The 288,358-nt window shown below is 38.1% G+C and overlaps 1 protein-coding gene across 1 annotated transcript; it reads left to right on the top strand.

Annotated features, from left to right (window-relative positions):
• The first annotated feature begins 45,643 nt into the window (after positions 1-45,643).
• On the top strand, positions 45,644-277,767 carry CFAP20DC (CFAP20 domain containing). The gene is made up of 17 exons (XM_047097108.1): positions 45,644-45,933; positions 47,659-47,748; positions 50,699-50,792; positions 59,001-59,073; positions 127,575-127,689; positions 152,423-152,579; positions 169,444-169,608; positions 183,792-183,928; positions 184,614-184,776; positions 186,396-186,512; positions 187,664-187,783; positions 190,190-190,521; positions 199,929-200,303; positions 219,569-219,772; positions 230,589-230,650; positions 265,089-265,183; positions 277,252-277,767. The coding sequence occupies exons 1-17, from the start codon at positions 45,913-45,915 to the stop codon at positions 277,368-277,370; spliced, it is 2,439 nt and encodes an 812-aa protein (XP_046953064.1). The 5' UTR covers positions 45,644-45,912; the 3' UTR covers positions 277,371-277,767.
• The last annotated feature ends 10,591 nt before the right edge of the window (positions 277,768-288,358 follow it).

Here is a 288,358-nt window from a genome sequence, read left to right as displayed (position 1 = left end):
AGAGCACAATGTTTATTTGACTAGACGCTATTACTATGTCTGGAGGTCAAAGAAGAATTGAAAAGTATTCACTGCATTGGGTAATTATTTGGTCCAAGTATTATATGGACCACTGGTCCTGATGAGAAAGGCCATCATCCTTGAAATCTATCAATATCAATCAGCTCCCTTCCATTATCCATGGCAAATCCATGATATTTCCAGTTTCAAAGTTTGCGGCCCCCATGAACAAAGTTTTATAAGTGATCTGAGGAATGCCACAATCCCAAGTTGTTTTGCATAGTAACAATGACTGGCATATCTGGAACCTAGTGAATTATCAAGTTCCCTGCTCATATTTGCAGCTTTCCTCACCTTTGACTGCCTCTTACCAAGGAGGGAGTTTTTCTACAAAGTGCTCTAAACATTAGGTCAAACTAGCAAAAAAATTAACAAGGAAAGGAATTTTTAAAAATCAAAACTAATGTTTGTTCAGTGCCTGTCAAGAGTTCAAGCTAGTAACTGATACTTTTACATAAATGATCTCATTTAGGAATAATTCAGAAAATGTGAATAAAAATATGTAAAATGAAACACTGATAAATACTATTCACTGTACTAATTGGAAAAATTAATAACATACACTACTTTAAATTTAAGATTTAGGAAAAACATGGATCAAAAAGATGGGAAGGAAAAGGGTTTAAAGTACTCACAGGTGGACTCTTCCACTATAGCCTTAGCTGTCTTTTAATCCAACCTACAGTTTATCTATCGTGTGTAAGTACCAGCCCACAACCACAGCAAAGTCACAGCCGCAAACAGAGCAATGCAACAAAGGAGACTCACCAAGGCATACAGAGTAAACGCCGCCCATCACAACCAGCAAAACAACTCAACTCTGCATTCATATTCATCACAAAATTCCAGAAAGAAAAAAATAAGAACTCCCAAATTTTCAAAAGGGTTCCACTTGATAGATCAGTCTAACAAATACAACTAGAATTAAAATATAATGATAATAGATAAATGAAAGATAGATGATAGGTTAGGTAGACACATATAGACAGACAGGTAGATGAAACAATGATAAATGTGTCCTAGGAACCAGATCTGAAAATTCAGTTAATAATGTCCAATAGGTTAGAAAATGAAAAAAGACATTTTCTAAGATGAGCAATATCTGAATGCTTTTATAAACAATAAACAACTGCAATAAAACATTATCATTTTTTCAGTGCTTAACTTCTGAGAAGCTTAAAGTGCTTTATGTGCAATGTCAGTCCTACTCCCAGAGAATTAAGTGGGAATCAGCATCATGAATAAATAAACTGATCCACTCAAAAGCACACAGCAAAAATGACTGGGCCAAATAAAATCCTAGAAAAGTGTTTTATGCAGTACAGAAGAGTTACAGTGGAAACCTGGAAAGGCACACAGAGATTGTCCTAAAAGACATTAAAAACAAACAAACAGTTTTTTCAGTAATAAAAAAAACCATACACTAGAAACAAGAGGAAATGAAGAATTTGAATAGATGGAGGACTTGTAGGCTTATTTTAGGTGGTTCCTAACTAATAACAGATACTTTGATGAACTATCACATTCAGGTTTCCCTAGGAATTTTCTCTAACTGAAATGAATGTAGTGTTCTCACACAACTCAAAATTTCAGCCAAATTTAATACATACACTAGGCCATATAATTTACTGGGTTAGGGAACATATAATATCTACCTTTTAAATGAATTCTATTGATAAAAAAATTCAGATACTTTTATTCAGTTTTGACACTATAGTAACTAGGATTTGAAAAAATATTTTTATTGAAATATATAGAGAGTACACATATCTTTTTTTTATTTTTAAATAGATTTTATTTTTAGAGCAGTTTTATTTTCACAGAAATATTGAGAAGAAAGTAAAGAGATTTCCCATATTGTCCCTGCCCCCCACTCCACATGCATAGACCTCCTTGACATTAACATCCCCCACAAGAATGGTACATTTGTTGCAACTGATGAACCTACATTGACATATTATTATCACACAAAGCCCATAGTTTACATTAGGGTTCACTCTTAGTGAGTGAACATTCCATAGATTTGGACAAATGTATAATGACATGTATCCATCATTATAGTATCCTACAGAATATTTTCATTGCCCTAGAAATACTCTGCACTCCATATCCCTACCCTTAACTCGAAAACACTGACCTTTTTACTGACTCCATAGTTTTGCCTTTTCTAAAATGTTATATAGTTGGAATCATATAGTATGTAGCTTTTTCAGATTGGCTTCTCTCAGTAATATGCAGTTATGGTTCCTCCATATCTTTCTATGGCTTCATAGCTCATTTATTTTTAGCACTGAATAATATCCCATTATCTGGATATACCACATTTTATCCATTCAGCTACTGAAGGACATCTTGGTTACTTCTAAATTTTGACAATTATGAATAAAGTTTCTATAAACATGCATTTGCAGGTTTTTACATGGACATGTTTCCAACCCCTTTGGAAAAAATAGCAAGGAATAGGAGTACAGGATTATATGGTAAGAGTATATTTAGTTTTGTGAGAAATTACCAAACTGTCTTCGAAAGTAGCTATACCATTTTGTATTCCCACCAGCAGTGAATGAGAGTTCCTGTTGCTCCATATCCTCTCCAGCATTTGGTATTGTCAGTGTTCTGGATTCTGACCATTCTGACACGTGATAGGTAGTAGTATCTCATTGTTGTTTTAGTCTGCGTTTGCTGAGGGCATATGATGTGGGCCATATTTTCATATGCTTATCTGCTATTTGTATATCTTCTTTAATGAGGTCTTTGTCAAGGTCTTTGGCTCATTTGTTAATCAGGTGTTTGTTTTCTTATTGTTGAGTTTTAAGAATTCCTTTTATATTATGGATAACAGTCCTTTATCAGATGAATCTTTTGAAAGCAAATTTTCCAGTCTGGGTCCTGTTTTCTCATTCTCTTGACAGTGTCTTTTGTAGAGCAGACTTAAAATTTTAATGAAGTCCAGCTTATCAAGTCTAAAAAGTACAAAGCCATCAAACGTTTCTTCTATGTTTTCTTCTAGGGGTCTTATATTCAGGAATGTTCTCCAGTTTGAGCTAATTTTTGTGAGGGGTGTAAGGTATATGTCTGGATTTACCTTTTTGCATGTGATTATCCAGTTGTTAAAAAGACTATCTTTGCTCTGTTGTATTGTGTTTGCTTCTTTATCAAGACAAGTTGACTATATTTATGTGTCTTAAGTATAAGGAGTAACAAATTTTCACAAACTGAATATACCAAAATAACCATATTTTAAATATTATGAGAACATCTAACTAAAGAAATACTCCTCAGTCTTCCATATACATGTTTAAATATTATCAAAAACATTTGCTGACAAGGCTGTCTGGGTGGCTCAGTCAGTTAAGCACCCAACTTTGGCTCAGGTCATGATCTCATGGTTTGTGAGTTTGAGCCCCACATTGGGCTCACTGCTGTCAGTGCAGAGTTCCCTCTGAAAACTCTGTCCCCCTCTCTCTCTCTGCACCTCAGCACATGCGTGCATGCTCTCTCTCTCTCTCTCAAAAATAAATAAAAACATTTAAAAAATTTGCTGGCATTTTCAGAAATATGTAAACATTTTACCTCCTGAATTTCTTCTTTCACTTATCAATTTTAAGAAGTCAGACTCAAAGTAAGAAAACGAAATTATCTCATAATCTGAAAACTTGACACTGAACATATTCCTCATCCTACTTCTTTAGGAACCCCACTCAATTCCAGGTCGAGACCTGCTAATACACAAATGAAGTGACATAGTTTTATTTCACGTTTCATGTCCTTTTTAAAGTCGCCTCAGACACTAATGATGATTCCAAGAGTGTGGACTCTGAGTTCTGTTTATAAGGAAGAACTATGATGGAGTGATGATCCTGAGGTTTCTTCCACATTCCTTGTAGCTGCAAGAGAGACAGGGTTGGCCAAGCTTGGGACTAGGGTAGAGTGGAATGAGAGTTAGCTCAAGAGTAGCTGTTGACACTCTCAAATTCTTCTTGAAGGGGTAGAGTTTTAAGATCTAGGGAAACCGAGAGGGATTTCCAAACTATCTTAATGATGCCCCAGTGTTAGCAAATATGACCTCAACTCATATACTTCCTCATACCCATAACCCTATACAAGTTGTTTATTCCACCCCAGACTAGATTAAGCAAAATGAGAATTGCTTACATTACTGAAAAATCCAAGGGTATATCTGACTTTATAGGCTTGGTTGGACCCAGGGGCACAAAACCATCCAAATCTGTCCCACAGTGGTCTCAAGTGACTTCTTAGAGGTCCTAAAGATACATCTTTCTTCATTCATGTCTAGTAGAAAAAAGACTTCTTGCCCCGCCCCCCCACCAGCATTCCCACCCAACCGAGTATTCACTGTGTCTTACTGGCTCCAATCTGATCACCTGACCTTCTCTAAACAAATCATTGTAACCAGGAAATATGATATGCTAATTGGCTCAGACCTAGGTACATGCTTAACCCAAGTGGCATTGAAACAACACTACCCCATGGGCTGAAAGAAAACTGGGGATATAGTTTTCAGGAGAAGGCAAAAGAAGTACTGTGAAGCAACCTTCAAAGAACGTACTTTGACAACCTTCATCAGTAACTCTGTCAAGCACTAAGAATTAGAGAAGCTGACTGATCAACCAGTAACAACTTCCACACCAAACAACCAGCCCCACGTCAGTCTCACCCTCTTCTCACTAAGGCGGAAGTCTTTCTCAACATTGTCCAAAACACATCTTTAAGTAAAAGGAAGAAAAGGAAGCTTGACTTGTGTGCAATGTTTTAGCTGGATAGACTAATTAATCTGTGAAATAAGAGCTGGACATGATTAATACATAAAGCACTAACCCCTGTGATTTCAAAAAGGGCACCCATGGAACTCAGAGCTGTGATCTCGAAAAAATTTGGTTGCTCACTGAAAAGCTTTCATTGTGGCATAAATAGAAATAAAAAGAGAACTCATACAGAGGTAAAGACTCAAGAAAAGTAATACAACACAGCACATTCAGTAACATTGTTTATATTAAGATAAATCTGCTGGCTAATGCTGCCTGAGCTAGGTGTGGAGGCCTAATGAGCTCAGGCAGCCACCCAAAAGGACCCATCCAGAGAACTCAACAATAGCTAAAGTAGCAAAAGCTCAGCCGGGATTTTCTTTAAAGGGTAAATAGAAAACGGTGGGGCCAGGGGCTAATCATATGGTTGCATAAAATGCTAGCTTTTCCTTAGCACATATTCAGAAAACACTAAGCAAGTTTTCAACAATGCACACTGAATGTGCACTGTTATAAATTAATGGGTAATCACAATAATATGCATATAATCACACAGTGATAGCATGTCATAGCAATGGGGTTAAATTTCCTTCACTGTGGAACTCTCTCTGAAATTCCTTATCTATTAGATCAGCAGAGACAGTATTCTTTTATTATATATATTGAATGAATAGATGCAGGCATGCATGAAGTAAACTAACTAGTGATTGAACTTAGGAAGTTTTCACACGGGGTTAATTTTCTGTTATGAACTTATGTGTGCAAGAGTTGGAGTGTTTGTTCATTCTTACAAAATAGATTTTTCCCTATAAGCTAATTTCAGATTATGCTACCATGCCATTTTTTAGTATGGCTATAATGCCTCTATCAGAGCTATTCTAGTCTCTGCAGGGTCTTCAGACAAGTTAGAAGTATCTCTTAAGGAAAGATGCAGTTCCTTGGGCATGTGACTAGTGAAAAGAGGGAGCCCTTGTATAAAGAAAAGGTGCCCCATGGAAGACTTGGGAAACTGGTGGGGGACTGGGCTGGATTTCTACCCTCACTACCTCATCTTTGTTTAAAGCGTAAGTGGCACAACTTTAACTCAGCCTAATGCAGAATGATCACATAAAGAAAGAAGTAAAAATCATAACTTTCTTGCTTTTCTGTTTTATAAAGTCATTTCTCTCAGGCCAGATTCTATTAAGAAATGATATAATCAATAGTTGTAAAAAGTACCTAATAGAATGTATTTAAATGTTAAAAACTTCAAATTTCCCTCAAATTGTTTTCAACCTAATCCTTCCTATCAAATTTGATTTTTCCTGAAGGCCAGCTGAAATAAATTAAGAGCCATACACATACAACACATATTGTATATAGACATATATATGGTCACAAGGACTTTCTATTCTAATCTTACAGAAAATTTTCAAAGTAAAATGTTATTGTTACCTGGTGGTTATTTGTTTTACTTTTTCTTTTGCATCAGTGAAGGTTATTTTTCTTTCTTTCCCCTATGACTTTCCAATGGCTATTGTGATCAACTAAAGTCCCCCATTCTAATTCTAAGAGATGGGATACACTCAGAGCAAGGAAAACAGGGAAACAGTGATGGAGAATGGTAATGGAATCTATTTTATCCTGAAGCAATAAGAAAATGAATTCAATTTGCACAAAAGGATTCTGATTTGCAGCCAAAGGAGTAAAAAGGTCCTTCTGTTTACTTTTCATTAGGAAAGTATACATGCCACATTCTTTCCTGGCTGTCTTCTAGCCATGAAATGAGTTTGCTCCCCCAGCTGTTAAGCTCTGCAAGCTGAGGCTAGTTCTGCATGTCTTTTTAATTTTATTTTAATTCCAGTAGAGTTAACATATAGTGTTATGCTAGCTTCAGGGGTACAATATAGTGATTCAAAATTCCTTACATCACCCAGTGCTCACTGCAAGTGCACTCCCCATCCCCATCACCTATTTCACCCATCCCCTCACCCACTTCCCTTCTGGTAACCATCCAGTTTGTTCTCAATAGTTAAGAGTCTCTTTTTTGACTTCTCTCTCTCTTTTTTTGTTTTTTCCTAAGCTCACTTCTTTTGTTTCTTACATTCCATGTACGAGTGAAATCATGTGGTATTTGTCTTTCTCTGACTTATTTCACTTAGCATTATACCCTCTAGCATTATACCCTCTAGCTCCATTTGTTACCAATGGCAAGATTTCATTCTTTTTATGGCTAAATAATATTCCATTGTCTATATATACCACATCTTCTTAATCCATTCATCTGTCTATGGACACTGGGAGGGAGGTTTCCATAATTTGGCTATTATAAAAAATGCTGCAAATAAGCATAGGGAGGGGTGCATGTATCCCTCTGAATTAGTGTTTTTGTGGGTTTTGGGTAAATACCCAGTAGTTCAATTACTGAATCAGAGAGTAGTTCTATTTCAAACATTTAACTCTATACTGTTTTCCACAGTAGCTGCACATTCCCACCAACAGTGCAAAAATGTTCTTTTTTCTCCATATCCTTGCCAACACTTGTTTCTTGTTAGTTCTGCATGTTGAATTGGAAAGAAGTGGACTGAGCCAGTAAATCAGTTTTGAGTGTCAGTTTTTTAACATCTGACCTTATTCTTGGCAAAAAACTGAGTGAGTTTCCTTAGTGGTAAGATGGGGGGCTGAGCTAAATAAGTGATTTTACTAATTATAGCAGCTGTCATTTATTAAGAGCCTACTATATACCTAGCACTAGGGTGAGCATTTGCAATATCATTATCTCACCTAACTCCTAGAAGTCCAGTAAATTGAGTGATTTTACAGGAGAGAATCTACAGCTTGGATATGTTAAATAACTTATCAGGGTCCTAGAGACATAGTATCAGAGTCAGGATAGGATCAGAGGTCTCACTTAAAAGCCCATTTGGCATATTTACAGACTGAGTGAAAAGCAATCTATGATGTGAAACTCAGACAAGAGCTACCTGCAGGCTTTCTTTTTTTGACATACCTAAGTGTATTAACTCCAGAACCATAAAATGAGTTTCCAAACATGTTAGTGTAAAAGAAACATGACTGTTCTCTTACATGCTAATGATGACAAATCCATTGCCTTGTCATATCATCATGCATTTACATGCCTAATAGTGCAGATACAGATTTCAGTTTATATAATTCACATTTTTTCTTAAAAAGTGATATGATACAAAGAAAATGTCAGAGGCTGTGAAGCTAATTCCAAAAAATTTCACTCATATGTGGAATTTAAGAAACAAAAGAATTCTAGAAACATTTTTGAAAAATGGTATCATCATGAAACAACTCAGTAGTTTCTGAAGTGGCTACTCTTAAGTGGGAGATAGTCTTTAAGTGGGTAGGTGCACCCATGTTTGTTCAAATCTATCACATGACTTCAAAGACACATGGGTATATTGTGAATGCTTATTTATTCACTCATTCATTCAACAGAATGTAGGGAGTACTTATTGTTCTGGGCACCAGACACACAACTGCAAGCAAGATGGAAACTGTCCCTATCTTCATGGAATATAGATAAAGAGCCAGAAAATTAAAAGCAAATAAATATAAAAATAACTACAGACTGGAGTAGGTGCTATAAAGGAAACAGGATGCCCTTCTGAAGAAAAATAACTTGAGGAGGTAGTTCATCTTAGCTGGGGAAAGCCTGTTTTGAAAATTGAAGGATGAGAAGAAGCCAAACATGAAAAAACCAGGATGGCAAAGGCCTTCAGGCAGGAAAGTTTGTCAAGTTCTAAACACTCTGTGTGTTGGTGCAAAAAAAAAAAAACTATAGATAAATATCCACATCTAACATAACACTTAATGGTGAAACACTGAAAAATTTTCCCTGCATGATCAGGAGGAAGACAGGAATGTCAGCTCTCACCACTTTTATCCAACATGTTCTTAGGCAAGAAAAAGGATAAAAGACATCCAGATTGAAAAGAAATAAATAAAACCATCTCTGTTTGCAGATGACATGATCATGTACATAGAAAATCGTAAGGTGTCCACAAAAAGACTTAGAGCTAATAAATGGATACAGGAAAGTTGCAAGATATAAGATCAACATACAAAAACCAGTTTCTTTCTACCCACTTGCAATGAACAATTTGAAAATTAATTAATAAAATTAATAAAACATTCATTTACAAAGCATCAAAAGAAAATATTTAGGAATAAATTTACCAAACAAATCTAAAACTTATACACTAAAATCTATAAAATATCATCAAAAGTAATTAAAGAAGATCTAAATAAATGAAAAGACATCCCATATTAGAATATATTATTGAAGATGTAGTATTATTAAAATGGAAATAGGGGCACATGGGTGGCTCAGTCAGTTGAGCGTCCAACTTCAGTTCAGGTCATGATTTTGAGGTCCATGAGTTTGAGCCCTGCACCTGGCTCTGTGCTGACAGCTCAGAGCCTGGAGCCTTCCTCAGATTCTGTGTCTCCCTCTCTCTCTGTCTCTCCCCACTCGTGCTCTATCTCTCTCTGTCTCAAAAATAAACTTAAAAAATTTTTTTAAATAAAATAAAATGGAAATAGACCCCAGAGTGATGACCAAATTCAAGACAATTCCTATTAAAATCTTAGATGCCTTTTTTTCAGAAATTGACAAGTTGATCTTATAATTTATATGGAAATGTAAGAAAATTAGAATATCCAAAACAATCTTTAAAAAAAAAGAACAAAGTAGGATGATGCATACCTTCTCAATTTCAAAACTTACTACAAAGCTACAGTAATCCAGAGTGTGGTACTGATATAAAAATAGATTTATAGATTAATAGAATAGATTTGAGAGCCCAGCAATAAACCATATATCTTTGATCAACTGATTTTTGACTATGGTGCCAAGACCACCAAATAGGGAAAGAATAGCCTTTTCAACAATGGTGCTGGGATAACTGGATTACCACATGCAAAAGAGCGAAGTTGGGTCCCTTCCTCATACTATATACAAATATTAACTAAATACGGATCAAAGACCTAATTGTAAGAGTTTAAAAACGAAACTCTTAGAAGAAAACATAGGTTTAAATGTTCATGATCTTGGGTTGAGCAATGGTTTCTTAGATATGAGACCAAAGGCACAAACCACAAAAGAAAAAAATTGGTTTTCATCAAAATTATGAACATTTGTTATTCAAAGGACATTATCAAGAAAGGAAAAATACAATCCATTGAATGGGGAAAAATGTTTGTAAATCATTCATCTGATATGAAACTTCTATCTAGAATATATAAATAACTCTCACCATTCATTAAGGAAAAATACAACCCAAATTTTTTAAATGGGCAGAAGTTCTGATATGATATTTCTCCTAAGAAGATATAAAAAGGGCCAGTAAGCAGATAACATTTCCCATTAGGATGGCCATACTAAAAAGAACAAATGGTAACAAGTATTGGCAAGAATGTGGAGAAACTGGAACCCTCATCCACAGCTGGTAGGAATATAAAATGGCACAATTGCTTTGGAAAACAATCTGGCAGTTCCTCAAGATTACAGTAGTCCCCCCACTTGTTCACAGTTTTGCTTCCCACAGTTTCACTTATCTATGGTCAGCTGCAGTCCAGAAACAGATGACCCTCCTGACAAAGCATCAGAAGGTCAACAGTAGCCTATGTTACATCACAATGCTTATGTCATTCACCTCACTTCATCTTACCACATAGGCATTTATCATCTCTCATCATCACAAGAAGAAAGGTGAGAACAGTACAAGATATTCTGAGAGAGTGACCAGTCAGGTAGCTTTTATTACAGTATGTTGTTATATTTGTTCTATTCTATTATTAGTTATTGTTAATCCCTTACTGTGCCTAATTTATAAATTATGCTTTACCACAGATAAGTATGTAAAGGAAAAAACATACTATATATAAAGTTCACCACTATCTGTGGTTTCAGGCATCTGCTAGAAGTCTTGGAACATATCCATGCCCCATGGACAAGGGAGGACTACTGCAACCATAGAGTTACTATATGACCCAGCAATTCTACTCCTAGGTATATATCGAAGGTAAATAAAAACATATGTCCACTTAAAACTTGTACATGAATGTTCATAGCAGCACTATTCACAATAGACAAAAAAAGGAGACAACTCAAAATATCCATCAACTGATGAATGAATACATAACATGTGATACATCTACACAATGGAGCATTATCCTATAATAAACAAAATGTAGTACTGATACACACTACAACATGGATGCACCTTGAAAACATCCTAAGTAAAAGAAGTCAGTCATAAAAATCATTGTTTGATATCACTTAAATAAAATATCCACAATAGGCAAAACTTGAGAGATAGAAAGTTGATTAGTATTGCCTAGGGCTAAGAGTGTTGGTGGTAAATTGAGGATGACCGCTATGGGGTACTGGGTTTTCTTCTGGAGTGACGAAAATGTTCTAAAATTGATTGTCATGAAGGTTGTACAATTCTCTGGCTATATTAAAATCTATTGAATTTACAACTTAGGAGGGTTAATTGTGTGGCATGTAAATTATAATTCTATATTCCCGTAAACAGAAAAAATGCTGAGAGAATAAAAGAGACTAAGGATAGAGATGAAATTGAAGATGTAGGCACATGTGACAGCTTGGAGGGCTTTTTTGGACATTTTATGGAACTAGGATTATATACTAAGGGCAGAGGGAAGCCACAGAAGGATTTTAAGGAGAAGAATTATATATATGATTGACAGTTTCAAAAGTTCATTCTGGCTGCCTGGAGGGGGGGCAAAAGTGGAAGCAGGGAGAGCAGTAGAAGGCTATGGCAGCAGCCCAGGTACAACATGTTACTTGAATTAGGAAATGTTACAGAAAAGCTGGGGAGAAATGGATTTAAGAGATGTTTTGGAGATAGAACATTTATATATATAATATATACAAATATATATATGTATGTGCATACATATATATATATCTGTGTATGTACATATAATATATATACTATATGTAATAGTATACATAAATATATACATTATTTATATAATGTGTGTACATATGACAAATATACATTATATCTATATATGCATAAAACATTTATATATAATATATACACACTATTAAATATTACATATGATATAAGTTATACATAAAAGAATTTAAATAAAACCAAAAATTTAAAGGTGAGTGTTGAAAATACTGTGTTTGTTTAAAATTACAACATTTTATATTTAACTAGGAACTTGGACTAGATAATTTTCTGGAAGTCTCAATTCATTTAATTCTATTATTTTAATAAAGGCAATTTCTATAAAGAATAGCTATATTACTAAAATTTTATCCAGCTTTTAAAATCTGAGATGGAATTAAAATTACACAGATATGAAAAGAATTTGTTAAACTATGAGTTTTAATTTGTTACTTCTTACTGTATATCATAGATGCTCATAGAATTTCAAGATTTGAAGGAATCTCAAAGTCATGTGTTTAATTCAATGGTCCTATCATCCAATGATTACATTTTTTTCTACAACATTCTTGACAAGCAGTCAGCCAGATCTGATATCCTATCAATGCTGAATATTTATTAACAAAGAGATAATGGAATTTTGACATCTCTGAAGATTCACTTTGGACATTAACATTTTTAGCGGATGCTTTAAAGCATAAACATTTTTTAAGCTTATTTATTTATTCTGAGAGAGAGCAAGAGGGGCAGAGAGAGGAGAGAAAGTCCCAAGCAGGTTCCACACTGTCAATGTGGGGCTCAAACTCACAAACTGTGAGATCATGACCTGAGCCAAAATTAAGAGTCTGACACTTAACCAACTGAGCCACCCACACTCCCCAAAACACAAACATTTTGAAACCATACCTATAGGACAATACTATAAAGAAATTATTGTTTAAATAAATTATACCTTTGCAAATAATTTTGTGTTAACAAATGTTCATTTTTTTCTTTACATGTAAAAAAAGTAAACTGTTTCAATGAAGTCAGTATCAGTTTCTTCTCCATTAGATAAACTGATTATCCATGGAAAGTTTATATATGGTTATAAGCAAAATTTTACTACTGAGTTTATACCAAAATGAATGAATCAGATATCTAGCAACTACAGCAACAGCAAATTTATCTGGCAAAGTTGAGGAATGAATTATGCCATGCAAACGAATTTTACAAATAAACTCCTGTTGTAATCAATTCATGGAGATTTTTTTATCTTAAACCATTTCACTGAAATCTCTCTAAATCTGCCTAAGGTGTTATGAACTTCAGTATCATAGCAAATAGGTGAACTTAATTTAAAAGTAGTTGATGAAATAGCTGGGGCACCTGGGTGGCTCAGTCAGTTAAGCGTCTGACTTCCGCACAGGTCATGATCTCATGGTTCGTGAGTTTGAGCCCCACGTTGGACTCTGCTGACAACTCAGAACCTGGAGCCTGCTTCAGATTCCATCTCCCTCCCTCTCTGACCCTCCCCCATGCACGCTTTATTTCTCTCTGTCTCTCAAAAATGAATAACTGTTAAAAAAATTTTAAGTAGTTGATGAATTAGGATCATTATTTTTCAAATTTCATATAATGATGCTAGTGAAGTGAATAAATGTTGGCTTGCCCACCCACTAAATGTTTCCCTTGACAACAAGCCTGGTGGACTTTATTGCCACACTAGGTACACTGTAGAAGTGATCTCGTTTCCTTTTTAAAAACCTTAGGGAAAAAACTTTTGTGCCCAGTTATTTCAAAAATCTTCATCCTGTTTTACTCCTTAAGCATAGGCAGTCCCCTCAGGTTCATTGCAAAAATATCCCATCTATAAAAAGGACATCTCGCTTGCACTGGGGGTTCTCCCTTGAATCACACAAGGCTTTTAGTTGCAAGCAATGGAGACCAACTTTAGCCAATTAATGAGAAGCAGGTCATTAAAGGGATTTGTGGAAGCTCACAGAACCGCTAGGAGGACAGTGACTAGGACCAGGAGGACTAGACTTAAGACTAAGATTCTAGCATAAAGGACCACTCTGCGAAACTGACAGAATGAAAGACTGCCACTGCCACTGCTGCCCTACCAATGTCATTCCCATACTCCGATATTCTCATACTTTCCTGGCAGAGCAGGGTTTTTTATATTTTGATATCACAGTATCAAGCATACGGTAAATATTCAACACATGTTTATTCATTCAACCATTCTGTATTGGACACCTATTGCATTTCTTGAACTAAAATATCCTTATGTATATGAGATGGTTCTACATATTTTCTCAACATATATACTACATGTTTAAGCACAAAGTACTATATTGACACAAATGGTGTAGAGCTCTCATGTTCCTTATGAACAAAAGAACTGAATTTGACACCAAGTAACCCAGCCTGAAATCAATGTACATCTGGATTGCATGCCTTAGCTATAGTTTAAAATTAATTGCCTCAGGGAGTAGGAAAAAAATTACAATGTGGATTACTATAAGGCCCACTTTAAACTAGTAAGGTAATTATTGTTAAGTACCCTATACCTGGTATGCATGAGATGTTGAACTCAGACTGAAAGAGTTGGTGCATAGCTATATTTTATGCTTGGTTAATGCTAAACTCAGTTAACTGTTCTGGGTAAAAATGAATGTACACATGTTGATATTCATTTCTTTTCACTTTGAACTTGAGCTGTTTATTTAAAAGTATTATTATTTTACAAACAATGAAGGCTTATAATCTTCATACATATAAATGACTCAGATCCAAATCAGATTCCTAAATGGACTCAGGTATGAGCCACCTGGAGGCCTGTCTAGAGAATGAATACCTAAGTGAGAAACCTAGAAACAAGAGCTCAGTCAGATCAAATTAGCTGCTGCTACAGCGGAATAAAAGGCAAATCATTATTCTGTCTCCATTAATGCTCTTGTCCTCTGCCTATGGCTTTCTGGCCAAATTCCTGACCTTGCTATAAAATGTAGGAGAACATTTTTTTTTTCCCTCAGATTCTAGTATGTCTCAGCACAGCAATGCCTGGTTCATCATGCTTTCAGACTCAAGTGAAACTATTAGGTTGAATAACATGAAAGTAATGTTTTTGTAGATCCAGAATGGCCAATTATCAGTAATTTCATATGGCTCAATCTAGCATTTACACTTCAGATCCACAGAACTTGATCACTGCTAGTATTTCATAAAGTTCTAATTATCATGCTTGACACTGGGTCATAGAAGTGTACTTTCAATAATTGAAAAATTAAGGCCAGGAAAGTTAAAGTACCTGGTTAGGTTAAAGTAAGACAAGAACTCAAGTCTTTGACAGCCCTTTCCATGAGCTTTCCATGCTATGATCTTTATGGCAAAATTCATAACACTTTGGTTTCACCAACATTATGTTATTTAAATTTTGAATAACTTGTCAACATTTTTTGAAAAATAATTGACAAAATATTATATTAGCTTCAGGTGTATAACATACTGATTTGATATTTATATATATTACAAAATAGTCATCACAAGTCTAGTTACCATCTGTCACCATAGAAAGTTGTTACAATATTACTGACTATATTCCCTAGGCTGTATAGTACATCCCCACATCTTATATATACTACAGCTGGAAGATGGCACCTCTTAATCTCATTCACCTATTTTGTCCACCTCCCTCATCCCATCCCCTCTGGCAGTCATCACACATACACACAAACACACAAACACACACCGTATATTCTTTATCCATTCATCTATCAATGGACATTTAAGTTGCTTCCATTTCATGGCTATTGGAAATAATGCTGCAATAAACATAGGGATGTGTATATTTTTTTGGACTGGTGTTTTCACTTTCACTGGATAAATACCTACAAGTGGAATTGCTGGGTCATATGTTAGTTTTATTTTTAATTTTTTGAGGAAATTCCATACTGATTTACATAGTGGCTGCTCCAACTTATATTCCCACCAACAGAGCACGAGGGTTCCCTTTTCTCTACATCTTCATCAACACTTGTTCTTTCTTCTCTTTTGCAAACTAGCCATTCTGATAGTTGTTAAGTGATAACTCATGGTGGTTTTAATTTGCATTTCCCTGATGGCTGTGTTGAGCCCATTTTCATGTGTCTTTTGGCCCTCTATGTCTTCTGTGAAGAATGCCTATTTAATTCTTCTGCCCATTTTTAAATCAGATATCTTTAAATTGAGTTTTAAGAGTTCTTTATATATTTTGGATGTTAACCCCTATCAGATAGATCGTTTTTGGATATCTTCCCGCATTCACTAAGTTGCCTTTTCATTTTGTTGATGGTTTCCTTCGATATACAAAAGCATTTTTAGTTTGATGTAACTCCGTTTATATTTGCTTTTGTTGTCTTTGGTCACAGATCCAAAATAATGTCACTAAGACCCATCTCAAAGAACTACTGCCTATGTTTTCTTGTAGGAGTTTTATGATTTTAGGTTTTATAGTTAAGTCTTCAATCCATTTTGAGTTTATTTTTGTATATGGTAAAAAAAAAAAATGGTCCAGTTTCATTCTTTTGCATGTAGCTTCCCAGTTTTCCCAACACCACATGGAAATCTTTATCTCCCCTTCAATTCTGAATGATAACCTTGCTGGGTAGACTATCCTTGACTGTAAGTTTTTTTCTTTTCAGCACTTTGAATATACCATGCCACTCCCTTTTGGCCTGCAAAGTTTCTCCTGAAAAATCAGCTGACAGTTTCACGTGGTTCCCTCACAGGTAACTTTTCTCTGGTTGCTTTTCTCTTGCTGTTTTGAAGATTCTTTATCTTTAATTTTTGACATTTTCATTGTAATGTGTCTTGGTATGGATCTCTATGAGTTCTTGTTTGAGACTGTTAATTCTGGGACTGGATATCTGTTTCCAGATTAGGGAAGTTTTCAGCTATTATTTCTTCAAATAAGTTTCCTCCTGCCCCTTTGTCTCTCTCTTGTCCTTCCAGGACCCCTATTAGTGTGACTGATGTTGTCCCAGAGGTCGCTTAAACTATCTCGTTGTTAAAAAAAGCCTTTCTTTTTGCAGTTAAGTTTGGGTGCTTTCCACTAGCCTGTTTTCCAGTTCACTGAAAAATAAATCTGCTATTTATTCCCTGTACTGTATATTTCATTTCTGTTTTTTATTCTTCAGTTCTGATTGATACTTTCTTATATTTTCTATCTCTGTTATAGTTCTGTGTTCATCCATTCTCCCAAGTTTGGTAAGCATATTTATGACCATTACTTTTAACTTATTATTGGGTAGATTACTCTTCTATTTAATTTAGTTCTTTTTCTGAGATTTTGTCTTGTTCTCTCATTTGGAACATATTCCTCAGTCTCATTTTGCCTACTTTCTGTGCTTGTTTCTGTTTTAGGTAGTTTTCCCAGTCTTTTATGTTTTTTAGTTTTCCCAGTGTTGAAGGAGTGATCTTATGTAGGTGATGTCCTGTGGGGCCCAGAAACACAATCACTACCGGCTATCAGAGTCAGGCACTTCAGGGCTGTTCCCTGTGTGGGCTGTGTTCACCCTCCTGTTGTGGCAGAGCTGTAACTGCTGTGGGCATGTTGGTGTGTAGGGCTGGCTTTCACTGAGGCTGCTGTGAGTCTTGGCCATGACTGCCACGGATGTGCTGGTGGGCAGGGTTACTGTTCTGTCAGCTGCAAGGCCTGACAAGACATATGGTTGGGCAGGTTCTCAGTGGGACACATTCCCTGACATAGTAGTCTAGAGGGTAGATTCCAAAATGGTGTTCAACAGCACTGGGATCAGCACAGCAGAATGAGCTGGCAAATGTGGCTGCCACTAGTGTCTCAGTTCCCAGAGGCCCAGGTGCCAGCCTGTTGGCATGCCAAGATTAATAAGTAGGTTTCCTTTACCACTGGTCTTTGGTTTTTTTAATCTGGTGTTTTTGTGCTGGTTTCTAAGTTGAGTGAGTCTGTATACTGCACCTTTAAGAGTGGGTTTTCTTATCTGTATAGTTCTATATTTTTCCTGGACATACTCTCTGTTGCTTTTCTTTTTTTTTTTTTTTTAAGTTTATTTACTTGGAGAGTGAGAGAGAGAGAATATCCCATGCAGCCTCCATACTGTCAGTGCAGAGCCCAAAGTAGGGCTCTATCTCATGAACTGTGAGATCATGACCTGAGCCAAAACCAAGAATCAGATGTTTAACTGACTGAGCCACCCAGGCGCCCCTCTCTGTTGCTCCTCAAAGCCAGATGTTTTAGGAGTTTATTTCTCTTGTGCAGGATCTAAGGGTTGGAGTGCCTGATATGGAGCTCAAATCTAACTCAGGGAAAAGTGTGTCCTTTTGATATCCCTCCAGACCACAGAGCAACATGCCTGGGGTGTGGTTTTTTTCCCTTAGTGAGACCATGTCTCTGCCTCTCCTGCTCATCTTGGTGCTGTCCTTTGTGTAGACTCTGTTTATCCAGTTTTCAGGCCTCTCAAACGTAGTTGTGGGTGGTGTATCCAGGGGAGCAGGTGAGCTCAGGATCTTCCTACACTTCTGTCTTGAACCCACGCTCCCCAGCCAATATATTTAAAATGTGAGATATCACATCAAAAGCTGGATTGTCAGTTTCTCTCTAAAAATGGAGACATTTTGGGGAGCCTGGGTGGCTCAAGTGGTTTAGCATTCAACTCTTGATTTCGTCTCAATCCACGATTTCACCATTAGTGAGATCGAGCCCTATGTCAGGCTCTGTGCGGACAGCATGGAGCCTGCTTGGGATTCTCTCTCTCTCTCTCTCTCTCTCTCTCTCTCTCTCTCTCTCCCTCTCTCTCTCTCTCTCTCCCTCTCCCTCTCCCTCTCTCTTTGCCTCTCCCTCCCCCAAATAAATTAATAACCCTTAAAAAAGAAATTACAGATTTAAATGACATCTCTATGCAGTAACCCCCAGATACATGTGTCCAATCATATGATCTGTCTTTTGAGCTCCAGATTAAATATATAACTGCCTACTTGATATTCTACTGGGCTGATGAATAGGATCACAAATTCAACCTTTTCAAAATAGGAAAAACTTGTATTTTCCTTACCAAATTTGTTTCTCCTCCAATCTTCCCCATCTTAGTAAATGAAACCACCATCCTCCCAGTTCTTGGCATCAAATACTTAAAAGTCCTCTTTGATTTATATTATCTCCTCATCCCTTTAACCCATTAAGAAGTATTATTAACTCTAACTTTTAAAGAAAAATATCAAATCTACTCATCTTTTTCCATCTTTATTGCTATTATCGTGGTCCAAGATACTACCATCTCTTTTCCTGACTGTTGCAAAAGGCTTTCGTCTTTTTGCTTTAACTTTGCATTCAATCTCCCTCTCCATTCCAGTTTCCATTGAGCAGCCTAACTGACCTATCTGAAATATAAATGAGATTATGTTACTGCCATGCTTAAAAACTTTACAGTGCCTTTCTGTTGCAATTAGACCAAAATGCATACTATTTATTATGACCTATGAAATACGACTCCCGCATCATCACATTCCAACTACATTGGCTTCTATATTCTCAGAAACAGTCCAGGCACAATTACCCTTAGAGGTCTTTTATAGTCTTTTGACCTAAAATGCTCTTTTCTCAAATCCTCATGTGTTTGGGTGTTTGTTTTTATCATTCAGATCTTAGCTCACCTACTACCTCCCCAGAGGAGACTACCTATAGAGCAGTCTACATCAAGTTCGTTGACCACTCTTTCTTGTATGATATACTATCTTGTGAAATTACTGTTTCTTTGTTTATTTTTTTCTTTCCTCATGTGGAGTTAACTGGTACAATCCCAGCATCTAGCCTAGCACTAGGTAAGAATAAGTACTTAATAGATATTTGCTGAATCAATGCGTAGGTCCATGAATGAGTAAATAAGACCAACTATATCTCAGAGGAACTAAATAGGAATATTAAGTATTATAAATTATTTAATAAACCATCCAAATTAATATTCTCTCCAGAAGTACAATGCTTTGTTTTTAAAATTATTATCTCCATAAGCTACTTTAGATTAAAATATTTCAATTCAGAAATTCAGAGAAAACACAAATCTTCACTGTCAAACAGTATCTGGGTCCTGGAAAGTAACTTTAGAGAAAATTTAGAGGAGACAACAACTACATGAAACTATATGAATTATAAAGTAATTGACAAAATGAAGACCTAAAAAGACTTAGAAAATGGTAGCACTTAGTGGAACTTTTGGAGTATTTTGGTAGTGTTTGTTTGTTTGTTTGTTTGTTTGTTTGTTTTGCTGTGACTTTCATTTTTCAAGATCTTCAGACAGCATCAGACTCTGTGCATATGTGTGGTTCCTAAATGACAGAGGTTCCATGGTCACCATTGAATCTGACTACCAAAGACAGAAATGAAAGCACCAAAAGAGAAATTACTTTAAATCATTTTGGTTTCACCTCATTGTTGTGATCCTTTTAAATTGGCAGCAAAACCCAAGATCCCTTTCATTTTTAATTGTTCTGTCCTCATCCCCTTGCTGTGTTTCGACACATTACCATGTGATTATTTAAAAAAAAAAAAAGACAACATATATATATATATATATATATATATATATATATATATATATGATCCCTCAAACCCATTTATACTAAATCCAGATTCCTACTCCTAGACACAGGTAATCACTAATCTACTTTCTATCTCTATGAATTTGCTTTCCCTAGACATATCCTATAAATAGGATCATACAATATGTGTTCACAATCACACAATATGTGTTTCCTTCACTTTGCATTCTTTCTGAAGTTTATAATGTAGACTGTGTAAGTAGTACGTTATTTTTATTGCTGAATAATATTCAATTACATGGATATAATATAGTGAATGGACAATTGAGTTGTTTCCAGTTCTTGGCTATTATAAATAATGCTATTATGAACATTCACATGCAAGTTTTGGTGTGGGCTTATGTTTTCATTTCTCTTCAGTAGATACCCAGGAGCTGATCTGCTGGTTTATCTGGTAGTTTTAACTTTTTGAAAAACTTTCAAACTATTTTCAAAAGTGGCTACAAAATTTTACATTCCCACCAGCAATGTATAAGTGTTCCCATTTCTCTACATCCTCACAAACATTTGTTTTCTTAGTTATTATAGCCAGTGTAGTGGGTGTGAAATAGTGTCTCATTGTGGTTTTAATTTCCATTTCCCTAATAACTAATGCTATTGAGCATCTTTTCACATGTTCAATAGCCATTTCTATATATTTTTTTGTAAAATGTCTTTCATATCTTTAACTCATTTTTTTATTGAGCTGTTTGTATTATTATTGAGTTTTAAGGGTTCTTGGAAGGTGCAAGACCTTTATCAGATATGTGTTTCCTCAGTCTATTATTTTTTCATTTTCTTTTTTTTTTTAAGTTTATTTATTATTTATTTTGAGAGAGGGCATGAGCGGGGGTTGGGAGGCAGAGAGAGAAAAGGAGAGAGAGAATCCTAAGCAGGCTCCACATTCAGTGCAGAACCGGATGTAGGCTCAATCCCACAGCCATCAGATCATGATCTGAGCCAAAATCAAGAGCTGGTTGCTTGCTTAACTGACTGAACCAACTAGGTGTCCCAATTTTTTCATTTTCTTAATGGTGACTTTTGAAATGCAAAAGTTTTGGATTTTGATGTTCAATGTATTAATTTATTTCTTTTATAGGCTGTGCAAAGAAATAGCTAAGAACTCCTTGCCTAACCCAAGGTCTCAAAGATTTCCTACTATGTTTTATTCTAAGTTTTATTGTTTTAGCTTACATTTAAGACTATTATTTTTATGTATGGTGTGAAATGAGAGTATAAGTTCATGTCTTTGCATGTAGGTATCCAATTGTCCCAAATTCATTTGTTGAAAAGATTATACTTTCCCCAACGAATGTCCTCAGCATATTTCTCAAAAACCAATTGGCTATGAATATACACATTTATTTCTGGACTCTCAATTGTGCTCCATTCATCTATATGTTTACCCTTATGTCAGTGCCACACTGTCCTGATAACTATATTTATAGTAAGTTCTGAAATTGAAAAGTGAAAGTCCTCCAATTTTCAAAACGGTTTTGACTATTGTAGATGTTTTGCATTTCCTATAAATTTTAGAATCTGCTTGTCAACTTATACAAAAAGGCACCAAAAATTCTGACAGGGATTACATTGAATCTATGCTCAAGTAGTGGAAAATTTTCACCTTAAACATATTGAACCTTCCAATCTATGAATATGGAATGTCTTTCCATTGATTTAGATCTTCTTTGTTCTCAATAATTTTTTTTTAAATTTTCAGTGTAATAGTCTTGCATTTCTTTTATTAAACTTATTCCAAAAGTATTTAATTCTTTTTGTTGATATATTGAATAGAATAATATTTTCCATTTTCTGATTTATCGTTGTATAGAAATACAATTGAATTTTTTTCAGCTGGCACACATAGCTTTGAATCTTTTGTTTTATAGGTATATAATTCACACACCATAAAAACTATCCTTTTAAAATGTATAATCCCAAGGTTTCAGTATATTCATAGAGTTGCACAATCATCATCACTATCTAATTCCAGAATACTTTCATCACCCCCAAAAGAAACACTGTGCCCATTAGCAGACATTCCTCATTTCCCCTTATCCTCAGCCTCTGGCAATCACTAATATTTGTCTCTATATACTTGTCTATTTAATATAAATGGAATCATACACTATGTGGTCTTTTGTGTCTGGCTTCTTTCACTTAGCATGTTCTTAAAGTTCATCCATGTTGTAGTATATATCCATATCGCATGGTTTCCACTTTTTGAGTATTATAAATAATACTACTATGAACCTTCACATACAAGTTTTTGTGTAGATATATACTCTCATTTCTCTTGGGAATATACCTATAAGTAGAAAATCTAGGTCATATGGTAACTCTACATTTAATCTCTAGAGGAACTGCCAAACTTTTTCAAAGTAGTTGCACCATTTTACATTTCCGTCATCTGTGTATGAGGATTGCAATTTCTCCACATCCTCACCAACATTTTTCTTTTTTAAATTATAGCCATTTTAGTAGGTGTGAACTGGTATATCATCATGGGTTTAATTTTTATCCAGTGGCTAAGGATGTTGAACATCTTTTCACATGCATATTAGTTTTTATATATCTTATTTGGAGAAATGTTTATTCAGAGCCTTTGCTCACTTTTAAATTGGGTTATGTGTCTTTTTATTATTGATTAGCAATTGCATTTTATAATCTGGATACAAGTCTTTTATCATATAAATATTTTATAAATATTTTCTCCCATTCTTTCAATTTTTCATTTTCTTGAGTATGTCCTTTTAAGCAGTTTTTTTTTTTTCAATTTGATGATCTAATTATCTTTTGTGTGTGTGTGGCTTGTACTTTTGGTGATGTATCTAACCAATCATTTCTTAGTCCAAGGTCCTGATGATTGATACATATGATTTCTTCTAAAAGTTTTATAGTTTTAACCATTACATTTAGGTCTTTGACCCACTGTGAGTTAATTTTTGAATATGGAGTGAAAGAGAAATACAATTTTATTCTTTAGCATGTGGATATCCAGTAGCCCCAGAGCCATCTGCTGCAAAGATTATTGTTTCCCTATTGAATGATCTTTGCATCATTAGAACCAATATCATGAGTCTTAAATAATAAAACATCAAGTTATGATGCCATAATGGTAATAGTATATCCATTTGTTTCTGTAGTTAAAGTTTTTAAGTTGTCTTTTCATATTTAAAATAATACTTGAAAAGAATTTCAGAGGCAGTTTCCATTTTAGAGTATCTTAAGAATCAGCCTGATGCAGTTGTAGTCCAACTTGAAGAAACTGCTTTGTCAGTATTCTATTTATTTCAGACAACTATGATACTAGATTTTTATAAATTGTAATGTTTTCTGCGGCATGTAAGAGAAACATCAATCACACTGGCTTAAATAAAAATATATTTCATTGTCCCTGAAAAGGAATCACATCCATGCTTTATAGAGAAACTATCATAATATCTTGAATTTTGAGTCTGATAGTACAATTGGATGAGACTATTGAGTTGTCTACCTTGGATACAGAATGAGTATATTTTACATGCAAAAAGGAAGGAAATGAATATTTGTGACCAAGAAGGTCGAGTATGGTGAATTATATTTTATTATTGTTCAAAATATTTAGCGCTTCTTCATGACATCATGCTTTGCATATGATTTCCTTAGGCCAATAAAATGGGAGAAGCCAGATATGCCACTTCCAAGCAGAAGCTTCAAGAGCCATTGTATGATTCAATACATTCTTCATTTTCTTTTACCATGAGACTGGCAATGTTCCAGGTAGAGGCTGCTCTCTCAGCATGGGTTCCAGAATGAAGACAACATCAAACTGAGTTACAGCTGACCAATACAAGATGAGTTAAAAGACCAGGAAACAAACTTTGTTGTTTTAAGCTTCTGAGATTTGGGGATTATTTTGTTATGGCAGCATAGCCTCAGTTAATGAAAATGATGACTATTTTACAATTATTTCAGAACTTTTGATTTTTTAAGTATGTCTAAGGAGGCCATAATATACAAAGGAAAACTTGTTTTCTTACACTTAATTTCAAGTTCTAAAAAATTATTTTAAAATGCTTGTTTTAAAAGGCCTGGGGGGTGCTTGGGTGGCTCAGTGGGTTAACTGTTTGACTTTTGATTTTGGCTCAGGTCATGATCTCATGGTTGTGAGATAGAGCCCCACAATGGGCTCCACACTGGGTGTAGAGCCTACTTAAGATTCTCTCTCCCTCTCCCCCTGCCCCTCCTTCACTCACTTGCTCTCGCACACACACATGCACATGTGCACAGGTGCATGTGCACGCTCTCTTAAAAACAAAAACCAAACAACAACAACAACAACAAAAAAAAAAAACTGGGGTGCCTGGATGGCTCAGTCTGTTGAGCATCCAACTTCAGCTCAGGTCATGATCTCATGATTCCAACTTCATGATCTCATCCAACTTCAGCCCCATGTCAGGATCTGTGCTGACAGCTCACAGCCTGCAGCCTGCTTTGGATTCTGTGTTTCCCTCTCTCTCTCGGCCCCTCCCCTGCTCATGCTCTGTCTCTCTCTCTCAAAATAAATAAGCATTAAAAAAATTTTAATAAAAAAATAAAATAAATTTAAAAAGAGAGAGAGAGAGAGAGAGAGACAAGGCCTGATACAACCTTTATCTGCCAATCTAAATCCATATAAATTTGTATCATCTTTCCTACTTAAAAAAATTTATAAGGCTCTAACATCTGAATAAATGATGTTAAATATTAAACTAGAAAACTTGAAGTTTCCAATACACTCAGAGAGTTAAAATTTGTATTATAACACACAAGACTTTTATACTATACTTACTCATATTTACATAAGTGTTCTCAAATTAAAATGATTTGTTACAAACAAAGAGCCAAAATGCACCCAGGGGGTTTCCTACATGGTTACATGGAAATGATTCTTAATTTCATACATTGAATATTTTTTATACACCATGAATCTTCTAAATTAGAGCCATTCAGTTTTCAGCATGTTGCAGCTAAGTTCAACTATTGGAAATAAAAAGAGGAGATGAGTTACCTATAGCAGTCTACATTTTGATTGAAGATGGCAACACAAGGAAGTGGTTTGTTTGAGCAGTAACAGCATATTTATTGGTATATTCCAACCTGAAATAAAATTAAAATGTGTAAATTTCATATTTTATTATATTAACATTATTTATGACAGTACATATTAAAATTTTCACCTAAGATTATATGTTACAGTTTTAAAGAAAATCATAATTCCAACAGTGATTCTACTATTTATAAACAGGATTGTTTTCTGGCAAACTAAAGAACAATTTCCTAAACAAGTAAATAAACAGAAAACAAAGCTGCTAAAGTCCCTTTGCAGAATTATATTTTTCTATTTAGCATTTATATTTTAGCTTAAAGGAATTAGAAGTAATATTGTGAAAAATATAAGGATTGGAAAAATCCCAAACAAGCCAACCAAGGAGATAAACAAATGGGACAAAGAAGTGGGGAGAGAAAACTAAAAAGCTAAAACAATTCAGTAAGTATTAAGTAACTTAATTCTAATTCCATATCAGGAGCGTGCCAGATTCCCTAAGCAATATTACACAAAGATTAAATTTTTGTTCTGTAGAAATGAGTCCTATTTTCAATAGAACCATTTTATTATCTAAATATAGCTCTAATTAATTTAAATTTAGCTAAGTGCATTATCCATGATTACCCATTCAAAAGATTATCTTTAGCAACCTGTCAGGCCAACAGAGAAAGCATAGGATTGGGGAAAGACCAAAGATAGCAGCGAAGGATGTTACCGGTGCTGTGCATTTCCTACCACGCACCCCCGAAAATACAGCATGGTATCACTCAAACTTCTTCAGATCTGGATGATAGAATATCTCTTAAATAATGCTGCTTTGTAATTTTAGATATACAAAATAAAGCCAATTGATGACAGCAGTAGTCAAAATAGATTATGATTTTGTTTTGAATATATTTCAATACTTTGCATATTATGTGTAAATGGTATATCTTTTTACAGTCTCAGCCCCATGCTTATATTCACATTTACAAATTTCATCCATTCTACAAGAGATTTCACATCCTCCAGGAAAAACTAATTTGTATTAGTTTTTGGTATTTCTCAGAACAGAATTTTTCAGAATTTTACCTGTAACAGTATAGGTAGCTTAGCATGGGCTTACCCTTCACTGTACTACTTTGAGCAAGTTGTTTATCCTCTCCACCCCCACACTGCGTATTTGTAAAATAGGGATTAAATCAAAATTACCTCTTAGGATGGTTGTGAGAATTATCAGAAAGAATACACATAAAGTACTTAGAACAGGGCTTGACACACATTAAGTTCTCAGTTAATTTTAGCTTCTTTTGATTACAGAGAAGAGCAGAGGTAAACTGCCTGTTGACAGTTATACTCCATATCTAACACAGTGTCTGGCACTTAGTAGCTCTCAACTATCTACTTCTGAATGAATAAATAACTTGTCCTTGAGAAATACTTCTAACTACACAGAAGGAAATGCAGCGAAGGAGTTTTCATGGTCAAAGTGAGCAGTAAGTTTTAAAACTGAAGGTTATTCAAACAGTGTGGGGACAGGGGAAAAAGGCACAGGGTTCTATGATTAGTGCATTAAAGTAACTTGCTTCTCCTGGGGATTATACTAGGGATTTTGTTAGGATAATGGTCATAGTAATAAAATGTAACCAGGTCCAAAATCTCTGGTTAAATTTGGTTAATTAGTATAATTTTTATATTAAGGAAGAGTAGCAAATTTACACAATCATAAGTGTTGTGTAATAAATATGGCTAGTATATACTTTAGATATACCTGAAGACCATTTTAAAAATGCTTTCACAAAAAGTTTGTAAGACTTCCCAGTCTTTTCAAGAAAGGTTGTCATAACCAAATTATCAGTGAAGGAACCTTTATCTTCTATGTTTGCTTTAAACTTTACTGTGCTTCAAGGACTTTTCAATTGATTAAGGTATATTTAAGAACTATGATATTGTATATATGTGTACATATGCATTATGCATGCACTATAAGCACTTCATGGAAGTCTATGAACAGAAAGAAACATCTTTTCTATTAACTTATTACAAACAAGACATTAGATGTCAGAAGACCATGTAAGATGAGCATCATGGATTCCTTTCTACTGCCTTTTGCCCTCTTTTACCTTTGTTGTGTCCTTTTCAACCCCTCTGAACTCCCTGAAGCTTCATTCTAGAAGAGTAGCTTAAGTAGAATGAGTAGCTCATTCTAAATTCTACCAGTGCCTCCATCTTGGTGGTCATGGCAGGCTCCTTCCCTATGTTAACAGAAGGGAGGTGGAAGTCCTTCATATTGGTCCTTTTAGGAGACAAACCTTTCTCTTAATATTATCAACTATATACTCATAGCTTAATTCCAATGAATATGCTAAACAACACATTGGGCCCCTATGGAATGAGAAAGGGTAATATGAAGAAGGAAATCCCCCTAGTAAGAGGGAACCTGAGTAGAGTTGGAACCCAGATGTTTTTTGTCAGTGGAGTTAGACAACATCCCTCTCCACATGTGTCTATTTGGATTAGGATTAGATGTTTGTGGGTACTGGGGCAGAATAAATTATAAAGATATGTGTACCCTTTTGCATCTTGTGATTTGTACTAAGGCCAAAGCCTTCCAGGAGAAAATATTTAAACTCTATCCACTATTGAGGTTGAGATATACCTAACTGATAGAGAATTGGGGGTCTTAACAAAAGTTAGATTTTAGGAGGGGATGTTCCAGAAGAGGATCCAGCATAAGGAAAGAATATACAATGCATTAGGCCAGTAACAGCACCCAAAACAGTAGCAGGAAATTGGTAATAGATATGGCAAATAGCCAAACTATCCCAACCCAACAATACTAGTGGAATTAATCTGGGGATGGGGGGGAGGGGAGAGAGGATATTTGTGTACATTTTTTAAACTAGAGCACTTTTGGATTCAGTCAACTTCATGTGGAACCCTCTTAACCCCTAACACCTTTTCTTACCTCGAAAAAAACATCTTTTCCTGGTGAATAGATAAAGATCTATACCAAAAATTCAGACATCAACAGTAATGGTGACAAACTGTAAGTGGTACTCAGGAAAAGAATGTAGGAAAGAATCATGAAAGCAACAAGGAAAAAAAAGTCCTTAATCCACAAGGTAAGACATATCAGGTTCACAACAGACCTATCCACAGAAACTTGGCAGGCCAGGAAGAAGTGGCAGGGTATATTCAATATGCTGAATCAGAAATATATGCAGCCAAGAATTCTTTATCCAGCAAGGCTGTCATTCAAAACAGGAGAGATTAAAAGTTTCCCAAACAAAAAACTAAAGGAGTTTATGACCACTAAATCAGCCCTGCAAGAAATTATAAGGGGGACTCTCTAAGGAGAGAAAAGATGAAAAAAGAAAAAAAAGACCAAAAGCAACAAAGACTAGAAAGGACCAGAGAACACCACCAGAAAATCCAACTCTACAGGCAACATAATGGCAATTAATTCAGATCTTTCATTACTCACTCTAAACATCAGTAGACTAAATGCTCCAATCAAAAGACATAGGGTAACAGAATGGATAAGAAAACAAGATCCATCTATATACCATTTACAAAAGACCCAATTGAGACCCAAAGACACCTTCAGATTGAAAGTAAGGGGATGGAGAACCATCTATCATACTAATGGTCGTCAAAAGAAAGCCAGAATAGCTATACTTACTTCAGACAATCTAGATTTTAAAATAAAGACTGTAACAAGAGATGAAGAAGGGCATTATGTCATAATTAAGGGGTCTATAAACAAGAAGATCTAACAATTGTAAACATTTATGTTCCAAATGTGAAACACCCAAATATATAAATAAATTAATCACAAACATAAAGAAACTCATTGATAATAATACCATAATAGCAGGGGACTTCAACATCCCACTTACAACAATGGACAGATCATCTAATCAGATTATCAACAAGGAAACAACGGCTTTGAATTACACACTGGACCAGATGGACTTAACAGATATATTCAGAACATTTCATCCTAAAGCAGCAGAATACACATTCTTCTCAAGTGCACATGGAACATTCTCCAGAATAGATCACACACTGGGACAAAAATCAGCCCTCAACAACTACAAAAAGATTGAGATCATACTGTGCATATTTTCAGACCACAACACTATGAAACTCAAAATCAACCACAAGAAAAAATTTGGAAAGGTACCAAATACTTGGAGACTAAAGAACATCCTACTAAAGAATGAATGGGGTAACCAAGAATTTAAAGAGGAAATTAAAAGTACACGGAAGTCAAGGAAAATTATAGCACCACAGCCCAAAACCTCTGGGATGCAGCAAAAGCGGTCATAAGAGGAAAGTATATACAATCCACGCCTTCCTAAAGAAGGAAGAAATGTCTCAGATACACAACTTAACCTTACACCTTAGAGCTGGAAAGAATAGCATATAAAACCCCAAAACAGCAGAAGACAGGAAATAATAAGGAATAGAACAGAAACCAATGCTATCAAAACCAAAAAACAAAAACAAAAAACAGTAGAACAGATCAATGAAACCAGGAGCTGGTTCTTTGAAAGAATTAACAAAATTGATAAACCACTAGCCAGTTTGATCAAAAAGAAGAAGGAAGGACCCAAATAAATAAAATCAAGAATGAAAGAGGAGAGATTACCACCAACATAGCATAAATACAAACAATAATAGGAGAATATTACAAGCAATTATATGACAATAAAATGGGCAATCTGGAAGAAATGGACAAATTCCTAGAAATATAAACTACCAAAACTGAAACAAGAAGAAATAGAAAATTTTAACAGACCCATAACCAGTAAAGAAATCGAATTAGTAATCAAAAATCTGCCAAAAAACAAGAGTCCAGGGCCAGATGGCTTTCCAGGGGAATTCTAACAAATGTTTAAAGAAGAGTTAACACCTATTCTCTTGCAGCTGTTCCAAAATATAGAAATGGAAGGAAAACTTCCAAACTCATTCTATGAAGCCAGCATTACCTTGATTCCAAAACCAAAGACCTCACTAAAAAGAACTGCAGACCAATTTCCCTGATGAACATGGAGGCAAAAATCCTCAACAAGACACTAGCCAAGTGGATCCAACAATATGTTAAAAGAATTATTCACCACAACCAAGTGGGATGCAGAGCTGGTCCAATATCTGCAAAACAATCAATGTGATACATCACATCAAAAATTTAAAAAACAAAAGACAAGAACCACATGATCCTCTCAATAGATGCAGAGAAAACATTTGACAAAATACAGCATCCTTTCTTGAGAAAAACCCTCAAGAAAGTAGGGATAGAAGGATCATACCTCAAGATCATGAAAGTCATATATGAAAGACCCACTGCTAATATCGTCCTCAACAGGAAAAAACTGAAAGCTTTCCCCTAAAGTCTGGACACAACAGGGATTTCCACTCTTGCCATTGTTATTCAACATAATATTGGAAGTCTTAGCCGCAGCAATCAGACAACACAAAGGAATAAAAGGCATCTGAACCAGCAAGGAAGAAGTCAATACTAGGTATTTATCCAAGGGATACAGGTATGCTGTGTCAAAGGGACACGTGCACCCCAATGTTTATAGCAGCACTATCAACAACAGTCAAAGTATGGAAAGGGCTCAAATGTCCACCAATGGATGAACGGATAAAAAAGACATGGTATATATACATGTACATACATATATATATGTGTGTGTGTGTAAATATACACATACATATATACATGTGTGTGTATACACACACACACGCGCGCGCGCGCTCGCGCATGTGATGCAGTATTACTCGGCAATCAAAAAGAATGAAATTTTGCCTTTGCAACTACGTGGCTGGAACTAGAGGGCATTATGCTAAGCGAAATTAGAGAAAGACAAATATCGTATGACTTCATTCATAGGAGGACTTTAAGATACAAAACAGATGAACATAAGGGAAGGGGAGCAAAAATAATATAAATATAAATATAATATAAATAATATAATATAAAAACAGGGAGGGGGACAAAACATAAAAAACTCTTAAATATAGAGAACAAACTGAGGGTTGCTGGAGGGGTTATGGGAGGGGGGATGGGCTTAATTGGTAAGGGGCATTAAGGAAGACACTTGGGATGAGCACTGGGGGTTATACATAGGGGATGAATCACTGGAATCTACTCCTGAAATCATTGTTGGACTATATGCTAACTAACTTGGTTGTAAATTTAAAAATTAATTAATTTAAAAATATTGTATCAATATTGCTTTATTGTTACTAATGTAAGATGTAATTGGGGAAGGTGAATGTGGGGTATATGGGAATTCTCTATACTATATATTTGATTTTTCTATAAATCTATAGCTTAGAATATTTAGGAGTGCCTGGGTGACTCAATGGGTTGAGCATACAACTTCAGCTCAGATCATGGTCTCACAGTTTGTGTGTTTGAGCCCTGCATTCAGCTCTCTGCTGTCCGCACAGAGCCCCCTTTGGATCCTCTGTCTCCCTTTCTCTCTGCCCCTCCCCTGCTTACACATATGTGTTCTCTTTCTCTCTTTCAAAATATAAATGAATATTTTAAAAATAAATAAAATAAAGTAATATCTATTTTTAAAAAATAGATACAACCCAGTCTTAAGCCAATGTGGATGCACATTTATCTGACCACTGTGGTTGGTAGAGATAGGCATTTGATCTCAGTCAATTCAAATTAAGGTGATGTAAGGACTTTGGCTCTAAATGTTCTACTTAGAAATAAGGAAATGAGATTGAGAAATCTGCAGCAATTTTGTGAGCTTGCCTAGGGATTAAGCTAAACTAGTGAAAAGAATATAGCAAAAGAATCTGGCAATGCTTTTGGAGCTCGGGATATAGCTGGATCTACTCTGGTCAGCTAAGTTACATGAACCAATAATCAACTATTTATTGTGTGAGCCAGTTTCAGTTTAGCATTCAATCCCTTTAAACACAAAGAGTGCTGAAAGAACAAATGTGCAAATTATTAACTTCTGTTTTGGGAAATGTACTCAAATAAAGCAAAATTTCTATTATACAAGATAGCAATATAATAGCAGAATAATAACATGATCACCAAATCAGTTCAAACATCTTCAAGATCCAAAATTTTGGATACCATAACCTGTTTTTTGCTTATTTTTAACATTATGATCTGGTTCCTAAGTAAAACCATCTTCATGAAAGGGTACTGATGCAATTTTATCTCCAATGTTAACAGTGACAAAATTATTTTTAAAGTAAATTCATAATCTTTTTTATAAAGCAGCAAATAGACTATTTTAAACTATGAATGTTTAAGGGTTTTTGACATAGTATGAAAAAGAAGTTTCCAGACAGAATTTATAATAACAAATAAATTATATCCTCTGTCCTTTGATATTCAGATTAGCTTCTTGCATAATTTTGAAGCTTTGTAAGTTTTTGCACTTGGCTCTTTATTTTTGCCTCCAATTGTAAATTCCTGTATAGTTTTACAGAACTATGGTAGAACATTTATTTAAAGATCACCACATACACATTTCTATTCATAATACTTGAACAAAAAAAGCCATCAGTAGTCTGTATAACAGGTCTTTAATACTCAATTAAATCACATTAATTTAAGGTGCTCACACACAAAAAAATTATTTTGCTTTTGTTCCTACTAGTGGAAAGGTACATTATAATTGTAGCCTTCAAAAGAGCCTGCATACTAAAATTTTATTCAAGAATATAAAATTAAATTTCAAATAATCCAGGAAAATGTAATAAGAGTCTACATCCTAGACTTTTTTTCAGGGATTTTCTAGATTCCTTTTCAGGGATCTCCACATGATTCTCTCTCTCCTCTGAATCTTCAAAATCCAAGTCTCTCCCAATGGGAACAAATAATTAAAAAATCTGTAAACTCCCTAGTGCTAGCTATTAAAGTTTCTCTATTGCCTTTCACAACCAAACTTCTTGAGCGTTGTCTTCACTTGCTGTCACCACTTTCTTACTTGCCAATCACTCCTCAGTCTACTGGAGTCTGGCTTCTAAGTGAAAGGCTCTAACAAAAGTAATCTTGCAGAGGTCACTGCTGATTCCCAGGTTACTTTTCAAGTCTTATTTGGAATCTCAGAAGCATAGGCATTTGCTGTCCTATCCCTTTCTTGAAAGACCTTTACACCACTGGCACAGGAGTCACCAAATATATATGGTCTTTCTCCTACTTTTTTGACTGCTCCCTTTTGATCCTTTATCCAACTCTCACATGTCATTTCTGCCCAAGCTTTCTTTTCTTCTTACTCTAGTCTGTCTGGTTTTTCTACTCCACTATCTCAGAGTCTTTACTTACCATCTGAATTTGGTAACTCCTGATTCTGTATCTCTAGCCCTAATTAATCTCCATCCTGGATTTTAGAACAATTTAACCAACCACCTATTCAATAGCTCAAATTGCATGTCCCACAGGTACCTCAAATTTATTCCATCTAAATTTAACTTATAATCTGATCTTCCTCATGAATGACCTCACCATTCACCCAGTTATCTGAGCAATAAACTGACAGGATCCTTTAATCTCCCCTTTTCCTTATCTCTCACATCCACTCAACTACCAAGCAAGGCCTTTGTCTTAACAGCGGTAAGAAATCACTAAAGAGCATTTAAGCAGTGGAGGGACAAGAGCATATTTGTGTATTAGAAAGAGTACAATACCACATAACAGGGAATGGAGTGGAGTTAATCACAGATCGGAAATTATTTTGACCTGTGGTGGAAACCATGGGGGAAATGATACTTTTAATGAATGTTATGTGCCAAATACAAAAACAAACACATTGAGAAAGACTTTTTTCTTTAAAGCAAGTGTTAAACTAAACATACTAGAAATGACAAATATCTCTTCCTGTTACATCATTCCTTCAGAAAATCTGCTTCCTAACAGTGCTGCTTATATCCTATACCTGCTTTGCCCTGTCCTCAGCTGATTGGATCACCTGTGGATATAGGATTTCAGAAAAACCTTGCCATAGACTGGGTTAAGCCAGTTAAGACTTTTTCTACTAGTTGCACAGAATGCAGACAGCCAGTCTCTACCTGGTTCTTACACTAATTTGTTTATTCTGTTGAAACAGAAGTGTTCACATTCGATGAGGAATTTTTGAGTACTATATACCCAAATAAAAATCAGAGAATATAATAGCAAAAGTGAAAAAGTTAATACCTTTTAATCAAACAACTGACATTTTAGAAATCCTACAGAAATAATTTTTAAAAATTAGGACAAAGATTTGAAGGGGACAATGATGTTCACTACTGGGCTATTTATAAAAGCAAAAATTTTAAATAGATAAAAGTTGGAATAACTAACTATATTATGAACAATAGAAGACTGCTTAAGGACATGCACAAAACAATAACAATGTTTATTTCTTTGCAGTGAAATTATAGTGATTTTCTTTTCTTTTGCATTTTCCAAGTTTTCTTTTTTTTTTTTTTAATTTTTTTTTCAACGTTTATTTATTTTTGGGACAGAGAGAGACAGAGCATGAACGGGGGAGGGGCAGAGAGAGAGGGAGACACAGAATCGGAAACAGGCTCCAGGCTCTGAGCCATCAGCCCAGAGCCTGACGCGGGGCTCGAACTCACGGACTGCGAGATCGTGACCTGGCTGAAGTCGGACGCTTAACCGACTGCGCCACCCAGGCGCCCCGCATTTTTCAAGTTTTCTGAACTAAGCATATATGCCTTTTATTAGAAACAAATAAAAAATATTAATAGAAAAATCTACTCACCACTTTAATTAACCAAATAGTCTCAACATCACAATAATGAGACAAACTGGTATTATTTCTTTCCAAAAGGGATGCATTATATCACTTACGTAGTGATTTTTTGTCCTAAGTGTCTAATTTAGTCATAGAAAACAATTAGACAAACCCATATTGAAGGACATTCTACCAAACAACTGGTGTGAACTATCCAAAATGCCAACATCTTGAAAGACCCCAATTGTTCTAAATAAAGGAGACTAAAATTACAACCAAATTTGAAGTATGGTCCTTGATTGACCCTGTGTGGAAAAAAAAAACATTAGGAGAACTGGAGAAATGTGAACATAGATTGAATATCAAAATTTATTATTGTTCAATATTAAATTTCTTGAATGTGATAATGATACTGAGGTATAATATATATGTAGTGTTATGGTATAAAATGGTATGTAGGAGATTATCCTCATTCTTAGGAGATACATGCTATTATGCTATGTATTTAGTAGTAAAGCACTCCAACTTTAAATAGTTCCGCTAAAATGGACATGCCTGGGCATGCACATACATGCATGCACGTACACACACACACATATACACACACACACACACACACACACACACATATAATTATTAGTAACAGTGTTTCTCAAGCTGTTTCTAAGAGCATTTTTTAGATCTTTTTTCCCTAATTAGTTCCCTTCCCCCCATAAAATTTTTGAAAATTATGGTTAAAAAAACCCATAAAATTTGCCATCTTAAATATTTTAATTTTTTTAACATTTTTTATTCATTTTTGTGAGACAGAGACAGAGAGAGAGAGCATGAGCAGGGGAGGCGCAGAGAGAGAGAGAGAGGGAAACACAGAATCCGAAGCAGGCTCTAGGTTCCAAGCTTTCAGCACAGAGCCTGACATAGGGCTCAAACCCACAGACCGCAAGATCATGACCTGAGCCAAGTCAGATGCTAAACTGACTGAGCCACCCAGGCGCCCTGCCATCTTAAACATTTTTATGTGTATAGTTCAGTATTATTAAGTATATTTACACTGTCGTGCAATCTCCAGAATTGTTTCATCGTGTGAAACTTAAACTCTACACCCATTAAACAACAACTTCTCACTTCTCCCTGCTCCACCCATTCCCTGGCAACCATCATTTTACTTTCTGATTCTATGATTTTTTTCTGCTCTATATACTTTATAGGTGGAGTCATATAGTATGTTTGTATGTGTGTGTATGTTTGTGTAATTTGCTTATTTCACTTAGCATAATGTCCTCAAGGTTCATCCATGTTGTGGTGTGTGTTAAAATTTCCTTCCTTTTTAAGGCTGAATAATACTCCATTGATTGTATATATCATATTTTATTTATCCATTCATCCATCCATGGACACTTGGGTTGCTTCCACTTTTAAATGTTGTGAATAATGCTGTTAAGAACATAGGTGTACAAATACCTCTTTTCAAGACCTGCTTTCATTTTCTTTGAATACATACTCAGAAGTGAATCATATAACTCTATATTAATTACTTGAGGAACTGACATACTATTCTCCATAGCTGCTGCACCATTTTACATTGCCACCAACACTGCACAAGTTCTAATTTTTCCACATCTTCATCAACACTTATAATTTTACATGTTTTGGATATGAGCCGTCCTCATGGGTGTGAGGTGATAATTCATTAAGATTCTGAATTGCAAATCCTTTTTTTTTTTAATTTTTTAAAAATTTTTTGAGAGAGAGAGAGACAAACAGACAGAGCATGAGCATGGGAGGGGCAGAGAGAGAGGGAGACACAGAATCCAAAGCAGGCTCCAGGCCCCGAGTTGTCAGCAGAGGGCCCGACTTGGAGTTCAAACCCACAAACTGCGAGATCATGACCTAGCCAAAGTCGGACACTTAACCGACTAAGCCACCCGGGCGCCCCTGAATTGCAATTCCTTGATGATTTGTAATGTTGAACAACTTCTCATGTGATTATTGGCCGTTTGTAATATATTTTCAAGACCTTTGCCCATTTTTTAATCAAGTGACTTTGTTGTTGTTGTAGAGTTGTAGAAGTTCTTTGTATATTCTAAATATACACATTATCAGATATATGATTTGCAAATGTTTCTTCTCATTTCACAGGCAGCTTTTTCACTCTGCTGATTGTGTCCTTTGATGCACGTTAAGTTTTAAATTTTAATGCTGTCTCATTTGTCTTTTTTTAGATTTGTTGCCTGTGCTTTTATGTCATATCCAAGAAATCATTGTCAAATCCAGTGACATGAAGCTCTTCCTCTATGTTTTCTTCTAAAACATAGTTTTATAGTTTTTAAGTTTTATCTTTACGTCTTTGATCCATTTTGAGGTTTTTTGTTGTTGTTGTTTGTTTGTTTTTTATGTAGCATAAGGTAAGGATCCAACCTCATTTTTTCTTTTTTTTGTATGTGCATATCCTGTTTTCTATATAGCCTTCTTAGCATGAGTCAACACTAACCAGCTTTAGGTTAGCCAGTTATATAGGTTATATCTTTAGGTTACATAAGAAATACATATATTATATTTATAATATATTTATATAATATAATTATATAATACATTAGTTATATTATATATTATTATATTTATAATATATATATTTAGGTTACATAGGTTATATATTTAGGTTATATAAGAAAAAACTTGCTACTGAGATCTAACAACTTTTTCTGACAACAAAAGAGTATTTATATATTTAAAGACAAACTGGTATTAAATATCAGCTCACCTTGGTCAAACTTTCACTCTTGGCAGATAACATGATACTCTATATGAAAACCCTAAAGATTCCACCAAAAAACTGCTAAAACTGATCCATGAATTCAGCAAAGTTGCAGGATATAAAGTCAATGCACAGAAATTGGCTGCATTCCTATACACCAATAATGAAGCAACAGAAAGAGAAATCAAAGAATCGATCCCATTTACAATTGCACCAAAAACCATAAAATACCTAGGGATAAAGCTAACCAAAGAGGCGAAAAATCTATACACTGAAAACTATAGAAAGCTTATGAAAGAAATTGAAGAAGACACACAAAAAAATGGAAAAATATTCCATGCTCCTGGATTGGAATAACAAATATTGTTAAAACGTCAATACAACCCAAAGCAATCTAGATATTCAATGCAATCCCTATCAAAATAACACCAGCATCCTTCACAGAGCTAGAACAAACAATCCTAAGATTTGTATGGAACCAGAAAAGACCCTGAATACCCAAGCAATCTTGAAAAAGAAAACCAAAGCTGGAGGCATCACAATCCTGGACTTCAAGATGTATCACACAGCTGTAATCATCAAGACAGTATGGTACTGGCACAAAAACAGACACTCAGATCAATGGAACAGAATAGAGAACCCAGAAATAGACCCACAAATGTATGGCCAACTAATCTTTGACAAAGCAGGAAAGAATATACAATGGATTAAAGACAGTCTCTTCAGCAACTGGTGCTGGGAAAACTGGACAGCAACATGCAGAAAAATGAACCTGGAACACTTCTTACACCATACACAAAAATAAACTCAAAATGGATGAAAGACCTAAATGTAAGACAGGAAGCCATCAAAATCCTCAAGGAGAAAGAAGGCAAAAACCTCTTTGATATCAGTCGCAGCAATTTCTTACTCAACACGTCTCTGGAGGCAAGGGAAACAAAAGCAAAAATGATCTATTGGGACCTCAAAATAAAAAGCTTCTGCACAGCGAAGGAAACTATCAGCAAAACTAAAACGCAACTGACAGAATGGGAGAAGATATTTGCAAACAACATATCAGATAAAGGGTTAGTATCCAAAATCTATAGAGAACTTACCAAACTCAACACCCAAAAAACAAATAATCCGGTGAAGAAATGGACAAAAGACATGAATAGACACTTCTCCAAAGAAGACATCCAGATGGCCAAGCGACACATGAAAAAATGCTCCACATCACTCATCATCAAGGAAATACAAATCAAAACCACAATGAGATACCCCCTCACACCTGTCAGAATGGCTAACACTAACAACTCAGGCAACAACAGATGTTGGCGAGGATGCGAAGAAAGAGGATCTCTTCTGCACTGCTGGTGGGAATGCAAACTGATGCAGCCACTCTGGAAAACAGTATGGAGGTTCCTCAAAAAATTAAAAATAGAACTACCCTACGATCCAGCAACTGCACTACTAGGTATTTATCCAAGGGATACAGGTGTGCTGTTTTGAAGGGGCACATGTACCCCAATGTTTATAGCAGTGCTGTCAACAATAGCCAAAGTATGGAAAGAGCACAAATGTCCATCGATGGAAGAATGGATAAAGAAGAAGTGGTATATATATACAATGGAGTATTACTCGGCAATCAAAAAGAATGAAACCTTGCCTTTGCAACTACGTGGCTGGAACTAGAGGGCATTATGCTAAGCGAAATTAGTCAGAGAAAGACAAATATCATATGACTTCACTCATGTGAGGACTTTAAGATACAAAACAGATGAACATAAGGGAAGGGGAGCAAAAATAATATAAATACAAATATAATATAAATAATATAAAATAATATAAAAACAGGGAGGGGAACAAAACATAAAAAACTCTTAAATATAGAGAACAAACTGAGGGTTGCTGGAGGGGTTGTGGGAGGGGACATGGGCTAAATGGGTAAGAGGTATTAAGGAATCTACTCCTGAAATCATTGTTACACTATGTACTAACTAACTTGGATGTAAATTTAAAAATAAATAATTAAAAAAAAGAAAAAAAATATCAGCTCACTTCATTTAATCTTTTCAAGGATGCATTTTACAACTATATTCATTTTTCTAAATCTAAGTGCTTATTCTATAAAACTATCTTAGAGAAGTATTTACACCTAAATATTCAACTACTGGAATAGTTTTTTTTCCCCCTGAGAAAATCATCAGGTAGTAGCTAGTTTGGGAAATTTCAAGTTAATACATGAATTTTGAAGTATTTGGTCATCTAAAGGTATAGGCAGGAAAGTGTCATTAGAACCTCATCGACCAGAGAGGGGGAAAAAAAATCTATCAACAGTAAAACCCTTAAAATATTTCCCTACACCCCACCTTCTTGAAAAAAGAAGACATCACTACTCTCAAATCAAAAGTCAGATGGATGACTCAGGTATCACTAATTTTTCTCAACTTACTTTAACTATAAAATAGTCACAGTTTTTAAATTATTCTATCAACTTGGCATTATTGTCACTCATAAGGTTATTCCATAATGTGGAAATAGAATAAAATAACTCTTCAAGTAGTAAATGTTTCTAGATTATTGTGCAGCAAAACAAACTTTGATCATCAAACCAGTATCTTTTCCTTCCCATTATGCCAAATAATTTGATTATGAACTGCAAACAAAATATAAGCTACAACTATATTGTAGTAAATACTGTATATTCTTAGTTCAAAAGAATACTATTTCTTGTCAGATTGATAATCATAGCATCTAACTTGAAGGCATTGACAAAGATTCCACCATCCTCAAAAACAGTAGTCTATTCCATTTTAAATGTCATCCAATATCCTTTAATAACATTAATACACCACCAAATTGCTTTCTTTGTAGAACAAAGACAAACACTTTAAAGCTTGTATAGTGCCTAATTCTTAAGGCTGTCAAATTAAGTTAATCAATTTAGCACAATTACAAAATGTACTGACTTCTTTAAAAACTGTAGAAATTAGAGAAAATGTTTCACTGTATAATGTACATAAATAACTTGGCTTAAGCCAAGTTTGTTTTAGTTTATTTTTTTTGTTTTTGGTGTCAGGGCTGAATTTTGGTAGCCATTCTTAAAGTCATAGCCAAATCCAAGAGTTTAGTTATGGGCTTGCATTCATCCAGATCAAACAAGAATATCTGATATTGTGAAATTGGGTCTCTTCCTAGCTCTCATTTTGAGTTCATATTGTTAAAGTAGTACACACTCTAATTTTGCTTTATAGACACCACTAACACTGGTAAGGGTAGATTTCACCATAGACAAAACAACTTTGATCTGAGTCAGGCGTCTTTGAAATGCCTATTGCCTGGACAGGCCCTATCCCTTATTTGTTAATCAAAGTCCAATTATAAATCTCCTGAACTTGTTGGAGTTAGGAGGGTCAGGAAATGACCCAATGACTCAATCCCTGGGCAACTGGACAGTGGACAATTACTTTCTCTCAAGGAGGTAGGGAGATTGAAGTAAATGATACTGGTTTCTTCTAGCCTTAAATTGAATAAACCAGTGATAAAATAACAAAAAAAACACCTGAGTAAAGAGACTTACTGATGCACTATGATTAATCACCTCCATAACTAGCTTTCCCATCAATAAACTGAGATTATTAATTCACCCATTTACTTTAACATATTTTCAACTGCTTTCTTCTTATTTTCTCTACACCAAAGCCTATGCCTGTCTTTTAAGATTATATTCATCCTTCATCTCCTCCCTCCCTCATTCACTCATCCAGGAGAACTAATGTTTTGTTATACCAGGTACAAGGTTGAGCTAGTATACTAGGCCCTAGGAATGCAAGGGTAAACAAAACAGGTATGGTCCCTGCTCTCTTGAAACCGACAGTCTAACAGAGATGGCCAATATTATAAACACAACAAAATTTCAATTATTTCAGTAATGTTAAGTACTAAGATGTTATGAGAACTTATAAATAGGGGGATCTGATCAAGTCAGGGAAATCAGAGAAGGTGTCCCTGAGAAAGGAACCCCTGATCTAAACTCTGTGTTGACAGAAGTAGGCCTTAACCAAAGAAAAAAGGGAGCAAAAGTAATCTATTCAAAAGAACATATCAGCACCCTACAGTGGAAGCACACATGTTGAACATGAAGAACTAAAAGAAACTGAAATGAAGGGGGCTGCATATTGTATATATTGAACCTGGAAAGGAAGACAGGTTTATAGTCACAAAAGGGTTAGAAGCAAGAGACTGATATGACTGGATTTGTGTGTTATAAATATGACTGCAATGTGCAGATGGGTCTGAAGGGAAGCCAACATGATGTGTGAATTAGGAGGCTATCATAGTAGTTCAGGGAAGAGCAAATCATAGGTAAATCCGAGTAGAGACTACAATGGAGGAAAGATAGATAAATAGGTTTAGGTGATGGATTGGTATGGGAGTGTATTATTTATCTACTGCTATGTAAAAAATTACCCTAAAATTTAGTGTACAATAAATACCTCATAATTTCTGTGGGTCAAAAATTAGGATATGACTTAGCTGGATGCCTCTGACTCTGGCTTAGTCATAAGGCTGCAGTGAAAGCACTGACCAGGGATGCATTTACCTCAAGGCTTGACCAGGGAAGGATTCACTTCTAAACCTAACTCATGTGACTGCTGACAGGCCTAAAGTCTTCATTGACTTTTGGCTGGAGACATCAGTTCCCTGCAACATGGACCTCTCCAGGGGTACTCACAATATAGAAACTTGATTTCTTTGTATAAGGACAGAAGTAGGGAGAAGAACCAGACCAAGGGAGTAAAAGCAGCTGAGCAAGAAGGCAATCATATCTTTTTGTAACCTACTCTTGGAAATGACCTAACAGCATCATACTATATTCATTAGAGTGAGTCGCTAGGTCCAGTACACTTCCCAGGGGAGATTACACAAAGGACAAACATACCAGAAGATGTGGATCAGTGGAGGCCATCTTGGAGGCTGCTATGCCACAGGAAGAGAGGATACAGGAGGCACTGTGGTATTAGTGAGAGTGGGAAGGATGGAAAAGGCCCAGGTCTGGAGAAGTTTTATTTTGGACATGGTGAATTTGAAAGGACAAGGTTCCTTTAATTCAATCAATAAATATGTGTTTACAAAACACCTATTATGTGCCAAGCACTACTCTAGAAGATGAGATATAATGATGAACATAGAAAAAAATCCTTGCCCTCATCAAATTTACCTTCTAATAACTTAAGACAGATGATAAACATATAAACAAATAAATACAGATAATGATAAGGAGAGAAAGAAAATAACACAGGACAAAGTTGTGAGTTTCTCTTCAGCTTTGTTGTTACAACATGCTTTTCAGTGACCCAGGTAGATTGTTAAAAGCCTTAAGATGTCTCCTGGATTCCCCCTGTACTCACACTGACTTTTTGCTTCTCTTAAGGCACTTATCTAAAACTTCTTTGTATTATAGTGAAAGTCACCGTTTGTGTCAGGCCAAAAAATTGGACCTCCTTTCAACCCCCAAGATGCCCACATCTACCCCTTGGAAGGTGTGAATGTTTCCTTATCTGGAAAACAGGTCTTGCAGATGTGACTAAGTTAAGGATCATGCAATAAAGAGATAAACCTGAATTATCCAAGTGAGTCCTAGATGTCATCATAATAGTCCTTGTAAGAGATACTGAGAGAAGATATACACACAAAAAAAGAAAAGGTATTCATTGTGACCATGGAGGCAGAGACCGGAGAGATGCAGTCACAAGTCAAGGAATGCTAAAATCCACAAGACGCTGGAAGAAGCAAGGAGCAGATTGTCCTCTAAAGCTTCCAAAGAGAGCGCTGCCCTATTGACACCTTCATTTTTGGTCTTCTGTCCTCCAGAACTTTGAGAGAATACATTTCTGTTGTTTTAAGCACCCAGTTTTTGGTAACTTGTTATAACTGTTACAGGAAACTAATACGCCCTTCCAATGTTACTCCCTATTACCAGATTCGTGGGATTTATCACAAGTTGTAATTATTTATTTACTCACATGTTTATTGTGTCTCATCCCCTTGAATGTGTAAGCTCCATAGAGATGGGGCCTTTCCTCTATACCTAGTTCTTGGCATAGTGTCTAGCATATATTACAACCATAGGAATTATCTGATAAGTGAATAAATGTCCCCAGTAGATAACAAGTCTTATTAAGACAAGAGACGATGTCTATTGGCCATAATTCCCAATGTGTCCAGCACAGAATCTAACCAAAGACTTATTGAACTAGGTTTGAGCTCTAGGAATCAGGGATTCTGGATTCTAGATATTTTTACTGCAACATTATGTGGCAGCCTCACCTCTGCCTGTGTACACACCTAGTGTTAGACTTAGTGTGTTGAAATAAGTTTGTTCTTTATCAGTTTTCTTAGCCTTGATAAGGAGCAGGTCCAGACAGCATTCATTTTCTCATGCTGTGCATGATTCACAGTGGGTGGCATACTATAGGGGACACAAATACTTAAGACTTTTTGGTGAATTAGAGTATCAGGCTTAGTCATAACTAAAAAGTAACATCATGTCCTTGAGTAAATTCCTAATCAATGCTGAAATGAAATATTCTCAGCTGAAAGAACACTAATCCTTAACGTCACACAGTTATAGACCTGTGAAGCACTTGGCCTGTAGTAGGCGCTCCATGAGTGGTACCTGGTTATTAATAACACTATACCAGGAGCTAACTCAGCCTTGAGTACAACATTAGACAAGAGCACCAAATCAGCTCCATCACTTATTGGCCATGTGATCTTGGGCAAGCTATTTTACCTTTCTGAGCCAAAGACTGATAATAATAACAACCTTATAAGAGTGGTTCTGGGGCGCCTGGGTGGCACAGTCGGTTAAGCGTCCGACTTCAGCCAGGTCACGATCTCGCGGTCCGTGAGTTCGAGCCCCGCGTCCGGCTCTGGGCTGATGGCTCAGAGCCTGGAACCTGCTTCCGATTCTGTGTCTCCCTCTCTCTCTGCCCCTCCCCCGTTCATGCTCTGTCTCTCTCTGTCCCAAAAATAAATAAACGTTGAAAAAAAAAAAAAAAGAGTGGTTCTGACCTAGAAACTAAATGAAATAACCGAACAGTTAAACTTAGGAAAGTGCCTGACTCAATACTGTATGTAGTTATTATTTTGAGCAAAAACCCTTGGCTTTTTAACATGTGCAGTAATTTTGAGTAAAATACTCCTACTTCCTTGGGCCTTCTGAAACAATGAAAGGGGCTAGCAGTCCCTATAACTGCCTCAATGAGACCACGTTTGGGAACCTTCGAACCAAAGGCCATGTGAGGGTTCCACAATTCCACGCCTCTTTCCTTCAGCAACCTACCAGTTAACGGTGTTATAAAGGAGACCAAACCGACGCGACAGGTTTTCTAGAAGGGTCCAGCACCTGTGGTAGCTCCTAAACCAGGCTCATTTTAGGCTTTTTCCGCACACACAGGTTATGACCTTACAGAGCGCAAGTCACGGGTTGGGCGGTCCAACAACTACTAGAGTGTCCCTACGTTGCCAGGGCAACGTCGACGTCACGGCGTAATCTCACGTGCCCATAGGCAAGAAGCCCACAGAGCTCAACGCGCAGGCGCCTCGTGGGAGCCAATGGGTGCGGCCCCATAGCTGGCGCCGCTCGGCCCCTCCCTTTTCAGATCGAATTCGGGGGCGGGGCGGCGGCGGGAGTGCGCCCGTCTCTCCCGGGCGAGCGGGCGGTTTTCGGTGGCTTCGTGGTTGGGCTCCCCGTTTCGTAGGTTACGCACACAATCACTCCCCAGGGGGCCGCCCGGAGCCCGCCCAGGCAGCTGCGCCATCTCATGCCTGGGCACCCCTGAGGCGGGGGTCGCGATGGTGCGGGGCAGGGGCTCGACGAGGAGCTGACCAGGGGCTGAGAAGAGTCGGGGCCACGCACGAAGCCCTTCCCTTACCCGCGGTCGGGCTCTGGGGCTCCGGCCCGCCGATTTCCAGCCATCAGGGTCACGCCACTCCCTGGACGCCCTGAACTCCGTGCCCCCCAAGCCCCGGGCCCCCTGCGGGAATGTTCAAAAATGAGTACCAGGTAACCCGAAACGACTCTCCAACCTGTGTATAGTATTTTCCTCTAGGGTGAGGTAGTTCGCATTCGGGGTGAGGGCAAAGATCCCTCCCCATTCCCCCATAACTGGGTCTTTTTCTGGGTGCGGAGGAAGTACTGGGTGAGTGTGGTCTTCACTCCAAAAGAAAAAAGAAGAAGGCAGCCAAGGTTTGGGCATGTGATTTGGCTTTTGTTCAGTCGTCAGCTCAAGTTCTTTTCAAGCTGTATGGATTGCCCGTGACTTATTAAAATGCAGATCTTAAACCCCCAACCAGACCTCCTAGACCGGAATCTAAAGGGCAGGGCCCATAAATCTTGAGTTTTACCAAGTGCCTCTCACTATTGATACACACTGGTATCTCACGTATATAAGTAAAATATATTGCTATGAAAAAGCATATGCCCACTGTGGGAAACTTGTAAAATCAGAGAAAGCGGAAGGAAGAGGGGAGGAGTATTTTTCGAGGTACAAGGAGCTTTCTTTAAAAAGGGAGGGGAAAAACTGCCTCAGATTTAAAATTTTTTTTGATATATGACCTAATTCCAGAAGTTATAGTAATTTATAGTAATTAGTTCCTACACACAGTTTGTACATGATACTGGCTAAGTAAGAGATTAAGTGTCTTAATGTGACTGTGTTAAAACTAAGAAGCCAAAATATCTTTATATTATTGGGAATAATTAAAAGCTGGAAATTCTTTACAAAAATCAGACGGATTTGCTCATCTGCTGCTTATAATTAAAACAGACTATAAAAGAAAAGCATATTTAGTCTTCATTTCAGATTCTCAATTTCTTGCAATTAACTCTTCCTCAGAGATAATCATCTTAATTCTTTTCTTTGATAATTAAAGCTTATGGATATTCAGTTATGTGTTCAGTATTTTTACATAAGCATGGCCCTCCATATTCTCAGGTTTACAATAGGGAGCACATGTCTATAGAAATGATTCTCTGTTTTCCTTGTACAGATTTTATAGATTTCCAAATTATATTAAATATCTGCAAAGATCTAGGAATGCTCAGAATAAGAATTGTCTCCCATCCCTCACTCTTTCCCAAGCTTTTTTATTGACCAGTGCCAATATATTCAATTCGCCCTTTTTTTGAATAATTATTGCTGACACTATTGAGCCCTTGCTATGTACAAGGTATTGTGCTTTATGGTCTATTTACTATCTCGTGTAATCCAACAACCCATTTTACAGATGGAGAATCAAGACGTTAAATAGCTCTCAAGGTTGGACATTTAATAAATGCCAAAGCTAGTGTTGGAGCTCTGGTCAGTATGACTGAAAAGCTTGTAGCCACAGATAATTTATCAGAATTTATTAGCCTGGCTCTAGAGTTGAGTTTAAACCTTTTAGTCAGACATGACTAGAATGTTTTGTAAGCATGATTTATACATGGCATGTAAAGGAACCCCACACTGAGAGACTGTAGGGTTTGTATAACATAATTTAATGTATATTGTGCTTTAAAAAAAATTCCTTAAACCATTTCTCCAAGGTGACCCAAATCAGAATGGTTGTGGCTTAAGTACAATCAGGGTATAATGTAGGAGTTATAACAGGGGTAATGTTTCTTCCCAGATCTACTCAACAGACAGATGCCTGGAACAGCGGTTATAGACTCTGTGGTGGGTGTTATTTCCTCCTTAGCACTGCCTTTCACTATAATTTAAACATGTTTAATGTTTTTGTTTTCTAGGGAGGTGCATTTGTTGAAATCTTTAGTGCTCAGGGCAAAAATCCTGGAGCAAAATGGAAGATCCTTGGCAGTCCCTCTGTGATTTGGAAAGTAAGTGCTGGAAGCTAGAGCCACCTAAATCCTGGAATGAAATGAGAATGAAGGTTATAACAAAAGGGACTTGATAAGGTTTCAGAACTGTATTTACTGGTTCATTCATGATGCTGTTGGCTGCAGCTCTCCCAGAAACCACTCCTCAGTCCTTTAAGGCTTTGGCACAGGGCTCATAACCCTTCTCTGTAAGCCAAGTCCTGTTGCTGTTTCAGGTGACTTCAGTGTTTGTGAGGAAAATCTCTCCAAACCTTGTGCTTCCCAATTTCTTGATTTCTTCACTTAACAATCTCTTGGGTTCTGTGTCAGCCCCCACTGCTACTGTCACGCCCTGGACCTTATCACTGCAAACTGCAGGGCCTCTGAAATCGGTAAGACATTGAGACATGCCCCTCTGCCCCCGAGCTTCAGTTCTTAAGGCTGTTTGCTCAGTTACTCACTGTATTTGTTCTTCAATCTAATTGAGACCTTTAGGCCACTGGCCTTTCTACTTCCCCTGTGCTTAGTTTTATTTAGGCTTGTACGTTCTCTGTTTTCACTTCCTTTACTCTCTAGCCCAGAATCCACAGTCTGTAATTTCAGTCACTTCCTGGGCAAAACCTTGAATGCCCTTGCTTTTTGTTCTTTCATAGTGCTTGCCTAACGAAGGCCAACCGTCTCGGAATCCCCAGTCATTTATCTTTTCTGAGCTGGTTTTGGGGCTCCTCAATAACTTTGGAGAAAATATCTATAGCCTCTTAGATTAATATTCCTATAAATTCAACGTGAACAGCCTGGAAAGTTCTCTTTTTATGTTCTCTTAGTCTTTAAAATGATTATTATTATGTTTAATGTGTATTTATTTTTGAGAAAGAGACAGAGCACAAGCAGGGGAAGGGCAGAGAGAGAGGGAGACACAGAATCCGAAGCAGGCTCCAGGTTCTTAGCTGTCAGCACAGAGTCTGATGCAGGGCTCGAACCCACAGACCCCGAGATCCATGACCTGAGCCGAAGTCAGATGCTCAACCAACTGAGCCACACAGGTGCCCCTAAAATGATTATTTCTTCATTATCTTCAGGGTTTCAACCACCAATTCTCCCTACCCCCTACTTCTGAACCTATAACCAGGACAGGCCCTCTTCAATGACTCACCAGAAGACCTCACACCCCATTTCACAGGGCAAACTGATGCCATCAGATTGAAACTGTCTCAGCTTGCTGCCACCAGATCTAAAAACCTATATCCGTCCTTATCCTTTTCTCTTTCTCTTCTCTCCTATACAACTAAAGAGAAGAATATCTTTTTGTGGGCCCTGTTCTATGGAAAACTCTTTAAAGCTACTGTTAACTGAGTGCTTACTGTTTGCCAAGTCCAGCATTAAGCACGTTATATGTATCTATACGGTAGTCTTGTGAGATAGGTACTTTATGCCAATTTTCTGGATGCTAAAACTGAGGCCATAGAGAGAGTAAGCAACTTGCTTAAAATCCTACAGCTCTGAACTGTGAATGAGAGTTAAAAGATGCTCTGATGGTATAGAGCAGGGAGTGTAGGAAAGACTTCCCCAAGGAAATGACATTGGATCTCTGAGAGCTAACTATATACTGTGTGGGGCTGGTAGAGAGAAGAGTGTTTCAAGTAAAGGGAAAAGCACATACCAATTCCTCGTGCAGGAGAGAGCTTAGAATTTTTAAGAGATTGCAAGAAGGCCACTAAGGCCAGGATTGAAAAAGAGAGAGAGAGAGAGAGAAAGATTGAGGTTTGAAAAACTGAGAGAGAGAGAGAGAGAGAGAGAGAGAGAGAGATTGAGGTTTGAAAAACTGGGCAGCGACCAGACCATGTGGCAGGTTATGGACTGTGTTGATGATTTGGGTAAGCTGTTGAAAGGTTTTAAGTATATACCTAACTTGTGTATAGATGGAATAAATAATACACTCAGTCTATGTGTGTTCATTTCAAATACGTGAGAGATGCTGTTGTGATGGATACAATACAGATTTATTTTAATGTTATTTAATTCTTAGCAGCCATTAGTTACAATGCATTTCTTAACACATACAGAATGGAAGATTGGTAGGATCTGTGAAATATTATAACAGGTATTTATACTCAGATTTCGAATTTGCTTCAAAAAAATAGAAAAAAATTTCTATTCCCACTTTAAGTCATGTAAATTGGACTGTCACGTATAAGGAGGCTTTTTATTTTCAGGTTTTGTTTTGTTTATGTTTCTCCTACATTAGATTTTTTTTAAGTTACCTTAATTGTTAACACTTTACTTTGTACTGATTTTAAGTAGGTGATACATAGAACTTCACATTAGGGCACTAGTAAAATAAGGCAATAATTAATTCTGTACGAGCCATGGCCAGGCACCAAGGAACTTATGGACTGGATACAGTTTAGGTTAGATGATTTTTTTTAATGTTTATTTATTTTTGAGAGACAGCACAAGTGGGTGAGGAGCAGAGAGAGAGGGAGACACAGAATCTGAAGCAGGCTCCAGGCTCTGAGCTGTCAGCGCAGAGCCTGACACAGGGTTCAAACTCGTGAAACACAAGATGGTGACCTGAGCCGAAATCTGACACTTAACCGACTGAGCCACCCAGGCACCCGTAGATGATTTTTTTGTACTGTAACACAGAGTGATGTTCAGCCTGTGCCATTAGAAATACATAAATAAAGTGAGAGGAAGAGTAAGCTCTGGAAACTAAATTAGTAGTGGGAATCCCTGAAACTGGGGAACTTCTTACAGTTTGGGAGGAAGAGTTTCTTGATACAAGAGGATTTTTCAAGTGACATAGTGTGGCTTCTGTAGTCCAGTTCCCAGCACATTTCAGGGTGAAAGTATCATCAAGGCCTGAGCCTACTTTTAAGTCATTTGAATCTGGGACTTTTTTTTCTGTGGGTTTGCAGCTCCAATTTTATAATAGAAGCCAAATACCATTGTTTATATTTTTGTTCTACAGGAGTTTGATAAAGAAGCTAAAAGCTTTGTGTTTGTCCTGGAAGGCAGCAGCCAAACAAACAAAATCCAGTTACCAAAGGAGAATAAGCAAATCCGTAAGTAAGATTTTTAATATTAGAGCTTAACATTTGATTCTTAAAGTTATACTTTTAGGTCTACTACACAGGCATTAGTTTGATTTTTACTGGCATCTGTTTACTTAAAGTGATAGGCTTGTTTTTAATTTAGGAAGTAACCTTTGCCAGGCTTTATATAATATGTATTGAATATATATAAACATTATATAAATACATATATTCTGTTTCAATGTTAGTTTGAAATCTGGAAGTGTTTTTAAGAAGATTTAGAAGATTATTTGATAGCCATTGATTATCATAGTACTGATAGTTATTGAGTAATTAGTATGTGCCTATGATTTCCCTAGCATTTCACATTTATTAACTCTCTTAATCCTGACAGTGGTTCTTTTGCAATGAACACACTGAGGTTGGCTCCTCATCAAGAAATCAGAGAGTTAAGGGTAAGCTTTGAAATAAACCCAGGAGTTCTAAATGATAGGAATGAATTCATGAGAAAAAGTTGTGTAAGAAACTATAGAAGGCATTACTTAATGACACATCAACTTATAATACCATTAGGAATATTAATATTTAATATGTTTAGATATAAATGTGTTTCAACAAAAGCCCAAAGAGTAGATTTTCAATTCTTACATTGGAAATTCGCATCAGCATTTTAAAGCAGAAGGAACCTTGAGAGATCACCTGAATTTACAATCAGAAGCCCAGTTATTGGCAGAACCAAGGTTAAAATTCAGGACTCTATCACCTATCAAATTGGGCTTTGAGTAAACTGATGGCAATGTAAGAAATAGAGTTTTTCAAAATGATTAATCAGATTTTCATCAACTTTATGCTATGTATTTATTAACTATAGATTTCAGGTGGTTTATTAAGTATAAGCAGCCAGTTATTTTTTTATGTTAATCATTTACTTATCTGTTCCTTTATCAATTAAGAACATTGATTGAGGGGCACTTGGATGGCCCAGTCAGTTGAATGTCCAGCTGTTGATTTTGGCTTAGGTCTTAATCCCAGGGTCATGGGATCAAGTGCCCCTGTCTGGCTCCACGCTGAGCATGGAGCCTGCTTATGATTCTTTCTTCTCTCCCTCTTCCCTTCTCCCCTACTTGCACTCTCTCTCTCAAAAAAAAAAAAAAAAAAGTTATGAAAAGATCTGTTCTTGGTACTGGATTTTCTCCTTTTGATTTAGCTTCGCAAACTTTCACAGGCTCTGCTTTAGCTACCACTTCAAGCTACTGTATGTATATTTTAGATTTCTAACACATAAACCAAATCATAGAAAATTATAGATGGAAGGTGATTAATTTTAAAATGGTTTGCCAGTGTTTCTTTCTAAAATAAGAAACAGAACCTGAAAGAGAAGGGATAATCTTTTTGAAATAATTTTAATTAATTTGCTACCATTTTAAAATTATGATTTCCTCATAGTTCCTGTTTTTTTTTAATTTTTTTTTTCAACGTTTTTATTTATTTTTGGGACAGAGAGAGACAGAGCATGAACGGGGGAGGGGCAGAGAGAGAGGGAGACACAGAATCAGAAACAGGCTCCAGGCTCTGAGCCATCCGCCCAGAGCCTGATGCGGGGCTCAAACTCACGGACTGCGAGATCGTGACCTGGCCGAAGTCGGACGCTTAACCGACTGCGCCACCCAGGCGCCCCCCCTGTTTTTTTTTTAAACGGTAGAGTTTTTTTTTAAATTATTTCGTCAAAAATGTATATGCTTATAAATGAGGTGAACTAAGTAAGGTGAGCCAGAGAAATATGCCTGAAACTGTAGGTTATTTTTACTACAGGAGACATGGTCCATCTCTTTTTTAAGGATATTGACTTTGTGAGATGGATATATCTGACTTGCAGGAACATGACTTTGTTCTAAACCAAGGTCTCTTGTTGGCCTATACTTCTGTGTAATGCCCTTAGCATCTATGCACATAATCATGTTATCAATAAAATCAAATCACTTCTGGTAACCTTTCTCAGTTGGATCTGAGAAAGATTTCTCCTCTACCAGAGGCTCAGTGACTAAAGACAAGCTCCCTTTACCTACATTTATGTAAGTTTTTTTTTTTAGAAATAAAACAAATTTAACGTGTTATAATTGCTTTTTAAAAGGAAAAATGATAGTTTTAATTGGAAGAAACAGAAGACTCTTTTAATGTATTTCTTGTACAATGCCCTGCAATTAAAAATTAATCTGGCTCTTCTGTAGCATGTGTGGTACTATAACAAATGGAACAGTTTACAGAGTCTGCCTTGTACTAATGCCTTTAAGATTAATTATTTGTAATTTTTGATAACGGAACTTTATAGCTATTTTTACTAGTATAAAATGACCTTCTAAGTGAAGCTGTTGTTAAACTTAAATGGTGTGTCTTGAATGGAGAATTAGCTTTCAATTAACATTTCTAAATTTAATTCAGTTACCATTATACACTCCTATTTTAAGAGTAAACATCCACTTTATTTATGCAAACTTGACATTATGTACCCCATATGTATTTCCTACTATATTAGGTACTTAGGAAAAAAGTTTAATGACGAAAGTAAGTATGTTTAACTTTTCATTATTTTCATTTTTTTGAGAGACAGCACATGTGAGAGAGTGGTAGCAGAGGAGGGGCAGAGGAAGAGGGAGAGAGAGAGTCTTAAGCTCCACGCCCAATGCGGAGCCCAAAGTGGGACTCAATCTCATGACCATAAGATCATAACCTGAGCCAAAATCAAGAGTCGGACTCTTAACTGACCGAGCCACCCAGACGCCCCTAACTTTTCATTTTAAGTAATGATATTTCTGAATTATATTTGAGCATCTCTGAATGCCAGAGTTTTGCTTGTTTTTTACTTAACATCTTATCAAATAAAGGAAAATGTGATATTAATGATCAGATTATACACTTCTCCAGTGCACGAATCTTGCACCATCTCTTCGTACGCCTGACTTAGCATATCATATATAGTTGGTGCTTGTTAAGTTTGTTAAATAGTCCACATTAAGAAACTGTAACAATTTGGGTCATAATTTCTGATTATAGCCAGTTCACCTTCCTAACCAGACTTAAGTAAATGATTAACTAAATAAATAACTCCATGCTACTCTTCATCCTGGATCACGCTATGGAGCTGCCCCATGAGAAGCAGCTCTGTCACATGTGGACATGTGGATGGTCTGTCCCAGGACTTTCTGTTTAAGGCTTTTGTTTGAAATTACTGTTTTCTTTGCCAGTGGCATCTGGATCCAATGGTGTGTCTTTTGGGATCAGCATCCCTGAAGCCTTGTGTTTATCTGAGTTTCAGCTGCTCTGGAGGATGAGGTCATCTTTATGAGGTTTCCCCCAGGCCTCCCCCCAACTCCCATTTTGGTATTCTTTCTAAAATAAATGTCATTATGACTTGCTCTGTTTAAAACCCTTCAGTGGCCTTGACCTCACCACTCTACTGAGAATGCTCTTGTCAAGGTCACTAGTGATCTCTCTATTCCTGAATCCAGTGGCTCATTCTCAGCCCTCATCTTGCTTAACATATCAACAGCATTTGATAAAGTTGACACCCTTTTCTTCACTCATCTTCCAGGATGCCCATCCTCCTAGTTCCGTTTCTACTTCACTCGTCTTCCTTTTTAGTTTCCTTTCATGGTTCTTCCTCTTCTCCTCAACCCAGCTTAATGTTGCAGTGCCTGTGGACCTGACCCTTTACCCTCTTTCTGCATTTCCTCCCTTGGTTATCGGTGCTAGTCTCATGGTTTTAAATGCCATCTCTGTCTTACTCCAGCTTACGTTTATTTCCAAATCAGACTTCCCTCTCAAACTCCAGACTTGTAGTTTCAGTTGCTAGTATGACATTTCTACTTGGACTGCTTAACCCTAGAAATTACTCGTACTGCTGTAGACAGCCACATCTCAGTTGTTAGCAACTTGTCTTTTCAGTGGCTCAAAAAAACTTATGTCAGTCCAATTTTTCTTTTCTTCATTCCTTCCATCAGGAAGATCTTGTTGGTTCTATCTTTAACTTAGTTTTAGAGTCTACTACTTCTTGTCCCCGCCAATGCTACCGTTACTTCATGCTTGAAATGTCTCATGCAGCTGTCTTCTCATTGGTCTCCCTGTATTTTTTTACTTTCCTCCCTACAGTTTGTTGTCAATTTCACAGCTAGAGCAGTACTTTGAACTATAAGGCTCTCCTCTCCTGAAAATGCCCCATCTCTCTTGGTTAAAAACCAAAGATTGTAGGACCTTGCAGTATTTGGTGCCCTCTTAGCTCTCTGACCTTACCTCCAATTACTCTTTCTGTTGTTAACTCTGCTGCAACCATACAGGTCTCCCTGCTGTTTTCAGACATAGCCTGCTGCCCTGTCACCTTAGCACCTATGCATAAGCTGGTAATCCTCTGCCTAGAGCTTTCTTTTGCCAAATAGCTGCATGGCTCACCCTTTCCCCTCCTTTAGGCCTTTATTAAAACGTCATCTTCTCCAAGCTCCTGGGGGGGCTCAGTCAGTTAAGCGTCCAACTTGGGCTCGGGTCATGATCTCACCATTTGAGTCCGAGCCCCACATTGGGCTCTTTGCTGACAGCTCAGAGCCTGGAGCCTGCTTCAGATTCTGTGTCTCCCTCTCTCTCTGTGTGCCCCTCCCCCATTCATGTGCACGCGCACGTGTGCACGCGTGCACTCTCTCTCTCTCTCTCAAAAAAAAAAAACATTTAAAAAAAAAAGTCATCCCAGTGAGAGACCCATCTGCCCTGTAATTTATATCCCTTCCACACACTGTTGATCCCTTTTACCTTTCTCTACTTTTTCCCATAGTACTTTCACCATTTAACGTGCTGTTTGTTTCTTAAGGTTGTTTTTTTTACCAATTGTTTTTCTCACCATTGCCAAAAAGCAAACACCCCCAGCACAGAAATTCAGTGTGTTTTGTTCACCTACAATAGTGCCCAACACATAGTAGACATTCAATAAATGTGTGTGGGATAAATTAATGAATGGATGAGTGGCTTCCCATTGATTTGGGGATGACCTGTATCCTTTGGATGGCCTTCATGGTCCTGAAAGATTGAGATCCTAGCTATTTGCCAGAATTACCTTCTGCTGCTTTTCCCTTTCTGACTCTCCTACCAGCCCTTTAGGTCTTTCAATCCATCCATTATACCATGGTTTCTTTCATCACATGATGGAGTATTCCCTCTCCCTGTAATATGTGTTCCTTCATCTGCCTTGCCCACTCAACCCCTGCTTATTCTTTTCAGCTGAATTCCAATGTTATTTCTGCCAGAGAACCTTCACTCATCATCCTCTTTCCTCCAACGACCCAGGATTATATGCTTTCATTGCACCCTGATCTTCTTCCTGGAACTAGAATAGAAGTTCCAAGAGAGCAGAGGCCGTGGCTGTCTTAGTCACTACAAAAATGTCCACATCGAGTCTGGCATGTAGTAGATGCTTAATAAATCTTTATTGAATGATAGATCTAATTTAATCCATACAGATAATCCTGTGAGGTACAGATCTAATTTATTAACCCAGTTTTACACACGAAAGTGAAAAGGCCCAGAAAGGTTTTCTGATTTGCCCGAGGAATATGGAATGCCCAGTAACAGAGGCATAGCCGTTTACCATCTTCTGGGTTGAAGTAGAAGAGTGGACTTTAGCAGGCTGTTTGTGCTGGGACTACGCTGGGGACCAGGAAATAGCTTCAGCTGTGACTTAGCAGGACATATAGAAAGGATTACCTTGCGGTGTTCTAGTCCCAAACTCTTGGACGGTAAAACAAACACTCGTGAGGTATGTGTTCGGCATGTAACTGTTACTGGCTGTGAGGGAACAGCTATAAAACCCACTGCTTAAAAAACGAATGGTGTACTGGGGCACCTGGGTGGCTCAGTTGGTTGAGCATCCAACTTCGGCTCAGGTCGTGATCTCGCAGTCTGTGAGTTCAAGCCCTGCATTGGGCTGTATGCTGATGGCTGGGGGCCTGGAGCCTGCTTCTGATTCTGTGTCTCCTTCTCTCTCTGCCCCTCCCCCACTCATGCTCTTGCTCTCTCTCTCTCTCTCTCTCTCTCTGTCAAAAATAAACATTAAAAAAAATTAAAAAAATGAATGGTGTTTTACCAGTTAAATGCATTTGAAAATATTCAAAGGAAAAAAGGACCTGAGCCCTTAAAAATAGAGGTAATTAATTTCAGCAGAAAACAGATTAGAAAACTGCAGAAACCTGTGTATTTCAGTAAAAAACTAGATTTTTATGAATTTTTATATACTCGGGCATTTTTGGACTACTAGTAGTTCACATTCAGCATTAGTTAGAGTGATTTTCAATATAAGGTAGACATGAAGAGTCAGTTTAAATTTACTAGGCCACTGGAAAAAAAAATTACTAGGGAGTTTATTTAGCATTTCTGACACACAGGATCAGTGTATGTCAAATGTTATTAAAGTACTTTTTACTTTGTCAGATCATCACCATATGGTGTTGTCATACTTCTTTTAATCTTAGAAGTGAAGCCTTTTGGAAACTAGGGCTTCTATATGTGAGAAAGTAGAATTACAAAGCTTTCTTTTTTTAAGAGCAAGTGTCTTTCAGATCTAAAAATGTTCATAGGAAAATGCCCTATATGTGGAGCTCCTTGTGTTTGAAGAGAACAGTGCTGATTCAGTGAGATGTGGGACACAACTTAGGGACCTTTGTGAAGACTGATTTCATTTATCCAGGTGCTCTCTCAGCTCTACATACAGAGGCCGTTGTGCAATAGAAAAATCAGTGGAAGATGCAAGAGAGAGATTAATTAATGATGGTTTATTCAAGTTGGCCTCATTTTTGGTGTCTCACATTGGTTTTGTAGTCCAGAACTCAGGTTGCCTCGCTGACTTTTTCCATGAATTTAGTAAAATCCTGTTCCTAGAGAATTTTCAAAGGTCAGAGCCTGTTACTCCCTAATGCCATTGTATTGCTAGTCTATGGATGGCTCTCTGGAGCAGTTTATAAGCTTGACATTATAAGTAAAAGTTATCCTTGAATGTCTGATTTAAAAAGTAGTAAGCAGACTTGACCTAATATGTTTGTTTTTTAGAAACTAAATTTCAGGGAAAATGTAGAAACTCTAAGTTGTTCAGGAATGTTGCAAAACAGTTCACTGAAGGAATTTCTAAACAAGAAGGTATATATAGACTATCCAAGCATGTATTGTTACTTTAAAATACTTAAATTTGTTAAGCCTCCTAAGTCAGAATAAATAGAAAATAATGTGCATCTTAGACCAGTTGCCTCTTCAAGCATAGCCCTATACTATTAGATTTGTAGGACAGGTTCACAGATAAGTGAAAACATTTCCATTTCCTAACGAAGTCCCACATGAGGAAAAAAGTTCCTAAAAGGGATGTTTTAGGAGGAAGTGATTCTAAAACATCCATTAGGAGCATCGTAATTGAGAGATCAAGCAAAGGTTCAAAACCTAAGAGAAAAGGAATTAAGTGAGTAGGTCTGAAGAGGTAATATAAAATCAATTGGTTTTTCAAACAGTTGTACACTTCAGCTGTCAAAAGTGCCGTAGGGGTTGGCTTTTCTTCATATATTTTTAATTCAGATGAAGCTGGTGATGGAGAATAAAAGCAGTTTGCAGTTTGTGAGCTTTGAATTAATTAAAAGTATGTTAAATTAACAAAGGTATTATAAATGAAACTACATTCCTCCATCCATCTCACTGTAGACGCATTTAAAACCATATGAACTAGATATGGCTCATCAAACCTTCAGTTGTACTTGTCATAATTAGAATTGTTTTTCTTGATCTATTGTTTTTTATTAAGTTGTTTAGTACAGTTAAAACTGTCAGTGGATAAAAATAATTGCCACACGCTTTTATGGCTGCCTTGATGGGAATCTGTAGTTTAATTTTATATGTTTCTGTTGAATGCAGTCCTCTGTGTACATTCTCTTGCAACTTAATAAAAATAGTAAATAAAAAATTACTATTTTTTAATTTTTCATAAAAATTTCACCCTACAGATGGGACTTTAAAAGGCAACATTTGTTGTTAGAGTTTCGTTTGATTTTCATCAACTTTTTTGCTTTTATAATGAGGCTGTAACTCCTGGGTAGTGTTATTACAGGTCTGTATTACTGAAACGTTAAAAGCTTCAGATTGTTGAATGTGTGTGGTTGTGTGTGTTTATATGCACATATAAATGGTTGGGACATATTAATGTATATTTTTCCTCTCTCATTCTAGTTGGACTGATCCAGAGGTTTCTTGTACTTCAGATTTACATACCCTTGGGACAAGACTTCTCCACTGAATTGCTGTAAGATATACAGAACTTCTTTCAATGTTTTATGTGTATTAGACATTTGATCAATTGAACCAGTATGGACAGTCATTAATTACAAGTGGCAGTTTTTGCATTAAAGAGCAGTGACTTACCAAGCCGACATGAAGTAATTAAACTAATTTAATCGTATTTCTCAGCTATCTCTATAGTCTGTCATTTCCCAAGGGGAAAAAAGCAAATTTCATCTGTTTAAGAAAATATCAAAGGACTATGGATTTGACAATAAACAACCTATAACATGAAGAAAAAAATAATTTATAAGTTTGAACTTTTGGTTCAAATGAGGGATAACTTTGTACTCTGTGCTATTGAAAACTATGTTTGGATTACAATGGATTGAAATACCTCATTTTAAAGTTATTTACTTAATGTGGCTCAAGCAGTTGAGCATCTTGATCTTGACTCTTGATTTTGGCTTAGGTCATGATCTCATGGTTTGTGAGTTTGAGCCCCACGTTGGGCTCTGCACTGATAGTTCGGACCCTGCTTGGGATTCTCTCTCTCTCTCCCCTTCTCTCTCTGCCCCTCTGCATGTGCACACATGCGCTCTCTGTCTCTCTCTCAAAATAAATACATAAACTTAAAAAAAAAGTAGTTATTTAGTCTAGAAATATTGGCCCTCAGTGTTGCTATATGAATGGCTTGGAATATATTTTATTTTATTATTTTTAAAAAATGTTTTGTTTATTTTTGAGAGAAAGAGAGAGAGATAGAGAGCTGGGGAGGGGTAGAGAGGGGTTGGGGAGGGAGTCCCAAGCAGGTTCCATGCTGTCAGTGCAGTGCCCAACATGGGGCTTGATCTCAGGAACCGTGAGATCATGACCTGATCCAAAATCAAGAGTCAGGTGTTTAACCGACTGAGCTACCCGTGCTCTGGAATATATTTGTTTTAAATAGCCTTGCTATGAACAGATTGTTTTAGGAAAAATGAGAATATACAACTTTAATTCACTTGAGCTGTCTGTGGTCTGAGATGATTGTGAGAATGGAAATAATGCATTGATTTATGTACTCATATAGCATGGAATATTCCTTACAATTTCACTAACAAATTTGCACATTTGTTAAAACTTTAGACTTAAGGTATGGTATTTTCTCATTTCTCTTTGTAATTAATAGCTGTCCAGTACCTAAGTTTAGTCTTTTATTTTCCCTGCTGGAATAAATAACTTTTCCTACTAATGAAGGTAATTCTGTACTAGTTATATTGGTGCAAGCACAGAGGAAAGAAGAGCTTTCTTAATAAAATGAGAATAACATAAATTTCAGGTTATTCTTTTCTCTTTGTTTATGCGAAGTACATTATTAGTGATTTGTGCATATGTTGGAAAAATATGAATTTTAGGTAATAATATACAGTCTTGTTTTCTTGAAAGACAAAGGACAGATGGAACAATTTTTTGCCTTCGTTTTATTCAACTTTAAACCTCAGTAAATATCTAAGATTTTCTATTGTCCTCTGCCATGATTACCATAATTCTTTAAAATAGTTCTTATAGTAACAGGACCAAAAACTTATTTGATGCTCTTATGTATCTTTCCCTGGTTCTGCAGAAAAAGCATTTTCAAGACTCTCTAAAGGCATTCTAAAGGTACAGAGTACCATATAAAGCTTTATTTCCAGTGTAAGGGAAAGTGGTTTCCTACCAAATGGAAGGAGGCAAACTATATTTTATTTTTAAGCTTATTAAGTTTCTTATATAGAAATCCAGTGCAGTGCCTTTTTTTCTTCTGATCTCTACCACCGGTGCTTTTAGATTCTTAGGAAGCAGCAGTGGAGGCACTGGTGGTTGGTCTTCTGATCAAAGCTGTGTAAGACTCTTGGCTTGACCTTGGAGCAGAATCTTCTGCTGATGAGCATTCTTTTTCTATGCAAAATTAAGCTTTATTTGTGTCCTCAAATACTTGAGCTTATCACCCTAGCCTAGGCAATATTCTGTTTTAGGCCTAGGCAATACACTGTTTTAACTAAGTTGATAATAACTAAAGCTTCAATTATTGAGAAATTGACAAGTATGTTAGGTTTAACTTAAGTCACAGCAAGAGAGCAGCTGCTGTGAATAGCCTATCACTTTGTTACCCTGTTATTTTTTTTTCCAAAATTTTTTAATGTTTATTTTTGAGATCCAGAGAGAGCACAGGTGGGGTGTGGCAGATACTGAAGTAGGTTCCAGGCTCTGAGCTGTCAGCACAGGACCCGACACGGGGCTCAAACTCACGAACCATGAATTACATGAGCCGAAGTCAGACACCCAACTGACTGAGCCACCCTGGCGCCTCTGTTACCCTGTTATTAATGAATGCTCTTGGCTTATGTAAGGATAGGGAAACATTTGGTGGAATTAATTATTAGACTTTGAGTTCATTTGACTGTAGTCATAGATTGTTTTGTTCTCATACCCACATGGACCAGCAAGTATTTGGATTTTTCAAATGGCTTTAGTTTTTTGTTTTTTGTTTTTTTTAAGTTTATTTTTGAGAGAAAAGCATGCATGCATGCATGCGCATGGAAGAGGGGCACAGAGAGAGGCAGGTAGAGGATCTGAAGCAGGCTCTGCACTGATAGCAGAGAGCCTGATGTGGGGCTTGAACTCACGAACTGTGAGATCATGTCCTGAGCCAACACTTAACTGACTGAGTCACCCAGGCGCCCTTCAAATGGCTTTAGTTATAGTTTTAGCAAAATAAATGTCTTATGGACAAAGGTCAAAATTATCAAATAATATGGGGAAGACATTCTGTGTCCTGACCTTGTGAATTTATCAGATTATAAGGAAATGTATTAACTCTGCATTTGAATTTGTTGCTAATAGGTAATCAAAATATTTTGCCATTTTAGGAAGTAATGACAGAGACCATATTTTTACAAGAAAGAAGGTAGAATAACGAGTTGAGATTGTCTTTGTAACTACACCATTTTTTTTTCTTAAATGAAAGGACTTTTTTCAGCGCCCTTCGTGTTTTACGGTGTTTCTAGCAGCATAGCTCCAGGCTATTTTAAATAATACATTTCTCTAACAAGCTTGGAAAGCCATATAGCAGAAAGATATCTGGCTTCTGAAATTTTCCGTTGTCAGAATGGGAGAGGCATTTTGTTTCACAAAGACACGTTTACACATCAAGAGGTTTTTGTAAGTGGAGTCTTGCCAGCTGGATTATGAATGCAATCATCATTTCTTCCGCATCTTCCCATGTCTCTCACGTCCACTAGATGATTGTACTGCTCAGGGGGAGGTCACGCATCTGTGGGATAGTGGATGCCTTAGAACCAGCAGCGGCTCTGCTTGAGGAACCACTCATTCAGTCAGTCCACACGTCACCGAATTCCTATTCCTGTCATGCAGTGTGTTTTGCATGGAGTGGTGGGGTTTGGAGGGGGGGGCGGTATACATCAAACCTGTACACTTTCCAACTCTCGCTTCTACCCTCCTAGTCCCAAACTGCCATCACGCCACCCCTCATCTGCTGTTGAGCATTCCAGTGGATATACCAGATTCTTCTCCTGTCTTTTTTCATTTTAATCTCCACATTGCAGCTAGAGTGTGCTTTCTACTTTTGGGATGAGCACTGGGTGTTGTATGGAAACCAATTTGACAAATTTCATATATTGAAAAAAAAAATAGAGTGTACTTTCTAAAAACCACCCGGAATTCCCTTTGTACTGAGAATCAACTGTCAAGTTCTTGATAGTCCTGTGTGCTCTGGTCTCTCACCTTTCCCTTCTCATCTCGTCCCTGTCTGCCCTGCGCTCACATTTGTCCACCAAACTAGCTCATTTCCAGCCATACTGGCTTTGCCAGATGAAGTCTTTTCTTAGGCTTCTACACACAAGTGGTTCTTATCCCCATTTCTTCGCCTTGCTGACTCCTTGTCAGTCTTCTCATCTCAATTTATGTGCCCCTTCTTCAGAAAGGTCTTCTTGGATTTCACCCCACTAAATGAATTTCATCTTTTCTGCTCTTTTCTGGCACCCCATTCTTTTCCTTCTTTATAACTATACCAGTTTGTAATTCTGTACTTACTTGATTATCTGTCTTTTGGGGTAGATTTTGAGTTCCATGAGGACAGGGACCCTGTGTGTTCTACTCATCAGGATATGCCAGGACCTAACAATGCCTGGCACAAAAGCTCTGAAAGGTGGATGAGTGGGCACTGGGGACAAATGGATTGAATTGAATGAACAGGACCCAGTCTCTGTCCTCACAGAGTTTATTCTGAGGGTGAGAGATCAGTTAAAAGGCAATTGAAATACACCTTGATAAATGTTATGATGACATAACAGCGAGACCTGTAGGTAACATGTGATGTATTAGGTAGAAGTAAGAGCGTAGGCTTGGACCTGGACAGATCCAGTCCTGTTTTATCTCTGTGTGACTTTGGGCAAATTACTTAACTCTCCTCACCCATGGGATGAGAGTAATAATACCTACTACACTGGTGTGTCATAAGAATTAAATGAGAAAATTAACATAAAATAATAATGGCTTACATTTATTAAGTACTTGCTATATACCAGACATTGTCCAAACACTTTGTTTTAGCTGAAAGAATCCTCAGAACGAGCCTCTGTTATTGCCTCTGTTTTGAGGAAAGTGAAGTAAGTCCAGGATGGTTCATGAATTTGCCATAGGTCATAGACCTACTAAGTCTTAGAGCTAGAATTCACACTTGGAGTTTAAATGTGGAATGTGTTTAAATATGTGCCCTGCACCACTATGCCATGCTGCCATACTTGAAAATACCATTATTTTTCTATCTAACTATACGTGCATACATATGTAGTAGGGATATTTTATTTGAATCCTATATGAGACGAAAGGGGTAAGACTTCTACACCTTCTTTAGGGGCTTCCCGTAATACAGTGTTAGCATTAGAGTTTGGGGAAGGAAAAGTCTGCCGTTCTGAGAGGATCCTGTTTCTTCAGAGCTGCATAACCTGACCAGAGTTATCTAAGCATATTACATTTTGGGTATAGAGCAAAGGGAGTGTTTACTGTACTAACGCATAGTGTATTTAGCAATAAAATAACAGAATTCTCTCTTCTCTCTTGGTGTCAACCCACAAAATAAAATTCCCTCCCTTTTTAAAAATAAACTCTTCATTTTGACTTGCATATTTCTTAGCATTAGTTGCAGTTTTCATTTCCAAAGTATTTTAGTGCATCTCTAGCTCACTATTTGACCTGAAGTTAAATGATTTAATAAACAGCAGATTTTTAAGAATTCTTTCCTTTTGTGATCTCTTCCGTACATGGCAGTGGGAAGCCAGTGGTTCCCCTGTGTGGGTTGTTAGGTGTTTCAGAACCTGGGGGCAGACATCTGGTATGCTGGAGGAACACTATGAACCTGAGCTCTTGGAAGAGAACCAACTGCATCTTGAAATAGAAATCCATTTTGCTATATTTGATGCTGCCAATCACACTAAATGATTTTGGAATATTACATTTTTTGACAGGAATTGCATTCATTATACTGAATAGTGTTGAGATGCATTAATTCCTTTCTCCTGATTTTGTCATTATCTCGATGAATTCTGAGAGACATTTTATATTGTTAATGCCTCTAGTGAACTGACATTATTTTTCTCATTTTCACTCATCTCAACCAGGGCTTTTTCAGGATGTGGGATGAAAACACTATGAAGCTGGTGGTGGGTATCATGTGCTCTTTGGAGGCTGGGATGCTTAGCCTGTATAGGTCCTGGGAAATATTGCCAGAAGGGTTCACATGTTGAGCCTTTGGCTATTTGGAGTACTACTTTCATGTGGAATCTCACAAGGTAAATTCTTAAAAAAGAGAGACTTCTGAAAGGGCCCCTAGTCCTTTCAAATTTGAACTGATTTGTTGTGATCTCCACATTGCAATATTCTGAATTTGAAACTCTATCTGAATAGAATTTAATGATTTTAACCTAGAATTTGATCTAGGATTTGTGATGCTCATTCCAGAATTCTTCTTTTATCTTTTTGCTCTATCCCCTAGTTATATGCCTTTGGGTCAGGCTCTTAAATTCCATCTCAGTTTGCTCTTCAGTGTATGGTAATGTAAACTTCTTAATTTTATTGTAATTGTCAGAGTTAATCGGAGATTTTGGGGCTTTTTCTAAGAAATTTTAGGAGGTTTAGGTCCATGTGGATCTTAAAGCTTTCCATTTCTGCAAAAATGGAAAACTGAAACATACCCATCCTACAAAACAAAGCTTTAGCCTTAAGGTAATTTTATGAAAGTTTCCCCTACATCACCTTTCCTATTTTGTTGCTATTGAGCCAGACAAAGAGGTCAGAAAAGAAGTTTGATAGAAGTTTCAGGTCCTTCGACTCTATTGAATTTTGCTCCTAATGCCTCTTCTTCAGGAGCATTGGAGACAGTAGACTCCTTTGAAACTGTATACCAAGTAAAAGGAATATGGCTTCACAGCTGCAGACCTGTTCTTTTCACACGTTATTAGTCTTCTTCAGACACTTTAAAGCCACCAGAGTCGAAAGAACAGCTAAATTTCATGTCTTTACATCAGAATGACATTGGTGAGAGCTTTTGAGATTGTGTCCATTTAACCAAGCACAACTCTTCTCATGGAAAATTTACTTTATGTTTTTGGTCATTTTGGCACCTTCCTTTAAAGAAAATAGTGGTTGCTGTGTAGCTTTTAAGTTATTTGTAAAAATGATGTTATCCAAGGACCAAGTATTGTATTATCCAATAAAATCCTTTATATCACTTAGTGAATACATGTGTGTTTAGAACCAGGCAAAAATGGCCAGGAGTTGCTCTTTTTTAAACTAGAAATATGGTGTACTAAAGTGGTCATGACATTGCGAGTTTGATTAACATTTTGAATGTATCTCATGGCTAATTCTGACTTCTATTTTTTTCTTTTTAAAATCATCAGTATTTAAATCTCATTATTTTAATTATGTCCAATTAAATGTGCTTGCATAATCAGTATATTTTGTTACATGCATTCGTAAAGAGAGCACTTTAAGATGTTTTGCATACTGACTTTCATAATATGTTAAATTTGCATGCTTTAAAATAGGTTTTGTGTAGAAGTTTTAGGTAACACGTGGTAGGTATATAAATCAGGTACTCTATTCTTTATCTCTTAAATGTCTTTTGAGAAATCTTTTCTTTCTGGTTCTTAGTTCAGTTCATTTTACTTCTCTAAATTATCTTGGCAGTACTCTTTAGCTAACCTAGATATATGCTGAAAGCTAAAACACAATACTAGCAAAGGAAAAATTGCATGTATGGAAATATTTGGAAGTGTCCTTACTCTGTAAAATCATAATAAGAGGCCATGCATTTGTTAAAGCACTGTGCAGATAAATTATTGCCCCAAACACCATCAGGGCATAAGTCAGAGTCCTGTCATGAGTTGTCTTGCAGGTTTGGGAGTCACTGGCTTTGCCGTGTGTTAGCTTGAAGACCCTGGGCAAGTTGCTGAGTCCTCTGTGTGTCACAGCCTCATCTGTTCAATGGGGATGATATTTATACCTATTTATTGAGTAATTATGAGGATTGAGTTGGATAATGTCAAACGGTAACTGCATAATTTACAATTTTTTATGTCTCTAAATAAGAGTGCAGGGATATTTAATTTTTAGATTGTCCTTCTAAAACATTTTGAGACAAGTTGGGCATGTCTGTTTTCCCTGTGAAATCTTCATGGTACTCATCCCTGAAGAGAAATGGAAAAGTAGCTTTTCTTTGATCGAAGTCTGCTTGACTAGTGACTCATGCCAGTTCTCTATCTGGAAGAAAGTGATCAGCATAAACATGAAAAGACGTGACTCCCATCCATTGAGTATGGGTGTTAGCAATTTACTTAGAAGACAACTGTAGGAACTCCCGGCTTCAGAGTGTTGGTTTGAAGGGACTTACAGGTGACCGGGCCAAGCGTGGAATCACAGATAGAGAAGAAGGTTCGTCTGCGAAGAAACAGGCCCTGGGAAAAACAAAGCATATAAATTTCCAGCACTTAAGGTATAAGATTTAGGCCTTTGCTATTTACCAGTGCCTGTGTTCTCCTTCACTAGCAGGGATGATTAAAGACTACTCATAGCAAATCACATATCTTCCAGATGCTCTTCCTTCTTTGATATGGCAGAGTTGGAAAGATCGATTTCTTCAATGTCATTGATACATAGCTTACTTTTTATTGTCAGGAGAAATAATTCATCTAGTTTGTTTCTCCTTCCCTATCACTGCATTTTATTTTTAGTCTGGCACTTAGTAATTTCAGTTATTCAAAATAAAATCATCTTAAACATCTACAAAATACAATATAATATGTATGTTATGGGACTTATATGGTCCCTATTATAAAACTTATAATAATTAAGGAATTTTTATTAATGGAGCATTCTAGAACTTCTTAATGTGGAAGCAAAATTCCTTGTTAGCAATTAAAATATGTCATGAAACTTTATGAAGTCATTTGGCTTTGATTAAGCTGTCCAGTAATAAATACAAGGAGAAACCTTCAATGGGGAGGGCTGGTATCTCTAGAATTCCTGATTTTTATAATTTTCCCCCCATAAATTGTAGAATTTCTTACCTGGATGCACAAATACTTTAACATCTTTATTTGGATTCACAGAAATAACTTTGATGGAATGAAATATGTATAATAAATCATGAATGTATCTTACAATAGCACTTATACATAAATCTATTATAGTGTTTATCACATAATGGTCTTATTATTTATGTATGTCTGCAACCAACTCCATACCCTAACTAGACCATGAGATTTTCAGGGGCTAGTGTATTTGGATCCCAATGGAGCTATCTTTGAACTTCGAATTTCTTTCTTTTTTTTTTTAAGTTTATTTATTTTGAGAGATACAGAACGCATGCATGGGGTTGGGGGGAGAGGTAGAGAGAGGGAGAGACGGAATTCCAGGCAGGCTCCGTGCTGTCAGCACAGAGCCTGATGTGGGGCTCAACTCACGAACTGTGAGATCATGACCTGAGCCAAGATCAAGAGTCAGATGCTTAACCAAGTGAACCACCTAGGTACCCCTCTTTATTTTTTTCTTTAAGTTTTATGTATTTATTCTCTACCCCCCATCTGGGGCTCGAGCTCATGAACCTGAGATCAAGAGTTGTATGCTTCCTCCGACTGAGCCAGCCAGGAGCCCTGAACTTTGAATTTCTAAGTCCTATTCTCTCTTTTTTCCAATCTTACATACATTTTGGGTTGATAATGTTTATATGTTTTATACGAACAGAGGATGCCATTTCTCCCTCAAAAGATTGAAATCCACTGATACGTGGTTCGACCTTCTCTTTAAAATTGAGTAGTACTGCATAGTTAAAGTAAGCTGACATTGCAAATTGCAACTACATTAAAGTCCTCTGTTGCTGGGAACTCCTAACATTTGCTTTTACTTTTTTAATGATCAACATTTGAACTTTAAGTTTTGACCTTTGGTCATAGGCAGCCTAGACCCATGACCATCAAATTTGCCATAGCCCAAGCTTCTTCATCCAAAGGCCCTACAGAGTTGGTGGTCACTGGGCACCCATGGTCTTTTTGGGTCTGACCTGATGCCCCTCTCCCTCCATGACTCGCTCCACTCCCTTCCCCTTGCCGTAGACACCCTGGTTGCTGAACACCAAACATGCTCTTATGCCTTTGGCTTAAGTTTCCATCCAACCTAATCCTGTCTCTTCACCTTTGAAACCCTAGGTGAAGGCCAAACTCAAATATGTATTCTCCATGAATCCTCTCCGAGTTCTCTGGTTGCAGTCAGTCTCTCCATTCTCAGTGTTCCCATACTTGTGTATATGATTACTCTGAGGATAAGGACAACTTATTCATCACTGTGGTCACTCACAGCACTTAGAAGAATTCTCTGTGCATGGTGAGTCCTCAGTAATTCTAGTTTATATTGTACTATGCTGAAATGTGTTAATATACTGTCAAAGTGGTTCTTAGATTAGAAAAAGATAGAAAAAGAAATAAGAATTAGAGTGAGAAGGAGGTGAATGGGATTAAGAAAGTGTCCAGCTTTCCTCTTCTCAGTCCTTAATGCCTGGAAAACTACTAACTGAGCCTTAATTTAACCTTTTATTTGCCCTGCCAAGTATAAAGTACATTTCTTCTAGCTACACCTCTGCTGGCAGGATAGTAACTATTTTGAAGAATGAAGAGAGTCAGGAGAACTTATGTAAGAAGAAATAAGTACCCTTGAGTTTTCTCAAAATGGTTATGTGGGTAGGAGTATATGTAAGTAAATGTTCTCAAGGCTGGATTAAAGCTAAGGAGCATCACATTTGGCTTTTTGATAAAAATTCTGATTGTAAGCCCATAACAGAACTCCAAGAGAACTTTAATTAAAACCAAGTAGTCAGCACTTTTTTATTAGAACACATTAGTGATCTTACATTTTATATCTTTTTCATATTTTAAAAGCTATTATAATTGAAACAATGACAGTGATATGAAATCCTCAGGATAGTTGGAGGTTGGTTACATTTGTTAGCAGTAAATAGGTACAGCTGTTCTGTTTGCTATACATAGGTATTACCATCCGCTTTGTTCTGAGGTTAAGTGCCATTGATTTACAACTTGGAAAATAAATTATTTAAAACATATGTGATTACTGCTATACCATAAACATAGTGATTTGTAATAAAATGTACACATTTACTATATTTTAGAAATTGATGTGTTGGCATAAACTTTTAAAACATTTTAGAAGTTAAGTTCTCTATTATTGTAGGGGATCTATAAATCATATCTAACCCCTATGTTTTACAGAAAAAACCCTGAGACTCAGAAAAGGGATGTGACATTTTTCAAGACACAAAGTTTCTTAGAGGCAAAGCCAACACTAAATCCAGAACTCCTGACTCTCTAGCATCTTTGCCTGACATCTTTGCTGCTTTTTAGTGCTTGAGTTGGAAAAAGGGAAAGATGTAGTATGATTTTATAATCATGGTTTTTGACACTTTGAGAGTGAAGTTACTTGCGCAAGTACTTTGGACTACCAATTGTGGAAAGTTAATTCTGTTACCGTAATCTGGATTTCTGTTCCTCCCCAATCCCTGTCCTCTAAAAACCACCAGAAATAATTAATTCTGTGTTTGGGTCAGGACTAGCAAAATTCAAAAAAAAAAAAAACAAACCTACTTTTAAGGATTGTTTGGTTGTTAAGGACATTAATCAATTTAAATTATGTCTGGTAGAAGGATAAGTATTAGAACATGGAGAGCTTATAAGAACCCAAATGTACAACTTTATACAGGCCTCTTAGGAGGTGATGGTTGTCATTAATTTCTCTCTCTTTCCCTCTCTCTTTCTCTCTCAGCTACTCTCTCATTTCTTATCCTGTGAGTCTTCTCTGTTCTGTTTCATCTCACAGACCACCTTCCTCTGTTTGTCATTGTGAATGTGGGCAAATATGGCTACCAGTAAGTCCCTCTGTGACCCTACAACTCCAATACCCATCACTGTCTGACCAGGTTCAGTAGGTGTATCTTACAATGCATAGATCTGAAAGAATAATCAGGATCAGTTATTGGCCAATCATTGGCCTTAAGCCAGCCGTCTTTGGTTGCAGCTTCAGAAAACAGATATCCTGAGAAGAGGGTATGGGCAGGGCAGGCAGATGGGCTGATAGACCCACTTGTACTCTCTTCTGAGTCTAAACATTTTTCAGTTACCTCAGAACCTCTTTCTTTCTCAGTTAGCTGCCCATGAGCTCTACAGATATTGCTGAGCCCCTCTAGTGGGTGGTATTTAGGGGTACATAGTAGCCAGAATTTTTTATTGGAGTGAGATCTACTTTTTTAAAAAAATATGTTTATTTTTTGAGACAGAGAGAGCAAGCTGGGGAGGGGCAGAGAGAGAAGGAGAGAGAAATCCCAAGCAGGCTCCATGATGTGAGTGCAGACCCCACACAAGGCTCAAACTCATGAACTGTGAGATCATGACCTGAGCCAAAACCAAGAGTCAGGTGCTTAACTGACTGAGCAACCCATTTGCCACTTAGAGTGAGATCTACTTTGATGATCTACTTTGATGTCCTGTCCTATGTCATGTACTTCATGTATGTGGAATCCTGTATAAAATGTCTTAGTTAATCAGGGTAGGCTCTGCTTTGTGCACTCACTCAAGGACTAAGCACCATTTTTTTAGTGCTTCTTTAGCTGATTAATAGCACTGAGTAGATTGGTTAGGTTGGTTGAACATCTACAGTATGTTAGGCTCATTTCATACTGTATTTGCCAAGTTTGCTAAGGTGCCTTACAACAGGTTTTTTATATATATTTCTGTCTCACATGACCTGAGAGCTGCAGGTGAGCTGTAGCTATGCTTTAGCTCTAGGTCAACTACATATCTAGGCTGTGTCTTCTCATTCTAGAACCTGCACTGAACAAACAGCCCCTGTGTGGGACATGCTCTTCATGAGGCAAGGACAGAAGAGCAAGAGTCTGAGCAAAACCACACAAATGAATTTAAAGCTTCTCAGATATGTGTGGGACATGTTACTTATATTTATATCCATTGGCTGACTGAAGTCATACAGCCAAGCTTAAAGTCAGTGGGTTGGGGATATATAAACATCTTACATAAAAGAGTGATAGTAAGTAGTTGTGAACACTGATAATATACACAAACACATATATGTATTGTCCCATCCAGTTATCATAACACTCTTAAATACGGATATCCTCACCATTGTACAATGTACTAATTTAACAATTATCTATTTAGCACCTACTGTGTCCTAGACACTATGCTTTTCAGTTAATAAAGGTCAACGGGAGACCATCACTATACCATCCTTTATATTTTAACAATATGGATTTATTGTATTTAAAATGTTGTGACTTTTGTATGTACTCCTATTTGTTGTGAAACTGTTTTTTTTTTACACTTTTTGGTCACAGGACCCCTTTACACACTTAAAAATTATTGAAGACTCCAAAGAGTTTTCATTTATGTGGGTTATATTTGTCTGTATTTACTGTATTAGAAATTAAAAGTAAATTTGAAAGATATATATTATTTAGAAATAATAACCCTATTACATGTTAGCATAAGTAACTCTGAATAACCAACATAGAATATCTGTATTTTCTAAAGCAAACAAGAAAAGGAACACAGAGTGGCATTGTTTTACACTTCGGTAAAACTCTTTAATGTCTGGCTAACTAGAAGACAGGTGTATTCTCATACCTGATTCTGTATTCAGTCTCTTATGGGATAATATGTCATTTCACCTCTGGCAAACTCCATTGTGTACTCATAAGAGAATGAAAAGGACAAAGAATGTCTTAGTATTGTTCCAAAAATAGTTTTGATATCACAGAGCCCCTGAAAGGGTCTTGGAGACTGGAATCCCCAAACTGCTCTTTGAGAACCAAGAGTCCCTTAAACACACTTTGAGAACTGCTCTTCTAAAGTATATTCTGAAAGCAAGCACATGATATCCTCAGTGCATTTTCCTGGAGCATTGCCTTTCTATTAATCTATTTTATAACTCAAGTGACTTTATTAGTCAGGTAGGCTAACTGCTATAACAGATAACCCACTAATCTCAGTAATGTAACACATTAGTTTGTTTTCTGTTCTTGCTGTAATTCAGTTCAGGCCAGGTAGGGGCTCTGATCACACACAATCATTGAGGGACCTACACTCCTTCCATCTTCCATCTAGGACCTTGGAGTCCTCTACTGGATCTTCTGTATCTGGATAGCAGGTACAGAAGAGAGAGTTTAGAGAATCACATGGGGAGATATTTGAGGTCACATTCCTCTGGCCAGAACTCCTATACCACCCATAACAGCATTGGAAGCTGGGAAGTAGGATCTGGCTCTGTGCCCAGAAGAAAAGGAAACAACAGGTTTTGGCCAAGACATACCATCCTTTACCAGCTGAGTTTCTAATAAATAAGTTAAAAGAAAATTATGATTTGCTGTCAGCTCTTTTGACCTTATGAAACTTAAGTGATACACAGTGCAAAGCAATAGTACCTCATGCTTTGAGAAAAATTGTAGGGACATGCAGTCGAAAATAATTTTTAAATATTTTGGGGCGCCTGGGTGGTTCATTCAGTTGAGCGACTGACTTCGGCTCAGGTCATGATCTCGTGGTTTGTGAGTTCGAGGCCCACGTCGGGCTCTGCGCTGATAGCCCATTTTGGATTCTCTTGTCTCCCTCTCTCTCTACCCCTCCCCCGCTCACAGTCTGTCTCTCTTTCCTTCAAAAATAAATAAACATAAAAAAAAACCTTTAAAATAATTTTTAAATATTTTAAACTTTTATTTTGAAATAATTAATTGCAAACATAGTACAAAGAACTACTTTTATCCAAATTCACCAATTAACATTTTACCACATTTGCTTTTACTTTCACTGTGTATACGCACGTGTGTGTGTGTGTGTGTGTGTGTGTACATACACATTTTCCCTAAACTATCTGGGAGTGAATTGCAGACCTTCTACTCCTTTACTAAATACTTGAGTGTGTACCTACTAATAACAAAGACATTCACTTACACAACCACAGTATAATTTTCAAAATCAGGGTATTCAGCATTGATGCAGTATTATTACTCATGGTATAGACCTACTGTCCTTTGTAGCAATTATGTTTTTAGTCTAGGATTATACATTTCATTTAGTTTTCTTTGTCTTCAGTCTCCATCAGTTTGGAATGGTTCCTCAGCTCTTTTGTGTCTTTTACATCAATGACTTTTCTGAAAAGTTCAGGCTACTTATTTTGTAGAATGCCCTTTCATCATGTTTTTCTGATGTTTTCCTTATTAGATTCAAGTTCTACATTTTTGACTTTAGAAATACTATGAAAGAGGTGTTGTATCCTTCTCAGTGCATTTTACCAAGAGGCATATGATGTTGGTTCATTCCATTTTAGGTGGTGGTAACTTTGATCCCTTGGTTAAAGTGATGTCTTCCAGGTTTCCTCGTGGTTAAGTTACTACTTTTCTCTTTAAATTATTAAGTCATTTATGGGGATATACCATGATATTGTGTAAATATCTTGGTCCTCATCAAGGTTTCCTTTACTAGTTTAGCATGATGATTCTTGCCTGAATCAGTTATTATTTATAATGGTTACAAAACGAAGTGAATTTTTAAGTTATTTTCCAGTTACACATATAAGAAACAAGTGTGGTAGACAGTTGTTGGCTCTCTGCCTAGCATACTTTGCCACATTTTTCTCTTCCTAAAATTTTCTGTGTTTTGTTTGGATATCTCCCCCTGCCTAATGGCAGTCTTTGTATTTCTAGTAAAAGTGATGACAACATAGCCAGCCCCTGGTGTGGACTTTGATTGATAGGTCAGTTAGTACATTCCATCCACTTAGCCACATTTATTCTTTTAGGAGCGGGAGTCTGACCTACTCTAGCCCAATCAGAGTGAACTTTAGGACTCTTGTTTAGGTTGCTGGACTGGAGCATCATTTGCATCTGGCAACTGTCATGTGACCATGAGTATAAAGCTGACTCAGGTGGCAGAGGAGAGAAAGAGAAAGAAATTGGGTCATTGATGACTGTTTTGAGCTGTTAAGTCAGTCACCCCTGAAGCCTGTCCTACTTCTGTGGTTTCCAATTATGTGAGCTAATAAATTTCATTTATTAAGTGAGCTAGCTTGAATTGGGTTTTCTGTTAACTTTTGACATAGAGTCCTAACTGATATTCTCAGTAACAAACAGAAATAACTGTTTTACCTGATATTTTAAAGATGGTAAGGAGGATGTGTGCATAAAACTTTTCCAACACAGAAAGAAATGGGCATAAGGGTTTGTTTGTTTGTTTCCTCACCAGCGTTGTGGTAACACCCTGGCACAGGCTACTAACAAAGGTTAAAATACCAGAATCAGCAAGGTATGTCCAATGTGTCAAAGGGTCATGAGCTCCATAGTTTCGGAGAGAGGCTAGATTCGTTTGACTTATTTCGGTTAACCAAACCAGCTTCAGTGAATTAAAGCACAGTAGGGGCATCAAACGCAGGCATGTTGGAGTGTCACAGAAGCCCAAGGACACTGATGCAGCTGGGTGTGGAAGCCAGCATTAGAAAGCCTTAAGTACTCCCTCTCACTCCTCCGTCTCAGCTGTTCTGTGTTTCTGCTTCGTTTCCAGTCCTACCCGGCAATTTCAAAATACCTAGAGAGTGAATATGATTGTGTTAGTTGGGGTCAGGCATTCACTTCTGTTCAGTTCAGTTGTGCTCATTGGTATAAAAATGATTTCAGAAGACCTAGCCCTGAGGGTATGGAGATTTCAGGGAGGGAGTCAGAGACTCCAGAGTTGGCTACTAGAGAAACATTTATAAATGCCATAGCCAGTTGAAGTCATAATTGTAAGCAGGAGTAATTGATCTGTGATGCCTTTCTTCCCTCTCAGGATTTCTGCCCCTCATTATTAGCCTGTATTTCTCTCATTTGAATTCTTCCTAAGATGCTCGTTAATAAGATCTTAAGGTGTGGGTTGTAATCATTTCCAGGATATGTTTTATTTTACTAAGTTCATGTTTTACATCAGCAGCATCAGCAGCCTGGGAATTTGGACTGCAAATTCTTAGGCTCCACTCCTGAAGTACTGAGGGAGAAACCAGCAATCTGTGTTTTAACAAGTCCTCTAGGTGATGCTTGATGCCCTTGATGTCTGAAAACCACCACCGTGGGGAATTCTGGAAACCCATGAGGTGGCCAGAACCCGGGCTCTGTTGTTTTACCAGCATCTGTTCCCTGGTTCTGCTTGACTATCAGAAATATAGCCAAATTTTCCTCACCCATTGGCTCAAAAGATAACCCTAAGCTCTGGCCACTAAAGAGGAAAAGAGACTTGAGCTGCAGAAAGGTTCTGTCTTCAGCTCTAGAGTCTGTCTCTTCAGTTTAGACCCAAGGGCCCACCCATGCATCTAGCATTTCTGGGCCTTTTTCTGCCTGTGTGTGCAGAAGTCTGAAAGCCCCTGTTCTTTCTCCACATCCCTGCTCTATGACTCCCTCCCTTCTCCTCTTTTCTTCTTTTCTCTCTTACCCTCATTTTATTTCTTCTTTCTCTTCTACATCCTTCTTTCTCTTTGCCTTCTCTTTCTTTCCTTTGCCTTCTCTTTCCTCTCCACCTTTTTTATTCTTGCCCTTTGCCTTCTACTTTTTTCTTTTTCATTGTTTTTCTCATTTTCTTTTTCCTTCTTCCTTCTCCTTCTCATTTCTTGTAATTCTCCCCATTTTATTACTCTTCCTCCTCTGACTTCTACTGCTTGGAGGGGTAAACTCGCTCAAGAAGAGGATAGATGAATGCCTGCGGGCCACAGAAAGTGACAGATGCCATTGCTGTTGTCCTGCTTGCGACCTACAGACATCCTTAGACACCCAGGGTACCTTCAGGATTATCCAGGGTCTGGGACTGCCCCCTCCTGCACCTGTTCAGCAGGATCCAAGCTTTTCAGCTCTGGGTCCCCTCAGCCTCCTAGCCCACGCCCGACCCAGACCCGAGGAGCAACTTACACTGCTATGTGCTGGCACATGTTTACCAATGAGCTCTGCGGAGGGAGTAGGGTATTGAGGAGCCCTGATATTGAACATTTGCTAATTTCTGTGGGGTAAACGTTCCCACTGGCTGCTTTCAAGATGCCAACCTGACATCACTGAATGAGGAGCTGGAAAGAGATGCTCCCAAGGGACTCCCACAAACCAGTGAAACCAGTTGTAGCATGCACTGAGGAGGGTCTCATTAGCCATGGCCTGCACACAGCACTACCACTTTCCCCCATTAATGCACATTAACGGATGGGTTACTCTAATTTGAGACCTCAGATGTCTGCTCACTCCTTATTTAACAGACTCATGTTTTAGAATGGCCACTGGAATAATTAAAAACAGCAGTATATAATAATGGACACAACACCACATTTTAGTTCAATTCAGTAACATTCAACTGCAAATACTGCCCCCCAAATTGCAGCCTTTTCAATGATTTGTAAACCCTTTTACTTATGAGTCTGAGCTCAGTCAAAATATTACTATAAATTGACAACACTTTTGGATTATAGATATAATAAAGTCTCGGTTAATATTCAGTTAAAACATAAGATATCATTCTGTCACCCTGTCTTTTATTTGCATCCTACAGCATCTCTGGTGAATTTTATTATTTTTAAGTAGCTTCACATTATGTTTTATGATACATTTCTTCCTGCAACAGTTTTGCATACAGATGGAAATGTTGGGAATCTAGTTTAAGGCTGATCTTATTTATTTATTTATTTATTTTATTCTGTTATGTGATTGATCTGGTCAGTGAACAAGAAATTCTTCGAGGCCATCCATCACTCCAGGCAGCAGCTGAACTAAACCTAACTCACTGCTTCCAGTCAGTCATGCAAGATTCGGGTTATAAATATTGAATGTGCAAACAACTGTTTAAATTAGCTGTCCTATCTATTTTATGCAATTTCAGTAGAAAAGCAAGCTGATATATTGTTTAGTGGCAAGAGGTAGAAAGACAGTGAATTCAGTATTATCCTTCCATACGTCATTGAACTCATCCTGTTGGCAAATATTTAAAATAGATCAAATTAATTCCTGTTCCCTTAAGTTAAATTAGAAAAAAGGCAACTGAGCATGTAATTTATGTAGCTTTTTTGGTTTTTTATATTCAAACAGTAGCAAGACTGTTAATAATTGTAAATGTAGCCATCTGCCATAAATATAGTAGCCAATTGTTAAAAGCTTAGTTCTGTGAATTTTGTTACCTCTTTGCAATAACAAAAATAGCTTAATATTTGGAAAATATTTGGGCAGGAAGGAAAGTAGCAGCTGGCTTATCCTAGCCTTCCTGGTAAGCATTTAGAATATTGAACATGAGCAGGTGTTTGTTTTTCTGCTACTTGGATGTGTAACAAGTGGGCACACTTTCACCAGTATTGGTGTACACAAAAGATAAAATTGCCAGTCATCTGTAGTGACTTCAACAAGCCCTTCGTATGTAATGAATTTAGGTAAACTTCAAAAATTGCTGTCTCTGTTTTAAGTTTATTCTTCAAATCAAAGTATTCTGGGAACATCCTTTCAAGTAGCCTACATTAATAGCAAACATGAACTGCTTACAAAAGAGAAAATTATATGTCTCCCTCATAGGCATGCAGGGCGTTGGGCATGGGTCTCTTGATAGTTGGATTGCAAACTATTGCAACCTAACGGAAAAGCTGGGTGAAGTTTTATGTTATGTTCTGTGGCAAACACTGCTCACTGCTTACCCAAATCCATTTTTCTCTTCTTCCTTTAGCAGAAATTTTAGCAGAAATTTTGGTCAGGATGGCAGTGAACCCAGCTAAACACTTCCAGCACTCCCATGTAGCTAGAGATGGCCACATGACCTACTTCAGGCCAATGAAATACAAGTTGAATTTTGCTTGGCAGTACTCCCAGGAAAGCTTTTTATTTTTATTTATTTATTTTTATTTTTTTTAATATGAAATTTATTGTCAAATTGGTTTCCATACAACACCCAGTGCTCATCCCAATAGATGCCCCCCTCAATACTCCTCATCCACCCTCCCCTCCCTCACACCCCCCATAAACCCTCAGTTTGTTCTCAGTTTTTAAGAGTCTCTTATGTTTTGGCTCCCTCCCTCTCTAACCTTTTTTTTTTCCTTCCCCTCCCCCATGGTCTTCTGTTAAGTTTCTCAGGATCCACATAGGAGTGAAAACATATGGTATCTGTCTTTCTCTGTATGACTTATTTCACTTAGCATAACTGCACTAACTTGTTCCTTTAGCCCTGTGTCCTCTGGCACTTTGCTCTTGCCTTGTTTTCTGCTCCAAGTGTGAATACAATGCATGGAAGTCAGCAGCCTTCTTGAGAGTATGAATGCAAAAGCTGTGTGTGAGGATGGCACAGGGGAAAGTGGAGAAAATAGCTGGGTCCCTGATGGCATTATTGAGCCACTACCCTGTTCTGAACTGCCAGTCGTTAGATTTGAGTGATAAATAAACCTCATTTTTGGTTAAGCCACTATTTTTCTGCAGTATCTGTAGCCTAACACATCCCTAAGTGATATACTTCTCTTTCTGAATTAACTAACTCGTCCTGAAATGATACTTGTGTCTTTTAAAACATAGTCTACTTTGAAATTTTAAAACTAAGCTTTAACTTATGTCCCTGTATGAAAACAAATTGAACCAGGATTGCCCTATTAATAAATTTCATGATTGATAAATGTAAAAATGGTATTGTGTAATCATTTTAGTAATAAAGATCACAATTTCAGCATAAAGCTCAGGGAATTTTCTTAATGTCATCTCTCAAATCTTATTTTGTTTCATCTTTGATCAATTCCTATCATCTTTTCTTACCCTTCAAGTGCTCATAGTCAGGCAGAGGCTAATTTATAAACAATAATAATGTAGTGTTACAAGTCCTAGAAATATTTGTCACAAATGTAAATCTGATTTTATTATTTCCCTGCTTAAAAGCTTTCCATAGTCTTTGTTGTGCTACTAAAGGCTTTTTCATTCTGGTTCCAACTGTCTTGCCCAATCACATCTCCTTCCTCCCAACATATTCCCTCAGCCCTGTGCTGTTTAAAACCACTGGACTGCTGGTGGGCTCCCGAAACTATACCATACTTACCATTCTTTCACATCCTTCCTTATCCTTCCTCTTGGGTGCCCTGTCTCTCGTCTCCATCTGTGAAATCCCACTCATCCTAAAAAACTTGACTTCAAATGTCTTTCGCTTTGAAGCTTTCCGGACTCTTCTCCTTTCATCTCCCGTGCCTTCCATACCATTATTTTTATGCTTATATTATTGCATTTATTAGTTTGGTTTATGTTTACTTAAGGTCTGTCTTTCCCAGGAGACTGTATGTAAGTTCCAGGAAGAGACTCTACGTTGTTTTGCCGCTTCAGTGTCTAAGTCAGGATCTGGAATGGAGTAAATCCTAAGAATTTTTTTATGTCTTTAGAACAAAAAAATTTTAAAAAAAGACTTTCTGCACCTCTCATTGGGTGCTAGGATTATGTACCTGTTTGTTAATGTATCTCTGTGAAGGAAATGCTGCCAATATTAGAGTATTCATCAGTTTTGTAACAAATAATCATCTGTCTGAGTCATCTGTGCATCGGCTTTTATTGCACAATGACTTTCTTGCTTCTCTGTGTGTTTTTAATTTTTGAATTACATACCACACATTGCATGCAAAGCACAGTAAATTCTGAAGTAAATAACATTCACCTCCAAAAAGAACATACCCTTTCCTCTTAGGCCAGTGGAGGAGGCAAGGGCTGAGTCAGTCCGTGGTCGGGCTGGAGCAGGGCTTTAAAGCTTGAAAGCTTCTGTGTGATTCAGTTTGTTACTAATCTTTTGAGAGCAAGATTAGATCTTTTCCCTTCAACAGAGCTTGAGCTCTGACCACTGGCAAGATTTAAGAGATTTATAGACACATGGCTTTCCAAGCTGTAAGAGATCTCCCTCTCCTTTATAGCCTAGATGCCAAGTCTTTGGGTCTCTAGAGAGTGCTCTTTGTTTTGAGTCCTGCCCCTGGCTTTCTGTGCCTTGGAAGATGTCCCCCAGCCCCCCCGCTACCTGACCCAAGCCTACTGAGGAAGGCTACCTTGTACACTCTGTGAAGGCCAAGAATTCCTTGCAAAGTTCTCCCTCAGCTCTCCTGGTCACCCCTAGCTTCCAGGAGCTGAAATCCCAGAGCGCGTTAGATGAATTTTCCTTCACTCACGAGTTCCACCCTCTACATTCACTATACTGCCCCCAGCCCTTGGTGAAGACCTATGGGAAAATGTTGGCAGACAGTCAGAGTCTTGCTTTGTAGGGGGGTGGGGTGATGCTTATCAGCATTCTGATCCATCACTGCCTACATGTACCTGGTGCAAGCTTATCCCCATCCACAGGCAATTCTTCATCTTCCTTTTTCCCAGCTCCAAATAAAAACGGCCACTGGCCGTTGGTTTTTAATACTTTTCATTGACGAATAACACTGTATCTTGTGTATTGTTTCCCTTCCTCTACATCCCCAGATTATCAAAAGGTATATTGTTATTGTATTCATTACATGTGGAAGGAAATAGTTTCAGCTTTATAAGGAAAACAAGAGGTCCTTTTCACTGAAAGCCACATTTGTTTTAACTATTTCAGGATGCCTATGGTATTTTGCAAATAAGGTTTACTAGTTCATATTGTCTTTCAAGCTTCATCAAATCTAGAAATGAGCATAATCAATTAAATTTGATTAGTTTACAAATAATGTAGTCTCTGTTGACCACAAGAAAATTAAGCATCAAATGACAAAAGGGTGCCTGGGTGGCTCAGTCATTTGAGCGTCCAACTTCAGTTCGAGCCCCACGTTGGGCTCTGTGCTGACAACTCAGAGCCTGAAGCTTGCTTTGGATTCTGTGTCTCCCTCTCTCTCTGCCTCTCCTCTCTCTCTCTCTCTTTCTGAAAAATAAACATTAAAAAAAAGAATCAGATTATGAAAACATTCAGTTACATTAATATATTTAAAGTTTTATGACAATAAGAGCTAATGATAGATCTATGACAGTTACTGCCTGCGTGGGGACAGAGTGCAGGCACATAAACATGATATTACCAGCATTTTATATCAGATGAGTTCATCTATACTGGGTAAAGTGATATAAAATGACTGAACACAAATATGAAATTTAATTTATATAAAAATCACATAAGAGCAAAATTTGAAAATTATGAGAGCAAACTTCATACATAATACATGTTAAGTATGTTATAGTCTCCCAATAGAGTGTGGTGTTTACCACACAACACAGTGATGTATAAGATGACTTCTCATCAGTTAGCTTTTTTTGCATAACAAACCACTCCAAGATTCAGTGGCTGAAAAGTATTACGTATTATTTCTCATGCATCTAAGGGGTGGGTTAGAGTTGACTGATGTTGGCTGAGCTTGTCTGGGTAGCTACCCCACAGGGGCAGTTGACCTAGACACACCCCTCCTGTGCCATAGCTCAAGGACCCTATCCTTCAGCTGAAGGGGACAGACAGAGTTAGGGGAGTTGGCCAGGTGCCATACATTTAAGCAAAACAAAGAGCACACACTGAGTCTGAAACAAGGAAAGGTATTCCTGCGCAAGGTTATACATCCAGCACAGGCTGTGAGGACTTTCTTTATTTCTTGATAAGAAAGTATTCCAGGCTAAAGGCCCATCCTTGCACAGCTGACAGGGGGTTGAAAGACTACATATGAGTCTGCCTTTTCCAACAGATGTTTTGACAAAAAAATATCAGTCCAGTGGGTCTGTTAAGAGAACTTCCCCTGTATTTAGTTTAAGCAAAAACCAATTTTGAAAAAGCCATTAGTAATTGGGGCAATGCAAGTGAAGTCAGAAAATCTTCATCCTATTGTATATTTGAAGTACAGGATCCTCTGCTTTCTTCCTTCAAGTTAGTTTCACACCTGTCCTGTAATGTTCCACAGTGGCAAAATTAGGATTGACCAGTTTTTACTGTCATCAGGCATAGTCTGCGACTTAGATATATTGACTGCTCCGTTTTCATATCATGTCTGGAAAATAGAAACAGATGTTTTCAGATTTGTCCCATCAAAATGAGGTTTCATCTGTCTGTGTCTAGACTTATTACCATTGCCAACACTGTGTCTCTGATATTTTTAATGTGGATCTTTTATGGAGATACATATGTGTTCTTTGGCATATATGTGACTGTTGGTTTAGAAAGGTAAAGAATAGTACTATAAATATAGTACTGTGAAAGCAGCCAATGGCTCACATTCTGAAATACATCTAGCTTTCCAAGTATTAACTCTGTGTCTGAATGCCTTGAATAGATTAGGTTACATAACACCTGTAAGTACCACATAAACACCAACAAGTTTCTGGCTAATAGGTCTGGGCAGCAAGTCTTCATTCCCTTCTCTCCTATTCGGAATTTCCATAGAACTGTAACATCTGTTTGCCCTACACCCACTCATTCTAGCTGTTGTCTTGAAAAACAGAGAGAAATAAGAAACTAGGTTATTATAATGCTTAAAATGAGTATCTTGCTTCAGATGACCAAGAATCTTATATATAGCATTTCATAATTCCTAAAACCTTTCCATTTTTTCCACCTGCCTTCTGTAGTGCATTTTTAGCATGGACAGTCACTGCATTTCCCACCCCCTCCAAACTCTTGAAATGCTTACAGAATAGGTCTTTTGATTCATCATATAACCACAGGAAAAGAACACAGAATTTTCAGTCAGGAATCCTGGATATCTTACAGCTTTGCCATTAACCAAGACCTTGGGCAAGTGATTTAATTTTCTAGGAGCTCCAGCTTTTTTATATGGAAAAGGAGAAAATGCCTACTTAATATGTGAGGATTAAGTTTGATGATAAAAAGAAAGTGCTTTTTAAGCTGTACAAATGTTAGTTCCTATTAAAAGAAGATTCCTAGTACTCTCCTTTTCATATAAACTTTAAGTATCAGCCACTTGGATAAGGGAGAAAGATGAAGAAAAAAAGAACCAATCCCAATTGATAAGCCCAAGGACATTGATCTGGCATCCCTCACTACACCTAGAGACCATCCCAAGTATATCAGACTTATGGTTGAGAGTAGGAATAATAGAATGTAAAATTCAGCAGTACTCTCTATGGTGTTAATTTGTCAGTAGCTTGTATTGTTTTTCTTTCCCCTTAAGGTGTCCAGGATACACTTCAGTATTTCTTATAATCAAAACTATAGCATCATCAATGATAGTTCTTAATACATAAATTAAGTAGATTTTTTTCAATTTTTGAATAAGATTTTAATTAACCATATATAGTGCCTAGCACATTTTAGTTGCTCAACAAAATTTGTTGAGTGAATGATTTCCCATTTAAAAATACTTACACTAGCTTTTCTCCCATAACACCATTTACTCATGGATATAAAATACATTGTTAAGAAACATTCATTTTTCCCAATGACTTTAGAAATTGGAGGTGTGGCCCCTGGGTTTGGACCACATATCCCTTAGGAAGGGAGCTAATGTTTATTTAGCACATAAGTATGACAGGTACTCCTGGTAGCATCATCTCAAATACTCTGGAGTAAAAGGTCATTACTAGTTGCCTTTTATAGATGAGGGAACTGAGGTTCTAAGACTATCTTTCCCAAGGCATCTCAGCAGGCTAAGAAGTGGGACCCCAACTCAGTTATTTCAAGCTCTCACAGTCCATATGCTTTTAATTGCATTGTTGTGTCTCCTAGGCAATGGTTAAGATAGTGGCCAATCACATGGCATTTCAGTATCCTGTGGGTGTTTTAAAATGCCAAAAGTTATAACCTTGTTTAGTAGTTCACCTTTCTATTTAGAGAGTTCTCGGTTTTAGAATCCTGTCTTTAGCACAGGTCACCTTTCTGTCCTTTCCCTCCAGCTACACTCTTTGGCAGTGGGCTTGGGGAGCCTCTAACTCCTATGAGATCAGATAGTAACCTCAGGAGCTCCCCCTTCCTCCCTAAGACCACCCTGCATTGGAGGTAGTGCCTGGCTGGTTCTCTGCTTTTGAGAGATTTGAGGAAGACTTTCTTCTTCAAAGGCCAAACCCACAATCATCAGGGTTACTACCCCCTTTGTTTTCTTGCATTGTGTCTTCTTGTTGATCCACATTGTCACAGAGAGGCAGTATACAAGGCTCTGTTTTTACTGTGCTACCAAAGAGACTTCAGATATAAAGTGTCGAGATTAAGTGTAACTTACCGTGCTGTGTTAGTTATTTTAACATTGATTTAGATTCTAGGTCTTCTCTTTCCTTTTCTTGTGTTTCCATTCAGCAAGCTTCAGGCCTTTGAATTGACTATTTCGGGGCACCTGGGTGGCACAGTCAGTTAAGCGACCAACTCTTGGTATCGGCCCAGGTCATGATCTCACTGTTCAAGGGGTCAGGCCCCGTGTCCATTTGCTGTTAGAACAGAGCCTGCTTAGGATTCTCTGTCTCCCTCTCCCTCTGCCCCTCCCCTGCTCTCTCTCATGTGTGCATGCTCTTTCTCCCCTGTCTCTCAAAATAAATAAATAAACATTTTTTAAAAATGACTCTTTCTCTTATTTATTTGATTCCAATCTGCATCCTAGTTTTAGTAACACTTAATTGTTTAAGCCTTTTAGAATTAATAGATGAATTCTTCCCTTTCATCCTCTAATTTAAGTCCGGATTTCTCCATTTTTCCCCATCAGGTTCACATCATCCAGTTTACCTCTCTCCATGGGTGACATCCTTTTCTGGCTGAGTATCTCTTCAGTGCCCTCAGTTTTAGTTCAAAACATGGTATTTTCCGTATGTTATTTACCTAAGCCCCACCCCAGATGGTGTCCCACGAGCTCTGTTCCAGAAGCTCCCCAAATAGGCCTTCCTTTTTGTAGGGACACAGCATTCTGCTCTGTTCTTCAGAGCACGCCCTCCAGTTTGCCATCTGTTCTTGTGTCTCCATTTCTGTTGGTCTGCACCTCCCCCCCACACACCTCTCACATCTTCCTGGACTCTCCCTGAGTCCTGGCTGTCTCGTGAACTGACAGGCCCTGATATGTTTCCAGTTTCCTCCATCAGCATTCTCAGATCTGTCAGGTATCACGGTCCCTCCCTGTCTACCTTGATAATGATTTATTTCTAGATCTTACCATCAGGTCATTGTTTCCTCTCCTGCAAAAATTAACACCAGCATCAGTGTCTTTACCATTATCATGGCTCTGTTTCTCTGACTCCCAGTTAGGCTGCTAAAAATCTTGATTGGCATTTCAAAGCTGAAACATTTCTTCTCCTCATGCCTTTATCTACACCCCGTAGCTTTGTCTACACCCCATTCCCGGTCATTGCAGGGAACTCCTGCAAATGGACAACAGTGTGGCAATAAGTAGCATACGGTGAAAAAAGGCGAAGAAGGAAAATTCAGACGTGGTAGTTCTATATTAAATTTCAGAGGTGTAATTTAAATTAAATTACAGTTCTATAAATTAAATTACAGAGACTGGATTTTCTGGTGTTGCAAATAATAAATACCATTAGGTACAAAACCCAGAGCTCTGATAAGACCTGTTAAAACCTCTTCTGAGTTAGCTCTAGTGACTGGCCAGTGTGGTCCTTTCCTGGGAACAATCCAGTGAGAAAAATCAGAAGGCCAAAGGTCTGTAGAAATATGCAAGGTCTATACCTTCCAGGCTTGGGTACCATCATTATGCAATTCCCCCAGACTTGGTACTTTAGAATCCATCTGTCATTTCCTCCCTCTTCTTGTTTAAGAACTGTAAGTGGAAATGTGACTCTTGTACCTCCAAATAGTCACTAACCATCTTCTGTCTGGTCCCCTCTGTTGGTATTGTTGATGCTCCCACCTTATTCTAGGTCCCTGTCTCAAGCCTGGAGTGGCCTCCTTACTCAGTCTCTCGTTCATGTTTTTTAAGACTGTTCGGCTGCCTATTAGTCTGTGGCTTTTTCTCTGATCCCCCAAACTTCAATGGTTCTAATTTTCCACCACATAAAGCATACATTCCGCTGATCTTGTTCACCTCTTCCAAATTCTGTGTTCACACTGGCGTCCACTCTTCTTCTACATACAGATCTTGCTTCTCTCCATGAGACACACACCAGCACTTCTGGTCTGCTTTGTGTTCCACCTTTAGCCATCAGTAAGCTCTCCCTCCCAGGCCTGGCTGTTAACAAACCTCCCCTGGTGTCTGAGTCCTCATCAATAATGGTGATGGTAACCAGATCAGAGGCAGTGAGTGGTGGTTTAGAATTGGACTGCGCACCTGCTGTGTGAGTTTGTGTGAATTAACCACTTTGTGCCTCAATTTTATCAGCTGCAAATGAGGATATTAAAAGTACCGAATGATCCCCAACTCTCCACGGCCTGTGACAACACACATTCATTTCTTGCTCAGTGCACATGTAGGCTACAGGTGTACTGCAGCTCTACTCTACCTGTCTTTTTCATTCCAGGGTGCAGGCTGTCATGCCGCCATCAAGTTCAGTATTGTGATGGAGCCTCTGGGTGCCTCTTAAAACTGCTGCTAGATGGGTCACATCTGTGATAGCCATTGGCAAAGACTATCCCACAGCTGACTCTAGAGTCATTGGGGTAGGGATGTATTTTCTCACGGTGAACAGAGTAGGGAATATGTGTCCATAATAATGCAGTGCACCATGCTGCCTCATAGGTCTATTGTGGAGTATGAATAAGTAAATGGGTGTGAGAGCTTAGAAGGGTGCCTGACATACAATAAGGACTTATTAAATGTCATTGTTTTTTTGTTAAGTCTTGTGCCAGGTTTCTACTCTAAGCATCTTACATATATCTTTTTTGGAGAGAGAGACAGAGGGAGAAGGAGAGAGAGAGTATGCTCACATGGGTTGGAGGGGAGGCACAGAAGGAAAGGGAGAGAGAGAATCTTAAGCAAGCTCCACAACACGGGGCTTGATCTTACAACTGTGAGATCATGACCTAAGCCAAAATCAAGAGTCTGATGCTTAACCTACTGAGCCACCAGGTGCCCCTCATCTTACATGTTCTTATAGTTTACATCTCAAGATTGATATTATTATTCCCATTTTTCAAATGAATAAACTGAGGTTTACAGAGGATAGGTAAATTGTTCACAGTCACACTGTTTGAAAGAGACAGAGTGGGCTTTTAAACCAGGCCTACCAGACTTCAAAATCTTTGCTCCTAACCTTCTACTATTCCAGTAGACACATATTGGGAAGAGTCTCCCTAACTTTATGATCCTGTTTCACTGCTGCTAGCATTCTCTACCACCCCCATACTCTGCTGTGACCTTGAAGGACTTGCCCTTAGACAGCTGCCCACCCAGAGACACACAGCTGCCAAAGTTCAAAGACTCGTTATAATGACCTTCAAATTTGAGTTAGTGTCCTTGGTTCCTTTACTCAAACAACAGAAAGGTCAATTCTGTGGAACACCCACTGAGTGTGCCGCTTAGAACTTCTGTTAGATGAATGAGTGCGCCCCTTAGAACTTCTGCTAGATGGGTCACATCTGCTCAGAGATCCTGGATTCTCTCAATCACATATTTCAAGAGCTGAATTTATATACTACCCTGACCTTACTTTGTGCAGGATTGTACTTGTCCAGTTTCTTGCTGGGCCTCCCATACCTTTCCCCAAGGCAGAAGCCAGACCCCACAGGAAGTCCATCTAGACATTGTTAGTGAGAAAGGTACCTATTTGTCCCTCTTTCTGTATCTCGTTGGTGGGCAGATTGTCAAATAGTGTGGGCATTTGCAATTCTGCAAGGTTAGACCTGTCCACCTTCAAGGCTTAGGGTGTGGAACATGTCCTGAAAAGAACTTGTGGGTCCTTACGTTCACTCTTCTGAGCCCAGGGCAGGAAAGCCTTTCCACCTCATACTTGGTTCAGTTACTGATCGTATTTTCTCCATGAGGATATGAGCGTCATGAGAGTAGACACCATGTTTCATGACCCTTCTGCATTTCTGCACAATGCCTACAAGCATGGGGACATCATTAGAGGCTGCCAGAGAGAACCTGCAGGGATGAACTAGGTACAGCCCTTCTTTGGACAGCACCCAGCCTAGGAGCTTTGTCTCTCAGCTCTAAAATGGAGACAGTTCTTGTCTGCATAACTGAAATGAGGATTCAGATTCAAAGAGAGTCAGTATCGTGAAGTGGTAGGAGTGTGCTCTAGAGCCCACACTGCCCCATTTATATCCCAGCTTACTATTTACTGTCTGTGAAAAGTTTGGGCACCAGTTTTCTCACCCATAGGTTGGGGATAATAGTACTCATTTCACAGGGTTATTGTGAGGGTTGAATGTTAGTGCAAGTGTTGGGCACATAATAAGAATTCCAGAAGTGTTAGGTATTATAAGTAACAAAATAACATATATGAAAATACCTAGAATTGCCTAGAACAATGATACTCAAAATGACCATCCACAGTGAGGTAAGGAACTTGTGCCACAGTGCCACAGTGTAAATCAATACCCTCCTTTCTTCTGTGAGTAACTCTTATTGGGGAAAAATTGTGTGCTTGGTGGTAAAGCCAATTTGTATTCTGGCTCTGGCTGTGTGTCTTCCATGTAGACAGTACCAAATGGCCCACAGACCACACCTCTGGTTTCCCTGGCCGAGGATGTGGTAGGCATTCGGTAACTTTGTTTAATTATTTCCCTGAACCTGAAAAAAGACTCTCTATTTACTTCTCTATTTACCTACTTCCTAAGGTAAGTAAATAAATTTCCTACTCAGTGAATTTTGTAGATTTGACGCTCCCTTATACCTATTTATAGTCTCAATATCTTCAGAGTTACGGAAAAATAGCAGCCATTGTTTTTTTGGTAAAAGTTGTATTTTTCTAGTAGTGAGAGGATAAAGATAGACATGTAGGTCATCATGTGCAGACTAGAGCTTGCTTTTTCAGAGAGCGGGAAGACATAGAGATACCTTCCTTTTCCTTTGTCATCATTGTAGCATTTATTCACAGAGTCAAGTGTAAAAACACGAGCAGAGTTTTTACAGGTGAGATTTATTTATGTAAATAAGTTTAGAAACTGTGCCTCTTGTTTACCAGAAAAAACAAGTATGGTGTTGTTACCTAGAAAGGAATTAATATTATGTCAACACTATTTCAACTTAACATGAAATTCATAACCGTATTAGTCTAGGTTCCCCAGAGAATCAAAATCAATTTATATAGAGAGATGGATAGGTATATTTGTATTATGTATATGTTGTATATATGAAGAGATTTATTATAAGGAGTTAGCAGGCACCTGGGTGGCTTAGTCGCTAAGCATCTGACTTTGGCTCAGATCATGATCTCACAGTTCATGAGTTTGAGTCCCACATTGGGTGAGCATGAGTCCCACTTTGGGTGAGCCCCTCTTCTCTATCTTTCTCTCCCTCTCTGCCCCTCCTGGGGTTCTCCCTATCCCCTCTCTGCCCCTTGCTCACTTGTGCCTCTCTCTCTCTCAGAAAAAAAAAAAAAAAAAGGAATTAGCCCATATAGTTATGGAGGCTGAGAAGTCCCATGATCTGCAGTTGTCAAGCTGGAGACCCAGGAGAGCCCATGGTAAAGTTCCAATCTGAATTCAAAGGCCTGAGAGCCAGGACACAGAGTAAGCTCCAGTCCTCGTCTAACTTCAAGTCAAAGTCCAAGTCCAAAGGCAGAAGACGAGGAGTGTCCCAGCTCTAAATCAGTCAGGGAGAGAGAATGAATTATCCCTTCCTCTGCATTTTCTTCAACTCAGGCCTCCAATAAATTTCATGAGACCACCCACACTGGGGAGGGCTCTCAGCTTTACTCTGTCTGCCAATTCAAATGTTCATCTCATCCAAAAACACCCTCACAGACACACCCAGCATAATGTTTAACCAGATATCTGGGCATCCTGTGCCCCAGTCAAGTTGATCCATAAAATTAACCATCATAGTAGTATCAGACACATGGCCCCCCTAAAAGGCCACTTTGTTGATTCCTATATACTTTCTTAAGGATGAATTATTTTCTTGCTGGGCTAAAACTTAGTCTAGTTTTAGATTTTAATTCCTTATTTTTTAATTAAATCTGTTTTATTCTCTTTTTAATTTTTATAAGTAGTGTATTTTTATGAGGGGTTATATGTGAAAATTTAAAAGACATGTACCAGTGGTGGTTCTGGCAGATTTTCAGCTGCAGGAGCATTCTGTTTCTGAGCTAAAAAATAGATTCGATAGATTATAGAGGAAACCTTTTGAGTGATGGAATGGGGGGGGAAGGGGAGGGAGAGGAGGGCGGGAAGCAGGCTGCTTTGTGCAACCCTATCTCCCAATATCCTCCTAAAAACGACATCATAAGGATATGCAGTGAAGGTGGTAACTCTCTTGTCATTCCAGAAAAGAGAGGGATGTAGGCAGAGCAGCCTGAAGTCTCGGGGCATGGAGGAAAAATGTTCAAAAACAGAAAAGTACTATTGGAAAATGCAAAAGAAAATGGCTATCCTAGGAACGAATTGGATTATTTTTCACTGATAGTCTTCCTGTAACCCTAAAGAATAGTACCATAGCTCCACCTACTGCAGAAAGAAGCAAAGAGGCAAACCACTCCATCAAAAAGAACCTTCTTCCCCACCCCGGGCTTTTTTTTTTCCCGTCTTTTTTTTAATCTTTCGGTTCTTTACCCAAGCAAAGTCATCGAAACTGTTCTTATTTTTTGCTTCCAATCATCCTTTCTCTCCTCTTCCTGCTAATTTCATGTTTGAAAGATTTATGGGTATCATTTCAAAAGCTGACATTTCAAAGAAAACATAATAGGAAATTATAATTTGATGATTTGGTTGAGGTGTCTGGAAGTGCATATACACAAAGTACAATTTAGATATATATCGAACTTGAATAAAATATGTGTGAGAAGTATTGGAGGAGAGGAAAGGCACTATTGTTTTCTGATGAGGAGAAGAGCAGGGGTTTTAAAGAGCTGAATTCTCTGACACTAATTTGCTTGGTGCCTTGGGCAAGTTACTTAACTTTCTTTGTATGCTGCAGTTTCTCCATTTAAAAAAAAATGAGGATAATGGCATATGCCTTCTCTCTGCCTCATAGAATTCTTATCAGAATGATAGAAGATCAAGTAATGCCCCACTTCTCCAGCCTTCTAGCTCCCAGCCTCAGCCATCTGTAATGAATCTCAGAAGCAGGCAGAAAAAGGCCTGTGACCAGGGAGAGCTCTGCATGCTTTAAGAAAAGGCAGATTCCACTGATTTGGAATTGTGTGTAAAGTAAGCTCAGAGACTCAAAGCCAGTGTGAGGGTGGCGTGTGTCTGTGTGTGCATTTCTTCGCTATAGTTCTTTTCTCTCTGTAGTTACCTAGGAAGACAGATTTTGAAAATGAAAATGTAGGAAAAAATGGTGGAGGCAAGTGCAAGTGTCCCCTTAGAAATTTACTGGGCACCTGGGCGGCTCAGTAGATTGAGCATCCAACTTTGGCTCAAGGTCACGATCTCACGGTTCGGTTCCTGAGTTTGATCCCCCCATCAGGCTCTCTGCTGTCAGCGCAGAGCTCACTCTGGATCCTCTGTCCCCCTCTCTCTCTGCACCTGCTCCACTCGTGCTCTCTCTCTCCCTCAAAAATAAAAAAAAAAAAAAAACATAAAAAAAAATTCACCAGGAGGGTACCTGGACAAGAGATTTGGGAGCCTAGCAGTATTCTAAGGCCAGAATTGGGAGGAAACAGTTTACCGTATCTCAGTTAATCACAACATATTGGGTCTCTGTTTCAGAGCTTAAAAGCCTTAGCAAAAGTTTTCCAAATCATGTCTAGAATGCACTTTTACAAAGAAGTTTTACGGCATTTTAGGAAGAGTTCCATTAAAAGGGAAAAAAGTCTTTTAAGGTATATGTGTCATTTATGTTCATAATCACTATGTATCAATGTATCATTTTTTCCTCCATGAAGGTAGATATATTCAATATCACTGTATTATTTTAGACATATTTTGATTTCCTCAATCAAATGGAAAATTACTGCCTCAAGTTTCATTCCTTATGGTTTCTGATCTGATTTAAATCACTTTCCAAATTATCTTTTTAAATTTTTTTTTCAACGTTTATTTATTTTTGGGACAGAGAGAGACAGAGCATGAACGGGGGAGGGGCAGAGAGAGAGGGAGACACAGAATCGGAAACAGGCTCCAGGCTCCGAGCCATCAGCCCAGAGCCCGACGCGGGGCTCGAACTCACGGACCGCGAGATCGTGACCTGGCTGAAGTCGGACGCTTAACTGACTGTGCCACCCAGGCGCCCCTTTCCAAATTATCTTAAATCTGAAAAAAGGAATCAGATTCTGAAAAACTGATTTTGTAGGGTAAGGGGTGTGTGTCTCATTAAAAAAAAATTGTAAGTTAAATATTTTTTATTGTATTTAGCATTTTATGAAGGCTTTCTTTTTGAGAGTAGAACTGAAAGCTTAAAGTTCTAGTTGGGTGTTTTTGTAGGTATTTTCTTATATACCTTAAATGACTAAGCATTATATTTTCTTACAGTAAAGGGCACAGATTATTCATATATTTCAGATTGAAATGCTTTTATATAATGTCGTCTTTAAAATACATACTAAATTTGTAAATGCAAACTTGAGTGAATCATTCTTTGTTGTCTAATGGAGGCAGGCAAAAAGTGATATCCCCAGTATTCTTTTCCATCTGAGATGGGATAATCTAAGAATTCAAATGAGGTCAGCATTAATGAGAGCTTCTCAACTATTTAAAGTAGAGGTGTTTCATTGTTGTTGTTGTTATTGAATTTCCTGTTCATCTAATACCAACATATTACTGGTGCATAGTTAGGGCCACATGCCATTCACATGCCTTTGACAACTCCTAATCTGGTCTGTGCCCTGTCCAACAAGAGGAGTCCAGTGATCACATACTGGGGTGTCATAACAGTGTAAGATTGCTATGTAAGTTTCTGAATACTTACTCTCAGTTTCGGTACTTCACTGGTCATGGACTGGTAACAATATGCTTGCAGGCAAGCACCTGGGAATAACACTGGTTAGATTAGTGATTAACAGCACACATCCAGAACCGGACTGTCTGAGTCTGAATCCTGGCTTTGCCGTTTGCTGGGCATGAGACTCCAGGCACATCATTTAACTTCTCTGTGCCTCAGGTTCCTTATTGGTGAAACGGAGATAGCCCTGCTAACCCATTTCACAGGGTTGCAACAAGCATTATGTGACTTCCTTTAAAACTCGATGACTTAGTTTGCTTACTAAGCAACAGTGATGTTACTGTTTAGCAGCAGTGATGTTACTAAGTCAACCAAGCTGAATTTTGAACCTACTTGAAATTTCTATATTTTGCCAACTTGTCTAGAATAATTGTGTTGAAACCTAATTTACTTTTATGAAAGTAAGTAATCTAAGTCAAGGATATTATTCTGGGAGAGTGTAATTTATTCATTTAAAATGAATGAATGAGGGGCACCTGGATGGCTCAGTCAGTTAAGCACCCGACTTCGGCTCAGGTCATGATCTCACAGTTTGTGGGTTCGAGCCCCGCATCAGGCTCTGTGCTGACAGCTCAGAGCCCAGTGCCTGCTTTGGATTCTGTGTCTGCCTCTCTCTCTCCCTCCCCCACTCACACTCTCTCTCAAAAATGAATAAACATTAAAACAAATTTTTTTTTTAAAAATGAATGAATGATTTAAGCATTTGGGGTGCCTGGGTGGCTCGGTCGATTATGCGTCTGACTTTGGCTCCAGTCATGATCTTGCAGTTCATGGGCTCGAGTCTCGTGTAGGGCTCTGTGCTGACAGCTCAGAGTCTGGAGCCTGCTCCCAGTTCTGCATCTCCCTCTCTCTCCACTCCTCCCCTGCTTGTACTCTGTCTCTCTCCTTCTCAAAATAGGTAAACGTTAAAAAAAATTAAACATTAAAGAATATTTAATATTCAGTGAATATTTATTGAACTTGCCTTTTCATATTCAGCCCTTAGAGGACATCCTGGGGTTCCTAGGAAGTGAGGAGTTTGTCACTGAGCTTCTATCAGAGGTCACTGCTGAAGAAGTCTGGCTGGAGATGGGTATATCTGTTTTCTTAGTCACGAAGATGTCACTGTCACTTCGTTAGCTGGAACTATTTTACTCAGCCTCCACAACATTTAAGTTGGCATGCTTGGTGCTGTGTAGCCTAAAGCAGATGCTATCCATAATGAAATATCATTAATATTTCTGCATTAGTAATATGCTGCTGCCAACAGCAGGGAGCTCTTAGCTTTTGTAAAGTAACTGTTGCTATTTCTTCTGGGGGAACTGATGAGTATTTGTTTCTTAGGGAATGTCTATAAATTGTTGAGGATGTGGGACACAATCAGACTTTATACAGTATAGACCAAAAGGTATAGAAAATATTATAAATGCCTTCCTTTGCAAAGAGACTTTATTCATTCATTCACTTGTGATTGTGTATCTAGAAAAGATATTTTTAGTGTTTTTGCTATTCATTTATTTAATATGTATTAGTGCCCACTATGTGTCAAGAGTGATTCTAGGTGCTGAGAATATTTTCAGTGATCAAGGCAGATAAAATCCCTGCCCTCCTGAAGTTTATATTACATTAGAGGAGGCAAGAAAGAAAACCGTGTTTTAAAAAATAAAATAAAAAAGTAGATGTTTATGGTGTAAATACAGAATAATAAGAAGGCACACAAAAAAGTCTGCTTTAGGAAAAGTGGTCAGGATAAGCACCCCTCGGGAAGTAATATTTGAATAGAGACCCAAAGGACAGTAATGGGCAAGCCCTTTGGAGGGCTGGGAAGAGCATTCTGGCAGCTGGGAAGCTGATGTGCAGTACCTAGGACGGGACATTGCAATGAGCTCATCGGTAGTGGTAGATACTGTGTCTTTTCTCCAGCTATTTATAACCTGTAGTGGAAGAATACAGAAATGACTGCCCCCGAAAAACGGTCATTTCTGCTTTGATTTACTGTGTCAGTCTTTCTGCCTCTTTGGAGTTGCTAATTTCTTCATCAGCTACCACATCCTCCCAGGACCTCTCTGAGGGTTGATTAGGGCTGCAGTTCAGAGTTCCCAAGGCATTGTCAGAGCACAAAATGCATTCCATTTGCTCCTGACTTTATTACATGCTATCCATCAGCTCACTGCAGGCACCTCTCAGGCATTTAATTCCACTGAGAGTTTTTCTCGATACAAATTACTTTCATTTACTGTAATTTTTTATACATTATCCACATGATTAGCTAGTTTTGAAACTCCTGACGAACACCTTTCTCAGAGGTCGTAATTCTTTCCATTTCTGCTATATCTCATGCCTTTCCTTGTGCTTTGCTAAAAATGAATCAATAAATTGTTCATTTCTTATCCTTACCCCAATGAAGCCATATATGGTAAGCATTAATTAAATTTTTTCTTGGCTCCAAAATCCTACTGCTATTTGAAAATTTCATGTAAATTATGGAAATGAATTTACTTCCATTGTTGAAAAGTGATCATCTTCTTGTGAAGTGAAAACTAAGTTCTGGCTAATTTTATTGAAAGTAGTGTGCAAGTCAAACATTGCTTTTTTGTTTTTAAGTTAATATTTAAAGATTTGTCATGTAACAGATTTCTGTTACAAAATTTTATCTTCCTTGAGTGAGAAATGTCTAGAAAAATTCATTAATGAATCTTGAAAACTTTGGTCATGAACTACTTACAGTGTCCTCTTTCCATACTTCAGTAATACTGAATACCTCTTAAAGACAGGATATGAGTAATGCTGTATCTAGTGAAACTCTAGGAAGAATTTAAAATGTAATCATCATTAGCAAAAATTCTAAAAACAGCATGTTCTTACTCAGTGCTTTGGCTTCCTTGCTGTCTTAATTCTATATACTTGCCTTCTTTTCATAAGATGTGCTACTGTTAGTATTGCAGATCTAGAGCCAATTACGATTGAATGACCTGGATTCTGTGTGTCTTCTACATCATCAGCTAGATTTTTTTAACTAGTCTCAATTTTAGTAACAGTAAATCTATAAAAGGAAAAAATGTGTTGTATGGAAACCAATTTGACCATAAATTTCATAATAAAAAAATAAATAAACATGATACAAATTTCAATTTTTTGTTGATTTGAGTGATGAAGACTTTAAAATGTTCACTGACCTTTCATCTATGATTTTCCTTTACTTGTGCAGTTTATCGCTAATTTTATATTGAGTCTTTTTAAAATGTGATGTGTTAATGTCATCTCCTGGTATCTAAGTTGGAAAAAATGTTTTTTTAAAAAAAGCACAGAATGTAAATATTTTAGGAATGTCTTCTGTCTGAAAAGTTTATGACAGCTTCTGGCAGAAGATGTCAAAATAACATTTGGAACCATGGGCATTGATGTTCTTGGCCAATTATTATTTTTTTCTTCAGGCTTCCATTTGCACAATAATATCTTACAAAAATGGGAAATGTTTTATTTTTATTTTTTTAATGTTTATTTTTTGAGAGAGCACAAGCTAGGGAGGGGCAGAAAGAGAGGGAGACACAGAATCTGAAGCAGGCTCCAGGCTCTGAGCTGTCAGCACAGAGCCCAATGGGGGATGCAGGACTTGAACTCATGAACTGCAAGATCCCAACCTGAGCCAAAGTTGGACGGCTTAACTGACTAAGCTACCCAGGCACCCCAGCAAGTGTTTTTTGAATGATAAATAACAGTTTAGAAAAAGAAAGGAAAGGAAACTGAAAAGTAAATATTGTACAATGATATTTTCCTTTCAGGATCAAATGAAAGTACAGAAATACAATAGTTAATAATTGAATGCAATAGTTCTCAACTCTGGTATATATAATAATCATCTGCCATGCTTTTAATTTGTGGGGTTTTTTGGGGGGGGGGTGGGCTGTATGTGACAGTCTCAGATTCTTCAACACCGCTGGGTGCTCAGTGGTTAAATTCAGTTCTGACACAAGCTCCCAGTTAGTGTTAGACCCCATGGGTTAAAGGCTCAGTCCCTCGAGACCTCCCACACTTCAGACACTCATTGCAATAGAGCACGCTGGCTACTCATAATTCTGACCAATAGTCAGAGACACCTCCCCACCCCCCGGAGGTTTCCTTAACACTCAAGTTCAATAATTGCTAAAATGACTCAGAACTCATGACAGAAAGTGTTAGAGTTACTACAACTGTTTTATTATGAAACATACAACTCAGGAACCACCATGGAGAGCTGCATATGTCAAGGTATGGGATAAAGGGGTGCTGAGCTTCCAGAGCCCATACCCTCCCAGCACCTTGATGTCTTTACCAACCCTGATCTCTTAACCCCACTATTTAGGGGTTACATGAGAGTTCCTAATTAAGTAGGCACATTTGATTAATTGTTGGCTGTTGGTGGTTGAACATTCCAACCTTTTAATCACATGACTGGTTTCTCTGGCAACCAGCCCCTAGTTTGGAGTATCTAGGGACCCACCAAGAACCACCTTATTAGCATAGACTAAGGTAAGGTTGAAAGTGTGTTATGGAATTAAAAAAAAAAAAATCTATCACTTCTGTCAGGAAGTTCCAAGGGTTTTAGGAGCTCTGTCAGGAATCAAGGATGAAGAGCAAATATTTATGTATATTTCAAATATATAACCCAGATAGTCATTGGGATTGTTTTCGAATATTATAGTTTTCCTTCCAGATATATGGTAGAATTTCACTTTCTCACCCTTACCCTTTTATTAGGTTGGACCTATGACTTGTTTTACCAGTAAAGATGAACAGAAGTGACATGGTCACTTTAGGAAGAAGCTTTAGGAATTAGTGTGCCAGGGGCGCCTGGGTGGCTCAGTCGGTTAAGCATCTGACTTCAGCTCAGCTCATGATCTCACGGTTCATGAGTTCAAGTCCCGCATTGGGCTCTGTGCTGACAGGTCAGAGCCTGGAACCTGCTTCAGATTCTGTGTCTCCCTCTGTCTCTCTGCCCCACGCCCGCTTGTGCGCTGTCTCTCTCAAAAATAAACACTAAAAAAAATTTAAAAAGAAAAGAAATTAGTGTGCCAGTCACCATGTTCCCATCTCAGTGCCCTGGTGGTTAGGGAAGAACGTACCATCCTGGGTACTTGAGTTACTAGAGTTAAATGGAACATATGAACAAAATATGATCTTTTGCTTTTACATTAAGCTTCTGAGATTTAAGGGTTATTTATTATTATAACCTAACCCACCCTGACTGATACAAGCTTTAAAATAAAACTCAATCACAGATTAATGTGTTTATTTTCCTAGTTTGCTAAGGCTTGTTATCAGTAATGAGTATTGAATTTTATTGAATGCTGTTTTTTCTCCCTCTGTCGAATTGATCATGTTTTTCATCTTAATCTGATAATGTCATGGATTTCATCACAGATATTCTCATGTGGAAATATCTTTCCATTCTTGAGATAACCCCTGTTGATCATCTTAGACGTTCTGTACATTGCTAGATATTGCTATGCATTGCTATACATTGCTATACATTTTCTATTTTTTTAGGAATTCTAAATATATGTTCATTAATTAGACTAATTTATAATTTTTTTCTTTCCATTTTTATATAAGGTCAAATTTGATAAGTTGGGGAGCGTTTACTCTTTTTTCTCATCTCAGTATGTATTGAGTTCTTTGAATGTTTGATTAGAACTTGTCTTTAAAATATCTGAACCTGGTGCTTTTTGGCGTATGGATTTTTGAACTTCAGTACAAGTTGTTTAATGGTTATAGGTATTTTTAGCTTTCCTATTTTTTTCTTGAGTCAATTTTAATATTTCCATTCTAGAAAAGTGTCACTTTGTTTTAAATTTAATATAAGAGGGCTATAAAAGTTGTATGAGTTTTTTTATAGAGAGAGATATAGAGGAATATATATGTAGTTTTTTCTCTACCATATCTGTACAATGTTAATATTATATTTTTATTTCTAATATATACTTTTCTTAACCAATTTTTCCAGAAGTTTTCTATTAGTCTCATCAAAGAATCCGATTTTTGCTTTAGTTGATACTCTAAAGGTTCTATTTTAGTTATTCTCTTAATTTTTACCTTCTTTCTACTTTGTGAATATATTATTTTCCTGATTTCTTGAGTTGAATGTTTAACTTATTAATCTTAATCTCACTTTTTTAATAAGTAATTTAAGGCTATACATTTAGATCCAAATCAAGTTTTTGTATGTAGTATTTGTTTAACCTTAGCTAGTTTGGAAGTTGTAGGTCCCATTTGTATTCTTTTGGGGATTATAACCTTTACATTTATAAATTTGTAACCTGTATATTGACCTTAACAAAGTTGAAAGTCACTAGCCCATCCCCTTACAAAGCAAGCACCTTAGATACCTTTCACTTCATTTGCACCCCTCCCATCTCATCATTTCTTCTTGCATCTCTACATTTGGGGTAATTTCCTCAGATCACTATTCCTTAGCTATAGCTAATATGTAGTTTTCCCAGTCCTTTTTTTTTTTTTTAATGAAATAAACTTTTTAAAAGTTTTGGTATTTTTTCAAATCTATTGTTTATGATATCCTATTTTATTGTGGTTTTAAATAATACTTATTTTATAGTGATTTTCCTATTGCTCTAATAGCTCTAATAGCTTTCTAAAGAAGCTGTTCCTTCTGTTTCTTACATCTGCTGACTTTCCCTCCCTCCTTCCTTACACTGGTAAGTGACTTTGCAAAGTGTGTTTGTCTTCATTGAGGTATGTTTTACCTCTGGAAAAGCTTTGCATTCTCTTCTGTCTACCTCAAGGCTTTTGGCTTCCAGCTTTTTCACGAGATAGGACCAGTTTTTAAATGTCTTTCTTAAGCTTGGAATTTGCTTGCCATAAGGGTAGTTTAAACTCAGACTAAATTCGCATACATGGCTTTAGTTTGGGGTTTTGATTTCTCATAGTAGACTTTTCCTCAACCCTGGAGCCTGGCTAGAGACCAGCTTTTTTTTGCCTGGAGCAATGAAAGAGTGTCTTACCTGTGTCATGGAGGGGGACAGTCATTTCAGGGTCTGGTTTTATGCAGGAATCTCGGGTCTAGCTTCTCATCTTAGGTAAGCCCAAGGCCACATCTACTGTCCCCACATAGTGTTACAGTCCTGGGACCTCTGCCCATAATTTTATATGCATACACACACATATTAGGATCTGATCCTTGTATTTATTTAGGACAGATCTCCTTTCCTCTCCTCCCCCTGCTCCCCACACACTTTGACATCAACTGATTGCTGGTCAGCTGTGGCTTGTATTTCCTCTTCATTTAATGCCTCATCAACAACATACTCTTATCATTTTAACTTCATTTTTTTCAAACTTATGTGTTTGTAGCAGGCAGAAAATATTCATTAGCTCAATCCACATTACTGATAGGATCCTTTACTTTCTAATAAAGGAAGAATAATCATTAACCAAAAATATAGAAACGTAATAATCGCTAATGATTGATAGACCAACTGAAAGATGAGAGTGAACTAATTGAGGAAAGCTGTTTAGAGGTTCTCTCAGTTAATATCTATTCAACATGTACTATATATAAGATTGTAGACACACTGTTCTAGATCCTGGAGGTACAAAGATAGAGAATATACAATGTCTTGATACTTTTGGGGAGTCCTAGCAGGCTGATCTTTACATGTGGGTTTTGTTACTCTTCCACAGATAGAGTTTTTGCAGCTGATCAGTACTGTGCTGCTTACCAGCTGTGTGATCTCAGGACTTAAGATGTTTCATCGGCCAGGCTTCACAGGGGACAATATGGAAGATCTTCAGTAGCTAAAAGCAGCAGACCATATAAACCTATTCTGCTGATTTCTTATTTTCCCCAAGAGGGCTGCTTAAAGGAGGGTAAAGACATGCTAAGCATTAAAGAATTACTGTAGAATGTGGCTGAGTATTCAAAAAGGAACAAAGACAACCATGAGTGATACCGGTCCATTCTGGTGATGTCAGTGGCAGGGACACTCAGAAAGAAGGGCCTTCCCAGTACTTTTAATCAAGTGGTTCAAAGAGAACATGATCAAAAGCGGCCTTCAGATCAATTGTGTTATTGTTTCTATCAACAGTGAACAGAGGGAATAACACGTAACCATCCTAGGTCGTTGGTTGCAGGATCACGGCCTTATGGTGGAAATGATGCACCTCTCCTCTGAATCAAGTCTTACACGAGCACTCCAGGAAGTTAAAGATGATGGGTCCCCATTTTGCATTCCTCTTGCACCGTAATTATGCTTCATGAGTGTATCAAAAGCTTTTTCTTGTCCCTAGTACATTGTCATATGCTCCTGGAAGATGCCCTGTGCTGTGGCTAAAGAATACAGGAGATTTTTCTCTGAACGGGAGCAGCAGGAACATGCTGGAATTGCACTGCAGGTGCCTTACCAGCTACTCTGTCCCTTCAGGCATTCAGCACCTTCTCTTCCTGTTGTTGACTGAGGGAAAGTGTATGGTAATGAGTTGAACCTGCTCATTGACTACCTGGAAAGGAGGAAAAGGCAACTGGAAGGCTTGGAGACACCAACTCTTTGGCTAGCAAGTGATCATTCCTCATTTCAAGGCACAAATACCCCCTGTCATGGGCAAACTGCCTCCACTTCTTCCAACCCCTGGAAAAGGGATCCTTCTCAGGCCCTCATCCTCCTGCCCCCCTTCCTGCCAAGTCCCCCTCATTAAGGGACAGGCCAGGTGGCACTCTCTTTCCACCACCAGTTCTCCAGTCAGTGCTGCACAAGCAGACAGCTCAACCCAGGTCTTTGATGAACTAAGAAAAGCTCCCTGAGCCAGGAGAACAAGATGGCTGCTGCCCCAATGGCAGCCTCACCCTCCTTCAAGGACCAAGGCCCCTGCTGACCTGCAGCACTGATGTCCAGGCAGTGGATATGAATGTGTTTCCCTTCTGTTCGATACGTGGTCCTGTGGAAACGTTTTTCATACTTGGAGTCTCTTTGTGCCAAACTAGAGATTTGTGGAAGGTCATTGTTACAGATATGGGATCTCAAAGTTGTTCGAGAATATACATGTTAAAATACAATACAAACTTTTAACTTTTTTTTTAAAAGATACAGTGTTTTTCTTTAGGGAGTTCATAGTCTATCAAAGAGAATGATATAGAACAAATATAATATAGAATGGTAGGAGAAATGCTTACAGAAGTGTGTGTAATTTCTGTGGAGTCTGCAAGTAATCTCCAGGTCTCCTCTTTGCCTGTTAGAGTTAGATACTTGATAGAGTGGATGATGTTTCCAAAAGTTGCTGTAGAACAAGTGAAAGGCCCCAAAGCAGACACATGTACAGGGGATCCCACTGGTATTTTGGTTTGGCTAGAGAAATAGGAGTGAGTGAAGAATGATGGCAGATGAAGGCAGAGAAGTAGGCACAGGTTTTCAGATTTTATTCTGTAGCAAGGGGTTCATCGTGTTTGTAAATTAGGAAGATAACACTGGTGGTTGTCTTTCTACAGATGTGTTAAGATGCTGAGAGGAAAACTAGAAGGCGTGAGCCAAATTAAGAGGCTGTCGCAGTGAGGCCAGTGATGATGGATTTCCGAAAGCACGAGGAGAGGTGAAGAGGAAGGAGCAGTGGATTTCAGAAACGGAGACTCTCAGGAAGATTTCAGAGTTAGTATAAACTGAGAACAGGAACAGTGTTAAGTACACCAAAATTTATTGAACGTTAACATATGCCAGGCATTTTACCAAGTCCCTGTAGCTCACACAGCATCATAAGACAAATGATAATTTATAGATGAGAACACAGTCTCAGAGAAGTTCATGAATAGCCCAGCATTGCACCTGTGGGGCTGTAACCCAGGGCTGCCTGGCTCCCAAGCTTGATTCTTCCCACTCCTTTTATTGCCTCTCGGTAGGGATTTTTTTTATTATTATTATTCTAATCATTTTTTCCATGGAAGTCTGCCTCATATTGTAGTTTTATAAAGTGAAAGGATGAGCAATTCAAGAGTCTCTAAATAACTATAATTTGAAGCTTCAAATTACTTCTCAACTGTAAGCTAATTAAATCTTGCAAGGCTGGCCCCTCTAAAGTTGAAAACGATTTGGCATCTCTTTCCATGTCATTAGGCTACATCTATCTTCACAGTGTGACGATTCCGCACCCTGCATTTTCTGTTGGTCGACATGTGGTTTGAGGGCGGTGGGGCAAAGGGTGATAATTATTCCCATCCCCTCTGGTGAAATTTATCAGAAACTAATTCAGAAGCTGTGCTCTCATCACTAAGCTAGTTCACAGTTCAAAAACCAGTGATCGCTCAGGGATGTCTGACAAATACGGTGTCACCATAAATTGAAGAAATAGGAAGCCAGTAGCAATTATTGATGGTTGAGTGCAGGAGAAGTTCTTTTGGGCTTTTCACGTGAGTAGAAAAGATCTGATTTTAATAAACAAGATGGAATCCTGTCACCAGCTTTTCCTGCCAACTAGATTCTTCCTTTCCTACCAACCAAATTCATAAGCATCCTTTCCTTTTCTTTAAACAGTAATCATGGGGACTAAAGGAACACTGAGAGGCATGAAGCTCAAAAATAGCCCGAGCCCACCCCTCCTATCATGCCTTACACAGGGGTTAAATGGGATTTCTGGACCAAAGGTGAGGAGGTTGTACGTCGTAGTGGTTTAGAGGACAGATGCTAGAACCAGACTGCCTAGAGTTGAAACCTGGTTCACACACTCACTAGCCACGTGATCTTAGGCAAGTTGCTTACTGTCCCTGTGCCTCAGTTTCTTCATCTATAGAGTGGAAAGAATAAGACACACCCCATGGGTTTGTTTGAAGATTACAATGTAATGTAAAGAACTCAGAACAGCAGCTGGCACAGAGTAAGCCCTGTATAAGTGTTTATTATTATTACTATCATTCTTGACATTTATAAGCAATAACTTCTATTTTAGTGTGTTGTGGTGATTGTTATTAGGCTTAGATAATAAAATATTTGATTTTTTATTTCCAGTAAGCAAATTTTTGAGTAGAATAAGAATAGACAGTCTCTTTTATGTTTATCCATTATGATGTTTTGCTCTGATTTTGTTGTGTAAATCTTTCAAATAGAAAAGATTTAAAACTGAACCATAAGTTCTAAAACTGGTAACTAAAATTGTGGCTTTTGTGCTTTTAAAAAATAGATTCTTTATTAAATTGGAAACAATTTAGTGCACCCACATTCCTTCTGCTTTAAGTAACCTATAGAAAATTAAAATGACTACCAAGGTGGAATTAACCATATTTGTGATTGGCAAAGGAAAGTCACAAACAGCTTTCATGCAGCACGTGTAGCTATTTTAATGGATGTTCCAGACTGGTCCATAAACCCACCCGGTTGCTGCACTATTCCACAGATGGCCACTTAAACAATTTAATATCACTAAAATGGTTCTGGTAAAGAATTCTTTAAAACATACTGCAATGATTTGTCATTTTGAGCTGTCTGAAATACCATCATTGCCCTAATGGCCCATGGTCAGAACATTTTTCTCCAAATGTGTTTTTTCCCTCCTACTGACTCTCCTTGTTCTGTTCAAACCCTCTTCTTTCATCTGTGTGTTCTTAATAACCACTAATCAGGCTTAAGTTTCATTCATAGTGTCTAGCCTCCACTAGATTTCCTTGCCTGCTCTCTAAGACCTTGATTTGAGAAGCATCCTGTCTTCAAATCTTACCCTTTGTGAGTCCACTTCAGTAACTTTTAGGTAAACTTTTCTTCAAGTTCTGAGGGCTACTTGATTGTGGGAGGAGGGCAGCTTGACAGAGGGATTCACAGTGCAAAGACCCAGTGGTGAGCAGCCTATGGGACATGTACAGTGAGGAGGTGCTCCTACAAGGTACAGCATGTTGCACAGTGAGCCGTGCCCTCAGCTGTGGCAGTGGGAACGTGGGTAGATGTATCACAGAGGCACCACAGCTCCTCGCTGGTGTCCCCGGCAGACCATGCTAATCGATCATGGCAACCTTGCAATCCTTCTTAACAGAGCACTCCAGTCACTACCAGTCATTTGATGTTGGCACGTAAGATGAAACCTATTTGCCATCCGGGATATGATTTCTGCAAAAGACATAAAGTTTTCTTCAAATGGATTTTTCTTATATTGATTCTCCATAAAAAAAAAGGAAAAAAAAACCCTGAGTACGAAACATTAAATCTCAACTTTGTGAAGGCATTTCTTTAGCGGGGGAAATATAATATGGTTCGGAACATCAGACATCTCAAGCAAGCCTTTGGCAAGTGCTAGATTCAGTCAGTTCCTAGCCGAATTTTTTGACACGTGCATAAGTGCTGACATTCAGTGCTGGTGCTTCAGGTGAGATCAATGTACTGTAGATACCAGACTGAGTTGACATTCTCTTACAGACATTCAGAACCCAGATTGTATTCTTGTCATACCAAGAGCCATCCTCTTTTTGTACAAAGGTGGATGATCAAGAGTGGCTCATTTCTCAGGAGCTTTGATTTGGCTCAAACACTTGGAGAAATGCTTTGTTATAACCTTGAAGATCTGGAATATGAGCAAAACTTAGTCAATTCACAGTTAACACATAAAGCACAGATATGCCTTATTTAGACTATGCTAAGCATTTTCCATACATTATCACATCTGATCCCCATAGCAATTCTACAAGGTAGATAGAGCCTACTTTTATTCCTAAGATGTCCTAAGATGAGGACATTGAGAAGAGAGAGCCCTAATTTGCCCAAAGTGCTATAGCTAATAAATGGAAGAATCACGATTTGTGTTCAGATAGTCTGAAAAGCCTATTGTCTTCTCCCACACTGGCTTCACTTGAATTGGAAGTTTTATAATTCTCCTTATTTGAAGGTTCATACCATCCAGTCCTGCCTCTGGCTCCAAAGAAGCAAGCCCTTTGGGACCTCATTGGGTAGTAACTTCTAAAGCTTGAGCCCTGGCATAAGGCATCTGACAAATCATAGCCTCACCACCATGAGCAGAATAATAAAGAACCCCGGTTAAGGTTAAGCTTAAATAATACAGCAAGAATGCATTAGGACCTAGGAATAGAGTGGATATTTCAGAGGGTAGCCAAACAGAGGTAGGGATTGAAAAGAATTGAAAGCCCAAGGAGTGCTTTTCCAGTGAAGTCAGCCATGTTTCTCAAAATGTGGTCATGAGAACCCCTGCATTAGAAGTGCCAGGAAGTCCCAAGTTCAGAAATATCTCCCCCATGTTGCCTTGTTTCAGTTAACGATTTTTCTTAACATTCATACATCTGGGTAGCTGTCAACTATGAGGCAATTAGATTGCTTTTAGTTGAGATTTGCAACCTGACAAATCAGGGACAGGGAAAAAAGCCTTTGGCTTCTGAAGCTCAGAAAGAAGATGGGAGTGTGAAGGTCAAGGTTGGGACAATATTAGAATGCGAGAGAGTGGGGGAGTCAGAGATGGTATGAGGATCGTGAAAACCTGAAGGGTAGGAAGGTGGCCGTAGGGGTCCTTGTGAATCTGCCTTGTGTCCCTCTGTTTTCTGTGTTCTGCTGGTCTCTCCCTACTCTAGGCCAGAACGAAGGGCCGTGCAGGCCTTGGTGCTCTCTCACCAGTTTCCAGACCCTCTCCTCTTGGGCTGCAGTAACTCCATGAAGGACATCCTCCAGTAACTCCAGTAACATCCACGGCCATGCCTTTACCACCCCAAATATCTGACAGAAAAGCTATAAAACTTTTACGAGGGAATAATCAATGTCCAGATTTTTTTACATCCCCACAGTCTTGCCATATGGTCACTGTTTGTGACACACGGAATCCCCACAGGGCCAGTATCCCAGCCCCAAGCACGATGTAGGTTCCTGGCCACAGTCAGGACTTACGCTAGTGCTTGCCAAGATGGCTGCTGTCACCTTTTAGAAGTTACTCCATACTTCCTGATTACTGTTGCTTATGAAAAACATTTGCTTCAACTGTTTCACCTCTTTTAATTCTGATTGTAGGTGTTCATACATGCAACATGAGCATTTCTAGCTGAGAAAGACTAATTCAGGTATTTTGGTCCAATTTAAGTACCAGCAGGGGTTGGGCATAGCAACAGATGGCATAAAGAGGGCTAGCCTCCTGTTTTCACAAGAACCTTGCAAGTGAGGTATTATTAGCCCCATTTTACAGATGAAGAAATGAAGGCTCTGACAATTACTTGTTCAAGTTTCACAGATAGTGACCAGGATTTAAAGCTAACCTGGCCTGCTCCCATGGCCTGTGCTCACTCCAGTTGCCCTATGGAGATGCCAGGTGATGACAGTAATGGCCCTTATAACACACACAGCTCTCCTCTGCCAGTGCTGCTGCTCTCCCTCCTTCGGGAAGGGTGACGGTGTCGTCAGGCCTGCAAGCAGTGACCCACGTGTCGGCAGCATTCTTTCACAACCACTTTTACCTTCCGGTTTTCCTTGATCCTCCTCCCTTTCCTTGCGTGTTTTGACTTCCACGTTCACCTCCTTCCAGAATCAGGTGTTTCCTGGCTTTCCTTCCCCTGCCAACACTCACAACCACTTTTCATCTGTTAACTGCTTAGATGTTGAGGTGCACCTTGTTGAATGAATCCTAAGTGGAGAGTGCCCATTATAAATACAGTTGCCTTGGGGCGCCTGGGTGGCTCAGGTTAAGCATCCAACTTCGGCTCAGGTCATGATCTCACAGTTCATGGGTTTGAGCCCTGCATTGGGCTCTGTGCTGACACCTTAGAGCCTGGAGCCTGCTTCAGAGTCTGTGTCTCCTGATCTCTGCCCCTCCCCTGCTCATGCTCTGTCTCTCAAAAATAAAAAATAAATGTTAAAAAATTTAAAAATAATAATAAAAAATACATGCAGTTGTCTTTAAAAATAATGTGGTGTATTAGTGAAACCAAAGGTTGCTTTTTATAGACTTTCTGCAAAATCAAATAAGCCCTTGTCATTTGTAGGTTAAAATGCTTTGAAATTTAGAATCAGCTGATGCTCCTCTTTCAGAGGAGGTGAGAGAAGCACATAGATGTTTAAACATATGATCATGTGGAAGAGTTGTCACCACTGTGGATTATGCTTTACACCTGCCATCTTCTTATATCTAAAAATTGTTAGCTACAGCCAAGTGTTGCCACATTCAAAGCTACTCCCTGTTCTTTTGTTACCTTATTTCAATTAAAAGGAAAAAAAAAAAGGTGTTGAAATGACTAATACTCTAGTACCAAGAGCATCACAGACCAAAACAGGTAATTTTATGCTATTGCTATAGAAACAGCAGTAAAAGAAATGAGCATAAACTTTGCTTTTAAATGATTCAGTTATTCTCTTTTAGACCCTTGGTGCCATAATAGACACTCTCCTTTTAAGTAAACAAGGAATGGAACATCTATTAATGTAGATTTTTACTTTGCATTAAGATTTTTTTAAAAGCTAAAACCATGCCTTACAGAAAAATAAAGATTAAGTGGGTTTTCCCAAATGCTACCTCAGTTTAGAATTCATGCAGATGTTTCTGTAAGTCCATTGTCTCTAGACACAGCCTTATGATTTTGTTATCTAATTTGGCCAACATTAATACAGCTAATATTTACTGAGCACCTACTGTATGGCAGGCATCTGCTAGTCACATTGCCGCTGCCCTCATATTCTGAAGGAGAAGGCAGAGAAAAGCAAGTACATGACTACAAATCTGGTAAGTACTCTGAAGGAAACAGGCAAAGGATTAACCAAGGTGGTACCTGTTCTTAGGTAGGGCAATAAGGATATTTAAATTAAGACTTGAAGGAGGATGAAGAACCAGCTGTGAAAGGAAAAAGGTAGCCACAGAAAGAAAAGCCCTGTGCAAATTCCTGTCACAAGAGTATACCAGGTGTGAAGCTGTACAGTGGCACAAATGAGGTTGGCATGCATGCTGCTTTATCTCCCTTCCACCCCTCCAGATCCATGGACTGTCTTCTCTCATGTGCTCTGTATCCAGGGCAGCACATGCCTTCTGTTCCCCCACATCACATTGTATTAATCACCCAGACTCCCTCAATCTCAGGCCTTTTCAGTCAGTGGGAAGTATCATCAGGAGATCAGAGAACAGGAAGAGAGAAGTCAGGGTACTTCTTTCCTTTCCTTCTGTGGGCCCCCTCCTACGAAGATCCAGTTGCTCTGGCTCCAGTCCTCCTCTTGCCCTTATACACCTAGGAATGGTTATGGCTGCCCTCTGTTGTTACCTTTCAGTGTCTAACGATCCCTCGTTCCCTCAACCCTGCCCATACCTCTGTGAGGAGATATTTCATGGCATTCATTTAACCCATGTAGAGTGATTTTTTTTTTCCTTTGAGTTTCCTGATTATAGAGAATGAGACCTGGTAAGTGAGGCGGGATAATTTATAGACTTTGTGAGCTAGGAACATAGATTTTGTTCTCAGAGCAGCGTGAAGTTACTGACATAAGACAGGCTAATAGATCCCCATGTAAGATGGTCACTCTGGATGCACTTGAGAGTCTTGACTAGGGAAAGGAGGATAAGAATGGAAACAGGGAGACCAGCTGGAAGGCTGTGCAGGCAAGACATACAGTGCTTGGACCAGAGTGACAGTATAAGAGTTAGAGAAATGAGTAGATTCAACATAGAACTGATAGACTTGAAGAGAGGAAATCCCTTAGGTTTCTGATTTGAGCCCTGCTGGGAGTAGTGAGGATGGGGAATTGGGGTCTTTTTTTAAAGTTATTTAAATTCCAGTTAACATACAGTGTTATTAGTTTCAGGTGTACAATATAGTGATTCACTTCCATACATCGCCCTGTGCTCATCACAAGTGTACTCCTTAATTCCCATCACCTGTCTCACCCATCCCCCACCCATCTCCCCTCTGGTTACCATCAGTTTGTTCTCTATAGTTAAGAATCTGTTTGTTGGTTTTCCTCTTGATGGGTTTCATTTGCAATGTCTGTGGAATATCCAGGAAAGGTTTGAAGTAAGCAGTTTGGAGTTCAAGGAATGAATCAGGGCTAGGGATGTAGATTGAATTGTCAACATACAGAAAACATTTAAAATCAGAGGGGGGAGTGGAAAATAGTCCCCAAGGAAAAGAATGTTTGAGAGAGAGAGAGAGAAGAGAACCCAGAAACTCCCAGATATAAGTCTATAGGAACTATTTGAATGCACATTTTAATTCCTCCCAGAATATTGAATAATACATAAATCTAGCTTTAGGGAAAAGAAAAAGGGAATAGTGAATGCTTCAGAAATCAAATGTGAAAATGACAGGTATTATCTTCTCCCCATAAAATTATCTTGATATCTAATTGGATATACTTTTTAAACGAGCAGTAGTTTTGTGCCTTCTGGGAACACTTCCTTGCTTTGAAAATTGGTACAGATATAGCTCATGTGACCACGTTAGCCTTGTGCTGGAAACGTGTGAATTGTCTATGGAATTGAACAAGTTAATTTGCTGCTCATCTCAAGCTCTTATTTCTAACCAACAGGATTCAGGTGATGAATTCTATGTGTTGTCTAACTTAATTGGGAAGTGTGTTTACATTGATAAGCTTCCAGCCTAATTCAAATGAAGGAAAGCTTTCTAATTTCACCTTTCATTTACTAAAATATTTTAAGATAAAAGAATGTATAAAAATGGCACCAATGTGTTACCACTAATGCAATCCATAATAACCAAATCTATTTGCTTTTTACTTCAAAACAATTATTAGGCTCTACAGTGAGACATTTCTTGGTGTTTTTCTTTAGTTCCTCTACAAATGATCATCCTCTGACTCCAGGGACCTATAGATTTTATTATATGGCCTTCCAGCTTGTATATTATAGCACTGAACTGTCATCCATAGCATCCATTAGAATGTTATTGACAAAATGTCCACTCGTATTGAACTAAGCACTCGATAAACCACTATAAGTAAATTGTTGTGCTCTTACCTCGAAGGATGGTCTATTGATTCCCCACGTGAGTATGGGCCTCACAGCAAAACCCTAGCTACAATTCCCTTGTGGTACCCGTGAAATGTTGCATATCTTTTTTGAGGTCCCGAGAAGTAAAGAGTTTTTTTAAACCTTCTTTTTTATATATCGTTGTCTGTGTAGATTATTTATTTTATTTCAGATAGTAAACTACTAATCATTGCTTTGTCCATATGGGCTAAAGCTCTTCCATTTAGAAATTATATAATAAAAGCAATCCATACCTAAATTAAGAATCTTTGAAATCTTTCTCTAAAGGTAACTGTTTTTGTGAGTGCCTGCAGAGATTAATTCTGTGTGTGTGTGTGTGTGTGTGTGTGTGTGTGTGTGTGGTATTATAATTCTTTTTTCCACAAAGAGAATCTACCATTTATACTTTATAGAAATTGGTTTGGTATGGTGACAGTGGGCCTACCTACTTTTATTTATCTTGGGAATCTTTCCGTGTTACTACATATTAATCTGTCTCATTCTTTTTAGTAGCTGCTATATGTATTATTGCATGGGTATAGGATAACATATTTATCTAAAATTTCTCTATTTGTTTTTCTCTCCATGTTGTAATGAACCTCCATATAAGTGTATCTTTACGTACTTGTAAAATCTTCTCCATTTAAGACACGTGAGATTTTCATGTGAGTAAAAGAATGTATACATTACCTAAAGGTTCATAATCTTCTACAGGTATAGTGATACAATCAGGAAAGCAGAGATGAAGAGGGAGGGAAAATCTGGAGGTGTTCAAGGACATTTAACAGATCCCCCCCCGCCTTGTTGGATTCTGCCAAATTTTCACTGAGGGCAAAAGTTTTAAAAAGTTTTTTCAAGACTCTAAATACTCAGAAATCCCTAATAATCAGAGTTTATGTAGTATTTTATATTGATAATTGAGCATCCTGATTTACAATTTGTGAAAAATGTACTTTTAGTGCCAAATATCTTCTTTATGGTGGTCTTCAAAAAGTGATGATTTATAATGACACTATTCAGTGCAACACAATAGTCAGTTATGGAACAAGCAGTCCCCTAACCCTATGTATAAACAAAAGGTTGCAGTGCATTGGTGTTGTATTTCCTAAAATAAACGTGAGTTCATTGACAATTTATGACAAAGTGTGTTTTTCGGAGTGGGGGTGCTGGGAGGTAGGGTTAGGAGAGTGAGTGGTATGAGAGTTCCATGGTTTGACATCTCACTTTTATGTTAGAGAATTCTAGCATCCAGGCTGTAGCTTTTCTAAGGAAGGTGATTGTTGCTTAAAAACAGATGATCTTGAAGAAAAGGAAAGAGAAAACCCAATAAATTAGAGCTGACAAATCAATTAGAAACATACATCTGGAGGAGTAATATCCTATATTTACAAAGTGCTTCACAGTTTCTTTTTTATAATTTTGTATTTTATTGTATTTATTTATTAATATAGCCAAAAAGACAAGAGAGTAGGACATTAAAAGGAACTATTGTTTTACATTGATTTTCTGGGGATAGTACAGAAAGGGTTTGACTAGCACTCATATGCCCAAGAAATATATCATAAAATATTAAGAAAGCAAACATCTGTGCACACCACCTATCCCAACAAATAGAACAGTATCTAGCACTTGATGGCTGTGTAAACAAATTTCCCTTTTTTCTCACAGGTAGCAGTGTTCTCATTTTCATGTTTATAATTTTTTTTAATTTTAATTTTATTTATTTATTTATTTATTTATTTATTCTTTATTTTTCAGCATGATGAATAGACAGATGTTATTATCCCCAATTTATATTTTAGTATATGTGCTGCCGAAGCGAGCACTATCCCCAATTTATAGATGAAGGAATTGAAACTCCCAAGAGGTTGACTCTAGTTCCTGAAACCCTTTGTCTTTAATAATAAAGATGTAAATATTACTGTGTTAGTTTCCTAGGGCTGCCATAATAAATCACCACAAACTAGGTGGCTTGAAACAACAGTATTATCTCACAGTTCTAGAAGCTAAAAGTCCCAGATCAAGGTGTCAGCAGGGTTAGTTCCTTCTGAAACACTTAATGAGAATCTACCATGCCCCTCTCTGCCAGCTTTTCTGGCAGTTGCCAGCAATCTTTGGCATTTCTTGGCTTATAGATGCATCACTCAAGTTTCTGGCTCTGTAGTCACATGGTACCCTCTGTGTGTGTATGTCTGAATTTCCATCTTCTTATAAGGACACCAATCATTGGATTACAGCCCACTTTAACCTAGCATGACTTTATCTTAATTCAATTATTTCTGCAAAGACCCCATTTTCCAAATAAGGTCACATTCATAGGTACCAGGGATTAAGACTTGGACATATTTTTCTGGGGAACACAGTTGAACCTACAACAATGACTGTGGGTCATTGAATGAATGTTTTCTTAAAGCACAAGGGCATCACCAACAAAGGTGATGCTTACTCTTTTCTGTATCTTTCTGCTATATTTCCCATTATCCAAAGTCCCATCACCAATAAGTGATTGAACTCATAACAGCTTTTTTTTTAGTGGAGATGTAATCCACATACCATAAAATCCTCCCCTTAAAATGTATGATTTAGTGGTTTTTAGTATATTTCACAGAGTTGTACAACCATCTCCACTGCGTAATTTTAGAATGCTTCATCACCCACAAAGTACCTGCATCCATGAGTAGTTACTCCCCGCCTCCTGCTACTCCCAGCCCTTTCTTTCCATCTAGAGATTTGCTTATTTTGAACATTTCATATAAGTGGAACCATACAGTATGTAGTCTTTTGTGTTTAGCTTCTTTCACTTACCATAATGTTTCCAGCACTTGATGAAATGATCATAAAATTTATATGGAAATTCAAAGATTCATAATAGAACAGTTTTGCAAAAGAAGAACAAAGGTGGAGGGCTTATCTTTACTGATTTCAAAATTTAGTATAAAGCTACAGTAATGAAGGCAGTATGGTACTGGCATGAAGAAGATAGATAAATGAAGTAGCATACAGAAATAGAACCTTACGTTTATGATAAGTTGATTTTTTTTACAAAGTTGCTAAAGCAATTCAGTAGGTAAAAAAATAGCCTTTTCAGCAAATGATGCTGGGCCATTTGGATATCCATATGCAAAAAAATTAGAACCTTACCTCACACCATATACAGAAATTAGCTCAAAATGGATTGTAGACCTAAATATAAGAGTTAAAAATATAAAACTTCTGGAAGAAAACAGTAGGAAATCTTCATAACCCTGGGTTAGGCAAAGCATTTGTAGATATGTCAACAAAACAAAAATAAAAAATAATAAATTGGACTTTATAAAAAAATATAAGTTTTGCATTTAAAGGCACCTTTAAGTAAATGAAGACAGCCTCAGAATGGTGAAAATATTTGCAAATCATATATATGATAACATTCTTGTATCCAGAATATAAAAAGAACTCTTACTATTTATTAGTAAGAAAATATATCACCCAATTTAAAACTTAGTAAAAGATTTGGATAGACATTTCATAAAAGTAAATAGATAAATGGCTAAAAAGCACATGATAATATTCTCAACATCATTTGTCATTAGGGAAATGCGAATTAAAACCACAATGACTGTTTCCATAATTTGAATATTGTAGATAATGCTGCTATAAACATTCGGGTGCATGTATCCCTTTGAATTAGTATTTTTGTATTCTTTGGGTAAATACCTAGTAGTGCAATTGCTGGATCGTAGGGTAGTTCTATTTTGAACTTTTTCTTAACTATAGAGAACTGATGGTTTCCAGAGGGGAGATGGGTTGGGGATGGGTTAAATAGGTAATGGGAATTAAGGAGGGCACTTGTTCTGATGAGCACGGGGTGTTGTGTGCAAATGTTGAATCACTGTATTGTACAGCTGAAGCTAATATTACACTTATGTTAATTACACTGGAATTTAAATAAAAACTTAAGAAAATTAAAAAAATAAAACCACAGTGAGATACCGCCCCATACCCAGCACAATAGCTGTCTTCCTGGGTGTTAGCCTATGAAATGTGAAAACATGACTACACCCAGAGTTGAACATGAATGTTCTTACTATCATTATTTAGATTGGCCAAAGCTGGAGACAAACTATAATTCTGTCAATTCCGTTGGTGAACGGATAAGCAAAATGTGGCATATCCATATATTACAATACTACTCTGCAATAAAAAGTAATGATACAAGCTACAGTATGGATGCATGTCAAAAACATTGTGCTAAGTGAAAGATGTGAGATGCAAAAAAATTTATATTCTGTATTCCATTTATATGAAATATCTAGAGAAGACAAGTTTCCAGACCCAAAGCAGATTCAGGATAGCCTGAGGGTGGGGATGAGAGTGGAACTGACTGTAGACAGGTATGCAGGATCTATTTGGATGATGGGAATGTTCAATAACTGAATTCTGGTCATAGTTGCATAACTCCTTAAATATACTAAAAATGTAGTGAATTTTTTTTTAAGTTTATTTTTTTATTTTGAGAGAGAGAGAAAGAGAGACAGCATGCATGCAGGGGAGGGGCAGAGAGACAGAAAGAGAGAATCCCAAGCAGGTTCCATTCTGACAGCACAGAGCCCAGTGCGGGGCTCAATCCCATGAACTGTGAGATCATGTCCTGAGCTGAAATCAAGAGTTGGACACTTACCTAACTAAGCCATTAAGATGCACCTAAAAATGGTGAATTTTGTGGCATGTAAATTATGCCTCAATAAAGCTGCTTTTTAAAAGGGGATCAAATTATATTCAGAGAAAAATTCAAAGAGTACCAGTTATTAAAGTCATACCTGTGAAATATGCTTTGTAATGAATGCTAATTATAAAAAGAGGGCTCCATGTGTTTTACTAAACATATGAAAGCATCTTAGGTTCAGAATTCCTATTCTTCTTTATAAAGGACAAAAGAATCCTCAATGAATTAAACTTCAGTAGAAAGGACCTGGGAAAGATTAATGGAATAAAATTCCCTGTGGTGATCATGAAGCATAGGAATGAATGTATCTTATGCGTCTTCTACATGACTTTAAATTTCAGTACACAGCCATGTTAACTATATACCTAAACATCATTGCACACATTTAAATGTACCATTTTGCAAACTTACTATTTTCTTGCAATTATACCTGGAGTTATTTGATGGCATCACTGAAGGTGTGCATTCAAATTTGGTCATTTTTAGGTCATGATAAAAAAAATAAATACCACTTTGGCTTTAAGAACAAATAATTCTAATAAATGAATCTAATCACCAGAAGCCTGACATCAGTTTTGCAAGTTTAAACTGAAGTGAACATTCAGTGGTTGTAAATGATTGTATATACGGAAGAAAAGTGAATAGGTAATCTAAATGGATGAGTTTATCTACACTATTGGATGGTTGCTACCATTTACTCAAATACTCACTGAGGTTGCCATTGTTAAAAAAAAATTGTCAATCAAAGATGAAGATATAAAAGCAAATTGGAAACTGAATTGGAAAGTAATTTTACTTTCAAATGGTTTGCAAATGTAGATGTTAAGTTTGGAATGAATGTCGTTAATGACCATAGCTGAAAGAGTTATACACCTGCTGATCACTAGAATATTATAATAAATGAGGTTGATTTTCCTGTTGACTACCCCATTTTTTCTCAACATGGTCTCATTACTTTTTCTATTACATTGCTGACCCTTAGCTATGAATGCCCACTTACAGATATAAAAATGTATTAACTCATATATGGGTTTTTAAAAATATATATATCTTTAAGTGTAAGAGGAGCAATGCCAGTGTTGCTTGTCTTTTTCTGCTTTGTTAGGTCACAGGAGGTTTGAGATGGTGAAAATCAAGCCTGTATTACAACTGAAGAGCTGTTTTACAAGCAGCCTTCCTTACAGCAACTAAATTGTCCCCAAAAAAGCACATGAGCACATGAGCATAATGAAGCTTTTAAGTAGTTCACACATATGCATTTATATTCTCTCTCTCATGAATGACTAATTTTAATTTTTTTAAAGTAGCAATTCAGCTTGCTTTCAGAACCATTTAAGCTTAGCACATGATTTTGTTTTCCCTCCAAAACCAAGTATTCTTGATTATGAGATAGGGAAGGTTTGCATATTTATTTTTGCAAAGACAGTAGATTAAGTTCTCATCACCATATGAGTGGCTTAGTCCTAATACCTCTGTCCTAAACTGGGCACGTGAGCATTTAGAAATTTTTCCAGAGATCAGAGCCATAATGGCTAGGTCTGATGGAGAACTATTTTGTGCAAACCAAAGACCTGACCTCTACAAGGACAAAGTTGGGCTGTGTACCCACTGTATGATTCTTAGGGAGCCTTACAGCCCAGGGGGCCTTTCTTTCTTAATAAATATTTTAGTTAGTAGAAAATGAAAGGCTAAAAATACACAGCATTCACTAAACAATCCACGACCACCCAAGTTGACGATGGTTAGTACTTAGTTAGAATTTTCTGTGTGCCAGGCACTATTCTGAGCATTTTTCTTATATTCGCTTACATATGCAGTCCTCACAACAATCTTATGAGTACTATGGTTTTCCACGTTTTATTAATAAAGAAACTGAGGTACAAAAGGTTAAGTAACATACCTGCTGTCACACAGCTAAGAAATGGTGAAGCCAGAATTTGAACACAGAAAGTATGGCTTTGAAATTAATGCTCTTAACCATTACAGCTTATTTCCACACTTGTTGATAATGAGTAGTCTAGAATAATAACAATTGATCACAAAAAAAAAAAGCAGTACTCAGAAACTACTATTAACTCAAGACAACACTGATGATGAATTGATAATGAATTGTCCTTTCCCCAAACTGCAGAAATCCCACCTCTGTTGTGTTTGTACATGTGCGTACTGGGAACTCTTACAAATCACCAAACCTTTCAGGGCAGTCAGACTTCTTTGTGGAGTTTAGAATGAGAGACTGCTTGAAACTCTAAAATGGGCTTGGGAGTACCAAATGCTAGTAACCCTTTTAAACTCAATTAGAATGTTACTAGAAGTGATAAAACTGAAATTTATGGAACTGCATGTTATTCACCCATGAAAACAAAGGAAAAGATTTGCATATTTGCATCAGATTATGGCCCATAAAATGGACTGTAGTTACTGACCTAGAACACCAAGAGGGAATGAAAGAACTTCAGTAATAGAGGTTGAAAAACATGTTGTGGTGAGTCAAAAAAAAAAAAAAAGATGTAATTATTTTTAATTTGGAGTCTGAGGTGTTTTCAGGGAGGAGGTAGCATTACAACCCAAACTGTGATGGATGAATATAATTTCAGCTGGCATAATCAGAGAAGGGGCTTTCAAGGGAAACGCATAAGCAAAGGCACCAAAAAACAACAGGAGGGAGAGTATGTTTAAGTAGAAAGCATGCTGGTATTGTCATTGTGGCAGCCCACTCCAGTGTTCCATGTCACGTCCTCTGGGTCCACGTCCGATATCAGCTGCAGCTGCAGGGGTGGTTTGGAGCAAGCTTGCTTGGATAGCTTCCCATATAAAGTGCCATCCAGGACTTTCTTTGATGTTGTGGGAGCCTACTACTCCACCCACAGATAGGCATAGCCTGAAAATACTAGGGAGGTTAGGCCCCCCAAGGCAACCCTTAACCATTGCGGGGAGTTGGAAGGTAGAGAATATATGCTCCCACCTCCTCTCTTCAAGTGGACACTTCTGGGAGATGCTCTGTACATGTTTCCATGGTCCTGGACATCCTGGTGGGATGCAGCCCCTGTGGTCTATAGCAGTATTGTTGACAGCGCATTCTTATCTTGGCTTTTCCTCTTTTATTGTCTTACTCTCCCTCTTCCTTCATTCCTGTTTCATGGAATCAGCTCTCCAATAAACTACTTGCACCTGTGTCCTTTCCTCAGCTTGACAGCTAATTGGAACAGTGAAGCCCAGATGTTCAAAACAGGGCAGAATCAGTGATTCACAGGGTTCCTCACTAATAACTGAGAGGATTGTAAGTATGTGAAGCCTATGGTGGCACGGTGAAGTGACCTCCAAGAACATGAAAATTAAGAAAGTCAGATTAACCTATGAGCTTTTAATTGCAAGATAATAGTTCCTGAATCAGAGGGGTGTTGTCTTTGTTTTTGTTTTTTTACAAATTTTTAAAAGAAGAATTTGTGAATGGAATGTGTGTGCACATGCACACACATACTTACAAAGGCAAACATGGGCTCTGTCCAGCCAAACAGTCTTAGTTACCAGATGCTAAATATTTTGTTCCCAGGAGCAAAGATTCTTCTACTATGGATGTTTTTATAGGCACTGTCTGCCCAAAAGAAAATCAGCATCTTGTTAAGAATGTAGTAGGTACTAGGATCAATTAGATCTGAGTTTAAATCTGCATTCTGCTACGTGTCTGAGAACTAAAGCTTCAGTTTTCTCATCTGTTAAGTAGAGATAATACTAATAGACATCTTGTGGGGTTTATGAGAGCATTGTGAGATAATGCATCTAGAATACTTAATACAGTGTTGGCATATAGGAAATGTTCAATACATAATAGATATTTATTTTTTAAGGTTTTTTTTGTTTTGTTTTTTGTTTTTTTTTTTTTTTTTTTTTTTTTTTAGGGAAAGAGAGAACATGCACAAATAGGGCAGGGCAGAGAGAGAGGGAAAGAGAGAATCCCAAGCAGCCTCTGCACTGTCAGCACAGAGCCCGATGCAGGGCTCAGTCTCAGGACCTGTGAGATCATGACCTGAGCCGAGATCGAGTTGGACACTTAACCAACTGAGCCACCCAGACACCCCTAATAGATATTTAATAATAATATCACTACCTTTTCTTTGGGGAATGCATACATCAAGAACTGAAGTCTAAGTCACTTGTTCTGATTGTGTGCCAAGCACAAAGACCTTCTGAAATTTGGTAGATATTTTTTCTCTAGATGAATTACCACATTCTAGTGGATTACTACACTCATCTTTCTAGCTTTGTATCATCCTTTCAGGAGGCTTTAACTGGAGTCATAGTGTAAGACACATGTTTGTGACCTATTAGAAAATTGGATCCAGACTGGAAGCCAGAATTGAGCAGGAAATGGTTTTAAAAGAGTGAGAAAGGGAGAAGCAAAAGGGTATGTGGTTTTTATCAGATGAACAAGTATTGTATTGAAAGTGTTTGGCTGTGGTTCTGCAAGGAGGGCACCAAGGCAGCCTTGTCACTGCTAGCACAGCATGTGGCAAATAGTGGCCACTGAGCATGAATGAATGAAAGAGCTTCAGGCTATTATGGTAGTGACCATACAGTCATATCACAGAAATCGTGGTGGATTTTAAAGAGGCAATTTTAACATTCTGCTACTTACCTAGCTGTATTTCCATACACTAGTAGCTTCCTTAGTTTATGGAGTCTAATTTCCTTATCTACAAAATGGAGAATGAATATACTGCCTTTAGTGAAGGATTTTTGTGAGACCTAATAAGATAACGTCTATGAAATGTGCTAAAACAGCTACTGAAGAATGTTTATTTTTCCTTCCACACTGGAGAATGATTTCTGCAACTTAGCTACTTCCATATCTCTGGTGCCTTGTGTTGTGCTGTTAAGGCATTGACTGAATGCTAGTTGAATGAATTAATGAAATCAGGAAGAAAATTTGAAATGGAGACCTTGAAGTTGAACAATTCCTAGTGATGATGGGCTACAAAGTAGGGCTATCTGTATAAGGTGCTAAAATGGAATAGATGTGTTGATTGTCATGGTGGAAAAGGTTTAAGTTTAAATTAAATTTTGCTCTCTTGTGTAGATAAAGTTACCCAGAATGGTGGCAGAAGAAAATTGTGATCTAGGTGCCAGATTTGCCCAGAAATATGAAAGAATGGCCTATAGATAAATGGATCAGTACTAAGTAAACTTGGGAAAAGTAGTTTTTAATGTTTTAAAGTTTTAAAATAAAAAAAAATAAGAAATGCAAGTGCATGTAGACCATCCATCAGTCATATTCTGAATCAAACAATGTCTTACTACATTTTTTTAAAAAGGAAACTTAACAAAGTATGTTTTCTGACCACAATGGAATTAAATTAAAAATCAATAGCAATGCAATATATAGGAAAGACTGTACTTTTTGGAAATTAAATAGCACACATCTGAGTAACCCAAGATTCAAAGAAGAAATCATTTGGGAAATTAGAAAATATTTCAAACTGAATGAAAATTACAGTACAACATATCAGAATTTGTGGGAGACAGCTAACATAATGCTTAGAGGAAAGCTTTATAAGTTTTAAACGTTTGTATGAGAAAAGAGAGAGGTTTAAAATTAATTATCTAACTTTCCACCCTAAGAAGTGAAGGGGGAAAAACAACAAATTAAACCTAAAATAAGTAGAAGGAAAGAAATAAACATAGAACCAAGAATCAATAAAATTGAAAACAAAGAATAGAGAAATTCTACAAAGCCAAGAGTTGTTTCTTTAAAAAGTTAAAGTTAATAAACCATAGAGGGATTGAATAATAAAAAGAGAAAAGTCACAAATTACCAATGTCAAGAATGAGAGACAGGATACCACTACAGATCCTACTAATGTTAAGTGATAGTAAAGGGAATAATATGAACAACTTTAAGGCAATAAAATCACAATGTATTAAAACTGAAACAACAAAAATTAAAAATCTGAATAGCCTCATAATCTGTTAAATTGAATATATAACCAAAATCTTCCCACAAGGAAAGCTTTAGACTTACATTAATTCTATTAACATTTAAACTAGCACCATTTTAGGGCACCTGGGTGGCTCATTTGATTAAGCATCCGACTCCTGATTTCAGCTCAGGTCATGATCTCACAGTTGGTGAGATCGAGCCCTGCATCTGGCTCTGCACTGACAGCATGGAACCTGCTTGGGATTCTCTCTCTTCCTCTCTCTGCCCCTACCCTCCTCAAAATAGATAAATAAACATTTAAAAATAAAAGTAAATAAACTAGCACCATTTTAAATAAATTTTCAGACAATAGAAGAGGAGGAAACTCTTCCCAAATCACTTTATGGGATTAGCTTAACTCTGTTATCAAAACCTGATATAAATATCATGAGAAAATACAAACCAATGTACCTCATGAACACAGGTGTAAAATTCTTCAACAAAATACTAGCATAATTGAAATTTATACCAAGAATGCAAAGTTGGTTTCACATTTGAAAGTCAATCAGTATAATTCAAAATATGGACAGAATAAAGGAGAAACACAACAGGACTATCTCAATGCAGAAAAAGCATTGGACAGAATTCCATACCCTTTCATGAATTAAAAAAAAAAAAAAACCTTTAAAAAAACTAGAAATAGAAAAGACAAGATCCTCAATATGTTAAAGGGAACTTACATCTAACATGATATGTAATAGAACCATAGTGAACATTTTTCCCTTATGATTAGGAACAAGGCAAGGTTTTCTGCTCTCATCATTTCAATTTAGTATATGCTGGAGGTGCTAACCACTGCAGTAATGCAAGAAAAAAATAAAAAATAAAAATATTGAAAAAAACAAATAAAGTCTTTATTCACTGAAGACATGATGGTTTATGTATAAAATCCTCAGGAATCTACAAGACAACTACTAAAAGTAATGTGTGAATTAAGCAAGGTCACAGAAATAATTATATACAAAAATCGATGAAATTTTTATGTACTAGTAGCAATTATCTTCAATCACATCAAAAAACAAAATACTTAGGAATAAATTTAACAAAAGCTGCACAAGACTTCTAAAATTAAAGCTGTAAAATATTGTGAAAGAAATTAAACAAGGCCTAAACAAATACATAATAAATACCATGTGAGTGGATTGGGTAACTCAGTATTGTTCTCCCCAAATTGATCTTATAGATTCAACACAATCCAAAACTCTTAACAACTTTTTTTTATAGAAAATGATAAGTGGATCCTAAAATCTATCTGGAAAAGCAAGGGCCTAATGAACCTCAAAAAACAAAACAAAAAAAAAAACAAAAAACAAACAAAAAGTTGAAGAGTTTCTTCATCTACTTTCAAGACTTACTACAGATCCAGAGTGATCAAGACAGTGTGACATTGGCGGAAGAATGGATAAATGAAACAAATGGATCCATAGAAAACCCAGAAATAGATCCACACTCACACATATACAATTGATTTTCAGCAAAGTACGATGGCATTTCAATTTGGAAAAGGAGAATCTTTAACAAATAGTGCTGGGACAACTTGATAAACATACAGAAAGGACCACACCCACTACCTCACATAATATACTGAAATTAATATTGGATGGATCATAGAATGAAAAACTAAAACTATAAAGATCTAGAAGAAAACATAGAAAAGTATCTTCTTTGCAACTTTGGGCTAGGCAGGGATTTTTTAGGAAATAGAAAGTGCGACTGTAAATAATGATAAGCTGGACTTCATGAAATTAAAAACTTATGCTAATCAAAAGGTATCATTAAGCAATAAGCTAATATAGATAATGTGTATATGAGTTTCTGTGTACTATTGATACTTTTGTGTGAGAAATTATTTCCAAATAAAAGGTTAACAAAAGATACCATTATGATAATAGGCAAGAAAGTATTCACAATGCATATATATGACAAAGGACAAATATCCAAAATATATAAAGAATTCTCAGAATTATAAGAAAACAACCCAATAAAGTTGAGCAAATGACTTAACAGACATTACACAAGACATACCGGTAAACACATGTAAAAGTGGTCAAGGTGAGAGTGCCTGGCTGGCTTGGTCATTGAAGTGAGCGACTCTTGATCTCAGGGTTGTGAGTTTGAGTCCCATGTTGGGCATAAAGCTTATTTAAAAAAAAAAAAAAAAAGTAGTCAGTGTCATTCATAAGACAAATGCAAATAAAATCGCAATGATATTTGTTCTAACCAACCAGAATTGGCTAAGATTAAAGTCTGCTAGTACCAAAAGTTGTTGAGAGTATGGAACCACTGCAACCACTTTGTAGAATTATTTCTATAAAATTGTACATACTTATTCCCCAACTACCCAGTAATCCCATTCCTAGTTATCAAGAGAATAAAAATACTTGTTCACAAAAAGACTCTACAGGCATATTCAGACAGGTCTTATTTATGAGAAACCTATAAAATATCTATAGAGTCTATAAAATTATACATATTTATTCCCCAACTACCCAGTAATCCCATTCCTAGTTATCAAGAGAATGAAAATACTTGTTCTCAAAAAAACTCACAGGCATATTCAGACAGGTCTTATTTATGAGAAACCCATACCGGAAATAAGTATCCATCAACAAGAGAATGGATAGATAAATTGCATAGCCATACAAGCCTCAGCAATTAAAGAAAGGAACCATTGGTGCATGTTACAACATGGATAAATCTCAAAAATGTCATGTTAAGTGAAAAAGCCAGTCACAGAAGAGTATATGCTACACCATTTCATTTATAAGAATTTTGAGAACAGACAAAACTTAGACATGATGTTAGAAATCAGGAGTGATGATTGATGAGAGGGGGCCAAGAGAGAACTTTCTAAGGTGATGGAAATGTTCTATATTTTGTTTGGAGTGGTGATTACATCAGTGTATACATTTATCAAAGCACATGAGATTGTACTCTAAAATCCTCATTTCAGTTATACATATAAAATAAAGAAATCAAAGAGACTATAATTATTTGTTTTTATATCCATTCATCATGCAAGGTGGAATGTTGACTCTCCTAGTGTGAACAGTAAATTTATAAAACCCTTTACCTTGGCTAAAGACCCTGCATGATTTGGCTCTAGGCTACCCTTTCTACTTTAAGCCCTCTTTTTACCTCCTAGGTCCTACCTAACCCTGCTGGCTTTATTATAAAGTAGATCATTTCTGGATGTTATCTAATTCCGTCTCTTCTTTGTTTTCTTCATTGCATTTAGGAGAACTGGCATTTATTTTTTCTCTTTCTCCTTTTTTACCTTGCTTTTCTCACCATCATATTCCCCAGTGTACTCCAGGATACTGTCTGGTTCAGTGACCTTTTTCTTAAATATGTGAATGAATGAATGTTCTTGTAGTTCTATATGTTGATAAACTGGTAGTCTGCTCAAACCTTCTTCTGGAGTTTGATCCTTACCAGTTCAAATAAAAATGACATAGTCTTTTCTCTATAAGCAAAGCAGAGCTTTAATAAGATTGTGCTCAACTGAGTTTTGGTTGGTGCAACCAAACTTTTTGTATGATGTGAGGGAACTTTTTCTTCCCTCTCCTTTTCCAGAATCCCAATATGGTTTTCCTTCTATTTTTCTAATCAGAGCTTCTTACACAAGAGACCTAATAACATGACAATGCTTTCCAAACATATTTGATCCTGTGCCCTATTGGTAGAATGTTTGAGCACACTAACCACATAGGTACATTTATTTATTTCAAAAACACATTTATTTGGAAATGTGCACAAAAATAATATTTGTAAAGGATGGGATGAAAGATAGCTCTAACCACCCCACCTCCCCGTGTGCTCATCCCACTTTGAAGACACTGCCTTGGGGCAAATATTATACTATATTTACTTATACATCTAAATATAAAACTGCAGTAAGCTTAACACTTTTGCATTTTAACCTTACCTCTGACTATGGATTGAAAGGCTTTATTGCTTTTTAAATAAATTTATAGTATTGTTTAGTGCAGGTAGGGTATAATTTTTAGGTGGGGCATACTCTGAATTCATCTCATCTAATTTTTACTGTATTTATTCTTAACATTGTTCACTGGTAGTTTTTCTACAGAAGAATATGTATTTTAGAGGGAAGAAATAATGAGATTAGAAAAGTAGGAAGGGAGATAAGGAAAAGCTATAGAAAAGGCCATGTTGGAGCACCTGAGTGGCTCAGCTGGGTAAGCATCTGACTCTTGATTTTGGCTCTCAGGTCATGATCTCACAATTTGTAAGATCAAGCCCTATATTGCACTCTGCGCTGATAGCACAGAGCCTGCTTGGGATTCTCTCTCTCTCTCTCTCTCTCTCTCTCTCTCTCTCTCTCTCTCTTTCTCTCTTTCTCTCTCTCTCTGCCCCCCCCCCCACTTGCATGCACACTCTCTCTTTCCAAATAAATAAATAAACATCTTATTGCTTCTCGGCCTTTTGGCTAAGATCAAGTGAAATAAATAAACATCTTTTAAAAAAGAAAAGGCTATGTTGACTTAAAATATTTAATTACACTGTAAATATTAATAGTAGTTCATTTGAATGAAATGTTGTCAGCTTGGGGGATTACTAATTGTAGAAAATTAGCAGTTTGTACATGTAGATAAAGTTGCTAAAAATGGTAGAAACATCACTATTCTCCGGTAAAAAGACAGTCTTTAATAAGCATCAACTCTACCATATAGCAGCCTGAGACAGGTTTGGAGATTTTAAGCCTCCTGTTGCCTCTGAGACCTAAAGGAAGCAGAACATAAAAATGAGCCTCTATCAATTTGAAGCAAACCTAATCTTTGTGATCACGGCTGTGGTCTAAATCTATTAAAGATGTTCAAATTCAGTGTCCTTGGTATCACTGCGGCTTGACCTGAATAGTGAGCAATAAACTTGTGTATTATAATTCTGGTTTGAAGATATGTGCTTAGGAAGTGAAACCGACAGTCAGTGTTTTGTGTCTGTCTCTAAGCAGACTAAGAGCCTATATAAAATGACAGGTGCATTTCTAGGGAAAGAAACCCATAATGTTTTCCTATTTAGTAGGTGACAGTATGTCCCAAGATAACACAAGCTTAAGGGGCTGGAACAAGCATGGTTATTAAAAGCTAGCAGTTTCTCAGTTCATACAAATTGAATTTTTTCATAGGCTAGAAGACTGTGGAAATCTAGTGTAGAGTACTGAAATAAATTAGCATATTAAGTGAATTTATACATTCAGGCTTGTGAGCACTTTGAATTTAAGGAAGAAACTTTATTACTCCTTGAAAGAAAAAAAAAGGCAGTTCTTAAATTCTGTGTTTGATCTCCCTATTGGAAAGGGCCTATATGATAAACTATATCATTTTGATGATTATCCAAAGCAGCGGTTATTATATTGATGAAAATCTTTCTCTTTTCTTTCTTTTTTCAGAATTACTGATTTAGGGAACATTAAAAGAAGATTGTATTTATCAACGGTCCATAAGGAACTGTCCTCAACTCCTCTCCATGCAAAAATCCCACTTTTCATGATCAAGCGCAAAATTGTAAGTGTCACATGAATGTTGCTTAAAATATTAAATTTAAATTCAGCAAATACTAATTATGGGCCTACTCTGTGTATAAGGTACTTTGTTAAGTATATAAAAATGAATAAAATGCATACTCTTCCTTTCCCTCCCATGAAAGAGCTTAAAATCCACTAGGTGGGAGAATGTAATTATTTGAGCATCTGGAATATTACCAAAACTGATAGAAAGTTCAGTGAAGAGAGAAGTTCTACTGGTACCATGAAAGGGAAAGAAGCCCATCTGACTGCAGGATGAGGAAAGGCTACATGAAGAAGATTACAGTTAGTTGGGCCTTTGAAGGACTGTAAGAATTCAACAGATAGAGAAGGGAAGTGAGCATTCCAAGCAGAAGGAACAGCATGAACAGAAGCTTGAAGGCTGGAAATTGGTACACATTTGGAGAACAAAGAATGATTAATCATTGTGGCCAGATTTTCAAAAAATAGCCTTAAGGAAACAGCAGTCCTGTAATACAACAGTCAGATATAGGTTGGGAGATTTTATGCCTATTGTGTAACCTCTAAGACCTAAAGCAGCAATAATGTCTGGAGATATAAACTGTAGGTTACAGGCCAAGAAATTTGAGCCTGATATGACTTGACTAGTCTTTCTCAAACTTCAGTTATTTTAGTACTACTCTCATGACTTTACCATGTTTGTGTACAACCTGTGATTAATACTTTCCTTTAAATAACTCACCTTTGGGGATCTTAAATACATTTATTTTAGAAGAAAGCTTTTACCACTTACTCAAATGTATGGATGCCAGTATAAGGAAGGATCATGAAAAGTCAGGTGAATATGACACCTGGAAACTAATAAAGCTCTAATAACTGATTCTAAACAAATGGAGATCTGTGATGTGTCAGACAAAGAATTCAGAATAATCTTCTTTTTTTTAAAATGTTTATTTATTCTTGAGACAGAGACAGAGTGTGAACAGGGGTGGGGCAGAGAGAGAGGGAGACACGGAATCTGAAACAGGCTCCAGGCTCTGCACTGTCAGCACAGAGCCCGACACAGTGCTCGAACCCACGAACCATGAGACCATGACCTGAGCTGAAGTCGGACGCCCAGCCGACTGAGCCACCCAGGCGCCCCCAGAATAATCTTCTTAAAGAAGTTTGGTGACCTACAAGAACATACAGACAGACAACTCAATGAACTTAGGAAAACAAACTACACACAGCACAGGATTTTTGACAAAGGAATAGAAAACATCAAAAATAAACTAATAGAAATGCTAGAGCTGAAAAATATAGGAAGTTGAACTGAAGAATTCAATAGAGAGCTTCAAAAGCGATTCAACCATGCAGAAAAAAGAATGAGTGACCTGGAGGACAAGGCAATTGAAATTATCCAGTCAGGGGAGTAAAAAGTGAAATGAAATGACAAAGAGTGAAAAAACCCTATGAGAATTATGAGACACAAGGCAAATTTACATTATGGGAATATTCCCAATATTCACATTATGGGAATTCCAGAAGAAGAAGAGAAAGAGAAAAGGATAGAATGTGTATTTAAATCAGTAATGGCTCAAAACTTCCCAAACATGGGGAGAGAAATAGATATCCAGATCCAAGAGGCCCAAAGGACCCCAAATAAGACTACACAGACATATTACAGACATATTACAATTACATGTTGCGTCAAAGAAAGAATTTTAAAAGCAACAAGAGAAAAGAGAGAAGTTACATACAAAGAATTCCCGTAAAACTATGGGGAGATTTTTCAACAGAAACCTTTCAGGCCAGAAGAGAATATGATAAATATAAAAGAGATATTGATAAATATTAAAAAAAAAAAAAACTTAAAATCAACCAAGAATACGATACCTAGCAAAGCTGTCTTTCAGAAACAATGGAGGGATAAAGACTTTCCCAGACAAACAAAAGCTGATGGAATTCATTACCACTAAACCTGTCTTACAATAAATGCTAAAGGGAGTTCTTTGAGTAGAAATAAAAGTCCTCTAACAACATGCAAATGTAAGAAGGCAATGTAAAACTCACTGTATATGTAATAGAGTTGGAGTCTGTAACAGGGCAATTAGTGGTGCATAATTCATTTATAATAATATAAAATTGCATTCACCCTTCTATGTTTAAGTATGATTTCCTTATTCATCTAAGATTTTTTAGAGTTCAATGTTAGGTGGTTTCCAAGAGTTAAATTGTATGTGAGACCAATACACTTTTCTGTGTGCGGTTAAATGAATCAAATCTGTCTTTACCTTGCTTTTGTGGGTTCAGTCCCCTTTGTCAGTTAATTAACTGAAGTTCTAGATATTTTCTTAAATTCTAACTGATCATTCTGTACATGGCTATAATCCACACACACACACACACACACACACACACACAGTGTTATTTGTAGGAATACAGTATTTGAAAATCAAATACTATCTTTCTTTACAAGTGAACCTTGATAACATCGCAAGTGAACTTGATTGACCAATATTTCTTATTTAACAAATAAGTCACATGAATTTGTGCTAGCAGCACCAGGTATCTAACGATATAAAAAGTGTACTGCCAAAACTAAAAAATAAATAGTAATATGTGTAATAGGTCCTGTGGGGCAGTGTTCTTTGATTCATCTACTTCATCTTCCCACTCTCCAGTTAGATGACTCAGTGGAGAATAGTTACATGTAGTTTTTAAAAAATCCTGGTGTGAAGAAAGCAAATTGGTCGCTATTTTAGGTAAGTTTAAGTCATGCTAAATTTTGAAAGGCAAAGCAGTCATAATATTTGTAACATATCTAGAACTTTTTCCTCAATGTGGTTGAATCTAGAAAGAATTGTTCACTTATATTTGAGATAGTTCTAAGCAATAAGCAAAGATAAAATATTTTTTCTATAGTGTTCTGGTTGAATCTGGAAAGAATTGTTCACTTACATTTGAGATAGTCCTAAGCAATAAGCAAAGATAAGACATTTTTTTCTATAGCATTCCCCAACCCAGTGAAATCACCAAGTCATAACTGCTTGTAATGTATTCTAATTATTTTATATTTTGTTAAATACAAACCCATAAGTAATATATAGAAGTTAAGAGCATGGTATCTGAATTCTGACAATTACTAGTTATGTGACCCTGTGCAAGTTTCTGTTCATTTTCCTCATCTATAAAATGCAGGTAATATGAGATATACATCCTAGTAAGATTGTTGTGGAGATTTACACAAGTATATAAACATGAGGCTTTTAGAACAGTGCCTGACACAGTCTTAAGTCATAGATAAGGATTATAGCTTCAGTTTGGTCTTTAGTTGCTATATCTTCCAGGAAGCCCTCCATGATATCCCCTCTGTGGTTTAGATATTTGGGGTATAGTTCACCATTGCCATTCACAGATTCATGATCTTCATAACCCTTCTTCAGTCTGTACCTAAATCATATTTGCTTATGTATCTCCCTGCCTTTAGACTATAAGCTTGTCTTAATTGACTTTTATCCCTAGTCCCTATAGGTACATGGCATGTAGTAAGTGCTCCATAAATATTTGTTCAACCAAATTGGCAAATCTTACTGTGTCTCCTGACATGGGAGAGAAAATAAATGAGTTTGTCATGTACCTTTCTAAATGTGCTTGATAATCCCAGAAGTATTCTGTACTATTCAAACAGATATTTAAAAATTCAGTTCTAAAACTTATACTCCTTTCCCCTCAATCCAAGAGATGCTACAGCAGCAGAGTGTCTTTCATTTCCACTGTTAATGCAGTCTATTCCCATTGGGCCCTTATCGAATTAAAGCTGAACAGTGTTTTAGGGGAACCTTCTATAGCAAGAAGTAAGATGAGAGAGAGCACCACCCATTCAGAATGCCATTGCTAGGATCCTCCTTGGTGTTGGTGTGGTGTTGCTCTAGTTCTCTGCTTTTTGCCAAAACTTTCTTCACATCTACTTTCTTAGGAACTGTAGATACTTTGGTGGTAAACTTTGAAGCGCAGTATTTTTAAAGCTCTTTAGCTAACATTTATAAATCAGAAATTGTCAATATTGTCTGTTGTGCAGTGAGCAGTCAGCTGAAGCTGAGTGGCAACTGCACACTTTTAACAGAGCTTTGAGCTCTGTGTGAAGTTTAGTCCTCTCCACTTATAAAGAATGCAGGTGCATTCAGACCCTTCCTGCTTCATACATTTGGGTTATCTACATACGCCCTCTGAGCATACAGTTTGCAACCTCAATTTAGAGGATAATTGCTAAATACTCCACTTTGCTTGGTTCTTTAGCTAAAACCTTTACATAGCCAAAGGCAGCAAATAAATATTCTTATAGCCACACCAATATGAATATTTATGTATAGGCCACTTACTATTCCAGTTACCATTAAATGTTCAACCTTTCAAATAAAAAATTTTTTTTCATGTTATTCTTAATTATGAGTGATTCACTTTAACATTTAAATTACAACAATTTCTTCTTTTAACTTAGGTTTTCAATGGTAAGAGCAATTTGAAAAATTAATAACCATCAGATTAAACAATGGAGATAGCCACTTAGTCAAGACTCACTGAAATCAATCTTCTTTTTCAATATAATTTTAGTTAGTTGGTGATGGTATCAGATGAACATCAATGTCTTGCCACCAAAGTATACATTAATGTATAGTATATCTAATTGTATCTGAATAGGAAGTTCAGGTATGAAATATCATTGAGCATGAATCATTCATTGGAGCTATAAGGAAGTGGTATGATAAATTATAATGCCAAAATCTTTTAGTAACCTTTACCACTCAAATACCCAGTGTTTGTCATTTAAATGACAATTCTTTAGAAGTTGTACTTTCTTTAACCACAACTCTGTTGGATTATGTTATGGCTTTTATTACAAACTGAAAATGTGGTATAATGTTTTTAAAACTTCCCTTCAAAGATCATTTTTCCCATAAAGCTAGTGATACAGAAGTTTTTGGTTTTTAACAGTATTTAATTTCTTGAGTGTCACTGAATGAGAAGGAAATAGAGGAAGCAGGTTTATTTAGACACAAGATCATTTAGATATACATTTAAGATACTAGAGAATGTTTATAACCTTCTGGTGCTTATTTGAAGGTTTGTAAATGTTTTCATTTCCTTTTTGAGAATATCATTTAAAAATACCTGTTTTTCTCACTCTACTCACCTGTCAGTTTAATATGGATGTTGAAGAAATTTGGGGAAAGAAGAGCAGTCCCATGCCTTCTTTTGCTGGCCCTGAATGGTTATGTGAAGTAGGAACAACTACATAAAAATGTTTGTTCTGGAAAACAGATGATTGCCTCATAAATTACATGAATAGGCACAATATTGTTAGAGTTGAAGTGTGGTCTCTACAGCTAGTTTGTAGGGATTCAAATTCTGGTTGTCACTTCTGTCTGTGAGCCCTTGACCAAGTCAGTTAATCTCTCTGCGCTTCATTTTCTCATCAGTTACGTGGTGACATAAGAGAACCTGCTTCCGGGGCGCCTGGGTGGCGCAGTCGGTTAAGCGTCCGACTTCAGCCAGGTCACGATCTCGCGGTCCGTGAGTTCGAGCCCCGCGTCAGGCTCTGGGCTGATGGCTCGGAGCCTGGAGCCTGTTTCCGATTCTGTGTCTCCCTCTCTCTCTGCCCCTCCCCCGTTCATGCTCTGTCTCTCTCTGTCCCAAAAATAAATAAACGTTGAAAAAAAAATTTAAAAAAAAAAAAAAAAAAAAAAAAAAAAGAGAACCTGCTTCCTAGAGGAGTTGTTAGGATCAAAACAATTATTACCTAGAATAGTGCCAAGCCCATAGTAAGCACTCAGTTAATGTTGGTTGATATAGTTATTATTTTATTTTCTCTTGACATAAATGCATGTTTATCGACTTATGAATATAGTGTCATAATAAACTTCTGAATTTATAGTTCATTTCAGTTGGCAAATATTTATTGAGTCCTTGCTCAGGTCTAGGTCTGTGCCAAATGTTAGGAATCCAAAGGTAAATGACACAGAGTCTTTCTCATCAAGAGATTATACTATGGCAGAGGAGGCAATGTAACACATGAACAATGAATGATAATGGGCTCTGGTGAACACCAAGCTAATCTTAGGAACCAAATGCTATTAAAGGAAAATATCAGATATATCTAGCCAAGTTGGGGGATGTTACAGTGTGTTTGTGACAAATTGTGAATACACAAAAACAAAAATAATGAAAGTTTATGTCACATTTGATCCATTAACTGATTCAAATGTACATAATTACAGTGCTAGAAAGGAAAGCTAGATGAAACCATAAAGGGGATTGAAAGCCATGTTGAGAAGTTTGAATTTTAGCCCATTAGAAATTTAAAAAATATTTAACATGGAGGAGTTTTGTAGTATGATCTGTATTCTAGAAAATAACTATGATATCAGAATGGGAAAAGCTAGAGGCTGAGTGACCAGTTAAGAGGCAATGCAGAAGTGTAGGTGAGCTGTATAAGCCTGAATTAGAGTAGTAGCAAAGAAGTAGATGAGGAGGACAGATAAGAAAGAGACTTAAGAAGTAAAATCAGTGAAAAAAATGGAGAAAATGGCACTGAGACTCACTGGACTTAACACCAAGTTAAACACTGTGGAATATCAATAAAATTGAAGTCAGAAATGTAGAAACTATTCAAACAAAAGCACAGGGAGGAGGAAAAAAGCCTAAAAAGAGATGAGTACTGTCCAAATGGCTTGTGAAACAGTATCAGCCAGTCTAATATATGTATAATCATAGTAGTAGAAGGAAAGCAAGGAGATTGAGCACAAGAAAATTTATAGACATGATGGTTAAAATTTTTTTAAATTTGAAAAATATACCCACAGATCCAGTAAGCTCAACAAACCGAGTTGAAGATCACTCAAAAACCACACCACAGCACAGCATGGTATATCATAACTTAAAAAACAAACAAAAAGAAACAACCCTAAAACCATGCCCTTGGTATGTCATAAATTGCTAAAGATCAATGATAAAGAGAAAATCTTAAAAAACATCCAGAGGAAAAAATACATTATACACCAGAGAACAATGATAAAATATATCACAGCTTCCCATCTGAAGCAATGAGAATAAGAAGATAATGGAATGATGCTGGGGAAAAATTTTTTTAAACCTGTCAACCTAGAATTCTTTATTTGGTGAAACTATCCTTCAAAAGTTGGAGCAAAATAAAAACATTTTCAGACTGAAAAGGTGAATTTATTGCCAGCAAACTTGCTCTACAAAAATATTAAAGGAAGTTCTTCAGTCTGAAAAAAATACGTACCAGGTAGAAATGTGGGTGTAAATGAGAGAAGAGTGCCAGTAATGTTAAATATGTAGATGAATCTAAAAGATTCTTTATTCATATCATAATTTCTTTAAAAGTATTTGTTGAAAGCAAAAATAATAATGGTATAGAAGAAAAATATATGAAATATATGACATTAACAAAAAGAATGGTAGAGATATTAGTACACATTTTTTTAGTCTCTTAAGCATGAGATATTCTATTATTACCCAAAGTTAGAGTGTGATAAGTTAAAGATTCATATTGTAAATTGTAGTGCAATCATTAAAAAAAAGGGGGGGAGTATAACTAATCAGCCAATTGATTAGATTAATGGGACACTAAAAATGTATTCAATCCTAAAGAATATAGGAAAGAACTAAACAAAGAACAGATAGGACAGATTGAAAACAAATAGCAAGATGGTAGTTCTAAACTCAAAAACATCAGAATAATTACATTAAATGGAAATGGACTAAACTCTCTGACTAAAAGACAGAGATTGTAGATTAATTAAAAAGCAAGATACCATAGTATAATGTTTATAAGAAAGGTATATTAAATCTAAAGACACAGGTGAAAAATTTAAAAAGAAAAAGGTTATACCATGCAAGCACTAACTCTAAAAAAGCTAGAGTGACTATGTTAATATCAGATAAAGTAGACTGCAGGAAAATGAATATTATTTAAAGAAGCATATTTCATAATGATGAGGGAGTCATCTCATGTAGAAGATATAGCAAACCTAAAAGTAACAGATCCAAAGAGAGAAACATAAATACACAATTTTAGATGAAGATTTCAACATTCCTCTCTCAGATTTCCCTGCATCTGAAGCATCTAAAATATGCAGAATTAGGGGCGCCTGGGTGGCGCAGTCGGTTAAGCGTCCGACTTCAGCCAGGTCACGATCTCACGGTCCGTGAGTTCGAGCCCCACGTCGGGCTCTGGGCTGATGGCTCAGAGCCTGGAGCCTGTTTCCGATTCTGTGTCTCCCTCTCTCTCTGCCCCTCCCCCGTTCATGCTCTGTCTCTCTCTGTCCCAAAAATAAACGTTGAAAAAAAAAATTTTTTTTTAAATAAATAAATAAATAAATAAATAATGCAGAATTAAATAATCAAGAGAATATATCAATGACATAAAAAAAATGGACAGTGGAGAAAATAAAACCAAAAGTTTGTTCTTTGAAAAGATATAATAAGTGATAAGCTGTTAGCTATATTAATCAAGAAAAAAAGTACACACATTACCAATATCAAGAATGAAAGGGAAAAGGGAAAATAAAGGAATATTATGAACAATATTTTGCCATTAAATTTGACAATTTAGATGAAGTGGGCAATTTCTGTCAAAGACAAATTACTAAAACTGATACTAAAGGAAATTAAAATTTAAAATAGCCATATATTTATTTATAGGAATTGAATTTGTAATTAACATTCCTGCAAAGAAAATACAGGTCCAGAAATCGACATCCAGGCTTTACGTATAATTCTACCAAACATTTAAGAAAAAAATAATACCAATTTTAAACACTCTTTCAGATAATAAAGGAGAATGAATATTTCCCAAATCATTGAATAAAATGAGGTCAGCATAATTCTGATACCAAAGCCAGCAAAGACATTAAAATCCCCAAAAGAGAACTATAAATCAGTATCACTCATGAACATAAATATATGAATCCTTAACATCAAGTATTCAAGGTTGGTCTTATATTTGAAAATCAGTGTAAGTGATCACATTAACAGAATAATGGAGAAAAAAATCATAAGATCATCTCAATAAATGCAGAAAAATCTTTTAACAAAAATTCATTAGCCATTTATGATTAAAACTTACATCAAACTAGGAATAGAAGGAAGCTTTTTCAACCTGATAAAGGGTTCCTATTAAAAAAATCTACAACTAAATGATACTTAGTGGTGAAAAAGTGACTGTTTATCCCCTAAGACAAGGAACAAAGCAAGGTTATCTACTCTACTTCTATTCAGCATTGTATTGGAGGTCCCAGCAAGTGCAGTAAGATAATAAAGAGAAATAAAACACATACAGATCATAAAAAAAGAAGTAAAACTTTCTCTCTTTGCAGACAATATAATCATCTAAGTAGACAGTTCTAAGCAATCTACAAAAACTAAACAAAACCTACTAGATTAAGTGAGTTTTATAGGGTCACAGAACATAGCATAGGTATAACCAAAGTCAATTGTATTTCTATATATTTCTATATAAATTGTTTATATCAGTAAACAATTGAAATTAAAAATTTTTTTAATTTAAATATGTTTATTAAGTTTTTAATTTTAATTCCAGTATACTTCACATAAACAGTTATATTCATTTTAGGTGTACAATATGGTTATTCAACAATTCTATTTTTAATTTTTAATTTTGAAAATGTTTACAATAGCATCAAAAATACATAATATTCAGGAATACATTTAATAAAATATATGCTAGACCTCTACACTGAAAAGTATAAAACGTTGCTGACAGAAACTGAAGACCTAAATAAGTGGAGACATGTTGTTTATGGATCCAAAGAATGTATATCCAATCTAATCCCCATCAGAATCCAGCAGGCTTCTTTTTTTTTTTTTAAGTTTATTTTTATTTATTTTTAGAGAGACAGAGACAGCACGAGTGGGGAGGGGGCAAAGAGAGAGTGAGACAGAAAATCCCAAGCAGACTCTGAGCTGCCATCACAGAGCCCAACGTCAGGCTCGAATTCACAAAACCATGAGATCATGACCTGAGCCGAAACCAAGAATTGAATACTTAACTGATTGAGCCACCCAGGCGCCCAAGGCTTTTTTTTATATTTTTTAATAGTTTTTGCAAAATTTATTAACAAATTCTAAAATATATATGGGAATTCAAAGGTCTTAAGTTACAAAACAATTTTCAAAACGTAAAAATTGTACCTCATGATTTCAAGACATGGTATAAAGCTACAGTAATCAGGACAATGTGTTATTGGCATAGATACCACTAAAAGTTTAGAAATAGACAACACATATAGTCAGTTGATACTCAACCAAACATGAGAGCAATTTAATAGAGATAGGAGCATCTTTTTTCAGAACTAGAACTTCTGAGCATCCATATGGGGAAAAGAAAATGAACCACAACCCATACTTCACACCATTCACAAAAACTAAGATAAATCATAGATCTAAATTTAAATGCTAAAAATGTAAACACTTTTAGGAGATTTCGTAGAACCCAGAAAACATTAACCCTAATAAAGAATAAATTGACAAAAATGGGCTTCAACAAAATTTAAAACCACTCATCAAAAAGACATTCTTAAGAAAATGAATATGCAAGCCACAGCTGGGAGAAAATATTCCTAATACATATATCTGGCAAAAGACATATCCAGAATATATTCTACAACTGTATAATAAAAAAAATGACATTTTTAAGGCAAAAACAATTGAACAAGCTCTTCTCAAAGATTATGCAATCAAATAAACATGTGAAGAGCTCCAGAGAGCTCCAGCTTCAGGGGAATTCGAATGAAAAACACAGTTACATTACTTCACCCACTAGAATGGCTAAAATAAAAGACACAGGAAATACGAAATACTCGTGAGGTATAAAGCAATTGTCATACATTTCCAGCATAGATGGAGAATTTCCAGCATAACCACTTTGGAAATATCTTTGGAAGTTTCTGATAAAGTTAAACATTTATCCATTGATCCAACAATTCCACTCCTTGGTGCTCCAGAGCCCACACTCTTGCATCCCTAGGAGGCTCCAGAGCCCACACTCTTGCATCCCTAGAAGGAATGTATTTAAAAGGAGTTGCCAGGAGCGTTTAACTGGAGGGAATTTCCAGGCAGGTTAAAGAACAGAATATTATAATTAGATAATAGAAAGTAATTTCTAATTCCAAATTGTAAAAGTTAAGTGTTTCAGAGAAATGAAGTTAAATCTCAGGATGTGGCCATCTGAGTGGATTACTGAGTGAAGAGTTGAAGAAGCTTTTGAGGGAAAGGAGGTTAAGGGGCTCAGGGTTTTGGACAGTACTATAGAAGGTAAGGTGAATCTGGTCCCAGCATTTTTCGGGAATGTGTATGTGGGCTGGCAACAGTGTGTCTGCAGAAGTGGGAGTGACCAGGGACTGAACTGAAGTGAAGATCAGTGAATTTAAAAGCGTAGAAGAACCTGTGAATGCAATGCCTCAGACTTCAAAGAAGATAGGGTTCCCAATAGGAAGTTTAAGCCCTCTCCCAATGCGACCTAGCCCCATGGCCTCAAAATCGGAGGTTGTAGAAGCACATGTGAACTCCATAAGTGAGCTTCAACTCCAGAGTTGAAAGCTACTATCTTAGAGAAAAGCCAGGTTTCAGTTAAAGTAGGGTATTGCAGGACCCTTAGAAAAATACAGAGGATGTAAGTACTTTTCAGTAGTAAGGATTTCAGAGGGCACAGTGAAAGATGACTTGAGAATTAGCAGGAGAAAGATGGGCTGCTATTTCAGGAAGACACTGTGTGCTCAATGCAGATTAGGAATGGGAGGTGGGGGTCAACTGCTAAATAGGCATCATGAAGATACGTTATAAGGAGCTTGCTTTTCTGTGGTTCAACCAGGAGCTGCAGCACTAATAGCCCCAACTTCTCCTTAACTTCCCTGTCTCTGCGTAAGGACTTGTCAAGATTTGCTTTTCCTCAGGAAACTGTTTTTTATTTAGTAGTAATAGCTAATTGCTTCTCTTGACCATTCAGATATAAAATTGCTATTTTGATTTCTGCTTACACCATTTAATAAACAATATGATGGTGATTGAGATGAATATGGCCATTGTAAGCAGATTTTCTATGGAGATATTAAAGCTAACACGTGAAATATTATTTTAAAGGGCACAAGAATAAACGTCTTTAAACCCCATTCCTTGTTATCATTTTAGGAACACAAAAACAGAATGAGGTTCTAAAATTGTGAGAAGAGATGTACTTTAGGATTGCTAGGCTATGAAATTGTGGTTTCTTATTTGTTGTTTCCTTTTAGAAAGGCACCACTAGCTAGAGCTGTGCGCAGTGACTCAGGCTCTTTCTACACTGGCAAAATGAATCCAATTATCTTCACATCTTTCCTGCAGTAATGGCAAGGAAAATCAGAAAGTGCTGGACGACCAAGAACTTGTTATTGCATGCATTTGACTGGTGTGTGTGTGTGTGTGTGTGTGTGTGTGTGTGTGTGTGTTCACACAGTCTACTGGCCTTACACCAGTATATAATAAAGCCATAGGGCCAAAACATGAATCTGTAAAACCTAGAAATTCATGCTTTGAATCATTCTTTTGCCGTTTGCCAGCCAATTCCTTTATGCAGAATTCCATGCTGGAGCTAAATAGTATAAACTCTCTTACTAATTGAAGCAACAAACTAAGCAAAACTGTCTTTTCTCTGTCAGATTGCTGTCTTTCTGGTACATAATTTTTAAGCCCATAATTAGGAATATTGTAAATCAAGAATTCTTTGCTAGACTAGAGTTATACATAGGAAGAAAGTGATTAGAGGTCAAGAAATATGTCAAAAAAGGGATTTTAAGACTGGTTGATCACCAAGAATAAGGAAAATAATATTTTATAAAGATTAACTATTGGGGTGCCTGGGTTGCTCAGTTGGTTGAGCATCCAACTTCAGCTCAGGTCATGATCTCACGGTTCATGGGTTTGAGCCCCACATCAAGCTCTGTGCTGACAGCTTGGAGCCCAGCTCTTGGTTAGGATTCTGTGTCTCCCTCTCTCTCTGCCCCTCCCCTGCTTGCACTTTGTCTCTCAAAAAAAATTTTTTTTAATTTAAAGAAAAAAAGATCAACTATAATTCAGATAAGCTGCATATTGATAGTAGAGAGTTCATACTCTTCTGAAACTCCCAAAAGCCTATCACAGTGTTTATATGAATAATGAGTTATTTGTTGAAGCTTATGAAAAGTGGAACCTTTACAGATACCAGCTAAAAAACAGTAATTTCTATTTCCTCTAGCCAGTGGAGACTTATGAAAGTTATTCCCATCTTTCTCAGGAGCTACTCCCATCTGTACCTCTAAGAGATGAATTCACTAGTTATCAGTTCCCACACATTTATGGGGTTAGTTGAGTGATTATAAAATGAGAGTTTGAGGATTTTGCTTGAGGGAGAGCTTGGGAAGATGGTGGAGTAGGAGGACCCTGAGCTCACCCCATCCCACATTTCAACTAGGTATCATCCACATCCAAGTCAACAAACCAGAGGGTAATCTGAAGACTGGAGGAACAAATTCCTCAACTAAATATAGAGAAGAAGCTGCAACCAAAAGTTTAGAAAGGGCAGAAAGGCAGAGGGAGGCTGCCTGCAGGAGGGAGGGAGCTGCGTGCAAAGAGGGCAGAGAAATGGACCCTTGCACCAGGGGGCTCACACAGGGAAGACTAATCCCCATAACATTTGGCTTTAAAAACCAGAGGGCCTGAGGTACCTGGCTGGCTCAGTTGGTAGAGCATATGACTCTTGATCTTAGGGTTATGAGTTCGAACACCACATTGGGTGTGGAGTTCACTTTAAAAGGGGGGAGCACCTGGATGGTTCAGTCAGTTAAGCAGTTAAGTGGCTAAGTGGACAACTTTGGCTCAGGTCACAATCTCACAGTTTGTGAGTTTGAGCCCTGCATCAGACTCTGTGCTGACAGCTCAGAGCCTAGAACATGCTTCAGATTCTGCGTCTCCCTCTCTCTCTGCCCCTCCCCTACTCACACCCCATCAAAAAATGAATAAATGTTAAAAAAAAAAACCAGAGGGGCTGAATTCCATGAGTTTATAAGACCAGTGGTACCTAGGGCTTTGAAAGTCAGCTGACTCAGTGGTGGGCAAGCCAGGAGGGTGAGTAATAGCTGGGCCTCCACCCTGAAAGAGACAGCGGTCTGCATGGAGAGGCAACAAAAAAAAAAAACAGTAGTTTGCACAACCATGGGGGCAAATGGGAGACAGATCTGCACATACTGATTCCAGAGCGTGCTGGGGGACTTCTCTGAAAGCAAGGGAACTCGCAGATGCCATTTTCCTCCCCCATCTCCTAGCATAAGTACAGAGCCACCTTTGAGAAGTAGAGCTGCACAGATACTTGCTGCCTGACCCACTGGCAGTGTGCCATGCCCACAGGTTCTGTTGAGAACTAGCCGACTCCAAGCCTGCTGGCTTCAGCCCTCAGCTCAGGACAAATTTTGTGAAAGCCACACAGTGCACCCCACCCACCACCACTGCACACCACGTGCAGTCACCACGCTGGCCTAGACACTGCACCACACCCAACCATGAACCCCAGCCACCCTTTGTGTGCAGGGCCCACCCTGTCCAGTCATCTTTGCTCACCTTCGCACCCCTGGCAGCTCCAGAATGCGGCACCCACCACTACAGCATTTTGGAGTGCCCCAGTGCAGACTTTACTGATACTGCCACCCCACTCCCAAATTCCCCGGCAGGCACACCCTCTCAAAGCTGCCATGCCTGGGTCCCACTCGCACCACAGAGAGTAAGCACAGCCCACAAAAGGCAGAGAGTCAGTGCGGATAATTGCACTGAAAGGAAAAGTGGCTCAGACATAGCAGCAGGGTATAAGCAACACATACAGGATGCTCTCCTGAAGTGCCAAGTTTAGGTGAACAGGGGATACTACACTGCAGGCTGCCCCAGGACCTCTTCTTTATAAAGTCACTACTTTCAAGTTCGGAAGACAAAACTGACTTTCGTAACACACAGAAACAGACATAGAGAGGCAGACAAAATGAGACTAAAAATTTATCCCAAGTGAAAGAATAAGACAAGGCTACAGCCAGAGATCTAAGCGAAATGGACAAATAACATGCTTGACAGAGAATTTCAAACAGTGACCATAAGGATAGTTACTGGACTTGAGAAAAGAGTGGAAGGCACGAATGTGACCCTTAACATAGAGACAAGGAATAACTTAGAGATAAAGGATTCAGAAAAAGAAATGAGAAACACGCTTGATGAAAGGAATAGCAGGATGGAAGAAGCAGAGGAGCAAATTAGTGATGTAGAAGACAGAGTAATGATAAGTTATCAAGCTGAATAATAAAGATAAAAAAGAATTACACAAAACAAGAGTAGACTTAGGTGGACTTAGTCACTTACAGTGACTCCATCATATGTAATAACATTCATATTTATAGGAGTCCCAGAAGAAGAAGAGCAAGAAAGGGCAGCAGAAAGTTTATTTGAAGAAATAATATCTGAAAACTTGCCTTATCCAGGAGGCACAGAGAACTCTCCTCAAAATCAACAAAAGCAGACCCACACCATGACATATTGTAATTGAACTTGCAAAATATAACGATAAAGAAAAAAATCTTAAAATGAGCAATGCGAGAAAAGTCATTAACTTACCAGGGAAAACCCATAAGTCAAGCAGAAATTTTTCTACAGAAACTTTGCAAGTCAGAAGGGAGTGTCATGATGTATTCAAAGTGCTTAATGAGAAAAATTTGTGGTCAAAATGCTCTATCCAGCAAGGTTGTCATTCAGAATAGGAGAGAGAGAGTTTCCCAGGAAAATATAAACGAAAGGAGTTTGTGACTACCAAGCGAGTCCTGCTAGAACTATTAAAGAGGACTCTTTGACTAGAAAGAAGAGACGAAAAAGGATAGTATGATGGTAGAAAACACAAAAATAATGAAAATGAATATTTCTGTAAAAACTAAGTAAGGAATTCAAAAGGGGAGAATAAAATATAATAACATATACCTAAAGTCTGGGGAGGAGAGGAGAAAAGAATGGATTCATACCTAAATGACCATCAACTTAATATAGACTGCTATATGCGGAAGCAGTTATATACAAACCTAATGGTAACCAAATATCAAAAGCCACTAATAAATAAACATGCAAAAAATAAAGAAAAAGAAGCCCAAATATATCACTAAAGAAAATCATCAAAACATGAAAGAGAGGAAGTCAAGAAAGGATCAGAGAAAATCTCCAGAAACAAAATAATAATAAAATGGTACTAAACACATATCTATCAATAATACTCTGTAAATGGACTAACACTCCAGTCAAAAGACATAGGGTGCCAGAATGGATACAAATCATATCCACCAATACAGTGCCTACAGGAGACTCATTTTAGACCTAAAGACACCTGCACATTGAAAGTGAGGGGGATTTTGATAGTGCTGCTATCAGCAATAGTCAAATTATTGAAAGAGCCCAAATGCCCATCAACTGATGAATGATAAAGAAGATGTGGTATATACATACAATGGAATACTACTTGGTGATGAAAAAGAATGAAATCTTGCCATTTGCAACAATGTGGATGCAACTAGAGGGTATTATGCTAAGTAAGATATGTCAGTCAGAGAAATATATATGATTTCACTCATATGTGGCATTTGAGAAACTCAGCAGATGAACATAGCAAAAGGGAAGGAAAAATAAGATAAAAACAGAGACAGGGAAATCATAAGGCTCTTAAATACAGAGAACAAACTGAGGGCTGCTGGAGGGGAGGTGGGTGGGGGGTGGGTTAAATTGGTGATGGGCATTAAGGAGAGCACTTGTTGGGATGAGCACTGGATGTCATATGTATGAGATGAATCACTGGTTCTACTCCTCATGCCGAGACTACACTGTACGTTAACTAACTTTAATTTAAATTTTAAAAAAATGAGGGAGATAGAGAAACATTTATCACACAAATGGATGTCAAAAGAAAGCTGGAGGAATAATACTTATATTGGACAACTGGACTTTAAAACAAAGACTATAATGAGAAAAAGAAGGGCACTATATCATAGTAAAAGGGACAACCCAACAAGAAGATCTAACAATTACAAATATTTATGTACCAACATGAGAGCACCCAAATATATAAAACAATTAACAACAAACATAAAGGAACTCATTATAACAATACAATAATAGGGGACTTTAACACCCCATTTACTTCAATGGGCAGATCACCTAAATAGAAAATCAACAAGGGAACCATGGCTTTGAGTTGCACACTGTACCAGACGCACTTAACAGATATAATCAGAAACAGCATCCTAAAACAGCAGAATACACATTCTTTCAAGCGCACACAAACATTCTCCAAAACGGATCATGTATCAGGCCACAAAACAGGCCTCAACAAATAAAAGAAGATTGAAATCATACCATGCACATTTTTATCCTAACCACAACACTGTAAAACTAGAAGTCAGCCACAAGAAAAAATCTGGAAAGACCACAAATACATGGAGGTTAAATAACATTTTACTAAACAATGAGTGGGTAAAACAGGAAATAAAAGAAGAAATAAAAGAGTACATGGAAACAAATGAAAATGAAAACACAACAGTCCAAAACCTCTGGGATGCAGCAAAAGTGGTCCTAAGAGGAAAGTATACAGCAATATAGGCCTATCTGAAGAAGCAAGAAAAATCTAAAATGACCTAAACTTACACCTAAAGGAGCTAGAGAAAGAACAACAAACAAAGCATAAAGCCAGCAGAAGGAAGGAAATAATAAAGATTAGAGAAGAGACAAATGATACAGAAACAAACAAACAAAAACAATAAAACAGATTAATGAAACCAGGAGCTGGTTCTTTGGAAAAAGTCAATAAAATTGATAACCTCTAGCCAGACTTATAAAAAGAAAAGAGAAAGGATCCAAATAAATCACAAATGACAGGAGAGAAATAACAACCAAAACCACAGAAATACAATCATAAAAGAATATTATGAAAGAATATATGCCAACAAATTGGACAACCTGGAAGACATGGATTAATTCCTAGAAACATATAAACTACCAAAACTAGAACAGGAAGAAATAGAAAACTTGAAGAGACCAATAACCAGCAAACAAATTGAATCAGTAATCAAAAAACTCCCCAAAAAACAAAAGTCCAGGACCATATGGCTTCACAGGTGAATTCTACCAAACATTTTAAAAAGTAGAAAAGGAAGAACAGACAGCTTTCTCTTTTTTTAATTTTTTAATGTTTATTTATTTTTGAGAGAGATCGAGTGCAAGCAGGAGAGGGACAAAGAGAGAGAGGGAGACACAGAATCTGAAGCAGGCTCCAGGCCCTGACAGCTCTGAGCTGTCAGCACAGAGCCTGATGTGGGGCTTGAACTCACGAACTGTGAGATCATGACCTGAGCTGAAGTCGGATGTTTAACTGACTGAGCCACCCAGGGCCCCCCAGACAGCTTTCAAATTCATTCTATGAGGTCAGCATTAATCTGATACCAAAACTAGATAAAGACACCACACAAAAAAAGAGAACTACAGGCCATTATCTCTGATAGACATAGATACAAAAGGTCCTCTATAAAATACTAGCAACCCAAATCCAACAATCATTTAAAAAAATCATTCCGGGCGCCTGGGTGGCTCAGTCAGTTGTGTCAGACTTCGTCTCAGGTCATGATCACACAGCCCATGAGTTTGAGTCCTGTGTCGGGCTCTGTGCTGACAGCTTAGAGCCTGGAGCCTGCTTCAGATTCTGTGTCTCCCTCTCTCTCTCTCTTTCTGCCCCTCCCCCACTCTCTCTCTCTCTCTGTCTCCCAAAAATAAATAAACATTAAAAAAAATTTTTTTAAATCATTTATCACAATCAAGTGGGACTTATTCCTGGGTTGAAAGGGTGTTTCAATATTTGCAAATCAATTAATGTGATATATCACATAAATAAAAGAGAGGATAAGAACCATATAATCACTTCAAAAGATGTAAACAAAACATTTGACAAAGTACAACATCCATTCATGATAAAAATCCTCAACAAAGTAGGTTTAGAGGGAACATATCTCACCATAATAAAGGTCATATATGGAAAACCCACAGCTAATATCATCCTAAATGGGGAAGAGTTGAGAGCTCTTCCTCTCCAGACAGGAACAAAACAGGAATGTCCACTCTCATCACTTTATTCAACATAGTACTGGAAGTCCTAGCCACAGCAGTCAGACAACAAAAAGAAATAAAAGATATCCAGATCACCAAGGAAGAAGTAGAAATTTCACTATTTGCAGATGACATGATACTATATATTTAGAAAACTCAAAGGACCTCACCGAAAAACTGCTAGAACTGATAAGTGAATTCAATAAAGTTGCAGGATACAATACCAACATATAAAATCCATTGCATTTCTGGGGCACCTGGGTGGCGCAGTCGGTTAAGCATCCGGCTTCAGCCAGGTCACGATCTCGCGGTCCGTGAGTTCGAGCCCCGCGTCGGACTCTGGGCTGATGGCTCAGAGCCTGGAGCCTGTTTCCGATTCTGTGTCTCCCTCTCTCTCTGCCCCTCCCCCGTTCATGCTCTGTCTCTCTCTGTCCCAAGAATAAATAAACGTTGAAAAAAAAATTGAAAAAAAATAAATAAATAAAATCCATTGCATTTCTATTTACCAATAATGAAGCAGCAGAAAGAGAAATTAAGGAATCAATCTCATTGTACCAAAAACAATAAGATACCTAGGAATAAACCTACCAAAGAGATGAAGACCTGTATGTACTCAGAAAACTATAAAACACTGATGAAAGAAATGAAGATGACACAAAGAAATGGAAAGATGTTCTATGTTCATGGATTGGAAGAACAAATATTGTTAAAATGTCTATACTACCCAAAGCAATCTACACACTTAATACAATCCATATCAAAATACCAACAGCATTTTTCACAGAACTAGAACAAAGAATATTAAAATTTGTATAGAACCACAAAATATCCCAATAGTCAAAGCAATCTTGAAAAGCAAAGCTGGAGGCATCCCAAATCTGTACTTCAAGTTATATTACAAAGCTGTAGTAATCAAGACAGTATGGTACTGGCACAAAACAAGACACATAGATCAATGGAACAGAATAGAAAACCCAGAAATGAACTGGCAGTTGTATGGTTAATTAATCTTTGACAAAGCAGGAAAGAATATCCAATAGGAAAAAGACTGTCTTTTCAACAAATGGTGTTAGGAAAACTGCACAGCAACATACAAAAGAATGAAATTGGACTTTCTTACACTAAACACAAAAATAAATTCAAAATGGATTAAAGACCTAAATGTGAGACCTGAAACCATACAAATCCTAGAAGAGAATAGAGGCAATAAATTCTTTGACATCAGCCATAGCAACTTCTTTCTAGGTATATCTCCTGAGAGAAGGGAAACAAAAGCAATAATAAACTATTGGGACTACATCAAAATTAAAAGGTCTGCACAATCAACAAAACTAGAGGGCAACCTACAGAATGGGAGAAGATATTTGAAGGGTTAATATCCAAAATATAAAGAAACTCTACAACTCAACACCCCAAACCAAACAATCCAAGTTACAAAAAATGGGCAGAAGACATGAATAGACATTTTTCCAAAGAAAACAGACAAATGGCCAACAGACACATGAAACGATGTTCGGCATCACTTATCATCAGGGAAATGGCAAATCAAAACTACAATAAGATATCACTTCACACCCGTCAGAATGGCTAAAATCAACAACACAAGAAACAACAGATATTAGCAAGGATGTGGAGAAAGGAGAATGCTCTTGCACTGTCGGTGGGAATACAAACTGGTGCAGCCACTCTGGAAAACAGTATGAAGGTCTTCAAAAAGTTAAAAAATAGAACTACCATACAATCCAGAAATTGCACTAGTAGGTATTTACCCAAAGAATACAAAAATACTTCAAAGTAATTCAAAGGAATATATGCACCCCAGTGTTTAAAGTAGCATCATCTACAATACCCAAATTATGGAAACAGCCCAAGTGTCCATTGACTGATCAGTGGATAAAGAAAAAGTGGTGTGTGTGTGTGTGTGTGTGTGTGTGTGTGTGTGTGTGTGTGTGATGGAATATTACTCAGCCATAAAAAAGGAATGAAATCTTACCATTTGCAGTGACTTGGGATGGAGCTAAAGAGTATAATACTAAACAAAATTAAGTCAGATAAAGACAAATACCATATGATTTCACTCATATGTGAAATTTAAGAAACAAACAAAGAGGAAGAAAAGAGCAAACCAAGAAACAGACTCTTAACTATAGAGAGCAAACTGATGGTTACCAGATGGGTGAAATAGGTGATGGGGATTAAAAAGTGCGCTTCTGACAAGCACCGGGTGATGCATGGAAGTGTTGAATCATCATATTGTACACCTAAAACTAATGTAACACTGTATGTTAACCAACTGGAATTAAAATAAAACCTTAGAAAAATAAAATGAAGATTGAAAGTATGTGTGTTGGCATGTATGTATATGTATGTCTTCATACATCATACACATACACATGCAGATCATTATTTGTTGAGTACTTTCTATGATGCATGAATCCAGGCAGAAGAAATAAAAGCAGCTTGACTATGATGGATAGAAAAGTGTGTTATGGGTAAGGGCCTGGTTTCCTGGGACTCAGAGTTTTTGAAGAAAGTGGACACCAATTCCCAAGCCAAGCTGATGGAGTCTGATGGGGTATACAGGTGCAGCCAGTAGGAGGGTTCACAGAAGTAGGGAATAAAGGACAGGGCCCTGAGAAGAAATGACCAGCATGTTCCCATGTCACCTTGGACCTGGAAACTATTATTCCTTGTTCAAAACCAAACTCAAATGTCACCTCCAAGCCTTTCCTTTCCTAGATATAGGAAAACTTGGATTCAAATGCAATAAAGCAGATAATTTTAAAAGCAATCATTAACCCTAGAATTACAAAGAAGTTGCATGAAGAAAGGTAATCATAGAGCATCACTTGGCTTAGTTGTGTACAGTATTTACATAGTCACAAAAAGGAAAACACAGAATATTAATTTTGAGGAAAAAGAAAAAAAGAAAGGAGAGATAATTACCTATGGAGGTTGAAGTAGAGGAAGTAGAGTGTTAAGTGAACTACAAGTCTTATCTACCATAACAGGAAAACAGTACATAATGTCTAAAATTGATAAATCAAAAGGTATTATTTAAAAATACAGAGAGAAGAAATAGTTAAGAGATGACAGTATGATTAGAAGAGTGGAGAAATGACAAGAACTACATTTTGTATAAAATTTGCTATGTTTGGGCTTATATTTACATATAATATCATGGCATTTTTTAAATGTTTTTTTTAAGGGGGCGCCTGGGTGGCGCAGTCGGTTAAGCGTCCGACTTCAGCCAGGTCACGATCTCACGGTCCGTGAGTTCGAGCCCCACGTCAGGCTCTGGGCTGATGGCTCAGAGCCTGGAGCCTGTTTCCGATTCTGTGTCTCCCTCTCTCTCTGCCCCTCCCCCGTTCATGCTCTGTCTCTCTCTGTCCCAAAAATAAATAAACGTTGAAAAAAAAAATTAAAAAAAAATTTTTAAATGTTTTTTTTAAGAAGTCTTTCCTGGGGCACCTGGGTGGCTCAGTCAGTTAAGCGTCCGACTTCATCTTGGCTCATGATTTTGCAGTCTGTGAGTTCAAGCCCCACATCAGGCTCTGTGCTGACAGCTCAGAGCCTGGAGGCTGCTTCAGATTCTGTGTTTCCCTCTATCTCTGCCCTTTCCCCACTCATGCGCTCTCTCTCTCTCTCTCTCTCTCTCTCTCTCTCTCTCTCTCAAAAATAAACATTTAAAATATTTTAAAACGAAGCCTTACCTGAGCCTTCCCATCCTCCCACATTGAGCCCCCTCTGCAATAACAGTTCATACCAGATGCCACATGTCTGCCTCCCTTCCCAGACTGGAAGGACTCTCTTATTCATTTCTGTATGTCAGAGTCATACCCAGTGACTTCTCTTAGCACCTGTGCTTAGCACCTGTGAGGAGGAATGGTTGAATACAGTTACTGTTGGGACAGATTAGCTGAATGATTGCAATTGGTACATAATCTTAAGTCTTTTAAGAATAGGAACCACATAACAACAATGGTGATGTTAATAATGTTAATAATTATTATTGGATAGCTGGAAACCCCAGTAGCACCATCCCCTATAACCTGGATTTTACCAAACCCTGATGTTTCATTTATTCTATGACATGCCTACTGGACTTGTCCCTTGTATCCCACCCCCAAAACTAGCCCTCTACAAGACCCTCCTCATGTCATGCTTAAGTGACTGACTGACTGACTGACTTACTAGTCTTCCTGTGCCTCAGTCTGTCTCCACTCTACCTCAGCCTTCCTCCCACCCCCAAATATTCCTGCATCAGGGATACTCTAGAATTCCCAGTACTCCATTCTTGTCACATTCTCCTTCAAGAGCTGCAATGACACCTTACCCTCTGGAGTCCAAGGTTCTCCTGATCTTTCTGCCCCTCCAGAACTTGGCTTGCTGGCCCATCCAACATTACCTCCCACACCTCCCCGGAGCTCACCACCCTGCAGGTCAAGCGAGTCTCATTACCACATCACAGTCAGCCCTCCTTCCCACCTCTTATTCCACCAGACTTCTTTTCACCCAAAAAACAAGAGCATCCCCATTGCCTGGGAATATAATTCTACTCTTGAGATACCTATGATTAATCTTCCTGTTTTTAATCAGTAACTTGCTGCAATCTGTCTTACTTTTCTCCTGTGGAAAAACCTCAGGTTTTCCTTCATAATAAAATCGACATTCCTGAATAGAATATGCCTTTATAAATAGCATCGTTATCTCTTTTATAAATAAATATAACTTTCACTTTTGACAGATTAATAAGATGAACCTTATGTAAACTGATATTTTAAAAGAAGTACAGACAACTTTAAATACTACTGTGCTTTTAATTTCAAAAATTCTTTTTCCTGTTGTCCTGCAATCTTCAATATGTCTTAATTTCTCACTAAATGATTATTTTCTCCTTTTCTTTAACTCAGTCAGACCATTTAGAGAATTCATTTGATGAAGTATTGAGGAGTCTAATTGTTTAATGGGCAGAAATTAGTCCCTGCAAAGAGTACTTTAAAAACTGGCAAATACCAGGCATAATTACAAATTCTTTAGAAGAATCTATTTCTGTACAATAGGTTAATTGGTTATAAGTAGACAGCACCGGCCACAATTTAAACCCGGCTTCCAATTTCATCCATGATTTTTTTTAACAAATATAAGTGGCTAATTATGATCAAATTAGTCCCCTTGAAGGAACAATTGGCTACTTATCCCTGATTTTCAAGATTTAAGTGGTCTAACGCACCTGCAATTAGCTTCCCACTAGCATACTGCCTACAGATCCAGAGTTATTTCCCAAAGTTGTCAAAATCTTGCCTTGTAATGAGAACTCTACAGTCAGATGACCAATGTATAGTTTAGATTACGATGACTTCTTTGGAAGAATCAATGCAATTTTTAAGAAAACTGAAGCCAAAATAGAGATTTGCTTAAGGGGGAAAGTTGTTTTGGGGCAAGTTGATCCAGATAATTGCCTCCACTCTCTGGACTACCCACATATAGATGGCTTGTTCACCTATGTGATTATTGAAAAGTACTTACCCTTCTTTCCTTTATTTTAGTGGTGCAATCTATGTATAGACTTGGTAGCATTTACCAGTGAAATATTCAAGGGAGCAGTTTTCCAGTCATTGGATGGAATTATTGTCTCTGCTAACTGTAAGCTACGGAAGATCTTTACTTTAAAATGCAAGCCTCAAGACACTGTTGATAAAGACGGTATGTTCAAATTGCTACCAAGATTTTTAAATTCTCCAATGTGTTTTTAAAAATTAGACACACCTTTGGATAGTATGAGTACATGGAAATGGTTTTTCTGTGTTATTGTGGAATAAAAACTTAACATGAGATCTGTCCTCTTCACAAATTTTTAGGTGTATAACATGTTATTGTTGACTACAGGTGCAATGCTGTATAGCAGATCTCTAGAGTGTATTCATCTTGACCAAAACCCATCGATTAGTAACTCCCATTTCCCCCCTCCTCAACTGCTGGTAACCACCATTCTACTCTGATTCCATGAATTTAATTATTTTAGTTGCCTTATATAAGTAAAATCATAACAGTATTTGTCTCTCTATAGTTGGCTTATTTCACTTAGCCTAAGACCTCATGATTCATCCATGTTGTAGCATATGTCATTCTTTACTCTGAATCACGTGTTTAAATATAGCTGAATGTCACAAAGATATCTTTTTTATTTTTGTGGTTATTTTTCTTGTTTGTTTATGATAGCACTTACCATGCGAATCCGTCGAGGTTCTTAGTTGCAAGCGATGGAGTCCTGTCTAGGTAGTTGAAACAGAAAAAAGAATTTATTTAAGGAAATTAGCCAGTTCATAGAATCTCAAGGATGTCCAGAAAATCAGGCTTAGAGGCTACAGCCAAAAACAAACGCAGCTCCCACCACAGGACTGCTCCAAGGAAGACCCCCAATAGCTACTGCAACTGGGCAAAGACTCTGTAGGTCTGACTGTACTGTCTGACTTGTAGAGGCTAGGTCACATGCTGCAAGGGAGGCTAACAACGCAAATGTCTGATTTCCAACTAAGGAGATAGGACTCATTGATGCAGTAAAATCACCAAATTAACAAGGGTGTTCAAAAGATGTCAACATTCAAAAAGCTCTGCTATTGTCCAACGTATACTATCTCATTATTCTGTGGTTATTTCATGAACTCATTTGGGAGAAATTACATTTATATATTAATTTTCCAATAATCATGTTAAAATAGAAAAATGATTGAGTTATTCCTCATATTATTTGTAGAAAGATTGGAAATATACACATTGATTATTCATTGTATGATTAATAAATATATTCTGCAGATAACTGAACTGTCCAGAATTTATAAGATGGCACAAACTCTCCTAAGATAGTCTTAAACAACTGAAAGTATTGAGAGAATACTGATGCTTCCTTTTGATTTTTGTCTGGGATTATTTTTAACAAAATCAATTTTTCTAGAAGCCCAGGAAACAGAGCAGCACATAAGATGGCAAAGGTGATTTCTTAGAAGTTTGTATAAAGTAGACTTTAGACTTGTGCTCTGTCTGGATGAGTGTCTGAGAAATCCTTGTGTGGTTCACTCTGTGGAACAAGAAACTGTGCCTATAAATTTCATTTGATAACAAAACACAGCAGTGCATTAACAGCTCCCAGAGAGATTACAAGGCAGGAAGTCCAGCCACTCATCTTATGTACCATTTAAAGGCTATACAAGAGGGGCACCTGGGTGGCTCAGTCAGTTAAGCATCCAACTTCGGCTCAGGTCATGATCTCATGGTTCATGAGTTTGAGCCCCGCATCAGGCTCTGTGCTGACAGCTCAGAGCCTGAAGACTGCTTCAGAATCTGTGACCTCCTCTCTCTCTGTCTCCTCCCCAGCTCATGCTGTCTCTCAAAAAATAAACGTTAAAAAAAATTTTTTTTAAAAGGCTATACAAGAAAGCAAAAGACTTCATTTTTAAAAAAAAATAGCACCCAGCTAATAAGAAACCTCAAAATTTATAGAAATGTATGTGCATTCTACATCAGATCATAGGAGGTAAATCATAACCTGATTAATATTTTTAAATAAATGTAATGAAAAGAGTAAATAAAAATATGGCATATTAAATACATGTTTTTACCTCTGATCCTTCCTCAAACCCCACTAAAATTATAGTACTAAAAATGGCAATAAACCCACCAGGATGAAAATTATGGAAGAGTAGCTAACAACAGACAAAGTGTGTTCATAAATTTTGTAAGATTGAGGAATGACAACTGACTTAGAAGAGCAGAAGAAGCTGAAACTAGTGGGTTTACAGAGAGATTCACCAATGAGATTCATAATGTAGAAGCTCAGAGGGGTTCAAGAATTGGCAGCCCCCTACCAAAGGCAGGAAATAAAAGAGTGTGGCTAAAAACAAGGAAATTGGCTAAAATTCCATATGGACTGCTAACGGATCCCAGATTCCCTTTCTAACTCCAAATAAGCAAACAATAGGATATTTCTTCTCTGGAGAAACTGATCCAGAGAACTTTTCAACTCAGGTACATTGGATACATGTTAGATAGACACAAGAACTAACAGAAAGAAGGAAATAGATAAAGTAGGAAATTGATACATACTTTTCTCAAAGTTAAGAAAACACTGCATCTATAAAATAGGAGTTATTTGTTCTTGTTGTATTTTATTGAAGTTTATTATCTTATAAGCCTTTAATATAATTTAAAAACATTTATAAATCATAAGTGTGCAGCTTTATGAATTACCACAAAGTGAACACATTTCTGTAACCATCATCCAGATCAAGAAATAGAATACTACAAACATCCTAGAATCCCTGCTCATAATCCCCTCCCAGTCATGTCCCTCTCTCTTTTGAGAGGTGACACTCTCCTGACTTCTAACAATTTAAATTAATTTTACCTATTTTTGAAGTTTATTTAAGTGGAATCATATAGTATATATTCTTTCCAAATATACATTCTTTAACATGTATTTTAATGTGTTTGTGTAAAATGTGTTTGTGAGATTCACCTATATTGCTAATTTAATTACTGTACATAGTATGGCATCGTGTGAATGTACCACAATTTATTTGTCCGTATTAGGCATTTTGAATAGTGCTGCTAGAATCGTTCTACATTTCTCTTGGAGCTTCTAGATAGGCATTTCTTTAGATATTTGTCAAGAAGATAAATGAACACATACTTTGGCATTCTTAATTTCAGTTATTATATTTTTTGTTTCTAGAATTTCCATTAGATTTTTTTTATAGTTTCCATTCCTTAGCTGAAATTCTCCATCTCATTATTTAATTTCTCAAATATATTAAGCAAAGTTATTTTATTTTTTTTTTAAATTTTTTTTTTCAACGTTTATTCATTTTTGGGACAGAGAGAGACAGAGCATGAACGGGGGAGGGGCAGAGAGAGAGGGAGACACAGAATCGGAAACAGGCTCCAGGCTCCGAGCCATCAGCCCAGAGCCTGACGCGGGGCTCGAACTCACAGACCGCGAGATCGTGACCTGGCTGAAGTCGGCCGCTTAACCGACTGCGCCACCCAGGCGCCCCTAAGCAAAGTTATTTTAAAAGGCATGGCTCACAATTCCAATGTCTGTCTGTCCTATGGGTCTGTTTTTGTTGTCTGTTTTTCTCTTGTTCTTGTATCCTAATATGTCTAGTAAGTTTTGAGTGTATACTGGACATTTTGACACAGAAACTATATAGCTATTTTGAGATTGTATTGTATTGTCTTTCTTCAGAGATTTAGAATAAAAAAAAATTTTTTAAGAAGCCCAAAAGACTGAAAATAAGATCCAAATGTTAAGAATATTAGAAGTTAGTCCAAGAGACCCATCAACAGAATGATAGGATTCTAAGTGAGAGACTAGAGGAAACAGGAGGGATGATATATAGGAAGATTTCCCAAAATTAAAGGTCAGGTGTTTTCAGATTGACATAGCTCATCAAAAACAGAAAAAGAAAAAAAAGAAGAAAAGAATCACCATTGTGTAATTTCAGAATAGGAGGGAAAAAAAGAAAAGATTATTAAAGCTTCCAGAATTTTTTTTAAATTGAAGTTGCATACAAAGGAGTAGGAATAAGAATAATGTCTGACTTCATACAACAACATTAGATGGTAGAAGACCTTGAAACCATACCTTCAAAATATAAGGAAAAATTACTTTCAACTTAGAATTTTACACCCATCCAGTCTAACAATTAATTGAGTACAAAATAAAGGTGTTTGCTGACATGCAAGGTCTCAAAATTTTATATTTATTTAAATCCTTTGTCAGAAAAGATCTGGAAGATATTCTCCATAAAATATAAGGAGTAGATCAAGAAAAAGGAGTATGTGGGATCCAAGACACAAGATTTCAGAGAAAAGCAAAGAGAATTTTCAGAATTGTGGTTAAAGGAATTCAAAGGATGACATTTGTTCAGCACATCTAGAAAACAGTCCAGATTTCAGCAGGAAAATGGAGGCTTTCAAGAGGAAAGTCTCTAGGAAAAGAATATATCTGATACAATATGATGTGTTTGAACATGGAAAGTAAAGTTGATTTGATTTTATAGTGCTAATAGGGAGTTTGGGAAGAATTAATGTGGGGTGTGTACAAAAATCTATCACAAAATAAAACAGTGATCAACCCTAAGGAAAACAAAAAGTTGTACAAGAAAAGAAACGTAATCATAGCATATTACATGGCTTAAATGTGTACAGCTGTTTAAAAAAAACATTTTATTTTTAAGGGCAGTTTTAGGTTCATAGCAAAATTGAATGCAAATTGCAAAGAATTTCTATGTCCTCGTTACCCCCGCATATGCACAGTCTCCACAGCTATAGCCACTCATACCAGAGTGGTACATTTGCCAAAATTAATGAACTTACATAAACACTTTATTATCACCCAAAGTACATAGTTTACATTAGCATTCCCTCTTAGTGGTGTATACTCAGTGGGTTTTGACAAATGAATAATAACATGTATCTAACAATATACTATCATACAGAATAGTTTCACTGCCCTTGTCTTCTAGGTTCTACCCATTCATTCCTCCCTCCCTATTAATTCCTGGCAACCATTGGTCTTTTTATTGTCTTCATAGTTGTGCCTTCACCAGAATGTTACATAGTTGGAATCATGCAACATATAGCCTTTTTGGACTGATTTCTTTCACTTAGTAATATGCCTTTTAACCTCCAGGGGTGCCTCGGTGGCTCAATCAGTTGAGCATCTGACTTTGGCTCAGGTTATAATCTTGCAGTTTGTGGATTCAAGCCCACATCAAGCTCTCTGCTGTCAGCGCAGAGCCTGCTTCGTATCCCCTGTCTTCCTCTCTCTCTCTGCCCCTCCCCCGTTCCTGCTCATTCATTCTCTCTTTCTCAAAAATAAACATTTTTTTTTACAAAGTTCCTCCATGTCTTTTCATGGGTTGATAGTTCATATCATTTTGATGCTGAATAATATTCTCTTGTCTGTATTACCAGTTTGTTTTTCCATTAACCTACCGAAGGACATCTTGTTTGCTTCCAAAATTTGGCAATTATTAATGAAGCTGCTATATTCTTGTGCAAGTTTTTGTATGAACATAAATTTTCAACCCATTTGGGTAAATATCAAGGAGGATGACTGCCAGTTCATAGGGTAAGAGTAAGTTTAGTTTTTAAGAAACTGTCAAACTGTCTTCCAAAGTGGCTATACCATTTTGTATTCCCACCAGAAATGAATGAGAGTAACTCTTGCCTTGCCTGCATTTGGTGTTGTCCACCTTTTAGATTTTTGCCTTAAAAATAGTTGCCTATTGGCACAATTTTTGTACATAATCTTAATAATGTACCATACTAAATAATAAGTTATCCAAAAATTATGAAAAATCCTATTTGAAAGATGTGGGGACGGAAGGAAGGTGGTATGGTAGTTTAACAGTGCTAAATCTTTTTTTTTCCAAAATAGGAAGTCAGAGATATTATCTAAAGCATAAGTGCAGAAATGCCAATATGAGGCTACTGTTTATAAACAAATAAGTACCAGAAGATAGAAGCTATTGCTGAGGCTTCAGAATAGTTGCCTCTGCATTGCGAGCCTGGGGGGATGAGTGAGGGGGGAGGGCAGCAGTCAGGGAATGACTTTGTCTCATAATCTTGTAGTACCATTTGTATTTTTGAACAATATACACATATTTTGTTTTATAATCAGTTTTTAAAATGAATGGGTAATCTGTAAAAAATTCCAAGAACAAACATTGGCATGATTTCTTTTAGTTTTTCAGAAGGACTGAAAAAAAGCCTTATGAATGTGGCATCTCAGATTGCCTCAAATCTTCCAAATAGACTTGGGGAGGCATGCTGTGGTTCAGGGTGCTGTGGAATATAACCCCATATTCCTCACTTAGCTGCCAGGACTTAACCTTGTACAAGTGCTCACCCAATCTCTATGCTTCAGGTTCTGCATCAGTAAAGTGAGGATAATAATTGTTCCTTGGTTAAGCAAAATACTATTACATTCCCACTGAAAGCATAAGGTGTGTAAACCAAGTACATCTTGGAGAAGTTAAATTGGTATTGTAGAGGCCAAAGATACAGGTTAATGGTCCCACAGTCCATTGCTGTGATCATGTACCAACTTTGTGCTTTGTGTGAGTTCTGAACATCTCTGAGCATTGTTTCCTCATTAATTATTATGAGGTGGTTGTGAAGATCCAATAAAATATAAAAATGTATGTGACAAGATAAAAACTATGATTCATTGTGTAGATGCTAAACATTTATCTGCCTCCTGTAATCAGGCACTGGGTTGACACAGCCTCTGCCTTGAGGAGCTTGGGATCTCTCAGGAAGATTTACATGTACATGTAGATGGTTATACCTGGAAGAAACTTAACTAATGGGCTTAACAAGCAGTGGGAGGAGAGTCTGGAGCACTTACCTCTTATTTGAGAAAGCCACCTGGAGAGGCACTTTGATTTCACAGACCTACCAAGTTAAGAAAAAATTGACTGACATAAGGTTGCCAACTTTTGAATTTGCCAAATCAGAGCATTAAAACAAACAAAAAAAGAAAAACTACAATTATTCTGATCATTTCATTAATTGAAAAGACATTTAAACACACACACACACACACACACACACACACAAACACACATTAGGAAGGTGTTAATTTCAGAATAAAGGCTGACATTTTCACCACAGACCAGTGAGAATGACTTCATGGGTCAGTATCTATCCATAGAGCAGTGTTTGGTCTATACTCACCTAGAGAAATAAATTTCCAAAATATATCCTGAAGGAAAAATAATAATTTCCCAGGTAATTAAAATGGATAACAAGAAAAGAAAGCATTTCTAAAAGAGGAAAGAGTGTATGTGCACAAAGGCAGGGTATCATGAATATATCTGATGTGTTCAAGGAACAGGGAGTTCAGTATGGTACATGGCAGGGGTGGGAGTAATGATTTAATATAATATTCTATTACTAGGCTGCATGTTTTGTGTGACATAAAGAGGTAGAGCAAATTTCCTTCCCTGAAAGTTCACTGTGTAATTTTAGACACTAGAAACATAAACAGTACAAGAATACTTATGAAGACATTTGATAAAAGAGGAGAAAGGATAACAGTATGGGGCAAAATGAGTGTCCCTGGCCAAGGAGGTTGGCAGCAGAAGTGATAGCAGTGATGATTATGGTGCTAATAGGAGCAGTAGGTGTTCTAAACACTTTATATATGAACTTAATTTAATGCTCATAACAACTCTATGAAGTGGATGTTACTATTATCCCCATTTCATAGATAGGGAAACTTAGGCACAGAGAAGTCAGATAATGTGCCCAGTGTCACACAACTGTTAAGTAGTAAAGGCAGGTTTTGAAGCCTGTCATTAGGACTCGAGTATATACTCCTAATTACTACAGTGTACTGCCCTTCTTGGGAGGGTGGGAGGGGAAATTTTAGAATTTCCCAGGCAGGGGGAGGGTGCCTGGGTGGCCCAGTCAGTTGAGCATCTGACTCTTGGTCTCCGCTCAGGTCTTGATCTCGGGTCATGAGTTCAGGCCCCACACTGGGCTGGAGCCTCCTTAAAAAAAAAAAAAAAAAGGCAAGACATGTCATGGAATAAGAATGTCACGATTTGGTGACCGGCCATGTTAAACATGTCTGTATTCGATAAGTTATGGATGCCCCTTTGTCTTTCATACTGAAAGTAGTGGGAGGGTTGATTTTCTCCTTCAAAGACAGATCTGTTAGTCATAGTATTGAGACTTTTATCTTAGGAAACTCTTTTTCCTGTTTCTTACATTCCATTCTGAGATTTTATTTAAAGATATTGTATTAAATGTTACTTAAGCTCAGTACTTTGTTGTCCTTGGCTTATTTAAACTGCTGCATTTCATTCTAGAACCTCTTAAACTCACCCATGCTAGGCAATGTTGCCTGATTCCATTGCTGTTCTCTGTTTACACAGTGCAATATAATAGAAAGTGAATTGCTAGAACCCTAAAAAAAGAAATTAACCAGTTTTTCACTTGCCCGGAGGAATGGCTTTTGCTGAACAAGTAGTAAAGCATGCTGGTTCAAATGAATTTATGACCTTTATGGTTCCCAAGGGGACATGGACTGGCATTTTTAAGCATTTGCATGACTGAATTATTGATTAACTTGTATCATTCTGCATTAAAAAATATATATATATATGTATATATATATACACACATACACACATAGGTAAGAGAAGAACAAGAGGAGAGAAAAGAGAGAGGAAAGAACAAGTGATTATCCACTAGGCATGGACTTAGACTATGTCACTGATGACTTTATGGGTCTTCTGACACCCAGTTCAGTGTTCTTTCTAAAATATCACAGTGGAACACCTGGGTGGCTCAGTTGCTTTAACCTCTGACTCTCAATTTTGGCTCAGGTCATGATCTCACAGTTTGTGAGATGAAGCCCTGCATGGGGCTCTGCACTGACAGCATGGAGCCTGCTTGTGATTCTCTCTCCCTTCTCTTTCTGCCTCTCCCTCACTTGTATGTGCTCACTCTCAAAATAAATAAATAAACTTAAAAAATAAAATAAGATATCAGCACTTGGGCATGTGTTCTGTGTTGAGAAATGCAAGAATAGAATAATTAAAAGTATAATTTCAGACTGAGAGCCCCTTGAGGGCATAGGTTAAGTCTCCATATTTTTATCTCTAGCACATGGCCTGGTGTTGGTAATCTGTCATACATGTCTGATGAATTAATGAAGTAAAGGTTGGCTAATTGTTTGTTCAATTATTCATTCGGTCACTGTCTCTATTCAATAAGCCTTTATTGAATGTCAAGCAATGTGAAGAAAATTATCCCTTCAAAGGCCAGAGAAAAAACTAGAAATACTGACATCTTGCCATAATGGACTCATTGAGCAGGGAAGGGCCTTAGAGATCATCTAATCCAATGTCCTAATTACACAGAGGAGGAAAATAAGGCCCATGGAAATGAGGTATCTTGTGCTGAGGTCAGGAAGGTGGAACTCTAGGCCAGGCCTCTGACTGTTCCTTCCTCAACAGTATACAAGTTTGCCTTCCTCAGTAACTGGAATGGTTTAGTGTTTTTAATAATTAACACTGTTGAGAGTTTCTCTGCCTCTCTATCTCCAGGTCAGGTGAGTGCTCATCCTATCAGATTTCATCAGTTTAAGGCTGCATGCCCACTCCTTCCTGCAGTGGAATTGAACTCAGATTTCCCTTGCCTAGTAAACCACCCCAGAGCAAGAAAAGGCGTAAGATCTCAGTATAGCAGAGGTGCCTAGCCAATAGTAGATCCCACAAAAATGGGTTATGAATATCTATATATCAAGACACAGAACTATTCTGATTAAAATATCAATTGTAGGGACACTGGGTGGCTCAGTCGGTTGAGCACCCAACTCATGATTTCAGCTCAGGTCGTGATCCCAGAGTTGTGGGATAAAGCCCCACATCAGGCTCCATGCTAGGTGTGGAGCCTGCTTGAGATTCTCTCCCCTGCTCACATGTGCGCTCTCTCTCTCTCTCTCTCTCTCTCTCTCTCTCTCTCAAAATGAAAGGTTAAGGGTGCCTAGGTGGCTCAATCATTTAAGCTTCTGACTCTTGCTCTTGATTTTGGCTCAGGTCATGATCTCACAGTTCATGAGATTAAGCCCCACATCAGGCTCTGCACTGACAACGTGGAGCATGCTTAGGATTCTCTCTCTCCCTTGCTCTCTGCCCCTCCCCAGCTCATGTGTGCGCATTCCCCCCCCAAAATAAATAAACATTTTTTTAAAAATTAGCAATTATATAAGTAGGTATTTTATATATTATTTCTAATAGGACTTCATATCTCAAAAACTCTAAGGATAACAATTTCATTTATATATTCATCACAAATAATTAAATACATAGGAATAAATTTTACCGAGAAAATGAAAGTCTTGTTCACTGAAAACTACAAAACGTTCCTAAAGGAAGTTAGAGAATACCTAAATAAATGGAAAGACATCTTATGTTCATGGATTGGAAGACAATATTGTTAAGATGCTGGTATTACCCAAAGAGATCTAGAGATTCAGTGCAATCTCTCTTAAGATTTCAGTGACCTCTTTGCGGAAATGAAAAAGCCAATCCTCAAATTCATATGGAATTGCAAGGGGACCCAAATAGCCAAAAACAATATTGAAAAAAAAGAACAAAGTTGGAGGATTCACACTTCCCAATTTCAAAACTTGCCTCAAGAATTGCAGCAATCAAAACAGTTTGGTACATTTAGAATGGACATATAGACTAATGGGATAGAATTGAGTCCAGAAATGAACCCATACATCTGATTTCTTTATGGGAGTGCCAAGAACATTCAATTAGGAAAGAAGAGACTTTTCAACAAATGGTTCTGGGACAGATATCCACGTGCAAAAGAATGAGGATAGACCCCTACCTCACACCATATATAAAAATTAACTCAAACAGATCAATGACCTCAATTTAAGAGCTAAATAAAACTCGTAGGAAAAAAAATAGAACTTAATCTTTATGACCTTAGATTTGGCAATGGATTCCTAGATATGACTGACCCTAAAGCACAGCAACAAAATTTTAAAAATAGATAAATTGGACATTAAAATTTTAAAACTTTTGTGTATCAAAAGACATTATTAAGAAATTGAAAAGACAACCTACAGGATGGGAGAATATATTAACAAATCATATATCTCACAGGACTCTTACAACTCAATAATAAATACACACAACCAATTAACAAATAGTCAAAGGACTTAGCTACTGTAGTATTTCTCCAAAGAAGATATATAAATAGTTGACAAACATGAAAAAATGCTTAACATCTTTAGTCATTAGGGAAATGTAAATCAAAACCACAATGAGATACTACTTCACACTCACTGGGATGGCTATAATTTTTATTTTTAATGGAAAACAGCTGTTGGCAAGGATGTGGAGAAATTGGAATCCACCTACTATGGAAGACAGTTTGGCAGTTCCTAAAAATGTTAAATACAGAATTACCATATGACCCTGCAGTGCCACTCCTATGTATATACCCAAAAGAATGGAAAACAGATACATGTACATGCATAGTCACTGCACTGTTATTCACAATGACCAAAATGCAGAAACAGCCCAAATGTTCATCAGCAGATGAATGGATAAACAAAACATGGTATGTATCATACACACAGACAAAAAGTCACATATTGTATGATTCTGCTTATATGAAATGTCTGGAATAGATAAATCCATATAGAATGGTTGCCAGGGATGGGGGTTGGAGGGAATGGAGAGAAACTGGCTAATGGGTAAATAATTTTACTTTGCAATGATGAAAATGTGTTTTTGGAACTATATATATAAAGGTGGTGGTTGTACAACATTGTAAATGGACTGTGTGCCAATGAATTGTTCACTTTAAAATGCTTAATTTTATATTAATGTGTATTTCCCATCAACAAAATATTTTCAAAAAAACTAAGGGCATGATTCATTTCAGGATAGCCAAGTGTCTGGTGTACTTAAGGCTTATTTACCCCTTTAAACATCAAGACCTTTTATTATAAAAACCACATGCTAAGACATGGTGGTTTTGTGTCCATTGTAATGAAATAATTGACATAAGTCTTTGTTATTGAAAATAAACACTTCTATATGTACCAAGCACTGTTCTTAGGCCCTTATATACACTAACTTACTTAATCATCACAATAACCCTATAAGTTTAGCATTATTTTTTTAATCCATGTTTTACAGATAAGGAGACCAGGGCACAGCAAGGTAAACTAGCATGCCAAAGTCACACAGCTAATAGGTGATAGAACTAGAATGTGAACCCAGGATGCCTTGATTCAGAGCTGTGCTTTTAACCACTATATTATACTGTTTCTTAATATCTTTCTGCATTATACAGTGAGCTCCATAAGGGCAGGATTCAAACCTCTGCCATGCCCAGAGAAAATCTGACAGTTACATGGCAAATGAGTGAATGAACAAATAAAAATTAAACAGACTTTGTAGCAATATTGTTAAGGACTAAATGTTTGTGTCCCCCTAAAATTCATATGTTGACACTTAATCCCCAATGTGATGGTGTTTGAAGGTGGGGGCCTTGGGAAGTGTTTAGGTCATGAGCCCTCATAAATAGGATTAGTGCCCTTATAAAAGAGACCCAGAGAGCTCCCTCGCCTCTTCTGCCATGTGAGGTAAGAGTAGGAAAACAACAGTCTCTGAACCAGGAATAGGAACAGGGCCCAGATCAGATGCCAAATCTGCTGGTATCTTGATCTTGGACTCCCCAGCCTCCAGAATTGTGAGAGATAAATTTCTGCTGTTTCTAAGACGCCCAGTCTATGGTGTTCTGTTCTATAGCAGCCCAAACAAACTTAAGACAAATATTTTGGCAGTTAAAGACTTTTGTAGTTTCTCCTTGGCTCCCACTGGTGTTTCAGAGAGGTGAGATTATATATAAAATCACTGTGCTAGGTACTACAGGCTGTTCTCAGATAAATAAGATGAATGTGGTTGAGTCTTGAGACCACTGAACTATTAAGAAATTAATCTTTATTTAAATTATATGAATTAGGAGAACTCAGAAACTGATACGTCTATAAATTTAACTACTTTAGGGACACCTGGGTGGCTCAGTCAGTTAAGCATCTGACTCTTGATTTCAGCTCAGGTCATGATCCCACAGTTGGTGGGATCAAGCCCTGCATGAGGCTCTGCACTGACATCCTGGAACTTGCTTGGGATTCTCTCTCCCTCTCTCTCTGATCCTCCCCCACCCAAAATAAATAAACATTAAAATATTAAGTAAATGTCACTATTTTATAAGACATTCCCCCCCAATAAAATGAGGGTGATGATTTTTAATGCACAAAGTGCTTTATACATATATTAAAATTGATGACTAATTTTTAAAGCTAGCTAAGAGTCTCATCAATGGTATTCAACGCGTATAGAATGATTCATTTATGATGGCGTTATGGCCAAAGAAAGCCGAACAGGGCTACAGAGTCACTCAAACATTCTAACTCATACTGGGAGCAAAAGACAGCAAAAAACCCACCATCTGGTTGTGTTTTGATGCTGCATGAGCAGATCTGTAAGTTTTCTCATAGTCTTCTCCTTCATGTACCATTTTGCCGTTTTGAGCTGACCCCTCCAGCCAACATTGTTTTCTTTCAGATTTGTTAGCAAAAGTACTTTAAAATTTGTGTCATTTTTCAACATTAATCAAGCAGTCTGCATGTTTCCATACACAGTCTGTTACAGAAGATACAACTTGTCTGGAAGAACAATGCAGATAGTCCCTGGTCCCTTAGTGTCTGATTACCAGCTTGATTTGTTATCTGCCATCTGGGGAGAAAGATGGGGTATCGAAAGAATGTGTGCATGGCATACTTCTCAGGATATAGCCGAGCAAAGAAAAACCAAAGATGAAAAGTGGAGGACTTGGCAGCTGTTTGTAATCTAGGTCAGCTGTTTTAAGGGGCTTTCATCATGACCGTTTACTGAGCATCCCCTTTGAGCCAGATGGTGATACACCATCGGGATTCTCTCATTGGTCTCTCTCCCACACTAAGAATCCTTTGGCAGAATTGTCTTTCTTTCAGTTCCTAGAATGCACTACAGCCCTTCTGCCTTCAGAGTCTTCAAATGCTGTGTTCCCTCCATCTGAATGATCGCTCCATCTACTTCAGCTGGCCACTTTCTGCTTATCTTACATGACTCAGCTTAAATGTCTCCTTATTAGAAAAGACTTTCCCTGAGACCCATTACCTCTTTCATAACACCTGGAACTTTTCTTTCAGAACGTTTAACAAAATACAATTAAATTGTTATTTATAGTATAATTTATTTCATATTCCCTACTAGATGTGAGTTTCCAAGAAGACCAGGGACAGGGTCACTCTGGCTAGATTCCCAGCCATTAGATAAGCTCCTGGCACATAGGAGAGGCTCAATAAGTATTTGCTAAATGATGAAACGAGTAAATGAATGAATGAAGGCAGACCATGCCCTCTATGTACTCACAATTTAGCACTATTTAATTTGTATGTAGGATCTATGCTGTTTTTAGAATTCTTATTTTTTAATTAAGCCATGAATGCTAAAAAAATAAAGTGACCTAGAAATTGGACATGGAGAAGGGGTATTTATTGGTGAGCTGGGTGGTGGGGAGCCAAGTTAACTTCCACTCCAGTCTATCAGAACATCCAACTCCCAGGTCAGGAAGCTCTTTCATAGTTTGGTTTCACAAAAATGAGACTAAAGGTCCTTTCCATGTATTCCTCCACAAAGTTTGAGAGTCAGTAGTTGGTAAATGAGCTTATTAATAGTCTTTATTTTAAAATAATAAACCAATAGTTTTTCTTTGATTTTGCCTTCTATTTCAGGTTTTATACTGCCCACAGTTTCCCTCGATGAAGAATCTAATAAGTAGTGAGACAATCATGGGTGCAAAGGGAGAGTAGGTACATAGAAAGGAGAGATGACACAGCATTTTACTGTGAAATCTGATTTGCATGTCAACCACATTCCTGTAAAATTCAGACTGGAGTTTTGTAATAGTCTCTGTCTTCGAATTTTGATTCCCAGGGGTTAGCTGCTTATTTCTTGTTAGTTGGAAACTCAGATTTTGTTTGAGATACATTTCAAACTTTGTGCGGCATTGTTCCCTATACCATCCACGCAGTCCCCACAAGCTCAAGTTTCCATGACTTGTCATTATGTGACTGAGAATGCAGCATTTTATTTCAGGGCCTTTTAGCCTTCTCTACCTCTTTTAATATAAAATCTTAGTTTATCAATATTAGCATTGTTGTGGAAATTACCTTTTTCTACCTCAGAGGAGTTTGGAATGATATGTCAGATATACATCTGGAGTTATTTACTTTTCCAAATGTTTTCTATCTCAAGAGTTTATTTACTCAACTACTTTATATTGATTTTCTAAATGTCGATGACAAATAAGAAATGGACCAACAAAGAACACCTGAAAAGTAAGATTTGTAAATCTACTGCATCTTTAATGACTGGAGCATTAGGACACTTAGAAACCATTACATTACATTACATTACATTGTTGATGGGTATTTAAGTTTTTAGTTAAATGATTCATTTCCTTTTCAAGATTAGAACATTAGGATCTAATTAGGAAACTGCCACAACTTAGGTGCATATAAACCTAACATCATTTGCCTTTATAAATGTGGTTAGAGTTTATACTTACATAAGATGTTTTTCAAGGGATGCTTGGTTGAATTTTTCTTATTACTTACATTCACATATACATGCACAATTTTTTTCCACCAGATTCTAAAATTAGAAATTTTACTTATAAAAATTAAACACATAGACATTTTCATGTAGAAGAAAATAAAAGCTACACTTAAGCTAAACCATCAAAAGTTATTTTACACTTTGGTATATTTCATTTTAGCCTTTTTGCCATTCACACATTTTATTTATTGATTTTCTACAGTAGAGTTAGTTTTATATATATTATTTTCATTTAACCTCCTATCACAAGTCTTTCCCCTATCATTAAGCCATCTTCATAAATAGAATTTCTTGTGGCTCTTTACTGGTAATTCAAGTTGTTTATTTTTCAGAAATTATAAACACCTATTTATGTAGATCTTCATCTGGGTTTCTGATGTTCTTTTACTTTAGAATAGATTTGTAAAGTAAAACTACTCAGTAAAATGGCACGTACATTTTTAAAGCCTTTTATACATATAGTAAAATTACTTTTGGAATGCTAATACCAATTTATAATTCCTGCTTGCTACATATGATGAGACTTAATATCTCTGCCATAAAAGAGGTCCTACATACAAATAAATAAGAAAATAATATTCTCATACCTAAATGAGTTAAGAACATGAACAGAAGATTTACTAAACTGAAAATTTGCATATCCACATAAGTATATATGAATGATATCAAATCTCATTAGAAATACAAATTACAGTAATAAAAACACTATTTTAATAACAAACTGTTCTTTCTTTGAAAGTATCAAAAGGTAAGATGTTAACATTAGGGGAAGCTGGGTAAAAAGTATTAGAAACTCTACTATTTTTGTAACTTTCATAGATCTAAAATTATTTCAGTATAAAAAAGTTTAAAAAATTGCTTTATTCATATAGGGGCTCTAGGTACTTATTCAATTATGTCATTGCATGTACTGATCTCATATGAATGAACCAGCGTACTCCCAGAAATCTGCATCAGAGCGCCCCTAACTAGATCTTTTCTTGAGTCACATTTCTAGTATTGAAACATAAGTGTAAAATATATTCAGTGATTGCTCTCATTTATTGCACAAGTCTCTGAACCTGCTGTGTATGTTATACACCTTATCTCTTTTAATATTTCATACAGTCCTAGAAGGGAAGCAGTGCAATTACAACACTCATATACAGATGAGAAAGCCAAGGCTGTAAGGTCATGTAACTCGTTCAGAGTTATACTCTAAAAATATTTTACTTTAATTGGTTTCATTTATAAGGTATGTCCATTTGGCAAAAATGACTTACATTTGGGAAATGAATGTTTGCCTCTGTTTTCAGCTGGATATGGGGTTCCCTTTCCAACCAATGAACCTACAGACATTATTCCTCGAAGCTGCCAGCTGACAACAGATGTTCCACAAGTCACACAGCTGCTAAACATGACTAAGCTCCGCCAAACCGAAATAAAATTTGGAGGTCATCCCCTGAATTCAGCAGAATCAGGTATGCACTCAGGCACCTAAATTATAAGCATATTTATTTGTAAGACCAAAAAAAATAAGTAAACAAAAAAACAAAACGGAAAAAAACAGCATTGCAATGATGCTTTATAGCTTGAAGTTAAATACTAAGTCACTCCAGCATCGACCCATGTCTGTGATAAATCATTGTAAACTTCTCTTTAGCAACTAAAATACTTTCTCGGTTTTTACATACCAAATCAAAACATCCTTGGTTATTCCTCTCCTTTTCCTGTATGCTTCCAAGCCCAGCCAATTATCCCTCCTAAATAATCTGTCTCCTACTCTATCCTGTTGCTACTTTCATTGATCTGGTCCCCACCGTGGCCCTAGCCTCCCAGTTAATCTCCACGTTGCTGTCAGAATTATCTTTCTGACTGTAGAAATAGAAATGTGATCCTGGGGCGCCTGGGTGGCTCAGTCGGTTGAGCGTCCAACTTCGGCTCAGATCATGATCTCGTGGTTTGTGGGTTCAAGCCCCGCATTGGGCTCTGCACTGACAGCTCAGAGCCTGGAGCCTGCTTCGGATTCTGGGTCTCCCTCTCTCTCTGCCCCTCCTCCACTTGTGCTCTGTCTCTCAAAAATAAATAAATGTAAAAAAAATTAAAAAAAAAAAAAAGAAAGAAATGTGATCCTGTTGCTCTTTGATTAAAGACCTTTAATGCCCTTTCCCACCATTTTAGAAGACAAAATGAAACACCCCTTGGGAACTCACACAAAGCCAACCTCCCCTAGCCCAACCTCCTCCAGAGTTTCATGTCTCATACCCCATGTGTGACTTTCTGACCACTCTCTGTGGGCTTGTACACGTTCATATTTGGGGATTGCTGTTTCTTGGCCTAAAACGGCTGAATCCAACTTCAGCTCAGGTCATGATCTCACGGTTTGTGGGTTTGAGCCCCAGGTCGGGCTCTGTGCTGACAGCTCAGAGCCTGGAGCCTGCTTCCAATTCTGTGTCTCCCTCTCTTTCTCTGCCCTTCCCCTGCTCGTGCTCTGTCTCTCTCTCTGTCTCTCTCTCTGTCTCTCTCTCTCTCTCTCTCTCTCAAAGGTAAAAAAAAAAAAAAGCATTAAAAATTAAAAAAAAAAGAAACCTAATATTCTTCAGCTGAGTGGTTTTCATCTTCCTGTTTGTTAGAATCATCTGGGACATTTTAAAAATAACTTATGTAAAAAAAAATTATTTTTTCCTAATGTCTGTGATTCATCTCCAGAGATTCTGACTTAATTGGCCTTGGATGGATATTTAAATGTTTTCAGTGATTCTGAAGTGTAGCCTGGGTTGAGAACCACTGGATCACACATCCAAACAAAGCTGTGGCTCAGCTGACACTCACATGGAAGTAATCCTGAGGAAAGTGAAATGATGGTCATAATAAGGCACTTACAGAGAAAGAAGTAGGTCCTGAAAGTATTCAATCAATACTTGCATAAATTTTTATTATAAATAAATATAAGACTTATGGAAGTGTAAGATGGTGCAGACGACTAAGCAAAGACAAGGAGATAGCAAAATGCATGGGTGAGTTTTCTGAGGGATTAGTAAGTATGAAGAATGGCCTCCGAAGGCTGAATGGCTGGGTCAGAAGAATACCTGAAGAGTATTCTCCTCCTACTGTCCTAAAGGAGAGACACAGTAATGCCCTTTTTAGGAAGATGAATTTGACATCAAGATTCAAGATGAATCTTTAAGTCAGGTAAAACCAGAGATTAAGAAATACAACTCAGATGTCTTTACAGCCATCTGAGCAAATAATGTCAGTGATGACCCTGAGTGATGCTACAGGAGAAACACAGGCAGGATTTGTTGATTCCCAGGTAACAGATGGGGAAAAGAGCAGGGTCAAAGTTTGAGAGAGGTCAAAGTAGAATCCAGAGAAAGGAGCTAGCATGATGAAATGAATGAGTTACAGAAATGGACTGTTATGGGGCGCCTGGGTGGCGCAGTCGGTTAAACGTCCGACTTCAGCCAGGTCACGATCTCGCGGTCCGTGAGTTCGAGTCCCGCGTCGGGCTCTGGGCTGATGGCTCAGAGGCTGGAGCCTGTTTCCGATTCTGTGTCTCCCTCTCTCTCTGCCCCTCGCCCGTTCATGCTCTGTCTCTCTCTGTCCCAAAAATAAATAAACGTTGAAAGAAAAAAAAATTTAAAAATAAAAAAAGAAATGGACTGTTTCACTCTCTATTTATCCTGGATTTATTTATTATTGGTATATTTTCTATATGTCGATCATCATCAGCATTACATGTCCTAAATTGTATATTCCTAGAGAATTGGGACCTGTTTTGTAACTTTTTCAGTTTAAACTTTGTCAGGGGACTATGTGTAAATAGACACTATATTCCTAAACCCTTTATTATGAAATTTCCAAACTTCCAGAAAAGTGGAGTGAAGACATAATAAACCCCCATGTTCCTATCACCTGCTTACATAATTGCCAACTTTAGGCAAGGCATTTTGGTAGCACAGGGCACAGGTAGTGAGAAATTGTGTATTTTTATAGGTACTATCTTTAAGGGGGGCAGGGATAGACAGAGACATAAATGGATGAAAAAGATCTCACTAACCAGACAGCTGCTGTAAACACCTCAGGTCACAAATCAATCTTAATGGAAGATTCACCACAGAATGAAATGAGTAAGATTGTTTTTTGGGTTTTTTTGTTTTTTTTGATAACCAAACACTCTATCTGTATCTGATAGGCTGTGAATGCTTTCAGTAACAGTAATGACTAAGCTGTAAAGCCTATCAAATATAAGAGCAATTGTGAATACTCGTTTTTCTTTTATCTCTCTGGCTTAATGTTTTAAGAATTAATTATGTCTTTAAATGAAAACACAAGTCTATATCCAGATTTTTTTGGTATCTTCTTTAAATTTAAAGTTCAAGGACACATGTAATGCCTGAGATTAAAGAGGAATTTGAGTAAATGTCAATTGCATCATTAACTCAATATTATAATTAAACAGAAACTTTTTCATAGGCCATATTTGATCCTAACTTGTAGAAGAGGATATTAGTATATATTTTGCAAATTCCATGAATGGGATCTCAATTGATAGTAATAGTCAACTTGAGTCATGTATACAGAAAGTTAATAATCATCATCTAATAGCAAACTTCTCCTGCCCTGTGAATTCCAATTTCTATTCCTTTATAACCATAAGGGTTATGATTGTTCCTCTTAACGTAAATCCCATTGCACATACAAGGCAGCTAAGATTACTTGAAAATAGAGTAGTCTCCCTTTATCTGAGGTTTCAGTTACCTGTGGTCAACTGTGGTTCACATCCTTGTGATGTAGCCTCAGAAAGCCAGTAGTAGCCTAACTCTAGGTCACACGCCTACATCATCCATCTCACTTCATCTCATCATGTAGAAATTTTATCATCTCACATCATCATAAGAGTGGTGAGTACAGCACAATAAGATATTTTGAGAGAAAACATATTCATGTAACTTTTATTACAGTATATTGTTATAATTGTTCTATTTTATTATCAGTTATTGTTGTTAATCTCTTACTGTGCCCAATTTATAAATTAAACTTTATCAGAGGTATGTATGTATAGGAAAAAAACAGTATATATGTGGTTTGGCATTATTCATAGTTTCAAGCATCCATTGGTGGTCTTGGAACGTATCATCTGGGGATGGGAGTAGGCTACTGTATATTGAACTTTGTGGTTCTCTTTCTACAAATACTTTGCAGTTGCTAATTTTGTCATTTGTGGGCTTTGAAACTTACTATAAATGAATATAATTATAATTATTCTTCTCTGTATAAGATATTTTATTTGAAAGGTGCAGCTAATGAATAATGCCCAAGGGCAGACTTTCTAATCTTGGAAAAGCCAGAAGATATTTCTTCATTTTAACTATTTGTTTTTGTGTCTGTCTGAAAAATGGATTCCCCATGATGAGATTTTGAATTGCATGAGAAAATTACTGTGTGCTCTTATAATTGACTGTACAGTACTCATGCCAATTGTGTTTTTTATTATAAATGCACACACTGAGAGCCCAGTGAAGCTGCCACAGAAAGAAGTAGTTGCTTCCTATGGATGCTTTCTAGTATGTTCCCTTGAGCAAAAGAGGAAACCTTGAAGCTTCCATTTTAGAGTGCGTTTTGCTGAATGTCACATAACTTGATCAAGAGCACTAATAAAATTAATAAGATAATTGTGTTTCCCAAAAGCCAACGTTCCCACACGTCTGCTCTGTTCACTTTGTCAGTTCCCAGTGCACATTAGCTAATGACTGTTAGCCTGCAGAGAATTGTGGGGTCTTTAATGATCTTATTTTCATTAATGGGACCCCAGTTTAATTGAACCAGAGAATCTGTCTGGTTATTGAAGTTGAGCATTCGGCTACTAATGACAAGATGCAATGGTCCACTAAGCACAAATCAAAACTAGTAATTTGCTTAAAAATTAGAATGCACTTTTCCCAAGTACCCTCCTTTCCACAGCAGAGGTCTTAGTGGGCTTCTACTCCTTTTTTAAATAAGAAGAGACTGGCATCTCTATCTCACAGCACAGTTGCACATAGGTAAGTTAATGCATTTAGCACAACCCTGAAATAATCATCTAACTATAGTTGGCACTGGTGAGATCCTTATTAGAATTTCTTCTTTGGGTTTCACATTATGAAAGCAAAATTCAAATCAGGTAACAAAATTCACTGTAAAGTAGAACCTAAAAGAAGAAGGATTTGGATCCTGACTCCAGGAAAAAACAAAACAATTTTTTAAACTCACACTTTCAGTAAAGCCTTGTCTTAAGATTATTGGTTTAAAGAGATGTCACAATTTCTGGGTCCAATGTCTGATAATAAGAGTAAACTCCACTGTCTCTTACATTTGAATTATATATCCTCTTTCCCCATCTTTAGCAAAAATAAGGCATAACTGGTCATATTCCTTCATTAAAAATTTTTAAGCATGAAAGGAATTTAGTCTGGGTATTGGTCAGTATCTGTGAAATTCGTTAACAGCAGAAATATCACAAATCATACATAGGGTGAATTTTAATTTTTCTGTGATATTTCCACCAAATATTGATGAAACTTTGATATATAAATATTACTACAATATTAAATGTGAAAAACACATCTAATCCATTTGATAATTGTGCTACTTTGCAGGACTGACTTGTTCCAACCTTTCCATTTCTCCTTTAGATGTCTATTACAGCATGGGTTATAATAAAAACCTGGGCATAGTAGGGAGTTGATTAAATACCCAGACAATAAGATATTATGGATACAGCTATACAGATGACCTGATCTGCTTATGATGGTCTGGAAAGGTCTCAAAGCTGTGTCAGTGAAACATGGAAACATAGGATGCTATTTCTGTATGAGCCCACTGACTTAAGTAAATAAGATAGCTACCTAGGAATGCTGGTATATGCATACATTTTTTTAAGGAAATACAAAAAAATTTACAGTGACCTTTAAGAACGAGGACTAGTAGAGGCAAGGGGCAAGAAGATAAGACTTTTACTTCTCATGTCTTCCTCTATTAGAGAATTTTAACTTACTTCATTCATGATTTGTGATATTACTAGATGTATTATGTTAGAGCAATTATGAGACATTTTTAGTTTCTTCTATATGCTTTTCTGTCTTTTGAAAAACCCAGAGAATTGCTATAAAATTAAAATATATTTCTTTATTTAATGTCAGTATTTTCATTTAAGATATGTAGTGGGAAGTAAATCCAAAAGTAGTGACAAAATAAAATCTTTTAAGTATATAGTTAAATATTAAATTTCTTTATTTATGATATAATAGGGAAATATGTCTTTTAACCTATACTGTATTAGTATGAATTATGCTCACATACATTTTTACACATAGTTCACATAGTGGTGAACCTGAGACTGTAATCATCAAGGTCCTCATCCTCTCTGTAACATCACTCTGCTTTCGTTTCCATCATAGCACTTATCCTTACCTGGTATCTTCTTGTTTACTTAATTGTTTGCTTATTGTTGTGTCCCCAACTGGAATGTGAGCTTCAAAACTGCAGGGGTCCTAGTATCCCTAGCACCTAGCTCAGTCTTTAACACTTACAAGAACTGAATAGATATTTGTGAATTAAGTAATCAATGAGTGATGCTAGCCATATAATTTGAGCAGGTGAGTATATTAAGCAGCAAATCATCATCATCATCACCACTAATGTTTAGTAAGTTTTTGCTATATCTTTTACATAGTGTATTAGTCAGGTTTCTCCAGAGAAACAGAACACACACATATATACAACTTACATATAATACAGGCCTTGATAGATAACTTCCACCATTAGGTTTTAGAATAAAGAGAGAGAGACCTATCATAAGGAATTGGGTCACGCAGTTTTGGAGACTGAGAAGTCTCAGGATCTGCAGTCATCAAGCTGGAGACCCAGAAGAGCCGATGATGTAGTTCCTGTCCAAACCCAAATGCCTGAGAACCAGGAGACCTGATAGTGAAAGTGCCAGTCGGAGGGCAGCTGCAGACTTCTTAAGGAGTCAGGCAGAGAGATCAAATTCTCCCTTCCTCCGCTTTTTTGTTTTATTCAGCCCCTCCATGGATTGGGTGATGATGCCCACCTGCCATGGGGCTTGGGGTGGAATTTACCAATTCAAATGTTAATTTCATACAGACTTGCCCTCAAAGTTACTCTCAGAGTCATAGTTAATCTGGGCACCCTGTGGCCCAGTCAAGGTGATAGATACATAAAATTAGCCATCACACATCATTTATCCCATTTAATCCTCTGATACACCTTTTTGTGTAGAAACCATCAGAATCACCATTTTGAAGATAAGGAAACTGAGGCTCACAGAGATAAAGTAATTAGTGAGTGGTAAACCTAGGATTGACCAGGCAGTCTGTTTTAGAGATGCATTCTTAATTACTCACTCCCATTAAGCAATTTCGGGGGAGCCTTCTCTCATATTATAGGAAACTGTCCTAGTTCCAAAACCAAATGATGGAAATTATGTACTAAGGCCTATGTTATGTATAAGCTCCATTCTTTATTAAAAATGGTAAGTTTTCCTGAGATGATAAAACTGTTACCCTGAAAATGTTCCTTTACTCATTAATAGTAAAGACCAAAAACTAGGCCATTGATAGCTTTTTAATAAATTAAGAGTTTGTGAAGAAAAGTAATATCTTGTGCTTTATTGCTTTTTATCTTGTTGCCATAGCCTAACTTTACACACAGATGACATTGTCTAAGGTCGTACACAAGTTTAGTAGAGAAAGAGCTATTCTAATTTTAGTTTTTAATGTTTTATTGCCTTTCAAAAATGTCTTAAATTTTTTGTTAATGAGATATGGCTAAATACTGGTATTAATTCTTTGCAAAAATTGAAGAGTGATTTTCATCACCTAAGGCCTTCCCTGCTTTAGTCACTCACCTACCTACCTGTCTTTTCATCATGCTTCCAGAGTTTACAGACTGCCAGTCCTCCCAACTGGTCTAAAAGAGTTTTGAAATAAAATTTTCTGCATAGGATGTGCACTCTCAAATTAGCCATACTTCCCCCACCTCACATTCTGTAAGTGCCTGCCTTTCACATATGTGTTACCTGCCTAGCATTGAACCCACTTCCGTTTCCATTTGTCCTTCTCCCCACACCCACTTTCTTTCCTCTGAAAAAGGATATTACAGTATTATATTCTATATTTGATACCTCATAAACCCCATTTGTCTTCACCACATACATTAACTATCATATCCTTAAAGTTCTGGTACTTACCTATACAGGCATTAACAGACCCACTTTTCAGATAGCAAAATAAGTGTTTCATCAGATGTCTTCACAAAACTGCACAGAAAATAAATAGCGGACATGGGAAGAATCCCCTGCAATGCCCTCGTGGCCCACTGAGGACAGCATCATGTGTGGTAAGCCTTGGGACACTGGAGTTCTGAGCCCCTGCTCTGTGTGGACAGATCTCTGAACATCATGAGCCTCCATTTCTTCATCTACGGAGGACATAGGATAATATCACAAGTGATTGGAAATTGCACAGAGGCTATGTACGTATCATATCCGTCATCTTTTAGATTCCAAGTTGAATGTCTCTCCCCCACTAACCCCAATACTAGATACCAGCCCTCTGTTAAATACACTTAATAACCTTCCGAACTTTTCCTGCACACCTCTTATCACACTGGTAATCATGTAGTTATTTATGAATGACTTGCTGTAATATCTGTCTCCCTCATGAGACTGTGGGCTCCTTGAAGGAGGTATGTGTTCATCTTATTCCCTGTCTTACTCTGTGCCTAGAGCGGCTGGCCAGGGCAGATGCCTAATCATTACTGAAAGGATAGGTGAATGAAGGAATAAATAAATGATTATGAACGGACTTTGTAAAGTGTTAAATGCTATTCAAGATGTAATATATTAATAGCATATTTACTAACCATTTAGTCCCTACTAAGCACAGTATTTGGCATGTTACATGCATTGTTTCATACAATCTAACAAAAGCACCATAACTTAAGCACTGTCATTATCTCAATCTTAATGAAAGAAAGTGAGGCTTAGAAAGGTTAAGCACCTTGTCTAAAATAATATTGCTCCACAGAACAGCCCTTTTTGTATTTTTGACATTCTTTATAACAGTGCACATATAATAAAATAAAAATTAATCCAATTCAAGGTCTGGATTCTGGTAGCAAGTTTAATTCTGATTTGATTGCTAGATAATAGATGTAAGTCTTGAGCCTGACCCTTCAATGATTAGAGTTGAAAATTCAGCAGGTTTTTCTGGTTAAGCTTTGAAAACCCTGCAAACTTAAATGACTATTATAATTAGAACATTGTATCTTGAGACAAAAATGAATGTTTATTTTTCTAAGAGACAATTAGAGAGTAGACCCTCAGGTTTTATATTCTAACTACAAAGGCATGTACCCCTCATAAAATAGCAAAATAATTAATGGTAACATCTCTGACCTACACCAAGTTCATTTTCCACAAACTCAAGAAAATGAAACGCCTAGAGCATGACTTTAATCGTGATTTTTAACCTTATATTATGCATATTGATATCATTCTTAAAAGAGCTCCCTTTAGAATTCAAAAGGCATGGGTTTCTGCTTGTAGTGTTCTTTTATTAAGATTTTTCTCATTATAGATAGAAACTTTGTCCCTTTTACTTTTTATTTTAGAAACCAAAGTCTAAGTTACTTTCCCTTGTAGGTTTTAATTAGAATTCTCTTACAGTAGATAAATAGCATGATACATATTTACAGAGAGAATCATGACAATGATTATAAATAGAATTACTAAAATGAAACAGGCTTTAAGAATGTATGTATGTTAATTGTACCAAAAAGTTGAGTCTATTAACTAAGGAGATAACCTAATGGGAGAGTATTGATATACTTTGGTTTGTGAAAACATGCACTAGCATTTGTAAATTTTAGAAAATAGACTTAAATTTAAATGCGTAGTGATAGATTACTCTTTAAAGAAACCCTATAGATGAGGATCATATCTAACTTTCTGTGATTTAGAAGATTGTATTATATGAGGTTTAGGTATACCTTTAATGGTCACTGGATATCTACTGCTAAGCAAGATATTCCTCTAAAAAATTCAAGGTATTTAGGAATTTTTTTAAATACCTACAAACTAGTTAATATGTACATTTTGTTGAATTAAAGCTGGAACTATATCAGTATGACCTTTTAAATATGCCCTCCCTAAAAAAATCTTCCTTTTAATCTTGAATGCTATTTATAATTGTGGTGAGATTTATCCGTTGTCTACCATGTACTGTACTGGGCTCCACAGGTGGGGATACATATAGTACCAAATAAATGGCCTTTCTATTCAAAGGAGCTTAAATTAATTGGGGGGAATATATATATATATATATATATATATATATATATATATATATATGAAGAGTAAGAAAAAACATTAAGGAAATTGCCCCATAAGATGTTTGAACAGAAAGATATGCAAAAAATATGCCCATTCCTAATGGTTCCCATGACTGGAAGTTCCAAAAAAAAAAAAAAATTCTCCTATTCTGATTACTGAAAATTTCCATGTAGGTCCAAGCCAACTCCCATGACATTCAGGACCCTCAGTGGCTCTTTCTGGGGAAAATCCACATTTGAGAACAAAATCAATAGTCCAGGATTTGTTCTACTTGGTCACAAAAGTAGATACAAACGATGATAGATTCTATAACAAATTTTTCCAATTGGCCTGGGATTTGAGTGTCATTTCTTTCTGTTATTGGTCCTGAGAGGCTAACAGGGTTTTGTTAACTCCAAATGGATATTTATAATGACTTTTAAAACACAGATGTACATACAACCAATAATCTATTTGCTAACACTAGAAAATTTCACATGTAATCTGAGTAGGCATCTGATTGTAGTGCCATAGCATTACTACTGTTGAAAGCCATACCACTCATTTAATTATCAATGTGTGTTGGTCATTGTTGATCCTTCTCATCCCCCATATCCTGGCAGTTGTCCAGTCCTATCCAGTCTTCGTCCTCAGTTCACAGACAGATTTTTCTTAAAATGAAAACTGAAATTCTAGCCAAAGTTAAAAATATTTAGTCACTGGGGCACCTGGGTGGTTGAGCGTCTGACTTCAGCTCAAGTCATCATCTCATGGTTCGTGGGTTCAAGCCCTGCATCAGGCTTGCTGCTGTCAGTGCAGAGCCCACTTTGGATCTTCTGTCCCTCTCTCTCTGTCTGTGCGCTCTCTCTCTCGCTCTCTCTCTCTCTCAAAAATAAATTAAAAAAAAAAGAAATATTTAGTCATTTAATCCAATATCCCTTTGATTCATTACATTTAATGATTTATTCATTTTGCTCAGCAAGTATCTATAACTCCATGTCAGGCACCAGACTAGCAATTCAGGGGTGAAGAAGTAGGCTACTGAGTTTATATCTACTGAAGCATATATTATCAGAGAATCCCACAAACACATGTAAAAGGGCAATTTTTACGGAAATTTATGTGAGGGAAAGGTTATGGGAATACCTGTACTGGAAGAGCCTTCTAGCCATGGGGAACAGCATGCACAAATGGTCTGGTAGGCAGGAAGAGCTGAGGAGGCCAGGCTTTTGAGAGAGCAGAAAATGAGAGTGAAAGGTATGAAGTGAAGCAAGAACATGTAGGTTTTTGCAGCTACTGTTAAGGGCTTTCTTCTTAATCCTAAGAGCAGCAGGGAAGCCATTGAAAAGTTTTGAGGGAAAGGAGTGCCTCCATCATAAGACCACTCTGGCTGCATTTTGGAGAGGGCATGGGACAGGGAGCCAGGACAGACATGGTAGGTCACTTAGAGGCTTTGCAATCATCCAGGAGAGGGATGATGATCGCCTGGATTGCAGTGCTGGCAGAGGCAGTACAGAGAAGTGGACATGGATTGGCTGTGGAGAAGGTGGAGGGAGGAGTCATGAATGATACCCAGATCCTAACTGTTCAAACTCAATGGATTGTAGTGCCATACTCTAGACCAAGTTTTCTGTTGGAAGCATCTTGGAGACGTGGAAAAGGAATTGAGCAAGAAGGCCACTGGAGACAAGGAGTAGAGCTCTGAAGAGAGGACTAGGCTAGAAATGGAAAGTAGGAAGTCATCTGGTATCTGAATCTGCCTCAGAACAGCCAGAATAGCTTCCCACACTTCTGCTTGGACACCTTCAAAATGACAGAAAATTCTCCACCACCATGACCAGACATGCTTAATTAAAGAAAGATGCTTCTTATGTTGGAGTAAAACCTTGAAGTAAATTCTTCTCATTAGTTATGTTCTTGCCCTTTGGACAAATGGAATCTCTCTTCTACCAAACAGGGCTTCAAGAATTTGAAGAAAACTGAAACAGTACAGCTGCTCACCACTTTGCCAACCATTTTAGTCTTCTGTCCAGCAAACATTGTCTCATATCATGTCAGCAGTCTGACCCTTGCCCAACCCTTCAGCTTCATCTGTTGCAGACACAAAACCAGACCCAGAACACCCATCTTTCCACACATGTTGCTTCCACTCAGATCTAAATAAACACTTGGAGCTTCCCAAGCGTAGCATGCTTTCACTAATTTTTGTGGCTTTTCTCATGCCTTCTCAGGGGAGTGGTTTTTAACTCTAGCACATGTAAAATCATAGCTCTACAGCAGAGGCTAAAGAGACCACCCAGCTAACTATAGGAATTTTTTCAAGGAATAGATCAGACAGGAAGTGGCCAATAGCTCATGTATATCCAGGACTGTGGGACAAACGTGGACTTACTTGGAGCCGACATCATAATATTCAAGTTGGTTCTGTCTTGCAAGTGAGCAGAGCAGAAGACTTTCTAGCTTGCAGGCAGTTTTTTGATTTAAGGACCATCACCCTCACCTGCTCTTTTAGTCCGGGAAGCCTACCTACAGTCACAAAGAGCCCCACAGCATCATCTAGTCAGGAGTTCCTCCAGCAGCCTTCCATGTGGTCATTCAGACACCAAGGCTCCTTTTATGCAATGATTCTTCTCGGAGCCTTAAAGTCCTCCCTTGGATCTTCTTCATCTTGTCAAGAGATGAGGGCAGAGAGATTACTGGGGATTATGCAGGGGGTTTTAGAGGCCAGGAATTAGTTTACACTTCTCACATTTCACTTCTTACGGTCTCATTAACCAGAACTCAGTCACATGACCCATATAACTGCAGAAAAGGCTCAAAATGTAATGTAGCTGTATGCCCAGAAGAAGGGAAAGACAGCAAGGTTTGGTAATCACATCTGCCCTATCCTGGAGGTGAAACCAATTTGTTCTCTTTCTCCCACAAAACTTTCAATGATACCCTGTTGCCTAACCAAATTTAAAATTGGCTCTTAGCATTTTAAGGCTCTGTTCATTGTGACCCAAACTCATCCTTCCAGCTAAACTGGTAATTTCATTCCCCAAGGATACCCTACCAGTTCACTCTTCCTTGTCTTTATTCAGACACTTTTTTCTGTCTAGGGCACCCCACATCTTTCATTCTTGAAATCTTATGTCATTCAAGGTCCACTCAAGAAGTCACTTATTCTTTTTCTTTTTTTTTAACTGTCAGAAGTGCACTCCTTAATCCCCATCCCCTATTTCACCCTTCCCCCACCCACCTCCCCTCTGGTAATCATCAGTTTGTTCTCTGTCGTTAATAATCTGTTTCTTGGTTGTCCCTCTCTTTTTTACTGACCCCTTATTTGTTTTGTTTCTTAAATTCCACATATGAGTGCAATCATATGGTATGTGTCTTTCTCTAATTGGCTTATTTTGTTTAGTATAATACTCTGTAGCTCCATCTATGTCGTTGCAAAGGGCAAGATTTCATTCTTTTTTAACACTAAATAATATTTAGTAACTTAGTGTATATATATATGTGTGTGTGTGTGTGTGTGTGTGTGTGTGTGTGTATAATTCACATCTTCTTTATCCATTCATCTATCAGTGGACACTTGGGCTGCTTCCATAGTTCCATAGTTTGGCTGTTGTAAATAATGCTGCAATAAACATAGGGGTGCAGGTATCCCTTGAATTAATGTATTGGTATTTGGGGGGGGGGTAAATACCCAGTAGTGTGATTACTGGATTGTAGGGTAATTCTAATTTTAATTATTTGAGGTATAAGAGGTCACTTATTCTTCATTCCCACTGGTCTGCTTTATGTTACGGTTACCTGTTGTACTATCACCTCCCTCCAGACTCCTCGAGGGCAAGCAGTATATCTTATCTGTTTTGTGTCCCTGATAACCTCTAGTATGTGCTCAAGAGAGTGCTCAATCAAATATCTGTTCACTTGACTTAGTTTTATTTAAACTACTTCCTTACTAGGATGTATTTTTTAGTAACTGTTCTTTCTTTTCTCTCCCTCCTCCTCTCTTTTTTTGAGGCAAAATATTTGTGGCAGTGGTTCTCAAAAGACTGTGAGCATAAGAACTATTTGGGAGAGCTTGTTAAAATTATAGATTTCTGCCTCCCCTCCCTAAGATGCTAATTCTACAGATCTGGTAGATCTGATGTTAGGCTTCAGCATCTGCATTTTTTATAAGTGCCCTGTAGTGGAATTTGGATCATGTGACACCTGGATTGTATTTTCAGAAACATTGCAACATGGTACTAGTCATTATATCCATTAATGGACTATTATTGCCTTCCTTAAACAAAACAGATCAGTTCATTAACAAGGGAACAGGCAGTGTGCGTACCAGTAAAAATCACGATGTTTGTCATATCGCCTTTGGATCCAGAGTACTTGGACCACCTCCACTCTCTGGCAGAAGAAATAACATGAGGATATCCAGTGAGGTAGGAGCAAGATTTGAAGAGCTCATCTAAGCGTGAGAGGCATGGGAAGGGAAGGGTTTTTTCACCAGTGCAGGGATTGGGGGTTGGGGAAGAAGGAGAGAGACTACATGCCAAAAGCAGAAGGCTTGAATAAATTTGGAACAAATTCTGGATTTTTAAAAAAAAACCTCAAAACTGTTTTATTTTTGCCATATCAACACAATTAACATTTCTGAGTATTCTTTTCATTAACTGTGTTCACAAAACTTAAAGACAAATATATGTGAGCACATTTTATGGTCTCTCCTTCAAAAAGGAATTGGATCATCACCAGACACCTTACAACAACCAGATTCTCAAATGTTATATTTTTATTTTTAATTTCCTCCGAATTTCAGACATACACAGAAATTTTCAACTCACCGCCTACCTACTAAAGATGGAATGTATCAAATAAGCACATTTTAACTTGTGTCTAGAAGACTCGCTTGACTTCTGTTTTATCTCATGTTATATTTCTCCTTCCATTCCTTTCCAATTTTCTACTATAATTTTCCTCTCCACCAACTTTCTAATCTATTCATTTCCTCTAGTTTTTTTTCCTCACATTTTAGTTGCCCAAATATTATTAATCTGTGTATATTCTACAGGAAATAAATGCAATTCCCATATTTAAAAATGTGCAGATAATTCCTTTTCCTTATAGACAATAAGATCCATTGGGTCCAGAAATAACCGATCATGCCAACAGTCTATGGCAGAGAACTGTGTTAGCAGTGCAGAAATGTCAGCCTCACTGATACCTGAGTTGGAGGAGCAAAGAGATAAAGAAAATATTCACCAAATAAAGCAGACCATACCTATTCATGGTAAGAATCTTGCATAAGTTTGTTTTTAATTTTTTTTATGTGTATTTATTTCTGAGAGAGAGAGAGAGAGAGAGTGCAGGCTGGGGAGGAGCAGAGAGAAAGGGAGACACAGAATCCAAAGCAGGCTCCAGGCTCTGAGCTGTCAGCACAGAGCCCAGTGCGAGGCTCGAACTCACAAGCCATGAGATCATGACCTGAGCTGAAGTCAGACGCTTAACTTACTGAGCCACCATGCATAAGTTTTGATAGCTAGGGGAAAACATTTAGAAATGTTCTTGTGAAGATAAATTCGAAGTTATATTCTTGACTAGATCTTACATCCAGAGAATTATCATTTAAAAATGAAAAATATGAAAAATAAATAAATAAATAAAAATGAAAAAGATGGTGGATATTGAAGTATGTTCAAATTTATACATATATTATCATCTAGAACCTGTTATTCTCTTTATTCCACTGTTTCAAATTGCCACAGTACCCTGTGTTTTTATTTTATGATGATTGGCAAGAAAATAATATAGCATTTTACTGTCACTATATTTTGAGAACTCCACCTGCATTTTAAGTTTTCTTAATTATATCTTTTAACTAATCTCTTCCATTTATAAAGTGCTTTTTATTTTCTCTTGTTGCTATAAAAAGAACCCTGTTGGTGAAGAGGAGATTTTTGTCCCATTTTGTAGATTGAAGGTTCATGGCTAACAGAGAGGCAAAGTGATTTGAAATTTGTAATCATTGGAAAGGATTGAGACCAGCACCAAAGGCTTACCACTCACTGTCAGTTTTTCCATTCTTGCATGTCTGACTTTTGTGAGAGTTGAAAAGGGGGGCACTTGTGTTCATTTTATTTGCTTTAGAGATTAATGATCATTATTACAGACTATATTTCCCATGCAATACAAAACTGAGATAAAGAAATGAATAACACAGATATTTAGTCTCAACTCTACCACCATTTGTGAGACCTTAATCAAATTTCCCAAACCTTGTGGGCCTCAGTTTCCTCATCTATAAAATGGGGATAAAATTACTGCTGGCACTATAGTAGTAATGACTGCCTCACATGGTCTTTGTGAGGATTCAAGAAGAAAAATCAGTCAAATATACCATATTGTGCCAAGAAATTAAACATTCAGTTATTATTAAGTGCTACTATGAGTATTATTATTATTACTATTACATAATTAAATTACACTTAAGAATTCTTTTTCAGGTTTAATCTCAGTTCTCCATGGTTCTTTAGAAATTTATCTACCTCTTCTTTTAAAGGAAGAAATTATTCTTCTGTATTAGCTATCAGTTCCATTTTTTATGTTTTTTAATATAGCGTGTTGTGTGATTAAACATTAACCAAATTACCTGTAGCTCTCTGTAAGGTTATGTTACAAGAATAAAATGTGTTAGTAATTTTGAAAGCCTCATATGATCCTAATATTGGAGTAGGAATAAATACCTATTTTCCATGAAGGAATAAGCTATGCTTTTGATATAGCTTTGCATGATGTCAAAATGATACAGGAACATTCTCATTACGGCTCTAATTATATTTACTGAGTTATTTCAAACCATATACTACTTTCTGTTCTGGCTTTTTGTTCTTTGATATGAAAACATACCAGCTGATCTGCATGTTATGCACCCACATCCCCCTCAAGAACCATCAGCAGATAAGAATAATAACAGGAGAAGATTACGATTAAAAAGCACCAACAGAGAAAGGACAGAGGCACACCGAGGTACAACCCTAATTCAGTACTATCTTATATCTGTATATTATTGAGAACAATGGAATCTCTCTCTGCAGGTTGTAAATTTCAAAGGATTACGAACCAATTCATTTAAAATATAAATATCTTTTCTACAGGGATTATGGAAATCAAATTTTCTGCAAAAGAATTGCTCTAGAGCCCTAACGGAGATTTGCTGGATTAAATAGACAGTACCGCAGAAATAAAGGACTTCCTACTTTCTACTCTCAAAGGCTGAATAAGCTTAAATTACTGTTTTTTAGAAACGGCCCAAATTTGATAGGGGAGGTTTCTTCCTGCAGACTTTCCTAAAATTGAACTTAACTCGTAATTTTTCATGTTTCATTTATATCTCTTCTTTTTAAATTGAGCCCTTTTCAGATATGCATATTCATCTTTTTTTTACATTTACTGTCTCTCCCTTTTGACTCTATGCCATCTGATATAATGTAGGTTAAAATTTTAACTGTTTGCAACCAGTAAAGCATTAGATAAATTTAGGTGGCTATTACAGTTATCCCTTTGAATACTGGATTTGAGGTAATGCAAGGATAGATTTGTCTGCACATGCAGTAGTTACCCTGAGTCAAGCCCAGAGTATGTCTTGTACTCATCTGCTACCATAATTTCTCAAAAATGTAGGGTTCTTGGGTATGCTGAAATTCAACTTGTTAGGATTTGTGTTATTTTTATAAAATGATAGAAAAATTAATTGTGTCCATTTTCTTAAGATGCTGAAGGAAAGAGCTTGGTTTAAAAGAGTCTGTTTCAGCAAGAGTTGTAATTTAAAGTAAACACACTCCATTTTATGTGGAACCAAAGGGGAAAATATAGGACCCTTTAAAAATGATATGGGTTTTGGAATTCCTTTTATTGCATATTGTAAAACTTAAATCTAAAATGTCCCCCATGCAAATATCAAGGAGTTTAAAGATGAACCGCTACAAAAATGCAGCTGAGTTCATCTTTAAAACATTCTAGTGGAAAAGAAAAAAAAACTGCATATAATCTGTATTGTCACCTCTGATGTGCTTTTCAATAGTCATGTAGAAAAGTACCCCATGTTAATAGTGTTCTTTGAAAATAACTTTTTTAAAAAATCAAAACTAACATAGTGGAAAATATTTATTCCAATAAAGGCTGTTCTTCAGGAAATAACAGGAATGAAGATAAAGCGACAACCCCCCTCAACAGTGTGTCCCAACAGAAAGCAGAGATGAACCCAAGCTCTCCAGCACCACAGTCTCCTGATCAAGCAGGTTGGCATCTTTATGGCACCCCAGAATCGTTAATAATGAATAAAATCTAAGTATGTCGAACATTTCAAACCCAGTCATTTTGAAAAGTTGTGATTCAGTCGCTTGCTAAAAATCTATCATTTTTCATAAATCTCCTTTTAACCCCACTTGCATGTCAGACTTTGAGGGATGAAAGGGTATTTTTATGTTCAAGTTTCAATGCATCAGAAGGAAAGTTTGAAACTCCAAAGTTTTCACCTGACATCATCACCATCCCCAAAGATTACCTATTGTTACAAGTCCCCCATCCTCTTTATAATGGAGATGGTTGGAGTCTAGCACATTGAGCCCATCAACATATCTTGCCTAGCAGGTGTGTGGTACTTTTACAAAGGTGAATTGTTCTGAGCGAGGGAAAAGGGAAAATAAATGAAAATTGTTTGTAGTTTGTCAGTCTTATTTATGCAATGTTGAAACCTTCATTAAAATGTTAGGCGCAATTAGTGTCTCTAGCATAAATCTGACTGTGTAGAAAAACTAATTAGATGTTTAGGTGATCATTCTTGCATTTATCTTGTTTGCTGCAATATTGTGATTACACAGTAATTTACATATTTTCCTAAGAAAACACACCAAATTATTCATTACAATTGATATGGAAATACTTTGAGGTAAAACTACAAATTCCAAAAAAGCATGTGGCGGTGAGATAATTAGAGTCCGTTTGGTGTAAAAACACTCCTTTAACTTTGACTTTTTGACAGTTAATAATATGTTTGGCAATAGGTCATGCACGTTGTTTAATTGCATAATGAAGATTCCCAGTATCTTTTCCTCCAATTTTCTTTACGGATCCATGTATGTAATGCAACACATTGGGTTTTTTTTTAAAATCTTTTTCAACATTTACTTATTAATAAAGCATCTACAGAGTTTACAAAGCATGTGCTATGTTCTTAGCACCACGCAAAAGACTTTGCTGTCCCAAAGAGGACAGCCCAGTGAATCTGTTTATTTCACCTGCTCACGGCACACTGACCCAGGAGGCTCCACATCCCCTGTGAATGTGGTCTGATGACATAGATTCAGCCTGCTGTTGGCCATTTACCTACAGAAAATGTGAAAACCTTGTCCCTTGTAGGTGTTCCCTAAGAAATGTACATTTGTTACTCTTTCTATAGGCAAGTTATGTTATATAATGATAGTGCTAAGTTACGCAACCAGCGAATACATTATGCTGAATACAATTTCATTTGTGCCATTAATGTTACTTTTATTAAAGTTCTTTTCTTTGTTGGTTTCCTGATGTAGGCTTTAGAGTTTCAAGTCAGCAAATCTTGGTTACTTTCCTTGTGAAGATAAATGTAGCCAGATTCCAGAGTCAGGATAAAATGACCATGTCCACATTTTGGTTCTGCTGAACACAGATTTTTGTAAGATTTTCACCATTGACATAATGTAGGAGGGAAAAAAGTAAATTTTAAGGAAAATAGACTAAGTTGAGAAAATGTGACTTTTTCCTGCCATCATTCTAAAGAAAATAAGCATGCTTTTAATGATATTCATTGTAAATATTTGTTCCAATTTGCCTGGATCATAGCTATAAAAATCTACCTCAGTGTTACATAAAAGATTAAACTATGTTATACATCTGAAATTAATGTGACGTTGTACATCAACTCTACTTTTTAAAAGATTTTTTAAAGTTTTGATATAAATGTATCTCAGTGGTGTAGTATTCAGTATTTTTAACAAAAACAATGTTGTGCAAAAAGATTTTTGTATGAAAACATTCCCTCCTATAGTTAAACATAAAGAACTTTTTCACCAGCAGAAATCACCAGTCACATTAACAAGTATTTCTGTGGATTTACTATTACTTGAAAAGTCTACTCAGTTTAGTCTATGAATTGCCCCCACTTCAGTCAGTGAAAGGGAAAAAAAAAGCCTGTTAACGTCTTCATGGTTTCCTCTCCTCCATGATTTGTAATCTGAACAATGCCCAGATATTTTATTTGAAGAAACTTGTTAAATGCCCTGCCCTCCTACAGGTAAAAGAAGATATTAGTTACTCAAACGCTTTTAAATTTGGAAGATTTCCTCCCCCCTGGAATATCAAATTGATGAGGCTGTGCTATAAAGAGCTTGCTGCAAGACAGGTGATAATTATTTCAGACTTAGAAATTTCCCGGCCAGTACTTCAACTCAGATGGAGAGAAAGTGCAAATGAGTTGCCCATAGCTATAGGCTCTGATCTAGGGGGTTAAATGTTTAGCAGGTTACAGGATGTGGATAGATTGCATTCCTTGACTTCTGCATTATTTAATAAATTTCTGTTTCAACACAAGAAATTTTGAACTAACCACCTGCCTAATATAACACTTCTGGAACACTCCTCTAATTTTTCTCATCTTTTTCAAATGTCAGATGAGTGGATATTTCCTGAAAATGATCACATTTCCCATTTGGCGTCCAGCAGACAGTCTCTCCTTCTAGATGATGACTCCCGCCACGCTTCACACCTGTGGCTAGAAGCCAGCAAGGAAAGTGAACGTGACCAACTGGCAGAGGAAACCCAGGCTGTTCCAAAGAACATTTTCACTTTTTCATCAAGACCGCGATCAGCACCTCATGGAAAAACTCAAACTCTGTCCCCAGAGGGGTGCCCATTTATTTTGGATCTAAAAGAGGATACCAGTGTGACAAGGAGAGACACTGAATCGGAGGATGATTTTTATGGCGGTGACAGCAGCGAAGAGGTAACACTGCTTGATAAGTGCAGTCGTTTTAAAACGCAGTTGTTGCATTAGCTCCAATGAGCGCTAAAACCAGTTGAAATGAAAGAGGAGAAATCAACTGCTATTTATAAAAATGCAGCAGATTGCAGTGTCAGTCAACAGTTGCCTCAGGTTGTTATGGTAACTCTAAACTGCTGCCTTTTTTATTAGCAGTCAGCCAATTTCATTTTTAATTATGGAAACCAGTTTTGGGGTTGTTTTTGTTTTTCCGCTTTAATTTTTGCCTCACAGAACGAGAAGTAACACGCAGTTTAGTTGTATGATGGCGAGACCAGTAAGACATTGAGAACACGTTGTTCTGGCTCTCTGGGGGAATCGTGCTGCAGTGGCCAAGCATTCCGAATTGACAGTTTTCTGGCTTCCTTACTCCCCTGCCATCTCTCCACCTTAGACCTATTAGGACTCATTATTTTCCATATGGTCCCAGAATTTCAAGAGTTGTGCCAATTAAAGTCTAGATAATGAATCATGGATTAGTGCTGGGACTTGCCTTACCCAGGGTTTTCTGTTTGCGGTTATTTAGAATACAAACATATCTTACAAATTGGTAAATTCACATAAAGTTTAAAAAAAAAAACTCGTTATAAACCAAATGGAAAGTAGTTCTGAAACATTTGCTTAAAACTTAATCCAGTAACTCTTTTTCCCCATATAAAATGAATTTATTTGTGAAGTTCCTTTAGTTTTGTGCTCTAATGATAGGCATTCATATTTTCTGTGAAAAATAATTATCTTAAAAGCAGATTACAGTCAAGTTATGGTTTAGAGAAATTATACAAATCATTTCTATATTAAAGTTATATAATAATTATTATATCTAATAAGTTATATAAATATATTTATAAATATAAATATATTAGATTATATGTAATATAATGCTTATATAATTATAATTAGAAAAAATTTTTGTGTATGCTTACAAAAAAATTTTTTTTCAAGTTATAACTCAAGGATCCCCATTCAGACAGTAGCATGCAGGTTAGGTACAGAGCTCCTGCCTTCAGAGCCAGTTGAGAATGTGATGAGAGTATTCAGGCAGTAATTATGGTGTTTTGCAACTTTTAATGAGTTTCCATAGCAAAGTGCATGGGGGAATCCTTTTTCTATAATATGTGCTTCTGAGTGTGGTGAAACTATTAGTCCTACCAAACAAACCTACTATAAATCCCTTTTTGCATAAATAGTATATTTGATGCCAGCGTATCAAATTCTCCTCAGGACGTCTTTGTCCCTTTCACCCTGAATAACGTTAAGGTATAAAAATTATAAAATAGAGATTTGCCTTCAGCATCTAGTATCTCCTCCATCCCAGCTGTCCATTCTTCTGCAGTCTTAATTGGCTAGTCTGATAAGTTAATTAATATCATTTCATTAACACGATAGCCCATCCTTTTCCCATGTGCACAGCACCATCTTTCTTACCTAAACCCAAAGAATTCCTATAATGGTGGAAATTTCATGGCAGGTGGGAATTATTAATTCCTTCCCTGGAAAACTTTGAGAGAAGTTTTATGGGAAACTCCCCTTTACATATCACGACATGAGGAACTTACCTCTTCTGTCTGTATGAAGGAAAAGTCTTGACAAGAAGCAATAGAGCTTCATGGGAAAATGAATACTAGTTCTGAATATTTTAACTTGTTATCACTTTATGTGCTTTCTTTTGCTATTAGCTACTCCTTACATTTTTCATTGTTTATTATGCAGACATATGCTAATTACCAACTATACAAAATCGAAAATAAATGTATCATGCATTACCCAAGCTCTGAGAGGCATAGCTATCTGGTCACCCCTGCGCCGTGACCATCAAAATGACCAGTAGCATACGGCTAGAGCCTATACTCGGACCATCTCATTGCTAACACTGGTCCTGGCCCACCTTTAGTGGGAGCCTGCTAACAATGGCAGCCAGAGAGAAGGGCAGAAGCCTTGTCATATTATACAGGCTTTAGGGTTTGTTGTTAGAGGCAAGAACAAGACACAAACTAAAATAGAAAACATGACCAACAAAAATGTCGGGTTGCATTTAAATGAGTTCTAGAATTTGTGATGATCCCTTCTTTATCAAATTGTTTGGGGCTTTTTTGGTCATTTCTTTTTCTGTAGGATTACTTCTCCCATTTATTAATTGTGTAAGTCAATGGGAAATTGGATTACATATTTCAAATGTTTATTTACATATAGTCTTTGAAGAAAAATCAGTTCGGTTAATTTAGGCATCCTTACTATATTAGTTGCATTATTTGAGAACGTTATATCCTTAGAGTAACATAATTATACTTAAGGAAAACAATGTTATGTTATAATTAACGGTGGAAAAATGAGTATAATTACATTACTTACTATGCTTTAGGTTTGTAACTTGTAGTTAAAAGACTTTATTTGATGGTAGACCATTGAGTATTTTTAAAGGGAAATTAGGTATATTCAGTAGTATGTAAACTAAGCAAAATCAAATCGTGTTATTATGATAGCTAGAGGGAAAGTACACATACAATAGTAAAGGCTAATTAAAATAAGCTTTCAGTGATATATTGATTTTGTAATTTAAGTGCCTATTCATTAATTCACATCTGAGATCTTCATTAGTGTGAGAGCCTCAAAATTACAAGTTTTCTTTTTTTGCATATGCTCTTGTCTTTGCTGTACTATATATTTTATTCCCTAGGCAGCCATGTATACTAATATTCCTGATACTCAATTAATTTTGAGTTTGTACTTCTTATTTGAAAAGCACACTATGGAAATATATAGCTATAAAATCAAGACTACCGTGTAAAGTGAATTATCCTTGAAAGCTCCTTTCACACTATTGCAGCATCTGAAAGGAAAAAAAGCCTGTTACTGTTATCATCTCTACATTGTATTTTATGCCATTATTCCCAACGTGGCTTTGAGTATACGCCTGGTTTACAACTTGAGATAGTTAGCTTTATATTAATATTTTATTACTCCCCTAACTTAATTTTTCATTTGGAAATACCATCATTTTTTTCCCCAAAACTCTGGCTGTGTATCACACACTAAAGTAGATACTTGCAAGGCCAGGTAATTTGTCCTGTATCACAATCCAAATTGGAACATTAAGCCAAAAAATTATCCATAGTTGGACATGAATTATGTAGACTGACTACTTAGAGAATTCAAATTAGCGGAAGCTTCCAGATCTTCTCCCCATCTAACTCTGTAGAGGGCTGCAGAGGACAAATTCACCAACAACGGCATAAAAGGACCCTTTTAGTCCTCCCTCTCAGCTTTCCCATTATTTTTGCTTTCAAGGTACTTTTTTGTTAACACTCAGCAGTTGAGCTGTTTCGTTGTATTTTTTTCCTGATAGTTTAGATTTCTGAGTTCGTCTACAAAACATTCACCCCTGTGCACTTAACTAATGAATTTGAATTACTTTCTCACACACACGTACATACACAAAATAGAAAGAATATTTACTCCATTTGAGGCTGCTTATATTTCTGTGTAGCCTTTAAAAACTTTTAAATGTCAATGTATGTGTTGGGAAAAAATGGAAGGCCTCTATTTTGAATATATGGCCTTGCATTTTTATTCCTGTATATTATGAATTACAACATAACATATTCTGTAAACCTACCAGGCAAATTTAATAGTTAATTTTCATGAGAAACTTTTTAAGGCTGTTCACATCTATATGTCTTTACTACTATCTTTAGAATTTTTTTTTAACATTTATTCACCTTTGAGAGACTGAGAGACAGAGAGACAGAGCACAAGCAGGGGGTGGTGGGGCCAGAGAGAGAGAGGGAGACACAGAATCCAAAGCAGGCTCCAAGCTCTGAGCTGTCAGCACAGAGCCCGATGCAGGGCTCAAACTCATGAACGGAGAAATCATGACCTGAGCTGAAGTCAGACGTTTACCTGACTGAGCCACCCAGGAGCCCCTATATGTCTTTATTATTATCTTTTGAAGCTCTCTTCTTCTCTGCAGAAGTCACAGGCCCCTTGATTCTTGTGACTTGGTTCTTCATTTTTGTAGGCAAGTAAAAACATTATAAAATTCTTGTCTGCTTAGAATATCATTATGCCACTTTTGCTAAAAGATAAACATCTTGCAGGTAAATATTTGATTGTGAATAGAGTTTCCACAAGAAATCTTTAAATTGTTATCAGCCAAAAGAGCATGAAGTCTTAACTTATAGAAAAATATGTTTCTGTCTTAAACAATTAAAGGAGTCTCATCATTTTCCCCAAATATTCACATGATGGTGTTTGCCCATCCCGTAGAGTCCTTCTAACTTCTGCTATGATTTGTCTGTGAAGCATCATTGGCTATAGGTAAACATATTTACAAAAATAATTTGCCCAACCCCTTTTAATATCAAGCATGTTGCAGATTAATTACCTGTTAGAAACACTTACATCTTCTTTTCGTTTTACTTCCTTATAAACTAGTTAGTAAAATGCATTGTAAGTTACCACTATCAGTTATCTTTGCCACCCAGAGAGAACTGTATTACTTTAATAGTTTCCTGTAAAATTCAAGAGGTGGAAGTAAAAATACTTCTTGGGGATTGTTGTTAGTGAAGACCTTTAAGATACATTTGAGTGGTCAATCTTATTATCATCAAAGAAGATAATAATCTTTTTTTAAGATTTTATTTATTTTTATTTGAGAGAGAGAGAGAGAGCACGAGTGGGGATGAGGGGCAGAGGAGAGAAAGAGCGAGGGGGAGGGGACAGAGAGAGAGAGAGAGAGAGAGAGAGAGAGAGGATCGCAGGCAGGCTCCACACTCAGCATGGAGCCTAATGAGGGTCTCAATTCCACAGCCTTGGGATCACAACCTAAGCCGAAACCCAAGAGTGGGACACTCAACCAATTGAGCCACCCAGGTGCCCCTTAAGATTTTTTAAAATCTTTATTTATTTATTTATTTTGAGAGAGAGAGAGAGAGAGAGAGAGAGAGGTAGCAGCAGAGATAGAGGAGAGAGAGAATCCCAAGGAGGCTCCATGCTGTCAGAGCAAAGCCTGACATGGGGCTCCATCCCACGAACTGTGGGAACTTGACCTGTGCAGAAATCAAGAGTTGGACACTTAACTGACTGAGCCATCCAGGTGCCCCAAGATTTTAGTTTTAAGTAATCTCTGCATGCAACGTGTGGCTCGAACTCATAACCCTGAGACCAAGAGTCACATGCTCCTCCCACTCAGCCAGCCAGGTGCCCCAAGAAGAAATTATTTTCCTCACTCTGTTATGACTCATGTCTTTAACTGTATCTATGTAAATAATTGTGCTCTTTAGGTGACAATGGAAATATATACCTATATCATCTCTATTGGCTGCTAGCGCTAATGTCCCAACTAAAAGATGCTGTCAGTTCATACATTTAGTCACTAAAACATTGGACAAAAGTAAAAACTCCTGCTGACTCCACCTCAATTACAAATTCAGAACTGCCATCAAAGGTGTGTTTGGAATATTGCAGACATGTTTTTTTATAGAACTTTTAAAAATGTTACAGAAGACGTTTTTTCACTGTGGGCTGAATTAAAAAATCAATTGAAATATAAATAAATATGATCATCCACTTTCACAAAGGCTAAAACAGAGTTCCATCCTGACTCACTCAACATTAAAGTTTTGATACAAAGAGCCTGGGTCCCATCTGCTCCAAGTAGGTGGCCCTCAAGAGTCATTAAAATTATCTTTTTAAAATTACAGCTCAGCAAGAATAATCCATTCTGTGCGTCCAGAAATTATTGTCCAAATGCCCATCTGCATGTCCTTTTAAGAAACATAGTTCAGCAGAGGAAGTGCTGGGTCCTTGGGGAAATCATTCTCCTCTTCAGCGTACATATGCTGTGCTACAGTTAATCAGGCAAACTCTATTGATGTTCCCAGCACTGGGGCGTGATTGAATATTTAACAAACAAATGCCTCTGAGCCCAGAAGACAAACGGTTCAAGAGATTTGGGACTTTTAAAAAAAATATATTAAGTTAAATCAAAAGCATTTTGTATTTGTTCTTCTGAGAAACAGATGAACAGATGATTGGAATGTGAAAATGGCATGACAATTTCTTTACCACTCTGACAAATTATATTCAATTGCTGTACAGGTTTTCAGTAGCTGAGTGATAAACCAAAGGGGAAAGAGTGGTTGTTTTTCAATCAGGTCGTAGGAAGCTAACTTCTAATGCATATAACAAATGCATATGTTATATAAGAAAAAATTAATCAAACAGCATGTCAAGCCCAAAGGTATTACATTTACGAAATCAATAAATATCATCTATATGTATATCATCTATTTTAGTAAATCAAAGTGTTGCTAAAGAAAGGAATAGGGTTTTGCCAGTGTACCACTCCTAGAAAATACATTACTACGTTTTATTCTCTATTTATTTCCTCCCTAAAAGAGAAGCCGACCCAATTTAAATCAAAGTATTATTCTCCTATATCTCTTCCCTTTCTCATTTATACTAATTCCCCTTTCAGAATCTGGGGCAAACCAGAATTGGTTCTGGGGCAGCCAAAGTAAGCAAGCCTTTTTCACTCTACCCAGATTCTCCAGTTATTTATCTATTCCATATCTTTAAAATAGCATAGAAACAATACCGTGGAAATACAGTACAACCAGGAGAATGCTCACCAGGGAACACAGCTAAATCTGTCCTCCTCGGCCCATCTCCCAACCAGGGCATATCTTAGGAAAAATGTGAGATGAATGTCCATACACAGCTCATCAGTATTTCTGTGTATGTAATCACCGTTCATGCCAAGCAAAAAGAAATAATTTTACACCTGAGTAAACTACTGGGGGGGAAGAAAAGGCTGTACTCTGACCCACCCACAGGTGCAAAAAATAGACTTCTTATAATAATTTTATTTTTAAAGTGTTTTTAAAATGATGTAGCAAACATCTAACTTTTGATGCATCCCTCTAAATTCTCATAATAGTACATCTGAAACTTTTGGAATGATATTTACTGCCTTCTACCTTATGAAATTATTACTTTTGTAGGTATCTATCTCTCTGCTTTATGCTTTTTTTGCCTTTAAGACCTTGTGCCTCCCGAGGTCAGTGCCCATGTTCTTACCTGTATATCTTATATGGTGCCTAGAAAATGCCTCCCTCATAGAAGGAGCTTAATAAATATTTTATTGCAAAAGCTCCTAACTTCTGCCCGTGTCATATACAAAATGGAATCCCAGAGTGATCCAAAGATTGTGGCCCAAATATGCATAATTATACCTTCTGTGCTTAACCAACCTATTTTTAAGGCCAATCTGTTTTAAATAGATGGTACATGTTTTATTATTGAAACATGATGGAAATGAATTAGTAGAGGGTCTTTTGTTCAAAGAAATCCCACTGCCAATTGTATATAGCAATTATAGAAAATTAAACAAGAGTTGTTTTTTTATTTTTTTTAACATTTATTCATTTTTAAGAGACAGAGTGTGAGTGGGGGAGGGGCAGAAAGAGGGAGACACAGAATCCAAAGCAGGCTCCAGGCTCTAAGCTATCAGCACAGAGCCCAACAAGGGGCTCAAACCCACCAACTGTGAGATCATGACCTGAGCCAAAGTCAGACGCTCAACCGACTGAGCCACTCAGGTGCCCCTGTTTTTTGTTTTTTTTTTTTTAAGTTAGAGAAGAGTTAGCACTATCTAGCAGCAAGACTGAATTAAAATCTGTTCCAGGGTCACCTGGGTGGCTCAGATGGTTGAGTGTGAGACTCTTGATTTCGGCTCAGGTCATGATCCCAGGGTTGGGATCCACACTTCTCTCTCTCTCTCCCTCTGCCCCTCCCCTGCTTAAGCTCTCTCTATATATATATAAAAATTAAAAACAAACAAAAAAAAAGGTTAAAAAATACCAAATTTGGGGAATAACTAGATGTTTGGTTCTTTGTGGCTACAAATGGAAGAGTAGGGAATAGCTGACTGAAACTGAATGTAAGATACACACTCTAAGACATCAGATAATGTCTTTAAAATGTACTCTGCTTTTATTGATTTTTTTTCTGTCCTCAGTTTATCATTTTAATATCCTTTTATTACATATTTACATGTTTAATATCTATTTATTACATATTCACATATTTAAAGTTTACTTTTATTTATTTTGAGAGATAGTGAGTGGGGAAGGGGCAGAGAGAGAGGGAGACAGAATCCCAAGCAGGCTGCACAGCTCAGAGCCCAATGTGGTGAACCCACAAACCATGAGATCATGACCTGAGCCAAAATCAAGAGTCAGAGGCTTAACCGACTGAGCCACCCAGGTGCCCCTACATATTTAAATACTTAAATAAATAAGACAAATTGGAAAAATCTACCATGGCACGTATAAGCAATGATTACACTAGTTTGTTTTTAAAAAAAATTATTTTAAGTTTATTCACTTTTGAGAGAGAGAGACAGAGCGTGAACAGGGACGGGGGGTAGGGGGGGGGGAGTAGACACAGAATACAAAGCAGGCTCCAGGCTCTGAGCTGTCAGCACAGAGCCTGACTCGAGGCTCGAACCCATGAACTATGAGATCATGACCTGAGCGTAAGTCGGACACTTAACCGACTGAGCCACCCAGGTGCCCCTGTACTAGTTTGTTTTTAAATTTCTTATTTTATAGCAGAAAAATCTACCAAATGAAATACCCCTGAATTTCTCATTTCCATTATTTATTTTCACAGCCATTGATTTTATGTTTGCAGTTCCTCCTTTCTCACATTTAAAATTTTTAATTTTTGCTTTCCCAGGGATAACCCCAGAACTACATACTTGTAAATTTCATGTTGCTTTCCTTTTTAGCTTTCCAAATAATTGTATTTAATGATGCTCATGTCTTATGGAAAAAAATAACTATAATTGAAATTTTCATGTAAGAAAAATGTTTCACAAAACATGTTTATTACCTGTTGCTCTTGAAGAATAAAACTTCTCTGCAATAGTGTAAGAAAAAGGTACTTTGATAGGCCAATTTGTTTTTAGAGTAACATTTCCCTGCCTAAATAAGCTAAATTAAGTTCTAGCTCTTTCTCTTCCCATGGACTTAGCTTATTAGGAAGTCAAAGTGTATAATTCTAAAGTAACTTCCTATGGATCCTCTTCTTTCACATGCTTTCTTGAAATGACTATAATTTTGGTGACTACTTCCTATATGCCTTATCAAGACCAGATACCATCTAGCAGAGTATCTTAGCAAACGATTTATACCTATTTGCATTGCATTGCTGTTTTTAGTTACTTATATTTTTAATGCAGAATAAAATAGGATAGCTATACTTTTGCCTTTGTTCAGAGAATAAGTGAACTTATTAAAAACTGTTCTCACTAGCTTCTTCACCATAAATTTTGGCTCAAAATAGTTTCACTTTGTTCCCCTACGTAGGGTAACTACAGTATCCAGGGTTCCTTGGGCCCAACAACTAGCCCTTCAGGGTTAACTCAGTTAACAGTAGAGAGCACGCAGGGGACGGCTACAAGGCGGACAGATACAGGACCTCTAAAAAGTGTCTACGCAGAAGCAAGAGCATCAGAAAGCCAGAATTCCTTGGCGAAGCAGATAGATAGAAAAGACTTTCAAACGAGTTTGGTGCCTACACCATGCCATTCCCCCCCCAGAAGAAGTGAATCCTCTCAGAAAACTCCAGATGCTGTTATCAAAGCAAAGGACCTACCAGCCCATCAAATACCAACTTCAATAAACAAAACGCCCCTAAAGGAAATCTCGGGAGAAAAGCTGAGACCGATTCCTGAAGTAGCTGTAAGTGGTTTCGCTCTGGTCTGCAGAGGCCGGCAGCACATCCTGCTGTGTTTCTGTTCTGTTCCATTTTGCACACATTTTCAGCAGTACCTATTTTTCATCATTTGGGTGATCAGTAATGTATTTGCCTTCATATTGGGATGTGTTGTAGCTCAGTAGCAGCAGCTGTTAAAAGAGTATATTGCACATCCCAGTGATAATAGAATGCCTCTTGTTTTTAATGAGAAAGATAATTATCATCATAGTTATTTTTTTATTTCCCAGTTACTTCTCATAATTTTAGTTATCACTGCCTGCAAATTACAAACGAAGATCTTATTTTTTGAGCCAAAGGCTTGCCAGTAAAATTGACAGATTTTCGATAACAATCTACATTAGGAGCCATAAAAACATCATTATTCTATTCACTTTCTGGTCTCTTTGCAGCAGTTCCCCCAAATAATAAATGGCATGAGTGAAGGTTAACCATAGAGTAGTGTCATTGAAGAAATCCCTAGGCTAGTTTGGTGGCTATATTCATGTCCATCAGATTGATTTTCTTCCTTCCTATGTTAGTACTTTTCTTCCTTCAACCCCCCCAGAGCTGCACTTAGAAACCAGAGAACAAATGAAGCTCTGCAGAACAAATGAACTTATATTCCGTCTTTTTAAGGTTATTTCTTTATTTTGAGAGAGATAGAGCACACGAGCAGGGGAGAGGCAGAGAAAATCCCAAGCAGGCTCTGCACAGCCAGGCAGAACCCGATGTGCGGCTTGAACCCTTGGACCGTGAGATCATGACCTGAAGTCAAGAGCCAGATGCTTAACCCACCGAGCCACCCAAGCACCCCAGTATTTCATTTTTTTTAAACATTAAAGGTTTACTCTATTTGTCATATCCTAAGTATTCTGTATGTGTTATACTGTAAAGCTTTGGCTCAATTATGTTCTAAGCAATTTAGGGTGGACTATTCGCTCACACAAGGAACACACACGTACATCATCATTAACAAAATAGAAAAAGCTAATATTTCTTAGCATTGACCATGCCAGCCCCTTTTCCGTGAAGTATTTAATCCTCACAATGACCGGAGAGGTGGAGACCTTCATCCTCGTTTTCCAGATGAAGAAACCGAAGTTCAGAATGGTTATGCACTGTGTTCAAGGACAGCAGCTAGTTAGTTGAGGAGTTAGAACTTGAAGCTGAGTCCAGAAATGCTGCCTGTGTCCACCACTCTGGGCCACATAAATACATGCTGACTCTTCTCTAAATGGTGGCCACTCCTCAAGAAAGATCCAGATAAAACCGGAATATGCGTTCCTCTTATTTCCCACATTTGTATGCATGTGTGTACGCGTGCACACAAGAAAGTAGTAAATCACCTAACATAATGAAAATGGATTTGTTTTATGGTGGTTTAGGATAAAAGTTGTCATGATTATTTTTGCATGTTTCTCATTTTTTTTTGAAAATAGTTCCAAAACAAATGTTCTACCTAACTGTAATTTTTTTTCTTTGGTGTGCTAACAAGTGGAATACAGCTAATAAACTAACCTGACAGATTTATTCTACAATGGTGCTCCACTTGGCTGGGCTGCCAAAAACCAGAGCCAAAGCAAGTCTTGAAGAAGTCTTCCAGTCCATTTTCCCCTAATCTTTTTGCCACCACCCTTCTACTAGGTAAAATCTGTCATCGTAATATAGCCAAAAGATTGTTTATTTTTTATCTTTCCATCTTTCTGTGGAAATAAAACCAGAGCACAAAAAGCACCTTGGGAGCTGGAGGCACAAATGGACTTTAAGTAGCTGGCCACTCAGCCAAGGACTTTAAGTAGCTGGCCACTCAGCCAAGTCCACTGCCTGAAAAATAGCGCTCTAAGATAATACCAGGGAATAATGAAAGGTTGGAGAGAGAGTAAGGCACTTTCCTTACCCATCCTGTTAATTTAAGAGGCTTTTAGGAAAAGCCAGTATGCAGACACCATTTGGGTTGTCTCAAGAGACCCTTCTCACAGCTGCTCACTGCCAATTACAAAGCACAAGCCTGACACATGTCCCTTCTGCATGGGAGCCCTCTGTGCAGCGTTCCATTTTTTATTATTCCATTTCACAGCTAAGGAGACTGACAGAGTACTCCCTTCAAGAGGATCAAAGAGGGAAGGAGCTTCATCTTTTGTTGAGGGGATCCAGGCACAAAGGCACTGCTTACCATTTGTGCAGAGAGGTTTGACCTCCGTGTCAAAATTCAGGTTAATAAAATGTGATCTCTACAACCCACATGATCACTGCAATCTGCGGCTCGCATTTGTGAATGTGGTAACCTCAATTTAATAGCGTGTAAAATTATTGAAGGCATAGGCACCTTGCCCCATTTCAGGGTGAATCTACGATGGGAATGGAGCGTTCTTCCAGTGTTCTTCCTTTAAAAAGGAAATTCATGGTCATAGTGAAAGGGTGCTAATACCCGACGTTCTCTCCACTTAATAGCTGCAGCTAAAAATCTGTGAAAACAAGTTTCCTCAAGAGTGCTGTGTGTTGCTAACTCTGCGAAAGGATTTTTTCCCCAGGTCCCAGAAAACCATGGTGGTGACTTTTGTTTTAATAATTCACTAATATTTACCTGACACAATACAAAATTCAGCCTTTTTTAGTGCATTCACAGAGTTATGCAACCATGACCACTAATCCTAGATCACTATTATCACCCCAAAAGAAACTCTGTGCCCATTAATAGTCATTCCCCATTGCCTGCTTCCCCCAAACTCCCAGAAACCATTAATTTATTTCCTGTCTCTATGGATTTGCCTGTTCTGGACATTTCCTATAAAGGAAATCAGACACAGTGTGCCCTTTTGTGTCTGACTTCTTTGATTTAGCATGATGTTCTCAAGTTCTTTCTATGTTGTAGCTTTCCATTTCTTTTTATGCCTGAATAATAATCCATTATGTGAGTGTGCCATATTTGCTTATTCATCTATCAGTTGATAGTTGGTTGTTTCCACTCTTTGGCTATAATGAAAGATGCTGCTATGAACATTCATATGCACATTTTTGTGTGGACATATGTTTTCAGTACTCCTGGGTGTATACCTAGGAGTGGAATTGCCAGGTCATATGGAACTTTACATTTAACTTTTGAGAAACTGCCAAACTGTTTCCCTAAGCACCTGCACCATATTACATTCCCACCAGCAAAGCAAGGTTGGGGGATTTCTCCACATCTCAGTCAACACTCGTTATTGTCTGCCTTTTTTCATTTCAGCCATCCTAGTGTGTAAAGTGGCATCTCCTTGTGGTTTGGGTTTGCTTTTCCCTAATGACTAAAGCTGTTGAGCATCTTTTTGTACACTTATCAGCCCATTTGTATATCTTCTTTGGAAAAACACCTATTCAGACCTTTGGCCTATTTTTTCATTGGATTATTTGTCTTTTTAGTATCCAGGTCTAAGAGTTTGGATACAGTTTCTTAGATACATGATACGCAAGTATACTGTCCCATTCTGTAACTTGTCTTTTCATTTCTTTGGCTATCTTTTGAAGCAATAGAAGTTTTTTTTCATTTTGGTGAAGTCTAGTTTATTTATTTCTTCTGTTGCTTATGCTTTTGTGTCATATCTAAGAATGGTTGCCTGATCCGAGATCACAGAGTTTATTCCTATGTTTTCTTCTAAGAATTTTATAGTTTAACTCTTTTTAAATTTTTTTTTCTTTTATGTTTTATTTCTTTTTGAGAGACAGAGAGAGACAGAGCATGAGCAGAGGAGGGGCAGAGAGAAAGAAACACACAGAATCCAAAGCAGGCTCCAGGCTCTAAGCTGTCAGTACAGAGGCCAGAGCGGGGCTCGAACTCCCGAACTGCGAGATCATGACCTGAGCTGAAGTCGACGCTTAACAGACTGAGCCACTCAGGCGCCCCAGAATTTTATAGTTTAACTCTTAAATTTTGTCCTATGATCCAGTTCTGGCTGATTTCTGTCTATAGTGGGAATAGAGGTTCAACTACATTTTTTTGCCTGTGGATATTCACTTGTGCCAGCACTGTCAGTTGAAAGACTGTCTTTTCCCATTGAATTGTCTGTCACCCTTTTTGAAAATCAGTTGACCGTGCATGTAAAAGTTTATTTCCAACTTCTCAGTTCTATTCTGTTTATCTATATGTCTATCTCTATGCAGTACCACACTGTCTTGATTCCTAGTTTTATAGTAGGCTTTGAAATCAGGAAGTGTGACCCCTTCAACTTTGTGCTTCCTTTTCTGGATTCTTTTTGCATTTCCATAGGAATTTGAGGATCAACCTGTCAATTTCTGAAAAAAAGAAAAAGGCAACTAGGATTGCATTGAATCTTTAAATCGATTTGGGGAATATCTTAACATCTTAACAATATTAAGCCTTCCAATCCATGGATATCTTTCTGTTTGTTTCTTTAATTTCTTTCAGCAATGTTTTATAATTTTCAGCACACAGGTCCTGCACTTCTGTTGTTAAATTTATTCCTAAGTAAATTTTTTGATGCTCTTGTGAATAGAATTATTTCCTTAATTTTATTTTTTCTTTGTTCATTGCTAGTGTTCATAGAAATGCAGTTTATTTTTATATTGATTTTTTTATATCTTGCAACCTTGCTGAATGTTAATTAGTTCTAATAGTGTTTTTGTGAATTCCTTAGGATTTTCTATATACAAGATCATGTCATTGCAAATAGAAATAGTTCTACTGCCTTTCCAATCTGGATGTCTTTTATTTCTTTCTTTCCTAATTGCCCCCACAAATGGATTTCATTTGAATGAAAAGCTTTCCTTCAAGATATTTAAGATTTAATACTTCAACTAGTATTTCCTAGTAGTGAATTCTAACAGAGATATGATAAGCTCAGTCAGACCTAGGAGGATTCTACTGGTATGACTCAGGGGAAATGTATTTGATGCAAGAGAAAGTTTGACAATTATCCTGGGGCTAGAAGTCCATCTAATCTTATATGAATGCAGGTATGAAATTCCCTTTGGTGGCTAGCATTGTAGTCCATAAATTTAGAGCACTGACATGGATGGTGGTTTCTACCACCTAGGCTGGATTTCTAACATAAAGGACTTATAGGTGATGAATTATAGCTGTTCTGGTTCTACGTCTGGATAAGTGACAGCATCATCTCTTTTGTTGAGCACCTGTCAGGGCAGGTGTTCCCCCAGGTGCCAGAGATACACCAATCAAAACAGACAGGGGGCTTGTATCTGTTGGGAAACACAGACAATGAAGACATGAAGGCAAATACTCAAAGTCATCATACGCTATGATAAAGGTGCAGGAAGACCAAAACAAGGTGATATAATAGAGAACAGGGTTGGCCAGAATGGTGGATACTTTAGATACTACCTGACAAAGTAGGTGACAGTTGAGCTGAGATTTAAAGTTTAAGATGAAGCTAGCCATGCAGAGAACCTAGGAATAATGTTTCAGGTATCAGGAACAGTGGGTGCAAAGCTCCCGAAATGGACATCTATGAGAAATAGTGGAGGTCAGAAAGCTGGGACATAAGGGCAAGGGGAAAGTAGTAGAGGATGAGGGCAGAGAGGTACATAGGACTCAAATGATGTAAGGTCAGGAAGGCCATGGTGAGGAAGGTGGCCTTTATTCCAAATGCAATGGCAAGTCTTTGTAGGGTTTGAAGCAAGGCAATGACATGTACATTCAAAAACTTCCATTTCACAGTGTCAAGATGGATGCAACAAGGCAGGAATAGAAGCAGGGAAAACAGTTGAGGCATTATTCTGATAGATCTGAGTGGAGATGAAGAAAATGGCAGATTCCTTGCATAATGGGGGGGCCAAAGGGAGGAGGAAACAGGCAGAATCAAGGATGATTCTCAGGTTTGTGTCCTGAATGACCGGGAGGATGGTCATGTAATTTACTGGGCTCTGGAAGACTGCGAGGAGACCTGAGCCATCCACTTAGCCATCAAGGTACTGCAATCAAGAATTCTAAGTGGACACCCCATCGAAAATCTGATCTCCCAAAGTGCCAACGAGAGGTGACTCTATGACAAGGGGAAATTAAAGGTTCTTACGAACGGAGGTGCATCCCCTGATACGACAGAGGACTAGTAATTCTTAAGGAACGCTTACTGAAATTGATTTGCTAACTACTTGGTAAACTTCTTCCTTGCAATGTTTTATTCATATTTAAATAGAGTTCCCTATTATTAAGTTCAAATATTTTTAATTAAGAAACAAGTACAGCCCTCTGGGTAATATCGCAACCATGCAGATAGCTGGTAATTAAACTTTTCCACATGTATAACTGCATTCAAACAGTTTTGAATGAATCATTTTAAACCCATAAATGTCATTATGTGCATCTTTAAACAAACAAACAAAAAAGACGTATATAACAGGCTTTGTGTTTCCAGAAAAAGTTTGAGCTTATTGAAGAATGGTTATTGTCACAAGACAAAATATGCTACCAATTAAAAATTCAGGTATTCTTGGGGCGCCTGGATGGCTTGGTCATTTAAGCGTCCGACTTTGGTTCAGGTCATGATCTCACGGTCCATGAGTTCGAGCCCCGCGTCGGGCTCTGTGCTGACAGCTCAGAGCCTGGAGCCTGTTTCAGATTCTCTGTCTCCCTCTCTCTCTGCCCCTCCCCTGTTCATGCTCTGTCTCTCTCTGTCTCAAAAATAAATAAACGTTAGGGGCGCCTGGGTGGCGCAGTCGGTTAAGCGTCCGACTTCAGCCAGGTCACGATCTCGCGGTCTGTGAGTTCGAGCCCCGCGTCAGGCTCTGGGCTGATGGCTCAGAGCCTGGAGTCTGTTTCCGATTCTGTGTCTCCTTCTCTCTCTGCCCCTCCCCCGTTCATGCTCTGTCTCTCTCTGTCCCAAAAATAAATAAACGTTGAAAAAAAAAATTTTTTTTAAATAAATAAATAAATAAATAAATAAACGTTAAAAAAATTTAAAAAAAAATTCAGGTATTCCGTTTAGAAAAAAAAACAGCTTTTTATAAGGAAAAAAGTAAAATGAATCTCATATAATTTTTTAGTTTAATTTTCACATTTTCATTTTTAAAAAATCAAAACTGAATTGTGGAAGGACACTTTTAAAAGCCATGGTATAATTTTTTTGAATTGCCAAGCCATTTCCTTTGGATAATGAAAAGGAATTACTTTCACTGCCTCCCTGATGAACTTGAGCCCATATTTTTTTTTTTAAATAGTAGAAGTTTACTGTCCTTTGCAATTTGTACTCTATAAACTTAGAGGAAAATGATTTTGTAAATTTTTAGAGCTTTCAAGCCACTGTTCCATTACATGAAGTTCTGCATTTTCTAGGGTATATAATAATACTCTTTGTTCAAAGGGAAGCCATCTGTCTCTTTGAATTTGCCACTCAAGTATGCCATTTGCAGCTGTCTTTCCAACAATACCCCATTGTTTAAAGAATTCATAAATGTCTTTCTGACCTCTGACTTTCTTCGGTTACAACAATATTCCATTGTTGCAAAACACCTGTTTTGGGGTCAGGTTGCTCTGTGTGTTGTAATTATGTCCATCATCCTGGCCCAACTATGCAGGTTCACCCGGTGACTCTCCCTCCTTCCAAGGCTTCCACTACAGGTGCCCACTGGCCTCATGCTTTCCTGGGCCACCTGATAGACAGCCTTCATCTTTGCCACCTTCAGGGCCTTCCCCAAAGAGAATTCTATGCATGTCAATCTACATTTTCATTCTTCTGAGAGTCAAGAGCAGTAGACACTATGCCTCAGAGCACCCAGCTCAAATCAGACAGACCAGGATTTTAATTCTGGCTTTGCTTCTTTTAACTTATGTGGCCTTGGACACATTTCTTAACCTCCTTGAACCTCAGTTATCTCATCTATCTACTTGGAGAAAATAATAATACTTATTCCATAGGGTCATCATGAGTATTAAATGAGATAGTACATGTAGAACACTTAGTCCAAAATCCAAAAATATGCTTTCTTGTACCTATTTCTGAGTAGTTAGAAATGTAAACCAGTGTGCCTGGCATTCTAAAACAAACTTTTTCAAATTCAGTAGAATTCCAAAAACTAATTATTGGTACTATTCAATAAGTGATAGCTATATGTGCTTCTTGTCCTCTGTTAATAGTTGAATCAAGTGCTAACATAAGAATGAATTAATGGGTCACTTCTGCCAGGTAACATGTTGGTGTTTTCTCAATGTTCACCAAAGAGAGAAAAATATTTAGAAGCAGAACCTGATGTCTCTCCTGTCATTCCCCAGAGAGTACCCTCTGTGCGCCTGCCTATAATTCAGTTCCCAGAGCTGAATTATAGATGTGCAGCTTCGTGGTTGATGGAGTGAATTTAACTTGGACAAGACTAACAGCAGTTTTATAAACCATAGTGTTAGCCATGGTGAGAACACTTCATTCATTACATTGGACACTCCTACCAATTAATAGCCTTTGGAGAAGAGTGTGTTTTCCTGTTTTGTCCAAACTATACTCTCTCTCCTTGCCTCTGAAAAAAGAGTCATTATCTCAGTTTATCTGTCAATGCACTGCAGGGGGTATCACTGAAGCTACAGAATGTGGTGCTTAAATAACATCGGTGCTACTAGTAAAAGGATTTGCATTAAGCATCGAGGTTTCCCAGGTGGAACTTGCTCCTGGCCCTCTGTCTTAATTTTTGAGTATCTTTTTCAGTCCAAATACTTGTGATGCTACAGAGTAGTTTGTTCTTTTGAGTAAACAAACTCTTTGCATCTCATGTCTAATTTAATTGTGGACAAAACGGTCTAAAGTAGAAGTGTGTTTAAATAGTTAAAAATGGAAACGTGGACCAAAATTTGGGTGATGATATGAGATTGCAAAAGGAAGTAGGACATTTTAATATCTCCATTTCTGAACAGCTAGGTATGCAAACAATGTGCCAGTTACTTCGGTGAAGAGGAGCAGTTTCAGATTCTCAGGAATTTCAGAAATGGTAGATAGAAAGACTGGGCAAAAATTAAGAGACTATCAGAAGTATGAATCGATGAAAACACATTAGTTGTTTAGCCAACACACTGTAACTTTTTACTGTCTGTTCTCTAATATTCTAATGCTAAGGTTAGCATCCTACTAGTCAAATGTTTATTGAAGAAATCTATCTTCTTTGATGGCTTAGTTTTCCTAATTTTATTTTTTTTTATTTCTTTTTTTTTTTTTTCAACGTTTATTTATTTTTGGGACAGAGAGAGAGAGCATGAACGGGGGAGGGGCAGAGAGAGAGGGAGACACAGAATCGGAAACAGGCTCCAGGCTCTGAGCCATCAGCCCAGAGCCCGACGCGGGGCTCAAACTCACGGAGCGCGAGATTGTGACCTGGCTGAAGTCGGACGCTTAGCCGACTGCGCCACCCAGGCGCCCCTAGTTTTCCTAATTTTAAAGGAGCAAGTCATTGCTTGCCATTTCCCGGTTTTATGGAAGAAGCCTCAGGCTGACAGTATTTCCTAGACACATTGAGATCAAGGTCTTTGATTCAAGAACCTTGTTTGCGACTTTAAGGTTTTGGGTACGTATTTGCTGTGTGCCAAGCCGTCTACAAGGTGCCCCACACTTCCTGTCCAGTCTTCATCTCCCACCCTCACAAGAGGGCTTACTTATTCCTATTTGAGAGAACAGGAAGCAGAGAGGTTTTAGCTAGTTCACATCTAGTAGGTGACAAAGCAGAGTATCAAACCCTAGAACTTTGGCCAGAAAAGCTGGCTCACCTTCCACTACACTGCACCACCACCCCCAGAAAAAGGCCACTAGAAAAATTCTGTGATCACGTGGCAACTTAACTTCCATTGGGACTTTAAGCTTTACAGTATTTTAATATGCAGAAGCATGCACAGATGTTGGTGTATCTGTCATTACTACAGTATAGCCAAACTGTTTGACATCTGAACTTAAAGTTATCATATTCCCACTCTAGAAACATCGGTTGGCTTTGCTATTTTCGTTTCTATAAGCAGGCTCAGTAATTGTTTTCCTCCTGGTTCTTTAAATAATATTTTAAACTACCGTGTATTGAATGACTACTGTGCTTAGCCCATGTACAAGGCTACAGTTGCCTTACAGATGGCATATCCTTGAATATAATATAAAACGTGTTCCATTTAGCTTTACTAACTGCATTCTAGTCTATAGTTGATTGTTAAACTCAAGAAGTACCTTGAACTCAGTAGATAGGTGCTAGAAAATTAGAAATTGTTTATCAACTTCCTTTAAGGTTATTAGAGTTCGGCTATGACTGTCCTAGAATTCTTTCTGAAAATCAGCAAGCTGACTTCCAAGGCAAAATGGATAGAAGTATATTGTATGGAAGTCGTGGATTAAAAGGGTATTCTATACAAATTTAGCCCATCGATATAAGCATCATTTTAAAAAAATACTTTAGTGCAGGGTGACTGGGCGGCTCAGTCAGTTGAGCGACCAACTCTTAGTTGCTACTCAGGTCGTGATCTCACGGTTCATGAGTTCGAGCCCCACATTGGGCTCCACTCTGATAGTGCAGAGCCTGCTTGGGATTCTCTCTCTCTCCCTCTCTTTCTCTGCCTCTTCCCTGCTTTCTGTCTCTCTCAAAATAAATAAACTTAAAAAAACAATTAAAAAAATACTTTCATGCCCTCTACCCACCCCACCCCCGCCCCGCCAAAGAGAGCTATATATATGACATACAAAGCAACCTCTTTGCAAGGACTTTTGCCACTATTGCATTTAAATTACCTGAGAATTCTCTACCTGAGACATTCCTAAGGGGTTAGTATGCATAGATGATGAAGTACAAATTGAGTCAGGGGTTTTGAAGTGTCTCCAGGTTACAAGCCAAAATGTTTGTGACAGACATTGCAGAGGTGGCATTGGGTCTGGTTAAGCCTAGGTCAACATGAATGCCATTGACAAAACACAGTCTAGATTCTGACCAGTTGTTTCTTTTAAATAACCCGCCTTCTGATGTCTGCTGTGTTCAGTTGGTAGGTCATCCCTTCGATTTAGCAAAGTTTTTCAAGTTACACCGTGGCCTGCTCTTTACATTTTGATTTACCCCTTTGCATGGTGAAGACATATGCCAAAAGCTACCATATATTGTGAAAGAGCTATTTGCTCATGTATGTGTCACTTGCAGCTCATCTCTGAGGCTTCTGTCTTCCCTTCATTCTTATCTTTAGTGGGTCTGCATCCCTAGTGAATCAGGGCAAATTCTTGTGTGGGATACATGCTCAGGACTTTGAAACCAGTCTTCAGGGGGTGCTAGTTGGTGAAGAGATGCCTGAACACTAATTTACCACCAGCTATTATTTAAAACATCAATGTAGACATTAAACACTGTCTGCCAATAGCAATAGAGAGGAGATTAATCTTCATAACAAAATGCCAATTAAACTTTAAAATTAGCTTTGGAAAATGGATTTCTACTACTTTTCTTGCTATTATGTTGGGTTCCAAAACTTTCTAGTGATAACTTCAAAACTCTTAATAATACACATTTGAACCTACCAGTGATACTGACTCTTCAGCATTTACAAAATGCCTTTTTTTTCTTTTTTTCTTTTTTTTTTTTTTTTTTTTTTTTTTGCCCCAGCTAAGACAGTGCAGAATAAAGTGCGAGTGATTAACAACTAATTACTTCCTAGGAAATCTTTTTTGAATCTTGGACTTCTTTGCCAGCTTTGGTCATGGAGAAGTACATATATCCTAAGTACCTACTTTGATGAATTTCCACCAACTGAACAAAATCCACGTGACCACCATCCAGATCAAGAAACAGCACAATGCCAACACACCAGGAGCCCCTCCCTCCTTGTCACTATCCCTTTCTGCCACTATCCCTTCAGATTTTCCTCCAAACCCCCATACTGGTTTTACCAGTCTCTATCCTCTTGTGCCTGGTTTCTTAGCATTTCTTTTGTGAGATTCAGTGTATCACTTATTTCATTGTTATATAGTGTCCTACTGTGCCACTATCATACCACTTATTTATCCATTCTTTTGATGAGAGCTACTGAGAATATGCCTTTTTTCTTTCTTTTTTCTAAATTCATTATTGACATATGGTTGACATACAACGCATTAGTTACAGGTGTATGATAGAGATTTGACAGTTCTATACATTATTCAATGTTCACCATGGCAAATATAGTCACCATAAAACGTTATTATAATATTATTGACCATATTCCCTAGGTTGTACCTTTCATCTCCATGACTTACTTATTTTATGACTGGAAGTCAATACCTCTTAACCCCCATCAGCTATTTCACCCATCCCCCACTCACCTCCCCTCTGATAACCATCAGTTTCTTCTCCCTATTTGTTCGTTTGTTCGTTTGTTTTCTCTTTTAGATTCCACATGAGCGAAATCAAATGGTATTTGTCTTTTTCTATCTGACTTATTTCACTTAGCATAATGCTCTCTAGGTCCATCCATGTTGTTGCAAGATTTCATTCTTTTTTATGGCTAATATTCCTGTGTGTGTGTCTATGTGTGTGTGTATGTGTGTGTATCACATCTTCTTTATCCATTTGTCTTTCAGTGGACACTTGGGCTGCTTCCATAATTTGACTATTGTAAATAATGCTACAGTAAACATAGGGGTGCATATATCTTTTCCAATTAGTATTTTTGATAAGTAAACATTAAAAAATTTCAAATTAGTGTTTTTGTTTTCTTTAGTAAGAAAATGGTATGACAATTCCTTAAAAATAAAAAATAGATGGGGCACCTGGGTGGCTCAGTTGGTTAAGCATCCGACTTCAGCCCAGGTCATGATCTCACGGCTCATGAGTTCGAGCCCCGCATCAGGCTCTGTGCTGACAGCTCGGAGCTTGGAGCCTGCTTCGGATTCTGTGTCTCCCTCTCTCTCTGCCCTTCCCTAGCTCTCTCTCTCTCTCTCTCTCTCTGTCAAAAATAAATAAACTTTAAAAATAATAATAATGACTAAATAATAGAGATATCATATAATCCAATAAGAATATGTCCTTTGGTAGAATCATAGACTTTTTTTTTTTATTTTTTTAACGTTTATTTTTGAGACAGGGAGAGACAGCATGAACAGGGGAGGGTCAGAGAGAGAGGGAGACACAGAATTTGAAACAGGCTCCAGGCTCTGAGCTGTCAGCACAGAGCCCGACGCGGGGCTCGAACTCACGGACCGTGAGATCATGACCTGAGCCGAAGTCGGATGCTTAACCGACTGAGCCACCCAGGCGCCTCTAGAATCATAGACTTTTAATAAACTTGGGTAGGGCAGTGAAAGCCATTTGGTCATAAAAGGTTTAGATTAAATTCTAGACATTTCCATCCTTGTTCTTTTGGAACTCGATTTCCGATTTCATTTCTGAAACAGTCTAAGTATTTCTAGTGTATTTAATGCTTTTTATGAACATAAGCTCGATACTTCTACCTTGCTGTATGTTTTCCTGCCTGCTGGTTAGAATATGCTGCCGTATCACCCTTCTTATCCTTTGAGGTCCAGCTTAGAGACCATCTCCTCCATGAAGCTTGACCAATCCTACAAGAAGTGACTTCTCTCTTTTCTGAAATGCCAGACTGTTTGGTGTAATTCCTTTCCTTACATTGCCTTTCACATTATATTCTGCTCTAACAGGCACCGTCCCTTTGTAGTAGTAGTTTTTGTATCTTGGTGTAGCTTAAAAGAATACAAAGAGCCAGGGATAGTTTGGTAGACCTTTCATTAAGAGTTTTTTACAACATGATGTTCCGTATGCTGCGGGTTCAGGCACTGTTACAATGCAAACCTGATTCAGAAAGAGAGTCTTGGAGATTTTATCGGTTCCAGAATGAGAATAACGGCCCAATTTTCTCCCAATTTTATTACTCTCCCATCCATATAGAATGGAATGAGTTTCTTCACCTGATCTTATTAACCCAGGGCCGTGTCTCATTTTGGCTGTACACCACCATTGTGAACTTAGCCTTAGAACTTAGAACTGTTCAGTAAAACGAGCTCTTATCTGAGGCTCACAACATTCTATAGGCACGTGTTTCATCAATTAAGCTCTTCTGCCTTACTAGCTTGAGAAGAGAGATTACGTGAAGGGCATCAAGTTATAAGCTTATTTTTGTTTGTTGTGTTTTATTATTTTGCTGGAATTATCAATTTTCCTTTTAATCATGATTAAGACTCTGATTAATACTACATTCAGGTGTATGCTACCTTATTTTATGTTCATTTTTTTCTAGCTCTTGATTTCCTTACTAGATTCTAAGGGGCCACATCTCATTTGTCTTTGTGGCTTCACTGTGTTAGGCTTCTAAAAATGTCTGGGGGCGCCTGGGTGGCGCAGTCGGTTAAGCGTCCGACTTCAGCCAGGTCACGATCTCGCGGTCCGTGAGTTCGAGCCCCGCGTCAGGCTCTGGGCTGATGGCTCAGAGCCTGGAGCCTGTTTCCCATTCTGTGTCTCCCTCTCTCTCTGCCCCTCCCCCGTTCATGCTCTGTCTCTCTCTGTCCCAAAAATAAATAAACATTGAAAAAAAAATTTTTTAAATGTCTGAAGGAAGATCAATGAAAATGAGTGGCTTGAATGGCTTCACGAGGGAAAGACTTGCCTGGGAATCTGAGCACAGCAGAATTGTATATAGCCTTGAGCCCATTACCTCCTTCCTGAAACAAATCTGACTGATATATCAATGTCCCCCTTCTTTCCTCCAAGGATATTTTGCGGCAAAATTGGGTTATACATAACATCTTGAGCCTTTCAGAGATAGAATTAGATAAGGCACTTGCCTCTCAAGCGTTGTATAATTTAGTTAGATAGTGTCTTGTGCTTGAGTCCCCTTTCATGTGAAGACTTTATTGCAAGACTTCTTTCAATATATATATATATGAATAAATGATTCAGCCTTTCTGATAATTTTGAAATGGTTTAAGAGATTACAAATCAAGAATGTATCAGGAGACTAAGTTAATTACCTGTCTCTGCCACCAGTTGCTCTATTCATGACCCTGGAGAACATCACTTCTTTCTCTGCTCATCTTTGGCTGCCTCTTCCAGGTTGTTGTCAGAACACGTTTTACTATTGTATGAAATAAAATCATGGAAATTCAGAGTGCATAGCATCAACAGTTCCTGGCCCACAATAGGGTCTCAGTATTTGTAGAGTAAATGAATGAATGAATCAATTGGTCCGTTTCCACCACTGCAGATTACTGCAATATTCCCAGCAGGTGTCATTTCCCCAGCCTCTGCTTTAGTACTTCCGGTGGTAGAGAGAGCTCACTCCCTCTGAAGGCCACTCATTCCCTTTGTCAACAAATTTAATTACTATCCAGTGTCACCTTGGACCCCTGTGAGGTGTCTTCCAATTCGGCTGGGCAGTTAGTCATTGCTGTACTGCATTCCTCAAGCATCTTAGTCATATCTCTGTTGTAGTATTGATCCCGGTACATATAATACCCTGATTTATAATGCCTGTTATGTCTCCCGTTTCTCATCTATGAGCTCCATGAGGACAGAGGTGTGTCTTATTTTCTTTATACTCCCAGCTCCTGGCATAGTACAGAATAGATGAACTCCCACTGGGTGGAGGGGGGAGAGGAAAGAACAGTAATAACAGGAAGCGTATGTATTGATTGCCAACTCTGTGGTCCTCAAGAAGGAGGTACTCACCCAAGATGTACACCAAAAATGATCCATTGGGATCATTGAAGGAGAAAATTTTTGAGCTATTTCCATTTTTGTTAAGCTCCACCGTTTTATATATGTTTTATACTATGCATACTAGTTTAATATAGCTATACATGTGGCAGACAGTCTCTCCTATGCTGTCCTGCCCACCACTCCCTGTGGTATATTCAATAAACTCCTATCTCTTTAAAAAACTACATACATACATACACACACACACACACACACACACATATATATATATATATATATACACATGTACACACATTGTTTAATTTATAAATAATCATATATTAGAAGGTACATACTCAAACATTTTTTCATAGAGGTACAAAGCCTAAGTTTGGGGGCCCTTAGTGTAGCTGTTTGTCAGATACTATGCTAAGCATTTTACATACATTACTTCATTCAGCCCACTGAAAATCACATGAGGTATACATGAGGTATATATGAGGTATGCATGAGGTATCCATTTTACAGATGAAGAAACTGAGGAAGGGAGAGGTTAGGTAATTTGCCCAGTCACATCAAGCTGCTAACCAATGGAACTAGGGCCCAGACTCAGATCTGTCAGGCTTAACCAATGCCCATTGTCTCTTGGTTTTCTGCCCTAACACCTATGGTTGTACCTGAGGCACAGTACAGGTTTGTAGATTAAATAAATAAAAGGAATGGATGAATTAATCACACTGAGTACATATTAAAGCTTTCTCAAGAAAGATGAAAACAGAATTTCCTTTCTCACTGTAAAAGTGTGTGTTAGCAATGACAAGCCACTTAACATGCTTAGGTGACACATTAGAATCTTTCATACTGTTTTTGTTTTCCTTTTTTCTTTTTTTTCCTTTTTTTTTGACAGAAAAACTGAAGCAAAGCACAGCAAGTCGCAATGTTCACTGTTGAGCCCACAGTCAAGCTGTGAGTCTAGTTTTCACATCTGAGTACTGAACTACCTTGTTTTTATTGAGATATAATTCATATACCATAAAAGTCAGCCTCCTAAAGAGTACAGTTCAGTTTTTAGCATATTCACGAGATTCTGTAGCCATGTAATTTTAGAACATTTGCATCCCCCACAAAAGACACTGTATACCCATTGGCAGTCGCTCCCCATTCCAGACCTCTCAGCCCTGGGCAACAGCCCATCTGCTTTCTGTCTCTATGGATAGGCCTGTTCTGAACATCTCATACAAATGGAATCATACAATCTGTGACCTTTTGTCTGCAGTTTCTTTCACTTAGCAGAATATTTTCAGGGTTCATCCATGTTGTAGCACATGTCAGTATTTCATGACCCTTCATGGGTAAATTACATTCCATTGCGTGGATAAGCAAAACTCTACTCATCAGGTGATGGACATTTGGTTGTTTCCACTTTTTGGCTATTATGAATAGTGCTGCTGTGAGCTTTGGTGTTCAAGTTTTTGTATGAACATCTGTTTTCATTTCTCTTGCGTATGTACCCAGGAGTGAATTACTGGGCCATGCGGCCCATGTTTAACATTTTGAGGAACCACCTAACTGTTTTCCAAAGTGGTGGCATCATTTTACATTCCCGCCGGCAACTCGTGAGGATTCCAATTTCTTTGCATCCTCACCAACACTTGCTACTGTCCAACTGTGTATAATGACAGCCCTAATGGGTATGAATGGTGTTTCATTGCGGTGCTGATTTGTATTTCTCTAATGACAGTGATGCTGAGCATCTTTTCTTATGTTTATTGTTCCCCCAACTATTTCTTCTACATTTAAATTATTTCTGTTTCTCTTTTGTTTTAGTATTTTTCATTAGAAAAAACACTCATTAGATACTCATTAGAGTATAAATTTTTTTCTTCTTGTGATACCTGTTTTGTCTCAAGAACTCTCAAAACATATTAAATACTCATGGAATCTCCTATTAGAGATTGCATGGTCTCTCAGGGTGCCAGGCTGCTGCAGCCACAAATTATAAAAATTTAAATGAGTTTCCACTAGCAACTTTCCAGAAAATGTCTACATCACATTATTAGATCACAAGCTTTCATAATCCCCTAGTTATGATAATGACAGTACTTTATTTAAAACTTTTTAATGTCGTAGAAACACAAGAATTTTTTAAATTATATTTCCTTAATTTTTTACATCCCTATGAGGCAGAAAAGAAGAGAAGACAGTAGCTGTCTCAAAGAGTCCTCCGAGAAAGTAAGTATAGAGGTTTGAGTATCTAAAAAATTCTAGTGTGTCATGAAACCTTTTTGAGCACAACCAGTGTTTGCAGATGGGCAAGAAAATTCCAAGATTGTTTTTAAGTTATATGGCAGTCCCGGATGTAAATCAGTACTCACAAGTGATGCTAACATTTTAGCGATGTTAAAATTAACCTTTGCCATCAAACTTGGTTTTAGACCATAGAGAAAGAAAGGTTTTTGAAAATTCCATATGACAGTTTCTTCCCTGTACGTTGAAAGAATATTTCCATTAGCCTCTAAAGATTTGTAGTAGTATTCTTGGGGAGAAATATACCAGACAGATTACACGCATATATATATATATGACAGATACACGCATATATATATAGTATTATATATATGTATATATATAGTAAAGTCCAGTTCAGTGTGTTTGTTATAGCTATGAGGTCTTTATGGCTTTCAGAACTTACTTGTTCCCATCTTAAGATTATATTTTGGGGGCGCCTGGGTGGCGCAGTCGGTTAAGCGTCCGACTTCAGCCAGGTCACGATCTCACGGTCCGTGAGTTCGAGCCCCGCGTCGGGCTCTGGGCTGACGGCTCAGAGCCTGGAGCCCGTTTCCGATTCTGTGTCTCCCTCTCTCTCTGCCCCTCCCCCGTTCATGCTCTGTCTCTCTCTGTCCCAAAAATAAATAAACGTTGAAAAAAAAAAAGTTTTTAAAAAAAAAAGATTATATTTTATTTGGTGGCTTTTATTAGCATCAGTCATTCTCAATCTTACTGAAAGTTGAATGTATTTGGTCATAATGTTTACAGTGATGAAATTCATCAGTATTCTTGTAAACTGGATCTTCACCTGGAAAGTGATTTTTCTTTTTAAAAAAAACTTTTTGAATTTTTTTGTAGTCAAACACTGGTCAAGCGCCAGACATGAGAAATACAATGAGTATAAGGCAATGGTGTTTGCCTTTGTAGAGCCTGTAGACCACCTGTGAATCCCATAAATGATTGCATAACTGCAATTGTGATAAATGCTAAAAAATGAGCACCTTATGATTCCATGAGAGCACTTACTGTGGAGGGGCTGACCCAGTTTGTGTTTGTCCTAAAAGGCTTCCCTGGAAGATGACACAATTTGGGACCCAAAGGGCACCTAGGAGTTAGCCAGTACGTGGGGCACACAGGCTAGCATGTGCATAGGCACTAAGGCAGACATGAGTTTGATGCTCTTGAGGACTTTAATGAAAGACAGTGTGGCTGATGTGCTGGGAGCAAACAAACAAAGTGAGGCAGGTGGGGTAGGCATTGTATAAGGGCACTTTAAGGGTCAGGGCATCAGTCAGTGGAGAGCCCTTGAAAGGGATTAAGGCTGTAGAGTAACATCTGTTGGTAGTGAATAGAACAAATTAAGAATGGCCAAGTAACCCTTTGCTCTGTCCCTTTCTTCTCTCTTGGTCAGGAATATGACTGGAGGAACTATCAGCCCAGCCAGATGAGTGAATCTGAGTTGCAAATGCTGGCCAGCCTGCGGCGGCAACAGAATGAAGAACTGGAGGATATGGGGGCTTCCCATGGCCTGAGTGCTTCCCAGGTGGACAACTGTAATGTCAGCATTAGCACCAGCAGTGATGACACAACCACCTGGAACTCCTGCCTGCCACCTGTGAGTCTGGGGATTTGCATCTTTGTTTATTGCCTTAATGGCAAGCAAGCTTCTTTCTAACAAAGCCCAGCCTTGCCTGGGAAAACTAGGGCCAGCATGAGAACACTCCCCATGAGAAATATTTAGAGCCCATTGAGGAGCGCCTGGCTGACTCAGTCAGTAGAACATGCCATTCTCGATCTCGAGGTTGTAAGTTCAAGCCCCAGGTCAGATGTAGAGATTACTTAAAAATAAAAATTATTAAAAAAAAAAAAGAAAAATATTCAGAGCCCATTTTAGGTCTGTCTTTTCTTAAATTGTCTTACCTTCAGGTAATTGTATGGTGATATATACAAACATACATTGAAAGCAAAAAAGAGTAATTTTACTGTCAATTCTGGGTATCTCATTGAATCCCCAGCTCCTAGCACAAGCCCTGGCACACAGAAGAGGGTCGATATTTGTTAAATGAATGTTTATTAAGTAAATGAAAAAGAAGGATGTTTACTCCTCCCTGTGTCTAAGGGCCATGGTAGGCATTGCAGATGCTTCAGCAGCTTGTATTTTCCCGTACGTTTATACAGTTAAAGCCCTTTTAAACATGGCCCACCATCCTCACTATAGGCCAGCCAAGGAGCTGGATCAGGTCAGGGCCTTCCCATTCTTCAGGTGAAAAAACTAACCTATCCTGGGTCCAAGCTTCCACACCTGGTGAGTGGTGGAACCAGAGAAGAACCCAGTGTTTTGACTCAGTCCATTTTCCCCAATACTGTCCTCAAGGATCTTAAGGCTGAATTGGAAGGACAAAGCAGAAGCACTGACAGAACAGTCCTATACAGCTTTAAAAACGCCATAAGGCAGAATAATAAAATCAGTATTATTATAATAGTGGTAATTAGAGCTACCATTTCTTTAAGTACCTAGAGACATTTTAAGACCTCCATTGGCCTAAGGAAATTTACTTGTAGTTTACTTATATTTACAATAAGGTCACATTCAACATCAGATCAAACATTAAAATACACTGTGATCCAACAATAAATACAACTTTTTTACTATACAGTTTTTGAAAGGGAATATAAAACTGAGTAACTGATTTATATTTATATAAAATTATATAAAGGTTGAGTTCAAGTGTAGTTGACAGTGGATAACATATGTTTTAAGTATTGAATTAAATATTCATTAATTTTGCGATTTTCCTTCCAAGAAATTTTTTTTCCCAAGTCTCCAGCATCTTTGTAGGTCTTAGAAATCTCAGATGCTCTGGCACTAGGCCTTACATGTGTTATCTAATCCATTCCTTACTGCTGTCCTGTGTGGTAAATGCTGTTGAGTTTCCATCTCCAGATGGGAAAATTGAGACTCTTGAGTGAAATGATTCAGCCTTAGCTTGGCAGGACTCCTGAGTCTGAGCTTCTAACCACCATGATAAAGTGACTTCTCAATGTGGGACTTAATTTGCCAAATAAGTGCTACATCCAGCAGAAGGTGAGATTTTTGCTCTGGAGAGTACTTAACAAGTCTTCATGGAGGACGAATTCAGATTGGCTCTAACAAGACGTGGGGGCAGGCTTCTCTTGCCTTAGTTATATTTTCATTAAACTGAATGATCAGGCCTGTGTAACTACTCCAGCAGCCTTGGTGCCAAAGAGTATCTACCCCTCCCCCCCCCAAAGAAAAATATTTCTGTGTGCTGGTTACTCAGAGTATCCTTGGAGCCAGAGCTAAGAACATAAGAATAAGTTGCAGGGGCTCCTAGGTGGCTCAGTCAGTTAAATGTACAACTCTTTTTTTTTTTTTTAATTTTTTTTTTTAACGTTTATTTACTTTTGAGACAGAGAGAGACAGAGCATGAACGGGGGAGGGGCAGAGAGAGAGGGAGACACAGAATCGGAAGCAGGCTCCAGGCTCTGAGCCATTAGCCCAGAGCCCGACGCGGGGCTCGAACTCACGGACCATGAGATCGTGACCTGAGCTGAAGTCGGAGGCTTAACCGACTGAGCCACCCAGGCGCCCCAAAATGTCCAACTCTTAATCTCAGCTCAGGTCGTGATCTCACAGTTCGTGGGATCAAGCCCCTAGTCAGGCTCTGTGCTGACAGCATGGAGCCTGCTTGGGATTCTCTCTCTCCCTCTCTCTCTGCCCCTCCCCAACTTGTGTGTGCACTTGCATGCACCCATGCTCTCTCTTTCTCTCTCAAAATAAATAAATAAACTTAAAAAAAAAAAAAGAAGTTGCAGACTTTTGCCAATATAATTTAGAATGGAATTGAAATATGTCCTTTCTTATAAAATAATCCTTAGCAGTCATTTAAATGGAAAGTAAGAAAAAGAACAGTGGCCCCCTAAACAAGCTCTTTCTGTCGTGAAGTAACTTGGAGACCAGCATTACAAAGGGCAAACTGAGGAATGATTATTTATGGACTGAAAAGGCTGAGCTCTTGGTTGCCCTGGATACGGTGTTCTCATCCCTGTCCTGTTCTGGCAAGGACTGAAGTCCTCATGCACAACAACTGCTCTGCTCTAAAAGTGCGTGGCCAAAAATAACATCGTTGGTAATGAACTTAATAACCCCTCCATTTGACCAAATGAGAAATTGAAAACAGTCTATTTTTTTGACAGAGAAAATAATTGAAAAGCCTACCTTTGGTATTCATAAGATATGTTTATTATTGCATCAAATTCAGCCTATTTCAATATTGGAACTATCACCAAATGGAAAATTGCATTTCTTAATGAACACTGCATCTTGTTGTTCATACAGAGTTTAAATAGAGCAATTTGCAAGAACCATTGTGGTCTGTCTGAGAGCTCATGCCTTTCCCTTTAGAAGTTGTACAGGGAGGGTGAAAAAGAAGAACAAACTCATAACTTGATCATTATGGTCTCCTGCTTTTTGTGTATCTCAATGGCACCACCATCCACACTGGCACTCAAACCAGAAATGTGGAGGACACCTCCACTTCTCCCACCCCTTCATTTCCAAATCCCCTCACCACCTAACACCATAGCTTTGGCACTTTATTTTCATCCACATTCCTTCCATAGTCTCCTGGTTACCTCTCTGCCTCCAGGCCAGGCACCACAGCCTGATGGTGAGGAGCCTCTGCTCTGAGAACAAATTGCCAGGGTTCAAATCCAAGCTGTGACCTTGTAAAGCACTTGGCACTGTATCTGAGGCATAATAAGCATTTGGTAAATTAAAGTTAGTTGTCATTATTATCTTTATTATTCACACTAGTGATCTTCCTAAAGCCCAGATCTAATCTTATCTCTTCCCTGCATAAAGCCTTTCCTAGCTTCCCATTGCCTCTTTGTTTAGGCAAAATACAAGACCCCCCATGATCTGAGACCTGCCCCACTCCCTGGGCTCATCTCTCACTGTTCCTCAGCTTTCATTCCACACTTTTGGTCCAAGTTATAACTTCCAGAACACACTCTGCACACATCCTTGTACCTCGTACCTGATTATCTCTTCAGACTTAGCTCTAAAGCCTGCTGTAGCTTCGCGAGGCCTCATTGTAAGAGACCTTCCTTTCTGCTACTAACAGACAGGAATATCTCCATTACACTCTTGTTCCCGAACCCAAGTTCACCTGGCCATCACCTGAAAGATCATTACTGGAGAGATGAGTTTGGATTGGAAAGGGTAGGGGCACCTGGGTGGCTCAGCTGGTTAAGCATTTGACTCTTGACCTCAGCTCAAGTCTTTGAGCCCCACGTTGAGCCCATGTTGGGCCCTGCATTGGACATGAAAGCCTACTTAAAAAAAAAAAAAAAAAGGAAAAGAAAGGAGTTTGAGCTTTATTCAGGAGGCCAGCAGGCAGACCCTTGGCCAAAGGGCAACTCCAAGGTTTCTGCATGGCCCAGGAGTTTTTAAAGGAGTTTAGGGTAGTTAATCAGCAGAGTGAGTGCGGTGGCCAGTAACATCTGTTGATCACACTCAGACTCGATGGTGCCAGCTACAGACATTCTCTCAGGGCTCAGGGGTTGTGTGAGGGGGTCCAGTTCTTGTTTCGTGATGCAAAGAAGCACTGTTCTTTCCACAAAGGAGGGCAAGTTCTACAGCTACACAGAGGGAGGTCAGTAAAATCTTTTGTGTGACCTGAAAAAGAAAAACATTTTGCCAAAATTTGCTGGGCTAGTCGGAAAGCCAAGGTGACTTCAGACAGACTTGCTGGCCTCTGTGGTCTGGGAAAGTTCTGGTCCTTCACTCCTCAAGACCAATGGTCTGCAAATCTCAAAGAAAGTATGTTAGTTCTGTTACAGATCAGGGGCCTTCAGGCAGCAAGTAAGGAGTGTGTTAACTTGAAGCAGCCCTTAAGACCAGCTAGAGTGCTGTTATACTCTCACCTCAACCTAGCTTATCTGTCCCACATTAATTCATTCCACATACTTCTTTTTTGCTTTGCCTTTGTTTTTGAGTGGTACAGTATGCTGTGAACTGTGCTGGCGATACAAATAAGGCTTGACCCAGCCTTGAGATGTTCACTGGGTTGGAGGGAGGTAGAGAGTAAACAGCTACCCATAAGTCGGGGCAGTAGTGATAAGAGAATAAAGAGTTCTATAATAGATACAGAAGAGAGGCCCACATCAGAGGGAACAATTAATTCTACCTGTTTCACAGAGAAGACTACAGTTAAGCCAGAGTTGAAGAATGAGTGCACACTCACCATGTGGAAAGAGGGGGAAAGGAATTCCAAGTTCTGAAAAGGAACAGAATTGCATCTATGGACGTGAGGGTGGAGTCTCTCCTTTAACAGGATAACCTCTTTGTTTCTCCGTCACCTTAAACAGAACTCTTTGCTTATCCCACCATCACTACCAACCCCTACCCAGCAGATACACAGAACTCCCCCATACTTTGGCTACACTGTGCAGCTTGCACAGATCATGCGATGCCCTTGTCCAGATCATGTCAATCATGTCATTGCTCATCATGCTTTTCCCTATGCCTGGAGACCCTCCACCCCTCTCCTCTACCTGGAGCACCCCTTGTCTTCCAAGGCCCAACTCAAACATAACTGCTTCATGAAACCCTCTTTGACCCTCAACCACCCTGCACAGATTTATTTGCTTCCTTCTGTGGGTTCCCATTATCTTCAGGCTCGGTGTTAGCATTTACCACATCAGGGAACCATTGTTAGCAGTGTGCCCCAGGCCTGGTTGTGAGTTCTTGGAAGGCAGGACCGTGCTGAGCCCAGTGCCTGGCATGAGGTCACCTTCAATCACTGGTCACAGATTGAATGAATAAACCAGAAGTATTAAAAGGTTCTCCTTTTTTACTCTACAATAGCATAATTTTCATCAAAATTCCAAAATAAACATCAACTTGGCTTTGCTTAAATAAACCCTGACCAATGCAGGTAATATTTTACATTCAAGTTTGATAAATGGATATTAAATACACAAAGGAAAGAAATCTCTCAGGGCTTGATGACCAATGGTTTAAAAAGGAGATTTAAGCAGGTCACATTCAATTTAGCATCTTTACGTAACTACTTCACACACTGCAGTCTGAAACCCAAAAGCCTATGCAAAGTAAAATGAAGAGTCTTTAGCAAAATCTATTGTGTTTACTACCAGTTTTGATTCCTCAGCTTTTCTCAGCATCTGTACAGTTCAGAGTAATATGTACTGTTTAAAAGGTGTTTAGACATAATAAATTAGTCATTTAAAAGTGTAATTAAATGTAACCATATTTCTCATAGCAAATTGGCTTTTGTAGGCATCTTTTGCTAAATAAATCAAGCCTACTGAGAAATCCATTGGCCTTTGACAGACAAATTTTTCAAAGTTTCTAACTTAGAACCAAATTCAATTAAAACAATACTTTACAACTTCTGTGGAAACCAGGCTACAAGTAATCAATTTTGGAGGGTTTCCGTTAGGAGTAGCTCTCATGAGATTTATTTAAAAACTTGGCTCTGGGAAGCCTTAGGAAGGGAGTTAGGAGTTGCTTATGATGGATTCTTAAATGAATTTTATTTTGGTGAGGGCTTTTGATTGACAATAGCATAAAACCGTGTCATGGGTAGGTGGGTATGTGTATGGTTTCTTTTTAAGGAAAAAGAGTAGCTATTAATGGTAGCAGCTTCTTGCCAGAAGAATGTAGACCCTGCATCAGCCAACCTGAGCTCAGATCCCAGCTCTTCCATTTACTGGCACGATCGCCTGTAAACTTAGGAGTAGTAAAAGGGCTTCGTTTTATTGGCGTGGTGAGAACTGAATGGGTGTGGGGAATGCACATGCCCAGTGCCTAACAGAGTACACGCACAGCTCTTATCTGCTGCTCCCCCAAAGTTATTCTCCTCAAAGGGCCACCCGAGTGATCAGAAAAGATTTCTAGGACATTTCCCTTTTTTGTGACCGCTGAGGGCTCTAAGGATAGGTAGAGGTTCTACTATGCTTGTTTGGATGTGAGCTTAACCACTGAAATCCAGACTTACCCCTCAGAGCTTTACAAATAAACCCTTCCGTTATTTTATTATTTCACTCTTTCATTATTTCTCTGTCCTGCCTTTACCCTAGATTCAAGAAAAGCGTTCCTCATGTGCATGCAACCCTGTAGGCAGATACCCTAAAGCCATCATTCCTTCAAGTTAAGAATTCCCATAATCTAATATCAAGCACATAACTCTCCTCAGCTTGTTTAAAAAAAAAAAAAAAAAAAAAAAAACGCTCATCGCATGCATCCATCAACATGGCACATTGCAGAGCATACTATTTGGAGAAACCAGGCAAAATGCACTTAATAAAATTACAAGCATATGGTGAGGTTCTCAGACAAGTTATTTATGGTCTTGATTAACCTTGCAACATTTTTGCCATTTTCATAGGTTTTACATAACAACATGAAAATATTGTCTTTACCTTTTAACATGGCAGGATTATCTTATCTCCTGTTCTTTTATTTAGCCTTCTCTTCTCTCCCTCACCCCAGAATTTCTAGCAGCTTGATCTTGGGGAAGCAAAGCTTCTTGTGCTCCTGGCAAATTTTAGGAATTTGGGTTTTCCTGACACTAGTGCATAGCAACAGCGCCACCAAAAGGACCAGGACCTGCGTTTCTAGGATCTGTTCCATTTCTTTGCTCATCAGCATATCAGCATTTTACGTAATGATTGCTCGCTGCTACGTGTCCAATATATAATATATTGGCATTTCAGGTTCTTTATACTTAATAGCTCTTAATTTGTTCTGATCTACACATTCATTAACTTCTCAATTCTCTTTGGGTGTAATGAGTTTTCTTTTAATTCTCCTGAACTAAAAAAGGTAAGGAGTTGGTTGTGCTAAGCTGCAGATAAATCTGATGAGCAGATGTTCTTATACCACTATAGAAATGATATATGAAAACTGATATTGGAGTCAGTGTAACACTGAAATGTGTGAGGAGTTCTGTGTTTAGTGACTATGAAAGTCACCCCGTGAAATAAACTGCCCTCGTTCTCAGAGTGTTATCTATTATATCTTATGTTTGTCCCAAATTTAACAATATGGCAAAACTTACTGTCTTTAATTTTATTTTTTTATTATTTTTTAATGCTTATTTTATTTTTGAGCAGGGGGGAGGGGCAGAGAGAGAGGGAGACACAGAATCCAAAGCACGCACCAGGCTCCAAGCTATCAGCACAGAGCCTGACACGAAGCTCGAACCCATGAACCATGAGTTCATGACCTAAGTCAGACGCTTAGCCACCCACCCAGGCATCCCTGTTTTCTTTAATTTTAAACATAAAGTGACATTTCATTAGGAAAGAAATCACATGAGTTTTATTTACGGTGAGGAAGTAGTCTTAGACGTCAGATAATTATCTCAGACCACTTTTTTTCTTCCTGCCATAAGGTGAACTGAGTTTGTCATACTTGTTTTCAACAACTTTGGTATTCACCACTGTAGGTGAACCTGTGAGCTGGAGTAAGCACTACAACCTAATGGTTAAAAGGGTAAACTGTGCTAAACTGGGTTCACATTCTCACTCCACTATTTCCTGGCTGGCATGACCTTGGGTGAACACCCAGTGCCTGAATTTCCTCTTCTTTTGGATAGTCATTAACGATGTCTGTTTCATAGAATTGCTGCAAGGAACAGAGTATGTGCTCAGTGAATATCAGCTAGTGCTGTTCTTATTGTCATAGTTATTGGTAGGTATAGGTTGCTATTCTTTTGCTGCTTCTTATGGTGTTAATAGCTTGAATATGGCTGAATTCCAAAACCAAAAAAACAATTTTATTTTTTTAACCTGTGCTTTCATAGAATATTACCTACCTAGAAATAGTGCAAATAGGTTTACTGCTGCCTATGTATCGAAACATACCTATTTCCATTTGTGGATGGAGACATGTGGCTTCAGACAGCCCATCACACTTCCCCCAACCCCACCCCATCACATTCAGAGAGCTTTTAGAAACCATTAGGCACTTTCTCATTCATTCTGATTTGGATCTAGGAAAACAAAAAGACCTCATGCTAGTGAAAGCGCTGCCCTTTCAAAGCATCAAAGCAAAGTTACAGGAATTGAAATATCTTGGAGGGGCTTTTTAGCTGCATCATTGCCATGATCCCTTCCAGTCCCTGAGTCTGATCATGCAATAGGGAGACATGTACAGAGAAAGGAAATTGAGGCCACCTGGTTTTGGGACCCACCCCAAAACAAAACGTGCTTCCTTCCCAGACGGAGTCACTAGCGTTGGGGGTGTAGAAGTCAGTTCATAGCAGTTATGTGTGTAAGTCAGAATGCTCTGCCATGATATGCCATCACTAAATTGAAGTTGGTTATTGAATAAAATATCTAGGGGTGACAACTTGGTAATTCGCTTTCAATACTAAAAGTTAAATTAAGGAATCAGGTATTCAGACCGAGTTCCATCACCCTACAATTATTTTAACTGAATTTTTTTCCTTTACCTTTCTGTCCATTCCCATCAGCAATCTTTACTACTTCAGAACATTTCCACTGGTTATTTTGTTTGTTTGTTTTCTAACACTAAGAAACCACTATTCATGGGAATCTTTTGTTGACTGTGTTCTTTTTCACTCCTTGTATCACTGGATCAGTTTTTTTATATAGACAGGAGCAGATGTGGAAAGGGTCAGTCTGTGTAGTCTTAAGTGAGAGCTAAGTCACAAACAAGATAGGATTCTGTAGCCGTTTCTATTCTCCAGAGGGTGGAGTAAGTCATTTGGAATAAGGGGGTTGGAGACAGGTGTAAATAGAATTAATGGTATAAAATTGAGAAGATGGAAATTTGCTGAATATCAGCACTGTGGTACTTAGAGAGTTATGGAAAGGCCTCTGGAAGTGAATCAGGGGAGGCCCATTCACTGGAGGCCGAGTACAGCTGAAATACTGGACGAATACCAATGAACAGATTATCAAGAGTATTTCTGCAACCATGTGAGATGCTCTAGAGAACCCGTTAGGCCCTTTGCTTGCTAATTCCTTTCTCTGCTGTGAAATAATAAAGCCTAAATCATAAAACTAAATTTCACTTGCAAATTGCTGGAAGTCTTATTTCTCCAGTGAGATCAAATATGTCTTATGACATGTTTTTCCTTCCACTGTTTTCCCAGCTGTTGTTTCTTATTACTGAGATGGTGATGCATTGATATCGGTTCAATTACCAAAGTATCTGAGTGCATTTAAATTCATGGTGCATCACAGAGAGTCAGGCTAAGTGACTGTGATTATCAGACAGGGTGTTTGATTTAAATTAAAGGAACACTTCCAAGAGATTATTTATAGAGGGAGACAGTTTACTCCAAAGAATTCCCATGACCCACATCTTTAATATTTTAGGACCTGTTAAAATAAGAAGTATGTGGAAAATAAGGAATATGTGCTCTGTATGTACAGGCACCATTGCCATACTGTTTCCCTCAGTTGGAGTCAGCCCTGTGGGGCCACATTATGGGTGAAAAAGGCTTAACACCAATGCTGTTGGGCAAGGAAGTAATGGAGATCGTCTGAATGCAATTCAAAAATATATTCCAAATTCCAGCTTGTAATAAAATGAGAATGTTAAAAATGTTTTTTGTATTAGAATTACATGGTTGTTAACCACATGAGAAAAATACTGCAAGCTGATGTTCAAAAAGAGATATAGTGGAATTGTCTCCCTTTATAGAACCAAGGAAAAACATCAAATTCCATTGGAGGCAAAAGTTTAAGGCTTATTTGGGGATGTGGTAGTTTAGTGGTGCTTTGAAATAGTAACTTAAATGTTTTTTGTGGAGGGAAAAGTTGAGATTTCATATTTTTCTTAGGTATTGGCACCGTTTTGTTTTTTGGGGTTTTTTTTCCACTTTACTGATTAGTGCTTGAGGTTTTATTATGCACTTGGGGAAAATGACCACCTTGACCTAAGATTTACATGTGTAATTCCATTAGTGAACATTCAGGCTATCCTTGCAAACTTGCTAACATTGAGATATAAATATATATTCCCTATCTCTGGGTCTCTGAGTTATTGCTGATACTTGCTGTGCAACATTAGCTCCATGAAATATCTTCTATTTTACTGTAGCTGGAAATATCAATGGATGTTAACAGCGTAAAAATTCCACAGGGAGGAAGATTCCACGTGTGAATTTTACACCATAGATGCGATCTAGTGCAGTGACTGGCCATTAAAATAACATGTGTTTTTCTCATGTGTACCACCGTGTTATTTGCTGGATCTCCCAAAACAGCCTTTGAGTCTTCTGTAAAATAAACAGCCCCTCCTTGCAGATCGTCCCTCAGGAAAAAATGACAGCACTGAGAGTGCATGTGAAAGTATATGTAAAGAACACAACACTGATTAGCACCTCACAAATGTTTTTCTTTTACAGCCCGTCAACCAGGGTCATCATTATCAGCAAGAAATGAATCCACCTTCTCCTTCTAATCCCCGGTAAGAATCATTAATAAGTTAAGTGTCCTTTAAAAAAATTATTTAAAAGATTGTGCAGGGTGCCTGTGTGGCTCAGTCAGTTCGGCATCCGACTTCAGCTCAGGTCATGATCTCACAGATGATGGATTCAAGCCCCACATCAGACTCTGTGCTGATAGGTCAGAGCCTGGAGCCTGCTTCAAATTATGGGTCTCCCTCTCTCTCTGCCCCTCCCCTGCTTGTTCTCTCTCTCTCTCTCTCAAAAATAAGTAAACACTAAAAAAATGTTTTTTAAAGATTGTGCATTTTTCTTGTTTTCCCAAAATTGTTTTCCAAAACTTCCAAAGAACTTCCAAATTTCTTTTCCTTAGGAGTCTAAGTTCAATCTACTTTTTGTTATTGAGAATGTGGTGTGATGGTTAACAGTCTACCTGGGTTTAAGTGACACCTCTGTCTTTTACTAGCTGTAAGATTTTTGAGCAAGCCATTTAACTCAAGGTCACCCAGGCATAATAATTACCCCATACTCTTGGGATGATCATATGAACGAATACATGAAAAATTCATAGCACAGTTTTCGGCACACAGTGAACTCTCTTTAAGTGCTAATTTATTTCATATTATTCTATTTGCATAGATACTTGATTTTAATTGGTATGTAATGTTTAGTACATTTTAGGCATGAATTTTTTTGTACTATCAAGATAGCTTATATCAGTTCAAAGGCCATTCTCTTGTTTTCAAATTTCAAAAGCTAATAATCTCAAAACTATTTCATTATTTCAAAAATGTCATTGACATTATGCATCATTTGTCAATATAGAAAAACCTCATTATTGGGGCATCTGGTATCTCCGTTGGTTGAGCGTCCAATTCTTGAGCTCCGCTTACGTCATGATCTCATGGTTGGTGGGATCAAGCCCCATGGCAGATTCTGAGGTGATATCGTTGAGCCTACTTGGTATCCTCTCTGTCTCCCTCTCTCTCTCTCTGCCCCTCTTCCCCGCTCATGTTCACACATGCACATCTCTCTCTCTCTCTCTTTCTAAAAACCTATTATTTTAGGCTCACTAAAGCAAGCAAATCTGAATTTGTGTTTTGAAATATATGTAGTATTAAGTGATTTTCTAAACTAAAAAAAATTTATCAGTACAAATCCTTATCACTTTATCACTATTTATTAAATATTAGGGATTTATTGAAAGTCAGTCTATCTTGAGCTCTACCCACAGGATCTTGGTTATTATAACGAATCTCATTATCAAGCCCTCTCACCTATACTGTAAGAGGTCCCATCGCCATGGAATGGACCAAAACACCAGTGATAGTACGGTAGCTCTGGCTCTAAAGTGTAAAGTTTATTTCAGAGTATCTGAATTAAGACTCATTGGTTGAACATATCAAAAACAACTTAGCTAGTATTAAAAGAGAGACAGACAAAGACAAAGAAAGGGAGGATTTTTCAAGTAAGAATACAGGGCTGTCTCCTGGAACCCAAGGGCAGCCAGGCCTCAGGAAGGGTATGGTGCTGGAACACTGAGAGGCAGCCAGGCATTTCCTCACTCCATCTCTGCTTGCTTCTTCCTGTCTGTTCCATTCTGGTCTCAAAGCACCAGCTTTCTCTGTTTCCAGTCACATAGGGCTGTCTGACAGCTCTTGAGTTTATGTATTACAGTTCAAAGTACAGTTCAAAGTACATGCCCAGCCTGACAATTCCTACTTTCCAGGAGAGAGAATGTGATTGGCCTAGCTTGGGCCAAGTATCCACTGTTGGTCCAATCAGCAATGAACAGCCAACCAAGCCATGTTAAACTGACAGGAGACCACCTACATGGTTTATAGGACTTTTAATGGGGCCCAGAATATTATGACATAGGCAGAGTAAATGTTCTTCATTAGTAATCACTTCTCAGTGTTGCTGGTCTATACACATGATCTGGTCATTCTCTCATGTTATCTAGTAGGGGGAATTGCCACTATCATAAGTAGATATAATACAGAGTTCAAAATTGAGGTCGTAATTTCAGTGTATATAAAAAGATGTTTTAACATTCTGAAAATCAGTTGGCTCTTGACGTAAAATGTGTCTCTTACAATCCTTCAGCTCATAAACATTTTATCTGTGCATGAGTAAACTTTTAAGGTAACTGGAAATCCAATGTTAATCCAAATTATAAGTAGTCAAAATTTATAAATCTGAACAAATGAAAAGTGAGACGAAGGTGTGTTAGAAAGTGGAGGCTTTTGTTTCCATAAAAGGAGAAGGAGGACCTAACTCTCATCCTAAATCTGCTATTAACCCAGCATATGATCTCAGACAAGCCTCCCAACCCGCTCAGACCTCACCAATAATATGAACACGTATTTAAAAGAAAGGATTTGAGTTACATGCTCTCTTAGGTCACTTCCAGGTTCCTGATTCTGTGGCTTTGATGAGATTCATTATAGACTTTATGTAAGAAACCCAGTTCTACCATCAGAGGGACACTGCCCTATATAGAAAATACATCTCATAATGTTGGATTAATTAGTGTTTAGATGTAGTAATATATAACCTTAAACATCTCTTTTAATATTTGATTCCCAAAGATATAATATAGGAAAATTCACCAACCTAACATACAGCATATTTTATTTAGCCAATTAAATGTTCATTCATTTAGGGAAAATTAATTTACATTTTTACATAATAAAATAAAAAGCCAAAATCCAAAGCAAAAAGTAAAATGCTGCCAACCCCATTTGCCAGCAGGTTATCCAACAGTTTTCTAGAAAATTATTGTTTAGTTGTTCAAAAAACTTACAGATTACATGGTTTGGCTCTTGGCTCCATAAATCCATCAGCTTGGAAGAATTGGCAGAAAGACATTATTGGACCATAAATAAAGACAATGATAAAATTATAAGGTCAGCATAGATGATCATATAAAAATGGGATAAATTGAATCCTGTAATACATGTAATTTAACTTAAAATAGAAAACTATGATTCTTTTAAGGTTTGTATTTGCTACATTTCTTACGAATAGATCTCACACCTAGACCCTAAACACAAAACTTTAAAATTAAACTTTAAATTTAAATGATACTGATAATGAAGATGGGAAAAAAAAAATGTAAGAAATGAAAAGACAAGTTTCCAAGTCTGCCCCTTGGATGAACAAGCATCTAACCTGAATCCCAGATTGAAAGTTCTGCCTGCGAAGCCTCTAAACAACACACAAGAGGCAAGTAGTCTCTTCATTTCCTGAATTAAGTGCAGCTGTGGTCAGAGTAATGCAAACATGATGGGGAAGGGGACATATATGGATGCAGGTGCATCGAGAGAGCATGTGGGTGCCCTGTGGGATGGGAAGTGGCCACACCAGCTTCAGTGACCTGTCTGCAGCTACTCCAGAGACCTAAGAACCTAAGATTTGTACCCACACTCATTCTCATACCCATACTCGTACCCGCGCACATACATATATTTAGAGAGTCAGTTTCCAATTAGCTTAATTAATGTAACAGAACGATCAATATCTCCAAAGTCTTTCATTTACATTTTGCTCTGGGAAGATTCTTATCTCTGCAACATAACTACCTTCTTAGTTTTATGTGCTTCTGATTAAGGTTAAAGATAGCATGCAGTCCACAAAGCAGACAAATTTGGGTTTTGAAGAGTTGACTCTAGGATGCCAATAGCTAAAACACTACATATATTCATAGATTGTTTTCCTCAGAGTATAAGAATCTACTTGCACTCACAGGGCAATGCTTGACATTGGATGGAGTGGGGATACAATGGTAATCATTTCCTGAGAAATTCACAGTCTAGGAATTGAAATACACATGGTTCACCTCATCCTATCCCCTTGTGTCTAGATTTTCCTAAAGGCAGCATCTCAGATTCTGGGGCCCTCGCCCCCAGTGTCCACCCACACTGCCGTTTGAGACCGTGACAGCCTCTATGACAAGGTGCAGACATAGCTAACATAATCCAATACAGTTTAGAGGCGTGTTGGGTAGGAGGAAACAATTTCACAGTTCATTCATGTTGAGAAATGTTTCCTAGCATGTAAACTTACCTGCTACCAAACGAATGCTGTTTGCAGCCTTAAGTCATTTATTGTAAAATGCCATCTATTGGTTTGTGGGGTTTACAGCTGTCCCTTAGGCACATCCATTTATGTGTTTATGTAGATTCTTCAGAACAGTTGGAGATATTTTTGTTCAGAAATGGGTTTTATAAAATAAGCTGTGATTATATTCTGGTTGTCTGTTCATGTGGATGGAGTCGATAACCAGTCTTTCATTTCAAATGATGATTATACTTGGTATGTTTACAACTCATTGGAAAATTAGGGGGAGGAGGGAAGGTAGTCAAAGGCTCTGTAAGGTTCTCAATGTTTATAGAAATAAACAGTTTAGAAAATAATTCCTGAATGCCCAAACAGTAATGAATGGCATGGTTTTCTGAAGTGTTTGCTTTATGATTTATCACCTATCTGTAGTTTTTTTTTTTTAAATGTCACTGCCGATTGTGTTAAGGCTTGAATCCTTTGCAGCTTTGCCACATGTTTGTGTAATATAAACATACTTATAACTATAATTAGATGATAAAGCCCTGCGGACTTTGACAAATGATTAATAACCACTGACCGCAGTTCACGCTGGCTCAGCCAGCCTGACTGAGGCAAGCTGGCCTGTCATCGTAACCTACAAGTACCACTCTGGACCAATCGCAGTGGCTTCATTTTTCTTTTCTCTCCAGTTGTCAGGACTCACATCTGATATGCTGCTCTGTTGCTTAAGCCTTTTTTCCCCACCAACACAAAAGAGAGAAAATGTATAAATAAATAAAATTAAATACAGAACTTGCATGCCATGTTTCTCCTCAAATGATTAAGTTTGAATCATTTTAAAACAAGTAAGTTGGATTTTTAGCAAATGTTTCTCCTTCAGACCAAAGCACAACAAAGGATTTCCTGATTAGCTGTGCAGTTTCTCTAAACTAGTTGTGTTAACCGTTGTTTTCGATTATCTGCATTTTTGTATTACATCTTAAGGATCCATGGATAAAACCAAAGGCACCAGTTTTTAGTTGCATCCTTTCTCTTGTTAGCTTCAGAAGACCTGTCCGTATCAGCGACTCTCATTTCATACCCCCATCCCCAGAAATTCACACCCGCTCATCTGAGGACAGAGATTCTGGGTCCTCAGAGCCCCCAGACTGGTTGAAGCTCCTTGACCGTCATTGCTGTTGGAGCTCCAAATTCCCTGAGGGAAGCATGGCATCATGTTCTCTCTCCTGGTGCTGTTCAGCCGGACTGGCTTGGGTAGGAGCTCCATCAGGATTTGAGCTGAGGGAAGCAGAGTAGAAGTATGCCCAGATAACACTGAGAAATGAAAATCTTCATCCTGAATGTTAACAAGTTAAATGTCAAATTTTTTCCCTACATCTTGGCAAGAATTACCCTTTCCTCTCCTGAAAATAGGATGACAGTGGTATTACTTTATTCATAAGCAGGATAACACTGTGTTTTTAGGAGAGGTTCTTGTTTGGATAGAGTTTAAATCTAATTTCCATGCGTGTTCCACTCCCTGTTGACCAGAGATCCCTAGACACTGATAACCACTAGAAAGGCCCTAATCTTTAATATGTGGTATACTAGGTATTATTTATACAAGCTATTTAATAATAGCTTCCAATGCCTTCCATATTCTAATGACTCTGAAAGTTATATGTTCAGCCCTGACCCTCCCGTGAATTCCAGATTCATCTATCCAAGCTGCCAACTTGACAGATATCCACTTGGATCTCTAGCACATACCTCGAATCCAAGCATTGGTTTTCTCTCCCTCTACACATCTTTTTTTTTTCTTCCCCATCTCAGAAAATGCACCATCATCCCTCTTTTACTCAAGGCAGAAACCAAGAGTGCTCCCTGCTTCCTCACCCTGACCCACTCCATGTCCTTCCCCAGCAGGTTTCCTGGTGATCCCTCCACCAAAGCGACACCAGATCCAGCCGCTCTCTCCACTGCTGCAATCCCAGCTCCCATTCCCCTCACCCCCTACCTGAACAAATGCCATGGCTTCCCACCTGCTTTCTGTGCTCCTTCAGCCCCTACACTCTGTCCCCAATCAGCAGCCAGAATAGTGGCATCACATCTAAACTTGAGCCAAGCATGGCCTCATGCAAAACCTCCCAAACGTTGCCCACTGCTCTTAGGATCAGATCGTGCTCCCCACCCTCAGTGCCCACCACCCAGACCATGTCTCATACCCCTGTGAACCGTGTTCACTGTGTATCAAACACCATGGCCATGTCCCTTTTTCCTGGACACTCCAGGCTTGCTTCCACTTGAAGAGATTTGCATGAGATGGCCCCTCTGCTTGGAGTTCCCTTACGCTAGAAAAGACCCTAGATAGCATCTTCCTTCTGTCATTCAGGGCTCCATCTAAATGCCATCACCTCAGAGAGGTCCTTCCTTAGCAGCCAACCTAAAATAGCCCCTGTCCTGTCAGCCTCATGACATCATCTTTTTTGTTTTTGTTTTTACCACAGTGCTCCTCACCACCTGGTATCTTCTTGCTTGTTTGCCTGTTGTCTACACACACACACACACACACACACACCTCCAGAATACACTGGAATGTAAACTGCTTGGGTCTGGGGACTTTATCTCTCCTGCTCACTATATCCCTGGCTCATCAAACAGTGCCAAGCATAGAGGAGACGCTCAAGAAATATGTATTGAATCTCACAAGAATGAATTTCCCCATCTCCCTACACCAGCTGCCTCACCATGGATTGAACTACTAGCTGGAACCCAGAAAGAAACACCTACATACTTTCCTCCCTTGAGGGCCAGTGGGACCTGGCCCTGTTCCTACATGTAGCAAATGAAATCTCATGAAATTGTTTTAGATGAGCCCTTAGAAGATAGCCACAATCTAAAGTCTCCAATAAAGTATCATTTTAAACCTTTCAACAGAGACAGTTTTCTGAAATTGAACTCCTGTGTTTTTTTCTGTATTCTTATTGGAAATTGCTCATCTGTATTTGCCTACACAAATACAGATTTTGTGGAGCCAGGTGCCACTTGCCAGAAATATGCTTGGGTTGCCCCTGCTGCAGAAGATGTGCCTAATCCTCACCAGGCTAACTGAATCTAGACACATATGTGGAAAAGAAGCAAAAAGGTACATAGAGAAACAGACAGAGGACTTGAGCTTATGGAGCTGTCCCCTTTAAATTCAAGGGACTTCTGCCCTTCCGGCTCCCCAAGAGGTTTTCAGTCCACTGGTTGAAGCTTTACAACAGACTTTAAAAACACATGATACAGGGGCGCTTGGGTGGCTCAGTCAGTTGAGCAACTGACTTCGGCTCAGGTCATGATCTCACAGGTTTGTGAGTTCAAGCCCCGCATCAGGCTCTGTGCTGACAGCTCAGAGCCTGGAGTCTGCTTCAGATTCTGTGTCTCCATCTCTCTCTGCCCCTCCTCTACTCTTGCTGTCTCTCAGTCTCTCTCTCTCTCTCAAAAATAAATAAAAATTAAAAAAAAAAAACACATGATACAAAGAGACCCAGCTGGGCCCCTGCCCTCCTTGGTCTACAGCAAAGACCCAGCTCAGAGTGGCCCTACCCTGGAGAACAGTCCAGCTAAAGGCACTGATAGTAAGCCAAATCCCTTGAGAATCATCTTGCTTCTCGCCTTTGACCTCTCTGCCCCTAGCACCACTCCTAGGCACAACTTCAGGGATACCCTTCCCGTTGGGTTCCAGCAGTTCACTAACAGAGCTGGGCAGCTGGTGGTCCACTGCCCCATCACTTCTCCTTCCTCCTCCCTTGGCACATGCCCAACCCACTTTGAGTCTGGCTCTGACCATTATTATCCCACCAGAGCCTGTTAGCTCAGATTGCACACCTGCTTCCATCACCCTGTCCCAGACCCTAACTGGCTGGCACCCCTGCACACCTGAACAATACTTCTCTTTCTTCACTTGGCTCTGCTTGCTCATTCTGGCCCTGCCTGCCTGGGCATCTGCCGACCCCATTCTTCAGTTTCTCAGTTGAAATGTCTGCCTGCTCTCAGACCAGATCTCTCTTGGGCCCACGGGACTTGACATTTCAACCTGAGTTCACTTGTACTCCATGAGAGAATCTTAAGCCATGAGGGCTGGGGAAATACTCATCAGCATTTTAGTAATTGTCGTATTTTCCAAAATTGCAAACTCAAGAAACCCATTTCCATAAGAGTCTAGAACAACAGATTGCATCTTCTACCCCTCACCTCCCCAAATTAATCCTGAAGTGATGGATCCCTGAAGACTGTTAGCATTTTTAACTAGCGGAATGAAGAACTCCTTCGGTCACCCAGGCCTCCCCAGTCACTGTTATCCATCCGGATGATGAACTCAGATTACCTTTGGCCCAGGGTCCAATGTAAAGAAGGTAATTACCAAAGCAATTATTTACCATTCTAACATGTTACCGTTTCAACTTTTAATTAAAAGATTCAGCTTTTCCTTCTAGAGTAATGAGCACCTTTAAAAAGTCGAAGTACTAATTCCAGTTTATAACATTCACTTCTCTTCTGTCCGAGGGGGAAGGGAGGGGATTGTAGGCTGAGGTCCAGGGTAATGACATGAACCGAAGAAATGGAAGACCATAATTATGGTTAAATGGCCATAGCCCGTCACATCCATAGACTCACTGTCTCATCATTCATCTTGCAACCCAGTGCAGAATACTCTCCTTGTTATTTAAACAAGGAACCCTACTACAGTAGGAGAGGACTGAAAGCATGCGCAGTTCAGACCTTTAGGAACATTCACGTGCACCTACTATGTGCACAGTGCCTTGGAGAGGCGATTTTCTCGTGCCCTCCATGAAGTCATGGCCCCCCAGCGCTGCATGTCCTCGAGGGGGGGTGTGAATGTTTTATGTGTGGGGGTGAGCCCCTAGCCTGTCACGGAGAAGTCACAGCTCTTCCAAACCTGCACCTACTCACAAAACTGTTTTTGTTGGCAGTGGGTTCTATTTCTTCCCAGTAATTATTTTGTTTCACTTGTTAATGAAAAACATTACACTTTGAAATTGATTAATGTTAAAACACACACATTTTCACTCTAACAATATATTATGTTTACCCGAGTTTACAGCTTCATATTTTGCTGTTCATTACCACATAAAAACTCACTCAGTATGATAAATACCACATGAGTCAAACGTCCGTCCTGTTCAAAATGACTTAAAGGAGAAAAGGCAAACAACGTTCAGCTGATTTGATTGAATTAACACTAACATTATTGTTCTATTGACTCTTTCTTGTCCATTGATTTTTAAAAGCCTTTCGCTCCCTTGCCATCCATTAAGACAAATCAGATGCAATTTGGTGCTCAGGACAAGAAAGTGCTGTTGGGTGTTGGATGAAAACGCATGGAAAAAAAATTATGTCTGTGCTGAAACAGAACCTATTAGAAGGCTACTGCTCATATTTTGCTGTAAACATCTTCCTTCCTTTTGACTTTTGAGGTTAACAGTAGTGACCTTTGTTTTAGTGTGTGAATGCTTGTATCAGTAACAAGTGAAGCCGAAGGGTGATTTGTAGAGGATGTACTTTATCTCTTATTTAAAGATGAAACTAGCTGGAATTTTACATGTTCGCCTATTTTTCAGTCCTTAAGTCACTCTATTTGCAGAATTTATAGAGTAATAAGCAACTGAACCAAAGCAAGGGAAAGGGGAGCATAGCATTATTTTGTTGAATTAATAGGGAACAGTTTTGAAACAGCAGAACCGTTTGTATTATCAAAATAGCAATGAGCAAGAAACCTGAGATCTGGCCTGGTCTGAGGTCAGTCAACGTCATGATAAAAAGTGAAGGTTTCAGCTTAAATAAAATCACAATGTGGCCTTCAAGTAAATGCTGGTGTTTATGCTAATGAAGGCCTGTCTTTTGCAGGGAGAAATTCATCCCTTAACTACTAAATGAATGTCAGTTTCTTTCTTTTTTTTTTTTTTTTTTTGTAAATGATATTTTTTTTTTTCTTTACGCCTAGGGGTGGGGCTCAAAGGTGAAAATCTATTTGTTGTCCACTAGCACTGGAAGAAAATTCCACTATGGTCAGTGTTTTCATGTGGCAAAGGGTACACTTACCTTGTGTTTACCATTTGCCCTCATCTGACCTCTTTAACATTTTTATTGAAACCTGAGATTGCCTTCATTTTGGAAACACTATTAACTCCCATTAAGAGTCCAGAAAAGTTGTAGTTTCTCCTGTTGGAGTAATGGAAGAAATGGGAAACAAACAAGAACAACCACCCATGTGACATGCTCTAAATTTGCTTGTGATTTTCTAAATTTCAGTGCTAGCAAAAAAGCAAGTCGCAGCAAGGCATACAGTAAATGAAGATATTATGTATTAGAGAAGGGAATGAATCTGTCACTTTGACGGATTGTGAGGCGAAGAGCAGATTAACAGATTACTCATAGTCAGAAGGCAGCTCAGTGTGAAAAATGTGCAGGAAATGATAAGTGCGGGTTTGTGCTGATTTAATGATATTTTTAAACTACAATAACACTCTGGTAGTATAATATAATAAAGCACTTTGCTTGCATTTTTAAATCATCAACATATTTCCAGTTTGACCTTAAAAACATTTTGGACCATTCTCTATTAAAATATGTAGCTTTCAAAATTAGAAAAAGGTACCATCTGAAATATCACGGCAATGACCTTACAGGAAATTGCCTTTTAAAACTAGTTCTTTCCTAAACTAGCATTTGTAATACAAATTTTAATTACGTTTTTAAGTACACAAACACCACTCTTACTTTTTTCTTTGGGCATTTGAATCACTTACAACAAGAAATTGTTATCTCCTTAACAACCGTTTCCAGTGAAATGCTTCATAGATGCCACTGATTTGTCTTCATATTTTCTTTGCAGGTTTTTAGTTCTGTAGTTGAGATCACAGAGGGCTTACAGATAGCGGGTAAAAGTTATTCAGATTTAAATTGAGTACTCCGAGTCATAGCAAAAAATAAGATGAGTTATTTGTTTTATTTTATATTATTATAGATATTTACCAGAAAGCAAAACATTTTTAAGAGATTTGCATTTTTATATAAATCAAATTGGGACCTGAGGAGCACACGTTTAGTTAATATGACAATGATGGACCGGCATGGCCAAGAATTTTCAGAATAACATATCTATAATGCGTTTAAATGATTTTTATTCTAACATCTTAATATTCAAAACCTAATGTCAGGCTTGAACTGCTTCTTATCTTCTCTCAGTTCACCAGTGATGGCTTGACATCGTTAGGTACAGTGAAACTTGTAAGAGAGTAAATAAACTATTACATTTTCTGCCTAAGCACTTGTATCTAACCCAAGTACAAAAATGAGCATACTAACATGGCATGCCAAGGGCTTGAATCCCAGACATGATTATGGTTCGAATTATGTTTTACATATACAGTGAAGACTTCTACCAGAATTCAGCATGTTTTGTACATTTCCCCTCTTCTAATATATTAATACTCTCAACCTGGAGTAAGTAATCAAGCCAATGTAGAGAGATAGTCAATATTCTTCTTGGTAGAAACTCTGAAATGTATGAGACAAAGGCAGTTTGCATGTTTACTGTCTACATCAGTGACTAACACACTTTGCCAGCTATTGCCCCATCTCCCAGTGCCAAGCACATTGTTGGACTGTATTTCAAGTCCACTTGGTTTGGAATGGAGCCAACTAACCAAACAGTTCTAACCAATGTATGGTGGACAAAATGGCCCATATGGTTGCCTGGCTGGAATATTTGCTTGTAGGTGTAAGATCCTGAGGAGTTCTTTTTCCCTCTGACACTTACCAGCAACATTCAAGATGGTGGTTATTCATGTCAGCCTGGTCGCTGAATGACTTTGATAAACAGTTCCCCTGCTCATCTGTTTATGGACACTTGGCATGAGCAAGAAACAAACCTTTGTTGTTTTTAAGCCACTGAGATTTGGGGGTTGTTTGTTACCAAGCATAACAGCCTTATTCTATCTGACACAATTACTAGCTTTGACATTGAATATATTTTGTCATAGGAAATATGGTGCTTCATATACTTTCACATGTGAAGGTTTAGGAATTGGTTAAAATTGTTGAGGTCAGTATGGGATTCATTGGCATATAGTAGAATAAGTGGTTTTAGGAAGTGATGTGGTGCATTGGTTAAAAGTACCGTCTCTGGAATAAAAATGCTAGATTTGTATTCTTGTGAAATTACTTCTCTAAGCCTCAATTAAATTATCTAAAAAATAGGGGTTGGATTTTACTACCTACCTTACAGTGTTATTATAAAGATTAAATGAAATGTATGTGAAAGTGCGCTGCACAGGGCCTGGTATGTGTATTTTCATTAAATGGTAAAAAGGGATGATAGTGATGGTAGGGGTGTTGATAGGAATATTAGGAATGTAAAATTTTCAAAAAAAAAGCTCACACTCTGAGAGAATGTGGGAATCCTAGAGAGTTTGAAGAGATTACAAGGATGATTTAACCCAGTGTCTCTTCAAAAATTTCCTCTGCACGTCTTCACCAGGGAGGCAGGCTCAGTGCAGCATAAGGCAGCTCCTTCCATTACTGAACCAGCCCTTATACTGAGCTGACATGGGTTCCCTATAGCTTCTCCCTCTGGGTCCTAGTTCTCTTTCCAGAACAATAATTTGAGTCATCACACTTTCACATAATACCCCTTGAATTTTGAATATTGCTTTTTGGATGTTCCGTTTTCTCCTTCAATCTCTCATTTCTCCAGCTTCAAGTCTACTTTGCCATTTCCGGTCCTGATATAGTCCTGATATTCCTTTGGACACCTTTGAGTTTATCAGATTGGGATTCTCTAAATTGAACAGGCTAATATGACAGTTCAGACTACAGTTAGACCTTTGACCAGGACATAGTATGTACCAGTGTGGCTCGAATCACATTCATTTTTTTATTACTATCCATACCCCACTAATGGCTTATCTTTGGCTTTTCGGTCACCTATCACTCTTTCTCCTGGACCATTGCTATAACCTTATAATGTATAAGCTATATATTGTTATCTCTATATATTCACATGTGCTTTTTCACCACAACCCATACCCATTCCCTACAGAGCAACCTTTTCTAAACACAGATCTGACTGTGACACTCCCCTATTAAAACCCTTCAATGGCTTCTCATTGGTCATAGGATAAAGACCAAAATCTTTCAGTGGTCTGCAAGGTCAGGTGACTTGGTGCATGCCTACTGGGCCAACCTTATTTTACATCATTTCCCCTCTGGAGATTTGTGCTTTAACTACATTGGCCTCCTTTCCTCTTCTCAAACCTGCCTACCTCGGGGCCTTTTCACATTGCTGCTCCATCCTAGAATGTTTTCCCCTACCCTGCCTTCCACCTTGCCTGGTTAATACCTATTCATCCATTAGATTTCCTCTCAAGTACCACGTCCCATAGGGAACCCCCAAGTCCCTATTCATGTGTTCTCATAGCACCATTTAACTTCACAGTGTTTATTCATTTCTGTGTGATTATCAGATTGATGTTGGTCTCACCCTCCATACTATAAGCTCTAAAGGGCAGGAACTCTACAAAAAAAAAAAAAAAAATTGTGCCAGGATCTGACACAAAATGGATTTTGGTAGATAGCTGTGGAATAAATACTGGTATCTGAACCAATATTCTTGACTATCAAGATCATTCTGAATCTCAGTTCTGTCACCCAAACTATGCTCTCTCTCTCGGCCCAGTGTTTTCCATAAATGTGCAAAGCATGCTGTTTCTGCATGACCTTCATTATAACCTTAGATAGGTCATAGCTGAATGGAAACTACTGGAAGATGAGGGTTGTGTTAATAAGGTTTGTTCTGTAGATTCGTCATTGGTGTGTCTGGTGATTGAACTGTACCTTGTACTAGAAAGGGCACCTTGCTCCTGGGAAATTTTATGCCCTTCTTTTTAGGTAGAAAGGGGAAGGTCAGGGAGCCCTTCCTGAATCTACTGTTTCTCAAGTGTCTTCAAAACAATCAATTTGCCAAAGCTGCATGTTTTGGTGTGGCATATTCAGAAACTTTACATAATGAATCTAAATTATTTTAATTTACAAACTGTTCCAGAGTATACTTGTGATGCATGATCATTCAATCATAGCATATGATTTCTGGAATATTATGATTCACACTCATGTGCAGCTATCCCCTGTCCTTTGTCCAATGTAGACATTGCCAGTGGACTGCAATCCTCTTGCCCACTGAGCACCACTACAAACTTAAAATCCTTATCTATAACATACTCCAGGCAATACTACCAATCAGAATTAGCATGAGATTTATAATCCATGTGTCTTCTTTGAACTAGAATTTCTATTATTCATTTAGTCAGTGAGGTTATCAAATAGAATCTCTTCCCAGCCCTACATGACACTCCCTAACCCTGGAACTACCACCTTGCTGTATCTCCTACTCTAAAAGTCATCCCTGCTCTTCTGTAAAACCTTACTTGACTGAAGTGAAATTAGGACTGTTCCTTCTTCAGAACTCTGAACTCAATTCTCCACATCAACCATGATTAAAATCCTACAACATTAAATAACATGCATGACATATTTTTTAATTAATTAATAGGAGTTCTGCCTCTGGCAATGGCAGACTTGGTTGTTTCACACTGAACTTCCCTCTGAGAACAACCAGAAATGCCAGACAAAATATGAGAATCATCTGATTAAAGCCATTGGAGAGCTTCCAGGGTAGTGAGAATTTATGGGGCCTTGCTCCAGAAGAGAAGGGAAGCAGGAGAGGCAGCCTGCCTGCCCTTGCACTTTTCTCAGGACAAATTCCACTTCAGAAAGCAGAAGCTGAGAGGCTGAGGAGCCAAGAATAGCCTCCAACAGCCTCATCGGCTTAAGGGGAAAACTTTGGAGTTTCTGGATCTTTGAAGAGAAGGGCCAGAGTAAACCCCAGAGTGCTTCAGGTAAATTATTTACTTCAGGTAAATTAGTTAACCAGATATAGACCAGCTTTCTGGAGAATTCAAGACACATTTTTTTTTAAGTTTATTTATTTTTGAACGTGATCGAGAGCGCATGCGAGGCAGGGGCAGAAAGAGAGAAAGAATCCAAAGCAGGCCCTGTGTTGTCAGCACAGAACCCAGTGAAGGGCTGGATCTCACTAACTGTGAGAACACTATCTGAGCCAAAACCAAGAGTCAGAGGCTTAACCTACTAAGCCACCCACACGCCTCAATACACATTTATTTTGAATCATCTTAATTGCCGATAGCCCTCTGACCTTACGTTCATTGCCTGCCAGAGGCAAAAGAATCACATCTAGAGGAATAAAACATCAACTAGAACTGTTGTCCAGTTGAAATAGAATGTGAGCCACATGTTTAAAGTTTTCTAGGAAGATTTAAGAATTAAAAGGTAAAATTAATTTGGTTACATTATAACCCAGTATATCCAAAATACTATAATTTCAGATGTCATTTGGGGGAGGAAGGCATTTTTCTCTACTAACTTAGGTTTGAGTGACTGGTGGGAAGTGAGGGTTGTGAATTTATTGACAGCCTGTTAACTGGAGAAAAGTTTTATATGCATGCATGTGGAAGCATTCTATAAGGAGACACCCCACACCCCCAAACAGCCAAGGGTAAAGTTTTATACATCAGCTTAATAAATGGGGTCAGAGAGGGGTTGGGGCTTCAGTGGGAAAGGATGGAAGGTTCTGATAAGGCTTGTTTACGCAATTTCTTGGAACGTCCAGTTGCTAAAGGTCAGTCACCTCCCTGACTGAAGACTTCCCCAGAATAGGGGGATTAACAGCAGCTGATTCTTGAAAAGCTCTGCTTTAGTCCGATAAAGGAAGTTCAGATGAGATTTCTTTATGTGTGCTATTTGCCCAAATGTTTACAGCTTAAAGGAGTCTTTATGTCATTCTGGTTGGTTGTTGGTCCCTCCGTAATCAGGATAAAACATTGTATTAATGAGATACTTTACATTCTTTTTGTCATATTAAGTGCTTGATATCCAGTGTGTGTTTTCTATTTACTGCCCATCTCAATTCAGATTAGAGCCATTTCAAGTGCTGTGTAGCCACTTGTGACTGGTGACTACCATATTGAGCAGTAGAATTCTAGAAAGCAATTTCAAAGAATAACTTCATGGTCTTAAGGTAGGTCTCAAATTTCAGTAACTATAAAGGAAAGTATTGATAATTGGACTATATTAAAATTAGGAACTTAATAAAGAACACTACTCAACAAGGTAAAAAGTCATGTCACAAGAGTGGAAGAAGATATTTGCAACACAGGAAAGGTTCCAGGATAGATATAAGTCTAGAATATATGAAGAACCCCAAATCAGTGAGAAAAAAGAGGCACTCCAAAGAAAACAAAAATGTCCAAAAGGCTTGAACAGACATTTCACAAAAGAAGGTATCCAAATGACCAGTAAACATGAAAGTATATACAGCCATTTTAAAAATCAGAGAAGTGCAAATTGAAAGAACACTGATTCTACTATACCTTATCACAATGGCTAAAATACAGAATATCAATAATTTTGGTGAGGATCTGGAGGACCTAGAACTCTCACACCCTGCTGGTGAGGGAATAAATTGATACAACTACTTGGGAAAACTGTTTGTTAGCATCTACATAAGCTGAACATAACCATACCTTTTTCCCCAAAAGTTACCCTTCTAGAGGTATGGCCAGTAGAATGCATACATATGTGCACCCAAAAACATGTAAACTGTGGGGACCCACTCAGACCTATAGAGTTGATATAAGGATTATTTTACAGTGAAAGCAGAGGATGCAGAAAGAAATCATATCTCTACTCCCTTTCTCTCACTAAAGCAAGCCTCCAGAAAATACAGCTGCCATTCGGCTGCCTTGAAGACCGAATGCCCATTCCCATTAGCATAAAAAGCCAGACAGAGCCTTCCATACTTTGCCCATTAAACCCACCCCCTTTGGTAAGTTGGCATATAAACTTTTATCTCTGGCTATTCAGTGAGTTATTTATTATGAGCAACTCCCGTGTGCACATGGAAATGAACTTTGTCTTTTTTCCTGCTCACCTGGCTATTGTCAGTTCATTTGCAGTTCAACCCCCGGACCAAAGTTGGAAGGGAAAAGTCTTTTCTCTCAACATTAGCACATTCATGATAGCTCCAAATTGTTTACAACCCAATCCCCTTTGATAGTAGAAGGCATAAGTAATTTGTAATATATTTACACAATGGAATACTATTTACTCTCACAAACATGTAATATTCAGGGAAAGAAACTAGACACCTAAAGAATACATGTTGGATTCCATTCAGAAAAGATTTAAACATAGGCCAACTAGTTGGTAGTGTTAGAAGTTACCATCTGGGCTACCTTTGGGGAGCAGGAAGTGTAATGATCAGGAGAAGGAGTGAGGGAAGCTTCTATTCTTGGTCCAGGTGGTGATTACAGTCACTTTGGGATCATTCATTGAGTTGTACATTTATTATCTGTGCACTTTTCCATGTGTATATTTCACTTAAATAAAAGAATTGATCGATAAGAACCATTAGTGTAATTCTTAGTCTCATATAGTCAGTTTGCTCCTCCTGGTACTTTAATGTTTCTATATCTTCCTGCCTTTTTAGCAGTTTACCATGTTAAGTTTTCTTTAGAACAAGGACCATATTTAAATTAAGTAGAAGCTGGAGTAACACCATAAACAATCATGATGATGATGGTAGCTTGCGGATGCAAAAGAACTATTGTCCTTTCTGGCAAGCCCAGTTTACTCACCAGAATGGTCCAAGCAGCAAAAGAATTCTGATGATTACCTCCCAATGTTTTAAAAATAACATTTTACCATCGTATTTATTCAAAAGCCCATTTATCACCCATTATCAGTATTCTTTCACAATATTTTTCATTAACCAAAATGTTACAATTAACACACCCCGAAACTTCTGGGAAATAAATCTAGTCAACTAAAGATCCTGTCAACTTTCCCCAGTTCTTTTTTTCTTGTGCAACCAGCCAACATTGGGGAAAAATTAAATTGTCATTCACCTCACAGAGGCTTCTTTTTAGCATATCATTGTCTTATTTGACTACTAAACATAAAAGAAAAGCCAAACTATGAAAGGAAAATGGAAATCAGTACATAAATATGGCATCTGATAATCTGACACACTTAGTGATGAAAATGATACCCTGTAGGTATTCCTTACAAAAGCCCAGAGAGCTGAATTAGAGCATTAAATTAAACTCCACCTACTCTCTCTGCAGCATTAAGTCCCATCATTCCGTAGAAATGGTTTAGATGGTTTTATTTTGTATTCTGATTTTAAGGTAATTGTTCTCTAGTTAAAGTTAGAGAAGGTTGCAAAGTTTTCTGCTCTCGATTTGCTAATGACTTAGTTATAATACATTTAACATGTAGTTGTCTTATAACTCCAGAAAAGGTGTTGTATAAAGTTGCTTAAGAGTGAAAGTTTTTCTGTAATTTCAGACACTAGTAACTACTAACACTGTTACCAAATCTGTCACCTACTGGCTCCATCTCTGTAGCAGGCCCCAAGGGGGGAGAGTTTCCACAGGCTATTATTGCTTCATTTAATCCCTGGGACAACCTGGGTGGTATTCCCATATTCCAGGCAGGAAAAAAGGCACACTTTAACCCAAAGATTGCAAGCCTAAAAGGAAATGTAAGCTCAAATCAAAAACTGTGCAACTTAAGTTTTATGGTATGTTGGTACCCTAAATATGTGTCTAATGTCCAGCTCCATGCTGGATTATTGAGGTATTTTCTGCTGCAGTGGAGGTAGTTATTGCTATTGCTACAGTCCCACCCCTAGCCACTTGTTCATCCAGATACACAGCATAGGAAGATGTTAGCATTCCATGTTGTGACCAGTCAAGCCTTGCTGGGTTTTAGGAAATTGATCCTAGAAGTTGAGGTGGTCAGTCTAAAGTCATGGACTTCTGGGGTGCCTGGGTGGCTCAGTCAGTTCAGCACCTGGTTCTTGATTTCAGCTCAGGTCATGATCTCATGGTTTATGAGATTAAGCCCCACATCAGGCTCTATGCTGTCAACATAGAGCCTGCTTGGGATTCTCTCCCTCTCTCTCTGCCCCTCCCCTGCTCACTTGTGCACGCTCATGCTTGCTCACTCTCTCTCTGTCTCTCTCTCAAAAATGCATAAATAAATAAAGTCTTGGACTTCTCTCTGATTCATTTCTCCCCATTACTCCTTGTAAAGTTCTCTACACATGTAGGAGCTTGAAAATACCTATGGATTCTCAGTGACAGTGACAGGTAAACATGGTTTATTTTTTTAATATAATTTACTGTCAAATTGGTTTACATACAACACCCAGTGCTCATCCTAATAAGTGCCCTCCTCAATACCCATCACCCATTTTCCCCTCTCTCCCCCACCCCCTATCAACCCTCAGTTTGTGCTCTGTATTTAAGAGTCTCTTAGTAAACATGGTTTAAATATGAATTTATCTTGTTCATCTGAGAGGCTCGTTATATTAGAAACATCCATCTCTGAGAGATGATATCAAATCAGCCATCCTGTGGTTCCCATTCTCCCTGTGTGTTTAGGACCAGTCTGTATGAAACAGGTTGGAGTTTTTATGAGGACCTATCACCTTTCCTTTGTGCTAGAGCTGTTAACATCAAATAGTCTTTTATTTAATTAAATTTTAATTAATAAAATTATTAAATCTAATTTTACTTTTAGATGTTTAGAATACTTTTTGTTATCTGAAATAATATTCCTTCTGTAGGGGAGGAAAACCTTATTCCCTCTACCCCTTCATGCTCACCTGAAAATTAGAGTGGCAAAAGACAAATAACAAAAGAAAAACAGAGACTTATTAACACCTGCAAAGTGCATACACACAGAAGTTCTCAGTGATGAGTAACTCAAAAGAATGGTTAGAACTTGGGCTCATAAAGCATCTTAAAAAAAAAGTCTATTTTGTAGAAAAGTGATAAGACAAAGGAAAGGGACTTTGAGCTTCTAGAAGTGGCAGATTGTGGAAGGATGAATATATATGGTAGGAACCAATGGAAGATAAGAGCAAGTTAGTAAGGTTTGCTATGTAGATTCCTCTTGTGTTGTGTCTGGTAAGAGTCTAGAGTTGTCTCCAATGAGTAAAAACCATCCAACCCTTCCTGGTAGAGAGAGGGGAGACAAAGACTTTTTCTTGTGTCTACTTCTTACCATTGCCTTCAGCTCAAAATAATCCTTATGTCAAAGTGGCACATTTTGGGATGGTATATTCTGAACCCCACCACTTCTCTGTATACTTATTTATTACCTGTATCCACCTCTAGAGTCTAATAGGCTCCTTGTGAGTGGGGATTGTGGCTTGGTCACCATTCTATTCTCAATACTTGGAACAAAAGCATAAAGTGGCAAGAGCAGGCATTCAGATCTTTTTTTTAATGTTTCTTCAAAGATGAAGATAAAACCTGTTGTTTCACGAGACAGCTGTTTGCCCTGCATCCCCAAAGATGTGTTTATTTTGAATGAGAAGTCTTTATGTGCATCCTTCTGCTGGGTAAAACAGTATTTGTCTCCCATAGAAATGTAAGGTTTCAGAAGGACCTGTTAAGAAATGTCACAGCTTCGGGACGCCTGGGTGGCTCAGTCGGTTAAGTGTCCAACTTCAGCTCAAGTCATGGTCTCCCCACTTGCGTGTTCAAGCCCAGCATCGGGCTCTGTGCTGACAGCTCAGAGCCTGGAGCCTGCTTCCAATTCTGTGTCTCCCTCTCTCTTTGCCCCTTCCTCTCTCTCTCTCTCTCTCTCTCTCTCTCTCTCAAAAATAAATAAACATTAAAAAAAAAAAAAAAAAAGAAATATCACAGCTTCATATCGTTTTCCTCTACCTTTCATTTTCTGTCCGGAAAATATACTCAGTAGATACCATTAGCATGTATACATTTTGGTGGACATGAGTCAGGACCCTGTTCATAAACCCAGCAAAAGTCTGAGAGTGGCCTCTGGCATACCTTGGGTTTCATGTCTGCCCCCATACTGAGAGTAAAGGAAGGTCTTAGCACTCCCCCAAACCACATGAAGTGGGTTGCCCATAAGAAAGAAAAGCTACATTCTCAGAAGAGGGAGAGGAAAAGTGGCCAACCAAAATCACAGGTACTACAATACATTACTAGTGGGCAGGCTTGAACTCTTCAGGAGTTTCCTCCAGAAGTATTTATGGAGTGACTTCTATATGCCATGCATACTCTTTCCGCCTCTCTTCAAGAAAACATGTGAATGGGAATGATATTGATATTACCTTGAATTCTTTTCAATTTACTTTTTATGTAAATTATTTCCATATTTCCATAATTAAACTATTTTGGTAACATTACATGCAACAAATGTATCTGATTGCAATACACTAGTTAGCAAGTATTTATTTGTGCTCTTACTGAATTCTAAGCACAAAAAAAAAAGAGAGAGAGAATTTTTTATCTCCAAAAGATTGAGAATTGCTGTTTTCACAGACAGAATTCCAGACTGTGTTGCAAAGATCAACTACACAAAATATAATCATCACTTTATAGTTATAACTGATTTTAAAGAGCAAGAAACAAACCATTAATAAACCAATCTTGCGTTAGACATCTTGACATTTAAATTGACTTCATGCAAATAAAATAAGCAAATTGAATTTTCCAATTTACTCATCAGCCACTATATAGATGCATTTCACATCCACATCTTAAAAATGTAATAAGAAAAATTTTATCTCTTTATGTCTGGCATGTCTGTTTCTGATGAATTCCATAACCAACTTGGGTGACACTAAACAGAGAAATCTCACATCACTTTTTTTGTCTTTGTTTTATTATTGTGATCTTTTCAAGTACTTGATTTTTTTGTGTGTCTGCACTGAAGCCTTCTGAAGTTACTACCTATTTCTACTACTTAGATGAAACTTATTCTTCTGGCATGGAAATATCAAGAGGGAGAATTGCAATGTTCATGCCCATGACCCTCATCATAAGAGAGTTTTCACTTTATCCTGACCTGACTTTGAACATGTAGGAAAAATGCACAATTTGTAACCTTAGCTAATGGCACTACAATGTCACACTTCTCTGTTTAACATTCAGCTTTGTTAATCAAGAAAACCAGATTGGCTCTCTGCATGTTGATTGAATTGATTACAGCTGTAGGCCTTGATAGCATTTTTTCAAGTGTCTCTAATTAATCAGACAATGCTTGATTAGTTTTTTCTGTTTTGAGGAGATAAACTGACTTCCTTGAGAATTTTCACCCCAAAATGATTCCCCTCCAGTGAAAGGTAAAGGATAAGTGAGTCAGCTTGGTTTTCCATGACACTGAGACCTTTCATCTTACAGCAACTAAAAGAAAGAAGGAAGGAAGGGAAGGAGGGAGGGAGGGAGGAAGGAAGGGAGGGAGGAAGGGAGGGAGGGAGGGAGGGAGGAAGGGAGGGGGGAGGGGAAAGGAAGGGAGGGAGGGATCCTTTGAAAAGCAGATTAAAACATTATATTAAGCTTCTTTTTCCATATTTCCATGAATACATCTTCTAAAATGAAAAAGTCTGTGTGTTGCCTCTGAGCTTTTAGTCTGGCCTATTGCACAGCATCCTCCAGCTTTCTGATTGTAACCACTCTTTATCAGGTTATCTCATTGAGTTGTCAGACATGACAGTTCAGATCTCAGCCCAGGAACAATTTTGTTTTAATAATCAGGATCATGGATGATGTGTTAAAAAAGGTAATAATAAAAAGCCACCACCTATTTTTTTTAGTCATATCTATAGCATTAGATAAAGCAGCTGTTGTTTATGCAAATGAAAACTTGACAATTTCCAGGAACATTACCAACATTTATAAAGACCCAAAATGTTCTGCTTTCATCATTGAAGTTGATATTTCCAATGGGGAAGGCTGCTAGGATCAGCTCAGATGTGCATGTTGGCATGAGGAACGCACTGTTTTCCTCTCTCCTCCCCTATTGGTTGAGGGACCAACCTAGACTCCTGTTTCTCTCCTAGCACTCATCACTTAAAATGCTTTTTAAAAGATACTTTGAAGCTGTGTTTCAGAAAAGTTTTCTTACAGATGTCATCAAATTAATAGCTCCTGAAGAGAGAGAATCTGCCTTTAAAAAGAAAGTAGAAGAAAATTCAATCAGAGCAGAAAGATAGAAAGTGAGAAACAGGTCTTACTCCACCCACCCCCAAACCCGCATTTCTACTCCCAGGTATGCTTATGCTTAACAGTTTCTTGTGCACCCTTCAGAAACTTTCAGTGCCTATTACAAGGAAATTACGTGTTTTATTTGTATGTTTTTTCAACATACATGAGATGAGACTCTATAACTTGCTTTTTAGATTTTTACTGAATAGATTTTGGACATCTTTCTGAATTTGCACATACAGGTGAACACATTCTTCATTAACTGCCGGATGTTATTTCATTGTTTTAATGTACCATAATCTATTCAGCCAGTTCTCTGCTGATGGACATTTAGGTAGTTTCTAACTTTTTGTTACTGTAAACAGTGCTGTGATAAACATCCTCATGCACATATTTTTTGTGAGCTTGGGCAAGTATGTGTTTACAATAAATGCCCAGCAGTGAAATTATTTGGTCCAAAGGTAACTTTGACTGATATTACCAGATTTTTCACCAGTTTGCACTCCTACCAGCTCACACTGAGTTTCCTGAAACTTTAGAACTTTTGCCACTTAGGTTTGTCCCTAAGACCCCTGCCTTCTTCAGCAATTGACTACAGTCCCATCATCTAGTGCATACATATGTATGCCTGGTGCCCATCATTTCACACTAGTAGGGGTGCTCCCAGCTCTCCACACCTTTCTGATATAGAACATGCTGCTTTTTCTAGAATATCCTTCCATCTTTTCCCTGTCTTGCTGCCTCCTCCTCATCCTTCAGGAACAACGCTTTCATCACTTTTTCTGAAACCCCTACTTGAAACCTTCTCCTAAATGTTGGTCTAACAATCCATCTCCACAGGACTGAATTCCTCAAGGGCAGAATCATGTCTTACTCCTCAGTACCTGGCATAAAGTCTGAGACAGTCCAGAGGTTCAATAAACCTCTACTCAATGTGAAATCATAAAGCAACTATGCTGGTAACAGTATAAAGAAGGCAAAGAAGGGCTCAGCCTTTCTCCATGTTGTCTCAAGGAGATGGGCTGTCACTATCACTGTTCACATACTATAGTTGAATTTGATGGCTGATGCCTGGATTTGTGCCTCTAGAGTTGAATTATCTGCCATATCTAATGAGTCAGTGTCTATAAAATGGTCCCAAGATGCTATATCATTAGTATTTTTTTAGCCTGAGGGGAAATACTGCCAAACAGGAAAGATTCAATTCTACAGAGAACTTATAAAGTATATTTAATAGAGGAAGAAGAATTAATGATTTTTGTGATTTGTTGGAGCATTGAGCACTTAGAGGGAGCTGGGTTCTCCCCATTTTATGGATTTTCTTACAAAAGCATGGGCAGGAAAGATGATTTTGCAGAGGCCAGAAGAAGAAAGAGTATGATTTCCCCTTTGTGTGACTGTTTGTTGCATGTCTCCAAATAAACATAGGCTGATGTGAGGTGAAAACACAGTCCTTCTTTATGCAACGTGTTTCCCAGCTTTTGCTATGGAAGAAACGTAGTCCTATTCCAAATCCCACCATAATGTAAACATCTTCTGAGCACTTTCAGGATGGGAGGAGAAGAAAGATCTGAGAAAAATAATTCCCGTATTGTTCTGAACCAGCTGCCTTTCCTGGCCTGTGCTGTTGTTCCTGCCACTCTCAGAGCACATTCTAACCTCCCTATCAGGTCTTTCTCAAGAACTCATCCATTCCCCACTCACACCTGGAGGTCCTTCTCTTATAGCCCTGACCGTCCTTCCTACAAGTTTTCATTCAACAAACATGTTTTTTTTAATTTCAATATAATCATTCAACAAACATTTGTTGGACATCTATTATGCATCAGGCCCAAGGTGAAGAAAACAGACATGATTGCCTGACCTGATGGAGCTTATAATGTGGTCACAGCTTGTTTTTTGGTTCAGAAACAGTGGTATTCTCACTGTGTCCTCCCATGGCAGAAGGGGCAAAGGCTCTCTCTAGGATCACTTCTAAAAGGGCTCTAATCTCATTAATGAGGGCTCCACCCTCACAACCTAAGCACTTCCCAAAGCCTCACCTGCAGATACCATCACAGTGGGGATTAGTTTTCAACATAAGAATTTTGGAGGGATACAAACCTTCACTCTATAGTAATAGGCAATTATGAGAAAAGAGGTTAAGGATGTGGCTCTCCCTCTGAAGCCTGGAGGTAGCATGATGGTGAGAGTGAGGGGAAGGCACAAAAATACTCTGTAGAGATAGGACCAGACTATGTAAAGCTTTAGCCCAATGTGGTGATTTTGAATTTTTCCCTAAGAGCAAATTTTTAGAAACTCACTCTGGATTGGATTAGTGGGAATCCAGATTGAGTGGGGGAAGAACAAAAGAGAGATTCTAGAAACATTGACTAAGATGGTGGCAGTGGGTACTAGAGGTATGCCAACATATTCAACATCCAAGGTTAGGGCTAGTAATGGATCCCTAAGTATTTCCAGCACATCTTCCCTTGGAGAAACTACCAAGACCTCAGATTCCTCATGTGCTAAACCAAAATCCTGGATTGCCCAAACTGGTTTCTTCTCCCCAGGTTCCATATTCATTCAATGGTACCAACACTGTTTCATTCCCAGAATCCAGACTTTAAGCTTCCTCATTCTCTTTTGAGACTAGCTTCCTCTGTGTGGTAGGAAATATGGTGACCAATGACATCTGAGCTCTACTTCTTTTGGCATCCATCTTTACTTGAGACTGTCTCTCCTTTTCAGATCCAGTTTCAAAAGTTCTAGGGAAACACAGTTGGCCCAGTTTAAGTCAGGTGTCCACATAATAGGCCAGTCAACTGAGGTTGCAGACTCACATGATAACTCCCAGGAGGCCATGTGGTTACAGGCTGCTGTTCCAGAGAGCAGGGGAAGGAGTTCTGGACAGTCCCTTAGCTCTCTTCTACTGTGCCTTAAAGAGAGATTACAACTGTTCCTTGAAAGTGCCAAGGGGAAAGAAAGGAAAAATAGGTGGTGATGAAAACAGATTTTGCCTCAACATGAGAAAAAACATTTAACAGTCAAAGTTTTTGAAAAGGAAATATGGTCTTTTGAAAGTAGTACATACACAGTTACTGATACCCAGGTATAGATTAGATCATCACTTTGTGGGAATGTTATAGAAGGCAACCTTCAAACACTAAGAATCCAACACTGAGGTTAGAATATTCTTGTGGAAAATGAACCAGAATTACACAATAGCATCTTAATTCTTATTCCAGTTCATCTTAAAAGATATACGAAAGAGTTCCCAACTTATAATTTGATCTTCTTACTTCAAGTGGGAGAGAAATCCTATGGATAAAAGCTATTTAGCTTTCAAAAAAAAAAAGAAAGAAAGAAAAAGAAGAAAGAAAGAAACGTATTTTCTTAGTTGTTTTTTATCCTAGTAAACATGTATCTGAACCAACATTCTATTTTATAAGGCAGAAAATTAAATTTTTCTGTCATGGCTATAAAGAGGCAAGATGTGTGTCTCCAGATTTGCCCCAAATTGTGTGTGCCAAGCACATGATGAAGAGCCAGTAGCATGCTCCTGGCAGGTGGAGAAGGAACAAAATGGAGGGAAAATATGGAGAGTGTTGCAACAGTATTAACGATTGTTAGGGAAACTTTCAACAATGAGTGGCACTCAGTATTCTGAACTGCCAAAGAGACTCTTTCGATAGTCATGCCCTTAATAAATATGGAGGGAGTGCCTACCCTGTGCCAGGCACCCTGCTTGGTAAGAAGCAATTGGGGGAAAATACATATATCAAATGATCAAACAAATGAGAATGTAATTATGAGCTGAGATAAGAGCTCTTAATGAGAAGATCACAGTGGCTCTATCAGAAGGAGTAACAAAGCAACTCAGCTAGATTGGAGAGGGTGTGTTGGACAAGACTTCCTGAGAGAGTGATGCTTCAGCTAAAATCACAAGTTTGGGTATGACTTTACCAGGCCAAGGAAAGGTAAAAACAGGGGAGGAGAGCGTGCTCTAGACAAGGGGGCACAGCCTGGCCAAAGGTCCCATGATAGTAGGGAGCATGGCGTATTCCAGAAATTGAGGGAAGACCAGCATGGCTGGAACTAAGTGTGTGAGAGGGAGAATAATGCAAAATGTGGTCAGAAAAAAATACATAGAGACTCGTTTATGCAAAGCCTCAAAGGCCAGCATAAAGATTCGGGTTTTTCCCTCAAGTACAATATCCTCCCAGTGATGCTGAGGGGTTTTAAATCAGACATTGACATAATCAGATAGGAATTTTGGCTCCAGTGTAGACAACAGAGAAGGGAAGTCAGAATGAATGGCAGTGAGGGGTCCATTAAAAGCCTTTGCTGCAGAGAGCATAAGGCACCGTCATCAATGGGCGTTGGTAGTAGAAGTAGAGTTGGTGAGAAAGTCGGATTCCAAACACATGTAGTAGGAAAATCGACAGGAATTTTCATTAGAGCCTTGAGAATGTTTCACCTCACGGCTCCTTGCTCTAACACGGAGGTCATTCAGCTACAGCTGGCGGGCCAGATGATGCTCATGGCATGATATTTTCTAAGTAAGGTTTTACTGGAATGTAGCCATGCCCATTCATTTACTTACTGTTTATGTGTACTTTCACACTACAGCAGGAGAGTTGAGTAGTTGCAACAGAGACCTCTTGGCTTGTAAAGCCCAATGTATTTTCTGTCTGGCCCTTCACAGAAAAACTTTGCCAGCCTTGGAAATTACACCGCAAGAAACACCACCACCCCCACGATATTGCAAGGTGTAGAGGTACCTAACTTGGGAGTCCAGAAGTCCATGACTAGGCTTTGGATGATCTATGACCTCCTAAAATTGGAAGTAAAATTTGGTATTTATGTATGTTTTTCTGGGAAAACAGTATTCACTGGCTTTTAAAACAAATTTGTGAATTCCCCCAGAGAAAGATATTTCCCAGGCTTGTCCCCAGTCTACTCCCTGGCCATAACAAGATTGTTAAAACCCACATTTCCCTCAATGAATAAGAAATGACCTGGCACCACATGATAAATATCATTAGGTATTGGATAGAAGTTGCTGCAAATTGCTAACTTCCTGCTATAAGATCTCCCATATAAATATTTCACTGGCTGGCTCCTCTGACCCGGGGCTTTATGACAGCAGGTAGCTCAGGGTGTAAATAAGAGCTAGATGAAAAATGTGTCTCGATCTCTTAGATCTTTTTTAGATTTCTCAAGTAATTACCCCCTCCCCCCAATAAATACTTCAGTGTATACAAGACTGTAGAAGTTTCATTACAAGAGACGTCTTTGAAGGGAACAAGCAGGTGATCTGATCAGCCCCACAGCAACCTTTGTGAACAGCTCATGTTGTAGTTCATTTTCTGCTGGTGAAAATGCTTCATCCATCTGACTATGAGCTCTCTGATTCCCCAGGATCTGACACACAGGAGTTCAGTAAATGGTTACCAAATATGTAGAGAGATGATTAAGCTAAATTGTTGGCTTCATATAATGTATTTGTATATAAGTATACATATATATATGTACACATATAATGTATTTATAGGAAACACATTAATGAAATAAATGTATGTAAATTTGTTCTTGTTTTGTTTTGTTTTGTTTTGTTTTTTTTGAGAGAGAGACAGAGAGCCAGAGTGCAAGTGAGGGAGGAACAGAGAGAGAGGGAGACACAGAATACAAAGCAGGATCCAGGCTCTAAGCTGTCCTCACAGAGCCCACACAGGGCTCGGGGCTCGAAATCATGAGCCGTAAGATCACGATCTGAGCCGAAGTCAGACGCTTAACCGACTGAGCCACCCAGGCGTCCCCCAAAAAAATATTTTTAAATGAAGGCACTGAAACCATAGTCTGTCTTAACTGAGGACAGCATCCTCAGTTGTAAGAATATCTGATTCATTTAATGCTCAGTGCTTCGAAGAAATCTGGCATGCAAGTGGGAGGAAAACAGTGTGGTATTCTTTTTTGGCCAAGATTTTAATATTAGGTAAATCTGGCCATTGTGAAAATTCACGAGATGGTATTTATTCTCCATCTGCACTATATTTTTATATGTGGTATTTAATGTGAATCCATTGTCTTGACTCTTAAGTAAAACAACATCTTCCGGTGACAGTGCTCAGCATGCCTGGAAGTCCTTCCTCTCCAGTTTCAGGAGGAGAGGCTGGGTTGGGGGGGAGGGGGCTGCCTGAACCCATGAGAGGAGGGGAGAGGACGCAGCAGCACCCGAGCATGTTCAGAGGGCAGGCCTGACTGGAAAGGGTATCCATCCACCGAAGGAGTTAGAGGCTTTCATAAAACAAGAGTGCGTCCTTGGGAGAAAAGGGTTATAATCAGCGCTCAGAAAAGCAACAAGAGTATCAAGTGCCAAAGACAAGGCCAGTATAAAAGTGGCGGAACAAAGAGCAAGAGCCAACTCCAGAGCGCAGTAGCTGGGCTGGGGTGAGAGCTGGCCAGGGAGCCCCTTCAGATCTCCTGCCCCAGCCGGGCAGGCACTCTGTGAGTGTGCCTCAGCCAAACTCCCACTTCCTCAGATGTTTGCTGCTTCCTGTGGGGAAGGCATGCTTAAAGAAGCTGATAAAGGGTCAAGGTGATTAGCATTAAATATTCCATATGAAAATATAAACATATAAGATACAGATGCTAGACTACGTACTTGTGCTTATTAACAAGCCACCCAAAAATACTCTTGAGAAAATGAAATTGTTAAAAATATACAAAGGAAAATAAAACAAAACAAACAAAAACAATGACACCCGGATGGGGAAAATGGTATAACCTGAAACGGCGTTTCTCAAGGTGTGGTCTATGGACTCATGATCTGAAGAGATGTGATGGTTCCAGGTGCACGCACGTAGGCAGTGCTGTATACTCTGCCCTCCTCTAGGGAGATTCAGTGTGTTAAAAGTTCTCAAAAGTCCTGCAAGAAAAGTCCTGATTTTATAGTTAACATAGAACTCTTTCTTTTTTTTTGAAAATATACTTTGTAAATGCATACTTAGCAAAAAGCCAAACAAGTGTATTGCTCTGATCAAAATTTCTTAATTGTATAAAATCTTCTAAATCTTAAGTTAAAATAACATCACTTGTCAAGAAAATTCTGCAGTCCTTTTTAAAAGATAAAACTAGGGGCGCCTGGGTGGCTCAGTCGGTTAAGTGTCCGACTTTGGCTCAGGTCATGATCTCGCGGTCCGTGAGTTTGAGCCCCGCGTCGGGCTCTGTGCTGACCGCTCAGAGCCTGGAGCCTCTTTCAGATTCTGTGTCTCCCTCTCTCTCTGACCCTCCCCTGTTCATGCTCTGTCTCTGTCTCAAAAATAAATAAACGTTAAAAAAAAATTTTTAAAAAAAAGATAAAACTAGATACACTTTATGCCAGAATAAACTCACACCATATACTATAACTCAAAATACAGAGGCAATAAAAGAAAAGATTAATATATTTGATTACAGAAAGATTTTTTTTAATTTTTGCATGGCAAAAAATAAAAATAAAAAACCAGGGTAACCAAAGACACATGACAAAGTGAGGGCTTACTTGATAGAAAAAGGGGCAAAGAAATGAACAGACCTAAAATATTGATATAAAATGCATACATGCATATATTTATATGTTACATACATGGCCTTATTATGCAAATGAAGACAGTCAATTCCACTCCTAATACTCATATTGAGAACAAATACAAATCAGAACCACTTTAATATATCAGTTTTTATCTCTCAGACTGGAAAGCATTAAAAACTTGACAACATACTGTTGTGACATGGCTATAGAGAAACCAGCACTGTCCTGCATTGCTGGTGGGAACACAGGTGGTACAGCTCTTGTGGAGGGCTTTTGCCAATATCTAACAAAACCAAGTATGCATTTACCTTTTGTCCCAGGAATTCTACTTCTAGGAATTTACCTTGAAGATATATCTCCAAGTATACAAAAATAGATAGCTCAGGGTTATTCACTGCAGCATTAATTGTAATAATTGCAAAATATTGAAAACATGCCCAAACATAGGAGAGTGTGATGAAATACATGATGGTATAGTCATGCATGGAGTACTACACAGCTGTGAAAAAGAATGTGCTTTCTGTGAGCTGGGATCAGTGATTTCCAAGTTGTATTTTAAGTTGAAAAAATCAAAGTTCAAGAGTCATTATAATATGCTACCTTCTGCATTAGACATGTAGCTGCTTATTTTTTTGCAAAAAGATACATAGAAAGCAGATACCAGAACTAATGAAATGGATTTCTTATACAGGGGTGAGTGAGGATGGCATAGAAGTGATGAGGGGGTGGTAACAGTCTAGGAGGCATGGGGGAAATGTAACTTTTACCTGAATATGACTTTCTGCATATTTTGACTTTGAACTGTTAACATTTTACATACTCAACAACAACAAAAATAATAAAAATCAGTTAATGGAGAAAAAATGCCTAAAATGTAGTACAAACACAAGTGGATGAGTCTAGCTATATTTAAAACAAATAATACAACCACGCTGAAAAGGAGGGGGAAAAGAACTAACCCAAGTAAATTTAGAACATAGTATTTTGACTAAGGGATAAAAAGAAACCTAAATAGAGAACTCTAGAGAGTAGGTTTGGGTTTTGTTTTGTTTTGTTTGCCTAGCAATTCTGAAACTACTTTTGGTATGTCCTATAGTTTAGAAAATAAGTAAATTTATTGAGGATAATGGGAGCCATGTACCTCACCATCAAAAAGAGTTACAACTATGGCAAGAGGAGAGATGAGAATGAATCTGTGGTGTTGTGTTAGTGTTGGAGAAATGAGCCTATAGTTATAGACCAGGGATCATCAGACTTTTTCTGTAGAGGGCCAAATAACAAATACTTAACCTCTGTCATTGTACCACAAAAGCAGCCATAGACAATACATAAAAAGCAAACATGGCTTTATTCCAATAAAATTTTATTTATAGACACTGACATTGAGTTTTATATAATGATCATATGTCATGAAACAATACTGTTTTAATTTTCCAACCACTTAAAAATGTAAAGGCCATTCTTATTTTGTATAGCCTTGTACAAAAACAGGCAGTAAGCCAGACTTTGCCCATGGGCCATAGTTTGCCAGACCCTGTTTAGATAGAGAAATGATAGATAGATAGATAGATAGATAGATAGATAGATAGATAGATAGACAGACAGCAAATTGATAAAGTGTTTAAATGGGGGAATCTGGAGGAAGGATATATTGGAGTTCTTTACACTCTTCTTGCAAAGAAGTATTCTTTGTATTTCTTACAGAAAAGCTGTAAATCTGAAATTATTTTAAAACAATCAAAAAAATCACACAAGGAAGAACTCTGTACTTTTCATAGCTACTTCTGAGAAGGAAAAATACTAATCAAATAACTTGCCTAAGAAGTGAATGTCTTGCCTTTTATAATAGTCACACAACCCTCATCTACATTTTCCCCATGTCCATGGTCCATGAGTAGGAGCTACTGTTGCCAGTGCAGAGTGTCTTCTGATTTGTCACTGGGGATGTCATCACATGATAACATTATTGTTTGTTGTTGTTCATCCTTGCTCTCCAACACTCTTACTGAGTAATGAGGTCACTGGAGCTGGTAATTTGTATGTGACCTTGTAATTTTCCATAATGTAGGAGTTTTTGGTCTACTGTAATGAAATGGACTAAATAAAAGGTGCTTATCAGAAAATGCCCCATTAGCTTGGAAGTCTGTGACAAATCCTTTCTGATGTCCTTAATGTGTTATTATGAAATTCAATTATACACTGTGTTCACCTTATTTCACTAGCCATAATCTAGTGATAGCTAAGGTGAGAAGTGTCTTAAAATACTACAAATAGGAATTGGGTAATTTTTACGTTGAGATACTTTTTGTACTAGAAGAGTGAAGGGCTTTCATGGAAAACTTCTCCTGTAGAGACTTGTAACCATTCTACCATCCTGGGTTTAATTCCAACAAAATCCAATTCCTCCTACCATGGTTTATCATTGTAGGTAAAGCCGTGCTATGATTTTCATCAATAATGAAGACAATGGTGGTCATAGCTGAAATTTATTGAATGTGATTCTATACCCAGATCCATGCCAAAATTTTTTCATCTTTTTTTTTTTTTTCATTTAATCCCAACATAAAACTCCAAGGTACTATTATTACTCCTCTTTAGAAAAGAGGCTTATGATGTTAAGTGGCTTGGCCATGTTCTCAGCATGAGGAAACATGGAGCTGAGATTGGCCTGGAGAGCCAGTGCTCTTAGTTACTGTTGGGACTGTCTCTCATTGTAGGTAAAGACAGTAGGCAATACAGAAATTTAGAAAGACATTGTTTAGTCATGAGGACATGCTCCTCTTGAGAAGAATAAGGTAAAACATACAGATGCAAGGTGAACAATAAGGTAAATAAAATCAGTGCAAGCAGTAGAGCTCACGTTGGAACATCCTTCACATTCCCTTCCTGCTCCCTTCCCCTGAAGAAGCTGTGTCGAGTTTAGAGAGGAGAGAGGCTTGAAGTAGAACACACACTGACTTGCACCCTCTGGAGGTCACCCACGTGCATCACACGCATGTAGCTACCTCCTAGGGGGACCTGGAGGACTGGAAAAGAAAGAGGGAGGAAGGGGAGTAAAGAATGTTGGGAAATGAGGTTGGCAGTTGGAGGCAGAAAGATGGAATGTAGGAGGGGCTTTCCGGAGTGGTTTTTGCCCCCATTCTTAGTGGGAGAACTGAAGGAACGGGTCACTCAGGGACCCAGCTCCCCTCACTGTTCCTGCTTTTGCCCTCTGCTGCTCTAAGGCACTTAGTGAATGCCTGCGGACCCCACCATTGTGGCTGGTTTCTGACCGCTCCAAGACCACCTTCTGTTTTGGAATGTTGTCATGGAGTGACATGTGACTTTGCCAGGCTTCCTTAGGGTCATAAGGAGCTTTGTCTTTGCCGCATTTCTTCTGAGTCACTGAAATAACTTTCTTATATGAGAGGGATTGTGTACCATGTGAGAGCCACAATGATAATCTTTCAAGAGGAGTAGTTGTCGTTAGTTGATGTATATGTGGAACAACTAGTTAGTTCAGTGGTTGACATTATATTACTCGATTACAGAACTGAATATTAACTTCTAGACATTTTGTCCTTCTGAAATATGAAAGAAGGAAAAAATGTTTCTTTGTAGAAGCCCCAGGAAATTAAAACTCCAGGGGAAAGATGAAACTTACATGTGAAATTGTAGACCTGTTGTTTATTTACTTTCTTCTTTTCTTTTTAGGGACTGGTTAAATATGTTGAGCCCACCGATTGTTCCTCCTAGTCAGCAGCCAACAGAACAGCATCTGGATTCTTCTGGAAGCTTGAGTGTTCAAGGTAGGAATATGAAAAATGCTATACATAAAAAAATTAAAATAGTTAACTACAAATAGAGAAAATCAGTCACTTTGAGATGCCGCTGTTTTTATTAAATGCTAACCATTTAGGCTTGCACCCCCAAAATGAGGTAGCCTGTGCTTTCATTTTATAGGATGATAAGTCCTTTGGTATCAAATTGACCTTCATCTGGGTTCCAGCTCTACCAATTTCTGCTGTGTGACATGTATGACTTTTGGTTACTGCATTTGTTTGTTTGTTTTTTAAATTTAATTATTTATTTTTTGAGAGAGCAAGCAGGGGAAGGGCAGAGAGAAGGAGACAGAGGATCTGAAGTGGGCTCTGCCCTGACAGCAGAGAGCCCAATGCAGGGCTCGAACCCACAAACTGCGAGTTCACAATCTGAGCCAAAGTCAGACACTCAACCGACTGAGCCACCCAGGCACCCCTCGGTTAACACATTTGTAAAATTAGACTGATAATAATGTCCACCTGAAAGCTCTTCATGAAGATTCACTAAGGCATACTGTACACGAAGCATTTAGAATAGCACCTACCAAATATTAGCTGTTCATATTATTATAAAGCAGATCTGATACTCCCACATCACTAGATACATGTTTTCACTAATACAGGGCTACTTGTCTTTAAAAATAAGGCTGGCACAGAGTTATAACAAGTAGCAATGGAAGAATGGGAAGGAAGCAGGAGTGAAGATTTGCCTTGGGTTCCCTTTGTTGGCCAGAGTCCTAGAAATGAATCATTAGTTTTTGGTTGTGAGCAGGGAACATGATTGTCAGGAGTGCATAGAGGAGGAAGGGAAAAGAATCTTTGGTGGGAACAGAGGGCTTGAGATGGAAGGGGTAGAGAGAGTCTAACGTGCATAGCTGCAGTGGCAAATAACCTCAGAGTGGGGCTCCCTGAGATGGTTTTCAGAGTTGAATTTTGAAGATGGAACGCTACATCTGAGGTTAAAAATAATAATAATAATAATAATAATAATAATAATAATAAAGGAACTGAAGCCAATATAAACTGCTCCAACAAAGGTGCCACATTTTTCCCCCTAACTGCCCCAGGGAGAAAGGGGAGCATCCCATTTTTCTTAAGGTATGGAGAATTCAGAGTGAGAGCTCATACATCTGAAGCGTACATTTTGGCTGCCCAAGGGATGGAGATGTCTCCATGATTTACTGTCTGAAATAAATTATGCCCCCCAAATTGGGAATCTTTTTAGAGATGTACATTTATAATTACTTATGACAGAAAAACAGAATCTCAGCTGTCAGAAGGAGACCTTGCCATGAGAGAACAAATAATATGTTATGTTAAGTGTCCTAAATAAACCACAGGAACAGAGAGCATGGTCCTTGAGCAAAGGCACCCAAGATATATATTAGTGATAAGTAGCTGAAAGGAGGTCTTAAAGTCACCATTGCAAAGTGACGTTTTGACAGCCAGGAGCTCAGTCATGTTGAAGGTAAAGAGAACTTCCATCGAGGGCAAATTAACAAATTAAATTCAGAGGGTTATAGAAATGTTCCAGCCAATGTTAACCAGATCTGGCCCCCCTCCTGCCTGGCAGCCTAGGTTTTTATCAGCTGTCCCTTTCCCCTTTTCTGATATGCCTGAATGGTTTGTAGCTAATTAATAGCATCAAAAATTAGTGTTTCCTCTTTGGTTAATCTTTACATGTTATTGGCTTAGTTTTAGACAACATATCAATATGCCAAGATAGCGTTCTTAGAAAGAGTCAGAGAAAAATAAGGGTTTCGAGTATCCAGTTGGTAACATCGGAAGGAAAAGTGAGACGTGGCTGTGGGCAGTCCAGGCTTCTTCCTGGGCTTCTGTTGCATAATGGCATTAATTTAGGGCCATCTGCCAGATGCTGTGCTAAGTTGTAACATCTAGCTGTCACGGCAACACTGTGAGGAGGGCACTGCTTTTGTGCGTGTGTAGTTGTTGCTCTTTTACAGCTGAGAGAACTGAGGTACAGAGTTCTTGAATACCTTGTTCCAGGGTCACACAATGAGTCATTGGCAGAACTGGGGTTTGAGTCCAAACAGCCCAGCCCCAGAGCCCAACCACTGTTTTTATATATATTTTTTTTTTAATTTTGAACCAAGTACCTAGATTACCTACTTCAAAAATAATATACATAAAATCAGGAATTGAAATTTTCTATTCAGAGTTCCTCATCTACAGGAAAAAAAAAAAAAAACATCTCAAGGGCTAAGTAGCTAAGTTCTTTTTTTTTTTTTAATTTTTTAAAAATGTATTTATTTATTTATTTTTAGAGAGAAAGACAGCACTAGCAAGGTAGGGGCAGAGAGAGAGAGAATCCCAAGCAGGCTCCGCACTGTCAGAGCAGAGCCTGATGCAGGCTCTCACAAACTCTGAGTTCATGACCCGAGCCAAAATCAGAGTTGGACACTTAACGGGCTGATAACCCAAGTGCCCCAGCTAAGTTCTTTAAAGGGGAAAAAAAGAAAAAAAAAAAAAAAAAAAAAAAAGCAGACCTCTGGTTCCCTGTTTCAGCCCTGAACCTGCCTACCCCTCCCATCCACGCTTGTTAAAAAATGACAAGTGGCCACATTTTCCCAGTGGGAGTAGAGGCTGAGGGGCAAAGTTGCTGTGAGACCAGATCTAAGGGACTGAGGTGCTGACTGAGAGACAAGAGCACCCGATTGCTGAGCTGGCAGGCCTGGGTGTTGGCTTGTCACCCACCTTCTTAAAGGCCCTTCTAGACAATCTTATCTAAGTAGGTCAGTCTCCCTTCACCTTGTTGTATTTACTTCGTGCCCTTCTCACAGTTTGTAATTCGTGGTTTGTTTACTTGTTTAATGTCTTTTTTGCTACGTAGCCTGTGAGTTTTTAAAAGCAAAGACTTTGTCAGTTTGCTTACTCCTGGATCCCAAGTACCCTACACATTTTCTGTTGATTATTAGATACTCTGTAAATGTTTGTTAGTAGGAAGACAGGAAGGGAGAAAGGGGAGAAAAGAGAGAAATGTTCTTCAACTCATCATTTTTTATACCAACCTTGGGGGGAAAACATGAGTCATCCATTGAAATCTTACTTTCAGTTTTCCCCCATTCCAATTTTTTAGTATCTTAGGTATATTTCTAACAGTTCAACAGTGGGAGTATTGAACCTACACCCATGCATTTGAGCAACTAAAAACGGTCACCTTATGCAGTGGCTCTTAAACTTTATTGTTAGGCAGTGAGAACTTTTCTTCCAAATGAATTCCATATGAAATGCCAACATATAAAAGAGATGAAACCAGAACTGGTCTGGCTAAAGGGGGCAGTTAGGGACCCAGAACCCTGCCCTGGGGCTCCAATGAATCAGCTAAAAACACTAATGCAGTCCACCGACCTCTGTTTGACCTTGTGGAAGGTCGAGTGCCCACTCAGAGCCCCAGCTAGGATTAGGACCCAGGCTTCTTCCACATCCATGCCTTTCTGCAGAACCTGTGAAGGTGGTTTTGGGGGCTGGCTTACAGGGAAGGGCGATCTTCTGTCTTCAGATGTCTAGTATGAAAGTCATAACAGCTAATATTTATTTCACCTTCCTGTGACCCACACCTGCCAGTGCCTTTTAATTCACATAATAGCCTACTGAGGTGTAGCTACTGTCATTGCCCATCTTTTACACAAGGACACTGGGGTTTAGAGCCAGGAAGTGATGTGCTGACCCCCCACAGCTCCATCATAAGTGGAGAAGCTGAGATGTATCTGTAGAGCTAGAGAGCTAGAGGCATAACTGTAGATAAACAGCAGAGAACGATGGCCTGACTAACACATGGCCCTAGGAAACGTTGCCACACAAAAGTAAGTGCGTGTTTTAACCTTAAAAACAAAAGAGCAAGTGTTTTACCAGCAAAATTAGTTTATTTAGAAATAGCAGAGGCATGGCAATTCAGGACACGCAAGCTATGGCGAAGCATAGCCAAGCCTGGAGAACAAAGGAGAGGAACCATACTCAGTAGAGAAAAAGGAGGGAGTTGGGAGAGGCTGCTTTGAACGAAAGTCTTCGCGAGTCTAAAAGTCTAAAGCAAGGGTTCGGGGTAGCAATGGTTTCTCTTTGGCTAGACTCTTGCTCGTCAAGGAGAAAATCTTTCTTCCTTCTGCTGGGGCAGTAAAGTGAACTTCTTTCTGCCCAGGCATACGGTGTCAGCCGCCACAGAAAGCTTATGATGAGCAACCCCCCTTCTGGGCTTCCTGACTCCGTTTCAGGTGAGGTCTCCTGCACTGATTTCCACGCATGCCTTATATTTGGCCTCCGAGTCTCTCCTTTATTCAGTACAAGTTTGTGTCACACCCGCAGTTTCTGCTCAGATAGAACACCTCAAGTGCATAAATGCCACCTTAAAGTACACAGCCCGTCTGCCAGCAGAGCCAGCCAGCAGGCAGGAACAGCATCGCATTCCGCACCAGTCGACTGGAGGGAGAGATGGGCAGCTCTCCATACTTCCTCCCGGGCCGAGGCACACTTGCTGAATGTCAATTACCATGGCACTCGAGCCCTTAACACTTAACCAAAAATGTGTTTTCCTGGAGTGCGTGTGAAATGTAAAAATGGGAAGTTACGATTTCAGAACTTACTCAAGAGAACTACCAAACTGACCTTTGGAAAATAAAGCAGACTTTGCTCGAAGAATAGTTGTCAATTTGTTTTTGACATTTGTTCCTTTACAGATATGACCCTTAAATTATTCATGCTTACCAGCTCCAAAACAGAATAGTAATGACCTCTCTCGTCAGGCTTGCAAAACCTCTTCTGCCGTTTACATAGATTTTGAGTAAGAAAGACATTCAGAAGTGCTTTTCGAGTTGCCGGAGTCTCATAAAAATAACATTCTTGTGCCTTTTTTATGGCAAGGCCACATAGGATATTCCTTTATGAACACTGGTTAATCCCCCATGAGACATAAATAGGCAACAGATGCTCATTTTATAGGTATAATATCCAAATCACTAGTCAAGAATTTAGAAAACCCTCATGGTTCCCTGAAGCTAACCAGACAGAGGGGAATCTGGCCGTCTGCTCTGGGTCCAACAAGAGAGTCTTTCCAGAATCTTACTTCCTGCAGCACAATTATTCGACATTCACCTAATACTCCAAGTCTAAAAGCAGTCTTCTAAAATCTGTTTTATTAGTGATCATACAGACATTATGCTTCATGGAACAACCATTGGTATCCCCAAGGGCTTGGCTTGGCACCTAGGACACAGTAAATGCTACATAAATATTTGATGAGTTGTGAATGCATGAATCATGGGAAACAGAAGGATGATTTGGTCTACTCTTTGGATCTTCCTTGTATCTTCAGGATTTATTTAAGGTGCATAGGAGACTTTCCCCCGAAAACCAGTATTGGTAATGTAAAAGTAATAATGTGCCTGCCAGTGTCGAGTTTTCCTGTGTTACCTCACGATGACTTCTCCCTACATTCCCAGGTGTGGGGCTATGTTATGTCCCACCCTGTACAGGTGGAATTAAGGTCGCTGCCTAGGTCACAAACCCACTGAGTGTGGAGTTGGACTCTGACCCAAGCCTGTCTGACCAGGCAATTTGCACCCTGAACCCCCATGCTGCTGTAGGACTGCAGAATTCCCTTTAGGTCAATAAGAACCATACGACTGAAATGTCCACTGCAATTTTTTACCTGTAGGAAGTTCTCTTTCTTGAAGCTTTCTGGATAAAATAGTATTCTCTTCAGTACTCTCCTTAGACCCATAACATCCCCACCTCAATGCTCAGCTTGTATAATGAATTCATTAGTATTTATGACATTCTTGAGTCCAGTCCAGAGTCCCCACCCCTTCCCCTGTTAGGCAAGTAGTTAGTTGCCTTTTGTTCTCAGATTAACCTTGGGGATGGGAGATATTTTCTCTTATGCAGCTATCAGGATCCCAGGGGTGTCTTTTCTGCACAGAGGAGGTTGGGGGGGAGAGGGTGGGAGAATGGTGATCAACACCCTTACTAGCACAAAGATATGCCTTCTATTTGGAGTCCTAGAAGTGAGCCCTATAGTAGAATACTAAACACATTGCTGGTGTCTGAAGCTCTCTCTATTATTCCAGAACCATCCCTACCTACTTATTCCCCAGATGCACCCCAGACGGGGTCCTGGTCCAGGACTTCAGCTTCCCTTGCTGGAACTGGGATACATTTTCTCCCAGCTACAGTGTTGCTGCCTTGCCTGAAATCCGGCCATTGAGACACTGTGAGCTCTGTAGGCTTCAAAGCTCAATAGTCTGGCTAGGGACCCCCTGGGGGTGTAGTAAAATGCATTCAGAGTTGTAAGCCGCACATTTCCAAGCAGCACAATGGTTTTGTAGGTTTTTTCCCAGCTTTATTGAGATAAAATTAACATGTAATGTTGTGTAAGTTTAAGATGTATCACTGTGTAAGTTTAACTCCATGATTTGATATACAAGCACAATTGAGTCACTGCACATTCACAAGTAGAGACTACCTGTAAAGAACGAAACTGCAGTAATTCCCAGTTAATCAACCAAACCCTCCAACATGTTGCTTCAAAAGGCATTTTCCATGTAAAATATAGGTACTGGTTTCTGCAAAAGGGCTTGACCTACTTATTTCCCCAATGAAACCTGAACTGTAATCATAGCATGTCAGTTGCCTTCCAAGAAACAATATAGTTTTCTAAGAAAGTCCCTTTTTGTCCTTTTTATCCCATTGTCAGTCATTTATCTTTCTCCCATCTGAGGACATATTTTTGCTGAAAACCAAAATTCAGCCGTTCACTGTCGACTTTCTCAGTACAAGTTAATTTAGCCCTACTGTGAGAGGCATTGGTGGAAGAGTTTCTAAGTACCTGGTGCTCTGCAGGATCTTATCTAAAATGTCATCTTCGTCGATCCTAAGGCTGGCTGTTTGGAATGGAGATCCCTCCCCATTGAATTGTTTAAACAATAGTGTATTGGTATGCACATAAAAATACAGTCAATCAGTTCTCAAGATCTATAAGAGAGAAAATGCATTTATTTTTTTTTTTTTAAACTCTGGATGGCAACGTCAGAAAATCGAAAATCAGGTGCAGTGTCTTGATTCAGAGATTTTAAATCTCATAAACTGATGTCACATCATTGATTTTCAAGCTTGAAGACTTAGCCTCTGCATATAGGTTTTCTATTATCTGTGGTTAAAATGCAGTAAATGTAGATAATTAAGCATTTATGTTAATAGACTTTCAAAAGGTGAATTGGAGGGATTGTTTGCCTGAGCTGATCTAACAAAGGGGAGGGCAGCTAATACTGCTGCATTTGGTCTGGCTCCGTTGGTTTTTCTTCTGTTATTGCTGTTAACCAATTTCAAAGTGGATGAAGCTGTAAGTTTGTAAATAGATTATTATCTGAAAGGCAATTTTACTTCACTGGAAATGACTTTATTATGTGGTGAAGAGTAAAAATGTAATTTGGACCCCTGTCCAGATGCTCTTACTCTGGTAGCAGAGAATGGTTTTATTTGTTAATTTGTCCTTTTACAGTTTCTGTAGCCAGTCTTTAGATAGAGCAATTTAGCATTTGGGGGGAAAAACAAACCCTGCACCATCCAAGAATATAATTGAAAATTACCCCATATCCATGCACAATAATTACCTTTCAAAACACTTCCCATTGCTTGACATCATAGTGGTAATTGCTTAATGATATTATAATTCCATTACGTAGGGATTACAATGGCTCAAAATGATGTAAATTGGAGGCTTTGAAAATTAAGTTATAATGAAAACAAAACCCTTTATGCAAGTTTAAAGCACTTACTTCAATGTAAAATTATACATAATGTCACCCAATTTTTGCACGAGTGTCATTGTTGGTACAGTTTTAAAATTCATCCATTTGAAGTTTTAGTACTAAAACCCACAAAAACTCGCTTTAGTCCCGTGGTCATGACGCATGAGGTTCCAGCTCTACAGTGATATGTATTGGAACGAATGCATTTGTATAGCCGTTATTGCTTCAGTCTGGATGCATTATGTAGCAAAACCCCTACTAATGAATTAGATCCACCTCGGTCCCTTTGCAGTTGGTGATAAAGACCCATGGCCCATTACAACTGTTATTTTCATCTTTGAAAGATTCCTGACTGGTCGTAAAATGTATTGAGTTTTCTAACTTAATAGCGCCAGCTTAAAATTTTATCTTTTTGGAAAGTACCAGCCCAGAGTGTGCTAAGCAATTAGATGACGTGCCGGAGGTCAGAATTTCCCTCAGTGTGTGGATGGAGTCTAAACAAAGCATCAGACAGCAGACCCCTGAGATATGTTGACTCATGATCATTTACCTCAGTGATAGGTGGTTTTAACATTACACCAGATGGAAAAATTAGTTTTACTTTTTGAAAAATACATGATTTTTAGTGTAAGAACTCTTTTTATCTTAAGATGAATTTATTATAATGTACTTTGTAAAACTAGTTGGGCAGGCTTTGTGTTTTGTTCAAACCCACTATTTTTTTTTCTTTTGGTAGTAAAAAATCAAACAGGTGCAGTTTGGGGGTAGGAAATAAGATGTAAGCGAGCATACCCCTCTTGTGTCTAACTCATGTATCTTACATTTTTCATGATGACAGTTGTAACAACATTTATTGAGTATTCACTATGTGTGCGGAGTGCAACTGAGTATCTTACTTAGTTCCCCTAGGTACTGTCCCAGGCAGTATTACTGTCCTTATGTAGGGGAAAGCTAAGGCTCAAAGTGCTGAATTTTCCCAGTGTCCCACAGCTGTGAAGTGGTAGAAACGGGATTTGGATCCAGGTCTGTCTGACTCCATTATCCAAATGTCATACTGCCCCTCTCTATGAAGCCTTTTCTTAGGACTTTAACCTTTATCAATGTTCCTGTTCTGACTGACTAAAAAAATGTACAGCCTATACTTCATGATTTATTTCAATATTGTCATTATCCTTAACAGTAATAATAATGATCATTTATTGAACAACTACTATGTGCCCTGGGCTATGCATATTATCTAGTGTCCAGTTTAGCCTTCCACAAAATCCTATGAAATAGGCCTTGTTATTCCCATTTGATAAATGAGGGAATGAGTATCCAGTGAGGCAAAGTAGCCTGTGAGTGCCCTAAAGTCAATTGGGGCAGTCAACAGCAAATCTCCCATCCGTCCCATCTGCCAATCCTAAGGCTCCTGGTGCTCTTGGCCACTCTGCAGTTGCAACTTCCAGTTACCCCATCACTAATCTTCAGTAGCTACTTTTGTTTCATGTGTGAATGTCCCATCCACACCTTGACATGGTACAGACTGAATAGATGTCATCACATAGCAGGCACACATTAGTTACTCATTGGTTCTGTTCTCTGAAGTAGCCCAAACAAGAAAGGAATGATGGATTGAATATCTGAAGGTAAAGGACATGCACATCCTCCTTTTGATGTGCAGAAGTGACCTAAAGGGCGTCGTCTTCCATGAGAAACTTGAAAAGCATTCCCAATCTCTCCTACTTAGATGGAGAAAGAAGGTGGAGGCAGGACCCTGGGGACCACTCTTAAGGTAACAATAGAAAGTAAAGGAAAAGCAGCCTGCCTTCTCTGATTTCCTGTTCTTAATTAGAAACCATGCAGGGCGCTCAGGTCAGCTACCACCATTAACGTGGCCATTAGCACAGTGCTGTCATACTTCAAGGACATAAGCCACTATAGCAAAGAGTCCCAGAAACTCATCAAAGGCACCGCAGGGATCATTGGATCTGGTCCCACCCTGTGCACAATAAAATCTCACACAAATGGCCGCCTCGGTCCCTGCTTCACCCTCTCCAGGATCCACATTCCACTTCCCGGTCAGCTCTATAGTGTGGAAAATTCTTCCTTGTGCTGAGCCAAAATCTGGCTCCTAGTAACTTGCCCCCCGTTGATCCTCTTGTTTCCTTCTGGAACCCCACAGAATCTTCTTAACTTCTCTCTCACTTACCGCCTTTTATCTACTTGAAGCCAGACAGGCTGCTGTAACCTCAGGCTTTGTCTTTTCCAGACGAAATAAGCCCAGATCTTGCCTCTGCCCTCCCACATGGACTCTCTTATCTTTGTGATTTTTGAAATATGAGAGATGAAATTTCTTTTGTTTCCAAACCTGAGGTTTTCAAATGGAGGACACATTTACAATTTTTTTACTCTCTTCCATGTTTAAATTCCCATAATGTAATAGCTCCCCATTGAATGTGGCCACATCACCTTCTTAACAAAAGCATGGTGCCCATATGGCAGAAAGAAGATGGAACTGAGAGTCTGGAAGCCCAAGTTCATCCCTGACTCTGCCTCTGACTCACCAAGTGACCTCGGATGAGCTGGTGAACTCTGCAGACCCGGCTTCCCTTGTCCTTCAGATGGACACATTAACTTCTATTTCACAGGATCCAGAGCTTCTGCGTGGGCAAGTGCTTTCTTGGCCATGGAGGGCTCCACCAGTTGAGATGTTAGCAAGCAAGGCAGAGGTCCTCATTCCTCCCAGGTAGCTCCACGTTTTACTCCACTGCTGGCACCATCTGCGTAAGGAGTCGGCTGATTCCGTGTTTTGCCCAAGACAATGCACACTCCGTGAGAACAGGGCCTGCTTCTTAGACCACCTCATCCCCAGCACCTCGTTCAGTGCCTGATGCAGGGACGATCATGTTATGTGTCTTTGGATGGTCAGAGGAATGGCTGCCGTAGAGTCTCAAACCCCCACTCCACCACCTGGGCCCCGATCCTTGGGACTTAACTCCAGTTTGTCACTGCCCCGACAGCATCCATGCACCAGCTTGGTCTGATTTTGGCTGCAAAAGATGGAGTCCCACCACCTTCTCGTACTCTGGGCGGTGACACTTACTAGCACAGACTTTGTTTTCACAGTCATGCATTCATCCTTTCCCAAAACATCCAGTATTGACTGAGCCTCCATTACATGCCAGCCCTGCCCCTTCTGAAACTAACCCTGGTGAGCTCACAGCCCAAAGACTGGGTTTTCTCTGGTCCTGAGGAGCTTGTGCTAAGGAAGAGAGAGGAGCGCTGTCCTACTCACCTCTCCTCCCTGAGCCTGCTCGGATCCTCTCCAGCTCAGGGAGGTCTTGCCTCCGACTTCTGGGCTCTCATTACGTGGTTTTCAGAAGCACTCGGGGGCACTCACTTGCTGGTGATAGCATCAAGTGTACAAGTACCTAGCACAACGCTGGCACATATAAGGTGCTCAGGAAGCATCTTAGTAAAACAGCCTTTTTTTTTTTTTCATTCCATGCCATGTGTTGGAAACCAACCAAACCTGCTACTAACAGGCAGCAGTGGGGCACCTGGGTGGCTCAGTCAGTTGAGCGTCTGGCTTTGGTTCAGGTCATGATTTCACAGTTCGTGAATTCAAGCCCCACGTGGGGCTCATTGCTGTCAGCGCAGAGCCCACTTTGGACCCTTTGTCTCCCCTCTCTCTGCTACTTTCCCACTTGTGCTCTCTCTCTTTCTCAAAAATAAACATTTAAAAAATAATAATAAAGAACAGGAGTTCCTCCAAACCATCTAATTGGCTGTCACAAGGGACGAACGTGAAGCCATGTCCTTGTGACCAGCAAACTTGAAAGACCTTCCTACCACTAATAAAATTACTCATCACCCGACAATTTTCCATGTGTTTTCCATACTAAACAACATTATCATTTTAATTCAGGCTTATTTGGTAGCATTTTTAGGGTGCATCCACACAGCTCTGGCCCATGATGAAGTCTGGAACTGTCACCCCCAAGTCTTGACTCCCACCCATATCCCTGATCCCTTTAGTCCCTTGGCCCTGCCGCTTTCTTGTCTCCCTCCCCGCCAGTTCTCCACGCTCAACTTTTCTTGTCCTTCACAGAGAAGCTGGTCAGTCTCACGCTGCAGTACTGAGTCCACAGGCCTGCGGTGCACTCCCACGGCTCAGGCCTTGCCATTCTGCCCACAGAAAGAGCATCTCCCGGGAGGGATGGAGGTTCCCTCCTCCTGGCCCTTCTGCCCTTTCAGTTCAGGAATTCCTGGCCATGCAGGCAGCTAACGTGTCTGTGGTTCCCATCCCCACAGGTGAAGAAGATCCGAGCGTGGAAGTGGAAGAGGACGAGGAAGTGCTGACTCTGCTCTATGACCCCTGTCTGAACTGTTACTTTGATCCCCAGACAGGGAAGTACTATGAGCTGGTGTGAGGCCTCCCTCCAGAGCCAAGATCCCCCAGCCTGCCTGGCGAGCAGGAGAGCGCTTGTGACTCTGCTGCGTGGGCACCACAGAGCCTGGCAGGCCCATGGAATCCAAAGTAACTGAGAGAAATAAAGTTATTCTGTAAATAACGTTCGACGTTAAGGATGCCTACGCTTTTGTTGTAGGTGCGTGTGATCTTTTTGTCAGCGAAGCAATTAATACAGAGACAAGATTTTAGGACTTCGAATTGGTTCTTGTTTGTTCATTCTCATCCTACATAGGATTTTTTTTTATCTCCTATAATCTTATGGAAACAAATTAAGAGCTATTAATTCAAAATTTTTGCAGTGTTAATCTGTAAATGATGGCTTGATACACAGAAAATGTATTCTTGTTTAAAAGATATCTGGGTACCTTTTGTTTTATTACCTATTTGTATTAAAAATAAAGTATGATGGTCTTTTAAACTGCCTCCTTTTATTTACTTTGCATTTTTACCAGAATGTTCTTAGACTCTTAGAAAAGGAAACACTGTGCACTGGTCAGATTTTATGATCACATAAAGGTTCATCCAGAGTTTGCCAAAGATCACAACATTGTTAATCACGTAAGCTGCCTAGCTCTGTGCTGTGCCTTTTCTAAAAAATGTTTTTACCAATGATCTCTGAATTCTAATAATACTCAAATCTAGCTCCACGGATCCATATTTAAGAAGCCATCCATTTGAACACCCTACACACCTCACTGCTTCTGTGACTTGGCCTGGAGAAATGGAGGAAGCGATCACTATAACTTTACTTGCTGCACCACAAGGCAAAAATCACGTGCTTCCTGAATTTAAGGAGATGGCCTCGAATTGTGTGCCAAGTATATTAATACTAAGCACAAGGAAGTACTTATATTAGCTGGAATATTTTGTTATTTAATAAAGATTTTTTAATAAAGAAGAGTACCATTGGAAATGAAAAATTATTGGTGTACAATTGGATTTAATGGCAGTACTATAATTTCATTTAATGTTGCTTGATAGAGGAAATAAGAGCTCTTTATTCAGGAATAGATTCGGGCTCCTGTTCAAAGCATCATACATTATTTAAAACCATGTTTCTGTTTGATAAGCTTTTAATCCTATTGTTCACAAAGTATACCTTTGTTATGAATTTTTCTCCAAGATGTTCATACTTACAAAATGCAAACAAATAACTGAGGCTTCAGAAAGCATACAAGATGATGAAATAGTTCGGCTATCTTGGTTATGACCTTGAAGATTGGAGAACCTGGAGAGCCTTGATCCTGCTTTAGCCAGTTTCAAGACCATCCGCATAAATGGAGTCAATTAAAGGTCTGTGCCAGTTAAGACTTGTAGTTACAAATATCGAAAACACCATGAACTAACAATACTTAAGGATGCAAGAGTGCCTCATGAACCCCAAAACAGAATGCTACAAACCTCCACATTGATTTGAGCTAGGACCTAAAAATCTGTGTTGGGATTCTTAAATTGCAAGCACCTTTGATCTCAGAATATAGAGACTTGTTGGTCAGGCCCCAGGAGGCACAGGAATCCGGGCAGCTCCAGGGATCCTATAGTAGGAGCTAACCATTTCTCCCAACAATGGTCACAAAAATGGCAGTGCAGCTTTTTTTTGCCCTGAGTCTCTGCTCCAGGAGCAAGAGGCTAGTAGGCTTGTCTTGTCAGTTATCCCCAGGACCACATGGAATAGGAATGAGAGGCCCCTGAAGAAGAAGGCATTGTTAACAAAATGAGGAGGGATGTCAAGCAAGCAAAAACAACAGATGTCTACTTTGGGAGTCTAGAAGCATTGCCTCTGACTTGTTTGCAAAACGAATTCTCTCTCCCCATAATTCTAAGCTACTGTTCACCTTCCAGAACATTCAGCCATTCCACAGCACATCCATCCATCCACAAAGAAATATGAACTCTGCATTTCAATTCAAAAATCCCAGACTTGGTTATTAAAGTTGCCTGTTTGGTCCAATGGCCACCAGAACCCTCTGGTGTGGATGGAGAGAGGAAGGCCGCTGAAGAGTTTCTCATGAACCAAGTGGACACTCCAAAATGTATCTACCACAAGCTGCTAGTATCCAATTTTTACATTTTATTTGTCCTTTTTTAAAGGAGCAGCTTCATTTCTGTTGAGGTGGTTTTTATGCTCCAGAAAAGTTGAAGAGTTGAAAAATAAAAACAGATGGGCTTCCTGCTGCCAATTTTGAACCAAAATGGTACAGCCAGTTAACTTGGAAATTCACTGACTGGACTATACTGCTTCACTGGTCATCAAATTTTGCTGCACATTAGAATCTCCTGAGAAGTTTATAAAAATTTTGAGGCCTCACCACCACCAGTGAGTCTGATTTGATTGGTCACAAGTGCAACCTGGGCATTGGAAATTTTTAAAGCCTCCTCTGGCAAGTCTAATGTGTCATAATGCTTGAGAAGATCAGATCCAGCATGAAGAGAGGGCGGAAGTTTTGCCTGATGGCAGACGTATCGATGGGGAAGAATCCATTAATTTCCATTTTCAAGACCTTGATCTCTACCTTTCTAATCAAATGTGTACTGAGCATTATATCTGAAAATGACTATTACAAAGGGATCCTGAGAAAACAGTTTTATTCACTATGAAAATACATCCTAAGATAATTTGATATAAGTTTGGGGACTGACTCAGTCTGTTTCATATAATTTGGGATGCAACTTGCAAGCGACTTTAAGTCTTCAGTCTCTAAATTGTTATTTAATTACAGAGCCCAGGTAATGAGAATTATGGAAAAACAACAGTCAGCTAATAACTGGCATCAGATCGATGATTTAGCTTCCCTGGTGATGATAACTTCTCTCTCCAATTAATTTTATTTTATTTTATATTAAAGGAAAACACTGGCATATCCAAATGCATAGACACTTTTGCATAATAATTTGCCCTGTTGTATTTCTCCATATTTTTAGATTAGCTTCATTTTAAATCAGTCATTTCAATCACATCTTGATTTTTTTTGAAGAGCAAACTGTGCTTAATAACCAAGAATAGTGCAATCACAGATTGTACAACCTGAAGGACGATTAATTAAAAGAACTAATTTTAAATTTGCCCTTTGGCTTTAATTAAAGATTGAGCTGCTGAAAGTCTCTGGACTGGTTGGGTTTTTTTGGGGGGGAGATGGGGGTGGAAACTGTTGAATGACAGTGAGTACAGTACTAAAACTAGCTTTAGCCCAGGTTGTCCTGTGACTCTTAACCTTCAATCACAACACCCAGAATAAGAAGGAATAGGAATCATCTATCCACATATGGTTGTACTATAGGATTTCTATTTCATACATGGTTCCTTTTGCACTCCAGAAAAGTTGGTCATGGAGAGAATCCAAGCAAATCCTATCTTCTCTTTTTCTCCCATTATAATAGTTGAGGTAGAATCATCTAATTGGGCCTAGATAGAATAATCAAGATTATTTCCTTATTTTTTTTAATGTTTATTTTTTTTATTTTTTGAGAGAGAGTGAGAGAGCACAGCAGGAGAGGAGAAGAGGGACAGAAAGAGAGAGAGAGAGAGAGAGTGAGACTCCCAAGCTGACTCCACACTGTCAGTGCAGATCCCAGCACTGTGGGACTTGAAGTCACGAAACTGCAAGATCGTGACCTGAGCCAAAATCAAGAGTTGGACGCTTAACAGACTGTGCCATCCAGGCGCCCCTGAGATGATTTCTTTAAACTCTGATTTTATGATGGAGAGAAGTGAGACTCAGATTGAGAAGTTAATTATCCAGAGACACTCAGTTGCAGAAGGGAGAATGGAATCTATGACTCCTCACTTCCAACCCAATTCTATTTCCACCCTGAGGGAATTAAGATGAGGATTCAAATGACAGAGTGAGATGGACATCACAGACTATACAGTGGGCCCTAGTGCTCTCTGGCAACCGAAGCTTGCGCTCTCTGGTCTCGTCTCTTTTGCTCTGTGCAGATCCTTTCTTCCCTCCATTGTCAGCCTTTATACTTCAAGGATCAGCATTTCCCAAAGTGTGTTTCAAGAAACAAATTCCATTCAATGTTAATAAACTTTATGGGCTTGAGGAAGAAGCCCATGGTCAAACACTGTTGGATAATACTATCCAATGCTAAAGAAGCAGAAATGGTCATTTGTCTTAACTGGAGAAGTTCTCAATGGCTTTAATAAATTAACATGCAGGGGGAATGTCCAAGGAGTAGAATAGGTAGCACTTCTCAAATTTCTTTGTCCTCAGAACCCTTTTGCGGTAGAGTATCTGAAGAGGTTTATCTACCCACAGAACCTCCTTTGTGAAATGCTGCAGAAGATCACCTCTCCACCTCTCCACCTCTCCAGGCCTGTGAGCCCTGACCTCCAACACAACGCCCAGAAATGTGTCTCCCAGAGTTGGTGGGTTGGTTGGTAGAGTGTGTGTGTGTTGTTTGGTGGTAGCAGTGGGTTTTTTGTTTTTTGTTTCTGTTTTGCGCCGATATTTTATACAGATCCCTGACCACACTATAGGATTTTTTTTTATTTTAAAAATTTCTTAATGTTTATTTATTTTTGAGAGAGACAGAGCAAGAGTGGGGGAGAGGCAGAGAGAGAGACACACAGAACCCCAAGCAGGCTCTGTGCTGTCAGCACAGACGCGGGGCTTGAACCCACGAATGGTGAGATCATTACCTGAGCCAAAGTCAGACACTTAACCAACTGAGCCATCCAGGCACCCCACACAATAGGATTATTCTTGACACTCACTTTTTATCTAAAACAAGGTATGCTGACGCCTGAACTTTGTTTAAGTCAGAAACTTTGGTCACCTAAGATGAAGAAATTTTCTTTCTCATGTTTTAAATTATACAAAGTTATAACCATAGGTAATACAGTTAACTTACGACAAAGGATAAATCTAAGTTAAAGTCCATTCATCATGAATATTGGAGCTCTACATCTTAATGAATATTTTGGTTCTGGTTTGTGTGGCTTTAATATAATTTAAAATCACATTAAGTCAAAATAATTTGACTTATAAGAATTAAATAACCAATAAACACTGGCCAAGATAGCACTAATTTTTACTGATGACATATTCTTCTGTAGTTAATCACCTGTAACTCTGTGAAGCATTACAGAAGTGAAGTGTGGGAAATGGTATTGATTGGTTTTCATCAGCCCAACTTATCATTGTCAATGTTGGTGCTGAACCTGGCAAGATTTAAGCATATAAACTTGATCCTAATAGTAATAAGTATTGCCAATGTTTTAGTCTCTACATCAGAAAACATTATCTTTATTTGCTGTAAAGGATACTTGCAAAAGCATGGTAGTGGTGGGGAGGGTGCCCCTGAGACCTTAATCACTGAGCTAAGCCAAATCATCTAGGCATATCTGGCTTAAGAAGTCCAGGAGGGAAATCACTCTTTGTTTATTTCTGATAATATGCCATTCTGAAATATAATTTCTATTAATGATGGAGTTTTAATAATCTATAAATAAATCATGAGATGGGATTAAACCATTTCCAGTTTTGCTTTACAGCTTCCTAAACTCAAGATTATCTTAATTAAAATCAATCAAAATTTCGCCCTCTGGTTTTCCTACTACATGCAAAAGTGCTTCATACATTTCAAACCCTGGAAACTTACAAACCTCTTAGCCAAGTCAGTTGAAAAGAGCTTTTCTTTTCTTTTAAAACCTTTTGACTGGTAAAAGAAATTCATAGCCTCTTCTTGTGGGCTAATTCTAGTAAGCAGAACGTCTTTTCACCCCTAATTCTTGTCTTTTCTTTGACTTCTGATATCTAAATATTTCTAAAATTCATCTAGGTACCTAGGTCTGCACAATATACTTATAACCCCTTTGAATTCATTTATATCAAAAGGTTTTAATCCTTTAGATCAGGTACTTTTCAAGAACATCTGCCATTATCAAAATAAATTTGATTTAAGAAAAAAAAAACAAAACATGGCTTCTTTTGCTGGCTAAATGTAAGGATCTACCAATGCTTCACTGTCCAGATAAACAAAAAAAGAATTCCAGAGATTCTGGTTACAATTTGGTCTGATCAGCATATGCAGCTCCCTGTTAATGTCTACAGCCTTAATTTCAAAGGGATATCACTGACTGCATTCTCATACTTTCTGAGATCCCTTTCCATGTTTGGCCAATTGACGATTACAGGCTTATCTGAAAACTCAACCATCTGCACGTTGCATCATCTTGGGAGTAGGAAAAATGCTCTGCCTGGGTCCAGCCCCAGAGATTCCTACCTCCCTGACCTGGGTTGTGACCCAGGCATGGCAGTGTTTCAGAGAAGTCAAGGCTGAGACCCTCTGGCCTAACCCATTCTCATTTCTTGTTTTTACCTCTCCTCTTTACTTCCTGTGGTGCCAGAATGAGCAGTTTGAAGATTCCCAAGGGCATGTGGTGTCAGTGACATTCAACAGTTTCAATCAACAAACTAACCATCACTTGATGGATTTCATCTGTGGGCAATCCAATAATCTTCTAACAACTTGCTTTAGCCTCATGTGGTTGATGACCCCTAGAATGGAAAATATAGCTTGTTTTGTTTTGCTTTCTTCACTCTGACTAGTATACATTTCAAGCTAAACCCCTCATTCTCTTTCCTGGCTCAGATTATATCTTATGTTAATGAATGTATCTGGGTTCCAGTTTCCAAATCAAAGGAAGAATGTCGAGTGACTATGTGTGATTGGAGCCTCTGCCTTAGGCTATTGAATTACATGTGTGCGTATGTCTGAGTGTGTATTTTATAACTACAATCCATCAGTTCACAAAACCATTCAGGAATTGGTATCATTAAGTTAAATACTGTGAAGAAGTTTTGGAGTCTTTCCATTTATAGTAGCTCCTAGTGAGTCAGATGTATTTTTCTTTCATATAAAAATAGCAACTTTTCCCAATCTGAGCAAAAATGTAGAGCAGTGGTTTTCCACTCTCCTATGTATATGGCATATCTTTAAATATGAGACTACAGGAGAAGCCCTGGGAATTTAAAGATGTGCTTATATCTCTCCCTTAAGAGTCATACATCTTTTGTAAGGTCTGTTTGTGTACACAGCCTTGAATGGGAGGTATTTTGTGCTATGAAGGAATTAAGACAATTGCTATATCATGGAGTGATATGTGCAGAACAGAGAGGGAGAGAAGAGGAAGGGATGAGGGTCAAGAAACCAGAACGCCTCCTATCAAGTCAGAGATGGGACTTGGAAGACTCTAGACCCTCTGCCCAAAGATCTTTGCAGAATGTAAATGGGATGAAACTATGGGTTAGTTTTGGGGGTTGTTTTTTTTATTTATTTTTTAATTTTTTAAATTTTTTTGGAATCTTAAAGGGCAATTTGACCCCAGCAATTGGGAAAACATAGAGACATACAAGAGGCAAATAAATGAGGTACCTCAGGGGCACCTAGGTGGTGGCTCAGTCAGTTAGGTGTCGACTGTTGATTTTGGTTCAGGTTACCTCATGGTTCATGGGATCAAGCCCTAAGTCAGGGGAGCCCAGTGTCTGCTTGGGATTCTCTTTCTCTTCTCTCTGTCTCTCTGTCTCTCTCTCTCTCTCTGCCTCTACTCAGCTCGTGTACATACGTGCACTCTCTCTGTCTCAAAATAAATAAATGAACTTTAATAGATAGATAGATAGATAGATAGATAGATAGATAAGGTACCTATGAAAAAGCACTTAATACAAAGTGAGCACTCAGTAAATGTTTGCTGTTGTGATTACTATTTATGCCTGGGCCTGGTGAACAACGGGTTCTCAGATTTGGATCTCTGGTGATATGCATGGCTGTGGTGTTATTCCTGACAGTGTGAATGGTACATGTACCATTACTTTCATGTACGTAAGCTAGAATTTTGTATGTTGTTACAAGACTACATTTTAAAAAAAATGTTTTATCAGTACTCTGAAAGAACAGGAGCATTAGCTTCATGCAATAGCCATAGAGAAAACTAAGTTCCTAAGAATTGGGGGAAATAGCACTGACACTCATTACAGATTTTTTAGGTTTATTTATTTATTTTGAGGGAGGCAGGGGCAGAGAGGGAGAAAGAGAGAGAGAGAATCCCAAGCAGGCTCCATGCTGTCAGTGCAGAGAGCGATACAGGGCTGGATCCCACCAACTGTGAGATCATGACCTGAGCCAAAATCAAGGGTCAGACGCTTGACCAACTGAGCCACCCACACACCCCAACACTGATTACAGATTTAACGCCTGGGGTACGTACCTGTCATTGGAAAATGGACACTCCAGCAAGTCTTCAAACCTGTATTTATTCAATATCTGTAATAACTTGGGTCTGACCCATATGGTTGCAATAATTGACTCTCCTATGAATTTCTGGAGTCTTCCTCCTCCCAAATCAACAGCTCCCTTTCAAAATAAAGATTTCACAAATGATCAATACCAAGCCAAGCAGCTCCTGTATGTTAAAGGTTTTTACTTTTATTCGTCATGGTATAGATTATTCCAAGCAGTCTTTCTAACTCTTTCATTTTACCTATTAATACATCTTGTATCTTGAGACATATGAAAAGCATTTGAAATAATTAAACTATATTTGTTTAAATAGAGTCTGTAATCCAGATTTTATATAATTTCAGTCTGGCATTCTTCTCCTTAGGCTACATTAATGAAGTTTTTCTAATATTTGAGTGAATTATGTGAAGAAATTACAGAAATATTCACTCCAGCTTTTCCTTTCATTGCTATTTGGAAAGTCAGCCATCATCTACAAATGTCTCTCCCCACATTTCTGTCTAGAACTTTATCACAAATTATAGACACAGAACAGTCCACCAAAGAAATATCAACTTCTTCAAAACCCAGTTTCCCATCCTTTTGATGACATTTGCTGCCTTCAACCATGGAGAAGAAAAGGGAAATTCACACCCCCCCCCCACCATTGGTGGCTGTTTTCACCATGGCTTTCATGCCATGTTGGGTGTTAGAAACCCATTAGCGAGAGAAGCCATTTTCCTCTTGTCTTTACTCTCCTGCTAATTCCAGCACCATCGGGTTTTATTCCTATTTCCAAATACTGAGCTATAAGTTAAAAAATAATAATAAATAAATAAATAAATAAATAAATAAATAAAAGTATCCATCAGCCTCTAAAACAGTGGGTACGGTAAATTTCTTATAATGCTTTCTGGAAGTTATAACTTCATCCACCTGAAGGGATAAAGGGCATTTAAAGCATCCTTTGATTCATCCTAGACCACCTGAGGCTCTGGTGTCACTCTGCCACATGATCACACTCCATAACCATCTACATCTACATCTTTATCATAACAAGTACTGCTTCTGGTTTATATGCAAAAACTCTGTGGTTTTAAAATGCATTCTTATGGTATTCTGAAGGCATTTCTACTGACTTAAATTTGACAAATACTATCAGATTACAAAGCAAAGGGAAAACTATCCCCTTTTTTTCATTTAATCTAAGGATTCATTAGGATAGGCTTTGGACTATGACCCTACTCAGTACTTTATTCTGGCCCAGAAATTCCATTATCATGGGGTGCAGATATCTTCCTTGGCAATTGTCCTCACCATCTATGCTGTCATCACTACAACCACTTATTGAGCTCTCACTGTGTTCCCAAGCATCTCATTTAATGCTCTTGACAACTCTTTGAGATAGGCATTTGCCCACTTTACAAATTAGGAAACTGAGACACAGGTTCAAGAGCTCCCCAGAGTTAATACACAAGGATCTCTCAGACTGGCTGATATCAAATCCCATGACTTGGCTGTGGGCAACACTACAGACCAGCCATGGTTCTTATGGTGGCTGGGATCTGTATGCTTATGAATAGAAGGAAGTTGTTCATCGTGACCCCTTGCTTCCTGATTAGGTGCTATCTCTATGGCTGCAGCTTGAGAAATATTTTCTCTGTTTATTTGTTGCATTTTACATTTAAAAAAAAAAAAGAGTCTATGTTAAGAGCACTTTGATGGCTCAGTCAGTTAAGCATCCAACTTCGGCTCAGGTCATGATCTCAGAGTTCATGAGTTTGAGCCCCGCATCGGGTTCTGTGCTGACAGCTCGGAGTCTGGAGCCTGCTTCGGATTCTGTGTCTCCCTCTCTCTGCCCCTCTCCTGCTCATGCTCTGTATCTCCCTCCCTCTCAAAGATAAACATTAAAAAAAAAGGGGGGGGGTGTTAAAATTTTTTTTCTAGTCATTGAGAAATTTACTATCTATATCTAAATACCTTTTAAGATTATTGATATTTTTGCATATTAGGAGCATTCCTTCCTATTATCTACACATTTTGTGAAGGAAAATGTCAGACAAGGCATACAGGGTATCATTTCAAAAATCTGCTTCTTCTCCACAAGGCCTAATTTGTCTCATCCCCCTGGTGTTTCTATAGTAACCTGGCACCCTCAGCTACCACCTTTCAGTTGGCACTAAAAGATCATTTATAGTCAGTCCTCCACTTTTTCTGAAATGCACCCTTCAATTCATAACACAACAGATAGTGTGTAAGTTTAACAGGACCCGAAGCATTTCTTGTCTTGAGTTAAACTCGCATGTTCAAAGGAGTGAAAATATCAGGAAATGTGGTGTTGTAGGATTCAGCTTTCAGCTCCACAACTAATAAAAAGAACCAAGCTGGGATCTGGGGAGTCAAGCTCGGCTCCTTCATATGCCCTATACCTTCCCTGCTTCTTTCATGATGAAACTGTAACTGACCCAGGATACACTCACATCCAAGAAAGGAAAGTTTCAGAAACTTTTCTTTTCGAAAGTCAGTGTTTGGGGTTTGTTTTTTGTTTTGTTTTGTTGTTCCCTAATAAGGCTCTGGGCACCTGGGTGGCTCAGTCGGCGAAGCTTCAGGTCAGGATCTCACAGTCGGTGGGATCGAGCCCCGAGTTGGGCACTGTGCTGTCAGTGCAGAGTCTGCTGGGGATCCTCTCTCTCTCTCCCTCTCTCTCTGCCCTTTCCCTGC

Source organism: Lynx rufus, unplaced genomic scaffold (genome assembly GCF_022079265.1).
Source record: "Lynx rufus isolate CCGP_SWC_20201006 ecotype Redwood Valley unplaced genomic scaffold, mLynRuf1.p SCAF_4, whole genome shotgun sequence".
NCBI lineage: Eukaryota > Metazoa > Chordata > Mammalia > Carnivora > Felidae > Lynx > Lynx rufus.
This window is presented reverse-complemented; position numbering and strand designations above follow the sequence as displayed.

Excerpts from the sequence above, each read along its gene's own strand:
- CFAP20DC (XM_047097108.1), top strand. The coding sequence starts at position 45,913 with ATGTTCAAAAATGAGTACCAG. Across the intron at positions 50,793-59,000 it reads AAAGGAGAATAAGCAAATCC|TTGGACTGATCCAGAGGTTT; the intron begins GTAAGTAAGATT and ends CTCTCATTCTAG. Across the intron at positions 190,522-199,928 it reads GCGGTGACAGCAGCGAAGAG|GGTAACTACAGTATCCAGGG; the intron begins GTAACACTGCTT and ends TCCCCTACGTAG.